Source organism: Arctopsyche grandis, chromosome 5, assembly GCF_051622035.1.
Source record: "Arctopsyche grandis isolate Sample6627 chromosome 5, ASM5162203v2, whole genome shotgun sequence".
Lineage (NCBI taxonomy): Eukaryota > Metazoa > Arthropoda > Insecta > Trichoptera > Hydropsychidae > Arctopsyche > Arctopsyche grandis.
The window spans coordinates 3,742,550-4,030,907 of NC_135359.1; the positions used below are offsets into that span (position 1 = coordinate 3,742,550).

Sequence of the window (288,358 nt, forward strand, 5' to 3'; positions counted from 1 at the left end):
CATCTAAATCTCTAATAAGTGTTTTGAAAATAAGTATTTTGTACTTAATTAAGCTAGTTTCAGGCTAAATTTTCTCTATAATTCAAAACAAAGCGGACCCTAAAAATATATATGTACATATGTACATACATGTATGAGTACGTATGACATGTCTTGTAATATTAAAAATTAAAATAATGTATGGCTTACAAAATAATTTACTCAAAATATTAAATTTATTTAAAGTACGAACTGTTGATATTTGTTTTTGTTTAACAATGTGGCTTTCGGCAAAAGTCGTACAAAATTCGGTTGCATTTCGAGGAAAATTTTCTTTTGTCTTAAAAAAGAATAAAAATATTCGCAGGAAAATTTGATAGTGAAGAATTCTTTCTCTTCGTTTTTCAAAGGCCTCTCTGTTGAGATACCGGTATAATATAATATGATATAAATTTTAAAAACATTCCAAAAATATGCAAAATAACAGTATTTCATCAAAGTTAACTCATTCGAACAACGAATAGTTTCAATCCATCTACATATAAACCACATGCATACGAAATCCGTGGTGAATTGAAATCGGTATATATGTACATACATACATACATGTACATATACATGCGAATCTATTATTAATTGAATTAATTTGATTCGGAATAGACACAGGTAAATTATTTAGGAACTATCTCTTAATTAACAAAGCCATCAATGGTATTAGTAGCAGATGTTAACATTAATCTACTTATCTGAGCAATGTAAATATAATACAACATGTGCGGACATGAAAATATTTTATATACCCATGTTAGATGTCGCTAATGCCACATTATTAATTAATATTATACATATGTTCATATGTATATATGTAGAGTGGGGCAAAAATCATTATACGAAAAGCATCTTAAAGATGATCACTTTAATTGAAAAATAAATATAATATTCACTAGATAAATAAAATCAAATCAAAGTATGAAGCAATTTTTAGAAAATTGTATAGCATTTATAAAACTCGATAAATATCACATATTTATGTAAGTACATAAGCTTCACTTAAATTTTTCTATATAAGCTTCAGTTTTTTGAACATTTTCCATTACTTTCGCAAATAAAAAGTCTTTTAAATTCGTTAAATATTTCCCTCAAATGCTAAATTAAACTCCTAGATAGTTTTGGGTCGACAAACATATACACATAGCTTCCTTTTAAAATGGGCCGGATTAAGAAAAAGAAATATGTTAATTGGATGGGCTAATTTAGAGGCCAACTAACATCATCGAAACAAAACATGATGTGTTGGGAACATTTGCCGATATATTTCAAACTGGAAAAAGTCCACTTTTCTTCCTTTCGAAGAAATATGCCGCAAAACATTAAATATAATGATTTTCGTTTAACAATATTTGAGAATACTGGAGGCCTGTATTACGTTTATTCTGCTTGTCCAAAATTCTGGACATATCGAATTGAAAGAAGTGATAACAATTTGTGAATCAAATCAAACTGAAAGAGTGTTTTTGGAACTGAAAATTGGACTTCTGCCACTTAAAAATACAACGGCTCATTTATTGAATCATATTGGAGCCAAACCTGAACTAGATTTGGCAACAAAATTTGTAAATAAATGGATTTACAAGTTTGTCTCCCGATTTTATGATTACTTAATCTATATCGACTATTTTCAATACTAGTATAAGGTACAATTATTATGAGTTACCATAATTTTTTTCAATGTATAACCATCGCATTTAGCTAGTGAATATATGTACATATTTTATTTTTATTTTATTTTATTTATTGAAAAATCAACAGACAGCAAGATGTAGACATGCATAAAAACAAAGAGTAAATATATAATATATATATATAACATCCGAGTCCAATTACAGATTTTTACAAAGATAAACAAATGAAAAGGAAAATAATAAAAGCTATAACATGACTAAATAGCACATTGCATAACTAAACTAAAGTGTAAAAATATTGGAAAAAGGTTATAAAATAGAATAGAAGACGAAATGGATCAATCGGTCAAGATTCACTTGAAATAGTCATGAATTGATGTAGGGAAATACCGAACAGATCAACCTCATTCAGTTCCCCGTTAAACATACGATAACAACGCTGCAGATAAGAATATTTTTGGGAATTAGTATTGTAAGGATTAAGTGAAAAGAGTGCAATGGGTCTAGAATACCTAACTGGGATCCTGAAATCAATCTTATTCAATAAATCAGAACAATGAAGGAAACCATTTATGAGCTTAAACAAGAATGTATGTAGCATCAGTAAGTCGTCGTTCGATATAAAGATTGTTAAAAGATAGGATTTTTTAAATATCGGGAACAGTAGTAGAACAGTAGGTATAGGTAGGAAAAGGGTAGCGTAAGGATTTAATAAATTTAAGTTGGACTTTCTCAATACAATTAATATGGGATAAATAAAAAGGTGACCAAACAATTCAGGCAAATTCAAGGTGAGACCTTACAAATAAGAGATAAAGTAATTTAAGTACATAAGGATCATTTTTTTTTTTTTTGATTTTTAAATGCTTTTTATTATTACGAAATTATGTTCACAATACATCTTATATCTATTTTAATAGCTACTGATCGACTGATCATTTTCTATTTTACAATTTAATTTAATTTGGTTAGTAATCATAATATTATATTATTCTAATGTTAATCTACAGCATAATAGGAAAAATAGCTCAAAAACCTATTTAAAATCCTTATAAATGTTCATAAGCCAACAGTTTGGCTTTTGCTGAAATGGTTCCTGAAAATTGGTATTAGATCTATTCCTGTTGTCACAAAAAATATGTCTGTGTATAATTTGTAATAATTATGCACAGTAATCTGAAATGTATAGATATATCTATAGACATATCTATAATTTCGTATTTATTATATGTATGTATAAAAAAATCTAAAAATAATCCATAAGTGTCTCTATTATTATTATTTCTGATTAATTGTTATATGCTATATATTCTGATTGTATATGTATTACTGTATTTATGATTTCTGATTGTTTATGTATTCTGTATTTCGCTAACGTACACCCATCGCATTGGAGCAAATCTGTAATGACGAGTGTATATTGATTTGTAACAATAAAAATAAAATAATTAATCTAATACATAATATTAATTAAAGACTCTCTAAAGTCGATGACTTAATGCAGATTGTGTTTAGGTAATCTGTGTGTTATACCTGAAGGGTATAGACATTTTGTTGTAATCACCGAGACTCTTCACAGGTGTGTTAGTATGGTTATTAGTGATTCTGTCATAGAATCTACTGAAGGATCATTATATGTAATATCATATTTATGTATGGTATGTGTTCATTTCAAGTCTCTAATGGTGTAATCGTTTCTGCCCCACTTTTTATATGTTTTTAATCCATTTTTAGGCGAATTTAATCGTTTGTACGTTTTCAAAAAAGTATACGTGCTGAAATTCGCCAACGTAGCGCATAACTCTCGTGACAAAGCCATCCGTGGATTTTCTTCAAGTTGCTTCATAACGCAAACGTCACGTATTCCCTCGCCGAAAGCTCTATTTTACCCTATTATTATAGCTTTTGTACCATACGGATACGTCGCACCGAAATGGGAAAGTTCGCATGGAAACGTCAATCGAATTAAAATAATATAAAAAATGTTGCATGCAAAATCCTCTTTGAAGCGGCTTCGGTAAAAAGCTCCGGCAATTCTTCTTCTTTTTCCACCCGAGCTTCCGCTTTTCCTTGATTTCGACATCCTTGGACATCCGGCAGGTCCACTAACGAGTCGATCAATAAAACCCGAAAAGCTTTGGTTCTCACGCACTATTTTCAACATCAAGCCAACCGTTTCAACAAAGAGCCTTTTTTTATATGTAGTCCTTTTGTACGACGAACGTGTGCAGTATGTTCGTCTGTCCACCGTGGGAATAACGGCGATTCCCGAACCGGTTGATTAATTATCAACACTTTCCGATTGCTCTGTGTTACCTAGTACAAAAACTAAATTTACAGAATAACAGATAATATTAAGTATTTGGGCATTTATTTGGATTGTAAATTGAGTTTTAAGGTGCACGCAGATTATATTATTAAAAAAAGTTGGTGTACTTTCTAGGTTAAGAAATTTATTAAGTATAAAAAGTAAAATATTGATATACATATAATTGTATTGTACGGCCTCATTCTGTATATTGCGCTACAGTGCTCAATCTATTTAGTGGATTGTGCATTGATAAACTGCAGAAAGTACAGAATAGAGCAATGCGTGCAATTTTGAATGTGAGGAAACGTAAGAATGTAAGAAGTATGATAGATAAATTGAAATGGTTGAATATTTTAAATAGTCTTAAATCAAGCACTTTAAAATTTATAATATAAGTAACGTCGTATTTTTTTAAGACAACAAAATTTAATATTTTCAGAAAAACTTTATTAAATTAATTAATTTTATAATTCCCATTATTGCTGATAACTGTCTCCTACTGTCTTTAATCCCATTTGAATAAAAACTTTCGGGTTTCGATGTAAATAACGTGTATAGTGCTGTTTTCACCTCCTCTGTTGTATTGAATTTTTTTCCATTTAAATAATTTTGTAGAGATAAAAATAAGTGAAAATCAGAAGGAGCTAAGTCAGGAGAGTAAGGTGGATGGTTTAAAATATCCCAATTAAGCTCCTTTAATTTGTGCTGTGTAATCATTGCAGAATGAGGCCGCGCATTGTCGTGATGAAAGACGACACCCTTGCGATTGCGATTAGTTGGGGTCGTTTATTTACGAGTTCCAAGTTTAATTTTTGCAGCTGTTCACAATATTTCTCAGCATTAATTGTTTGGTTAGCTTGCAACAACTCTTAATAAATAATTCCCTTCATATCCCACCAAAAACAAAGGATATAGAATTTAGCAAACCACCGTTGACTGTTTCGAACATCGATAGCACCTCTGCCGTACACATCACATATGTTTTTGTTTGCCACTGTTGTATAATGGCCTTTATTAAATTCAAAAAGTAAACAGTGTCGATTTGCACTCTTTTCTCTGACATTTTCAAAAATCACAAGCGCTCTGTATACCTCTACTGCTGACGATAGACTGAAAAAAAATTTGAAAGAGACCCTCCTCTACATAATACAAAGGCAAAATTAAGCTCAAATGCTGAAACTATTGGTTAAATACAATATGTCATAGTATAGGTACAAATACGATAATATATAAGATAGATAAGAATCTATTACCCATATATTTTAATAATCATACAGTTAGGAATTGAGATATACATAATTTTAAAACTAGAAATAGGAATAAATTAATTATAGGTAGAGTTAAGAAAGCTAAAACTGCAGGAGGTGTTTTCCACAGAGGTGTTCAAATATATAATGCCCTTCCTGAGAGTATTAGAGGTGCTAGTAACATTGGTGCTTTCTTGAGGGGTGTTAATGGATACCTCTGTGGAAGATGACGTAATTATATATGTACATAAGTTTGATAAAATGCTATGTTTGTTAATTTTGTTAACTATGTTATATTATAGTTGTTAGTTTAAGTTTGGTATTGTTAATTGTGAATAATTCATTAGCAATTTGCTATTTAATAATAAATAAATAAAATAAAGAAAAAAAATAATAATGAAAGAAGTCGATAAACGACAGTGTAATTCCTGAAATTAATTGATCGAAAACGAAACGTACTCGAAAACTTTTTCAAAGTTAATAGACCGTTACGTTCACGACCTAAGAGAGAACAAAAAAAGTCCGGACTTTTCACCAAACATCCACTCCTCATCTCCGAGCTCTGTACCAAGTTTGGAAAAATAAAATAAAATAGAAGTGATTTTCCGGTGCTTGGCCCGTTCGACGAAACAATTATTGTATAAATCACCAGAATGTGGCATCAACAAAACTCGGTGTACGCGAAATGTGTTTATTTCGTTTTATTTACGAGCTTAGTTTCGACGTTTATTAAGTCGATTAGTAGTGTATTATAAATTACATTGCACGCCCAATCCAAAGAAATTGCTATTTAGAAGAAAAAAAAAGAACACACATTAAACCGAATGAAGTTAAAGCAATTGAAAATTTTTCATAAAATTAAACAATGAAAGTAATTATTCAAAGCTTCACTGGATAACAACTGAGCTAAAAAGCCGCTATAAGAGTATCAGTACTGAAATTTTTCCATTTAATAAAGCTTTCGAGATGAAAGCAAGCTTACACAGAATACATGTATTTATCCATTTTCCAATAACGAACGATATACAAACATATCTAGCCAAAAATCTCGCAATCGTACACATTGTTATGTACCTTGCTTATCAATGTACATATGTATGTAGTTCCCACAATAATCAAATTCACTTTCTCACATTCATATACGTGACTAACAAGTTCATTAAAATTCCTGTAAAGGGATAGTCAGATTTTGCCCAACCTAAAAGATAAAAATCATTTATATTGATAACAATACGATTACATGAGTTAGTCATCACCATTGAGACTCCGAGAGTGGTAGTCATTAATATTGACCCCGCATAGCCAAAGTTAATTAGTGAAACAAAGTTCTAGTATCTCATTTTAAACTCATCATCGTTCCATAATTAAATCTGTAGTTTTCGGATATATCTACCAATTTTTTATGATAATAAAGAAATCTTGGTTTGTTAACCAAGTAAATTAAAAAATATATAAACTGCGTTATGGAAAATGACAACATGTACGCTTAAAATTAAAACAAAATAATGAATATTTTAGTTAGTTTAAAAAAAATATCATTTATTTCTGAATTTTAAGCGAGTCGTAAAAAAAGTAACGAATTTGTTTTGTCTAGTCTTAATAATGAGTTTTAAATTATGTATATACATTTTAAGTCTAATTACTATTTAGAGAAATAAAAGTACAAATTGTCACAACAAATTAAGCTTACTTACTAAGTCGCTAACGAATGGAAATTTTAACGAAGTTAAAGTTACGAAAAAAATATTCTCATTAAATTTCACAACGATATTAATTATTCGTAGCTGCGAATCAACGCAAAGTTGGAATTTAATTTAAACCATTCGTGCAGACGTATATATTCTAATTTTAATTTTAATATGCACAGTGCACGTTTGCGTTCGAGATTAAATCATAAATATAAACAATACTGCATAAAGTACCTAATTCTAGACGCATTTGTTATATAATACAATCGACACGTTTAACCGTAAAACACGCAAGAGCTCATAATTTTACGTTTAGTACGTTTCATACAAATACAGAGTTTAGATATTTGCAAGTGTCTCCTCTTAACATGTAAATATATTTATATATTTATCGCAGATTTTGCCTAGGTATGTTTATGCTATAAATTTCAGAAGATAAATCTTTTTAGCGGCAAAAGTATCCACAATATGTATGAGGACATATTTCAGAGCTAGTGTGCTGGGGTATCCTGCGGGGTACTTGCATTTGATGGGATAGATAAAGTGGAAAATACTCTCATATTGTGTATATAGTATATAGCAGCATATATTGGCGGAAAATTGTATTTTCCCCTTTACCAACCCATTACATATACTAAATTCACGGGCTTTCACAGACAGAAATTTAAACTATTTGAAAAATTTTAAATCGTAATTTCAACATTTAAACAATGATTCTTTGAGCAAATGCTTTTTATCCCAGAATAAAATACGTGTGTATGAATTATATGAGCCGCTATATTTGAAGGTGGAATGAGTCCACTTTTCTTCATTTTGAGAAATATTTCGCAAAACATTACATATGTATAATGTTTTGCTTTGAAAATATTTAAAAATACTGATGGCCTGTAATAAGTTTACTATGCCTTTCCAAGATTTTGGAAATATCGAATTCAAAGAAGTGATAGCAATTTGTGAATTAAGTCAAACAGAAATAGTGTTTTTTCTTGACAGACTTTCAAATATAACAGCTCATATGTACCTATAAATATTCTTCAATTCCTCTTTGAATTATATATATAGAATATAAAATACTATAAATTTCATTTAAAGTATTTATCAGCGTAGCCTTTAAATTTTAATATTAACATTAATAAATGATATTTACATAGATATTTATGTACATAATTAAGCTTAGGATTAAGTTCATTTAATGAATGACTTAATCCTAAGCTTGTTAATGCTAAATTAAGTTCATTATTTGAATACTCATTTGGTTTTTTTTTATTAAATTGACTGTCACGAACAAACAAACATATGTATATAGTAAGTCTCTTACCAAAAATTATATGTATACGAAAATATATGTATACCAGAATCCGGCACCTGCGCCCCCGGAGGCGCAGCCCTAGGGGGCGCAAATGTGGCTTCGCCCTCGGCGCCTTTGCCCCCGGGGACTTCGAATCCTTTGAATCGAAAAAAATCGAATCGAATGACGTCACGGATTTACGAACCAATAATACATTTTATTTTTATTTTTTTTGTTTTACATATATTAAAGAAAAGGAAGGCCTCACAGGTAGCCCAAATGCGCCTTCCTGGCCAATTACAAACATTGCAGCATTTTTTTATTTATTATACAAGTCGCTGAATTACGAGACACTGAAAAACTCGCAAATTAACGAGACATCTATGAATTGTACATAAATTATATTGTACATTAATCAATCTCAAATAGTGGTGACATAGTAGGTAGAAAGGATATTTAGCCAATTTCACCGGGAGCCGTTTCAACAATGAAATCAGAGAAAATCGGCAAACTCTGATAAGAAACCATCGACCTGGAGTCACAAATATCCAGGTCTGACTGACAGCAATACAGATATAATCGAGGTCAGCTCATGGGATCGAACCCGGCACCTCTCGACGCTAAGCAGAAGCTTAACGACCGAGCATATATACATATATACATACGACAAACATACATACATACATACATATTGTAGCGTAGGGGTGGGTGGAGGATCCAAGTCAAAGGCCAAAGTCGTGTCACAGCATTTATTGTTGATTAAGGAGATACACACACTGGCAGTGCTCAGTCCAGAATGTCTTGATATCGCCTAAGTATCAAAGGTCTCTCAGGACATCCTCAACTTCCGATTTGTTTATCTACATATTGTTATGTCACGTACTCGGATATGTATTCCCACGACACTCAGACCCACGGTATGGGTCACTTCTGAGAACTCCATGGGAATGCGACAGAGTACCGCTATCGCCACATTCATTGTTTAGCCGACAGCACTTAGTTTGCCGATAATCCCTGAAACCAATTATAATGGTCACACAGTCCCTGGGATGCTACTCGGGCTAAACCGATTGCAACTACTCGGCGGCTCTTTTTAGTATACGTAACAATATAATAGAGAGTCTCTTTCGAAATTATATATTAGATGTAGTTGAGTATTTTTTTTTAATTGAAGCAACATAAACAGTTCCAACAACTCGTTGTTGACGTGAAAATGCGAGCATTTACTTCGCAATCGTTCGGAACAAAAGCAATAATGATTGCAGGGCAATCATTACCATCATCATGGCGGTTTTCACCGTAACTGGAACAACATCCCGCCCACTCGTACCAAAAAAGGGGGGGTGAGAATGGTACTCGAGCGAGCTTCGGACTCGGTGGGCTTAATTTTCGCATTGGGCCGCTAAATATCGCGTAGACAAAAGGACAACCTTGTTAACATAAAGCTGTGCAAGATTGCTTTGACTGAAGAGACGATTCTAGGGATAAAGATGGGGGGGGGAGGGATGACATCGATTTTGCACACCCTCTCTCTTCTCATTTTTGCAAAATCCACCCCTTTCGAGGACGCCTTTTATGGCGCTTTACTCGGGTGCTAACGACACCATTCCACGAACAGAAATGAAATTCTGAATTCTGAAGTACAATCGGCGTTGCGACGTTATTCTTTCGCCGACAATACCAAAGCTAATTGGCCGGCGAGAAATGGGTGCGGAAGTGATCGTGTTAACTCTACCAATTTTTACTCGATCTTATGTATTATTAATCATGGCATTTGAATCCATTGATATTATCGGTATCATGAAATTCAATAATCTTTTCATCATATTTTTACATAGATATATACCAGGAAGACTCCAATGCGCCTTCTTAGACAGTTAATTACAAACAATGCAGCATTTTTATTACATAAATCACTGAATTTTGAGAAGCTAAAGAACATGATATTAACAATGAATTAATCCATAGAGACATCTATGGATTCAGACTTGTACATAAATTTTTACATATTGTACATGCATGAAATTCAGATATTTGTGACAAGGCTGGTAGGATGATTTTTGCCAATTCGATGGAGAAACCGTTTCAACAATGAAATCAGGAAACGATCGACTTTGAGTCACAAATATCCAAGTCAAACTAGCAGTATATTAAAGATTAGCCCGGGATCGAATCCAACAATCTCTTGGTGCTAAACATAAACGCAACCACTGAGCTATACTATTGGCTATATGTATACATATATAGGCGAAAAATAGGTTCAATAATCTTTCATCATATTTTCATTTTATTTTATTTTATTTTTACACAGATATATAACAGGAAGGCTTGACAGGAAGACTCCAATTAGCCTTCCTAGAAAGTTAATTACAAACAATGCAGCATTTTTACTAGTTACTAGCCTCTTTATACTTCGCTTTCGATTTTTTCATTTGACGAAATTTGGCTTCTTTTCTACACTTTTCCGATTGTTTTCAAACTTTGCCATTTTGCTCGGTTTGTTTATCAATATATGTGGAAATCAGATCCGCCATTATGATGTTGTTAAATGATCGTAATAGACATGTTTGAAAATACTCCATTATCAGTCTCGGTGACGTCTATTTGCTGCATTTATCCACGTTTTTTCCCTTTTCGCCACCCTCTCGAAATGAAATGAAATGAAATTTAACTTGTAAATAAATTTTATTCTGCATCTACATACTCAAATAGTAGTGAAGTAGTAGGTAGAAAGGTTTTTACATACCCACATATCCATATATCCACATATGTACGTATATACATACATCGTGTCCGTTTTTATATATATTTTATAATATATTACATATGTTCACAATAAATCTCAAGTATATTCTTATAGTTATTGATCCAGTGATAATTTATATATATATATATATATATATATATATATATATATATATATATATATATATATATATATATATATATATATATAAATATATATATATACATATATATATATATATATATATATATATATATATATATATATATATATATATATATATATATATATATATTATAAAGGCTCCTTAATATTAACGATCTAAATCAAATAAGTATATATGTATTTTGAATTTATTGTAGAAATATATTTTTCAATGCGTAAATATCTGAAAAAGCCTGATTCCAAATATAACTCTATTACGAAATTAACACAAAGGTAACTTGAGTGAATTTTAATTTGAAGGTGACTTTCACATAATATGAAAGAGTTCCAAATCGGCTTAAAACAGAATTATTTAAAGGTAATCAAAATTTATTTACCTTAAAACATAATACATACATATAACTTTGAACATTTCATTTTTTTCAATTCTTCAGAGAACTGAAAACTCGAATAGTACATCAAATAATAAATCAATTGTATTAATTTTATAAAATAGTCCTAGCTTAAAGACAACGACTCTTAATTAAACAAAATCTTCATAGAAAGTTGTCGTCTTATAAAATACTAGTAATTATATCGATAACAAAACTTTAGCTCCTTAGAAGCAATACAATTTATTTATAATATTTCTCAAAAGTATTCTTAACAATTTTTAAGATTAAAATATAATAAACAAAAGCCTTCACAATTTGACAAATTTTACAATATAAACATATTCAAAGCGACTTTCATTCATTTTGCAAACTCGTAGAAAGCTAGTGGTTAGCGTAAATAATGAATTATTATCTCCGAAAATAATCGCAGCTGGCGTTCCGCAGGGGAGCTTGCTTGGTCCACTCTTATTATTCATTTTTATTTTTACATAGATATATACCAGGAAGGCTTGACAGATAGATAGTAATTAATAGATAATTTAGTAATAATAAAAAGCATTTAAAAATCAAATCATTTTGCCGCGTAACAAGTTCATTTATTCAAATCCTCACAAAACAGGAATCATACTTATTGATATTTTTTAAACGCCAATAAATTTTATACACAATCCGTAAGATTCGAATACGGTAGACAATATTTCAACGGCTTTTGTTTTTTTAATGCGCAATTTTGTAAATCTTTCAGCATATTCGTATTTGGCGCGTAAAATCTCTCATCACGTGCTGCCAATAACCATGCATCAGATTTAGCAGCCGTTCCGACACGCGAATTCGAAACTGCTGTTTACCGTCGAAAATCAAAAACGGACGCCGTTAATTCAACGCAAAATCCCCTGTAAACGTTACACATAGTATGTATATGTGTATGTATAAAGGAATACGTAAGTGCGGTTATACCTCGGTGTACATTTTTCAGGCTTTCGAACGAAACGGGAGGTGCTAAAGCTTGAAAAATTCGCACCAATTATCGCGAACAATCCGAACAGTTAACGGGAGCACAAAAGGGACGCCCCTCGATCTTTGTGCGGCCGGAATTTGAATGTCAAGAATATTTGAATAATTAACAAAAACTGGCGGAGAGGTGGGCCTTTGGCAGTGAGAGAGGGATGCCTTCGGGAAGGGATGAGGTCTCGGCCTCGGAATTTCAAAAAGGGTCCCCTTTTAAAACAAATGCTTCGCGATTTCGATTGTCTTCGCAGTGTTGACGATTGATGGTGGAGTATTTGCATATTTCCTAAATAGAGGCCTTTCGTCGGCCTCGCGAGTGCGGAAAATTGAACGAAACTAGGGCTTCGAATTTAATTTGTGTCTCAGACTTACGTTGATTATAAACTTCTGCTTTTACGCAAGCAATGTAGACACAATATGTATGTATATATGTATAAGACGTGATGTGCTGATGACACGGATATTTTGCACATGAATGTGCTGTTTAATATGTATGTAAATATTTTTACTATGCCTATGTGTAATTTAAATGAAAATTTAATCCTCAAATTCATATTGTGCTACACGCAATGATTTATCATTATGAAAATTCAGATTACATTGAAAATGTGTATTAATATTCGCGTATTATTTCAATATTTTGTGAATACTATGAATGAAACCTTGTTTTAGACAACCACCATATCTGAATGAATCACAGACTCATATACATGATTTTTGATTTTTAAATGCTTTTTATTATTACGAAATTATGTTCACAATACATCTTATATCTATTTTAATAGCTACTGATCTACTGATCATTTTCTATTTTACAATTTTAATTTAATTTGGTTAGTAATCACAGTATTATATTATTCTAATGTTAATCTAAAGCATAATAGGAAAAAGAGCTCAAAAACCTATTTACAATCCTTATAAATGTTCATAATACATCTAATACATAATATTAATTAAAGATTATCTAAAGTCGATGACCTAAAGCAGATTGTGTTTAGGTAATCTGTGTTTATACCTGAAGGGTATAGACATTTTGTTGTAATCACCGAGACTCTTCACAAGTGTGTTAGTATGGTTATTAGTGATTCTTTCATAGAATCTACTGGTTAGTTTGTTAGTAATGTCTGTAACAAACGGAATATTATATATAGCATGCAGTTTTTTCAGGTTAGTATATATGGGTGTATTATAAATTATTTTAAGGGATTTATTTTGTATTACTTGGAGCTTGGAAAGGTTAGTATTCGAGGCGTTATTCCATACAGGTGAAGCATAGGTTAATAATGGTAATATGAGCGAGCGATATAATTTTATTTTATTTAGCGTTGATAAAGAACTATGGCGATTAAATATTGGATATATTGAGGATATACCCCGCATCGCCTTGCATTTCGCTGCCTCAATGTGAGGTGCCCATCTCATTCTTTTATCAAACGTTACTCCTAAATATTTTATTACTGACTGCCATTTCAGACTTTCTCCAGAGGGGATTTTCAGATCTGAACTTGGCTTATGTTTTCTAACACTAAAGAATATGGCGTCTGTTTTGGTTTGATTAATTTGAATTTTCCACTTAGTGAAGTGTTCAGTCATTGTTTTAATTGCAAATTCAAGATTTTTAAGAATAGTGTCTGGTTTTTTGCTACTTGTGAAGCAAGCTGTATCATCTGCATATAGGGCTATGTGACAGTTTTTTGGAATAGGTATGTCATTTATATATATGGAGAACAAGAGTGGGCCAAGCAAGCTCCCCTGCGGAACGCCAGCTGCGATTATTTTTGGAGACGATAATTCATTATTTACGCTAACCACTAGCTTTCTACGAGTTAAGTACGATTTGATGATGAGAATTAGGTAGTTTGGTATTTTGTTAATAAGGAGCTTATGAATGAGTCCATCGTGCCAAACCGTGTCGAAGGCCTTTTCTATGTCGAGACATACCATTCCGGTACTTCTCTTCATATTAAAGTTCTTCGTCACGTGTTCAGTTAGTCTTGTTAGTTGTTGGGTCGTGGAATGTCCAGTGCGAAATCCAAATTGTTCATTTATTAATTTCTTATTTACGACTTTAAGTAAACGTGTGTAGATTATTTTTTCCAGAATTTTTGAAAGCGTGCAAAGTAAGCTAATGGGTCGATAATTGGCCGGGTTTTTTGAGCTTTTATCGGGCTTAAGTATGGGAATTACGTTGGCTATTCTCCAGTATTCTGGGAAATACCCGGTGAGTAAACATGCGTTGAATATTTTAGATAGTGAGACTAAAGCTTTAAATGGAAGTTGTTTGATTGTGATGTTATCTATTGAATCTCTCCCAGGTGCCTTTTTATTTTTTAAATTACGTATTATATTTTGGATTTCACACGGATGCACCAATTTTATATTTTTAGTACTGTTAGTGGGAGTTTTTGTGATGATTTTAATGGACCGGTTGACTTTATTATGCGTTGGTATGTGATTGTAATGTTGTGTGAGTGTGTGATGTTTTTGGAAGGATTTTGATAATAGTTCTGCTTTGTCGCAATCACGCGTCACTGAGATTCCTGCATCATCTAATGGAGGAATCGAGTTTTTTGTCCTGCGAATCGCTTTAGCTAATTTCCATAGAGAGCCATCAACTGAGCTCAATTTTTCTAATTTTTTAGACCAAGCTTCATTTTTTATTTCTTTGATTCTAATTTTAATTTGATATGTGAGCTTATTAATTAATGTTTTCAATGCTGGATTTTTTGATGTTTGCCAAATTTTACGGAGTTTATTTTTACTTTTAATTAGATTTGCAACAAAGTCAGTTATCTCTAATTTGTGTTCAATGTATTGTGTCTTAGGTATGTGAAGGTGTTTGGATCGAGTTATTGATTCCGTTAGGTGTATTATGGAGCTGTCGATTTCGGTTTTGTTTGTGAGTGTGGTAGAAGTTAGAATGGTTTGGTCATTTATGTACGACTTGAACTCTCGCCAGTTAGCTCTCCCGTAATCCCAACTATGCTTGATGATTTCCTCGGGTTTCCCGTCGATTGAGAAGATTATCGGGAGATGATCAGACGACAGGGTTTGAAGGCCATTTGGTGTCGATAGTTTTGGGCAGTTCTTGACGAGGACAAGATCTAGTGTGGATGGTTGTGAGTTATTTGTGGGATAGTGTGTGTATGTATCCGGATGAAGTAAGATTGTATCTGTTAGTTGAATGTATTTAAAAAGAGTTGTGCCTTGTTGGTCAGTGTTTACGCAACTCCATAACGGATGTTTGGCATTAAAGTCACCAGCTACCACTACCGAACTACCAATGTTAAATATTTTGTTAAGATCGGATGCCAATAATTGTTTTTGGGGAGGATTGTAAGCGGATGCTACTATGTGACGGGTGTTGTTAATTGTTAGTTCGATGGCGGTTAGTTCTAAATTTTTTAGTGGCGGGGTTATTACGCGACAATGTTTAATTGACGATTTTATAAAAATGGCAACTCCCCCTCCATGCTGTTCTCGGTCTTCGCGATAGCAGTTAAAGTTAGGTAGGTTAATACGGATATGAGGTTTTAAGAAGGTCTCGGAGATTAAAACTATGTCAACACAGTACTCACCGATCGCCGACTCTAGTTCGTCAATCTTATTCTTAAGTCCACGAGCATTCCAAGCTAGAATGTTCAGGCGCCTCCCGTTAATCAAAGACATCGAGATATTCGACAAGCATGAGTGCCAGCTCTAGTTTGTCGGTGCAACCGCTGGCCTTGGCACGAATCTCCTTGAGGATCTTCAACATCTTCGTCATAGACGCCATGGAAGTTAGGTCTGTTGTTGGTTGAATGTTGGGATTGGTTGGTTGGTGGGGCTTTTTAGGGATATTTGGTGAAGGAGTTTTAATGGTCGGTAGCTTTGGGAAGTTATGATCGTTAACGACCGGGATATTTTGTGGCTGCGCCACTGGGAGTTTCCAAGGGTTGGCTTTGACAATTGATGCTCGATTCTTCCTCGATTCCAGCATTTTCAGATAGCTCTGTCTTTTTGGACAGTCTTTGAAGTTAGCGGGGTGAGATCCTGAACAGCCTGAGCAGACAGCAGGGGTAACTATTCCTTTATTGCATTGTGCGGTGAGGTGAGTGCCGGCACATTTGACGCACTTGGCCTGCCGATTGCAGTTTTTCGCAGCGTGTCCATATTCTTGGCATCTGAAACATTGAGTAATATTTTGTGATTTACTAGTATATTTAACGACACTGACCTTTGTGTAACAGATGTACCGGATTTCTTTAATCTTCTTTGCCGATACCGATGGCTCGAAGAACACCAAGTATAGCTCGGTGGCGTTGCTCCTAGGCTCCTTCGTCTTCATCTGTATGACTTTGGTTACAGGGAATCCCTGTCTGATGATGTCATCTTTAATATCAGCTTCCGGCAATTTCGGCAAGCCACGTACGACACTTTTTATTTCCTTTTCCTCCTTCCTGGAAAAGGTATGGAATTGTCGGTCTGGTGTCAATCCATCCCGAAGTTTTTTAAAGTCTTCAAGACTTTTACATTGTATCTTGACATTATTTTGACCAATGTAAGTCATTGTGAAGTCTTTTATAAACTTCTTGATCGACTCGATCATGCTGCCGTGAGTGCCAGTAGCTGTCATGATGATGGGCGGGATTCTTCCACCGCTTCTGGGGACATCGGAAACTTCCAAGAGCCCTTCAAATTTGTTTTTCTCCTGAATTTTAAATTCAGGAGCAACATCTTTCACGTTCTTTGCCGTATGTTTTGGAAACTGCCACTCGGTCTCCATCTGAGCGGTCTGAGAGCAGCCTGGTTGAGGAGCTTCGGTTGTTGTTATCAGTGTCTTCTTAAGTCGCTTTTTCAGGTTGGATCCTCGCATGGTGCCAACATGTGTTCTTTTGGTGTTCGTTTTGTGGGGGGTGTTTGTTGTGTATGTTAAAAGGTGTGGGTTTTTTGACGGTATGGCGTATCGCTGTATTATGAGCGCTCGCACAGAGAGTACGTCTTCGGCACGTCCGTTCTCACGGAGCGTCGAGAGACGAGTGACTCATATACATACAGCAGTTCAAATATATCGAATTTGTTTCACCTGTATGGAAACAAATTCGCCTCGAATACTAATCTTTCCAAGCTCCAAGTCATACAAAATAAATCCCTAAAAATAATTTATAATACACCCATATATACTAACTTGAAAAAACTGCATGCCATATATAATATTCCGTTTGTTACAGACATTACTAACAAACTAACCAGTAGATTCTATGACAGAATCACTAATAATCATACTAACACACTTGTGAAGAGTCTCGGTGATTACAACAACATGTCTATACCTTTCAGGTATAAATACAGATTACATAAACACAATCTGCTTTAGGTCATCGACTTTAGAGAGTCTTTAATTAATATTATGTATTAGATGTATTATGAGCATTTATAAGGATTGTAAATAGGTTTTTGAGCTCTTTTTCCTATTATGCTGTACATTAACATTAGAATAATAAAATACTTTGATTACTAACAAAATTAAATTAAATTATAAAATAGAAAATGATCAGTAGATCAGTAGCTATTAAAATAGATATAAGATGTATTGTGAACATAATTTCGTAATAATAAAAATCATTTAAAATCAAAAATCAAAATCAAATATATCGAATCAAATACAACAGTAAAAACATTATAAGGATTTCGTTAATTTGAAATAAAAACATTGAATCATTTACGAACCAAAAGCTAGTGTAATATGATTAAATACTATCTTCTTGTTTTTTTTCGTCTCCATATTAAAAATTTACATTAATAGATCAATAATTACTTAGTTTCAAAACACCACTAGTCAACTTTCAAACATCTTATTCTAACTATAGGTACAATAACGAGATTTGCATGTTTAAAATAGTAATGTTTAATAATTTATTGTAATGTTTAAAATAGCTTTATTGTTTATTTAAGTTTAATTTTGGACCATTGCGGCATTACAGGAGTCCCTAATGTAAAAAATACACGGAAAAATAGAAATATGTACATACATTGACATACAGACAAAAAATACATTTATACATAATCATAAAAAACAATAGGATTATAATAATAGCAAATAAATTAAAAATATCAAATCATAAATACAAAGTAGGGAGTGTCTTGTATCTACAGCTAGCACCAATATATTATATTATATAAGAACCAGTCGCAAATACAAAACATCCATGCGATTATGTATTTATAATATACATATATAATTACAGAAAATAAACATCTACAATTACATAAAAATATTAAGTGAAAAAAATAATAAAAAATTTCATATTAGCATCAAAGACGAAATTTTCATATTAGCATTATGATCTCCGATTTTCACCTCCAAATATTTTTTCAAAATATACAAATTATGCTCTTTATGATGCACATAATCATAAATTCTCCCGAATATCATTTTCTATCTAAAAAATTCTATAACTATCAGAGCGACCGCAAACGACACGAGAAATTGTCATCGCATATCATCGCATAACGAACGCACGCCTTTCCAAATACGACTGAAACCATTTGCAACGAACGAGGCAAATCACCGTTTACCAAACCTGATGACTTATGACGGCTGAAGGAGCCATTGACAAGGCGAAATATTTGTTTAGCCTCGCGAAATATGCGGATAATCCGAGCGCACGACCATAAATCTTGAGCGCGTCGTTCGGCTATTTTATGGGCCACTTTTTCCGCGCCGGTCGTGGGTTGCCGTAAAAGCCTTCATCCCCTGCCACCACCTTGTATGTGTATTTTCGCATGTGTGTGTTGTTGTATGTACATACAGGCAGGTTTTATGCGAGCGAGGATAATCCACGCATCGTAGGAAATCCGTGAAAATGCTCCCAGTCAAAGCAACAAACTCATACAAGGCAGGGGAGGTCGGATGATAAATCGTGCAGCGAGAAAAATGCCTCTTAAACGCTGTAAGGATAGCTCCTTCTGTACATTTTATTATAGTTTTGTAAGCGAAAAAGCCTTAATTTTTTTCCCTAGCCAAAAAATTGCCGTAATATTTAACATAAAAACTTCAACCGGACAAAATACGGCGAGGTCTGATGTCTATATTTCCTATTGCCATTTTTTCAATGCGGTAATATTATGTGAAAACGTTTTGATTTATGGGAAAGCGTGGCAAAAGTAGTGTAGCTCTTAATCTTTATGATTGCTTGTGTTGAAATATAAAATATACGTACATACATACGTGCTTAGAACTACATATGGACATGTGCATATGTATGTTTGATTTTTAAATGCTTTTTATTATTACGAAATTATGTCAACAATACATCTTATATCTATTTTAATAGCTACTGGTCTAGTTATAATTTTCTATTTTACAATTTTAATTTAATTATGTTAGTAATCATACTATTATATTATTCTAATGTTAATGTACAGCGTAATAAAAAAATTTGATTGGCTCAAGATTCGGAGATATATGTGTTTTTTAAATCACGCGATTTTTCTAAAAAAAAAGAGCTAAAAAACCTATTTACAATTCTTATAAATGCTCATAATACATCTAATACATAATATTAATTAAAGACTCTCTAAAGTCGATCACCTAAAGCAGATTGTTTTTAGGTAATCTGTGTTTATACCTGAAGGGTATAGACATTTTATGTTAATTTTATTATTAAACAAATCTAGTTATTGTATTATATGTAGACGCAAATGTGTGTACACTTACAAATCGTTTCGATGCGACAAAATTAATTGTTCTTTCTTGTTAATAATATGATTATTTTGTTGGCTAGAGAAAATTTCAACAAAAATAACTTTTGAACCTAATAATTTGAAAAGATATATGGACTTGTATATGAAGATTATACGTATATATACTTTTTTATCTTAAATTTATACCAAAAAGGTCTAAGAAGTAGCCCCAATACGTCATACTGGCCAGAAACATTGTACATTTGATACAAATACTATAAGTATTATACAAAGTACATAAATACATATCAAGACATTTATGGTCAAATTTTAAAATTTTCAGCATTTTATACAATTCAGTGAAATTCGAGATTGCTGAAAACTCGAGTGCCAATTTGTTGGATAAGGTTGCCAATTTGTTGGAGCCATTCCAATGAAAATCAGATAAATTGGCAAACTCTGATAGGAAACGATCGACCTGGAGTCACAAATCCAAGGTCTGGCCACCAAAAACCTGTGGGATTTAAACCCACGACCACTCTGTTCAAAGCATTATATTCTCACCACTAGTCTATTCTGCTGGTATTATGTAAAATTAGCACACACAAATATGTATGCAAAATTATCATACAAACATATTTATTTATGTATATGTAAAATTGTCAATTAAGAGGGCTGGATCCCAGCGCCTTGTCCTTACAAACGTATTAGACTTCTCCCTTCCTCAATTATGGCTCTAGAGAAATTATTTTTTAATATGCTATTTATATCCACCATAGGCATGTTTCAATCAAATAAAACAAAAATCAAAAAAAAATAATTAAAAATAAATGCTCATAATACATCTAATACATAAAATTAATTAAAGACTCTCTAAAGTCGATGACCTAAAGCCGATTGTGTTTAGGCCCTCTTAATGGATGTTTATTGTATATTGATGTCGATGTCAATTATCATCATGGTAATGATACTTATCATGATGATAATTGATACTTATCATGATGATAATTGATACTTTTCATGATAATAACTAGCAGTTGCATTACAAAAGATATTGCATTGCAAAGAAACTTGCATTACTGAATAAAAAAAAACAAAGTTTTATTTAGTACGCATACAACTGTTATGATTTTATTCGCATTCTACAATATTGGCATGTGTGTGCGTGTGTGATTTTTTAATAAATATGAATTCGAATAAATTTCCTGGCTCCATCGATGCTTTTCAACCATTAACTTTCAAATCACGCGCCGATAGAAGTCATCAACTGGTGGTGCACAGATGGTGCGGCCGTGCGTTATCTACGGTCGTTGCGCTTTTCCGACGATTTTCCGACGGAAATCTATTATTTTACGGCCGTAAAAGCGCTGATGAATTCTATTATTGCATCTGTAAAAAACTCGCACAGTCGACGCAATCGAAGCAAATGAAATATCCGCCGAATTAATTTGATTAGCCGTCCATCGGACGAAATGAAAATTTACTTGATAACATTTTCTCGAAGATACTTCGATAAAATAATTTCTACGATTTGATTTGTGTGACATAAAATTTACGGCATTTAAAATTGGAATCGAATTTATTCAAAATCGTCTCAAAGTGATTTCCAATTATAATCGAAACGGAATACATTCGCGGCATAAACGTACAAAACCATTAATGAAAATAAATTAATGATATTTCGCAAAATGAGTGAAATTGAAAGCAAACGCCGAAGTTAACGTTTTCAATCCCTATTCAATTATTTAGAAGACGAGAAATAATACGGGGAACGAGTTGAAAATTTCCGATTTCCCAGCAATTAGGAGTTCGATAATGCTGGTCGAGATGTGCTCTAAGGGAAAATTTGTCTTTCATCTTCGACTTTGTTACCCACTCTTACACTTCGAGTCAAGTCTTTGAACAGAGAAATTACTTTGAAACACAAGTTTGGCTTCGACAAACTGGCGGGGGTCCTCTGAACCCGAAATATTTATTTCCCAAATTCCTATTTGAATTGCATTTTGTACACTTACATATGCCGAGAAATGTTTATTTTCAAATGGAAATTTTCAATACACCCACTGTATTTCCTTTGTTTACTCCAAAAATTAAAAATATTCAACAACAGATGACGTATATGAGTAAACAAACACCCACAAATAACAAAAATAAACGTATAATACCTACCTTTTTATTTCAGGTAATCCCTTATGCGTCACAATGATACAAAGAAAGAAAAATACAAAAAAATAATACAAGGCAGATAATTCAGATAAACAGATGAAAGGAAAGAATATATATATATATATATATATATATATATATATATATATATATATATATATATATATATATAATGATGGATAGGTATGATTTAAAATTGGCATCACTTCAAGCGTTTTCCATTTTGTTTCCCCAAAAAAACCTAAATATTTTTATTGTGGCTAATCAGCTACATACTTGTATTCAAAATAATAAAGGTATTCGAAGAAGAACCAACCTATAAAGACAGACTTACTTTCAGAATAGTTAATGGTTGTATTGATACATCTGTGTTGGCAGATATTAATTTTTATATCAATACTCGGTTCAATAGACGTACAAAACATTTTATCTACCAAATTGTAACAATAATACTTCATTCAGTGGTACAAATTTCCGGATATGCCATCTTTAATTTTAATTTAATTTAATTTAATTGTACAGATGATTGCCTTGATTTGTTCTTTAATTCAATCAGTATTTTTAAGGCCAAGATGAAGTCGCAAATCTGAGGTTAATTCTTTGTCGTTCATTGTTGTGTTTTTTATTTAATTTCTTATTAAATTAATTATATTCAATTTAATAGAAATTCAATTATTGTCTTTTTTACAAACCTCCTTTACGTTTCACATTATTATATATACATTTTTTTGGTATATTATATTTTTATTCTGTATGTGTGCATTTTTTTCAAAATAAAATAATTACTACACTTTTAGAATAACACATTAACCAGGATATTCTAACAACGCTAAAAATTTAATGAAATATCTCAGTAAATACAAAAAGACATCTCTAAGAACAGACACAATTTATCAATGACTTATTTGTGAAAAATCGGTGACTGCAATTTTTTTTTAAATAATATATGAAATGTATTATAAACATTTGATAAGAATGGAGGAAAATGAGAATGGCTAACACTAACAAAAATAATGTTCAATGAACTAACGATTATTATAATATACCTAAGGCCCATTTAAAATATAACTTATTTTGAATAATCATATAAAATTTTGCAGAATTGAAACGGATGGAAATTCATTGTACAATTTCAACGTATGTACAAACAGATTCGACTTACGAACAGTGCCAGCAGCGAAGTACTTGTATAGGTAAACGAAAACCGTACACGTATGCCTCGGTATTGCGAATTGAATTTGCATCTTATACGATTGAATATTAAATCCAGCAGTGCGGCACGAGAGAGCTTTTAGTAGACAATGCAATATTAGCATGGGAGGGAGAGGAAATTTGAATCGATAGATTGCAAACACGGTTTCGGCAGTGTGATACACAGCTTTTGGATTTTAAAATTCTAGAGAGAGGGGTTAGAAGCTTTCTCATTCCCAATATTGTCAAAGGGGGTGGTCGGGTGGCGAATCGGTGCCAATTTGTGTGTCAGTGGGTGGCGCAACGCGTCTCTGTGCGCCCATATTGATCCCCGCCCTGGTGCGGCCGCCTGTTTTATTCAGACGTACACCTGCGCTTGCACCATAACTCCAGAACAATGACTTTAAAGTATGATGTGCTTTAAGCGAAGAGACGGGGATTGAACGTCGATATAATTGATGGCGACCCCTGTGAAAGTAATCAAAACGAAAATTTATTAATTTGATTCCAATTTTGTTTTAGGTTTTAACAGTTGTGATGATACTCAAAACCCACATTATTTATCAATAATACTTGTGTATTTGAGTGAAGCAAGAATGAATGTTTGTATTGGTTTAATTGATGTCTTGCAGTCAGTCCGCAGCATTCCTTCCGTCAAAGCTATGCGAAAAATATATGAAATTTCCTACAAACTATAGTAATTTCGGTATTTTTAATTATCGCAAGATAATCTTAGTTGGGCTTATGATTTATTTATTTATTCATATAAGTTTATTTAAGTTTGGACCATTGTGGCATTACAGTAGTTCCTAATGCGCCACAACTAATATAAATTTCGAAAGAAACTTTGTATGTAAGTACATATGTAAGTATGTACATATATATATATATATATATATATATATATATATATATATATATATATATATATATATATATATATATATATATATATATATATATATATATATATATATATATATATATGTAAGTATTTTGGTTGGAAACTTTGTAAACAAAATAAAGTTTCTATGACGATAATTCAATTGGTTGAATATTATATTTTTTTCGATTCAAATAAATTTAATAAAAAAACAAATGAATATTTAATGTTGGATTCGTCATGTTTAAACTGTTTATATTACAAATACTGAGCGAAGCCGGGTAAAACAACTAGTAGATTTATAAATAAATATTTATATATTAGAGATAACGAGAACCTATAGAGCAAATTTTATAAAATATAGAGTGAATTATAGGCGTTTAAACAATTAAAATGTGATATGGCCATATCAAGGCGAAAAAGTTGGAAGACACGGGACGAACGCTTGTTAAACGTCAAGAAGGTCTACGTGTCCCGTTTTTAAAACGCGTTGTATACGATATTTTATCTCCAACGTAATGGCAGACGATACATTAACGTATATTGATGACCAAAATGAGCAATATGGCAAAGTATGAAAACGATCGGATTAGAGATAAAAATGACCACTAACACGAAAGCCATGTGAAACGTAAAGGAGGTATGTAAAAAATAGATCGAAATATCGCAGTACGCATACTTTATTACTTTTGCTTACTATTTAACAAAATTCTATTTAGGTATTATACTTAAAAATTTATTATTTTTTAAGTTTAAGTTTGGACCATCGTGGCATTACAGGAGTCCCAAATTTTGCCTCAATGGTGGAAGAAATACAGAGACGAGAAAAATAAAAATATATTCACTGTATACACAGACAAAAATACATTTTTTACCTGATCATAAAAATCAATAGCATTTTAATATTTTCAGAAACAGTTAAAAAAATCACATAATAAAATACAAAGTACGGAATGTCTTTCATCTACAACTAGCACCAATATATAAGAACCAAACGCAAATACAAAACATCCCTACAAGGCCCAAATGGAAGAGATAAGATCAAAATTCCACACATACATCACATTCAATTATGAAAAAAATGATGCGTTCAGGTTACGAGACAAAAAGGTTAAAATAATCTCTGATAACTTACGCTCTCTAAAGCAACGGTTTCCAAACTTTATGCTACTACGCCTCCCTAAAAAAAATTTTTTTTTCCACGCCTCCCTTCATTTCATTTTTTTATAGATATAATAATATAGACACGTTTTAAATAATAAACTTTTATTTAAAAATAATGAACACTACAATAGACAGAATAATAAAAAGGTTTTGCTATAACATAAATTTATACGACCACGTATATTTATTTTTATATTAAATTACTAATTAAACTACATCTAACACATCAAAATTTAATGCGAAGGATGAATTTGTTTATTGGCATAAAGTTTATCAAATCTTTGGGGCAATATGGAGAGTGCCACTCGTAATTCCTTTTCGACTATTAAGCTGGCTCGATATTTGGTTTTCATTGCAGCTAGTGCCGAAAAGCCCGTTTCGCATAAATAAGACGTTACAAACGGTAGAAGCATTTGCATTGCTTTGCAATACAAAGATTCATACTCTCCACTAAGATTCATCCAAAATTTTATTATGGTTTCATTTTGAAACTTTCGTTTTAGTGAGCTATCGCTTTTTCTTTTTCGATGGTTGTCAGCTCGAATTCGTCTTCTTCATTGTACATAGTTAAATGGAACGGATGTCTTTGAAATAATTAGAAAAATGCAGCACCAAACCATCTAAGTGGTCAATAACAACATTTTTACTTGCTTCAATATTGGCTGTGGCCCAGAAATCTTCGGAAAGTGAAAACATATCCAACTCATTCTTTTGTAAATTTGATTTCCATAACTTCAACTTTTTAATGACAGCTTTTACTTTGTCTTTTTGAAAAAGTGGATGTATTTGTGATCCCCGCATTGATTTATTTAAACCGCTCAATTTTCCAAAAATTTTAACCAAATTGGCAAATTTAACAATAAAATTATCGTTCGACCACAAATGTGGCTCTTCATGTTGATTTTCTTCGAGAAAGGTTGCTAATTAAATGTGTATATAAAAATGAAAGAAAAATAAACATTCATGCATTGAATTTTTACTGTTAAGCTACGATATGAAGTTTTATTTATTTGTAAATATTATGGAATGAAAATTCTTTTTTTATTAAAAAGTTTTGGCGCCTCCCCTAGCAATAGTCCGCGCCTCCCAGTTTGGAAACCGCTGCTCTAAAGTGTAAGATATCACATTCAGGTTCAGCAGCAACGATTTAATTGAGAATTTGGATAGCTCTTGGAATAGGAGCCATTCGATAAACTGTGCGAACAGGAGGTACAATCATCAAATTATGATGTCTACCACGCACATAATTACTAGTGTCATTAAGTCTATTACGATAAAAATTACAACTGTTCTAGCAACGACAGGCATTACGTACATATGTACATATATATTACCACGTAGAAGCTGGAGAACAAACCGATTTGAATTATACCAAAAGGAAAGGAGTAGAGTAGAGATATGGGTAATACCCATGCTCTTTCCTGTATAGGAAACGAAGAAATGCTTTTTGCTCTTTCTCGATAATTAGAGAGAAATTTTCTTCATGCGGATTTCACACAATCGCATTATACTCTAGCTTGCTTCTCACTAGCGAGTTGAAAAGCAAACGAGAAGACAAAGGGTTGGAGAATAACCTAGCATATCTCAAGACAAATCCGAGTCAACGAAAGGAAAAGTCAGCGACTGCCTTGATGTGGTTGTGAAAGGCGAGTTTAGGATCAAAAGTGATACCCAAATCACGTTTCAACAATACAGATCCAATTAAAATTATCCGTTAAAATAGAGCGAATGTGCACGTCCATAACTCATAACTGCACATTTATTAACATTCAGTTCTAGACGTATAAAAGAATCGAACTCCAAGACAGTGCTAATATCAGCTTGAAGAAGAGATACTTGACTCTCATCCTCGACAGATAAGAATAATTTTAAGTCGTCAGCAAACAAGAGACATGATGCATTGGATAAAATTCTAGGGGGGTTAAATGTTTAAATGTAGGTTTTTTATGACATTGGACTTGGTATAATATGTACATACATATGTATATATGTACATATGTAGATCTATTTATAAACCCTATTTTAATGAAGCATATTTTTCATTATATACTATATTAGACCTTAAAAATATGTATGTAATATATTTGCTTATTTTATTTTTATTTTTATTTCAATTATTGTATTTTGAGACTTTGAAATGTTTCCAACTATGCGTCTAAATAAAACAATAATTTTACTTTACTAATATTATTTTTAAAAATACATTTTTATTATATCGTGCCATGTTTTATCACTGTATTGTGTGTTATTTTGTATAATAATATATAAAATAAAATTGAGATTAAAAATATTCAGATTTTCATGGCGACAAGAAATTATATGATTTGTCTCAATTTCATACGTATCTTTCATTTCTTGCTAATGTGTTTTCAATAAATAAACCTTTTCATCTATGAATCAAGATGACAGGTCAATTAATCCAAGTTTTCAAGATTCATTTTACCAATTTGTTGTTCACTAAACGGATTTTTCTGCCATACTTCGTAATATTAAAATTTAGTATAAGAACATGAATTCAACTGTCACTGCTCCACACAGTTGTTTTTTTTTTCACTCATTTCAAATATTTCTAAGTAATCATATAACTCACAATCTAAACGCATATTTCACATATATACTAACGTATTAATAATATTTATCACCTCAATATATCTTACGAGTTTTTCTAGTATGTGTTTTTTGTAAATTCAAATCGTATTTTTCAACTGATAAAAGCCATCCATTAAATTTCGCTTTATTTCTCATTTCTATTTGTCTAGAAAACATTGATATATTGAATGATATTTTACTTTCGATAAAATAATATTATTTATACGTGTACAGAATTGATTGCAAAATAGTCTCCAATAATTTATACCCATAAATAATGTAAAAAAAAACGGAAAAGTGCATTTAAATCAACCAATGACATTTAAATTCCCCTACAATAAACATTTCAATTGAATAAAATGCTCATTATCAATTTTATGTAATAAATTATCGACGCAATTCACCTCATGGTGGAGACATACATATGTACATCTTTCGCCGTGTTTTAATCGTTGAATATTGTACATACATACATCAGACCATCTAATTTAATACAGCTGTTCAAATTTGTAGACGTAATCCAACAGTTCATGTAAATACGTGCTTTGAATATGATAAATCAGCCAATTGTGCAATTAATTGGCATGAAAATCATGGTCGAGCCAAAATCATTTGAATATTTTTCCGAAAAGCCAGATATTTAACCTCTTAAGAGTAGACCCTTCGATCTGATCACACGGAATGATAACCTCTAATACCCAATAGTGTCAAGACTTGCAAAATACGCGGTTTTTTAAGACTTTCCATGGAGATGTCGAGACGGAAAAGGTTTCGATACGCTCTTGGAGAAGCCAACTAATGGTACTTACGCGAGATCAACGCGATACGGACGTCTATGTAGAATACGGAACGGATTTCCATTTAAATTAAAATATTCGTTGAACATTTTCAAACGGCGTAGTGTTGTGTTTTTTTTTAAATATATAATATTAATATTATTTTCAGATTTTTTATTAAATTTAATGGACAGCTGACGCCAACTGCTGCCACTCTGTTAACTGTTATTCACAGACCGCTGAAATTCGGACATATGCGGACTCGTACATAAAAAAGTTTACCCTTTTTATCCAACTTTGAAATTGTTAGTACGTTGCAAACTCTCTGGATGCGTTTATTAAAATTATTAAACGTAGAAAATTTAACAGTGTTATAAAAACTCTATCGTATATAATTAACCCTTTCAGACCGGTGCGACTTGAAAGTTTATTAGGTATTTTCAAAAAGTATGTAAGCTTCAAATTATATTATCGTACCTCTAATTTCCATATCTTTGGAAAGACCGCTTTTTTATTTTTCATACAAAAATTTCACAATACATCTTTTATATATTTTAATAGCTACTGATATACTAATCATTTTCAATTTTACAATTTTAATTTAATTTTGTCACAGTTTTATATTATTCTAATGTTAATGTACAGCATAATAGGAAAAATAGCTAAAAAACCTATTTAAAATTCTCATAAATGCTCATAATACGTCTAATACATAATATTAATTAAAGACTCTCTAAGATCGATGACCTAAAGCAGATTGTGTTTAGGTAATCTGTGTTTATACCTGAAGGGTATAGACATTTTGTTGTAATCACCGAGACTCTTCACAAGTGTGTTAGTATGGTTATTAGTGATTCTGTCATAGAATCTACTGGTTAGTTTGTTAGTAATGTCTGTAACAAACGGAATATTATTTATGACATGCAGTTTTTTCAAGTTAGTATATATGGGTGTATTATAAATTATTTATAGGGATATGTTTTGTATTATTTGGACCTTGGAAAGGTTGGTATTCGAAGCTTTATTCCATACAGGTGAAGTATGGGTTAATAATGGTAATATAATTTTATTTTATTTTGAGTTGATAAAGAACTATGGCGATTAAATATTGGATATATCTGGCAAGGTTGATTATTGTAGGTAACAGTGATTTTTTAAATTCTCTTACAATGTTTTACAAATAAAATCGATTTGAAGCGTGTCATCTCGTTAGAAACACATATCACAAAGCTAAATTATTTGTAATTTTTAACACTATTAAAAAAAAATGCAATGCATAAAAAGTTTACATCTACATGCATATTTCTTTTGTTTTTATTGATAACAATTTACAATCTGTTCCTCATTTATCAGATTTGATTAATTTAGTAATATCCATAATATTTTACTTGATTCTTCTTTAAATCTCAACTATCTATCTACTCTAAGCATTATTAAAGGGATGGGTCCAGATAATATTCACCCCTTATTTATTTTACTTTGATTAAATGCAAATTATAATCTGCTTCCTCATCTATCAGATTTGACTCATTTGTCATAACCGTAAGATTTTTCTTGATTCTTCTTTACCTCTTAATTATCTATCTACTCTGTCTCCGTGACGAGCCAGAATGTTAAATTACAGAAAACGCAAATATCGGAAGGCAAAGATCGAAAATCGAAAGATCTTAAGTCGAAAGATCAAAAAAAAAAGGGTGCATGGTGAACGATACATACTCACTTAATTTGCGCGAGCAGGATACAACAGGAACAAGAGGAACAGGTTTTTCCCCCGTATTAATGTGCGCGCGCAGAATACGGGAGGAAAAGCCTGTTCCTCTTGTTCCTGTTGTACCCTGCTCGCGCAAATTAAGTGAGTATGTACCGTTTACCATGCACCCTTTTTTTTGATCTTTCGACTTAATATCTTTCGATTTTCGATCTTTGCCTTCCGATATTTGTGTTTTCTGTAATTTAACATTCTGGCTCGTCACGTAGACCCGATCGCGAACTTAGATGTGTATTGAATGTGGTGAGAGCCTTTCGAAGGATTATTTCTCCAGCAATACCAGCTAAATACTAGAGTATTCTTTCGGGAAGCCAAATAAGACAAAATTGTATTGGGACGGTGCAGGGTTGAATTTGAAAATTAACCGTTCATTATGTGAAAGAGCGGTTGTGTGTTATAAATATGAATATTTTTGCATACATTACGAGCGGATGTTATAAACCTGAATGTAATATTAAAGGGTGTTGTATAAAAAGCGAAGGGGTGTATTGCACGTGTTGCCCCGACGAAGAACGACGCAAGTGTGAACATCGAGAACATTGGGAACGTGTCATGGGAACTTATTTAATATAAGTTCCCCCAGAGAGGAATCCAACATTCGCACCCTCTCTCATCCCCCGACCCTTTCCTATTATTACGTTTCGTCCAAACTATGGCGGGTAGTTTACATCCTCATCCCCATGACTATTTAATGCGCCCATATTGCTCAAATAAATTCCGAGCGTGTACGTATGGCCGGATAAAACTACCCTCCAAATTAACTGAGAAAAATATGTATGTATGTTGTATACTGTGTATTTACTTATAAGTATGTATGGCACGTTTCTATGAATCGTATTTACATATTTTATGTGGATTAGATATAAAAGTTGAATTGAAAAATTATTTACAACATATTTTAATCGCGAGTGAAAGTTAACAGAAGCTTAATTTATATATATATATTAATGTTTCTATTGAGTTGGCTACCGTATAAATGAATCAATATTATAAAAAAACTATTTGAGGATACAAATATTAAGCCATATGATTTATAAAATATTTTATACGATTTTTAAATCACAATTGGTTAGAAATGCTAGAAATGAATATAACATAACTTTAACTTGAAAGTTTCGTAAATATTTAGAACACTAAAAAATACCATCTTTCGATATAATGTCTACTTTAAAACTATTCTAAATTCAGCTTTGTTGGAAACTTTATAAAGTATAAATGTATAAACATGAGAAAAAACAATACAAAAGTGATAAAAGTGTTGTTATACAAAGGCTGAAATAACAGTTTTCGTTTTTCTCTTAAAAAATATTTTTTTTTACAAGGCTTTTAAGTCAGTGTAATGAAATGCTTATACAAACATAAATATTTATGAATGTATATATTTATATGCATATGTGCATCTACATATTGATATTATTTTTTAAATTAGAATTGAATCTCGTCTAGACACAACATAAATGATTGGAATAGCTTTTCTCCGGGAAAGCAGATTTTTACATATTCACGTTTTGTCAATTTTCATCACATAATTCTTTTTATATTATTATTTATTTTGTAATGAAAAAAAATATATTTACACAAAAACCAAGAAAAAGACATTATGAATTGAAAATCAATGGAAATCTTTTTCGTGTAATTTCATTATTGTATTATTATAGGATTTTTCTTAGAAATTCAATATATTACGTTTAGATGTAATTCAATTTCCAATATTGACAAATGAAAACTGACGCTTATCTAAAATATAACGCTTGGCATTTATTTTTCATTGAATTTTCCTCTTAAATCTTACTCTCAGAAAGAGAATTTTTTGAGTGACAATTAAAAAAAACTTAAGTACATTGTAAATACAAAATTATTGCTCAACACAATTAATACATTATCGAAATAGAATAGCGCAAAATAACACATTTATATACATGTTGGTTTTCAAAATAAGACTTTGACCCACTTTTTCCAAACTGAATTTTTCTATCTCAGCTCCCTTAAGGTTTGGGAAAGGAAAAGAACGAAAAAAACGAAAAATTCTATCGAAACGAGTGAAGATTGAGCAAACTCAGTATATTGTGAGTCAAGATAAGACTTCAACATAATATTTGATTTTCAGATATACATACTTGATCCCCGTTTACATTTGCAATTTTAAAAACGCGTTTATTTTCCCTAAGCGGAATATTTACATCGTGAAATATATATTTAAAAAAACCTTTTACTTAATATTAACAGAAATGAATTCCTTAAATTTCATATATGTAATATAACAATTTAAGCTCCAAATTCGCTTTAGTGACACGCAGTGTATGTATATAAAATGATGAATTCGTGCGTAATAACATAATATCTCGAAGATTACACCAAATGAGCATAATTTGGACTTTTCACGACAACAAAACACAGGAAAAGCATTTCGCATAGGTATGTATATATTATATTTACGTACAAAGCATTTAAATTCAGCCAAGAAGTTAAGCGTATAATACACATTTACGTCCACATTTTAATGCGAAATGCGCAGCCGTTTTCATTATATTCATCATTATATTATATGTATTTACAACCACAAACATATCATATATTCAATATATATATATATATATATATATATATATATATATATATATATATATATATATATATATATATATATATATATATATATATATATATATATATATATATTTATATATATATATATATATATATATATATATATATATATATATATATATATATATATATATATATGTGTGTATTTTTATATATGCATGTGTATGTTCATTATAATAAAATTTAATTTTTATAGAGTATCGTATTTTGATACAATACGTATCTTATAAATGTAATGTGAACTGTAGCTTAACGACATTGCTCATTTTATATATGTATGTATGTATGTATTTATGATTGCGTTAAAAATTATATATACCTATAAGTTTTGTATTTTCTTTCTTTTAAAAATAAGAAATTGTTTCTATTAATCTGAGACTTAATTAAATAAAAAAATTCCTACAAAATATTCTGACATGTTTCAAATGTATTTTGATATTTCCACTATCTCAAAAAATTTTCTTTGACCCTTCTTACCACTATTATTATTTCAATCTTTTCATATTTTTTTCTATAACACTATAGGCAAGTTATCCAAAATTGCTATTTTTTTTTGATATGCAGATATTTTCATTTCATGACTCTCATATTTTTTTTCTGAATCTAAAACTACACATCTTCAATTCAATTAGAAGTGAACCGACTTGTCTTCTAACTATGTATGTACATATGTAGTTCTTATTGATTTTACAAAATTTCGTTTTAGTTTTTATACCGATATACTAAATTGTGCAACTGTTAATTATTGTTATTTTTTATTACATACCTCCTTTACGTTTCACATGGCTTTCGTGTCAGTGGTCATTTTTATCTCTTATCCGATCGTTTTCATACTTTGCCATATTGCTCATTTTGGTCATCAATATACGTAAATGTATCTTCTGCCATTACGTTGGAGATAACATATCGTATACAATGCGTAACAAATATCCAGAATCTCGGATACGGTGACGTTTATGACGGTACGTAAGGCTACCATAATCTATCTTCAACCTTTTCGCCTTGATATGCTATTTCAGATTTTAATTGTTTAAACGCCTATAATTCACTCTATATTTTATAAAATTTGCTCTATAGGTTCTCGTTATCTCTAATATTTAAATATTTATAGTTTTAACTCTCATATGTATATATAAATTTCAAATTTGGCGTCTAGCTTTATGTAATGTAATAAACGATATATATTGATTTTTGGCCAAATATGTCAAATCTGACATTTCACTGTATATCTCCTCAGTCGGTTTTATCTGCGAGATAAGTATTCAATAAGAAGTTAAGTTGTATCTAATTGTTAATATGATTTACAATAAGCTTACATACATTTAGTTTTTTACAATAAGCTTATATAGTCATGCAGTCATGACTATTGTTATTTTATAGTCATGCAGCCACGCGCCAATAGCGACGAAAACAGTTGCTTACGAAAGTATATCTGACTCTTTCTCTCGCATTGATTCATCGATCAACAAGAATATGCAAGCAAACAGTCAAAAACATGACTTATCGCTACCGCCATTAAATCATACTTTGGAACGTAGCAATGTATAAATGTATTTTTTTACGATTTACCCCTTTTGTAAATCATACAAAATCTATTAAAATAAATTTCTTGTAGTTCATTCTAGGAATACAAGAAATATACGGTGTATAGCTTTTACGAAAAATGTAAAAATTGGGACACTTACATACCCCACTTCGGTGAGGGAGGCTTAATGCAACTTTATTCATGTTTCTGTATTTTATCAGTTTGTGAAAACAATTTACTATGATATGCTTTGTAGAAAGTACGAACATGTAAACAAAACAAAATGAACATAAAATTGACGGTAGACTGGAATGAATTATGAAACAATTTAATTTTTCAAATTCACTGTACTTAATTTCAAGTTGTGCATTATTCGAATGGTTACGGTATTCCGGATTCCATGTTGTCTCAGGACTTTCGTTTAAGTTGGAGAGCCCATAAATCGTTCAGTTTCAATTAGCGCGACTCCAGCTCCGGCATGTACATAAGTATGTAGTTAACCGACCGCCACTTGTCGCGCTGCACTTAGTACCAGCCCTGAAATAACTTGACAACCACGCTCTAACGGCGTGGCACAGCCCTGGTTGGTATCACTCCTGACAGTATTGATCATGGGTACCAAACTCACTTCAGAAGATGAACACCTAAACCAGCACTTGTGGATCGAAGGCGGGACAAGATCAAATTTGGTGCATCTCCACCGAAAACCCATCTCATAAAACAACGTCTTGAAAGCGTATTGAATTGATACTGTTATATTTACCTGCTTGAGATAAGATATCTGTTTTAAATAATAATATTATATATGTATATTGCGTGTATTAAAGAAAATTATAGTATTCGAGGTAGTACGCTGAATTTGTAAATCCTATAGGGACCGCGCGATTACCATAGAAACTTACGCCAAATACCGCTAATTTTTTGCGAAAATCGGCAAATACGAATGGTTTTACTAAAAACTTTGTAACTTTTAAACCAATAGACATAAATGTATAAAATTTTCAGGAAATGTTTTCATGACCATAATGGATCGAGGGATGTCTTTCATTCATTTGTTATTAACCCCTTGCCTGCCGTCTAACCAATAGCATTTCATAAATTTTCGTTTATCAATATTTTTAAAACCATATTTTTTTTTTCTCTTAAATCTTGTTATTATTATTACATAAACTGTCTTTATGTATAATCAGAATGACCATTTGCGTATGTTTAATTTTTATAATAAAAAAAAAGGTAAAAAAAAAATTATGATCCATGATCGATTTTTTATGAGTTTATAAAAACGTCTACACTAATTAAATGCACTATATTTAAAAATAACTATATTTATTATAAAACTACGAAAAAAACACAAATATTTTATATTTTTGAAATAATAATCACTAGAGTAAAAGTTACCGAAATGCTATTCGCGCGATGGTCCATTGGATTTTTTCAAATATTTTTGTGCCTTCAGGATCAAGTTGAAAAGTCATCCATGGATAACAAACCATACTATATGGAAATATCAAATAACTTGCATTCAATGCATAGTGAATAGTCGAAGAAACAACGAAAACACATTTATATAAATGGTGCAGGCCGACTGCAAGGGTAGGCCCATAGCATGTGTTTCGGAATTCCGAATTCTGACACGTCTGTAACACATAATTCACATAGTTTATAGTATAGGGGTGTGTATTACTGGACCTTCCAAGAACTTCATAGATATTTTGATGGGAAAATTTTTTAAATAATCGATTTTGTATCAATACACAATCGATTATTTATTTTATTATTTACATTATTTTTTTTTCTTTTATTTAAAACAAATTACACAAATGAAATAAATCATACATTATCGACAACTCTGTCATCTTTCGGCTAAATCATAAATTCCTTTGTCGTAAAATCTTCCTGGTTTAGATACAAAATAGTTGGGAGGAGCTGATTTCACTTCGTTTGCAGAGTTAAATTTTTTTCCTTCAAAATATGTTCCATCGACCGAAACGAATGGTAATCCGATACAATAATGCGACTAAACTAAGGGCTTCGATTTTTTTCACACGAGTCAATTTTGTAATGTGAGAGTGGGCGTAACTAGACGATACTTTTGTCTATTCACAGTGCTCTTTTGACACAGATGTGCCGAAACAGATGTGTCGTTGAATAATTCTTCGGTGGTCATTATCGGATGCGCTGTATGCATGATAAAATTAAAAAAATTTCATGTTTCAGTATTTAAAAACACGAAATTTCAAAATGATTGACATCTCCCGAAAATAGTGAAACTTATAAATATTTTATCATTAATTGATTTTTCGTATATATATCTAGACATCTCTTGATAATTTTTCGAAGCATAAATGGAATATCCATATTTTTTTTGTTGGCAAAGTTGTATGTATTTGAGAACGCCACTGTGGCGTCCGCGGGCGCCAACGCATCAAATATCCAGGACGCCAATGTGGCGTCCGCGGACCCTAAAGTGTTAAAACCATGGATTTTAATATTGGGCAAATAAACAAAAAAAAAAATCAACTTTATATATATGTACATATGATGCTCTAATAATTTATTTATTTATTTAACGTTTTTGACCATCGTGGCATTACAGGAAGAACCGAATGCGCCACAATGGCCTACATAATAAAATATTAAAATAAGAGAGGTAGAAAACAAAAAATTAATAGACAAAACAAAAAGCAAAAGCAAAAAATTACAAAAAAAAAGAAAAGTAAAAAATAATACAGCATTTAACACAATCATGAAAAACTTTAAAGTAATAATTAAAATCAAAATAAGTAAATACAAATAAGGGATTGTCTTGCACCTGCAGCCTGTTCCGATAAATAAGAACAAGCTACAAATACAAAATAATCCCTGCGAGGCCCAAATGGAAGAGAATAGATTATGATTCCACAAATACATCACATTCAAATTAAAAGAATTATGATGAGCGTAGGTTACCAGATAAATATGTTAAAATACGGTCTCCGCCCTCGCAGAATACGGGAGGAAAAGCCTGTTCCTCTTGTTCCTGTTGTACCCTGCTCGCGCAAATTAGGTGAATATGTACCGTTTACCATGCACCCTTTTTTATCTTTCGACTTAAGATCTTTCGACTTTCGATCTTTGTGTTTTCTGTAATTTAACATTCTGGCTCGTCACGTAGACCCGTTAAAATAATATCCGATAAACTATGCCCACTTATAGGTGGAAAATATAGCATTCAGGTACGGCAGCAACGATTTCATTGAGAAGTCGAATAGCTCTTGGAACAGGAGCTATTCGAAAAAGAACTGTGTGAGCAGGAGGTACAACCATCAACTGATAATGTCTACCACGCACATAGTTATTAGGGACATAAAGTCCCAACTGTTCTAGCAACAACGGGCATGACGTATTGCCACGCAGTAGCTGGAGAATGAAACGAATTAATGAGAAGTTTCTCCGAAGTTCAAGGGAATTATACCCAAGCATGCCCAAAAGGAAATGAGTAGGGTAGAGATATGGGTTGTACCTTATACTCTTTCTTATATAGAAAACGAAGAAATGCTTTTTGCACTTTTTCGATCATAAGAGAGTAATTGGCTTCATGTGGATTCCACACAATCGCATTATACTCTAGCTTACTTCTAACCAGCGAGTTGAAAAGCAAGCGAGAAGACAGGGGGTTGGAGAATATATGTATATATATATATATATATATATATATATATATATATATATATATATATATATATATTTATATATACATATATATTCTATGAAGTTAATTTAAAATGTATTTATATCCTTGAATACTTACATACCTTTTAGCAAAATGTGTACTATAATTAAATATTTAATCGAAACCGTAGGTTGAATTCTAATTGTATTATATTTTATGTTTATAAATAATGAAATAGATTAAGTCCGTAGTATGTTCTTAAACCGCATATTAATATTATTTGTATAAACATATAAAATGTATTCAAATGTATTATTCGTACATAAGTTTTCCAGACATGTAATGTTCATGACAGAGAGCTATTGACAGTTAAATTGAATGAATATTTCAATTTCTATCGGATATTAATAGTAACTGTATCTATACTAGCGAAATCAAACCAGCTTGGTTTTAAAGTCTGCTTTTGGCAGATGTAGAATTATTAAATTTTCGTCAAAAGCAAACTTCTAAATACCTATAAATGAAACAACAAACTTTCCACTCTTTTAGATGATTCTTACTATTTTGGCGTTCCAATAAGCAAAAGTCTCTTAGAGAAGGACTCGTAGTATTTAATATTTAAAATTATATTTAAGCAGTATTTTTTTTCATTTTCTTTTAAGAAAATAAATACATAATCGTGAGAATTTTAGATTTAACATATTTTTTTCTTAACTTTTTAATGCTATTCTACATCCCTAATGGCTAAAAAATTGAGCATGGAACTTTCAAGTAGAAATTTGTACTTATTGTGAAATTTAAAAAATTTACATACTCGAATATATGTATTATATAATAATTTATAGATATAAAAAATACAAATACAAAAAATTATAAAAATTACCGAGGATGAGTCACTCTTAAATAATGAATCCCACTTAAGCGCAAAACTCCATATAAGGTAGGCAACACTGAATGTAAATAGTTAAAATTTGTACTTTTTTTTAATATTTAAGTATATATCACACTGGTCATTTAAACACAATTCCATACACTTGCATTAGAATAAATTTGAAAGGACATTATAATGTAAATAGGGTTCTCAATTGAATATTTGCCCGATTTTCAGCTATACTTATTATTTGAATAATCCATCGAATATTAGTAAAATAATCATTTATACTGTAACGTAGATCCATGAAAGAGAGTTTCCACTATTATAAGTGCATTCGTGGGTGAATAATGGAGACCCTGGATTAGGCCAACGGGACTCAGTAAATGCCCGAACAAAGGATACGCCGGAGTTCTCACAGACCTGTGCGAATGCGTGCGTAAACAATAGACTCGCCACTTAAGACTTTTACATACGTGCCTAGACAATCGACACATTAATGTTTCGGGGACGCCGTGTTGTGCAACTTGTCCTTTATAAGGAGGTACACATGGTAGATCAGATTATTCTAGAGTGAGCGGTAGTTCCGTGTGGACCTCTCGAATCGTTTGATAAATGGTGTGAACCGACTTTGGCCTTTCATTTCGATCCTGAACCCACCCCTACGCAACAATACTATTTTTGCTGAAATTTTCACAACATTTTTGACTTTCCTAAAAGGAAAAAATGCCACTTGCGGTTTATTTAATTTGATACAAAGATTATATTTGAAATCACACATATTTAAAGGGTCGAAAAAATAAAGTGTAAACTGTCACATACTGTTGATGGGTGCTAGTGCTTCCAATCCCGGAAGATTACTTCAGCACCGGGATTGTGGTGCTAAAGTAATCTTCTTTTATTTTTCTTTTGAAATGTATAACAAAAAAATGTTCAATTGCATATTTTCATATTTCAAAACCGTTCATTTGCTTTTTGCAAACTCTCCCGATGTTTCACGCAAAATATACGTTTTGAGAGTTTGGCTACATTCTTTAAATTTTCGGTTCGCATCCATTTCTAGATTTCAAGAATATTAAATAAAAGACATCATTTAATATAATCAAATAAAGAAAAAAACAACACTCTGATTCATTGATTCGTTTTTTACAAACAGTTTGTACCGTCTAGTAATTATTCATCGAAACAAAAGTGTGTGGATAAGAACCCAAATATTGTCAGACGAAAAAACCGAAAGCAAGCTGAAAATAGGCTAGTAAAAAAGATAACACTTCTAATGGGAGGTACCATTTCCGGTCAATTGCTAAGTTTCAGTTCGATAGGACGAATGGTGTTCAAAAAATCCCCAAAATACACTGAAGTACAGACACACATACAGACACTCACACAGGACACAAAGACACACGTGAAAACGTGATCAGTGATCGATTCTGAGTTCGAATCAGTCAAAATATGCTACAAACATAATTGCAGTTGAGCACAAAATCTGGGACACAATACAGGTCTTTGATACCATTTCGTGGAAACGGCAAGCCGGCGTCAAAACGAGTCAGAGAAAACAAATGGACTATAACTGTCATTGCTTTATGTTTTTTGTAAAAATAATATTTTAAAGAAATTTTGCCAGCACCGTAATCCCGTTATTCAGACTATTTTCAGCACCGGGGTCCACGGTACGAGAAAACACCGGGATCCCGGGATTGGAAGTCTTAATGGGTGCTCACCAAATTTCATATATAACTTGATATTTAGCTTAAAGTTTTCCAACAGGTCCATCGATGAAAATCCGAAATTTGCATATATTTAACATGGGTCTACGTGACGAGACAGAATGTTAAATGACAGAAAACGCAAATATCGGATGGCAAAGATCGAAAATCGAAAGATCTTAAGTTGAAAGATCAAAAAAAAAAATGGTGCATGGTAAACGGTACATACTCACTTAATTTGCGCGAGCAGGATACAACAGGAACAAGAGGAACAGGCTTTTCCTCCCGTATTCTGCGCGCGCACATTAATGCAGGAGGAAAAGCCTGTTCCTCTTGTTCCTGTTGTATCCTGCTCGCGCAAATTAAGTGAGTATGTACCGTTTACCATGCACCATTTTTTTTGATCTTTCGATTTAAGATCTTTCGATTTCCGATCTTTGCCTTCCGATATTTGCGTTTTCTGTCATTTAACATTCTGTCTCGTCATGGAGACCGAGCTAACATATACATATATGTAGTTATAAGGCTCGAAGCTTTCGAAACTTCACGAATACGCAAAACTTACACCCATATCGTTAGCCATCGAAAGATCAACTTTACCCGAGGATAACGCTTACGATATGATAACACAAATGAAATTTGAATTTAATTAACTTTACTACAAACGAATTGCATCGCCATGTCACATGAGTGGATGAGCCCCACGGGACAAAGTTTATCCACGGTTGTTGAAACCATCTCGACTATGGTTATAGTAGCCAGGTCAACTATGGTCAGGTACTAGGTCTGCAAAACTGTGCACAGTTTGTGCCCTGACCGATAAAACTAACACTGAGACTAGTATAAAACGTCGACGAGCCACCATGTTGAACCAGTCGCCGGAACGTGCCGTGTTAATTAGTGCTCCCTAATGGAAAACTCTTGCACCGGTCAATATACCCACTAGGTTTGTCCAACGAACTTTGATATTATCCGTTCCGAATTTGAACGAAATGAATGTTGTCGAGGAGACTTTTCAATGGCCAGAATTAATTGCAGCATTCGAACGATGTGATTAATTACCTTGCACTAGTATCAGGAATTTCTATGAATGAAGCATTAAAAATGTTCGATTAGTGTTGATTAAAACTGTATATGGGACGCGATTTTTATAATTATTAAATTAAATTTTGATCATAGACTTATTACAGAAAAATGTTCAATTTAGAACTACATACGTACGTTCGTAATTAGCTTTAAAGTTTATACAGTAAAGAAAGTTGGAGTTGCTGTTTTTTATTTTTATTTTATTTATAGAAAAATCAACAGACAACGGGATGTACATAGATATTTATAAAAAAACAAATAGTAAATATATAATATATGTAACATCCGATTCCAATTACAGATTTTTACAAAAATTATAAAAAAAAATGAAAAAGAAAAGACATGACAAAATATTAAAATATTGGAAAAAGGTTATAAAATAGAATAGGAGAAGAAATAAATCAATCGGTCAAGATTCTCTTGATGTTAGACCAGAATTGATGTAGGGAAATACCAAATAGATCAATCTCATTCAGCTCTCCGTTAAACATACGATAAACGCGCTGCAGATAAAAATATTTTTGGGAATTAGTATTGAAAGGATCAAGTGAAAAGAGTGCAACGCGTCTAGAGTACCGAACTGGGATTCTGAAATTAACCTTATTCAGTAAATCAGAACAATCAAGGAAACCATTTATGAGCTTAAAGAAGAATATAGCATCAGTATGTCGTCGCCTGACAGAAAGATTGTTAAAAGAAAGGATTTTTAAAATGTCGGAAACAGTAGAATGGGTATAGGTAGGAAAAAGGTAGCGTAAGGATTTAATAAATTTAAGTTGAACTTTCTCAATACAATTAATATGGGATAAATAAAAAGGTGACCAGATAATTGAGGCAAATTCAAGGTGAGACCTTACAAAGGAAAAATAAAGAAAATAAATTTTCGTCTTATATCATTGGAATTATCAATAATTTAATTCATATATTTTTACAGTCGCAAAAACAACTAATTAAAACATATTAAAAAGTGTTATTCTATTCAACAATGTTCGTACTACATAGTACTATAGTTTTGGGAGAGATAACCTTTTGTTTATGGGAATTTTATCTATATAACACTGTTTGACACGAAAAATGGTTCAGAGACGAGATATAACTTGAGTTAAAACAAATTATACTTATTTCCTTTTCATGTAATTACTATCATGATTTTTATTCTTGTCTCTATCACGTAATTTCACATACGAGTGTAGAATTTTTCATCATAATTGACCTTTCTATCCACTCTTTCCAGAAATATTCCATTTCTAATCTCATTTTCTATGATTTACATACTTGATTGCTTTCTTCTACATACAATTCATGCATCAGATATAAATATAACATCAAATTTGGTCATGCTTCTAAACTCTATTATACCTACATATACATACATATAAGCCGTTATATTTTAAAGTGCAATTACCAATTCTAAAAACACAATTTCAGTTTGACTTAATTCACTTATTTTAATTCGATATGTCGAAAATCTCCGAAAAGCAGAATAAACGTATATTAAACTATATTTAATGCCTTGCGAAAAGTGGACTCAAATATGACGAGTCATATTTTTGAAGTTCCAATCACAGATTTTTTCATACATTATTTAACATCCTTGCATTCAAGTCATGGGTTAAAATAATTCTACTTCACAATGAGGTTATCGTGAAAAAATCCTCACCTCAGATCACATTTTCATATTATTTGCTCTACTCCAGAGTTTCCCAAACTTTTTCAGCGACGGAACACTTGACAAATCCGAAAATTTTGACGGAACACTTGGCTAATTTTTTAGGTTGGGTAATTCATAATAGTAAAAAAAAAATTAAAAAAGCTATTAAATTAATAAACATAAAAATACAAATAAATAAGACTCTTAATGACTGATGATTTTGAGTTCATGAATTGCAATTTTTTTATATTAGGCACAATATTGGTGAGTAGAATTATTATATCTGCCGTGGTGTCGAGTCTATTTCTGTATTTTGTTTTCGTTGCAACATAATTAGAGAATCCCACTTCGCATAAATACGTCGTGGAAAACGGAAGTAAACAAATGACAGCTTGTTTTGACACATTGGAGTACTCTTTAGTCAGACTTACCCAGAATTCATTTAATGGCTGATCTTTATATTTTTGTTTCAAACCAGAGTCATTAAATCAATTAAATTCTCGTAATCATTTGCGCTTAAGCCTACTGGTTTAACTGCCACGGAAAATGGATTCCGAACCCAGGAATCGTCCTTACTAGTTTTCTAATGTTGTTTTCAAGTTATGTAGGTGTTCTAAAAATACTTGTGAAACTTCTTTATCAACATAAAAATTCAATTCGTTCAAACATTCATGTAAGACACACACAAATCACATCCAAAATTGTATTTTTTATCAAAAGATGCAATTTTATCTCTCGTATTCAAAATTGTAATACTGTTTCCTTGTAATGATAAGTTGACATCATTGCACTTTGTGAAAATATCCGCCAGATATGCAAGATATGTATATCAACCAACCAAGTCGATTAAATGTTGTTGCAAATTAAGTTGTGCCCTCAAGAATACTAATAATTCACTTCGAAATTCATAAAGTCTTAAAAATGCTTTTTGTCTGGATAGCCATCTCACTTCAGTCCTAGTCCACAACCCATTTCATCGCACAAAATTTTAAATAATTTGGATTGAAGTGATCTGGATTTTACATAGTATATCATTTACACAGCTTCATCCATAACATTTTTAAAATTTGTGGAAATATTTTTAGTAACCAGTACATGCCTATGCAAAATACAATGACTGCTGGTAGCTCTTGAAGCTATTGTACTTTCAGGATACGTGATATTACACCTTTAAATTTTCCTACCATTGCTCGAGCACCATCTGTACAAATATCAATACACTTTTTCCCAGCCTATCTCTTGTTTTGTAATGTAATCATTAATACAGTTGAATATATCTTCTCATTTAGTTTTTCCATGTAGATATGCGCACTTGAGTAAATCTTCTTCAATGCTTTTATCATATGTGTATCGAACAAATACTAATAGCACAGCTAATCCTGCGACATCTGTAGATTCATCCATTTGCAGTGTATATTCACTGCAAAGTCCAAGTCGACGAATTAACTCTTTCTATATGCTAGTAGAAATATCTTTAATGCATGGTGAAACAGTATTATTTGATAATTGTATTGCATCTATTTTTTTAGTGGCCTGCTCATTAAGAACACATGACACCATGTGTTTCGCATATGGCTTAATGAGTGTCCCTCCAACTGTACGAACTTCACCATTAAGAGAGTTGTATACCCGAAACCTTAATTTTGTTGCCGTTCCTTTCTTCGATATATATATATTGAGTGAATGCGACAGTTGCGCTTCGACCAGATAATACGTATTTTAAATCGAAAAAATCGAGGTTTCGTATTCTCCAGTTTTCTCCTCCGAAACTGGGCCAATTTAAAAATCAACCGTTAAATAAGCACGCTGGACTCTTTTCGTGGGTGTAAAAAAGAGGCGATTTTATAGATGTTTGGCGGCTCCTAGCTCCTATAAAAAATAACTAATCAAAAAAATAAAACATAGCATATTAAAAAATAATTTCTCTAGTGCAATAATTGGGCAGGTAGAAGTGTAATACGTTTGTATGGACAAGGCGCTGGTGTCCAGCCCTCTTAAGTGCAATACGATAACGTACAATTCATTACGAAGTAAAATATGCTCAATTTTTTTAAAAAGTTATATGTTAAATTTATGTTCAATTTTTTTTTTAATTTACTCCAAATTTTTCGGAATTATTCCAAACTATTTAGGCTCTGCGGAACACCTATTTTGGCGTTCCGCGTAGTTACATAGTTTGGGAAACCCTGCTCTACTCTATCGTAGACATAATAAACATCAATTTTATAATGTTATTATCTTCGCCCGATATTGAAAAATAAAAATTTTAAATTTGTATTATTTTCTCGTTGTTTTTCAGATTATTTTTAAATTAGTGCAAAATTTGATAAGTGGTATTTAAATCCAGATTCCTTATTTTCTATTTTTTTTTACTTTATCTGACAAAATAAATAAAAGGCGTTTTTTTATACACTAAAATAAATATGTAAATCTTCCAATATAAATATAAAAATAAAAAATATAAATATAAAAAATATATTTTTACTTTTTAATATTTTTTCAAGAGTCGAATTTTTTTTCAATTAATCATGCACATTCGCCTAACAGATTGCTTCAAAACGGTGAGTGTGCTTAACATCTTAAGACTAAAAAAAAAATTATATACATCGAATTTTTTAATGCATATTCAATATTGGTGTGAGTTTTGGGCTCTTAACAATAATATCTTTTCCATTACATGGTAGAGAAGCAAATGTCCTTTTTAGTACATTTTTAATTAAAAAATTGAAATTATTATTAACAACGGCAATAAATCCACTTGCATTGTAACTTTGACTATCTATATTTAAATAATAATTTAGGATGTAATAAATTACAATAAAATAATAAAAGTAAATAACTTAGAACGTAACGTACGAAATATCAATCAACGAATCAAGCGAAAGTCCATACATAAAAAGCGAATCAATTTTGAAATTATTTGAACACGTTTGAAATTATTCAATTGTTTGTTCATTTTACCCCAACAACGCAAGTGGCGACGCAAAAACATTTAAAATTTTGAGATATAACAAAAACTCAAGATTTGCAATAGAAAATTGGAGAGGGAAAGCCAATTTTACAAGATCCGTTTCAATGAAATTCAGAAAAATGGAAACGATCGATCAAGATCTGGCCAACAACAAGACTCTAGTGGGAATCGAACCCGTGACACCCTGCACGAAAGAATACAACACTCACCACTAGACCACGCTGCTGGTTATTAATGTATTATATGAGATATTTTATCTATAAGTGATTATAATAAAAGAGGCCCTTTTGAAAAACGCCGATGTAATCTGCCCACTCGAAAGATATTAACTAATCGCAAGGGGGGGAGGATGGGCGACGGCGAATTAAATCGCGATTAAAGCCAAGGGATTTTCATGGTGAAACAAACCCTACAGTGGCAATATCTCTTTCTCGTCGGCACATACTAATGTTCCCTTTATATTTAAAAGGGCATTTTGTCCCCGGCCAGGGCTCAAATCTTGCGACCGAGACGCAGTTTCGTAACTCGCGCCCGTTTTATTCGCGGTAATTACCGCCTGACTTATACGCGAAGTTAACTTTGCGAAAACGGTAAATCGCGTCTCTATGACCTTTCTATGTAAATTCCATCACCGAGTCGCCTGTACCCGAATTACGGCCCTTTTAATAAATATGCAAATGCGACACACTCACTACCTTTGCGATGAGGGAAAAAATCGCGTCATTAGTACTGGCGAAAAAATCAGACAGTTGCGTAATTCGAAACGTGTCCACACACACGCCACGCAAAACCAATTTACTTTGTGGAAGGGGTGGGGGGGGGTGGAATATTCAGAGACAGGCCACACATTTTTCAGTGTAGTCACAAGTGTGCCCTATTTTTTATGCGGTGTATAAACTCGCTCGTGCGTATCTATGTAGTACAAAACCAGCCAGGAAAGCCAGTATATACTTCTAGTATATATGTAATATGTATATACTATGTATAAGTATATGTAGCCTGAATGTGATATCTTGCACCTGAGTGAGCGTAGGTTATCGGAGATTATCTTAGCCTATTTGTCTGGTAGCCTGCGCTCATCATTATTTTCATAATTTCCACAACTTACAACACATCTTACTAGTAACTCATTTATTGTTCAAACATGCTTTATCTTTCTTTGTTTGCTTATTATTAAAAAACATACGAAATTATTATTTGTACAATATATCTATTTTTTTAAAAACCTCCTTTACGTTTCACTTACAATTACAATTCAGGAAAAAATTTGCCTCTTATCCGAATATATGTAAGTAAATGGATCCTTCGCCATTACGATGGTGCAAAAATATCATGTAAGACGCGTTTGAAAACGCTCGTACGAAAAAATGCTTGAACTACATGTCTTCACTGAGCGTTATCTGCGAGATAAGTATTCAATAAGAAGTTATGTAGTATCTAATTGTTAATATAATTTATCAAATAGTTTTTCACCAACAATCAAAGCTGGCCGCACGTTGACGTTTAACCCATAACCTCAAATTTCAGTTATTTCTTCCTCCAAAACAAACTTTCTGACCAATACAGGCTTAATATATGTACACAGATCAAACAGCGATAATTTTATTTTTACAAATGTCCTTTATTAGGTATCAGCTGATTTATTCAAGGGTCTTAATGTATTAAAACAACTGAAACCTGTTCCCTATACTTGATTCCAGTTTTTTTGGCAACTTTCAAATTCACATTTTTTCAATCTTTCAATTTCACCACTTCTTTCAAATCCCTGATTTTCGTTAAAAGGACAATTTTGTATTTTATTTTTAATAAGTAGATTTTAATAAACTAAAAAAGAGAAAGTAGGGTTGAACAATAGAGGAATTTCTAGTGAAATTTGATGCAAAGAGTAGTTGTTTCAAATACTAAAAATAAGTATTTTCGGTCAAAATCATTTTTTAAAAGAAATCTAATATATATTTATTTTCAACATCAACAACAAATTCAACTTAAAGAGCGTAGAGATTTATCGTAGCAATTGTAAGGATTATATAAAAAATATTCCAATCACTCGAGTTTCGTAATCTTTGTAAACTTTCTTTAAGGAGTTACAGTTTAGAATAGCTTATTAATACTAAGATTGCTTAAATGATAAAATTGAAGTTGTAATCATATTAACAATGAAATTGCAATGTAATCCATACAGTTAAGAATAGTTTATCAATGTATGATTGTCCATAAATGAGTTTATGTATTTACAGAAATGAACTTTTCAATCATCAGATAAATTAAATCAGCTGATAACTAAAAATAAAACTATCACTGTTTGATCTGTGTACATGTGTAGCTTGTATTGGTTAGAAAGTTTGTTATGAAGGAATAAACAATGAAATTTGTATGTATGTAAGCTTATTGTAAAAAACTAAATGTATGTAAGCTTATTGTAAATCATATTAACAATTAGATACAACATTACTTCTTATTGAATACTTATCTCGCAGATAAAACTCCGTGAAGAGATATTCTTTTAGCCGTTAAATGTCAGATTTGACATCTTTGGCCATAAATCAATATATATCGTGTATTACCCTACAAGAAGCTACACGCCAAATTTGAAATTTATATATACATATGAGAGTTAAAACTATAAATATTTATATATTAGAGATAACGATAACCAATAGAGCAAATTTCATCAAATATAAAGTGAATTATAGGCGTTTAAACAATTAAAATATTATATCGCCATATCAAGGCGAACAGGTTGGAAGATACGGGACGAACGCTTATTAAACGTCAGGGAGGTTTACTTTCCGCGTGTTTAAAACGCGTTGTATACGATATTTTATCTCCAACGTAATGGCAGACGATACATTAATGTGTATTAATGACCAAAATGAGCAATATGGCAAAGTATGAAACCGATCGGATAAGAGATAAAAATGACCACTGACACGAAAGCCATGTGAAACGTAAAGGAGGTATGTAAAAAATAGTGTTTCAACCCTAATTGGGAAGTGAGCACGGTAATACGGTATGAAATATTTTGCTTAAAAATGTGCCATGGTAAGAGATATTAACATTCGAAAAGCGAATTCAATTTTACACTCTTCTTACAGCGGAAACTCTTTATTGAATTCATAAAAACACGTCGTTTTTATTATTACGAAAGACTCATTTTGTAAAATTAAATAAAAACATGCAGCAATTGATATTTTTATCTAATAGTCTACCTGTACCATGTTAAATGTAAGGTAGACTGAATTTACAATACTATACAAGTACTTACGAAGCCCGATGTGAATCGCAATACTCAATACAATTCAATTCCCTTGAATAACCATAGACCGTATTATTTACATAGGATCCGAGAAATGAGGATAATCAACCTAAAACAAATCAAACTGAATATTGACGAAAAGGTTACCCAATCCTATCTTAAAATACAGAAATTCGTACAGATTCTCCTAATTTAAATAAAATTATTCCATTCATTCCCTGAATTTCAACTATTCAATAATGGATTCGTTAAAGCGAAAAATTAAATGGTTCGATTGAACAATCGGTGGTTCAGTCAAACAGTTTAAAACTAACTAACGTTCATTAAACAACCGTATTGCATCCTCGTGTAAACGAAACTTAATTGATTGTAAAACATTGACGGTTTTTACGTTGACGTTGCAATTTAATGGTGAATACGCTGCATTTTCGTTTTAATTCGAAACTTTTTCAACTTGAAATTTGCCAGAGTAGTTGAAGAGCTAGTGAGGATACTTTCCGCAAAAACTTTGCCAATTTATAACCGAAGCTTGATGATAGCAAAGGGGGAAAGATAACGTCGAAAAAAAAAGCCAACCGCGTGGAGTAAATTATGTTCTTTGAAACGTTCGCAAAGAGCTTTTAAAAGCATCCATGTTGTTTTAAAAAGATGTTGACTTACACTCAAAAATTTTCGCAAAATAATGTCTATTTATTTTGAATTGAAAATTTTAATTGAGTGTCTGCCTGTTTCTTCAACTTCAAGGTCTCTTTTTATTGTTTTTATTGTAAAACACACAATTGCTATTAAATATTTACCAATATATGTACATAGACTGCATGCACGTACATATATTTAATATTTACGTATGTATATACTCACTAACTCAACTTTTGAGATGTAAAACTTGGACGCCGAGCTACTTTCAACTCATGCATCTTCCTTAAGGACAAGTTTCTTTTCAAAACGTTAACATGGAAAATTCAAAGCTTGACTTTTCGGAAAATGTCAGCCTTAAACCATTGACGTAGCGTTCAGACGTCTGTCGAGAGCCACGTTTGTTTATTAGATATGTTTCATTCTATCGACGAATATGCAAATATGTGTACAAGTGCCGACGAGTGCAAACTACACGTCGAATTCCATCATTTTTTTTACTTTGTTACACCTCGTTGAATTAGGAGTTCACATCACTTGACCGTATCATGTCAGGGCTAATCAACTGGCGGGACTTTGGAAATTGGTCATAACTTTCCTTTCGAAGATTTTCTTATTTCATATACATATGTATATATTGTCTTCTCGCTTGCTTTTCAACTCGCATGTGAGAAACAAGCTAGAGTATATTGCGATTATGTGGAATCCGCATGAAGAAAATTACTCTATAATTATTGAAAAAGTGCAAAAAGCATTTCTTCGTTTCAAATTGCTTTTTGAAATATGAAAGAGTATGGGTATAACCCATATCTCTACCCTACTCCTTCCCTTTTGGGTACGCTTGGGTGTACATAATTTCCTTGAGCTTCGGAGAAACTCGTTTTGTTCTCCAGATTCTACGTGGTAATACGTCATGGCCTTGGGACTTTATGACCCTAATAATTATATGCGTGATCATCATCATCATCATCATTTGATGGTCGTACCTTCAGCTTGCACACTTGTTTATCGAATGGCTGCTATTCCAAGAGCTATCCAACTTCTCAATTAAATCGTTGCTACTAAGCGTGAATGTGATATTTTCCACCTTAGTGAGCGCAGATTATTTTAACGTATCTGTCTGGTAGCCTGCGCTCATCCTTATTTTTATAATTGTATGTGATGTATGAGACGAATTTTGATCTTCTCTCTTCGATTTGGGCCTCGCAGGGATGTTTTATATTTACAGCTGGTTCTTATATATTGGTGCTGGCTGTAAATGCATAATCCATATTATCAATTACAATCCATATCATGTATTCTGTTTATTTGATATTTTTACTGTATCTACTATTATTAATGCTATTGTTTTTAATGAATATTTATTCATTTATTTTTGTCTGTATATTTTATTTCTCTTCTCTAAGTAACATATACATATGTATGTACATATATGTATATGTATTTATGTCTATGCCTTTTCCTCTTGTTCTCAATGCACAAACATTCACATACTCAACATACACGCTAAGAAGTGCTTCAAATACATTTCCGATACATTATGCTTGCGTTTTTTAATTTAACAGTAATAGCCAACATTAAAAGAATTTTATTAATGGAAAGTTAAACACTTCTAAAATATTATACCCAATTATTTGCTTCCAAATGATAAAAAAAAAAACATAAAAATGTGCATTAAATAAAAAAGCAATTTTAATATTGTATCATGGTATCTATAATAAATATTATACAATTATGTAAAAATGAAAACAAGGTTTGCTCTGTATGATTTTTCTCGTTTCGTTCGGCGTTTTATTGCTTTGAAAACTTGTGTAGTGTAACGTTTTAATGATCACTTCAGCTGAAAGAATCTTCCGTATACATTCATATTTGCGTTATAGCCAATCAATTCACTGTAACAGTGTAAAGAGCCATATAGAAAAAAAATCTAACACGGAAACTGCTCGCTTACGAAATATGTTTTAAGTTCAAAATAAAATTAAACAACACGAACAAGGACTGAAAAAAATCTGGACGCGATTCAACATTTATTTTGTAAAATATTTCGTGTAGACTTTTAACACTTATAATTGCCTGAAACGTGTGCTGAAAAATTAAATGCCCTTATGCTGTGTAATGATAAATTGCTCTACAATATTTTTTCAACGTGTCAACATTTGCATTTCGTACATTTATTTCGCCAACACAACAATTTGACATGTTTGAATATAAGAGATAGAGCGACAGTTGTGGGAGCTTCAGTGTGAATTGTTTTGTCGAACTGTTTATACGAGACATCTTCAAAATGGTGAAATTCAGCCTATTGTTCTTGTTCATTGGATTCCTCGGTGTAAGTTGATTTCATTATTACTTTGAATGCATGTTTATTTATATTTTGTAAATTAATTAAAATATTTTTTATTTAATAATCTATCATTATTTTCCAAATGTGTCTATGCGCTTAAGTAGATTCAATTACAACTCTTATGCAACATCCCTATCAATTAATAAATTTTCAATTATAAGTAAGTATAATGAAACAACTGCATACATATTTATTCACATGTTCACGTTGACAACATTATACATATGTATGATAAGTTTGTTTTAACTATCGAATATTATGGAAAAAATTTTAATATATTTACGAACATGAATGATTATAGCTTAGCTAGTTGTTTTTTTTTTCAAAATAAACTCTAATTAAATAATAAATAAATATTATAAGTGCAATTAAATAAATACCTACGAGACTGTTACTGCAAAGCTTTCACTTAATGAAATACGAAAAACTATTATTTTTTCAGCAATGTAAGGATTAATTCAATGCATTTAAATTTCGACTCACTGTGCAAACAATATTTTTTTACATATATATATACCAGGAAGGCTTGATAGGAAGACCCCAAGGCGCCTTCCTGGATAATTAATTACAAACAATGCAGCATTTTTTATTAAATAAATCACTGTATTTCGAGAATCTGAAAGAACTCGAAATTAACAATTAATAATTAATCCATTGAGACATCTATAGATTTTTAGACATACATACATTTTTACAAATTGTAAATACAATAATACAGAAAATTCGTGACACCGGGTAGGATAATTGTTTGCCGTTTCAACAATGAATTGAACCGTTTCAACAATGAAATCAGATAAAATTGGGAAACTCTGATAAGAAACGATCGACTTGGACTAACAAACATCCAAATCTAACCAGCAGTATATTAAACCGAAAGGCGCCGGTGACCTCGATTGAAAATAATTTTTCTGAGTATATCTGTATTGCTGCTGGTCAGACTTGGATATTTGTGACTTCAGGTCAATCGTTTCCTTTCAGAGTTTACCAATTTTTCTGATTTCATTGTTGAAACGGTTCCCGATTAAAATTTGGCTAAAATCCTTCCTACCTACTATGTCACCACTATTTGAGTATGATTAATGTATATACAATAAAGAAAAAATTAACTACTCTGTAAAAAGGTTTAAATCTTCTAAATCTACTCAAAAAACACGATAAATATCATTGAAAGTATTTTTGATCATTTTTTTCAGCACACTATGGGTGCACCACAATTGGATAAGGCCGTTGCTGATATGGTAGCTGGTATGATGACACAGTATGGTGTAGCACCTCCACCATGTGGACAGGATACAGCTGGAAACGTTCAACAGATGATGACTGCCATGAATCCCAGCTATGCAGCACCATCAATGCCACCAATGCAACCACAAATGCAACCACAAATGCCACCACCAATGATGATGCCACCAATGATGATGATGATGCCACCAATGATGCCACCAATGATGATGGGTCCACCACCACCACCACCACAAGCTGCAGAACCAGCACCAACACCAAAACCAGAAGAAATAACACCAGTAACAACACCAGAAACACCAACAGGCACTGAATCAGTTACAGATGCTCCACCACCACCTGCAGAATCTGCCCCAGAAGCAGTGCCAGCAGCCGTTGGAGCACCAGAACCAACCGCAGAAGCACCAATGTCAACTACCGGTCCCGTTATGTATTATGTATAATGTAACCTCGCTTAAACAATTATAAATAAAACAATATAAACACTGTTGACTTATTTTTTTTATCAACTCGTATTTTAATCTATCTATATATGTATGTATGTATATATATAAAAATCAATGTTTGTCTGTCTGTCTCGAATAGGCTCCTAAAGCACTGAGCCGATTACGATAGATGTTTGTCTGTCTGTCACGTATGCGTTCCTATACTTTACTATAATTTAATTTGATTATTAAGTATTAATTTGAAACTGAAACATTCACTTATCGAAACGCATCGAGAAACGTGAACGGGAACGGGAATTGCATGCGTTATTGTACGATGGAACGATGGAACTTCTTATCTGTCTCGTATAAGCTCCTAAACCACTCAACCGATTACGATGGAACTTTCAGGATTTATTGTATGCATGTCCGGAAAGCTTACTGTGAAAAAAATCGGCCAAAAACAGAAACGAAAGCGAGAATAACGGGTATGAGTGGCATTGCAACGCAATAATTTGAAATGTTTTCGCGTCGCGCCCTGCGTTGTTAGGCTAAAATAAACAAATAATCCAATAATTTCAAATGTGTTCGCTGCCTGCGTTTTTCCGACAAATGGGAACGAGAACGGGAACGGGAACGGGAATGAGAACGGGAATGGGAATGGAAATTGCATGCGCTATTGTGGCATTGCAACGCATGCCGGGTTCAGCTAGTATACATACATATACAAAAATGGGGTCTACCTCACGGCACCGAAAGTGTATAGATCGAAAAAGCAAATATCGGAAGGCAAAGATCGAAAATCGAAAGATCTTAAGTCGAAAGATCAAAAAAAAGGGTGCATGATAAACGGTACTACATATGTATGTATACATATATAATATATATTTATTTATTTATTTAATAGGAAAATCTACAGTTTCTTTTTTTCAAATTTACAAAATTGTTAACAAAAAAAATAATTATAATATAAAAAAAAGAAAACCATTATAGAATTTTCACAAATAGGTGAAAGAAAAAAGAAAAATTTAAACATTAAGAAGCAAGAAATAAAAATAACAATAAAGTAAGGTAATTACAAAGAGCATAAAATAAAAATGACAATACATTAAAAATAATATGAGAAAATAATAGAAAGCAAAACAAAGAAAATGAGAAAATAAAAAATTTATAATGATAATAAAGCAGTGTTACGTACGCCGCGGATTAAGCGAATAGAATCCCAGACACTGTGTGACCAAACCTATGGGACAGGATTATCTGTAACGGATATCTGTTAACGGATTAACTAAATGCATACCGTGAGACCGGTGTAAGTGGTTTTAGGGATTAGCGACAAGCTAAGTGCATGAAAGCTAAACAATGATTGCACTTCTCATACCGTGGGAATACATATCCGAATACGTGACTATACAGTAGGTAAACAGATTGGACGTCCTGAGAGACCGTGAGACCGGTGTAAGTGGTTTTAGGGATTAGCGACAAGCTAAGTGCATGAAAGCTAAACAATGATTGCACTTCTCATACCGTGGGAATACATATCCGTATACGTGACTATACAGTAGGTAAACAGATTAGACGTCCTGAGAGATCTACCCCTTATAAGGCGGTACGTAGGCGATATCATGTCATTCTGGACTGAGCGGTGACAGTGCGTGTAACTCCTGAATCATCAATAAATGCTGTGATACGACCCTTACGCAACAGTAGTAAAAAATAAAATAATACAATAAAAAATGCTATGCATGTTAGTACATTTAAAATAGAGCATCTACCTATATTAAGAAAAAGTTCATTATTCAAACAATATATAAAAAATATATCCAGATCTTCTTGTAGCTTCTGTGGGATTTTATGTGTGTGAGTGAATTATGTAATGAGTAATGTTGAGCAGTGATGTACAAACAGTGGTACACATGAGTGTACACGGTTTGGGAGTTGGTAGAAATGTGACGCCAACTGACAGTTGGTAGTAGAGCCGCTGGCCGGACGGCCACCGGTAGGTGCGTACGCGCACGTGTGTATACTTAATGTACAATAAACGTACATTGATGGACCAACATCGTCTTTGATTATCTCTCCCGCAATCCTCCCTATATCTCGAACTCTACACTTCTGACAATCATCTATAGCAGGCCTGGGCAAACGGCGGCACTGCGGCAAGATCTGATGCACGTTCGCCAACAGAACTAGCAATGCCTGTTGGATGAAATTGTCTATCAAGATCTTATCAATCTTATGTTGATACCAATCAAAAAGTAATATGTCAAAATAAAACTTACCATTTATGCTTATAAACTGACCATTTAATATATGTACTGGATTCCAGCCGAACAATGGATACTGGTCGTTTAATATGAATACTGGCCATTTAATACAAATACTGATCTTTCATATTTAAATAATGACAAAAATAGACTAAAATATCTACTTACCAGTAAAATACAAGCCTAAGAAAAATGAGTGTTCCTTCGAGATATTTTTTTATTTTATTTTATTTTATTAATTGAAAAATCAACAGACAGGATGTACATAGATATGTATAAAAAAACAAATAGTAAATAAATAATATATGTAACGTCCGAGTCCAATAATAAATTTTTACAAAAATGAAAAAGATAAATATAAGGAAAACAAATTAAAAAGTAAAGAATAAAGGCATGAAAAAATATGTAGAACATTGCATAATTAAACTATAGTATTAAAATATTTGGAAAAGGTTATAAAATAGAATATAAGAAGAAATTGAAATTTACAAATATAAAACAAATGAAAAAGGTAAATACAAAATAAACAAATGAAAAGGAAAAGAATGAAAGCTATAATATGATTAAATAGCACATTACATAACTAAACTAAAGTATGGGAGAAGAAATGAATCAATCGGTCAAGATTCTCTTGATGCTATACCTGAATTGATGTAGAGAAATACCAAATAGATCAACCTCATTCAGCTCTCCGTTAAACATACGATAAACGCGCTGCAGATAAAAATATTTTTGGGAATTAGTATTGAAAGGATCAAGTGAAAAGAGTGCAACGCGTCTAGAGTACCGAACTGGGATTCTGAAATTAACCTTATTCAGTAAATCAGAACAATCAAGGAAACCATTTATGAGCTTTAAGAAGAATATGGCATCAGTAATAATGACTTGTGTGCATAGTAACTTTCCAAAGTCTTCACCTATGTTTTTTTTTAACAAATTTTTAGTAAGCATTGACAGAAGCGATCCGATATTACTGAGCATCTCATATTATATGGATGATTGCATGATTCAGCAATCGAACTACTACTACAGAAAAAAAACATTTTTTTTATTAGAATGGTAATTTTTCAAATTATGTAAAACACAGTATAAAAGTATTTCACTTGATATACTCGTATATGTAAATCTATATTTGTATGAAGGCCAAACTTAATGGACATCAATTGAACTGAAAAATTTAATTTTGTATTATTTGATAATACAGGTATAGGGATAGCGAGCGTATTTTATTTGGCATGTAAATTGAAACAAATTCGCGTCGTATTTTATATACGAAAGTACGCATTATTATTACACAACAAAGAAAAATTTCCAGGAATACGTATCATCTATGGTTCCTAAGGACCGAAGAAAAGACGATCTTCCACTTTTGACCCGTTATCAACGCTCCAGACTCTCATCCCAATCCAGTAGACCCTCAAAAAGGTTTTCCCAATTCGGTAAAAGGGTTTTTCCCAAAGTGCTTTCGTCGTGAAACAACAGAATAATCCCCCTTTTAAGGTTACAGTCCTCATGAACACTCCCGGTATATCTTCATTTTAATTATTCGCATTTTGTAAATCTGTTTTTTTATTTGCGGTATTCGTTTTAAAATTGAAAACGGACAATAACTTTTAACGATCCGCTCATGTTTTTAAATACAAACAACGGTAAATTATAATAAGATGTCATTAATTTTACCTACATGTACATACATATGTATCAATATAAAATATACAAACGATACGATTGATCTTCTACTGCACATAAATAATTAATTAATACAGATAAGAGTCATCTGTATATATAAGCATATACTTCTTTCGAATTTATCGGTATTAAAATTAAATGACAAATCGATAACAATCTAATTTCAATTTCTGAAAGCGTTCACTTATCTATGTAGGAAAAATACTCAAATACATATGAACATTATAAAATAATAAAAAATTCCCAATCTCTTAGTATTCAATTTGATAAATAAAATATTGGGAGATTGAATTATCATACGGCCTTAATATATACCAAAAGCAATTTATGAATATTTGTTTTTGTGAATTCAAAAATAATATTTCACCAGTAATGTCGGCGAAATTTTATCTCTCAGTTTTCGATCATTTTCTTGGAATTCATAATAACATACAGAATTTTTATATTTTGACAAAAATAAAAATATATTAAACACCCTCATTATGAATGTAAAATCGATCCAACCTACGTGAATAATATTTGGCTTTCGCTTTCACACCTACCTTAAATCATTTCTGAAGTATCGAATACCAAAATATTTCTCGCGTGGGTTGAATCCTCTTAGTAATACTACGTTCAAATAATAATTATCGTATGTTACTATGTAATATCCGAAAATGTTAAAATATACCAATACATATTCGACGAAAAGAGGTGTCGCTTTTACACACAGATGACTCTTCTTGTATCGATTAATTACATGTACATTTCAATCGTAATATTATATTTTGAAACCATTATTTACATATATTTCGATGAAGCATATTTTATTGTGAATCATTTGACTTATTATAATTAGGAAAATGTTTTATTTTATACAATACAAAATGTTTAGATGAATGTTATATTTGACATATTCAAATCCATGCTACCATAAAACAATAAAGATTACATTGCAAACAATTACAATGTTTAAGGTGTAAGGGGTTTTAAGACACACCCCCTCGACATATACCCCCCGGAAACATACCCCAGTTCAAAAGCGCCCTACACATTAACCTCCTGTGCAAAATAAAACCCTTAAACAATAACCCCCGCCATGGTTGAAAATTATTTAAAAATAGTGTTGCGTAGGGGTGGGTTTCACAGCATTTATTGATGATTAAGGAGATACACGCACTGGCAGTGCTCAGTCCAGAATGACCTGATATCGCATAAGTATTACCTTATAAGGGATAGATCTCTCAGGACATCTTCGACGTCCAATTTGTTTACCTATTGTTATGGTCACGTACGGATATGTCTTCCCACGACATTCCCACGACACGGTACAGGTCAATTCTGCGAAAGGACCAATACCAGCCAACTCGGTCGCCATTGTTTAGCCTACATGCACTTTGGTTGTCGCTAATCCTTAAAACCACTTACAGCGGTCACATGGTCTCTCAGGACGCTACCCGGCCTAATCCGATCGCAATTACTCGGCGGCTCTTTTTAGTATACGTAACAATAGTAATAAATAATTAATAATTTTTAATGATTCCGGCCAAGAGCATAACAATTGAATATTAATCTTTGGAACATGTGACAGTATCTGACTGTTAGAAACAACATAACACTCGTTCTCGGATGGGACTTTCAAAACTGCTCCCATGTTATTTTTCAACTATACACGATTAATGCACTTATTCGTGAGCGAGCCATTCCTTGTATTTACGTTTTACTATAAAGAAAAAGACGGGATACTTATATTAAACTGTTCGATACATTAAATATATTGAATGGCTAATTTGAGTCCAACCAGTATCATGGTTGACTTTGAATTGGCACAGCTTAGAAAGAAGTTTCCCAGACTGCGAAATTAAATGATGTTTCTTTCATCTAAGTTAAAACATCTATCGGAAAATTATAGATAATGGGGATGCTACGACTTTACCAAGAAGATTCAGATTTTATCACTGAAATTACGAATGATACCAGCTCTCGCATTTGTTCCGATAGATTTTTGCATAGGAGGTTATTATCCAGCGGGGTTTTACGTCCGGGGGGTATGTGTCCAGGGGGTACATGTCCAGGGGGTACATGTTCAGGGGGTACATGTCCTGATACCATAATAAGGTATTAAATAAAAATTAATGAAAGAGTTTCAAAAAATTTGGGTATTCCATATGGAGTGCAGCAGGGGTCTACATTAGAGCCCCTGTTGTTCATATGTTTCCAGATAATTAGAGGTAGGATAGTCATAGTGCTATCCATTGTTCGGCAAACCTTTAACAATGCATTTACAACCTTTGAACAATACACGGCCCCCTCTGGCTCCGGTGATTACAGATAATACACTCGCTTATATTGTAGGTGATGATGTGCAAGTCACGAATGATATTCTATGTAAGGAGTTACAGTTTGTTAGTGATTGGTTATACGAGAAAAAACTGAAACTGAACTTGAGTAAGACAAATATGATATGGATGAATAATAAAAGCGTTATGAGTGATGTGATTATGGAAGTAAAAGTGGTAGAAGTAGTAGATGATAATAATTATTTAGTAAGTTAAATTATAAAGAGCACGCAGATTATATAATTGAAAAAAACCGCGAGAAAAATTTATGTACTTTGTGGATTAAGAAATACATATATTGAGATTAAATTAACCATTTTATATAAATTGCACAGTGATAAATAGATATATGCATAATCATAAAACTAGAAATAGGAATAAATTAATTATAGGTAGATTTATACAGCAATAACTGCAGGAGGTGTTTTCCACAGGGATGTTCAAATCTATAACGCTTTTCCTGAAAACATTAGAGGTGGTAAAAACATAAGTGCCTTCTTGAAAGGTGTCAATGTATGTATACTTCTGTGGGAGATGTAATTAAATTAAGATTGATAGTTAAAATATGTACATGTGTTATATTATAGTTATTGATTTAAGTTTGTTATTTTTTTATTGTATGTGACAATCAGCTATTTGCTATTAAATAAATAAATAAATATATCGTAAAAAAAAATAAAGCGGATAGTGTTGATAACATTTGTAACGATTCAATCATTAAAAAACGTTCTCAAGAAATTTATTGCGAACACAACTTTTTCACATAGACCCATTGAAATATCTTCTCATATAATATTATATTATACGTAAGTATTATATGTACAATGTATAATAAAATTAGTCTCAAAAAACTTTTTTTTTCCCGAACTTATCCATCGACAATCGGATAATTACCGTTTATTAATATAATAAGATTATAATCGACTTCACGGGGAATAACTTATAAGCTATCTCCAACCCACTACATATGATTAATAAATAATTGTTTTGTATTTTTATGTACCAACTTATTTTATTCTATTTTTTATTATTACATTCATATTTAAAGTTTTGTTTTTAGATTTTTTTGTCTTGTGTAAGTTTCCCTAGATTTGCGCTCAATTTGTATCGAAAACGCTCTCATAACCGGTATGTGTGAACATAGCTATCTAATTTTGTTTTGTGACCTTCTTATATTCCTCAAATACATTGATAAAGTCATAGGTTGGTCACATCCGAATTATTTTAACGAAAAACACCATAAATAAATTAAATCATTGAGAAATATTTTAGTTTGTCAAACGATTCTGAAAAACAAAATTGCCAAACGTAACAATAAACACAACAAAGTGTATGTATTTATAAATGTGTACACGCCCATACTTCATACGATTGACATGTTTAATTACAACAAACACGTCTTCATCGCCGCACCGAATTTATTGCATGACATTCGCCAAACATTTACACTGTCGAATATTCACAAATATTAAATCAAGAAAAAATAATGATCGTGATCGATGCATCCGCCATCTCTTTATATAAAACAGAACATAGTCGCCTACAGTTTCAGTGTTATCGTGGAAAGTGTTGCTAAAAGATTGCTACGCAAACCGAAAGCAACATGTTCAAACTCGCATTCCTCTTACTCGGATGCTTCGCCTTCGTAAGACACAATCTCATTTAAAAATCCAACACATTTTAGTAGACTTTTCATTCATTCATTTTTTTTATCTCGTTTCAGTCCAGCACCTATTCAAGCGCTGTCCCATACAATTGGGCAGCGAGTAACGCAGGATGCCAAAGCTGCAACACTCCATCCACCCAATCTACCTGGCCCAACTGGTCTGGCTGGCCCAACTCGCAAAACTGGTGGTCTTGGCCATCTTGGCAAAACCAATATCAAACTCAATGGCAATATCCATCGCAACAACAATGGAATTACCCATCACAACAGAATTGGCAATATCCATCCTATCAATATCAATATCAATGGCCTCAAGTGCCTACTGTACCACCACCAACAGTAGCTCCAACTGCTGCTCCAACTGTTGCTCCAAAACCACCAACTCCAGTTGACTATGCTGTAGAACCAGCACCTCCAACAGAAGCAGCAGCAGCAGCAGCAGGACCCGTAGATGCAGCTGCAGCTTACGTACAACCATTCACAGGACCTACCCAAAAAGCTAAAAATTTGAAAGAAGGAGGCGGTGTTAGAGGAGTTGGATCTGCTGCAAGTTCCATTCCATTCTGGTGGGCTCTGAACTGGTGCTTCATGCCAAGCAACACGTACACAATGCCATGCAGATGCTTGTTCTCTTACATCGAATACTGCTGGATGGAACCAAATCCACATCCATTGTGCAAGTGCGAAAATACTTGTAAATGGTGGTAATTTACGACAACCACGTTTGAAATGTACTGCAATGAACTATTCATAATACCCATGTATAATATTACTTGAATGAATAAATACAAATCCGACTCAAAATGCAATAATCTGTTTAATTTTATGCTACACACCCTCACAAGCTTGAATCTTGAATCTTAATAGATAAACATACATAAGATGTTTGTAAAGTAAACTGCTCGTTAACTTATACAGCTTTTCAAATGCTTGACAGAAAGACAATGAGACTTTCAAAATGTTTAACTCAATTAGAAATATTATAAAAACTACATGAAAATTCTTCTTCTTAATGCCTTTTCCGCATCTGAACGTTGGCAACCACCTCGTCGATTATTTGAAGATATCCGCATCGGTATTCAGCGGCTCGGAACAGATCTTCGGCGCTCATATCGGTCCACATGTGCATGTTTCGAAGCCAAGACAGCTTCTTCCTGCCAATCCATTTTCTACCTTCTATTTTTCCCATGGTTATCAAACGGAGAAATTCGTATTTTGGACCCCGTATCATGTGTCCGACTTTATACTCCATATTTCTCCTGATGACAGAAACATAAATTCACAGTTCCCTGCCCCTCCCTATCATGATATAGATGAAACTACATAAATATATAATATAAATTATGTATATAATTCATTACCAAAATATCCAGAATACATGTGTATATCTATTCTGTAGATCTATCTAAAATTTATTTTTAAAATTTACTAAAACCTATGTATGTATATTGAAAATTATTATTTTAAATAAAAAGCTTTTATAAAAAATTAACTATTTTTTTCAATTATTACTTGACCTATTATGTACTTCCCCCTACATATATGTAAGTGTATTACAAAATAAAAAAATTTATATTATATTATTACAATTCACTAAACTAGTTACTGTGGACTTTTTAAATATTCTATCCTTTGATATTGTCACCAAAATAAAAGTACGTGTAAATGATCAATTATTTTTTTTTTATATCAATAATATGTATGTTAATGTACATATATATTATTTTTTTATTTAGTTATACTTGAAGTTTTAAAAAATATGAATTATCAAATAATTGATTCCATTCCATGTTTGGTTTTTCCTTTTCGATTTTAAATGAAATAAAAACCATACTCCGACACATTAAAAATAGCTTTATTGATTTAAAAAAAACTTGAACTTGAGAAATAAAATGTCAATCACGTAAAAGCCAAACAAAATAATGCAAATAAAAAAAAACATAAATTTTTATTTCAACATTTTGACACCTACTTCCGATGGGATCAATAATATTTATTCAATGTAAATAATAGTTATTTATTTTTTGGTACATATGTATGTACATATTTATTCATTGTAAAATACATAACATTGTGTACTTAGTATTATTAATGTAGTATTGTATGTACGTTTGCATTGAAAAATGTTATTGTACGTTTTGATTCATTTCAATTTTTCCTATTAACAGTCGTCAATATGACAATTTACGAACCCGAAAACAATTCCAGTGTATTATTTGCATAGTCTACAACTTGTTCCAAATAAAACGTCAAAGCTGCAAATACATAAATCTTAAGTTCGTATATGCAATTGAGTTATAAATCATTCAAAATTATGACTGGAACAATGTACTGACGCTTATGCACGTACTTGTTTACTCAAGTTGTACGTTATTAAGTTGTCTCATACATACATACACGCATATGTATGTACATAAATATTCGTCGGTTGACACGTTGAGATGGATGTAAATCGTAATATTTCAGAATATTATCGAAATAAATGATCTCATCCATCACCTCGTGATTAAATTCATACAAGTTATATAGAAACTTATTTTTCGTTTCGTATTTTCAATATTCTCCGCTTGTTAAATTTAGCCGACACTAGCAAATCTGTCATTTATTTGTTAGTATAAGAGCTTTTGCCAGCTCGTTTGAGTGGGTTTCGAGTCTACGCTTCTATAAATATCTATTTCAGTTTTAATTAATGGTATAGATACATGTTTATGAATTTCAATGTTTCTCGTAAACCATGACGCATTTGTTATTATTCTAAGAGCGAAAAAAACATGCATATATTTTTTTTTTAAATGAAAAACATTTTTTTGTATTTTTAGGTCTATACACTATAGCTATATTGAACATTAAAGTAATTTCTGTGATTTTCCACTAATTAGTTTCATAGTTAAACAATTTTCACAATATTTACTATTGTCATTTTAATTAAATTAATAATTGTAATTTCAAATTAATTGAAACACCTAAAAGTAAAATTCGCTTCTTGAAGGTCATTATTTTTTAAAGAAAATTATATATTTTACTTACATACATACATATGCATATGAAGAAAATAATTTTTTAGATTTGAAATAAAATTTAATTTTTCTTGAATGATTCTACAATACTACTACAATTAGATTATGAGACTCGCTGTTAACAAAAAATCAATTAAATTAAACTCCAATGTATAATCGTTTATAAAGAAAATAAAAAGCAGATTGACATTGAGAAAGGGTGTTGAATAAAGTATGTACATCGAAAACAGCGAATTTTGGAATTTGGTATCATCTATAGTTGGAAAAGTTATTCATGGAAAATTCGTAAACCGGTAGTAGTAATTTTTTTTAAAACAATATATTATTATTTTATTTTGACCTTTTAAATCATTTTTATCTTCTTGGTATTTAATGTGTATTATATATATTGTGATTTTAGGTAATAAAAAAATTAGAACAAATTCCGACAGCCGGAATCTACTTCGTCTTGTGACTCTTGTATAAGTTTCCCTACATTTGCGCTCAATTTGAATCGAAAATGCTCTCATTGCCGGTATGTGTAAACGTATATGTATGTATAATTTACGAATATTGTTTTATATTCTTCTTATATTCCTCAAATACATAAAGTTGTCACATCCGTAATTTTTTTAATTATTTTTATATAATTTTTTACGGATCCCCTATGATACAGAACAACTTTTCCAACTAGAAGTGTTTCCAAATTCTAAAATTCGCTATTTTCGATGTACATTAGTATACAAGTTTAAAATTTAACCAAAATTTCAACATGGGTTTCATTTAACTATATAAAAAACTACAACCAAAATAACAAACAATTTAAAACTAAAAAAATCAATAAAAAGGCAATACGCCTGTAGGCGTATATGCCTGTCTTTGAACAGACCCGTCGCTTGAACAGTTGCTCGAAAGTTTACATTCTAAATCCGTCGACTTGATGCTGATTTATGACCATTATATTTCGTCAATATTTTAATATTGACATCCGCCAAAAACACACAAATTCTGATCGAGACTCGCAATAAAAAGACCGCATGCATTTGATAACGCCTCAGTGTTTAGGGAGTGCGGCTTTTTCAACAGGTCGTAGAATCAATAACCTCTGAAATGGCCAAGTTCCTCTTCGTCCTCCTGGGATGTTTCCTATTCGTGAGTATACAAACTTATGCCACAAGTGCCCATTTGACCCCATTACCGAATATACATACATACATGCGTATATATCGAATGCAATCGGATGGGACACGTGGCGAGGTTGACGAAATATGTAGACTCGTATCATACACCGACTTAAACATTTACGATTTGACATTCTACATTCATGATTTTCATTTTCCCAGTTCGAGTATTGTGCAGGCCAAGAAGTGTTAGGCCCAGCAGGTCAAGTAGGTCCAGTAGGTCCAGCAGGTCGAATCGATCTCCTCGGCAGACCACCTCTAATCGACATAGATATCTTACCTGCAGCAGCCACAGACAGCATGGAAATTTACAGGCCTGCATTGGAAACCAAGTCTAAAAGTTGGCCAGGAGCTTTCCCTTACTGGCCAATATGGTACCAATGTAAAATCAACCCCTTCTTGCCAAAATGCAAGTGCTTCTTCAGATGGTTGTACTTCTGCTATCCATACTGGAGCCATCCAATGTGCCAGTGCACCAGATTCTGTCCTTGGTAATCTCTGTACACGACCTAGACTTCAAAATGTTAATTTCAAACTGACCATTATTCCATTTCAATAAACACTTCATTGCAGAAACTCTTTTTTTTATGAATCACCCCTTAATTTTAATCCTATACACATTCTATATGCATCGTTTCAGTAAATTTGACAGTAGGAAAAAAAATACACTATTTTCATTTGGTTAGAATTTCTAAAATTACACTAGCTGGAAATTCTAACCTATAAGAATAAAGGCCCGTAATAAAGATTAGCTAAAAGCTCATAACAGAGCTTAAATATGAGCTCTGTTATGAGCTCTTAGTTAATCTTTATTATGGGCCTTAATTCTTATCGATTAGAATTTTGTATCTGATTATTATCAAGATACAAAATTTACCTACTGCTAAGTTATTTAAGTTATTTTACATCTTAAAACATTTAAAGACATATTTTCTTTAATTATTAAGTAATATTTTTATTCTGTTCAAAAATACCTATATTTTATATTGTATAATCAATTTTCAAACCATCGATTTACATATAATATAATAATGCAAAATTCTCCCTCAACAATTATTTAAAAAAAATTCGGATGTGACCAACCCATGACTTTATATATGAATTTGAAGAATATAAGAAGTTCACAAAACAAAATTTGATATTGAACTGTACAGACACATTCACACATACCGGCAACATTATGTAATACTAATAGCTATAACAGCATTTTTTATACAAATTAAGCGCAAATGTATGGAAACTTGCACAAGACAAAAGTTCTATTTCCGGTTGTCAGATTTTGTTCAATTTTTTTTTGCATTACTTAAAATCACTATCAGTATTATACACAATAAATATCAAGAAAATTAAAATAATTGAAAATGTCAAAATAAAATAATGAAAATTCAAACTCGAGATTTTGGCTGATTCGAACTCAAAATAGATTACTGATCACGTTTTCATGATCTAGAAAAAATATGTGTGTCTGTGTATTTTGGGGATTTTGTGAACACTGTTAGTCCTATCAAACTGAAACTTAGTATTCGTCACTAAAATTCTTATGGACACGATGTAAATTATTAAGTTGACCTGAAATGGTACCTCCCCTTAGAGGTGTCCCCTCTTTTTTTTAAGTTTTTGAATTCAATTATCTCCCAAACCGCTAACTGAATCGAACTGAATTTTTTTTAAATGTAATAGAAATTATAAATTTTATAACCTAATATTTCTTAAATATTTTTATCTGAACCAAAAGTAGTACTTTTACTGTTTTTTTATATTTTTCTCAGAAACCTTTTAGTTTATTGAACTGAAATTTCATATCTAAAAGTTTAAGCTAAAAACCTAAATAATTAATAAGCATCCGTCAACTGGAAGTGGCAGTTTATTCTTGTTCAATTTTTCTTCCACTATTTTTTTCGACCCCTTAAACATGAGTGATCTTCACGAAACAATTCAAGTGTAATTCTTGTGTTAATGTGATGAAATAAAAAAAAATAATTAAATTTAATAAACCGGAAGTGGGATTTTTTCCACTTTGAAAGGTCAAAAATATTGTGCCCACTACTCTATCTACACCCCTAAATGTATCAATCTGAAACTTAATATTTTTATTCTTTATGTACTAATTTAAAGTTGATAAGGTTTTGGTCAGAATTCGTAAACCGGAAGTAGTATTTTATTTAAAATAATTATTTCATTATTTTATTTTGACATTTTCAATTATTTTAATTTTCTTGATATTTATTGTGTATAATACTGATAGTGATTTTAAGTAATGCAAAAAAAAATTGAACAAAATCTGACAACCGGAAATAGAACTTTTGTCTTGTGCAAGTTTCCATACATTTGCGCTTAATTTGTATAAAAAATGCTGTTATAGCTATTAGTATTACATAATGTTGCCGGTATGTGTGAATGTGTCTGTACAGTTCAATATCAAATTTTGTTTTGTGAACTTCTTATATTCTTCAAATTCATATATAAAGTCATGGGTTGGTCACATCCGAATTTTTTTTAAATAATTGTTGAGGGAGAATTTTGCATTATTATATTATATGTAAATCGATGGTTTGAAAATTGATTATCACAAAACTTCATCTATTGTTACTACATACATAAAACTTTCGTAAAAAAACGATTTATAATATCAATTAAAATAATACCTTCTACAGCTTGTACTAATTAATATATTATCTTATCCGTTCAATCCTAATTTAAAGTAGATACTACATATATAGCAGCCCATATCAGTTATAATTAAATTTAACTTCAACATAGCTGTCCAACAAACTGCATTCAGAATAGTTTCTATCAATGCAGTTGAACTTTCATTTATACATTTGAAACGTGATACATTCGAGATTTCTTTCCGACTGCAAACTGAAATTAGATTTCACTTCTTCGAAATGGAGAACGATTTGCCAAGGGTTTCCAACTAAGTGTCCTCTCCCGTCACATTTCAAAAGTTCAGTGTACACAAGTGTAATCGCAACGCGCGAATAAGTACAAAGTACAAAGTAAATTTTAACAACGATATTCTCGTCTAAGTATTTGCAATTAATTACTGCGTACGTAGCGAATTGTACCTTCAAGCGTTGTGTGTGTACGTTCGTACTCGTGTAACCGTGTGTAAAATGTGCGAATTTCGCCGTTATAAATTAAAATGAATTGCCGTAGCGCAAAAGTTGAAGCAGTTAGCCCCTGGGTCGTTCTGAAACCCCTTGCAATTTTTGACTAGTCCTTTTGCTTTAACGGAGGATGTGCTAAAATTAATCGCGAACTTTCCTGCTAAGGATTATTACTAAAACTGGGCTAGATTCGTTGAGTTCTTATTAAAGTAGTTTCCTCCATTCGTTGGAGTGGAAGACAAAGAGGGAGAGTGAACTATTTTAACTCGAAAAATTTTCTATCAATTCGTTTACGGAAACATATGTCCATCATATTATATGATTAAAGTTTTTGTAATTCAATTTTGAGAATTTTTTAACAAAAATCGAAAAAATTTTCATTTCTCCGTCTCCAAAGACCAAAGTAGTCATACAGTACAACAATTTGTACTGGTCTTCGTCACCTAAAAATACATACCTACATATGTATGTATGTACATACTAGGGTTTCTGACCCGGGTCGACCCGGGACAGACATTCCCGGGAATTCATGGAATATTTGCTGTCCCGTGTCCCGGGAATTCTTATCTTTAATCCCGGGAATTTGATTTAAGAAAATCTTGAAAACATACAACATTTTCACGACTGCACGAAGGGAAGTAATAAATCAAATACACAAAGAATCGAAAAATATTCTCAAAAATTACAATCGAAGAAAGAAGAAGCCTAAAACTGATTTTTTTAACACAAATTTTAAAGAATTCTGATTTCATAACGAACAAAACATTCTGTAAATGTTGTAATAAAAGCGAATGTATGTATATCCTACGGTGGAACTATTATGAATGGAAGAAACTCTTTTAGATTCGGATGAAGATGAAACAATTGTGTTTGACGATGAATGAAGAATTAAATAAGGAGTTATCAAAGACGAATATACAAAATAACGTAAATAAAAATAACCTCGACTTTAAAAAAGAAATTAAAATATACATGCTGATAGGAGAAAAAAACGATAATTTAAATAAGAAGAGGTTAGTAAAAACTGTTTTCGTCCCTTTTAACTTCGACCGAAACTGAAAGAGATTTTTCCATTGCTGGAAATTTATGTACCAAATCTAGAATTAAACTTTCGGATTCTCATTAAATATTTTAGTGTTCTTAAGAAGCTACTTTAAATAAGTTCACTTTTATAGTTACATTTTTTCAAGTTAATAGATATATTATATATTGTTTTGTAAATAAATAAATATAATATTAAATTGAAAAAAAATTTTTTTTTACATGTGTCCCGGGATCCCGGGAATCCCGGGAACGATCACGGGCTCCGTCCCGTGTCCCGGGAATTGAAAAAGTCCGGGAAATCAGAAACCCTAGTACATATAATATAATACATACATACATACACATGATAAGGTGATCATGATAAAAAATGTTTTGCACGTCCAAAAATTTTATAATTATTCTCTCACATAACCATAAAATTGTTAAAGAATTTTTTTCAATGTGTAGAAAGAAAATAGAATGAGGATAAAAAAATAGTATAATATTCGAAGCTAATTTTTGGCAGACTGAATTTTTCTGATAGATAACTACAAATTTTCCAAAAAGATATTGTCGGTTGTTTTAATTTCAAAACTTATGTGCAACTGAAAATTTTGATTTCTGATTTTGTTAGGTTAATTTTAACCAGAACGTATGTACATATTTATGTACATTTCTGTGAAATTGGAGTCGGATTAGTAAAAATTCCAACTCCAACTCCTTTTTATTATTATTTTCTTTAATTAATAGTATTACGGCATGTGTCAACCAGAGTTCCCATTTTATCCGTTATCCGATATCCGATTTATTTCCGTATAAAATTCATACACGTTACAATGCATATGAATGTACTTACTTTTATACATATTTCATTAATGCAATTTTTAATTAGAAAAAAATATTCTGTGATGGACAAATCAAAAAAATTTACGAAAACTATGGGACGAACGCAAAGCACTTAAAAAACGTTACTGTCCCAGCCAAAACAGGACGTATAGTCACCCTACACGTTGAACTTAGCTTATTCCAAAATACTGAAGTAAATGTGTGTAGTTCAAATATATTTTATCTGTGTAGTTCAAATCTATTTTCTATGACAATTTTTTGTAATTTTGGCGCATCATCACTTTTTGAAAACGTTATCAATTTAAATTCAGATTTAACTCTTATCTGGGTAGTTTATAAATAAACCTTAGAAGTTTACGATATATATTTACATATATTAAAAATAATTTTAATTAAAATTAAAAAAAAGTGACTGGTTAACTAACCATACCAGATTTTTCTAAACCGTATTCTGTGTCTAAAATTAATCACAACTACATACATATATATTTAGGTATATATGGTTCATATATTAACATGATGTTTATATATGAACTTTATATATGATATTTGGGGAGTTCAAAGTTGAAATAATGGGAAGTTTTCAGAAAATTTTTAAAGTTGGAAAAATTCAACTTCCAAGTTCTCATAAGCTAAAACTTGCTTAAAGTACTACATATTATATGCGATAGAATATCGAATTCGTGGATTCTAAATTGAAAAATATAGACTCAGATAGCGGATAAACCAACAAAAGAATATTATAATGTATGCACATACATATAGTAATGATAAAATTGTATAAAAAGTTAAATTTTATTACAAAAACCAATTCTGATTATACTGAACAAAGGATACATGCAGTTTCAAATATCGGCAATTAGCCTTAGTACCTATGTATTAGCTATTATGCATTAGTAATTAGATATGTACGGCAACATTATGAGAAAGCTCAAGTGTTCACGTGAGACCGCAATTCCCGTTCGACAAAAAGGTGTGCAAAACCCGTTGATGAGTTTTTTAATGTAATTTTGCGGCGGAAAAAGGACGCGATAATCCCGGTTGGCTGCGGCTTTGCACAAAATTTTCCAAAGAGAAAATTTGTAACCGGCATTTTTATTAAGTTCCGACCAAATGCCCGCGATATTTTAATTCTGTTAATCGACCGGCGGAATCCAGACTCCCATGAATAAATTAATACACCGCAACGGTGTGCAATGCAGAATTTACAACGTGAAAAATATAGCTAGGAACATATTTACATATGGTGTGTAACGTTTTGTTGTTCTCTCAGCTCGTACAATCTGTGAGGTCGTATTTATAAGTATATGCAAGGGGAAGATACGTTAGCTTTTCCCCCAAACTACAGAGGCATATATCTCTTAAATGGGACGTATAGAACGTTCAGCAATATTCCAGTGTGTATAATACATCCTATTAGAGTTTTCAACAAACAACTCGGCCATTCTAAGGATAAGCATCCCCTGGAAAAAATAATAATAACGAACCGCCGAGTATCGTACGAACAAAGTAAAATTGTACAATGGCGCAGTATTTAATTGCCGAAAGAGAAAATTACGAAATTTTACTCTTTATTTTTATGAAACGGAATCTACAACAATACAACACGTTTCGTAGAACCATTAAGATCGCTCTGAAAAGTTTTCTTTTTTTTCGGTAATTATTTAAACGTTACTCATACAAAAAAGCCTTGTAAAAGGGCCTATAAGATGATGGATGAAAAAATGGCTTTCACAATATTTCAAATTAACACCGATTGAAATGCCACTTAAATACTATTCAATAAATATATTTTATGATTATTTTTATTTTAGAGAATGTTCATATTAAATGTATCGATAAATGGAGTTGGTTAGGAAAATAATGTATACGAAAGGTTAATTTTGAAATTTCAAATTATTTTGCGGTCTCTGGACTGGATTATTAATATACACTCACAGAAACTGAGGTTTGGTTTTGCGTTTAAAATTTAATTTAAAATAAAATGAGTAACACAGATCGAATGAGGAAAATCAAACTAATAACGAGCCCAACTTTACACCTCGATTTATAAACTATATTAATTTCTAAAATGGTATTTTAATCAGTCTAAATTTCACATAATTTGACCATTTATTACAATAAATGGTCAGTCGTTTTAATACATGGTCAGTTACTATGAAAAAATGCTTAATAAATAAATACAACGGTCAGTTATGTTTTTGAGCCGATAACATACGAGTGATTTTCTAGTTTTATTTCATGGACATTTTGATGAATTCAATTAAAGTATTTATCAACCGAACTGATAAATTAACTTACCAAATTCATATATACTTATTCAACAATTAACTAAACAAACATTTATTTGCCATTCTAATTTAGTTGTTTTTACATACCTCCTTTACGTTTCACATGGCTTTCGTGTTAGTGGTCATTTTTATCTCTTATCCGATCGTTCTCATACTTTGCCATATTGCTCATTTTGGTCTTCAATACACGTTAATGTATCGTCTGCCATTACGTTGGAGATAAAATATCGTATACAACGCGTTTCAAAAACGGGGAAAGTAAATCCTCCTGACGTTAAACAAGCGTTGTTTAATAAGGCGTAAACTGTTCGATTTTAAAGATTTTAATTGTTTAAACGCCTATAATTCACTCTATATTTTATGAAATTTGCTCTATTGGTTTTCCTTATCTCTAATATATAAATATTTATAGTTTTAACTCTCATATGTATATATAAATTTCAAATTTGGCGTGTAGCTTCTTGTAGGGTAATACACGATATATATTGATTTTTGGCCAAATATGTCAGATTTGACATTTCACGGCTAAAAGTATATCTCTTCACTGGGTTTTATCTGCGATATAAGTATTCAATAATAAGTTATGTTGTATCTAATTGTTAATATGATTTACAATAAGCTTACATACATTTAGTTTTTTACATTAAGCTTATTTATTTATGTACATATATAAAATAATGCATATATGTACATAATTATCTATTTATTTAATTATTTATTTATTAAGTTTGGTCCATTATGGCATTACAGAAATCCCTAGTGCGCCACAATGGTCGAAAATATAACAGAGAAGAGAAAAAAATAGTTTTATAGACAAAAATACATTTATGTTAGAGTTTAGAAACATATGTATGTATATGCGAATAGACAAAAACCTCTAGTGGCAATAACCCCGATCATGTAATTATATAATAATGATAATAATTAACAAATTAATGTAATTCCTTTCCAAAATTTATTTATAAGTTAACAGGAGTCACCAAAATGGTCGAAAAAATACAACGACATGAGAAAAATAAAAATATATATGTACATATACATATACATATTGTAATAGTATTCTATTGAACTACATATTATGGTTGGTTTTTGAGCTTTTTTTCCTATGATGTTGCACATTAACATTAGAATAATATAATACTATTATTACTAACAAAATTAAATTAAAATTTTGAAATAGAAAATGATCAGTAGATCAGTAGCTATTAAAATAGATATAAGATATATTGTGAACATAATTTCGTAATAATAAAAAGCATTTAAAAATTAAAAAAAAAGTATTATGGTAGAATTTTCAAAAGCGATATTTAATTGAGTTGTTTCTTAAGAATGAAAATCACTTCCAACTTTCAGTTCATACGTAAAAATCTACGACTTTAGAGAGTGTTTATTTTAAATATTATGTATTATGACAATATATAAGGATTTTAAAGATATTGTATGCTATACACTTACAGTCAAATAAAATAATTCAATATATATTAGTTGCAGTTTCTGATCTAGTAATCATACTACAATTGTATGTAATAGACCTAATATGTATTATGAATATAAAATTTATAAACAATAAAAAACACTCAAAAATGAAAAAATCTAAAGCTCGAATCGATATTGTTACGAGAACGATTTCGGAAGCCTCCACCCTAGATTGCTTTCAATTAAATTTATGTATGTAACGAAATTTTCCCACCTCGTCAATTTTCCAAGAGAAGCTGCGCAACAAAACAAGTATGTGTTTTTATGTTAAATTTTTAATATAAAGCAAATTTTCGAGCGCAAATATTTTTTTCCAACGTTACGTTAAATTATGATCGATGTTCCACACGAATAGTAAAATATTAAACTACATACATATTGATTGATTGAAATTTTTTTCCGTGGAAACTTACTCGAAATTTCAATACGTAGAAATGGATGACAGAGTATGACGATTTATCACGCTTTATATCAAACAAAATCATATTATTTTATATTACTCGGTTACATTATATTGTATTATAATGATATGTATTTTTTTTTTGTACATAGTTCTGAAGTAATTGTTTACAAGATGTTCTTCTTTGACAATTAGGCCTTCTCAGAGAAAGGCAAATCGTGTTTCACTCTCAGCCGAAGGAGAGAGCATTAACTACAAAGTAAAAGGGAAAAGTGGAGTTAAAATAGAACAATTTACCCTTGACAAACCGACCAAATGATTTTCATACATAATTATGTTGAAAATGTGTCATATAATAATACAGGCGTTTCTCGATGAAATGATTGAATTATATTCAACAAAGACATTGATGTACGTATTATATTGTAGTTCATACTTACAAACATACATTTCTAGACACTTCTTGACATTTTGATTTACTGTTAATATATAAGTGCTAAAAACTTACATTTGTCTTTTGGGATTATTAACATTAAACAAATTAAAACAGCTTTTAATCTATGTATACATATATAGAGTGAATTTTTATTTGCATAAATCTTTTAACTATATTACGGTGAATTTTTATTCAAATCGCGGCAGTACAAATTTACATATTATAGTTGGGGGCTAATATATTCCATATTGATTTATTTATGTACATGCGATACACACCATATTCATAAATTAGAGCAATATTAACGGACACACGTTTATTTTAGATATGTAGTGAGAACGACAGGTCAATAATGTGGGAAGCAGGTCAATGATGTAAATTATTTAAATATGTGAACCGATTGCCATTTTCATTAGAAGTTTCAAATTAATTGACCGGAACAAGTTACATATATGAATGAGTGATGAGATTTCTCGATATGAAAAAAAAAGTTGGAGATTCCGAAAGGTTAATCGGCGAAACTTAGCGAGGAAAGATTGATATCCAAAGATGGTGCAAGACAGGCTCTTCTTTATGGGAACAGATGGTCGTTAGAACCCCAACCCCAGAAGGATGAGAAGGTGGAGAAGTTAAGTGGTATATGTATAGTATATAGCACCAAATATATTGTCTCTTCGTCTCTAGGGTGCAGCATAAAAATACAAATAGTATTGTTCCCTAGTTTATGCAACACGATAAAAAAAATTATAAAAGCGTAGGGGCGAAATTTTAGTTGAAATATATGTATATGCAATTCTGTGTCAGGTTGCTATGAAAGTTTCACAACAAATTTATGCCATAAATTAAATGTTCTTATATTTTTTTCAATTCCAAATAAATTTGATAATATCTGAATTGGCAATACAAATGTTTGCTACCAGAATAAAAAACTAAAAAATAAACTGTTATTTTATTTTAACATATTAGCCACAGTGACATTACACTAACGCTTCACTGTGGCCATTCACGCAATCATAATACAAATAAAGGAATATAAAACATCCGTTCTCGACGATATTTTATGAGTTAGTGTTTTTAATTATGATTTTATTATGATTTCATGTTTTATTTAGTTATCTTTTCCTTGTGTAATTTGTATATTTGTATATATAATTTGTTTATTTAACTTGTATTTTTTTCTTTTGTACTTCTTAATCTTTTTAGCACACTCGTCGCTTTGGAGCAATCTGTTAGACGAGTGTGCTTGATTAATTGATTTTGTAAAATAAAGTAAAATAAAATATAAAATATTTATATAATTGATAAAATTAACCACGGGCGTTGCTCCACAGCCACTCAACCAGTTCAGCGCAGTTTATGTAAATTAAACAGGCCAATTTCACCAAAAACCCGGTTGAGCAGATACATCGCTCTAGATCAGTGGTTCTCAATTTTTTCAAGGTGTCACGGTGCACTTTTGATCATGAGAAAAATGGCGGTGCGCCAGAATTAAACAGTCATAAAAATATATGCGGACATAATTTTTATTACAAATTAAACAAATTACATAACAATTAAAGAAAACTGTAAATAAAATTACCCTTAAAAAATTTGAAAATTAAGTAATTTGATACCTGAGCTTGTCGGATTTTGCAGATTTCAGAAATATTAGGTCGAATATTTGATATATGTAGCTACCCTCAATTCTTCGTCTAAATTCGTAAGTATTTCGCGTTTATTAGTTTATACATAAATTATTGTTGAGAAACCGAGCTCACACAAATATGATGAAAAATGTGAAAAACATTTCAGTACCCTTTTGAACAGAAATTCATAATTCCTCCGTAGTCATTTCGGAAAATTAAATTTCTATATTAAATCCGTCGACAAGGAGACGAATTATTTTCCTTCTGGGTACGAAAGCCCACAACTCGATGTATCAATCCGGTCTCCGTGACGAGACAGAATGTTAAATTACAGAAAACGTAAATATCGGAAGGCAAAGATCGAAAATCGAAAGATCTTAAGTCGAAAGATCAAAAAAAAATGGTGCATGGTAAACGGTACATACTCATTTAATTTGCGCGAGCAGGATACAACAGGAACAAGAGGAACAGGCTTTTCCTCCCGTATTAATGTGCGCGCGCAATGTTTTCGTTAAGTAAAAGAAACGTTTCTACTTTATTTTTCTATATTATTCAATTTTTCCGAAATCCTTTCAACTTGTTAGTGGGTGTCAAAATTTTTTTGGTTTTTTCCTTAAATGCTTGTGTTAACGCTAATTAAGTTATTAAAAATATCTGCTAAATATTCTATTTTAGCATACCAATCATCATCCTGAAGACATTTTACAAAATCATCCATACCTTGATTTCGGGAAAAGATTAACAATTCATTCTAAAGAAATCACATTAGATAATATTTCGTCGGTTTTCATAATTTCGCGAACGACTTTTTCGGTTTTCACTGTTTCGCAGATTTTTCTGTATTTACTATTTTTTTCGCGGTGCACTGGTACACCGGTTAAGAACCACTGCTCTAGATATTGGAGACGTTGCCAACATATTTTTATGTTACTTATCGAAAAGTTTTAATACATAACAATTCTACATAATAGACACAAAACTCGTGTGTCTCTTTATTATGCAACAAATTGCTCTATCTCTATAGCAATTAGTTGCTCGTAGACCTCTTGTAACAACGCTCAACTTGTTTGGTAAACTAATAAGTTTACCAGATAATATTGTTCACAAAAGAGTATACCGTTCATTACCGTATATACAGGATTCAAAATATTAAAAAATAATGTGACGGTCACCAGCTATTACATATCATAACCTCATCGTTCCTCTTCAAAGGAGAACAAAGTAAATGTTTTCCCGGTTAATAGCACCATTAAAATATATATATATATATATTAAAAGGAAAGCACAGAGTACACTATAGTTCAAATGAAGTACACTATAGTTAAAGTATCGATAGGGCGAGCCTCATGTGAGAATACTTGTTACACACATTACTAACAAACTAACCAGTAGATTCTATGACAGAATCACTAATAACCATACTAACACACTTGTGAAGAGTCTCGGTGATTACAACAAAATGTCTATACCCTTCAGGTATAACACACAGATTACCTAAACACTATCTGCTTTAGGTCATCGACTTTAGAGAGTCTTTAATTAATATTATGTATTAGATGTATTATGAACATTTATAAGGATTGTAAATAGGTTTTTGAGCTATTTTTCCTATTATGCTGTAGATTAACATTATAATAATACAATACTATGATTACTAACCAAATTAAATTAAATTGTAAAATAGAAAATGATCAGTAGATCAGTAGCTATTAAAATAGATATAAGATGATGAATGATGATGATGATGAATAAAAAGCATTTAAAAATCAAAAAAATGTGAGAATAAAATATAATAAAATCACTTCCCAACCTCATTATACTCAACGAAATGAAATTTTCATGCAAGTAGTAGAGTACACTTTAGACTTTGCCTCACTCAAAGGAATAGAACCAAAGGAATAGGAATAGAAAAGTTGACATGAAGTCATGTGTGCTGAAAGCTTCCGGTGAAAAAGACTGCACAGATGACAATGCCACCGACAGGGGTAGTTAAAAGCCACAATTTACGACAAAGTGAGCCTCAGGTGAGCCGATCTGAAAATGCTGAGAAATTTTACTACCCTAGGTGCATTATTTTCATATGCGATTTTACCGCCACATAAATCTACGTATCGCACACGTGTACTTGTGTAGAAACACCCACGAGAATCTTAATAACTGGGTCGATGTCTTCGTCAAAAGCTTTCTCCACAACCTCTGACGTTGAAGACGTTGCAGTTGAGGTTTTTAATTAATGTATGTTTTTAAACATTAAATTCCATTGAAGATAAAAACCCAAAGTACAACGCTTGCTGAATTTATATATGTACATACATACTGTTACGTACGCCGCGGATTAAGCGAATAGAATCCCAGAGACTATGTGACCGTTCAGGGGTTATCCGTTAACGGATTAACTAAGTGCTTGCACTTAGACCAACGGATATCGGTTATCGGATTAACTAAGTGCTTGCACTTACTTCCAGGATTATATCTGGACTCTAAGTGCATTTAGAGTCCAGATAGTCCTTTCTCAGAATCAGTACGGGGAGACCCAATGTCGTGGAAATACATATCCGAATACGTGACTATACAACAGGTAAACAGATTAGACGTCCTGAGAGATCTACCCTTTATAAGGCGGTACGTAGGCGATATCATGTCATTCTGAACTGAGCACTGCCAGTGCGTGTATCTCCTTAATCATCAATAAATGCTGTGAAACGACTGTTGGCCTTTTACTTGGATCCTCCACCCACCCCTACGCAACAATACGTTATCTATAGTTTTTTGTACAAACCGGACTTAACTTGGCAATGCTGTTATTTTACATACATATATAAGATAAAAATTCAATCAATATTCATGTTACAATTTGCACTATCAACAGATCAATAACTTAACAAAATATTAGTTTTCTTTTAAGATAACAAACTTTAGAAAAGTTTTTTTTCAATTAATCATGCACACTCACCTAACAGATTGCTCCAAAGTGGCAAGAGTGCTAAACAGATTAAGACTCGAGAAATTATATATTACATATATTAAATACATAATTATTACATATAAATAAATATAAGTAAATCGAAACAATACCTGATATCTATCGTCAGACATTTCAAACATCGTATACAATACGATCAATAATATTTTTCATTTAGCAATACGATTTTTTACATTCAATAAACATCCACAGAGACATCTATGGAGAGAAAATCTGGCGACACCTGAGATATAACAATAACTCAAGGTTTTACAATACAAAATTGGGGAGTAAAAGCCAATTTTTTAGGAACCGTTCAATGAAAATCAGAAAAATTGGCAAATTCTGATAAGAAACGATTGACCTCGACAAACCAAAGTCTGACTAACAACGATACTCTAATGGGAATCGAACCCGTGACACTTTGCATAAAAAGATACACTCACCACTAGACCACGCTGCTGGTTATATTATGTTAAAGGAAAATATTTAGTTGTAGAATTAAATGTACTTTTCACTCAATTGTGGACAAAGATAATAAACGAGTACCAACATTTAAAAGGATCTTTCTTATTTCCTCGACTGATGGTAAGCTCAGTGATAATAAAAGGGATTATATGGTGGCAGTGAATCCCAATCTAAGCTCTCATACCACTTTCTATATCTTTCTCATAGTATGGTCAATATCTTAGTATTGTTTTGAAACATTAAAATTTGTATTATTTATTATAAAAACTGTAGTCGAAAATTATGACATAAAAAAAACAATAAGTATCTTACGAAATATGTATTTCATAGTACTATCTGTTGAATGTGAGTGTTTCTTTTTTGCACAATGTGAAGGTTTCATTTTGTAGGTCACTTCTGTCGTTTCGTGAAAACAGCGAAACGACGGATCATTTTCCCGTGGAAAATATTGTGAAAGTTTAGACATTAAAGAAACAGATAAAGCTGTCTTTTTACTACAATGGTGACTCTGTTTTTTTTTTTACTCTTTTCCTCTCTATGTATGTATCTTTCTCTTTTTCTGTTCACCGCAAAAGTTCATGGAAAAATCTGATAAAGCTCCCAAGAGCACCTTTTCGATTTCAAATATCAAACTTTAGACGAATTTGTTATTTTTGGAACGTATTTAAACAGTTTTTTCTTGCGGAAAATGTGCTTAAGTTTTACCTTGACGTTATTGAAATGTCTAAAGTTTAAACGACCACCTACATATATCAAGAAGAAACATACATATTTTCTTTGGATTAAAAGCTACACAACGCACTTATATACATATAACACTACTTGAAGACATTTATCATATTATACATACATATGTACATATACGAATAGTTTGAGGTAAACGGCAAAGCGTTGATTTTAATATCAGCTCTTTCGAAACCTACGTGAGACAGAGGGATTTTCTCATAAGTTAAAAATTCTTATTATTTATTTTATTCGAACTCTTCTACGGCTTGATAAAGTTTTGATAAATTTCCGCCAACCGGAACCTAGATTTTAAACGTGGATAAACTTCGACTTTCAGAAACGAAAGTTTTTTAGACAAATAATTCAGATGATCTTTGAATCTCGTAAAGTTTAAATTATACGTATAATAGAAAAACCTTAATACAAACTCATCGGCATGGATGAGTTTGCATTGCTCAGTGGTTATCGTGAAAAGTTTTCAATTGAGTGGTCACGGGTTCATTCCATGTTTCCTATTATAGTTTGCAAATTTATCTGATTTCATTGAAACTGCCTTATTTCTTGCAAAAATTTGATTTTATAGCATTTTGAATACGCTGATATATAAAATTTTGTAAAAATGTTTGCCAACTTGGTTCATAGATGTCTCTATGATGCGCTGTAAAATTTCTCTATAGTATATTTATCGATATTTGTAATTGTCCAAGAAGGCGCATTAGGGTTTACCTGTTAGGCTTTCCTGGTGTATGTACATCTAATATATAATTTCGAAAGAGACTGAATATATATAAGTTTTGGTTAGTAGAATTCGTGATGTCATCGAAAAAATCTATTTTTTTATGACAACGATATCGATAACGATTCCGATTCCATTTCCGATTTTCGATTCCCATTTCAGTTCCAATTTCCGGGTCTGGTTTCAATTCCTGTTCCGGATTCCTTTTTCAGTTCCGGTTCCGGATTCTTCTTTCATTTCTGGATCCGGATTCCTGTTTCAGTTTCGAATCCCGATTCCTTTTTTCCATTTTAGTTTCAAAATGCTTACTATTAGGTTAGTTTATATTACAAATACCGAATGAAGCCGGGTAAAACGACTAGTATGTACATATGTATATAAAAATAAAATAAAAAAAATCAGTTTAAAACAATCTTTAGGAACAATCTTTATAATCTTCTTCCTTTAATATTCAAACAAGCATCCATAAGTTTGTGTTCATTTAAAATAGCATTTATATTAATTTATTGTTGTTGATATTTATATTTATTAACACTAGTAAATAAGATAATAAAATTTAAAATTTACGGATTAAAAAAGTCATTATATGTAGGTATATAAATATAATATATAATATATAGCCAGCAGTTTGGCTTAGTGATAGCGTATATATTTAGCATCACTGAGGTCATAGGTTCGTGTCCTCGCCACTGCTGGTTAGATTTGGGGGTTTTGTGACTCCAAATCGATCGTTTCTCTATCAGAGTTTGCCAATTTTATCTGATCATTGCTGAAACGGTTCCTGAAAATTGGTATTAAATCTAATTCTTTTGTCACAAAAATCTGCCTGTGTATAATTTGTATTAATTATACACAGTAATCTGAAATCCATAGATGTCACTATGATTATTATTTCTGATTAATTGTTATATTCTATATATTCTGATTGTATATGTATGTATTACTGTATTTCTGATTTTTGATTTATTTCATTAACGTACACCCGTCGCATTGGAGCAAATCTGTAATGGCGAGTGTGTATTGATTTGTGACAATAAAAAATAAAAAAAAATTAAAAAATAAAATAAGAATAACGGATATGAATCTCTTAATAACTAATAATCGCAATCGACTATATGTACGTATGTATAGTTGCGTGTTATGCAGTATTCTTATAACGAAATAATACAATACTTAAAATATTTTCCCTTTACGAAAATCACTAAAGCTCAAAATTGTGGAGATATGAGAGCGTAGCTCTTTTTAAATAATCGAATTTTTCTCGAACCAAATGTAATTCCATGGGCTACACGAACCATTGCCACTCTTTAGTCCGCTCCGGTCCATTCTGAGCACTGAATTGAAATTCAGCAAGCAGCGTCGTATCTAAAAATACCGCAAGAAACTAAAGGAAGTTCCCAGCAGAGGCATTTCACTGCGAATATAAATCAAATAAAAATATAATCGTGCATAAAATAAAAATACGCAAAGTGATATTTTACGACGGGGTATTTACAGAGTCCGCGGGGGCTGTTTATACCCTACAGCTTCCGGGTTCAAATCTGATATCCGGTTTAATCCCGAAGAGCTTTGGCTGCGACGGTTAGTGTCCGTGTATGGCGGAACGGACGCGCTTTTACGACCGCAGCGCCACTCGAAGAAGCAGACGCCATTTTACGGCACGATAACTCTCAAAATGGCGGACGGCACCATTATTCAATGCGTCGACGACTCCCCGCTCATATTTCAGCGCGGCTGAGGCTCACCTCACGTGCAAATACCCAATAAAGGTTAAATTACGCGAGCGTGAGACCAATGGGGGGTAAATCGGCGCATCGCTCGCAAATTTATGCCGCCATTTTTATAAATCCAATGGTATCAGTCGCAAGCTATGTTTGTATGTATGTATGTAAGCTTCATACGAAATGCCTTTAAGAAATATAAACTTAATAAAATATAATTATAGGGCCTTAAGAGGGCTGTACACCCGAAACCTTAATTTTGTTACCGTTCCTTTCTTCGATATATATATTGAGTGTATGTATATATTGAGTGAATGCGACAATATATATATATATATATCAATATATATATTGAGTGAATGCGACAGTTGCGCTTCGACCAGATAAAACGTATTTTAAATTGACAAAATCGAGGTTTCGTATTCTACTATTTTCACCTCCAAAACTGGACCAACTTTTAAAAAATAATCAGCATCGGTATGAGAAAGATACTTTCTGTGCATCTATCGGCGTATTTTTTTTTAAATCGACCGTTAAATAAGCATGCTGGACCCGTTTCGTGGGTGTAAAAAAGAGGCGATTTTATAGATGTTTGGCGGCTCCTAGCTTCTATAAAAAATAATTAATCAAAAAAATAAAACGATAGATGCACCCCAATGGTAGATATCCATAGCATATTAAAAAATAATTTCTCTAGTGCCATAATTGAGGAAGGGAGAAGTATAGTACGTTTGTATGGACAAGGTGCTGCTGTCCAGCCCTCTTAAAGGTTAACTCCAATGCGCCTTCCTGGCCAATTACAAACATTGCAGCATTTTTGTTTTATTATAAAAGTCGCTGAATTACGAGACACTGAAAAACTCGCAAATTAACGAGACATCTATGAATTGTACAGAAATTTTATTGTACAATAATCAATCGCAAATGGTGGTAACATAGTAGGTAGGAAGGATATTCAGCCAATTGTTAAACGGTAACCGTTTTAACAATGAAATCAGAGAAAATTGGCAAACTCTGATAGGAAACGATCGACCTGCAGTCACAATATCCAAGTCTGACCAGAAGCACTACAAATGTACTCAGAAAAATTCTATTCCAATCGAGGGCAGCTCATGGGATCGAACCCGGCGGCCTGGGTATTAAGCAGAAGCTTAACGACCGAGCTATGCTGCTGAGCTATATTTATATTTATGTCAATTAATTGACATGTCCGGTACTGACGGATCAGACCACTCTGCTCTTCAGGTATAAAAAAATATATTTGGGAGTTTTTTTCTGAGAAAAATCGACGTGTTTATAACCGAGTGTTTTAAAGAATTTCAATATTCTATTTTTATTCGTTTAGTATTTTAATTAAAATTCATAATAATACATTAAACAACATGGATAGTCCCATTCTAGGGGGATGGCTAGGGGGGTGGCAAATCTGGGGGTGAAGACCCCAATGCGCCTTCCTGGACAATTAATTACAAACAATGCAGCATTTTATTATTACATAAATCACTGTATTTTCAGAAGCTGAAGAACACAAAATAACAATTAATGGATTTTAGATTTATACATAATTTTTACAAATTGTACACACAATAAATACAGAAGATTTGTGACAACAGGAAAGATGATTTTTTGCCAATTTTGAGAGGAACCGTTTCAACAATGATCACATAAAATTGGCAAACTCTGATAAGAAACGATCGATTTGGAGTCACAAATACCCCCAAATTTAACCAGCAGTATAGCGGATCGAACCCACTGATCACTTGGTGCTAAAAATACACGCTACTATTAAGGCATACTGCTATTTAATATGTAATATATAATTAATATTTAATATTAGATTCGCCATGTTTAAGATGTTTATCTTACAAATACTGAGCGAAGCCGGATAAAACAACTCGTGTAACCCACTGATCACTTGGTGCTAAACATACACGCTACCATTAAGCCACACTGCTGGCTAATGGTATACATACATACATATATGGTATATACATATGTATTAAATAATACGTCGCATGAAATATTCCAATAAAAAAAAAAAGTAACACGAAACGTATCACCGAAGCGTAAGCCGCGCTCAGAACAGAAAGCGTACGTCCACCCCTTTTTAAAGTTTTAACGACTTTTTGGTTAAAATTTAAATTTGTCGCACGCGCGAGGAAAAGTGCGAAAAGCGCACAATGGCGGCCGTTTTTCGGCCGGAAAATAAAACGAGCGCACACGGCCGGCTATCTGCGTTCTCTGTGAGTTATTCAAGAGGACCTGCGGAAACTTTGGCAGTGTTTTTACGACGACTCCTATCCCGGGGGCGATTAAAAGATTAAAAAGTGAGCGGTACCGAAAGTGATCTCGGAATTCAAAGAACGCGCAACTAAAGAGCTCTCGCGCTATCTGAGACTCGCCATCTAATTTTCATGCGGTGGCCACGACGTTTTTCACGTCGGCCAAACGGTGAAATACGCTGAAGCGATAAGGATTTAGAGGTCCCTTTCGATCGGGAAAACGTAGCCCTTTATGGGCCTCCCAGCGAAGCGTCTGAAATATGAGTCGTTGACTCGAGAATCGAAAACTTTCGCAAACGTATGATATCTACATATATATTTCCTCACGCGCCCCACTGCGTGGATGTAATCCTGGAAAAATCCTATACAGTTTGCAATATCGTATAAGTGAATTTTACCTCATGGAAGAATATTCAATATCGAGTTGGATGTCAAGAGTTTGACTTTCTTCGTCGTCGGCAGTATTTGACTCTTTGATATGTCTATTACGTGTTACGTAAAAGTGTTACGTAAAAGCTGTAAAATTTTATTTTATTTACTCTTTTAGGAATGTCAAATCTATATACGTATTACGGATATATATATATATATATATATATATATATATATATATATATATATATATATATATATATATATACCAGCAGCGTGGTCTACTGGTGAATGTTGAATTATTTCGTATTTGATGTTACGAGTTCGATTCCCGCTAAGTCTCGCTGTTGGCCAGACCTTGGTTTGTCAAGGTCGATCGTTTCGTATCAGACTTTCTTATAACCTCTTTGAATTGAACCCACTAATTGGATGATCTCGCATCATTACAACCATAATGCATGGTGAAATAGTTCACATATTTAAAGGGCAGCAACACTTATCTCGTAAAAGGCCAAAAGAAATAGTACATTCTTTAGATAATAGTATAATTTACCAGCAGCGTGGTCTAGTGGTGAATGTTGAATTATTTCGTACTTGATGTTACGAGTTCGATTCCTGCTAAGTCTCGCTGTTGGCCAGACTTTGGTTTGTTGAGGTCGATCGTTTCTTATCAGAATTTGCCAATTTTTCTGATTTTCATTGAAACGATTCCTGTAAAAATTTGCGCTTCCTTCCCAATTTTCTGTTGCGAACCTTTAGTTATTGTTATATCTTAGGTTTCGCCATATTGCTCACCATAGATGTCTCTGTGGTTGTTTATCGAATATAAAAATTCGTATTGTTACATGAAAGTTATTCATTGTTATTTATCGTATTAATACGATGTTTGTAATATCTGACCATAGATGTCAGATATTGTTTAGATTTACATGTATCTACATATGTAATAATTATGTGGACCAGGAAGGCGCATTTGGGGTTTACCTGTTAAGCCTTCCTGGTATATTTGTAAATAAGCGTAAATCGAGGTAAGCCAGTTATCAATAAAATTATTGTTATTAATCCACAAGAATAGTCGAAATATGATTTTTTGATAAGTGGAATTTTATTTAATTCTCATATAAAGACAATTTAATATCCGTATTATCCCTATTAATTCAATTCAGATTCGTGTAAATACTACTACGAGTTATATATATGTATATATGTACATGTACGTAGTTTTCATAAAGTATTGTCTTCATTTGAAAAGTCTATCTCGAGATTTATTTTTATTTTAAAGCTCGAATATTCCGATGGTGTAGTTATTTGTTTCAAACGATCCAAAACTTCCTTTCAAAAACAGAACACCAGCTCTATTATAATGTGTTTGTTAAATTTATTTAACCGTTTTCAAATACAATTTTGTATATAAAAAATTGAAAACGGTTAAAAATACATTACTTTGTAATACAATGAGACACGGTAAATGGCAGTAATTATAAAAATGAAATAAGGTTTTCTGAGAAAAAATCCTAATTTTATCCTATATTAAAATTATACTAGCTGACATGCGTTACAATGCCAGAATAAGGCATGCAAATCCCGTTCCCGTTTCAAGTGATTGTTGGAGCTCAAATAACGTCTCTTCAAACACAAAAGTCTCATCAAACCAACTGGGTAACGTGGTTACCAACAAATACATTTCCTTGACTACACAATGGCGCTTCAAATTTTCACGTCGTTAAAATCGTAATTCAGAATATTATTTTGCGTTTTTTTTTTTCACAGTAAGCTTCCCGGACATGCATACAACATATCCTGAATTTCCATCGTAATCGGTTGAGTGGTTTAGGAGCTTATACGAGACAGACAGATAGACAAACCGACAAACAGACATTCAATTTTATATATATAAACTAGAGATTTTACCCGGCTTGGCTCGGTATTTGTAATATAAACAGCTCAAACATGGTTAATCTGATAGTAAACATTCTGAAACTAAAATGGAAAAAATGAATCGGGATTCGAAACTGAAACAGGAATCCGGATCCGGCAATGAAAAAAGAATTCGAAACCGGCACTGAAAAAGGAATCCGGAACAGGAATTGAAACCAGACCGGGGAATCGGAATGAGAAATTAGAACTGAAATGGAAATCGGAATCTAAATTGAAAATGGAATCGAAATCCATATCGATATCATCGTCATAAAAAAATTGATTTCTTCGTCACAAAATCTAATAACCAAAACATAGATACATACAAACTCTCTTTCGAAATTATATACATATTAGATGTACATATACCAGGAAAGCCTAACAGGTAAACCCCAATGCGCCTTTTTTGCCAATTATAATATGGATAAATAATTTATAGAGCAATTTTACAGCGCATCATAGAGACATCTATGGACAAAGTTGGCAAACATTTTTACAAAATTTTACATATCAGCAAATTTAAAATGCTATAAACTCGAATTTTTGCGAGAAATAAGGCAGTTTCAATGAAATCAGATAAATCTGTAAACATTAATTTGTTTTTTAATCAAATTTATTTGAATCGAAAAAAAATTATATTTAACGATATCCATATCGTCGTCATAGGAACTTTGGTTTGTTTTCGACTCTCCCTACCAAATCTTACATACATAGTTACATACAAAGTCTGTTTCGAAATTATATATTAGATATCTATGTGTAAGTATGTATTTCTTTTTATTCTTGTGCAGTGGGGAAAATGAGCCGAGTTATGTAAGCTTCAAACGGCTTTAGTATGTTCACCAAAGTCCTTTGACGAAATGTCAAAAGTTCAACGAACTGTCTATCATATGTACATATATAACTAACCCGTCATAAATTAGAAAAGGGATCGATAACCCTTTTTCTCGTGTGTTTCTTTATTTTTCTTCCAATATTGGAAAAGTAATACATCAAGCGCTCGATGACCATTATTTTAAGCTTTAACATATGTACAGTCGAACTAATATAATGCTATATATTATTTTTTTGTTTCTCTCTTGTTCTTATGTAAGCCTTTGTGGTGCATTCGATTCACTATAAATAAATAAATAATACAAAAATAGCGAAAAAAAAATAAATCCAATAGGTTGTTTCTTTGAAATTACATTTATTTTCAGTAGCACACAACAGAAGTAGCTAAATATTTTTTGATTTTCAGATTTCCGTACCTACAAAATCATTCAACAGAAATAATTCGAAACAAAATTAACATTTCATTGACCAATACGAAATCATGTCGTGATAAGTCTTTCAAGCTGAAGGCAAGACAGCAGAAAAAGGTTGTACGAAAAAGATAAAGTTATAGGTATTTAACCCTTTGAGTGCTGACATATTTTCTGATGAAAGCCCACCACGCTGAAAATTTCCAACTAGAATTATTTTGAAATTCAATAGAAAGCAGGTATAAAAATTGTGGCTAGTCTGAGCAAACCCAAGATAACTACCGCTGAGGATTTCGAGTTTTGTAAAGGTGAGTTTAGACTCTCTAATATATCTTGCAACCATTGAAGTAGAATGGGTAGAAGCGCTCTTAGCTTACAAAAATGTTGCTACAAAAACTCCGTTCAAACGGAGATTTCGGCTGTTTTGCTCAGTTGATTGTTAATCTCTGTAGCAGTAGGATCTCTTTGAAATAGGCTCTACTAGTGAAATTGTGTGGTAGTATTAGTTCGACAAAGTCCGAACATCTGTATGTACCCGTGCGTCCCTGAACGTCAAGGGACGATAAGGGACGATCACTTCCACGAATTTACTACCTGGAGAGGCTTAGCGGGTAGTATTCTTGTTTCCTTTGTACATGCTCAAAATACAACGCCGATCGGCGTTGGTCAGCATTCAAAGGTTTCATCATCATCATCATTTACAGCCACTCGCCATCCACTGATGGATGAAGGCCTCTCCAACACGCTTCCACCCGTCTCTGTTTTGCGCAACACTCATCCATCTCACCCCGCACATTTTCCTAATTTCGTTCACCCATCTTCCTTGCGGTCTTCCTTTTACCCTTTTGCATTCTCTCGGGTACCATTCAAGCAATTCTTTTGTCCACCTTTCGTCCATCCTCCTAGCTACGTGACCCGCCCATTGCCATTTCAATCTCTTCACTCTATCCACTATGTCCACTACTCTTGTCATACTTCTCACCCACGTGTTCCGCTTTCTGTCTTTTCTCGTTATGCCAAGCATACAGCGCTCCATACTTCTTTGAGTGCATTGGATTTTATGTAGCATCTTGGTGTTCAGTGTCCAAGTTTCACATCCATACGTCATCACTGGCAAAACGCATTGATCAAAGATCTTTTTCTTCAGGCAGATTGGCATTTTTGATTTAAAAACAGCATTCATCCGTCCAAATGCACTCCATCCTAATTTCATACGTCTCTTTATCTCTTCATCTTTATTACCAGACATGTCAATTATTTGACCTAAATATAAATAATTATTTGCTACTTGCTACTTGCTACTTCTTTGCTACTTGCTACTTGCAAATAATTCAAAGGTTTAAACAACTAAAATCTGACAAAACGAGATTGTGGCGGAACGTCAAATATATAAGGCTACTGACCACTAAACGTCAAGATGACCAAAATATTTGCATTTTTAAACGTGTCTATTACGATTATTTTTCACCATCGTACTAGCGGAATTGATTTAAATGTCTATCGTTAACCAAACCGCACAAAATGACAAAGTTTCAAAACGTTCAGAAAAATGTTGGAATTTCAGCTGAATCGTTTTCGAAGTTAAATATAAAAGAGCCTTGTAAAAAAGGTATGGGGATGCAGTACAGCTTGTATGATTCCGAATCAAGATCGGTGACATCATTTATTTCATGCAGAGCCAACCTCATCTGAAATCATCTTCGCTCACACAAGGACAAAGACACAATCAACCTGCTCCATATCCAATCGCAAGCCCATAGGAACCCCAGAAGCATGATCCGATAAACTCATCGATTGCATCATCGCGTTCCTGTACAAGCATTCAGAGTTGACCTGGCATGAAATTATCTTCGCTCGCACAAGGGCAAAGACACAATTTGACTCACTCTATATTAACGACCGCAAGCCCGTAGGTACCCCAGAAGCATTATTTCATCATTCGATCGCACATCGAGCAACCTTGAATCACAGCTGTACAATTAATGTCCCACATGCCCATAGAAACTTCCATAGCTCGGTTGTTAAGCTTCTGCTTAGCGTCGAGAGGCGCCGGGTTCGATCCCATGAGCGGACCTATATCTGTATATCTGTAGTGCTGCTGGTCATACCTGGATATTTGTGACTCTAGGTCAATCGTTTCCTATCAGAGTTTGCCAATTTTCTCTGATTTCATTGTTGAAACGGTTCCCGGTAAAATTGGCTAAATAACCTTCCTACCTACTATGTCACCACTATTTCAGATTCATTAATGTACAATAAAATTTATGTACAATTCATAGATGTCTCGTTAATTTGCGAGTTTTTCAGTGTCTCGTAATTCAGCGACTTGTATAATAAAAAAAAAATACTGCAATGTTTGTAATTGGCCAGGAAGGCGCATTGAGGTTACCTGAAAGGCCTTCCTGGTATATATATAAAAAATAAATAAATAAGCATGATCTTATCACTCGGACATAAGGAGTAACCTCAAGCCCGTAGGAATTCTCTAAATCATGATGATTAAGGTATATTGAACAATATCCTAGCCTAAAGAACCCCAGTTGAGTTTTTAAGAGGATCGTTTATTATTGTAAAGTATACAATTGTATTACAAGTACATATAGTATATTCATGGGAAAGTGGGCTAGCTGCCCACTTCAGCGAAAGGGTTGGCTCAACTGACATCTAAATATGCTGTTCTGGATTATATATTGGTTGAGTGATGTCATCCTGCTATCGGGAGCTCGAGGTTATCCTTTGTCTCCGGATGACGAGATCATACTTCTGCAAATTTCCACGGGTATGGAAGTCAAGTCAGTGTGCAGCTGTGCCTCAAGGTTGCTCGATGTGCGATCGAATGATGAAATCATCCTTCTGGAAGCTTATACGGGCTCACGATCGTATTTATAAAGCGAGTAGAATTGGGTCATTTCCCTTGAGCAACGAGGTGAGGTTAGCTCTGCATATTTGTAAAGAAGCGCGATGATGACATCGTACGACCTGTGTATTATTGTGAAATAGATGAGATCACTGATTTTGATTCGGGATAGCACAAGTTGCGCTATATTCCTAAAATGACGTCACTCAACCACTATATAAACCGAGCCAGACTAGCTCCGAATGAAGCACGGAACAAAACCGCCAAATATTTATATGCGGCGTGTACAGAGAGCTTATTGCTCTCAGCACAGAGAAGTCATTGGTCGATGGGTCGCGAGACCTTATTGGCTGTTGTATACAGCTTGTTCATACGTCGAGGCCTTTTTGGCGCGAACGAGCAATCAGGTGATTAGTGATGGTAAACCAGCGGTCTACGAGCACCAATTACCTAATCTAATTATTATTATTATTGTCACATTATTTCAATCGTCTTTCCATGTCGTTAATTTAAATAAAAATCAATAACAAGTTGAAAGTCAACGGGCGCTGAATTAATATATGTATACTGAATCTGAGATATCGCTTACATATGTATGTATGTACATATATTGCTCCATGCTATTCAATCACAGCATTGCTTCGCAGCCAAACTGAAAAAATTATAATACATACAAGAGATTCCAATATATTTTGCATGTATCGAATCAATATTACCGCTATCACTCACAAAGCTTTCGGGGAATTTGTTCGATAAGTATTCATGCGAAAGTCTCAAAATTTGAACACGAATACACACACACATAAACACACGTACGACACTTGGATATCAGTTTCACTCTGTGCCCATTATTTATTCAATGCATATACATCCCCAGTTCGAATACACATCAATATTGACACAAAGCTCCTTCTGCGAAAGCTACTTTTTACTTTTTTCCCGCGTTGTCGTTGTTGTGTTCACGTTAAGTGACACTGTTTCGCAAAAGTAAAAAAAAAAATACAAAATAAAAAAACGGTTGCTTTCTTTGACACGTACGCAGCCAGCAACACGGTAAATCTTATTTATTTATTTATGTGTACATATGCTCTCTCGTAAAAGCGAAAGTTCAACACGACATGTGACGCAACAGAAATATGTATTTAATGAAAATAATAAAAAAAAAATAGAATGGAAGTGAAAAGCGATCGACGCGTCTGGCATTTTACGTTTGAGATATAAAAAAAATAAATAAAATAGTACCCAACACTTAAAGAAACAAGTGCCGTAACAAAGCTCTACAATACCCACTTACTATACCGTAGATCAAGACAGTCGGTTTTTAACCAACAAGTGTAGAAAATAAATAAGATAGTATGTAGAAAGTCACTTGACACGCGACTCCTTAAAACTTTGATCAAGTAGTCATTCTTATTCTTCAAAGTGCCATATCCACTCAGTGAATGTTGAACATCATGCTGGTTATGACTACAATTGAAATTCTCTCATTTATTAGTCTTATTTTCATTTCAAATAACAAATAAATTAATATCGTGTAAAAATAAGTCCGACCATGCAAAAAATTCGAGGTTATCTACGCCAACTGTAACTAAAAACATATATATATATATATATATATATATATATATATATATATATATATATATATATATATATATATATATATATATATATATATATATATGAAAGATAATGAGAGCCTATAATACAAATTTTATAAGATATTGTAGTGTGAAAAAGATAAATCTATAGACGTCTAAACAATTAAAATCTGACAAAGCGAGAGGCAGAAAGTCAGATAAATATGGCAACTTACCATTAGACATCAAGATGGTCAAAATTGTAGCATCTTTTAAACTTGTCTATTACGATTATTTTTCACCATTGTACTGGCGAATTTGATTTGAATATATATTGTTGACCAAACCGCGCAAAATGGCAAAGTCTCAAAACAATCGGAAAAATGTAGGATATCAAATCCAAATGTTGTCAGACGAACAAGCGAAGTGGAATATAGAAGAGGTGACTGATGTTCGTTGACCACTAGTTTACTAGCGCTGATCACCTGATCTCGCGTTTGCACTAGAGTTCTCGTTGTATGAATAAAGGTCTGTTCATACCTATCCAGCACGACCCGTATCCTGCAGGTGTCATGCAAGTGCGGATAGTATTCTTTGGTACATTATATGGACGTATTCATACTCCATTCACGCATGCGCATTTACGCATTCATGCGCGTCCATATATAATGCACCAAAGAATACTATCCGCACTTGCATGACACCTGCAGGATACGGGTCATGCTGGATAGGTATGAACAGACCTTAAATCATATACAACGACCAATAAGGTCTCGCGGCCTATCGACCAATGATCTCTCTGTGCTGAGTACACGCTGTGTATAAATATTGGGCGGATCTGTTCCATGCATCATTCGGAGCTAGATCGTCGACGGAACAACAATAAACTACCTCTACCACCACTGCTGCATCTTTCAATCCGATCTCGGAAACACCTCTACACATCCAAACTACAATATTTTATAAGTTTATGATCTAGGGATTACTCTTAGCCTAGATTCTATGCTAAGTGTACCGTAAGATAGTATAGCAAATTTGACAATTCTGAACTGAAAACTGAATTCTATTTCACTTCATTCTTAATCACCTTTCGTATGCATGATAGTGTAGGAATATAGCACATCCCGTACTATCCCTTATCGAGGTTAATGAACTCGTATACTCCCCCATCAGACAGATGCCCGCACCCCTCTAGAATGCGCTTCTATTCAAGCGGAACATACTAGGAATGCAGACACACCACGACCCCTAGACAAGGACAACTGCACACGACCACGTATCCAACTGAAACAGATAAACCGGCGTACCAGCACCTAACGCCAGTGAGCTTCAGGAGCTCAGCCTGCTCACTCCTCCGAAGTCGAACATCTACCTCTTTCGCCGTACATACAAAAACACCTGTATTCACTGAGCAATATAGATCCTCTTCCAAACACATATATTTATACAGGCCGGGACACGGTCAACATACCTATTCCCTGCCTAAAAGAGCTAAAAAAATTTCCCTCCTGGCGGCGAAGACGGTCATATGTTATTCTAAAACAATACGTTAGCGATTCTAATTGAAAAAAATCGTCAAGACGATCTCGTCAACTGGTGATGATATTGGGTGGATAAATCATAATATATGTAATATGATTAATTAATAACACTAAGAAAATTTAGTAGAACGGAAAATAATCAATCTAGACTAAGCTTGACCTACTAAATTCGAATATGACTGATTTTTGATGGCTTCTTCTCATTTGTGTAAGAAAAAAGTATACGTTTGCCTTTTAAAATTCGCTAGATACTTAATTGTAAGTATTTTAAAGCCATAAAAAGTCATAATCAATAGAAAAAACATCCGACTATGGATTCCAATACTCACTTTTAGCACAACAATACTAGTATTTGAGTTCGACTGCAAACGCCAAAAATTACGCTCATTTAAACGTTTAAAACTCATAAACGAGAAGAAGCCAACAAAAATCATTGTCATATTCGAATTTAGTGGTTCAAACTTAGTAAAGATTGATTTGTTTCCGCTCCTGTAAGAAAAAGAAGTGATTTTTTGTTGCTCAGTGTAATCATTTCAGTTTGACTTAATTTGCAGATCGTCCAAAATCTCAGAAAAGCAAAAAAAAATACAAAAACTGAAAATCGCAAAACATTAAATATCTCGAAATGAAGAAATTTGGACTAAGGCTATAACAGTATATTTCAAATATAACAGCTTATGGATAGAGTGAAGAGATTGAAGTGGTAATGGGCGGGCCGCGTGGCTAGAAGAATGGATGAAAGGTGGACAAAAGAAGTACTGGAATGGTACCCGAGAGAATGCAAAAGGGTAAAAGGAAGACCACAGGGAAGATGTGTAGACGAAATAAGAAAAATGCGTGAAGTGAGATGGATAAGAATTGCGCAAAATAGAGATGAGTGGAAGCGTGTTGGAGAGGCCTTCATCCAGCAGTGGATGGTGAGCAGCCGTAGATGATGATGATATAAAATAAATAAAAATATATAGATGGTAGGAAAAAATATAAATCAATCGAACTGATTTCTAAACGATTTATTGAGATACATCACATTTTTGTAATTATACATAACGCTCTTACAAATTTAGCAATCACTGAAAAATCATAAATCATCTTTTGAAAAATTTTCAATCAAACTAAACATATGTACTGATTAGGAAATAGATTTTATATGTATATATATATAATATTTAATCTTGAAAACAAGTTATCTATATATAAAAAGTCAAAGATACATTGCTACATAGATTTTAATGGAAATATTTATAGAATCATAATAATAATAATAATATTTATTTATGGTAAAATTAAATGCTATTTTCGGTGACTAGTCGTAAACATCTAAATGTTTAAACATAATGGCTATCGATGTGAAGCAGAGTCGTACGTGTATTCATTTTCAAACTCGCGAGTATTTGACGTGGAGAATCATCGACTTTTACAATCTATCAAACATTTAATTTTCCCAATTTCTTGGATTGTCATGTCGAATATAATCAATAAAGATATAAGTATACGCCTATCTACATAAGTCTAGCAATTACACATAAAACTTTAGAAAAATTCATTAAGATTTTTATTTAGTACAACTTTAGTCACCAATGTCTTGAGCCAATCAAACTATTCCCTTGACAATTTAATCTTTACATCAGTTGAATATCAAGTAACTAGAGCCAAATTCTTCTTATAATCGAGTAAGTAACCGAAATTCTGAAAGTCCTAAGCTCTATTGACAATACTTTAGAAACTCTAGGCAATATCATAAAAAAGCTAATGGTTTGTATAGATAATTCAGTAAAATTTACACCACTATATTACGCAATAAATCGTTACAAATGCAAAACCTGTCCATTTTATTTTAAGACAAAAAAATACGTTGCCTAATATATTTATGTAATATTACAATTTTAATACAAAATAAACACTAATAAGAGATCAACTTAAAATTTCAACATTTTATTATAAGAGGAATGAAATTTTCTCTTCATATACATATGTCTTATATATATATATTGCTAAAAAGTGTCATGAATATTTATTGTACAATGGTGAAATAAGTGCACTAAAAATTTTATGTACGATGTGAAACTTAAACACGTCATACTGTAATAAAAATATGCTCAAAGTAATATCTACATATTGAGATTGAATTTGAGATGTCAATCAGTTGCACTGGAATAAAAATACATACACATACATAGATATATAATACAATTTCAATTATAGATTCAATTATAATCAACAAAAAGATTCATATAACATTTATTAATTCATGAGATAGAAAGCGATTACCTGCCTTATTTTTCGCAATCAACTGAGAATGTCATTCAAAATATCATACATAATATAAAATATAAGTGAAATATGCCCAACACTCACATACACTATAAATTCAATTCTGAAACTGATCAATTTACAACTTTAAATTTTGCATTTATATGTAGGAACAATTAACAGATTTTATAAGATTATATCATTTTTTTTACCGAATGTACATATACAGAATTAAAAATAATTAAAACACTCTACGGAATGAAATAAAGTTTAGAACTAAACTGAAACTACGTTACAATTAAAATTAAATGTGACAAATTAAACTTGTTATTAAATTTTAACTCATTTGTCCGGATTGTGTATGACTTTATATATGTATGTTACAATATAAAATATTAACTCTTAGCGTTTTAAGATGAAATTCATCGATGGCTCGTGTTGCATATTTAAAATGTGATATTCAGCGGTGATCATACGATTCTAATCTAAAAAGTTTACCAAAATTTTGTATCATACACATTTTTTCATTTTCATCAAAAACAAAACAAATTTATACTTTATTAATATTAATAATAAAGATATAATAGATTTAAAGTAACTATATTTTTCGATCCAACCACAGATAATTCTTAAAGCCAAATTGATTTATTTTTTTCAATTTTTTTTTTTTTTGTTTTTTAATGTACAAACCACTTTGTTTAAGAACGTTTTCACACACTGAAGTTCCGAGCGAAATATGCCGCAAATTTTTACCTCGATGGTCATATCACACGAGTCGTTCACAAATTTGTTAATTCAAAGAAGCCGAACACGAGATGGACTTGTGCGACCTCCCCACCCAACGATGGTATGTTTTTGAGACGAATCTCACGAATTCCATCGAGACTTTTGTAATTCGATTTGACCTTCTAGCGTCTTCGCCAAATAGATGACTAGAAGTTGAGACAGGGCGATGCCGAGGGCCACACCAGCGATCGTGTACAAATTCCTCTCAGCCCAAGACCGAACTATTTCAATACAGCCAGAAGTCCACACCTTCTTACTAGCCTCGGCGACCTGATTACACAGAAAAATAATACTTAAATCCATACAAACGAATACAACACGGATAACAAGTACGACAACAACATACTGAAAGCTTTTGAACGCCGTATCCACACATAATATTGACTAGACCCGATGAAATATGAGTAGCGTTGATGCAACAGGAATACGGTACACCGCAACGTTCCACAGACGGTGACGAGCAATTGAAGTATTCATTTTTAGACCAATCCATATAGCCTTCGGATGACAGTCCGCAACAATAGAACTGTAATCGGTTCGGAAACATATTATTACATATTCACATACTGCATTCGAATTAGATACGGGATACTAACATCACGTTGAGCAAAATCGATAAAATTTTGCAAGTCTGGATCTTCTCTATACGAATGGACGATCCTATCTGTCAAAGATTCCTGTAGCAGTCCTTTGGCCGCTCTCGGTGATACGAATCCAAAAACGGCTACTACCATTTCGATCAAAAACAACACCAACAGACAAAAAGAATACTGAAAGTGCACATAAAATGTTCTTTTTATTATAAAAAATCTTCCAAAATACAACTTCAAACACACACTTTTGAAACAAAACTTACGAATTTTAATAGGCAAGTGTTTTCTCGGAGTGCTCCGACGCAGCCGGCGAAACTCACATTGAAAACTAAGGCTCCGACCAACACCAGAACCAAAGAAACGTTTAATATTACATCAAACACAGTATCCAACTGAAATAATTATTAATTTAGAACCTTTCCTTGTTTATTTATAACATAAATGATAAAAGTTTGAAATATTTACTGAAGTCACCTTGATAAGTTCCGTAGCTTGCCACTTTTCATAGAAAGCGAAAAGACCGATGGCCACAAGCAAGCCTCCAAATATCTACCGGAAAAAAGGTCAATTAATTGGATATATAATACAATAATTCTACCAAAAAGATACCAACTTGTTTAACGAATGCCATTTTATGAATCTTTTCAGTACAGATTTGACAAAAGTAGTGACCGTATTATTAAATATAGTGAATTTGCAGCGATTAATATTTGAATAGTGTCAGTTGGATCTTTTCGTAAAACTAACTCCAATTTAATGGGTAAAAATTTTCAAGAATGATTTCATACTAATGAATCATACAAAACCATAATTTACAAGTATGAATAAACTCATGTAATATGTTAACTAATAATTGATATAACCCAATCACTTAACCTACACAGATAAGATCAAACAACAAATATACAAACACATATTACAAATTTTCCTTCAAAACTATTACATTATGATAAAAATGACATACAATAGTAAAATGGTGTTGCCTTTGTCTGCACATACATACACCTTTCGACGTGATGTACATATTATACGTGGTTGATATCAAGCGTCGCATTTGTCGTATTCAGGTGAGGTGAGGTGAGGTGTTGGTGTAGATGTGGGTGTGGGTGTGGGTGTGGGTGTGGAAGGAGACGAGGGAGAAACTCACCCAGAAGATAAAGTTGAGGAAGAAGATGCAGTATTTGACACAGGAGCTGACGTAGGTGAAGTGCGACGACTTGCGGCGGTTCATCGCGACTGCAGCTCCCCGCTTCTCCGCCTCTCCCCCTCGCCCTCGCTCTGACGCGAAACCGCGAAACCGCGAAACTCGACTTTCGCACGGACTCGCCAACGCCACACCCCACTGCTACTGTTGACAGCTACCACCCCCCGCCACGCCCCGCAACACCTGACAGCGCACACCACATAACACCGCGCAATACGACCATCGTCCGACTATTCAAAATATATCTAAATCCTGAAATAACGTCAGATTGGAGTCGAATTCGCAACTCACAGTATCTTTATATCGAACATTTTTAAATGGATGATCTACATCATACAGGAGTAGTTTTTTTCTACCCAAAGGTTCAACCTTTAAAATATTTGTATGTTTTAGGATAAGATTTCTTGGAAACAATTACTTTAATTATGATGGAATTAATTTTATAGGGAGGTTGAAGGTTTTGGACCGTTTCCCAGCCTATGGAAATTCAGTTGAATTTTGAAGAGGATCTTTATTACTCGATTAATACAGGTGTATTTGTATGTACAGCGAAGTAGGTAAAGGATTCACTGGAACGAGCTAGGTCGAGTTCCTGAAGCTCACTGGCATCTGGGGACGATGCACTGGTTTATAAAGGTGTTGCTTGAGCAACGCGTAGCTGGGCTGGTGAGATCACGTTCTGGAAGATTCCGACGGGGTCGAGGTCTTCCTTGGTGTTCGATGTTTGATGCGTAGTTGCGTAGCTCCTTGGGATTTCCCGTGTACTCGTGATTACGTATCTGGAGCGAGTCGAATCGTCTTTATGGGTAAGCTGGACGAAGTATTTCGGCCACGGCTAACTTTCGTGTACGAGAAGAGGACACGATGATGTCATTTGTACAGATTAAGTTCGATGAGGGAAACAGGTGATATCACAAGTCGTGCTATATCTCTACAATATGTGATGCCATCCGCCTTTTTATGTTTTCTTAAGTAATTGTAACACAATTTCACTAAACACGTCGGCATTTTCGAAAAATGTGTAGGCGGGGTAGGTATGTGTTGACCGTATCCCAGCCTAACGAAACACTGTTGTGCTAGTTTTATAAAGTTTTATTGTTTGCCTATGGTTGTACAAAGGTATTATATTTGGGCAAAAGTATGGCGTTCAGCGGTCTCTGGATATGGTAGAGTGTCGCTGGCTGGGCATTCGTTTATGTTCAGAAGGTCTCTGGATGCGGCAGTGTGTTGTTGGCTCGTCGTTCGGCTATGTTCAGAAGGTCTCTGGATGCGGCAGTGTGTTGCTGGCTCGTTGTTCGGCTATGTTCAGAAGGTCTCTGGTCTGCTGCTGTGTGTCGACGCTTGCTGCTGTGGGTCGACTGGTCTGGTGCTGTGTGTCGACGCTTGATGCTGTGGGTCGACTGGTCTGGTGCTGTGTGTCGACGCTTGATGCTGTGGGTCGACTGGCGTTGTTTGGGTTGTACCTCCTTTTATAGTGTTTCTGGAATCACCTGACCGATGGTGGTGGTTGTTGATGCGTAAGCGAGGAATTTGCTTTTGTCGAGGGGTAGAATTTTCTGGAACGATTGGCGCCGTTCCGCTCGATGTAGTTTAATGGTGGCGGCGTGTTTCGACCGACTGGTAGGGGCGTTCCGCTTGAGTTTAATATAATGGCTGCAGGTGTGCGTCGTCTGGGTTTCGTTCCGCTCGAGTGTGAGGGGTGGAACATTCTCGAAGGATTTGGCACCGTTCCGCTTGAGTTGGATTTGGCACCGTTCCGCTTGAGTTCAATATAATGGCTGCAGGTGTGCGTCGTCTGGGTTTCGTTCCGCTCGAGTGTGAGGGGTGGAACATTCTCGAAGGAACTGGCGATTGATTCCAAGAAGTGCACGTGTTGTGTACGTGTGGTGAGTTCTGCGAGGAATGTGGTTTGTTGTTGTGGAATATTCTCGAATGTTTCGATGACGATGACGATGACGAGATTCCTACAAATGTCAATCGACCTTCCTACTTAGAAGCCAACTAGCTACTGAGAGAGAGTGTGCATGATCTGTAATTTTTTTTGTTTGTGTATGGTCCGACACGGTGACCGGCTTAGAGCGTATCTATGATATTCTATATCTATGCAGTGAGCGCATAATATAAATTCGAATTAGCCCCGATAATACGAACGAAAAGGCTTTGTGCGTGGAAAAGCCTCTGTGGTATTGGTGACGTGTTGGTGTGTGGAGTTGGCAGGCGTGAGCGCGAGCGACGGCCGACGACGGATGAAGCGAAGTGTGACGGCCGCCGAAGGAGTGCCGCTGCTGGCCTGAGATCGAGGCTCGACACTTCACACTCCTCAAACTCCTCGCTGCAGAAGCCACTCCACTCCGGCGGGTGACGTCACCGCTGAGAGTCACCACCCCCCACCCACCGCCCGCTCGCGACTCGGCCAAGATGGACCGCTTCATCAGCATGTGGAAGATGCGGGAATTGGCGGACAAAGTGTCAGTACCGAGCACGCCCACATCTCTATCGCTCTCTCTCTCTCTCTCTCGCACGCCCGCACTCGCGCACTCTGTCACTCTCGCACGTGACAGCTGTTGCAACGGCACCTTCAACCCCATCCCCACACTAATAAAACATATTGCACATACGTATCGCCCTCTCGCTCTATCCCCCGCTCAATCGTATCTATCTGTCTCTCTCTCTCTCGCTCGCACTTTTTTTCCTCTAACAAATCTACAAGTGAATCGAACAATTGTACAATATATACACCTTACATTTTCTTACACATTGGAAAACCATTAAACCGGCATATTTTCCTCAATTCTGTTCTGGTGTTTTTTTTTTTTTTGCAAATTATGCGCGTATTCAAGATAAGTTCAAATTTACAAAATAAACATCAAATTTTTTGTATATTGAATACGTACACACGATTGACCCAATGTCGAGTGGTTAATGGATTTTCCATATTGTATTGACCAATATGTATATTTTCATTGAAAACAGTCATACTTAATAGCCACTTTCTAATGCAATCGTTTTCGGGAAAGTACACTCATCAAAAATGAGCCGTAACCACAATTTCTATAATGCTAGTTTATAAACTTAATTCTGCTAAATAGAACCAACCCACATACTATTCTCTACAATCTATATATACAAAAATGAATGTCTGTCTGTCTCGTATAGGCTCCTAAGCAACTCAACCGATTACGATGGAACTTTCAGGATTTGTTGTATGCATGTCTGGGAAGCATACTGTAAATAAAACATCGGCAAAAACGGGAATGAGTAGCATTGCAACACAATAATTTCAAATGTTTTCGCGTCGCGACCTGCGTTGTTAGGGTAAAATAAACCAACAATTGAATAATTTCAAATGTGTTCGCTGCCTACATTTTTCCGACAAATGGGAACGGGAATGGGAATTGCATGCGTTATTGTGGCATTGCAACACATGCCGGCTTCAGCTAGTATATTATAAAAACAACCTTCAAAACAGTAATACTAATACACTGGCTAGCTACTAAATTCATTATTATACAGGTTTTTCATTCAAAATTGACCCTTTTTCATTTGAAATTAAACATTTTTCATTTCAACCCCTTTTCAATGTCAATTTGAAATAAAAAACGGGTCAATTCGAAATGAAAAAGGTTAATTTGAAATGAAAAAGAGTCAATTTTGAATGAAAAACCTATATAAATATTGTAACGTAGAGATTAGGTGAGTGGCACTCGTGGACTGATGGTTTACTAGCGCAGATCACCTGATCTCTCGTTCCCGTCGAAATGGCCTGTACGTATGACTGAGCCGTATGTAACGACCAATGGGATCGTCCGACTCTTCGACCAATAGTTTGTCGAGCCCAATATGTATAAATATGCGGCGCTCTCGAATCGGAAACCATTCCGACTTGGAGCACCGACGAGAGCAGACGAATAAACCGCTTCTACAACCCTTCTGTGTCCTTCTCTCCGATCCTGGAAACCCCCCCACTTCACGTCCACGCAACAATATTGTACTTGTTATGCATTTGTGTACATATGACTTGCATTTTCACCTGCAGTACCAATGTGGTGATGAACTACACCGAAATCGAAGGAAAGGTCCGAGAGGCGACCAACGAGGAAGCATGGGGTCCCACGGGACAGCTGATGCAAGAGCTGGCCCTCGCCACATTCACCTACGAACATTTCCCCGAAGTAATGTCCATGCTGTGGCGACGTATGCTGCAAGATAATAAATACCGTTGGCGACGTACTTACAAGGTACTATCTATTGAAAAACGAAAACACTGCTTTTAAACTGAATTCGGTATTATTGATTGGTTTAAACTTTTCAGTGTCTTCTATTATTAAGTTATCTTGTCCGAAATGGATCCGAGCGAGTCGTGACTTCGGCCCGAGAGCACATTTACGATCTCCGATCGCTCGAGCATTACACGCACGTCGATGAAGCTGGAAAGGATCAGGTATATATGTATATGTATACATTTTTAATATTATTTCGGCTTATTTAGAGCATTGCATTGTTTAGATAAGATAAGTTGTGTCATCTGCGAGATAATTAATGCTTGCGTTTTACAATGATAAGATTATTGTCGGGAGTGTGACACCAATCAAATTTACAATGTTTTTAGGGTGTTAACGTAAGGCATAAAGTACGCGAATTAATAGATTTCATTCAAGACGATGAAAAACTCAGAGAGGAGCGTAAAAAAGCGAAGAAAAACAAAGATAAATATATAGGTATGCATTTGTTGTTGATTATTTTTTCTCCGGTGTGTATCTTTCTTCTATATTGAATCATTCTTATTGTATAGGCATGTCGTCTGATACTATGGGGGGTCCGACACGAAGTGATTACAGCGATCAGTCCTGGGATGCAAGTCGGAAACCACAAACACAATGGGGTATGCCTTTCGTTGTACTTAATTGCATTGAAAACGTACGATGTTTTATTTCAAATGTTTTTTCAGGATCAGACTACACCGGCGAAGATGATCAGTATGATGCCGAAAGAGAAGATTCCGATGAAGAAAGTGCGAATAAGTCTAATAAAAATACTCGTCCAAAGTAAATTGAATGAAATTTATATGCCGATTTATTATAGTTCTTTGTGAAGGATCCAATTGATGAATAGTTTGACAAATTCAACTTGTGAATCTTTTTTGTACAATATAACATAGTTACAAACAATAATCTGCATATATGTATATATATAATATCGCTATTCGGTGTGTCTGTCTGAGATAACGCTCGCCGTACTATAATAGTCGTTTCGATTTGACATACATATGTATGTCACAGCTAACACACGCCCAACAAAATGTACGAATATAATAATAAAGAAAGAAAAGAACTTCTATATATACTGTTTGCTACCAATGTTTTCTCTAGGAAAATTAGTCTTTGAGCATTTATTTAATTAATTTTTCTATTGGTGTTTTATATTGTTTATATGTAGGTAGGTAGGTAGTTTTTACAATTTTTTTCATATTAAATTAAATATATTTAAAGGGTATTTAAAAAAATTCGACCGTGTGTAGAGATCGAACAAAGGACTGACACATTTCTTTTAATTTTTTATATTTAACCCTTTGGGTGCTGACGTTTTTTCTGTTGAGAGCCCGCCACGCTGAAAATTTCCAACTAGAATTATTTAGAAATTCAATAGAAAGGAGGTATAAAAATTTTAGCTGATTCAAACGAACCCTAGATTACTACCGCCGAGTTCAGACTCTAATATATCTTGCAACAATATAAAATAATCAAAGGAAGTGTATTAATGAATGTATTTTTCCAAAACCAGTTCGATCTTCTTCATTGTTGTTAAAATGTAATGCTCACAATCTAAATGCCAAGCCACGATCTAAAATACTCGGCAGTTAGGGATTTCCATCGAGAAATTCTGCTATGGTTATAAATTCAGAAATTCCGGTGTAAACTAGTCTGTATAATCATCGACACGGATCACACGACCCATGTTCAATGCATTTTTTTTTTTCAATGCTACCTGGAAAGGCTTAGCGGGTAGTATTCTTGTTTACTTTGTACATTTTCAGGCCCATGAACTTGTTGGCAAAACGCTGATCGGCTTCTGTCAGCATTCAAAAGGCTAATAACTTAATATGCCAACACCCATGCGATGATATTTCATCGGGTACAACACTAGTCTATGTATAACATTCATTCATTGCAGTGAATAGATATGTCGAAGTGCATTTGTTGAACTATTTATCGTGCGGTTTATATCCTGAATAAGAACTGTGTTTATTGTTTGTATGGAAAGTTAAAACGAACATTAAAAATTGTAGACTAGATGCATACTCGGATACGATAGAGGCGCCACCGGCTAAGGCAAGTGTAATTGATACAGCCCCTCAGAGAAACCCTACCATTCCATCATCTAAAGTGAATGTATCGCTCGGAAGATCGCCTGCTAAAATTCCCAACCAGTTGAGAACCGTCAAAAAAATTGATTTAGGTTTGTCAATTTTTGCTTCGTATTTTCTTTGCTCTCGTTTTGAACTCGCTGAATGTTCGTGTCGTGTCGTTTTCAGGTGCTGCAGCTCAGTATGCGAAGAACTCGAACGATTCCACTTCGGCTTCGGACGACTTGTTTCAAACTTGCTCGCCGTCTTCGCCCAACAAGGACGATGACTTCAATCCGAGGTTGTTGAGTCGTTCGGTCGCCTCTTTCGAATTTTCGTACATGTAAAATTTATAACGTGAGCTTATCGATTGCAGATCTGACGAGGCCGGTAAGGACGGTCAAGAGTTTGGAGATTTCGCCAAAGCTTTTGGAAATCCTCAACCGGCTGCTGCTCAAGTTGCTGCACTGGCCGACGAGTTTGCAGATTTCGGCAGTGCCTTTGTGTCTTCTAACACTAACAGTAATATGCTCTTTAAATGCTCATGTCTCTATTTATACTGGAAAGTAGTCGTATTTTTTTTTATTTAGATACCAATAATCAACCGACATCTGGATTGGATCTGCTCGGAGGTTCTATAGCGAGCCAACCATCGTCTGGATTATTAGATTTGTCTCTGGGTTCGCCACAGATGGTTCCAATGGCTCAACCGGTTCCTCAACTCGCATCTCAACTATCCTCGCTTTCGTTGGATCCATTAGGAGGTAATTATTGATTTTGTTTTTAACTTTTTTTAATTTCTCACATTTATTTAATGCGTTTTTTTTCGTTATCATTTATATTCTGAATGTATGTAATTAGTTGTTAAAGTTCGGGACACAGTGAGTACTGTTGGTATTTCAGACTGTTCCGGTGCACTCGTCGAATCTGTCAAGAATAGCAGCATACATGATCAAGATTCGTGCGAAAGCGATATTGACTACTCGTATATTGTTAAAAAACTCACTGTCAGACTTCTGAACGAACTGCAAAATATGGACAGAATCAAATCGAACAAAGACGTTGTGTCCATCACTGGAGAAATCGGAAGACTGCGTTTTTTGTTGCCCGGTCACATTACTCCTCAGAGACTTTGCGGTCAAGATAAATCCTTACTCGACTGGCCTGTGTTTGCAGAAACCATCTATTCCGCGCTCCTCGATGCGCTGTTGACTAAATTCGAGTCTCAATGGCCGTTGAGGAACAATATCATCGATGAGAATGTGGCTAGTTTGTTCCTAATCGAGGATTGTTTCGAGTTCTCTCTGGAAATCCTCTCGTCCCTGTGCACACATTTGAAATTGGCAAACAAACATAAATTACTATCCATTGTAGAAATCACCAAGAAATATCTGAAAAGTGATACTGTATTTATAGCTATCGTCAACATATCTTTGATTGAGAACGAAACTGATCTCGCTACGAATAAATCGACGCCTCTTTTTTCTCAATGGCAAAAATATGTTCAATTTTTGATCTCGTTGCCTCATAGAATAGCAAATTGTTTGCAAAGAGACACGCCGAAAGAGTTTATTTTGGAAAACTATTGTAGCATACTCGTTTTTCACGTAGTGAGAGCTATTGATTTCATGTCGGACAGTTGTTTTTATGCAGATACAAAGTACAGCCTTAAATTTCTTTCTTATATTCTAAGTAAAATTATAGTTAACTTTAACGACTGCTGTAATTCAAGATCAATTACAAGCGTTATAAATATATTCGTGTCTTGGACGATGGCTGGTCCGTATGATGTTTGCTCGTATTTGAAGAAACGTCTAATTCAAAATGTGTTGGAGAATTTGTCTCGGTCTGCTATTGAAGTTTTTTCCGTGATGATTCTAAGAAATGTTCCTCTAGATTATTTCAAACGTTCGCCGCAAAGCATTCTTCTTTTCAATATGCTCGGTAGGGCTGTAAGAGAAAACAAAGATTGGGAGTACGTCCTTTGCACCAAAATTCCAGTCATGAGCGATTATTCTTGTAAAGACACCCTTCTCGTTGAAAATTTGATATTGTATCTGTCGATTATGATCGACAAGTCTAAACTGTACGAAGACAACATCTTATCTGATCTCATTTTGAGGCTGTTGTCGAGCTGGTCTTCTAGGAGTGGAATGCTTTATACTAGTTTCAATCAAAGAATTTTCATCACTCAAGCATTGCTTCTGGCGATTAATTATTTAAGCATTATGACAAAGTTCAGTATCAATATTCACATTGTGTCTAAGATTAAAACTAATTTATACGACGGCGTTTCGATGCACTTGGATTCTATCGATCCGCTAGTGAGGTGTCTCGGAATGGCTACTGCCGAGTTGTCATTGAATATGCTCATCTTGAGTGAACCTGACGGAAAAGAAAGGCCTATGTTAAAGTTTGATTATGAAGATTTTAGCGACGAGTGTCAGGAATTGTATGATGATTTGTATCAAATCAGTAAGAAATGCGTTTTTGATTCCTCTTACGTGCCGACTGACGTTGAATCCAATATCACGATTCAGAACGGATTTAAAATATTGGAAGAATTAGGTGTCAGAATATTCGACGAGTCGAACGATACAGTCGTTTTAAAACCGTTGTATATTCCGACAGTTAGCGTGAATAAAAACCCCAAATGTAAAATTGAGGAGAACGAACCTGACGCCGCTAATATTAAAATGATCGAAAATCTAGAGCTAGATTCCGATGATGATTTGGAGCCGTACGATATGAGCGACGATCTGCCCGACAAGGTCAAAAAGAGACCGGGCTTCCTGCGAGACTTGCGCGATAATCTCGTCGAGTCTTCCGACCAGGAAGTGTTCAGCGAGTCGCTCCTCGTCGCCGAAGAACTCGTCTATCAACAGTTGCCAAACGACGACTTCCAACTAGGCGTCGAGCTCTTAGATCTTCTGGTCCATTTGGAGAAGAAGTACGCGATGGATAACTTTGACGAGATTCGCACGTCGGCTTGCATAGCAATAGTTTGCATCTATCCGATGACGTGTGCCGAACACCTCTGTAGGGAATTTCATATGCCCGTCGGTAAATACTCTATTTTCACGCGACTTTTGCTCCTCGATATATTGGCTGGTGCGGCCGATCGCATGTCTCGATTTGCACCGGTAGTTGAAATGGTAAAAATCAAACCAAACGTAAAAATTACGGATGATAGAAAGAAGAAATTGGCGGAATCCGCGCTGAGCACGGCCGAAAGGATCATATTGCAACGCTTGGAGTCAAAAACCAAGTATTTTCATTCCAAGTCGGTGCATCCGTTCTCTAAAGCGCGTAAAAACACATTCACCAAAGTCGCCTCTAGCTTTTTCTATCCACTTCTTTACGGGTTCGGGAAGCATCAGTTGACGTTGGCGGGCCATTGTTTGATGAGGGATTCGGATAATATCGTACTGCAAAAATTTCTGTCCGTCGTATCCGTCGTTTTGATATCGAGTAAGAACAGCATTGATAGTTTGAAGTTTGTCGTCGAGGCTCTCAATGTGATTTGGTGTTTGAGATACAATCGGGATTCGAAGATCCAGGCCGCCACTATTGTACTGCTCGTGGCTGCCGTGTCGAGCGTCTCGGCTGACATTCTTCGCACCCACTGCCACGAGCAGTTGGTCGAGATGAAGATGTGGCTGTCCGAATGTCACAATTCGACGCCAAACTGCATCAGAACTAACGACTTCAAAGAGTGCGAGATTTTGGCCAAGAGCGCTCAATGCATAATCGAAAATTTACTATTCGAAAGGATCGAAACGGTTATTTAAGCTTGTCGTTCGGGAAGTTGAATTTCATTATTGTAGGGAGCAAATCTACACCTACCATTATATCTGGAGAATCGCCGACTTAGTTTTATTTACCTACTTAGTGGACATTTGTTTTGGTTGTTTTTACTATTTACGATGGCCATATGTATATATATAATCATAAATCTTTTGATAAATTAGGCATTTTAACAATCAAAGAGTTATAAATTTCCATTTAAGTAAAGCGGCTTTTTTCCGAAAATTCTTATCAGTATTTTTTTATAATACCTGAAGGCACAGATAAGCTTCCTATGATATTCCAACGTTGATGTTCCAATTACACTGAAGAACAAAAAATCACCTTTTTATTTACTGGAATTGAGACTAATAAATCTTTACAAAGTTGAAAGACTCGTTGAATTCGAATGTGACAATGATTTTTGTTGGTCTCTTCTCGTTTATGATATATGAGCAATTTTTACAGATTTTTTACTTTTGCAGTCTTTAACTCAAAATTTAGTATCGATGTGCCAAAAGTGTGTGTTGAAATCAATTGTAAGATGTTTTTTCTATTGATTGTAATTTTTTATTGCTTTAAAATATGTATGTATAATTGATTATGTAATGAATTGTAAAAATCAAACATGTATATATTTTTTATACGTTTTTTTCTCGAGCTATCGTACATTTTTTAGGCCAGTTTTATATTTCAATACGTTCAGAATGATATATTTTTTTACATACCTCCTTTATTACAATTCAGGAAAAAATTTGCCTCTCATCCGATCGTTTTCATACTTTGCCATATTGCTCATTTTGGTCATCAATATAAGTAAATGGGTCCTCCGCCATTACGATGGTGCAAAAATATCGTGCAAGACGCGTTTGAAATTTCTGAAAAGTGGGTGATGTCTATCCAGTTTTTAGTTTTAAACATAGATGGCGGTAGTAAAATAAAATTATTGGTATTTTTGTTCAAAATAATAATTTTATATACAAATTATTTTGTCTGAATGTACTAATTCTAGCGGTAAGTGATTTTATGATTAAATTTCAAAAATAAAATGATACGAGAGCCTTGTAAAAATACTGCAGATTCCTACTCATGCGCATCATTAGATCTCACTCGCTCGCGCACATAAACTAGTAATTTAAAATGTTTGAATTGGTAAATCCAGATAAAAAAAATATGGAGATTGAAAACTAATCTTTGTAAATGTGGTGAATTATAAAACTGGCCCAATAAATGCATATTAGCTCGAGAGAAAAATGTATATTTTTGACTTAAAATTAACTAGATAATTAATTATAAGTATTTTAAAGCAATAAAAAATCACACTCAATATAAAAAACATCTGACTATTGATTCCAATACTCACTTTTGGCACTACGATACTAGATTTTGAGTTTAAAATTGCAAAAATCTGTAAAAATTGCGCATTTTTTGAAACGCTCATATCTCATAGACGAGAAGAAACCAATAAAAATCATTGTCGTCTTCGAATTCTGTGCGTCAAACTTAGTAAAGATTGATCAGTCTTCACTCTGGTAAATATTTTTGTTGCTCCGAGTTATTAATATCATTTATTATTACTCGGAATATTCTCCATTCTACATTAAGAATATTTTTTTGGATTGTATAATATTTGCATGTGAGTATCAAATAAGTGTCAGAATTGAAACACTGACCAGTGGCGAAGTGACATTGTAAATAAAATTGTGTATAATTGCTTCAATTTGGGGCTTGATTGTTATGTTTTTCTCCTTAGTTGTATCATTTATTGTTAGTTCCTAATTATTACATTTGATCTCTTCGTCATGTTTTGTCGATTTTCTAGATATAATGGTGATTAAAGTGCACATTAAGTTACAATCACATCCAATGGTCGAGTCTGTGGTTTTAGTTGAAACCGTATAGTAAATTGTACTCGAACCGCCAGTTGATTGCTGAAACTTTCGTGTACATGTATCGGTTGCAACCGATTGTATTGTTGTATCAATGTATTCATCTACGTCGTTTATAATTCTTAAATGAATATGTCATCGGCGATTAATTAATGTGTTAAAATGCGTGTTTAATCTGATAGTTCTGGAAGCGGGTCTGTCTTTACTCTGCCACTTTCAAAACCTCATCATTATTGAGGTTCCGTGTCATTCTCCAAACTACCATTGTATAAATTAAACAGATCGAATATTTTGCATTTCAATTATATCAATTGTTGTTGCGTGTTCTCTATGTATTGATGTAAACCAAATATTTGTGCGTAATATCCAGTGAAACATTTCATGTTGTCGAAAAATTGATCAAATGTGTTAAAATTGAATGTTTACAAAATAAACGAGTCTCATATACTAATTATTTTTATTTTTAATCCAATTTTCGAATCGTAATATTGTATAAATTAGATGTATTTTTATATTTATGTATATGACGTTTAATGTATCTTAAGCCTAATATATATTTATATTGAAATGGATTATTTTGAGAGCTTGGAAACGTATCAAAGTGTGTATATAGTATATTGTTATGACTTAAATGAGCAGACACGTAAGACATTGACACTGTTTGCATATATGTACAATATCTTAAGGTACTGTTTTGATTTTGTCGACGTATCATATATATATAAATTGTGCGTTTCTTTTTGATTGGCAGATGTTATCGGGGGCGGAGCGACCCTTCAACCCATCTCCATAGTCCCGTCGAAAGATAATCAGACCGCGAATAACTCGTTGGCCAACTTGAACCAAAACAAACAGCCCGTCGGTATGACTTGGGCGGACAGCAGCGGCAAGGTGAACATAAACATCGACGATTTGTTCGGCACGAAGACTCCGAAGAGTGGGCCGACGCCGTCGATGAACGATCTGAAGAGTAATCCGTCGAGTCCGATCCACACCGCTAACGGCATGTCTTTGAATATGAACAACTTCCCGCCGCAGCAGACGCCGCTCGCTACTAACCTGAACTTCAACCAGCCGATGCCGAACAACGGGTATTCGGCCGCAGCCAACATGTTTTCGACCAATCCGTCGTTGTCTTTGAACAACAACAACAACAACAACAGCAGCAATGGTAATTCATTCGGCAATATGAATGCTAATAATATGTTTAGCGGGGCGAATCAACAGTTCGGAGCTCAGCCGATGGGCTCGAACCAGCATCAGGCGTTTTTCCAGGCTCAATTCAAATGATATAAGCCAATACTGTGGATAGATTAAGCCTCTAATTCCACAACACATCATCAGTTCAATGAATAAAATCAAGGACTTACTTATATCACGTAAAAAGCTCTACTGGCAATAAAACAATCGGTGAATTTGTTCGACGTTCTATTCGAAGCTATAGTATTTTTTTATAAGCAGGGTCAGAGCAAGAAATTTCATAAGTGAATATCAAGTAATAAAAGCATGTCTTGACTAGAACGTTCTAATTAAATTAAATAATCAACGCCTGCTCGTTTTCATTTTACGATTTATTATTTTTTTAGAGAATTATCTTCCTTTTTTGATATTAAAATTACTTTATAACATTATAAGTTTTTAAAAAACACTGTTAAAATGTTATATGAATGTGAAATTTTCGCGTTCATCTGTGATATAGCAATGTATATGCGTATATATGTTTTAATAATTCCATTAAATTCCTTTCGTCATAGATTTACATCAAAATTTGTTCGAGTGAAAGTGATTTAAAATTTCGCCATATTCACTTTGGGATTGCGTGTCTCATTATTGCAAAAAAAAAAAACTGTAAATAAATCTAACAATAATGAATAATCTTATCGTAGTGAAAGATTCGAGGATTTGAGGAGGAGTTTATATATATAATAAATAATACATGAAATTTTTACCGATTCGAATCGACCGACCAAACAGCAATTCGAATAATTTGTAAAAATTCGCTGTCGGCAAAATAAATAAAAAAGCGGCTTTACAATGTGTACATAATAAGATGATATAAAATTAGCGTACGATTGATTGAATCTAAGTATTCGTATACACACATATATTTAAACAAAATAATAATTTTTATTTGTATTATTATTAGACGATTAAAATGTATATACATTTTGATGTGAACTAAAACCATAGATACAATTTATATTTGATAGATTTTAAACTAGACACGTACTTTCGAAAGAGTTTAGCTCCTCTGCCCCCCCCCCCCGTATCATATCACTGTTTACTTATAAAAAAAAGGGTAATTTCAAGTTTAAATTGATTATAAAGGTGTGATTGTATTGAATTGGCGAATTGCGTATGACTTAGGAAAAATTTAAATAATTCCATTCTGTACAAAGTTTTGACGTATATATATTATATTATATGTATCTATCGCTTACAAACATTATTTATACATATTATATTATTATTACCAATAGCAATTTATTAGAGATTTTAAATTAAGTTCCACTGTGCAATTTTAGATAGTCTAGTAAGTTTATGTGGCGTACAGAATATTAAATTCACACTGTGACAATGTTGTCTTTTACTACATATTATAATGTATACATGATAATGATAATAGATTTCGAGCTGCCAATTTAATTGTTTAAAAAATCATAAAACGCGTTTTATTGAAGAGTCTGAAGAATTTAGTATGTAAATTCGTTCTTTTCGGTCGTTCGGTATTTTTATTATTCAAATGAAATTAAAATGTTGACAATAACGTGTAGATTTTCTTATATTATACTATTATTTTGTTAAGTGCTCTGATGATACATACAATAATATTACAAAATTATATTTATATATTATACAATACATATATAATTTACGTGTTTAAGTATAAAATCTTATTTTCCAATGCTGTCGTTCATTCCTAATCTGTTTTTTAAAAATTTTGATGTTTATTTATTTTAACTTATTTATTAATTTACTTGCTACTTCTATTGTGTATTTTATTTTTACTCCTCTGTGCTGTCGATATATACATATATATATATATATATATATATATATATATATATATATATATATATATATATACAGGTTTTTCATTTCAAATTGACCTTTTTTCCGTTTCAAATTGACGTTGAAAAGAGGTTGAAATGAAAAAGGTCAGTTTGAAATAAAAAAAAAAGGTCAATTTGGAATAAAAAACCTATATATATATTTATTCTATTTTTAATTTTATTGTTTCGTTCACCGATTGCAATTGTCGCTGCATCATAATGCATTATTTGCTGCGTTTTTGCATCACAATTACAACTAGTGAGCGATTTATGTTTCAAAATATGAAACATTTCCTTTGAAGTTAATCAAGAGCTAACTATTATTGCGTAAAACTTTACAAAGTGTTCTAAATCAATACCGGGCCCAATGCTAGACGAAAATATGTGGTAAATCGGACTCAAATCATCATCTGATTGTGACGCAATGACTACAGCTCAGATATTCGATCTACATACATATCTTTCTATCGTAAATCATAGCCAATGAAATTGTTTCAAATATTAAATGATAAAACGCTAAAATATTATTAATAAGTTGCATAATTGTTACTAAACAACAACGAATTAACATATTTAACAGAAATTAAGTATTACATACGTGTCTTATTACCAATTTGTCACTTTTAGTATTCAAATAACGAGCCCTCAAAACATACATATGTATATAACTATCTCTATATATAGCATAATTAATTAATTCTGTGCCACCTGAAGGGAGGATATTGGGGTTAAAAACATTTTTTAATACTTAAATAGTGCCATAGATGGATATTTTTTGAGTTAAAAGTATGTTGTAATGCTTTTAAATACACTGTAGGCCAAAAATTTTAGTGCAATATCCATATTTTATTCAGAAACTATGACACTGTAGTCAATTTCAGTATAAATTTAGATAGACGTATAAATCTAAACACCAGTTAAGAATTGATATCGAGATCAAAACAGTCAAAGTCGAATCTTTTGATTTACAAAAGTAATAAAAATAAAAACCACTACACAATGCAAAGTCGTGCGGCTTAAAATCTGAATTGAACTGTGAGTTTGAATCCGATTTACCATATGTCAACTCTACGAGCAGGCCTACCCTTAAAAATATATATTCACAAGCAAGCACAAACCTGATTTTATAGCAATATATTGTTTAAAAATAATACTTATAATCATATTGGCAAGCTACGGTGTACTATGTAGTTAGTGTTGTGACGGAAATGTATTTTTCTTGTACTATATAGGTGTATATATATATAAACGCATAATACCCTTACCCGTGTACTCGTCAAGTGTTGTGTGTCGCTTCAGTGATCTTCCTTTGCCCTGATGATGCATCTGAGCACTTATTGTTTGCTATATAGGCTCGGTATGTCGATTCGGAGCTGTGTTGCATGCATAATAATGCCATAAACACTATATATATATATGATAATATTTAGGAAAAAAGTATCGTACATTTAAGAAAAAGTTCATATTGAACTATAAAATATATATATACAGTAGTTAAAAACAAGTTTATAATTGTTACATCATATCGGTATTGGTGAACGGAGAGAAACATCGAGCGCAGCACAAACTCTTCAATCAATACTAATCATTCCTTTTTTTTTTGTATGTAGAAATGAAACGGTCATAAATGGAGTTTGTTTCGTTGGGTGAATCCTCGTAGGTATTTCGGCACGCAGATTTATTTGTATATATACATAGAGGGAAAGTTGCACGCCATATGATAATTTCACTACTGTGTGATTAAAGATACGATTGCTGCCGGACTATGGCATTTGGCGGTTCATCTAAGCTCCGCTGGCATTTCAAATAACGTTATTTTAGCGGCTGGGTGCTCGCCGAATGGCCAAAGCTGGTGTCGTAGTCTCACCGTGTTATTTTAGAAGCACTGTTTTATCGGTTTGTTGTCACACGTGGGGTACAGCTTTCGTGCGTGCATCGGCCGAGGAAAAGTAGTTAACGTCGTGTCAAATTTTTTTTTGTAAAAACAATTTCAAGTTATTATTTGAATAAAATGATATAAAAAAAATACTTAAAAATGTTTTTGGATCGCCTCGGCATATATATTTATATAAATGTTTAAACTTATATTATTTTATATGATTGTATTAATTGTTTTAAGGTAAATAAAAATACAATGCTCATAAGGTGCTGGGTTAATGTTACACTACTTGGGTATAATAAAATATATCTAATGATTGTTATGTGTGGTTTTATTGAATCGTTTTTTTATATATAACCAGCAGCATGGACTGTGTGGTTGTGAGTTCGAGCCAAACCGGTTGCTGCTGGCCAGATCTTGGTTTGTGACCAGGTCGGTCGTTTCCTATCAGAGTTTGCCAATTTTTCTGATTTTCATTGAAACGACTCCTGCAAAATTGGCTTTCCCTCCCCATTTCTCGCGCAAAATCTTGAGTTATTATGTTATATCTCAAAGATGTCTCTGAGGATGATTGTTGTGTAAAAATCATATTGCTGTATAAATGTTTGTTGGTCGTATTGTATACGATGTTTGATCATAGATGTCATGTATAATTTGATGTGTTTCTTGATCTATATAGTACACTCGTCGCACTGGAGCGATCTGTAATGACGAGTATACATAGATTGATTGAATAAATGTTCAGCTAAGTAGCGTAGATCCGAGTGAGGCAAGACCGTCCTGATGACTCCCAATCGCCAAGCCTCGATTGGTCTTGTTCAGTTGTCAAACAAAACCGGTATCTGAATATACGGCGTGTTGCTAAGGTAAATGAATAAACATTTAAATTGTGACCTAATGTGTAAAATCTGCAGTCAGTCCATTTTGGAAATCGTCCTCTTCTTCTGCTTCCCTATACGCTTTCGAGGATGGCCAATTTTTCCAGGCTGTTCTGGTCTAGTCTCGCAATGTGCCCAAAAATCTAGAGGACACGCATAAGACAGATGAATGATAGCCTATCGCCAACCCTCAGCTCTTGCAAGATAGAAGCATTGGTTTTTCCTGCTGTCTAGGAGATTCTAAGCATCGTCTCAAAAGCGTCTAATTCTCTGCCTTTCTCGAGCTCATACCGTCCGTGTCTCCACTCCGTATAGAAATACGTTGAAGACCAAATCTCAGACCAGATGCATTTTCGTATACACAGTGATTGTCCCGGTCTTCATAAATTTAACTTTTATTTCAACCTCACACCTTCTGTCATCCAATCCACTATCATAAGCGTCGGAACGTTGATCCGACTCGTGTACAACTTCAAGATCAGATAAAGCATCTGTCCTCACGAGTAGACCATGCCGATCCACCATCATAATCTTCGTTTTCGCTCTGTTCGTCTTGAGTCCAAGTATTGACGGTGGAGTAGATCTGCCATTTCCTCTTCGGAATCAGCTATGAAAGTGGTATCATCGGCGTATCTGAGATTTGATTTCCTTTACCTCCCCCCTCATTTTCACCTCCCTCCCAGTGATCAAGCGCCCTTCTCATGATGTACTCCTCCACAAAATACATCCTTGACGCACCCCTTTGTAGATTTGTAGCTTTACCATATGATTCACAATAATACAAAGTGGGTGGGCGGTCGTGTGGCCTCCTAATTAGTGCATTTCGTTCGTTCTAGTATACTAGTTTGTTCATACACAAACCAATCTGGCCAGTTATAGTGTTCACAAACTATTGGGCATAAATTTAAATAGTATTCTCAATGGTTTGTCCCATCCCATTTGTATGCTTACATGTTTCAATATTTGAAAAAATAGCAGAAACGGGAATTAAAGCAATGTTGTAATGTGCTTCCATAGGATTTCCCTTTTAAAACTTGGCGTTTTGACCGCCAAAAGTTTCATGCGACACCTGGTGAGTCTATTTGAAGATTTTGACTATTAATACTTGAGCTGAAACCAATAATTGTTCTTGTATGAACCAACTAGTATATTCATGAACGAACCAGAGTGAACTGTGACACGTACATCCGCTTACTAGTGTGAGCGCTTCTCAAAATCTACACATTGTAAAATAAATTTAAAAAAGAGAAACAATTATTTTTTCAACAATTGTTTATTTGCATGCAAAATAAAATTTCATATACGATCGATTAATTTTTAAATATGCAATAATAACCAATTCGTTTTCATGCGTATCAAAATATGCATTAGTTACAAATACAAAACTTAAATTTAAATAATCATGGAAAATAATATATATATATATATATATATATATATATATATATATATATATATATATATATATATAAATCAAATACATCTATGGAATGAGATGCTTACATCAGTACACATTTAGAAGACCACAAAAATAAATATATAAATGTACTAAAAAATAAATTCTAATCATACCTCGTGGTTTTTTATTATAAATACAACATAACATACAATTTAAATGATTATACATCGTATAAAAATATACGCGCATACAACGAAGAATATGGTGAAAGTGTGCAATACCATCGTTAATCAATTCGAAAAGCGAAATTCAACATTGTATTCAATATCTATCTTTACGTTTCAGAGGCAACTTTGATCACAGAAGCTTGTATAGTACTTTTAAAACTATTCGTAATCCTATATAATGTGTAGTTTACATCAGTCAACATTCCAACGTTTGAGCTATCTATCTTACCTTTCTGCGGAAGTGACCTTCCGTCGCTGAACGACCATGAGGCTCATATTCTCTACAATGAAAATATTTAAAACGATCAGTCGGATGGAGAACAAAAAAAAAAAAAGCACAAAATCACAAACATTCACTACGATTACGGTTATAAGTAGTGGATATACAATACCTAATTCGTTGAACTTATAAATTAATAATAGTTTCACTAAATGTAAATTCGAATTTCAATATAAATTGTCAAATATAAAAATCAGATTCGAAATAATATTGATTAATACATGCATACATGATTAATATTAAACAATGTAATTAGAAAATACATTAAACGAAGAATGAAAAAAATACATTTATAATTAAATTCAATCAATTCGAGACAAAACAAATCAATAATAATAAAAATAATATCTTAAACGTTACACAACGCATTCACTCCTTCACAATACAAATTAGCGGACGGAAGACAAATTATTGTCTTGTGTGTATAAATGTATACAATAAATTACAAATATCAATTTGTAATGTACATACATTGTGTCTTGAATATTTCCAAATGGCAAATTACTGCTGAACATATATAATTTTCGATTTAAATTTGTGCATATTCAACATTGATATGGCTAACTATTGTATAAATATATCTTTATACGATTGTCATGTTCGGAAAGTGCATACGAAAATATGTATGCTTAAATTGAAAGTGCAATAGTTATTTTATATTTGGTAACACATAATAGTAAATACAATCCCATCTTTACAATATCATCGATGATATTGAAAAATGCCCAGAATCTATTCGTTCATTTCGATTGAATATGTAGTTGTTGAAATAAAAAAAGATCATATTATAAAATCGTCGACGAAATGTGAATCTTCAAATTTTCAAAGTCGGAATATCGCGGACGGCGTATATCGTGCTTGTCGACGTTTTCGTCACAATATTGTAGCCCCGAGACAGGAGCAATGCTTCAGCTCCGGCACTCTGCTTCCCGACGATTTCCACGATCGAAATGTGCACCTGAAATAAATCATCATTACTATGCAGCTCATAGATATACATATATATATATAACAGTGATTTTCAAATCGAACCTGATCATTCTGAGGTAAAGACAACAAAGCGGCCAATTCACATCCTCCGCAAGACAGTGATAAGAAGTCGACGTTGCGCTTCTGAGCAGCCAACAGCAACGAATACAACGGGAAGCATTTTACCCGTGCGCTGAACTCCTCTCCGGCGTTGCCGAGTGCCAAAACACCGACTTCGACCTCTTCTCGTGGCCAATTCTCTTGATAAGTTATCTAAAACAAAACATGCTGTACAATTTTGATAAAATTACCCCTACTATTATTTTTAAACTGTAGAAAATACATTGTATCTGCATTGTGCCAGCTACACACCCAGATCGAGTGACCTCTAGACACACAACCCTGCACCTGGCGGAAAACAATAATATCATCACACAGCTGCACTGAAAATGATCGCTAGACACCTGGAGGAAAACATAAATTGCACAGCTGCTCAGAAAATGGCCTCCAAACAACAAACTCTCGACACGCGTTAAGTGATCCAGAACGTACAATAATAGCATCACAACAAACGATCCTACCCCATAGCTACACACAGCCACGTATCGAACTAAAGTAAATAAACCAGCGCATCACCCCCCAGACGCTAGAATGAGCCTCTGGAGTTCAGCCAGTCCACTCCTCCTAAGTTGATCAACTTGCTCCTTCGCCGTACATAAAACAATACAGACTTATATACTGAATGAAGAAACTTATTCCAAACACAAACGTGTTTTCATAGGTCAGGACACCTTCCTGCCTAAAAAGCTTTATATACTTGTGGGGTTGGAATTGAACGAAAGGTTGATGTATAGGGTGTGGCTGAGAAAGAGTGTGTTATGGGGATGAAGACTGATTATGGGGTGGGGGAAGAGATAGAGATGTAAACGCTAGTAGCAATTAGACCTGCACTCCTAGAGGTCGGCCTTCAAGCCACCGCTTGTATCGTTATAATTAGAGGAAAGACCAGAAGCATGCTTTTTCCAAGAAAAAGGGCATTTTGGGCCTATTTTCCAGGAAATAGAGCAAACTACAAAGCAAAAAAAAAAGGTTCATCATAAAAATGAACAATGCACGGCGAACAATAAACAAAGAACGGCACGCTTCTGGTCCTACCCTAGTTCAGTGATTCTTAACCTTGTTGGAGGTACTGACCCCCACCAGTTTCATATGCGGATTCACCGAACCCTTCTTAATTGGCACTCGAATCATGAGTCGGGTGTGTGTCTTGAACTCCACCGAACCCCTGGGGTTCGATTGAACCCAGGTTAAGAACCACTGCTCTAGTTATAATAAACAACATTATTGAAAAACGCATGTGTTTATTCTACACCTCGCTCGCCACATCCCAACCATGGTCCTGAACAGTGCTATATGCCAGGATTTATACCACATACATACAATATATATGTAATGAAACAGGTCTTGACATTGGAAAAGCTAGTTTAGATAATAAATTTACCAACATTTAAGAGATATATCAACTATAAGTTAGATTATAGAAAGTGTGTACTTCTTTTGGATGTGTAGACGTGCTCAAGCAAGCATGTGTCGTTAGAGTTCCGGGTGCGGTACGTCGAGCTCGTAGTCGAAAATAGTCGTGGGCATTAGGAGTCAACAATAGTCCGGACCATTCTAAAGTGCTTTCCAGCCATTCGGTTCTCGATCCTCCTCCTGATGCAGCACCGTAAGCTCCCACCTCGACGAATACGCCTTTGTGCTAAAAGTTACATTGTTTATTCAAACTCATGTATTATTCCAAATTTATGAAGTAATGTTAATAAAAAAAACCTTATAGTTAAGCAACTGGGCGACAACGCTCTCTATGGGAGTAGGGAACGGAGGTAGACGTTCAGGAGGAAGAGACGGGTGACGAGAGTGTGGCGGGAACGGTTTAGCGGCACTGGTCAATTGCCATTCTCTTATATAAGCCACCAGTACATCGTCATCTTGGGCTACTTTAGCCAGTTCGTCTTCTCTTCGCATGTTTTGTTTGAATTGTATGACTGAAAATAAAATTTGCACAATTAAAAACAAAAATCGTTATACTTTCCATTGATTAAGTCTCATAGTCTATGTAATTTTTAATTTATGTGTGAATTTTATACATATATAAGGTACCGTTTCTTTTAAGAAATGTACTAAATTAGGGGTTCCAAAAGAAAAAGTCGGTTGAACGGCTTTCACCAATATCAGAAAATTAAGTTTTAAATTTTCATTTCGAATAAAAACATTGTAAATATACATATTTTCATTACAAATATTATAAATAATTAAATTTATATAATATATCACAGCCGTAAAATGGCAGATCCTGAATTGACTGATTTAAAATAAGCTACTATCAAGAATATATTAAAAAAATAAAGTCGTGCCTCGTAGAAAAACTGTAACCGTGGAATCGTGAATAAGAACACTGCTGAGATGAATTTGTGTTCGAAAACGTAATGAACTATGAAATATTTCCATATATTAAAGTTATTTTTACACATTTGTTTTAGCTTAGAACAGCAAAGGCTTGTCGAACCATGCAATTTTCGGAAACGAATTCATAACAACTTACGATAAAGTTTTATATACTTTTATACCTGAACACGCAAAAACTACAAATTATGTTAAACCCAATTTGCCAAAACTCTGAAAGGCCTTGTGTAGGTTATTGAAACTACTTTCAATAATATTTCATTTGTTTACGAACTGGTCTTTGTCCATTACTAAATCTCAAATCCACCGCTAAGTGCTGTACCTTTTTTTGTTGTTCAAAGAAATATACGCCTATTCCCCAAGAAAGTTTGGATATACACATTTCTTTTGATCTTTCATAGGTGTTAGTTGTGAAGAAAAAAAACCTTAAAAAGCCGGTTTTCGATTTCGGTTTAAGCCAGCTCGAAAGCTCTAGTACTGAATTCATGAAAATTGCACCTCGAATTAGATCAATGAATGTCTTTATGAAGTGGCTCCAGATAATGGAAAAGTATCCAAAATCCAAATCGTGATTACTGAACCAAATTGATTCAGCAAAGGTTGCTTTCCGAATAGAAACATTAACAAAATTCGTTTGTAACTGTATTTGAATGCAATGATGCAAGTACCCGGTACCTGGGTACCTGGCCGAATGAAGAGATGGACCCAGATGAAGATCTAAGAATCCGCATCGAGATGGCTAGAACAGCATTTGTAAAAATGAAGGCGGCGCTTACAAACAAGCATCTCAATATTCATACGCGGTTGAGATTCGCGAAGAGCTACGTCTGGACAGTATTACCACACGGATGTGAGACGTGGACTCTGAAAGCCAAGATGATCAGCCGCATCGAAGCTTTTGAGATGTGGGTCTATAGGCGTATGCTGAATATTCTGTGGACCAAAAAGATATCAAACGAAGCCGTCCTCGGCATGATGGGGAGAGGCAGGGAACTTGTTTCTGTCATCAAGCGGAGAAAGATGGAGTACCTCGGACACATGATACGGGGTCCAAAATACGAATTTCTCCGTTTGATAACCATGGGGAAAATAGAAGGAAAAAAATGGATTGGCAGGGAAAAGTTATCTTGGCTTGGAAACATGCGCATGTGGACCGATATGAGCGCCGAAGAGCTGTTCCGAGCCGCTGAAGACTGATGCGGATATATTCAAATAATCGACGAGGTGGTCGCCAACGTCCGGATGCGGACAAGGCATTAACAAGAAGAAGAAGAAGAAGATGCAAGTTGTGTGTTGACTAACCAGTGTTATCCATATAAATGAGCAGAGTGCCTATGACGGTGACGAATGTGAGGATGAAGAGAGCGGCCGGTAGGAAGTGACGAAAGGGCTCCTCCGGGGGAACCGCAGACTCCACCGAGGCGACGGTGGCCGAGGCCGAGGCCGAGGGGGGCGATCTCTCTCCTTTGCAAGGGGGCGCTCCGTCCTGCCGACGAGTGAAAAAAGGAAGTTAGTCGGAAGTTGTTCGCTCGTCTGGAACATTAGAAGAAACGATTCAACGTACTTTGAGTTGTGCAGTTTGGGTTCGAGTGAGAGGGGAGGGTGCGGGAGGGGTTGGGGGAGGGTGAGGGGGTGCTGCTGTGGGCGGTGGCAGTGGCGTGGTTTCGGCCAGCTGTCGCCACAGCAGTCGATGAAGTTTGGCGACCAGAGCGCTGGCAGCTCGCACCATCTTCGCTCCTCACTCCTCACTCCTCGCTCCACTCTTCGACTCCTGACTCCCACTCACGTCACCCTCGCGCCAGCCACTGACTGCACGACATGCACAACAACGCTAAATGTCACTGCTGCCAACTCTCAATATATCATAGCAAAACAGACATCGCGATAGTTTATTTATAAATTAAAACCGCTTACACACTTGGCAACGTAAAAGAGTTTGCAGGTATCTCAGCCTATCAAAACACAGTTGTGTTTATCGGAAGCTTAAGTCACACCCTAAAATCGGTCAACCAGTTTTCTCGTGACCGATTTTAGGTCTGTTCATACTTCAGAGGGCTGGACAGCAGCACCTTGTCTATACAAACGTACTATACTTCTCCCTTCCTCAATTATGGCACTAGAGAAATTATTTTTTAATATGCTATGGATATCCACCATTGGGGTGCATCTATCGTTTTATTTTTTTGATTAATTATTTTTTATAGGACATAGGAGCCGCCAAACATCTATAAAATCGCCTCTTTTTTACACCCACGAAACGGGTCCAGCGTGCTTATTTAACGGTCGATTTAAAAAAAAATACGCCGATAGATGCACAGAAACTATCTTTCTCATACCGATGATGATTTTTTTTTTAAATTGGTCCAGTTTTGGAGGTGAAAATAGTAGAATACGAAACCTCGATTTTGTCAATTTAAAATACGTTTTATCTGGTCGAAGCGCAACTGTCGCATTCAATCAATATATATATTGATATATATTGTCGCATTCACTCAATATATATATCGAAGAAAGGAACGGTAACAAAATTAAGGTTTCGGGTGTACAACCCTCTTAACAGCACTGCACGGCTCCGTTTCAAATATGTAATTTTATTACATTTCTATTCATGTCTACCTACACGTCGCGGTCACGTCACGTTTACAGTAATTTGGCCGAGTGCAAGGCAAAATCGGCTTACTTATACATTAGAGGCCATGATGATACGGTACAATATTGCTTACGTCGTATTGTCGAGTACTTGCAATATGAATGCATACACGTGCATTCGTAGCTACGCGTCAGAATACAAGTCAGCAAAAATTTTTGGACGTTTATCGAACGAAAAATTATGTATAATCGCGCTGTTGTTGAAAGAAGAAGCTCAAGAAGGCAATAAAAAAGCGCGGAGGCGTTTTGATGTACATCCCATGTTAAATAATAGAAAAACCGAAGGAGAGTTTTAAGGAGCTTGTGGATGATGAACAAATTTTTTTTTAATATTTCCGTAAAAAAATTAAATTTTTTTTAAATGTCGAAAGATTGAACAGCTGTCGACTGTCACTATCGATAATTGGTCCAAAACAGCAAAGTGGCAGACTCATGGCACGTAATTCGCGTTTATATTTCCACGATGGCCAAAAAAACGGATACGATACGTTCACGGATATTGCTGAACAGGAAATGTCGGGTACTGCTGTAAGCCTGCCGTGGCGTAAACGTGAAGGTTGGTATGAATATACCCATACAAAATGTACCGAAGAATACTTTTCGTACGGCCGGATACCTGCTGAAGTCGGTACGTGCTGACTATGTATGAACAGACCTTTTAGGGTGTGACCAGTTTTAGTGTGACGGGTGAACACGTGTGACTGATCTAGAGCGACCGGTTATCCTGTGACTGGTTCACATATGACTAGTAGTCCGTTTACCATTAAAAAAATGAGTGTATATGAATTTTAACTATTTCTCTTAATCATTTTTTCAATAATATAAAGTCAATCTTATTCAACAATTTGTTTCGTAGGATAAACAAGTTTAACAATTATCTTTCAAAGCAAGACAAACAACGAAACTAAATATATTTTGTTAGTTAACATTTTTTCTGGAAAAAATCGACGTGTTTATACCTGATAGTGGGTAATTGGACTATTTGTCATATTGCGATGGTCACAAAGACAATTTTTTCCATGAAAATCACGAATACACAAATTTGGCACTCAAGTATGATAGTTATCGTTAGTATGATGAACTGTTTACCAATAATCACCGAACCCTAATAGTTTTATAAAGAATTTCAATATTCTTTTTTTGTTGGATTAGTATTATAATTCGAATTCATAATAATACAAAAAACAACGTGGATAGACCCGTTCAAATTTCGGGGGGGCGGCTGCCCCCCCTCCCCTTTCCCTCAAATGACGCCCCTGCTTGTGGGTACCTTGTGACCAGCTTGTGACCAGTTTTCTCGTGACCAGTTTTAGGGTGTGACCAGTTTTCTCGTGACCAGTTTTAGTGTGACGGGTGATCACGTGTGACCGATCTAGAGCGACCGGTTGTCCTGTGACTGGTTTACATATGACTAGTAGTCCGTTTACCAGTTTAATATATGTACAGAATAAAATATAAGAAGAAGTTAGTAATAAAAAAAAGCAGTATAGTGAGACAAAAAATAATAATAAATACAAACAAAAATATAATATTCCATGTACAGTGAGCACCACATGGTATACGATTATGAAAGTCATTTGTTTTTATCGAAATTAAATCTATGACCTTATTAATTACTGATTGCTCTCTAGTATCTTTAAGTTTTTTGTATCTAAATCAATGCAATCATAGATAAGATACAAAATAAGTTATTACATAAACTGTCGTTTACTTTGAAGTGATTACACTTAAAATGTTTATCGCATCCAATAAACGTACAAGTACATAAATTAAATTGTTCAAATGAAGCAATCAAAATTTATCGACTACTTAAAGTATCTAATCATATATTTTAACTTCTGTGCAATAGACATTAAAATTATCTGGTTCTTTGTTAAATATAAGATTGCTTAAATAAATGTACTAAACTTATATATGTAAGTAAACAATTAACGTTTCAACAAATATTTCATTTTTGCGTTAATTCATAAATAGCATCGATAAGTGCTCCTCAATAAGTACCAAGAACCCACATTATGTAAAGTTCAAAGGCCAAAGACAATTTGATCGTATTGAATATAATATTATCGTGGCGTATAATTGATACCATTAATCATGTCAGCAAAATAACTTATGATGTGCCTATCTTTCATATGTATGCAAAACAATAATTTAATGATTATTTTTTTTTATTTACATAGATTTCTCATTGTATCATATTCGGAATCTCTGTATAGTGTAGTGCTAAAGTATACAATATATGTACATATGTACACATTTATCTGTTTTATATTTCCGGAATATATGTAGTAGAGATAAGATATCCGGTAAGACTATATATGGACATACATATGTATGGAAATTTAGTGGGCCTAATAATGTACATATGTACATATAGTACATATCTGGAGTAAAGTTATGAATGGTTATCGGTGGTTGTCAATTAAAATCAACGTCCAACATTCCACAAAATTAGCGTTGACAAATACTGAGCAGCATATTTTAAAGCCGATTCCTCAGATATACATACATACATGAGTATTTATATATGTGCAGTCATCGCATTGAATGTTAAATAATAATTATATAGTGAAAAGTGTGTTTTCATCGCGACATTAAAAATGTCTGTTTATGCGAATAATGTAGCGAGAGTTACGTGGCTATTGTAAAAGGTTGAAATTCCATGTATTAGTGCAGCGGTGGCGAATCTGTGGCACGGGGGAGAATTTATTTGGCACCCGAAGAATTTCCTACAATTGCATAAATATTTTCTTAAAACTGATAACAACTACAAAGTTATTTTTGAAAAAATCGCTCATGACACTTCTAATATATAATTTCGAAAGAGACTTTGTATGTATGTAAGGTTTGGGTGGTAGAATCCGTGACGTTAAATTTAATAAAAAAAAACAATTGAATATTTAAATGAATTAAAAAAAAATAAATTTAATAAAATATTTATTATTAGATTAGCCATGTTTAAGTGGTTTATATTAAAAATACCGAGCGAAGCCGGGTAAAACCACTTGTTTTAAATAATTCAACAATAGAATTTTATTTGGTGTAAAAATTATTTGTTATCAAGTTTTGTACGTAGCATGGCGTTAATATTTTTTTTGATTTATCTTTTGAAAATTTTTAGCGGCGTCGTATTAATTTGACGTTTTTGTTCGTAGATACAATTAAATAATCACAATGGCAGAAGACAGGGTTTTGCTGCAGGACTGTAGTATTGCCTAACCCTTTGAGTGCTGACGTCTTTTCTGTTAAAAGCCGCCACGCTAATAATTTCACCAACATTTCCAACTAGAATTATTTTGAAATCCAATAGAAAGCAGGTAAATTTTTCTCACAATTCTTAACCCTTAACCCTTTGAGTGAGCGAAAACCCGCCCACCCGAAATTTCCAACTAGAATTAATTTGAAATCCAATAAAAAGCAGCTATAAAAATTGTAGCTAATCCAAACAAACCCTAGATCACTACCCTAGATAACTACCGAGGATTTCGAATTTTGTAAAGGTGTGTTTAGACTCTAATATATCTAGTTCCGTCTTCTTCATTGTTGTTAAAATGTAATGCTCACAATCTAAATACTAAGCCACAATCGAAAATACTCGGCAGTTAAGGATTTTCACCCATGTTAAACTATGTTTGGTTGATGTCGCAAAATCTGTCAATTTCCTGTTCAAAATGAATATTGAAATCTATAGTCGGGTATTTTATCTTTCATTTTTAGTACTTTTCAGCTTTCAAATTTGTCTAAGTAGTCGTACAGTTCAAATCAAAAGTCAAAAGTACGTATCTATAAGAAAATAGATCTATAAGAAAAGTCATATCTCGTCTCTGAATCATTTTTCAGGATACAACAGGAACAAGAGGAACAGGCTTTTCCTCCCGTACAATACAGAATACCGTTTACCAATGTGCCGTTTACCATGTACCCTTTTTATTATCTTTTGACTTAAGATCTTTCGATTTTCGATCTTTGCCTTCCGATATTTGCGTTTTCGGGCGTTTCATATTCGGGCTCGTGACGGAGACCGAATGCTACAGCGACAGACGTTTCTAACACGTCCATCTTGTATGACTACCAAACAGACAAATGCGCGAGCGAGAATGTGGAGAGTAGGGATTCCAAATATTCGTCGACTTCAACTATTCGAATATCCAATAGTAAATCAAGAGCTATTCGAATATTCGAATATATTCGAAAATTTTAAAAAAAGGTAATTACATATGTACTAAGCATAAATTTGAATGCATCGTATTATCATAGTTGCCATTGAATTCCACCGCGTTTTTACTAATGATAATTTTTATTTTTTATTTTCTTTTTTCATTATGATTTCTTGTAAAAATGTATATTTCGCCGATGACTTCTTAAATATTCGTATTATTTTTCTGATGTTTTCTAAAATTTCGTAGAGATTATTATCGATCGAAAAGTGATTCTCTTCAAACATTTCCGTATTTAATGAATAAAAATCCGTTTCTTCACATGTAGACATTTCATCTTTTTCATTATTTTATTTTTATTTTATTTTATTTTATTAATTGAAAAATCAACAGACAGGATGTACATAGATATGTATAAAAAAAAAATAGTAAATAAATAATATATGTAACATCCGAGTCCAATAATAGATTTTTACATAAATGAAAAAGATAAATATAAGGAAAACAAATTAAAAAGTAAATAATAAAGGCATGACAAAATATGTAGAACAATGCATAATTAAACTATAGTATTAAAATATTTGGAAAAGGTTATAAAATAGAATATAAGAAGAAATTGAAATTTACAAATATAAAACAAATGAAAAAGGTAAATACAAAATAAACAAATGAAAAGGAAAAGAATGAAAGCTATAATATGATTAAATAGCACATTACATAACTAAACTAAAGTATAAAAATATTGGAAATATTGGAAAAATAGAATAGGAGAAGAAATGAATGATCAAGATTCAAGATGGTCAAGATTCTCTTGATGTTAGACCTGAATTGATGTAGGGAAATACCAAATAGATCAACCTCATTCAGCTCTCCGTTAAACATACGATAAACGCGCTGCAGATAAAAATATTTTTGGGAATTAGTATTGAAAGGATCAAGTGAAAAGAGTGCAACGCGTCTAGAGTACCGAACTGGGATTCTGATATTAACCTTATTCAGTAAATCAGAACAATCAAGGAAACCATTTATGAGCTTAAAGAAGAATATAGCATCAGTATGTCGTCGCCTGACAGAAAGATTGTCAAAAGAAAGGATTTTTAAAATGTCGGAAACAGTAGAATGGGTATAGGTAGGAAAAAGGTAGCGTAAGGATTTAATAAATTTAAGTTGAACTTTCTCAATACAATTAATATGGGATAAATTATCTTCACTTTCATCACAATTATCCCCATTATATATTTCATTTTCTTCATAATCGTCGGCTTCTTCATCATCACTCTTTTCATGTTGATTTTGTGTATTTAGTTTATAAAACAATATATATATACGAATAATATTCGAATAGTTGATGAAATATTCGAATAACGAATGGCTGAAAAATCAGACGAATAATTCAAATACTCGAATATTCGAATTGGAAAAATATGTAATTGTGGTAATAATGACTCCTTTCTGTTGCTTTTACTTTCCTTTATTGAAGAAATAGAAGAGGGACTGCCGGCTGGTGTGTGGTGATTGGCACATCACCTATCGAATATTTAACTGATACTGATATTAATGAATGAACGCAGTGCACCGTCGGTAGCCCTCTGTTTATACATTTATAATATATCTGGTGGGGAGCGACCATAACAATGTGAAGATTGTCCACGAATATTCGATTGGGATCCCTAGTGGAGAGCTACTTTCGGTCTCGTGTTGTCTCGGCGAGACCCGAGACCGAGATGTCTCGACGAGAATTCGGAGCCCGCTTTAGTTATAAAAATAAAATAAATAAAAAAAAAACTGTTGTGATTAGTGAAAATCTAAAGCAGATTTTAACCATGACTTTGTAAGACAGGGAAGGTATGTTGACCGTATCCCGGTCTAACGAAACACGTGTTGTGTAGTTTGAAAGAGGATCGTTTATTTTTGTTCAATTGGTACAATGGTTATTGTATGTACGAAGAGGTTTCTTCGGAGAAGTGATCTGTTTGAACTCCAGAGGCTCACTCTACCGGTGGAGGTTGCTGCGTTGCTTTATAAACGTTTTGGGTTGAAGTGTGTCGTGTGCACATCTTTTGTTCTTGGTATTCGCGAGCGTGGTTTTATGGGTTCATACGCCTGGACGTAGTTCGTGGTTTTTATGGGTTCAGTGAGTTCTTCCTTTGTTTCCAAGACACGTGTATAGAAACACGTGTCGACCTTTTGACGAGGCGAGCGTGTGCCATGCGTTAATGACTTTCCTGGATTTAGTGTCGCAGTGACCTGATGAGATCATTTCAGTTGTACTATATGCCTACAACTTTATAATTAAATTAATATTACACTACAATGAGTCAAAACGTATTTTGAATAGCCACAAAAGTGGTATCTACGGAAAAGTTAAAAAAAAAAAAACAATAACAACAGAGAAAGTAGACAATGTACATGGCCGAAATGTGAGATGAATACGGCTCAAAGGCTCGCTAGGTTTGACAGCGAAGCTTTGGGTGGGTGGGGGCCGACAGTTGGGAGTCTCGCCTCGCCTCTCGTTTCTGCCACTCAAAGACTATAGTAGAGTGCGTTCGCGCCGCTGACACGCATGGCGTAGCGTAGCGGCGCGTTTCTACTGTCGTTTCATTTCCAAATCTCGAACGAGCCCTAGACCCTGGCCTGCAGGCTGGCCACTTCTCGTTCTCGTTCTCGTTCCCGCTGCCGACCAGCTCAGTACTCGCCCGCGATTTGGCGCGAAAACGCACCTGCTTTCTGGCGCCAAATCGTCCTGCGCGATCCTGAATGAGGTGACCGAAATAGCCGTCAACACCACGTGCGTCTAACTAACCGCACATCTTTTCACCGTTCCGACTATAAATAATCGCACGTGCTTATCGCGTGGCTCGCACAGTACCACCGTTTTTATGTCTCGTAAAACTGTTGATCTATTTTTCCATCTAAATCAAAAGCTTGAGCGAAAATCGCTCTCGTGATTTATCATTGTGCTCGGTGATTGGGTGTCACTGCAGCGGATACTGAAGCTATTCATATTTTACTTCTATAGTACGTCGTATTGTCTTATCAATAGTGAAATATGTATGTATTTGAGTGTTTTGTATGACAAAATCTAATCTGTTCAGAACCGCATTGATTGTCCAGCGAGAAGGTCAACTTTATATGGTCTTTGTACGAATTTGTAACTTTGCAGGCATAATCATTTTTATGACAAAATATTTTATATTTAATATATAATATTGTCCGTTTAGATTTCAGGTAAATGTTTTAAATCTATTTCATTAAAAAAATATTAGAAATCGACAGCAATTCTAAATATAATATAATAACTCATCTGTTGATCATTTTTCTATACAAAGTAAAAACCTTTCGAAGATTTTTTACATTCTGATTCTTCAGCCCCGCTTAATATATGTGTACATAATTAGTAAAAATAGTCAAATTATTTTAAGGTTTATCGTTTTGTGCAAATCTAAAGACTTGCTAAACTAATTATATAGTCTTTTTGACTGAATTTTAACTAATTTTGACAACAAATCATCCGCATTGTTATCCAGGAAAGCGAACTGTGCTAGTTTTCTTGCTTGTCTTGGCTTATATTATGATAAAACAGACATGAATTGAAAAGATAAATTTTACCCATTTAGGATAGGCTACTTGTCAAATAAGCTGAGTTCAGATTACGCAAAAGAGACCCCGCTGCTTTGATTCAAACATTGAAAAACAATCTTACCAAAGTAAATTTGTACTAAATTAACAATATATTATCATATTTGCCAACTAATCGTTGAATCACTTTGATGACGATTGTCACCATATGTGTTGTTTGTAGTCGCCTGATTTGAACTTCCGAAATGTCTTGTCAGCAAACCCATTGTATGTAATTTAAAAACAGTTTATTTAATTCATTCTGCATTCCGGTCCTCGTAAATTTTGATGTGAATTTCCTGTATTTAACCATAATCGCATTTCTTCCATTCTACATGCTGAATTTTATATTTTATTTTTGCATAAATACATATACATATACCAGGAAGGCCTAACAGGTAAACCCCAATGCGCCTTTAAGAACAATTACAAACATCGATATACAATTTTAAGAAAGCATAATAGATACACCTATAGATAAATTTTGATAAACTTACATTTTCGGAGCATTTTTTTTTGTCAAATTTCGAGATGCTTAGAAACTCGAAGTTTACGAAACATTTATTGACAAATTTGCAGCATTTTTATACGAATCAGCGATATTCGATATGCTTAAAACTCAAAAATTGCGAGAAATGGGTAAAGGTTGCCGATTTATCAGTACCATTTCAGTAAAAATCAGATAAGTCGGCAAACTCTGATAGGAAACGATCAACCTGGAGTCATAAATCAAGGTCTGGTCAGCAGCAACTAGTGAGACTCGAACCCGTGACCACTATGTTCGAAAGCATATTTGCTAACCACTAGTACAAGCTGCTGGTTATAACTAAGATCCTTCTATTATTGGATTATTACTCATAATATATATAAACCAGTGGTTAGCATACATATAATGCTTCGAACAGAGTGTTCACGGGTTCAAATCCCACTGGTTTCTGCTGGCCATACCTTGGATTTGTGACTCCAGGTCGATCGTTTCCTATCAGAGTTTGTCAATTTATCGGATTTTCGTTGAAACGGTTCCTAAAAATTGGCAAGCTTACCCATTTTCTCGCAAATCTCGTGTTTTCGGCAATCTAGAATTTCGCTGAGTTGTATAAAATGCTGCAAATTTACAAATTTGACCATTAATGTCTCCGCGGGTGTTAATTGATATGTATTTACTTTGTATAATACTTGTATCAAATGTACAATGTTTCTGTTAGGCCTTCCTGGTGTAGATTAAAAATAAATAAAATAATAATAAAGTGAAATAAATATTGTATATGCATGAATCCATCTGAAAGATAGCTCACTTCATCAATATTTTTGCTGTATAATTGGTGTCATATTTTGCAAGATTTTTCGTGATGTGTAAGCATGTTTTTGAAGCACTCGGTCATTTTGAAACATTCAGTTATTATGATAATTTTAAATGAAGTACATAAGATAGTATTTGAATGCGAAAACTTTGTGGTTTGTGTAGATTTTTTTGTTGTTGATAATCCTAAACAATATAATTATGATAATAACTTGGCTAACAACAGTCTAGTTATCTTCGTAAGTATATATGTATTTATATTCGTCTTATCTTTTGCGTTGTTGCCTATATTAGTTTGGAAAGTTTTCATATTTTAAACGGGTCATTTGGCACTCTTCTAGACGGGCAGAAATTTGTGGTGGATTTGGTTTTGGCAGAAGTTTCCGTTTATTTTTAAATCATTTAAGTACACGACATTACTAGTGTTTTACTCGTTGTTTCGTATTAAAAAAAAATGATGGAAATCAGACGTTGAACGTTGATTTGATTGAAATCTTATAAAGTACATACATATGTACTTTATAAGATTGAGATATTACGAGTTGAACAAAAAAAATTATTTCTTATCAAGTTTTGTACGTAACATGACGTTAAATTTATCTTTCTTGAAAATATTTAACAGTGTCGTATTAATTTGACGTTTTTGTTCGTAGATACAATTAAATTATCACAATGGCAGAGGACAGGGTTTTGCTGCAGGACTGTAGACCGGATACGGCAACCATCGTTTCCAGAAGGAGTAAGTATTGTTTAACCCTTTGAGTGCTGACGTATTTTCTGTTAAAAGCCGCAACGCTAATAATGTCACCAACATTTCTAACTAGAATTATTTTAAAATCCAATAGAAAGCAGGTATAAAAATTGTAGCTAATTCAAACAAACCCTAGATAACTACCGCCGAGGATTTCAAGTTTTTGTAAAGGTGTGTTTAGACCAGAATAGAAGTAGTTTTAGGCGTTAAATTGTTGTCAAGTGACGATTGTCCACACATTCACACATAAACATTCCTAAATAATTTTAGTATCAGTCGTATTTGATGTTTGGTGGTCGACATATGTCCGATAAAAACTTATCTGGGCAAGGGCAATGGGCAAGTGCATCGCTAAAAATTGCATAATGCATTCAAAAACACACAATAAACAACATGGGATACATTTTTATAAGTAAATTGATCATTTAAATAATATATTATTCAATTAACATGGTAGTTTGACAGTTTTTAAAAGTGTCATGGCGATCGCCCGCATTCTACATAACATTTCAGGGGTGGCACTAGAGAAATGTAAAAATTATTTTTAAATAAATGTAAAAACATTTCCCTCGGTGGCGCCGAATACTCAATTATATGTATTAATAACCAATTATTTAAGTTTAATTAATATAAACATCGTTCTTTTTATATTATACTTACTTTTGTTGAAACTATACATTACACATTTTTTTATTTATTTATTAATAGTTTTGGACCATTGTGGCATTACAGGAAGAACTAAATACAAGTAAAATTAGTAAAAAACAGAAAAATTAAAAAGCAGAAAACATGGTAAAATAAAATAATAATAAAAAAGTAACAAAAGGAAAATAATAATACAATTAAAATAGTACATAAAAATGTACAAAGGAGAAAGAAAAAGTAAAATAAATGAAACAAAATATGAATAAAAAATAAATAAAATCACAGCAAGGCCCAAATGGAAGAGAGTAGATTAAGATTCCACTCATACATCACATTCAAATTAAGAAAGTAATTAATTTAAGAGTTCCCAAGGACAGACAAATACAAAAAAGTGGATAAAAATAATCCCCCAACTGAGAAAAGAAACGGATTGGCCACCAAAGCCCAACACCACCATATACTCAAATTGTAAATAAATCTATATCAAAATAGAACTTTAATTTCTGTAGTGAATATGTGATGACCCTGATTGTATTCTGTACGTTTTAGCGTAGTTATGGAGACGTATTTCTCTGGTTTAGACTCTAATATATCTTGCAACAATATAAAATAAGCAAAAGAAGTCTATTAATTAACGTATTCTCCCATAACTAGTTCCATCATCGTCATTGTTGTTAAAATGTAATGCTCACAATCTAAAATAGTCAGCAGTTAGGGATTTCCATCGAGGAATTCTGCTATGGTTATAAATTTAGAAATTCCGGTGTAAACAAGTCTTTATAAACATTGACACGGATTCAATGCATTACACGACCCATGTTCAATGCTACCTGGAAAGGCTTAGCCGGTAGTATTCTTGTTTACTTTGTATATGCTCAAAATACAACGGCATTTTTCAGGCCTATGGACTTGTTGTTAAAACCATCCATTATTTATTTATTTATTTTTATTTTACATACATATATACAAATATACCAGGAAGGCTTAACAGGTAAACCCCAAATGCGCCTTCCTGGTCCACATAATTATTACAAATGTAGATACATGTAAATCTAAACAATATCTGACATCTATGGTCAGATATTACAAACATCGTATTAATACGATAAATAACGATGAATAACTTTCATGTAAAAATACGAATTTTATATTCGATAAACAACCACAGAGACATCTATGGTGAGCAATATGGCGAAACCTAAGATATAACAATAACTAAAGGTTCGCAACAGAAAATTGGGAAGGAAACGCCAATTTTACAGGAATCGTTTCACTGAAAATCAGAAAAATTGGCAAATTCTGATAAGAAACGATCGACCTCAACAAACCAAAGTCTGGCCAACAGCGAGACTTAGCAGGAATCGAACTCGTAACATCAAGTACGAAATAATTCAACATTCACCACTAGACCACGCTGCTGGTAAATTATACTATTATCTAAAGAATGTACTATTCCTTTTGGCCTTTTACGAGATAAGTGTTGCTGCCCTTCAAATATGTGAACAATTTCACCATGCATTATGGTTGTAATGATGCGAGATCATCCAATTAGTGGGTTCAATTCAAAGAGGTTACGAGAACAATTGACGAACCAGCTCGATGCTCCGTTCGCCGTCTGAACGCAAAGATGAACAGTTTAATTGGATGATGTCGTTCGACAATTGAATGATTTTGTTTAACACACATGACATCGCCGATACACATAAATCACACATACTGTTTTGACACATTCGAATTTGCATTGGGAACGCTTGTGGGTTTTTTTTCTCGGTGATTTGTTTGGGTAATTTGTTTTTGTTAGTTTTGCTTCGTCGCCGATTCTTATGCTAATTATTACCGCCGTGGCTAATCTTACAATCGAGGTGCTTTTTCAGTATTCGAATATTTGCGTTGCCTGGTGAGGTTCACTGGAGAATGTTCACATTTTATCGCCGTTTGATATGGGTATGTTAATTATGGCGTGTCGTTTTTACATTTATGTGTGTTCCTATATGAGTCATTCCGTGAAGCTCAAATATGACCCTCGAATACAAATGAGACTTTGGGTCTTGTTTCGAATTATGTCAGCGGTGACTTCATATTGAAATATCGCTCCGAAGATAAGTTGTTTCAAATTCCTTGAACTTGATATCGCCCATACATTCCATGTTCAAATATATGAAAGTCTTAAACACTTCATATATCTTTTTCTAAACATACATGTTGTAAATATTTCTTAGGGTGAAAGGAATTTAGATAACTTGTACAGATAAGGTTCTGCATTTTATATTGAATAAACTTGTTTTTGGACACCGGGTCTATCTGCTAGTGATAAGCTTACATATTGGTTATATATTGGCAGCATACAATGAAAATCCATTAAGTTACTATCTTTATTCAGGTGAAATACATTAAAGTTCTATGAAATTTAACGTGTTTTTTTTTTTTTAATAAAATTAGCATTTTATTACAAAATAAAAAATGTATTCATTTATTTTTTTTTGATTTTTAATTGCTTTTTATTATTACGAAATCATGTTCACAATACATCTTATATCTATTTTAATAGCTACTGATCTACTGATCATTTTCTATTTTACAATTTAATTTAATTTGGTTAGTAATCACAGTATTATATTATTCTAATGTTGATCTTAAGCATAATAGGAAAAAGAGCTCAAAAATATTAATTTATAAATAGATGTAATATGATGAAAAATCACAATAAAAAATATTAATATTATATTTTATATACTAGACTAAAAACTCATTTTTATTGGTATAATCTTTAACCCTTTTAGTAGCCCACGATTCTTCAATAGTAGGAGTTATAAAACGGTGTCACGACAAATCGATCACGGGACAAATCACTCACGCGACATTACGCTCACGGAATTATTCAAATGACGTTTTTTTACACAAGAATTATTCCAAAACTCAATTAAACGTATCGTGACGAATTAACACACTATCCTATCACAGATAAATAAATAAAATATATAAAAGCCAGTTTAATCTCAATTTATTCGCTAAGAACGGGGTTTATTATAAGAATTTTTTAATTCTTCGTATTAATAAAGATTTTCGTTAAGTTACAATTATTTTTTTAATTGGTGTTAATTATAAATTCTTTTATATGTTAAATAATCAACGGAACTATATAATTTAATATTATGTTTTTGTAGTTAATATACATATGTTCAATTTATCATCGAAGACTTTTGTTTTATTTTTAATTATTGATTAATAATATTAGGCACTTAAATCCGATATTGAGGCAGGTGTTTTCAACTAAAAAATCGAAGTGCTAAAACTTTTCTGTAACCATGAAAAATTGTAATGCTTGAATAAATGCTCCGCAATCGAATCGAAGGAAAATGAAATTATATACATATTTACATTAAATATTTTAACAAAGAAATAATCAAATTGGTTGCAAAAACTCAAAATGATGCTAAAACATAACATTTCATTGGGCTGTAGTTAGTACAGCCCTATAAAATGTTATTTTTCCACTTATAAAGTACAGTAACTACATATAATATATTAACGACAATAGGTGTCGAGACCGCATTATAATACAATAAGTATAATCATATATATAATATCGCTATTCTGGGTGTCTGTCCGTCTGTGTAAGATAACTCTCGCTGTACTATAATTTTCGCTTCGAAAAAACTTCTATATGTAGTGTTTGCTACCAATGCTTCCTCTAGGCTTATAGATGGTGCTTAGTCTTTGAGCATTTACCGCCATCTATTGAAAATTTATTTAATTAATTTTTCTATTGATGTTATATATGGGTAGGTAGGTAGTTTTTACCATTTTTTTTTTTTAAATTAAACAATTAAATGTTAATATTAAATTAAATATTTATTTGAAAACAATTAGACCACGTGCGTATCGAACACAGGACTGACACATTTTTTTTATTTAATAACTTAATTGGCCAACACCCATGCGATGATATTTCATCGGGTACAACACTAGTAATATATATAAAATCGGAAGGGGTGTATGTATGTATGTGGTGAAGGCAGCGACAAGTATGAAGCTATCAAAAAAAACAGATTTTAGAATTATTTAATTTAAAATTTCGATATTGGTTCCGACTTTGATAACCTTTTACTTCCGATAACTTTATTATAATTCATTTATCAATTACTTTTTCGAAACCACCTATTGAAATATCAACGGGCACAACACTAGTCTATCATAAAAATAAATATGTCATTTTGGAAAGCCAATATATATCGGCTCTAGAGGTTAAATATAATTTACTAATAGAAATGATAAATCATACAATTTGAATTTTATTTTTATGTCAACGGAATAGCTTGATATTTTATTATTATTTTTTTTTTTTGCTAGGCGGCAGCGACATGAATCCAGAAAAGACACCGTTTTTGGCTGCGGAGCCGGTCAGATTAACTCCAGCATGGGAAAGTTGTAACCTTCCCAATGATACACTAAACCTCAAAGGTAAATTATTACAATACATTCATTATTAATATTGACGTCTACATCATTATGAAATGATCAATATGCATTTTGCAATGTATATACATGTTTACTAATGCTTCTTATGCGATTACATCCATAGTACTATTGCTATTGTTCGTGATTTGTAAGTTTCAATATGTGTAGTTTAAATTGAATTGAAGTTGTTGTGAATATAGAAGCTTAGATGGCTCGTTTTTTTTTTAAAGTGGGTTCCGTAAGAAAAGTGTCATCTAAAATTATGTAAATTTCATAATCTGTGTTTTATGTATACTCAAGTGTTTATAAACACACGCATAAATTACCTCTTTGTATAATGTTTATTAGCTATTCGAATTTGTCGCCGTAGAAATATTTATTAAATATCTGCAGACGTGTTCGGTTGCGGTATTCCGTTTTCTTCAGCGCAGAAGTGCATACCTGAAGTGACATACATTAGTTATAAAATATAATACTAATAAGTTGTATTTGTATATTGCATAGGTGTGACAATGGAGACAGCTGCTTTGGAAGTAGATCCGCCCACAGACAGACGAAATTTAGTTTATTTAACGTTATTATTACACGGTATTGGTACTTTGACACCATGGAACATGTTCATCACTGCCAAGGCTTATTTCGTTGATTATAAGGTATGTTTTTACATTCATTGTTTTAATATGCATGTGTGTATGTTGAATGTAAAATTTCTGAAATTATTTTAAAATGTGTAAATTTCATTTCAGTTTAGTCCGAGTTATACCGGAGCAATTTTACCCTATAGTGACCATTTTGTGACTTATCTTTCATTGTGCTCACAACTTCCCAATGTGCTCTTCAATTGGATAAATATATTCATAGAAATCAAGTAATTATTAAACATGGTATTTTAATTTTTTAAGAGACGTATGAAATTATGTAGGATGGAGTGCATTTGTTGTTTTTAAATCAAAAATGCCACTCTGTCTGAAGAAAAAGATCTTCGATCAATGGGTTTTGCCAGTCATGACGTATGGATGTGAAACTTGGACAATGAAAACCAAAATTGTACACAAAGTTCAATGCATTCAAAGAAGGATGGAACGGTGTATGCTTGGCATAACAAGGAAAGACAGGAAGCGGAACACGCGGGTGAGAAGTATGACAAGGGTAGTGTGGATAGAGTGAAGAGATTGAAATAGCAATGGGCGGGCCATGTGTCTTGAAGAATGGAGGAAAGGTGGACAAAAGAAGTGCTTGAATGGTACCCGAGAGAATGAAAAAGGGTAAAAGGAAGACTGCAGGGAAGATGGGTATACGAAATTAGGAAAATGTGTGGGTTGAGAGTTGCGTAAAGCACGAGACGAGTGGAAGCGTGTTGGATAGGCTTTCATCCAGCAGTGTATGGTGAATGGTCGTAGATGATGATGATGATGAATTGTCTAAACAATGTGTGTTACATATCGAATGTTATATTTTTAGGGGCAGTCTCACCATGAGAATCGTATGGTCCATATCAATAGAGGTGCTCCTCTTTGTCGGTACTGTTGTACTTGCAATGGTAGACACGTCAGATTGTCCAGGACTATTCTTTTGGTTGACTATGTTGTCAGTCGTTTTACTCAACGGTAAATTTTGAAAACTAAATTCTTCTACTTTTATTATTGTCTGTGTGCTTTAATTGTATCGGGTGTTTTCAGTTTTCAACGGTATCTTTCAAAATTCGGTGTACGGCGTAGCTGCCCGTCTTCCGCCTAAATACACAGGTGCCGTTGTCCTCGGAAGCAACATATCAGGTGCGCTGACGGCCATCGCTTCTGTAGTCGCCGGAATGCTCGCACCGGGACCAAAAACCTCGGCCGTTTACTATTTTCTAACGGCACTGCTGGTTTTACTCGCTTGTTTTGACACTTACTTTGCTTTACCTCTCAATGTAAGTCAAGTACTTTTTTTTATAATGACACGTTTGAGCTGAACTATTAATACTAATGTGTTTTTTTGTGTTCAAATAGAGATTTTATCGATACCATGAGCTTATGGCAGCGAAGGCAAAAGCCAGAAGTGCTCATAAAGGAAGACCGCCTTATTTAAAAATATTCTTACAAGCTTCTCCTCAACTGTTGAACGTATTCATGGTGTTCTTTGTAACGTTAAGCGTATTCCCAAATATACACGCTGGTGAGTGTGAGCCGAATAATTAATATGTTGTATTCAATTTTTGTATACATAATTGTTTTTGATTTAATTTTTTAGATATTAAAGCGACGGATCCTGATTTTTGGATTCCTAAGGATGTATTCGCCCAAGTTACGTGTTTTTTGACGTTTAATTTAGGCGCTACTCTCGGTAGTTTCACTGCAAGCCTTTTTAGCTGGGTATTTATCAGTTTTTATGTGGATATACATATGCAATGCTTGTGTGGTCTGTTTTGTCTATAAAATGTATGTTTTTTATATTCCAGCCTGGTCCAAGGTTCTTGTTCTTATTCGTGTGGGCTCGATTGATCTTCTTGCCGCTGTTTATGCTGTGCAACTATCAACCTACTAATATAGTACGAGCGTTGCCTGTATTGATTAATAATGATTGGGTGTATTGGGGCATTGCCGTTGTACATGCTTGGTCGAGTGGTCATTTTAGCTCTCTCGCCATGATGTATGTTTCGGGGTGAGTGAATTGCATTATTTTGTATGATGACTTTCCGTCAGTGTGTGTATTTTTTCATTATTTTTTCTGTCTTTAGAACTGTTGACTCTCAGCACGCGCCTCAAGCTGGTATGTTTGGTGCTGCTATGCTTATCACGGGTTTGATATCTGGAATCGCATTCTCTGCCCTCGGCCGATCGTTCGTTTCCTGGTCGATTTTCAAATGACTAATATAACATATTTTTCAATTTTTAACGTATTTCCTCCCAGAACACAGCTGAAAAAAGAATTCTTTATATGTCTGTTTACAAAGTTTTATCATATACCAATTAATTGCCTTAGCTTAGAATATTTCCTATATATGAAATGCTCACCATACATTGCATTCGTTCTAAAGTCAAACAATCAGAAAACAAATTTTATCACAAAAAAAAAAAAGTATCGTGCTATAAATACAATACACATATTTACATTTTATTTTGGTTTCTAATTTAGATAGTTAGTAAGAATCATCTGAATTGCCCTTATGAATACAAGTGTGCTCACTGTAATTTATATGAAATATTTTGTATACAATCGTTAAGTAAAACATATTCTGTACAGTGAAGTTTCGAGTCAAATGTTTGAATGTTTGAAAATATCTTTTCTTTTTAAATTATAGCCGTATCATTTCAATTTATTATTATGGGATGAATCCTTTGGATGTTTAAAATCACCGCCTGAACCTTAATCCTCTTGCAATAATTATTATTGAATATATGTGAATTTATATTTGATGTTATGAAATTATTGTATTCATTGAATTGAAACTTGACTGTATTTTTATATAAAACTATACATATATATGTATGTAATTTAGAAAATGATATCCATCTTCCATATACATAATACTTTTTTTAGTTAAAAATTTACTTTATATTTATGTATTTAATAGTGTAATCAAATTAAGGATAAGATAAATGTAATATACCAAAACTATTTACACAATTGCTATTACAATACGAGTGTTTGTGATTTTCGTTAGTTTGTGTTCGTTTTTGATATGTGATTTTACATTAATTCTTTCATTTGCATTATGAATTCTATAATAGTTTCTCATTTAACAAGTCATATCATTATAATAATAATAATTTTTAATTAATAGTGTATGCTTGTTAATTGATTGTTGGTGAATAATAATATGATCGGTGAATCGAGAAAAGCTGATGTTATGTTAATAAATTGTTGTTTTACATGCACAGTTTGTCTAATTTATTTTTAAATAATGATTAAGGCGTAATTAAAAAGTTTTCTTTTATTCATATAACATATGATTTATTATATTAACAATTCACGTTTCTTAACTTATTTTTAATTTAATTGATAATTGAACGGTTCTATTAATTTCCATTTCTTACTGTTTTCTAAATATAAAGATTGAATTTTGGTATGAAATTTTTTCTTCACTGAGAAACTAACCCCTCGGTTGTTGTTTTAATGTAATATATAAATTTATAATGGTCACATTTGCATTTAAATATTGTAAGACTTGATGGAAATAATTCAACACACTCTTATCACCTCAACTAATTAACTTCCAGCAAAAGAATTATAGTATTTAATTTTACGAATATAAATATTTATTATAATCAAAATGCATATGTATGTAATTAGTGCTACTTTTTTAATGACGTTATTTATAATAAATATTTGAATATGTAGGTAAGACATTGCATTCACATATTCAAAATGACAATAATATCATTGCATAAATTTAGTTTCTGAAGATATATTCCCTATTATATTTGTACTTATAACTACATAATTGTATTTTGATGAGCACGATTTTTCACAGAATGTATTTGAAAATATATTTTCTCCCGTTATGCATTTATCATCGATAGTTTGAACGTGTTATTGAGAATTTGATAGCTTGTGCCTTTGATTGTGTAGTTCGATGAGGTCTTTTTTGTGTATTTCATACACTGAAGTGTGTTTATTTTTTATTGTGGAATAGATCTGAGTTTTCGTTTCAGTTTTCTGAATTAAAAGTGTCAAAGGTTGCAAATTTTCTTTCCAAAATGTTAAATGTGTGTGTGTGTGTGTGTTTGGGTTTATGATGAATTTTTTATTTTTATTTTAATAATTCAGATAGAAGTTTTCATTCAAGTGTACAAAGTGCAGGTTATGTTTTTGTCAAGACAATTCTAATTTTATGAAGTTATCATTTTTGAAATTTATTATCGATTTGCGTTGATCGGCATTTTGTCGAGGAGCTTTATGCAAATAAATTAAAAGTTTTTAAAATCAAATTTCATACTTGGTAATCGTATTACTATGTAATAAGATACATTTAAATTTAAGACATTTTTATACGTGAACATTAATCTGTTGCTTGTTATAACTAGGTGGGTTGTAATATTATTTCTTAGTGTTTAATCTTTTTAAATGATTAAACACTAAGTGACTAACGATTTTTTTTTATTATGGTATAACATTATTTCGTCCAAATTAATATTTTGTTACAAAACTAGAATGTTATATTTCATTTGCATACCAAACAATATTTTAATTTATATTATATGTTCGATTGATTTTATGACGTTAATTATTATAAACATAATATTGATACTTAGTTGGTCTTTTATTTTATTTTACATTTTACTTCCCGTGTGCATTTCGACTGTTGTATCAATGATGTCGTTTGTTGGGTAAGTATTGAGGCAAAAGGCAGCGCCTGACTCACTCAAAATCACGTTCTCGGTTTGAACAAGTGGATATCGCAACCCAATAATTCAGTAAAGAGACACATAAAAAGGTATCCATTTTCTTCTAAGTTTCTATTGTTTCTAAAACTTAGGAGGCCTGTAAACGAGCAATATTGCTCGACAACTGTTCAGATCACATACGCAGTATGTAGCTGGCCATTAGTTGACGTTTTGTTATTGCCGGCTAATCAAATTACCGGCAATAAGTCAATAAACGTGATTTGATGACTCCTTTTAACCAAGAAATAAAAGTGGGCGATCCACTATAGGGTGTGTACTCGTGCGCCCTTGGCGATGAAGTGGTTAATTTGGCGTAAATTAAACCACACCGTCATTTCATTACATCCCAAATGTGAATCACTACGAGGATAACCGTCGCTACGAAAATTCGTCATACAGAAAACTGTTCAAATATTGCTCAAAACTGCCCAAATCTCGTATAAAACAGCATTTGTTGATCATTAGATATTCCGTGATCAAGATATTACTGTCGTGGGCGAGATCGCTTTTTGCGTAATAATCACCGAACCATATAAACCAGCGCATCATTCCCAGATGCCAGTGAGCTTTAGGAGCTCAGCTTGCTCACTCCTCTGAAGCCGAGTAACTATCTCCTTTGCCGTACATACAATAATACTTGTATCAACTGAACAATAAAGATCCTCTTCAGGCCTAGATCTAGGGGGTGGCAAACTGGGCATTTTTGGCAAAAATAAAATTAATGTAAAAAAATAACAATCTATAAAACAAACGTGTCGTGTCGTATATTTTCGACACTCAGATGTTGGTTGACCTTCCATAATACCACACCATTGGTCTATATACATTTGTCTTTATCTTCAGGACACATGTCGTAGTTGCATGATGACATCACTGTTGGGTTTCATGCGTTTTACGATCAAACAATGAACTCTTTCTTCTGGAATAGTCAAAGGGGACGTCGCCCTCGAGTTCTACATGTTTGTACAGGAGCGATGATGATGCCATCGTAAGACTTGTGTATTATTGTGAAATATATGAGATTGTGGCGGCTCGCTATATGACATGGTCGAGTTTGGTCACCTTCGTGCGAGTGGGGACCAACCGACGTGTGTTCAGAGTAGCTACCTCACTCTGCCTTCAGCTGTCATAAATAAAGCACGTGCATCAACATGCCAGTCGTCTCATTCGTTCATCCCCCATAAGATCACGTCATCATGGTTTTGATTCGGAATAGTACAAGTTGTGCAATTTTCCTACACGACCAATAGAAACAGTTGAGTTAGTTTGTTCAGTTAAGTATTTTCATGTCTTGTTTATCTATTTTTTACTATTTCTTTTGTACAGACGCCAGGTGGAGCTCAATCGAGAGCCTCTCTGAAGTCGGTTTGTAAGATAGCTCGTGGTAAGCGTGGGCGGGGCTGGTTTCCTCACGGTGCCTTCCTTCGTCGTCGGTGGTCTGGTCTCTGCTGATGATGGCTGCTCTGCTCTGTCCCTTTCTCTTTCGTAGTGTGCGTGGGATGCGTGATGTGGAAAAAGGCGGGAAATTGTAAACCAATGAAAACAGGGCGTAAATCTGTTTATGTATTGCGACTGTATTTTGTATAAGTTATACAGAGATCAAGCAGGCGGGAAAGGGGGGGGAGTAAACAAAGAAACCACGCGTGCTTTTTGAGGTTAGCCACGCGTAGCTCAGTTATCTGCCTTCTGGACGAAGACAGACCAGGCTTCCTCTGGTGCACACCGGACGGATACTGGAGCTGGTCTCCAAGTATCGTCAACCATCACCAGTGGTCGAGCTGGTGATTTCGGTGGCGAGGAGCTAACTGCGTGTTTATGCCGAAGCCGTCAGTCTGTGGGCACACCGCTGTCAGGGTGGCCAGCACAAAAATATATCGGCCAACTCGTGGGTCGTAAGGCCACGAAAGCCGACCATCAGATGTAGTCTGAACATCTTTCGTTCTATTTATGTATTTTTACATGTATTTTTTTCCATTCTTAATCTGTTTAGCACACTCGATGAGTGTGCTTGATTAATTGATGTATAATAAAAATAAAATAATAGAGTCTAAACACACCTTCACAAAACTCGAAATCCTCGGCGGTAGTGATCTAGGGTTTGTTTGAATTAGCTACAATTTTTATACCCGCTTTCTATTGGATTTCAAAATAATTTCAGATGGAAATGTTCTGGAAATTTACAGCGTGGAGGGCTTTCAACAGAAAAGACGTCAGCGCTCAAAGGTCTGTTCATACCTAGTCAGCACGTACCGACTTCAGCAGGTATCCGGCCGTCCAAAACTCTCCTTCGGTTTTTCTATTTTTTAACATGGGATGCACATCAAAACGCCTCCGTGCTTTTTTATTGCCTTCTTGAGCTTCTTCCAACAACAGCACGATTATACATAATTTTTCATTCGATAAACGTCGAAACATTTTTGCTGACTTGTATTCTGACGCGTAGCTACGAATGCACGTGTATGCATTCATATTGCAAGTACTCGACAATACGACGTAAGCAACATTGTGCTGTATCGTCATGGCCTCTAATGTATAAGTAAGCCGATTTTGCCTTGCACTCGGTCAAATTGCTGTAAACGTGACGTGACCGCGACGTGTAGGTAGATATGAATAGAAATGTAATAAAATGACATATTTGAAACGGAGTCGTGCAGTGCTGTTAAGTATGAACAGACCTGTCATATGAACAGACTGAACGATAGCTGCAGGGGCTGTACTGTGTGTATATGTATGGGTGACCAGTGGATGTGTCGTCGTCTCGATCAGCTTGCTCTGGAACGGTGCGGGGTGGGGGAATTATACAAAAGAGTAACGGTTATGATCTCGTTTTTATTGATGAGTAGATGGCGCGCCGGGGAGTTTCTCGGCGCCTGTGCCCCTTTATGGCGGAGGATGTGGATTGAGTAGGCTGTGGCTGGTCAGGAAGGGTAGACCAGCCACGCCAAGACCTTCTCGGTCGGCGTCTCACGAGCGTCTGAGAGCTCGCCGTGTTCGAGGCTTGGGTCGAACACGTGGTCGAGCATAGTCGGTAGACATAGTCGGTGAGGCACGACTATGGAAGAAGCCATACTCCTTCTATTATGGAGGGCTTCTATGATGCCAATGAGCGTTCGCCGTGATCAGACTTGGGCGGATCATGGGGCCAGCCTGCCTTAGTTCGAGGCCGGCTTTTACGAGTGTAGGCGGGGTAGGAAGTGTTGACCGTATCTCAGCCTAACGAAACACTGTTGTGCTTGTTTTAAGTTGTTTTATTGTTTGCCTAAATATTGTACAAGTGTATTAGAATATTTGGGGAAGTTTTCTTGAAGCGGCTATTGGCTGTTGACTTGGTGTCGTGCGGGCCGCTGGATCTGCAATGTGTCGTTGCTCTGGCTATCAATGTGGCTATGTTCAGATGTCTCTGGATATGGCAGTGCGTTGCTGGTTCGGCATTGTTCAGAAGTGTTCAGAAGGTCTCTGGATGCGGCAGTGTGTTGCTGGCTCGTTCGGCTGGTCCGCTGTTGTGTGTCAGCGCTTGTTGCTGTGGGTCGACTAGTCTGCTGCTGTGTGTCGACGCTTGCTGCTGTGGGTCGACTGGTCTTGTCTTTCTTCTTCTTTGTGGCTGCGTTTTAACGATAGTTTATAGGGTAGTGCCACTCCCTTAACCTATCTATCGAACGTGTTGTATGAGATCGGACTCTCGGTGATGTTTATGGTGCGGGCTGGCGGCTGCTCGCTTGTGGGGTGTTTGTCGATCTGGAACACTAAGCAAAATTAGTGCATCATCTGTGGGATACTGTCGGGGTTAGTGTGTTAGTGGGTGGTTAACGGGTATGGACCGTTTGGAGGTGGTTGAGTCTGGTTAATTAAATTGGGTGCTATTTTAGCCTATACCCATCTTCAGAATGTCGATGGGTCTTACTGGTCTTGTTTGGAGTGGACCTCCTTTTATATTGTTTGTGGGCACACGTGACTCGTTGCAGCTGGTGTTTATGCGTATGCGAGGAATGTGTTTTTGTCGATGGGGTAGAATTTGCTAGAACGATTGGCACCGTTCCGCTCGATGTAGTTTAATGGCTGCAGGTGTGCTTCGACCGGTTTGGTTCCACTCGACTGGTAGGGGTGTTCCGCTCGATGTTGGTTTAATGGCTGCAGGTGTGCTTCGACCGGTTTTGTTCCACTCGACTTGTAGGGATAGAACTTACTAGAACGTTTGGCGATTGATTCCAAGAAGTGCACGTGTTGTTTACGTGTGCGAGTTCTGCGAGGAATGTGGTTTGTTGTTGTGGAATATGCTCGAATGTTTCGATGACGATGACTAGATTCCTACATGAGGGACGCTGCATCTGGCGGTCCGCGCCGGGATCACCGGGCGCCGGACCCACAGGAGAATCTAGCACGACTGACAGATGGTCAGAGTAAAAAAGAGAAAACAAAAGCCGAAGCCGGAAGAGGACAACCAACGGCCATGAGGGTTTTTGGCTCGGACACAGACCTTAAGAGCTAAACATGAAAAATTAATGAGAGCGTTGTTCGAATTTCGAATAAGAGGGGTGTACAAGTGGGTTGGCAAGACGTGGAGTGCGGCGAGTGCGGTGTGGCGGGGAGAGCGGAGAGCGGAGAGCGGGGTGAAGAGCGAGCCTTGTGGACGCGAACGCAACGCATTCGTATTCGCGTTCGCACTCGCATTCGAACAGCACGCGTTTGGCGAGACGATCGGCCGAGCGGACGCTGGACCGGAAGTGACGAGCGGCTAGAAGTGAGCAGCGACCGGAACCCGTGCGGCTGTCATGCCCCTCAGCCGCGCACATGGCGGACGAGTTCTTTGGCTTCAAGGTTAGCCCCCCCCCCTCCCCCTCCCCCTCACCCGTCCCTCGCCTGCTGTCAAACGCTTTCCGCGCCCTTTTGCCACTCCGGCTGTCGTTCGCACTTCTGAACGTCTGACGTGACATTTTCCTCTATCCGACCCGACCCGACCCGACTACTGCATACAACTCTTCACCTCTTCTATACTTCTTCGCTACACTAAACACGTTTGAAAGTGTTTCCTTCCTTCCGTCGTCCTGTCGGTTGTGTGCTTGAATTTCGGTCCGACGATAATTGCGGGAAAACGGCTAGTAGGTAAGTGAACGAAAAATAAGTGTCCCAACAGTTGTAATGAAATTGTTGGCTATGAAACGTGAGACAATTTTAAAATTTGATTGTAGTAGGCGATAATAGCAACAATAAACTTGCCTGTTATTATTGAGTTTGCTGCTTTTGTTGATCGAAATTGATAGGGATTGCAGTCTGAATTGAAAATTTCAATCGTTAGATACGGATTAATCCTTTCGTGAATTTGTTTTGGAAATAATTTATTTTTTAATTAATTATATTTCAAGTATGTGTATGTTACAGTTGAAGTTTATCTTCTAGTTGTAATATATATTGCATCTAACCTAGTACCGACCACCGTTATAGTTGTAGTGTATTTTCAGTTGTAATATATTTTGACTCGTTGGAATATATTCCGTCTAAACTAGTACCAACTACCATTATAGTTGAAGTGTATTTTCAGTTGGAATATATTCCATCTAACCTTGTACCGACTACCGTTTTAGTTGTAGTGTATCTTCAGTTGTAAGTGTATTTTCAGTTGGAATATATTCCGTCTAACCTAGTACCGACCACCGTTATAGTTGAAGTGTATTTTCAGTTTGAATATATTCCATCTAACCTAGTAACGACTACCGTTATAGTTGAAGTGTATTTTCAGTTGGAATATATTCCATCTAACCTAGTACCGACTACCGTTATAGTTGAAGTGTATTTTCAGTTGGAATATATTCCGTCTAACCTAGTACCGACCACCGTTATAGTTGAAGTGTATTTTCAGTTTGAATATATTCCATCTAACCTAGTACCGACTACCGTTATAGTTGAAGTGTATTTTCAATCGTAATATATTTTGACTCGTTGGAATGTATTCCGTCTAACCTAGTACCGACCACCGTTATAGTTGAAGTGTATTTTCAGTTTGAATATATTCCATCTAACCTAGTACCGACTACCGTTATAGTTTAAGTGTATTTTCAGTTGGAATATATTCCGTCTAAACTAGTACCGACTACCGTTATAGTTGAAGTGTATTTTCAATCGTAATATATTTTGACTCGTTGGAATGTATTCCGTCTAACCTAGTACCGACTACCGTTATAGTTGAAGTGTATTTTCAGTTGGAATATATTCCGTCTAACCTAGTACCGACTACCGCTATAGTTGTAGTGTATTTTCAGTTGTAATATATTTTGACTCATTTGAATATATTCCGTCTTAACTAGTACCGACTACCGTTATAGTTGAAGTGTATTTTCAATTGTAATATATCTTGACTCGTTGGAATGTATTCCGTCTAACCTAGTACCGACTACCATTATAGTTGAAGTGTATTTTCATTTGTAATTTAATTTATTTTCATTGTATTTTGACTCGTTGGAATATGTTCCATGTAACCTGGTACCAAATATCGTTGTAGTTGAAGTGTATCTTCAGTTGTAATATATTTTGCCTTGTTGGAATATGTATATTCCATCTAACCTAGTACCAGCTACCGTTATAGTTGAAGTGTGTTTTCTGTTGTAATATATTTTGACTCGTTGGAATATATTCCGTCTAACCCACGTAAGTTGATTTATATGGCGAATTACATTCCAACTGATCAAAATATATTACAACTGAAAATTTAGTTCAACTATAAGTGAGATGGATAGATTTGAGTTTCATTCGACTAGTAAATTGAGTTGAAAAGTTACATTCTTGTTTTGAACACATTCTTATAGTCATCGTAATACGGTACTAATGATCTTTATTCGTAATATCTAGCAAATATTAACGCATTAATGAATTCTAAAGCATCAGAATTGTCAAAACTCAACTGTCATATTACAACTGGCGAACATTGTTGTAAGTGTATTTGTATATATGTAATACACTAGTTGAATTGTATTTGAATATGAATGGCCTTTAAAACGCCAGTTTGAATATATTACAATTGAAAATATACTTCGGCTGTAACATATATAATTATACGTCTCAAGTTTTGGTTAGATTCAATAGGTTATCCATTTTTTATACAAATTAGTGTCATTTAAATTCATTACTTATCAGCAGAGATCGGCTACACGTGGCTAAAACACTGATGGTTTTTATGCAAGAGCTTTCAAAAACATGTCCTTTCTAAGAAATTGACAATAGAGCGTATAGCCGATCTCTGCGTATCAGTCTTTCCTTTCACAATGAATTGAAATCTTAAAATATGAACATTGTTATGAAGGTTATGAACATTGACGATAAACGCAACTCCGTTTTGAAACCTCTTATCAAAGACAACAAATACGCGTTCAATTCATTTACAATTGCAGATTGTTTTCGTAATAACGTCATCGTTCAAACACAAGCTTACGTCTTGTTTAGGCTTATAATTGAATTGTTGTAAAATATTGTGTTGGGATTTCATCTACATATATCGTTGTATTTTTGAACTTCTACAAATAATTGTCATATCCGGCAGTAAAGATGAATAGATAAAGAGACGTATGAAATTAGGACGGAGTGCATTTGGACGAATGAATGTTGTTTTTAAATCAAACATGCCTCTCCGTCTGAAGAGAAAGATCTTCGATCAATGCGATTTGCCAGTGATGACGTATGGATGTGAAACTTGAATACTGAACGACAAGATGCTACACAAAGTCCAATGCATTCAAAGAAGGATGTTCGGCATAACGAGGAAAGACAGGAAGCGGAACACGCGGGTGAGAAGTATGACAAGGGTAGTAGATACAGTGAATGGAGTAAATAGATTGAAATGGCTATGGGCGGGCCACATGACTAGAAGAATGGACAAAAGAAGTACTTGAATGGTACTCGGAAGATAGCAAAAGGAAGACCACAGGGAAGATGGGTAGACGAACTTAGGAAAATATGTGGGGTGAGATAGATGAGAGTTGCGCAAGACAGAGACGACTGGAAGCTTGTTGAGAGGCCTTGGATGGTGAGCGGCCGTAGATGATAGCGATGATTTGTCTATATGTGACCTTCTTTTATATGTACATCGAACATTAATTCGTAATAGGATACTACCAATTTTTTGGAGAATTCTTGAAGAAATATTGTATTTATTGTATTGTAATTTACTCTCGATATTCATCTGCTTTTTATTAACGTTTCAGAATTTAGATGAAATAAATTTAGAAGATGTCGAGGGTGTATTTGAAGCGTCAGAAGATGAATATGATGCCCTTAACGATGAGACCTTTGGAGAGATGGGTAATTTATTCACAGTAATATGCGTGGAAAGTTGTCGTGTGACTACTTGGAAGTATTTGACTTTATTTGTATGTTACAGTTGATGATGGGGATTGGGAGCAACAACACGAGGAGTTCACGCTCCTCACGGAAAAGGGGAAACATATTGATATTGGTGAGTGTACGCAACTTTTTCAACTTGTTGGTATGTGTCTGTTCGAATGCATTATACACGGTCGTTTAAATTTGCAGAGGAATCTCTTTCCAACTTGATGATAGACAATGAAAAGGACCGTCCACTGCTATCGCACCACCAAAATGTGATAAAACCTCATCCCTTACCACTGCCAGGTCATGTTCCTCAATCACTTTTACCGCAAGTAAGTTTCATTGATTTTTTTCATTTGAATTTATTTTCATGTCGTTCTTCATATCAACGGTCGTTTGTTTTCAGATACCTTCATTAGCATTAGGGCTTAGAAATGTTTGCACCGTCGAAGAGCTGGAGAGAAATTTGCGCCAGCAGCAGCAGCCGCAGATGCAGCAATCTCAATCGTTGCAGTCACAACAGAATTCATCTGTTTTACCGTTCTTCCACGTATGTTTTATAAACCACTTTGTCTGCAGGTGTATCGTATTGTCGATTAATTATTGTTTAATTTAATTTCAGCCGCGTTTTTCGGCCAATATGATGGGTCCACCTCCACCGATAATGGGTGGCCAACATCCGTTTATGGGACCACCGCCCGGACAACCAATGCCTTCTTATCGAATGCCTCAAATTCCACCGAATCAAATGGGACAACATCCTTACGGGAACTTTAATGTAAATATATTATACATTACCTTTGGTGAAATGTTTGAATATTTTTTAAACTAATTCCTCGCTGATTTGTTGTAGATGTTGCCTCCGAATAATCTATCGCCGGGAAACGTTCCGAACAGGCCCCCACCTCCCGGAATAGATCAACATCAAAATTTGTTCCATCAAATGCATTTCAATCAGCATTCGAATAACTTCAACAATCAGCAGCAGCCGTCTAATAATTTAGGCCAGCAGAGATTTCCGCAGCAGCCTATTCCGTACAACAAGCAGCAGTTCTCTCCGAATCAGCAGCCGCCGCAGAATCAACAGGTGTCGCAGAGTCAACAGGTGTCGCAGAATCAACAGGTGCCGCAGAATCAAAATCAACAGCAGCAATTCTTCAACAACCAACAGTTCCCGCACGGACAACAGCAGTTTTCCAATCAGCAGTTTCCGACGAATCAAATGCCACCTAACCAACAGATGCCGATGAACCAACACGGCAATCTGAACCAACAGCCGATGCCCCAAAATCGCATATCTCAAAATCAACAAAACAATGTGCGCAACCAACAACAGAACAATATGAATCAGCAGAACACTCAAAACCAACAGATGATCAATAAGATGGGTAACCTGGCGGGTGTGCCGCCCAACAACAGATCGTACTCCAACTTCCCCAACGGCACGAGCAATAAAAACCAATCGGATACTAATAATTTGATTCAAATGATACAAAACACCCACCCGATGCTTCAGAACAATATGCATACTGGTTTTGTGAACGCCATCGTTGCTAATTCGATGCTCGCTAGAGGAATGTTCAGGAATTCGAACAACGCATCCGGCTATAACAACAATAATAATAATCAGGTATGGTGTTGACGCTCATTTGCAATACATTTAGAATTTGTCAATGTGTTATATAAGTTTTGTATTATTCAGCAAGGAAATATGCAGAGGAATCCTGACGGTAGTCAACGTCGGCATGGAGGAGCAGACGTTGATCCTTATAGTGGTCTAATGTCGACGCGTGAAAAGCAATGGCTCATGAATATTCAAATGATGCAATTAAATACTGGTACACCGTATATCGATGACTATTATTACACGGTAATTAGATGCTTTTGAAAATCATACATTTACTATATAAATATATATATATATATACACGTATGAAGAGAATGATTTGTATTTATTTTTTATTGTAGGTGTTTTTAGAGAGGAAAGCTAAAAAGAAAAAGGAAGAAGTTCGAGAAGCTCACAAAGTAAATCAAGAGAATCATCCCTTTAGTCAACAAAATCTTGCAAATAATAAATATAGTAAGTAATGTTGCTCGTATGCTTCAAAGTGAACTCGTGCTAAAGGGTACGATTTAACTGTACATTGAGAAAAAAATACTTTGTATCTTAAAAAAAATGTTTGTGCATTAGAAATTTGCATTATTTTCGGTGCATTAAACAATCTCGTATTGTGCATCGAATAAAATATTTTGGCATTATTAAGTGACCATTATATAAAAATATGATGCGATCATTGGAATAAATAGATTTTAGCATTAGAATAGATACAAAAAGTGGCAACGTTATAGTCTTCCGCTATTGACAACTGTCAACTGTCAAAAGTGTCACAACTTTTGTTTCTCACTAGTGAAATTATTATTTCAAATACATAAAACCAACCTTAACTTAACCTAACCAAAACATAAATAAATAAAACCTAACCAAACGTTGGTTCGTATTTTGGCATTCGCGACGTTGCCGATACAGTTCACATGTGTAACGAACGGTTTTACGCGCGCTTATCTGATCTCGCGGGGGAAGATCTAGAGGGCGTTTACGTCGTTCTTCTTCCAAGGGTCGGGTTATATGGAAACGTGGACTAACCTTGGGATACAGTTATATATAGTCGGGGAGGTTCCTGTCTGCAAATCGTCTCGTTGATAACAGCTTTCTCGTGGTCGGGAAGCTGGCTCTGCGGTCCTCTCACGGCTGATGTTTCTCCGGAAACGGCGTGAGGAATACAGGGGACGTTGGGCTGGTACTATTGGGAGGGAGTGATGCTGCACTCGACCTCACAGCGGTGCTTCAGCAAGATGGTGGATCTCTGGGCCCCGTCTCCCCGTGGAGACGTGCACAGGAGAGATCTTTCCCGGATGACGGCTGGCGGTAGAGAGGGTCGCTCTCCATGCGCGCGCGCCTATAAGGCTTTTTTCTGTGTGGCCACTCGAAATAAAGGGCGAGTGTTGCCCTATGGGACGATGGGGAGAACGTCGCATTATACATGTCATTTTAATGCACATTTCATTCACATTTTAAGTAGCAAATATTTGTTTCAATGATCAAAGCAAACTTTCTAATGCAATCTGTATCCGTCATTTAGAAATGCACACAATTTTTTTGTAATGTACAGAAACGATTTTTAATGTTCAAAATTTATTTATATCGTATTTTATAGGAAGTGGTAATCAAGGAGGTAATGAAGGTGGACGAGAACGATGCAATAGTACTCGAAGTAATAATGAAAATAATCCGCATAATAAAGATGGACCTCGTATTTATGTTCCGACTCAGTTTGAAAATTCTCTAGGGAAATTACAAGTATAGTTTTTTTACTACAAGTCTGTATTTTTTGTTTTGGATTTTTTTTTGTAATTAATCGATCGTGTTTTTCAGTGTGGTTCTGTGACGGCGCCTCGTAAGATTATCGACATGGAAGTTATAGGTTGTGAATCTCCGACTGGAGAGAGTCGTAGCAGTGGCACTAGTAGTGTCTCGGCCGGAGTGATTGGAGCTCCGCGAGGAACCCGCCACGTACTTTTAGCAATCGAAACACTCTACAGGATATTGCTGCGGTTGGAGGATTTGTCGGAACCGTTGGCCATCGCTAATGCTGTCGTGCTCAAGGTATTCATTGTCGATGAATGGCTTCGGTGTGTGTTGGCTGTTGAAATTGTGTTATTTATGTTCGGCCTACTTTGTTTCAGGAAAGGGAAGAGAAACAGAAGGCGTCGTTTATCGATCAACTCGCTGAGGCTCTTCATAAAAACGATTGTGAATCGTATGCATTCAATGATCTCTCCGCTGGTATTGGACGAGCTATCGAAAATGTAGTGAAGATGAATAATAAATTATCGATTAGTAGTGATTTGTTGTCGCTGGCCATCGCGCCAACTTCGACTCCCAATTTGTTAGACGAAAACAAACCGGACTTATTAGGGAAAATATTCTCCGGGTTGCTTTTCGAAGATCGGCTGTTATCGTTTATGAATATTAGGAAAGGAAAGGTTGGTTGTATTATTTATTATAGATCTACCTTTATATCTAGAGGATTGTACGTACTTACCTGTCATACTTTATAGAAATATACTTGTACTGAGATTTTTTTTCTGAAAAACTGGCTCATCAACTATGTTGAACAAAAAAAAGGAAAAGATGAATCATTTACTTGACCATTATTTTAATTTGAGTGAAACTTTGTCATTCAATCTTTGGATGGATACATTAAAGAAATTCTGTTGGTGGTTTATTTGATCGCAATAAAAGAGCTAATGATTTATATAGGAATATCTAATTTTTGCTAATTCAGTTAACGTTTAAGATCGGCGTTTTGCCAAAAAGTCCATGAGCCTGAAATAAATAAACAAGAATACTATCCGCTAAGCCTTTCCAGGTAGCATTGAATATTGAGTCTTGTAATCCGTGTCATTTATTTGTCAAAGTTTATAAAGACTGGTTTACACCGGAATTTCTGAATTTATAACCATAGCAGAATTCCTCGATGGAATTCCCTAACTGCCGAGTATTTTAGATTGTGGCTTGACATTTCGATTGTGAGCATTACATTTTAACAACAGTGAAGAAGATGGAACTAGTTTTGGAAAAATACATTCATCAATGGACTTCTTTTGTTCATTTTATATTGTTGCAAGATATATTAGAGAGTCTAAACACACCTTTACCAAACTGGAAATCCTCGAAGTTAGTTATCTAGGGTTTGTTTGGTTTAGCTACAATTTTTATACCTGCTTTCTATGGGATTTCAAAATAATTCTAGTTGGAAATTTTCAGCGTGGCGGACAGAAAAGACGTCAGCACTCAAAGGGCTAATCTGGTTTGATTGATTTGATCTTCTCAACTGTTGGTTTTGTTTAGCGACCAACTGCGCGGAGCGCAGGTTCAACTGCGACTAACCGTTATATCTCTTCGCCTTTTCATCCCCTTCTCAGAATCAGCCATAGCCCATACATCAGCCTTTCGTTCAATTCCAACCCTACATATATTATATTATTATTCCCTCCCTCTCGCTACGTGTCTGAAGAATTCTAGAACTTTTCGAGGGCATATAGTGAATAGTATTTAATACTTCACTCTTCATTAATCGAACTACTCCACTCGCAAATGTTCCTTTCTAGTATTGCTCTCACTAGTGTGTTGAATGATTTTGGTGAGGAAGTGTGTTTTCTAGAAATGTAACGGTGGATCTATACATTTACGTTCTATTCGATTTAAATTGAACTTTGTTTTAATTTTTCTCACATTAATTTAGATGTTAGTTTTGAGAACTTTGGCGCAAGCCGTCCCGACTGAGAGGTGGCGAACTCAACTAGGACGTATTTGGCCACGATTGCTTCGTGCTCTTCCGATGGCAATTCGTAGGGATGCAAACGTTTTAAATCCCCTCATCGGATATTTTCAGCAGTAAGTGCAATGTTTTAAATTTATTCAAAAGTTTTGGCACTTCTATGTAATGCCTTTCTTTGTTTCTTTGTTTTTTTTTTTAGATATTTAAGTGGAACGGAAGGTTGGGCACCTGTGTCTAATCTTTGCCTAATGCTATCGGAAGGTTCTGGTTCGGCGCCTGTTCCTCAAAGAGCCTCTTCAGTGCCTCTCAGATCCGCCACACCCAGTTTGCCTCAACGAAGTCTTATGCACTTTATTATGAGTACAACGGTGACTATTTTTTTATATTTATAACTAGTGTTTTTACCCGGCTTCGCTCAATGTTTGTAATACAAACCGCTTAAACATGGCCAATCTAATAGTTAACATTTTATTAAATTTATTTGAATTTGTTTTTCAACGAACCAACAATAGTTACATACAAAGTCTCTTTCGAAGTTATATATTATATTATATGTTATTTTTTATCGATTGGTTTTTAATTGTTTTCAGTTGGGTCTTGATATTCTTGTGACTTTGATGAAGCGAGCATCAGTTTTGCCGAAGCCGGCACCCGCAGCTTGGAATAGTATGGTGAGGTGTGCCAGTAGATTGGTCACGGTCTCTGGCAGCACCAGGCCGACTATACCGATCGCACGTAACCTCCTCGCCACTCACGCTGCAGCTGCAGATTTAGCTAACGGAATCGAAGAATCCTTGGTCGAAGTTTTATGTCAACATTAAGATCTAGATATTTTAAGTGTTGACGTTTATATTCTATATATATATATATATATATATATATATATTACACATATATAATTGAAATGATAGCATTTATATGTTCTGCGTTTTCAAACGAATATATCTGTAATATGCGCACACATTCAATTTCACATAATAAATAAAATAAATAATATATATATATATATATATATATATATATATATATATATATATATATATATATATATATATATATTTACATATATATATATATATATATATATTTACATATATATATTAAAAAAAAAAAAAGAAAAACATATAAATAATATTAGCTAAATAGCATTGTTTATCACATGTGCCTCATCTCTCCACAGCTCAAGGACTTACTGAAATTTTATACGTTGGTAATCGATATTTTGTTGAAATAGTAGTTTGTATACATATTTGACATGAAATGATCGAGTTTTTTTTTTGATTTTGATGTGTAAATAAGTTTAAAATGAAACGAAAAAAAAAAACAAATTCATTTATGAACTGGTATTTTATATACAAATTTAATTGTTTCTTGAAACAATGTTGAATATTTATTTTTTATTAAAATAAAAAGAAACTCTGCTTATATTTTTGTATGCAGAAGCTGTCGTTCGTTTTTAATTTAATGACTTTAAATATATTTATACACGTGCATTATTTTAAATAATTTTGTTTCCAAACTAGATATCGCAATTGTTGCATGTGTTTATTTATATACATATTATGATAGATTAAAATCAATTAGATTTGTATGCATACAAATGTTATCTATATATTTAAGTCGATCTTTCTTTATATGGAATGTTTAATTTCTGGTAACGTTTGTGTGCATACAATAGAAATAAAACATTAATTTTGTAAAAATAAATATATGATTTTTATAAATATTGTTTATGGTGTAACTTGATGGTTTTTTATGTTAACTTTTTATTTTCCATTTTCGCATGACTCATGGCTATTTTGGCTTATTACTAACACATTGATTTCAGCTTAGTAAAACCAAAATGGCAAATTTTATCATTATGATTATTATTATTATTATTATATTATACAGTTATATATAGTTATAAATAATTTTTTTATGATGAAGAACTATTTACTTAATGTACATATTTTATTATTATCAAATATCACTTATTATTTAGAAAAAAAGAGATAAAACTGATGTTTTATTTGCATAATATTATGATCCCAAAAACTGACGGCTTCACCTGGATCGTCGACTCCTGTTTTTCATTTTGTGTTTTTTATCTTTTCAATCGATCGAATAAATTAATTGTTGATATTATGTATTTAAACTTTAGTAATGGATCGAGATTTCTGTCGGAGTCGGATAATTCGGTGCTTGAATCTATTTAATATTGCGGGCGTAGATTATCCAAATCTTACTATCTAATGGCAAATAATTAGCGTAAAATAACAATTGTTCAAAAATGCGATTCAAAGAACGTACATATTTTAGAATCAAATTGTAATATTTAAGACGATGAAATTTCTGTAATTAGTTCCTCATTATTTATTTCTTTTTTAAAATTCCGATTTTAGTATGAAAATAAAAGAAATTGATCATTTATACCGGTTTTTATTTACACAATAACATTGTGTGCTGTGCACAAATTTATTCAGAAAAAAAAATCAAGAATAGCTGCACGGCTTTATCGCACATAGAAGATCTTTGACGTTTTCCACCAGCCGCCACGGAACGCTTGAAACCACTTCAAGCACTTCTGCATTTCCGTGACCTTTAATTAAACTATACAAATCCGGATAGAACTGAAAAATTGAATACATAGCTGCTTATAAACATTGATTGTATCAAGCAAAATAATTCACCGTTCATACTTGAAGTCCTTCTATCGGCTGCGTAGAATATTCAGCTGAAACTTCAGTAGCGGTTACGAGTATAGCCTGAAGAGGTGTCACGTGGAGTATCTCGAACGACTGAAATAAGCATATGAACTTCATTGATCAAGTAGCTTAATCGAAATAGTCATGATAAAATATATACATGCATTTTTTAACCCTTTGAATGCTGACCAACGCTGATCGGCGTTTTGCTGACAGGTCCATGGGCCTGCAAAACGCCGATAGGCGTTTTATATTGAGCATGTACAAAATAAACAAGAATACTTTAAAGGTAGCATTGAAAAAAAAATGCATTAAACATGGGTCGTGTAATCCGTGTCACTGCTTATAAAGACTGGTTTACTACGGAATTTCTGAATTTATAACCATAGCAGAATTACCCGATGGAAATCCCTAACTGCTGAGTACTTTAGATTGTGGCTTGGCATTTAAATTGTAAGCATTACATTTTAACAACAATGAAGAAGATGGAATTAGCTTTGGAAAAATACGTTCATTAATAGACTCTCTTTTGCTTATTTTATATTGCAAGATACAGTAAGAGAGTCTAAACCATTGATGTATAATACACTAGATAGGCCCAGACGTGTTATTTTGGTCGGAGATCTTGTCTTCACTAACTGAGGGGTGCGGGGGGTTTAACTACCGGGGAAGTTGGGTTCTTTTCCCTACGACGCAGCGGTAACTACCTACCTACTAAGAGAAACTGTGCATGCGCCATGTATTTTGCATGCGCCAAAAGGTAGACAAGTATAACACGTGAGGGCGGATCTAGTGTATTATACATCAATGGTCTAAACACACCTTTACAAAACTCGAAATCCTCGGCGGTAGTTGTCTAGGATTTGCTTAGACTAGCCACAATTTTTATACCTGCTTTCTATTGGATTTCTAAACAATTTTAGTTGGAAATGTTAGCGAAATTTTCAGCGTGGCGGGTTTTCAATAGAAAAGACGTTAGCTCTCAAAGTGAATTGTGAGAAAATGTTATCTACTAATCGCATAATTAACTAATGTGATTTTCGGAGAGTGTGTTTTTCCAACTTTCATCTATCATCTGACTAGTAAATATAATTAAAAAAAATCCCATTAATGGAATCCCACAAGTATTTTAGCTGGGGCCATTCTACATATGTGTGTTACTTTAGGGTGGCTATTGCTTGTGTGATGTTTTGATGTTACTATTGTGTGTGTGGGCTGATTTGATGTGACTATTTTGATAGGCTACATACCTCACTGTGCTGCTGAAGATATTCTCTCATTTGCTGCACAATGGTTCGTCGATCGGCCGTAACGTTCCACCTAAAGTGCACGCCAACAACATTAACATATTCAAATACTTAAACAAAATTTTTGCATACCTGGACCAGGTGAAGTTGTAAGCGGTGCACAGATGCGCCATGCAATGATACAGATGACTCTCCATAGTCCAATGCTTCAAGCAGCTACCTTCGATCAAGTTTGGCGCGTCTTCCGACGGGAAGAAATCTACACCTCCCGCTTGCAACCTCTGAAAAAAAAAACAAATTACAGTGGAATCGAATATTTCAAATGGCAAACGAGATGAATTTTACCCCGGTCAGCTCGTTCAGAGTGAACGTCTCGTCGACCATATCCTGCAGCGCCTTGGTTGCTCCGTTCTGAAGCGACTTCAGCTTGATTCCGACTTCCAACACTTCAAATTCGCAAACTATGATTGCGCCCATTATCGTAACGATAACTCCGGTGCTGAAAATTTTACATGCACACTAGTTACATTGAAATTTATTTATTTTTAGTCTATACCAGTAAGGCCTAACAGGTAACCCCAATGTGCCTTTCTGGCTAGAAACACGTATCACGACATAAGGTCCAATGATATAAGATCCAACGACAAAGGTACCACGAAAGAAGATCCACCCGATAGAATGTCCACCTGATCGTCTGGATCACTTATCAGGTGGACATTCTATCGGGTGGATCTTCTTTCGTGGTACCTTTGTCGTTGGATCTTATGTCGTGGAACCCTCTGATAGGAAACGATCGAACTTGAGTCACAAATCCAAGGTTTGTCCAGCATTAACCAGTGGGATTTGAACCCGTGACCAATCTGTTCGAAGCATTACATGCTAACCACCAGTCTACTCTGCTGGTTTGAAACATGGTTCAAATACTAACTGATCATCATTGGGCTTCAGCTCCCATCCCTGATACGGAAGATTGCTGTACTTGGATGTGGCAAACGCAATCGGACCTTCAACCAATATATCACAACAATAAAATCATCGATATGGTTTTTTAATTGCAATGTTACTATTAGACTAACGCAATTGGCCAGTTCTGAAGTTGACCGTGAATTTGTCTTCGTTGTATTTGAGGTCGTGGATGTCGTCAGTGGTCCAGTAGTTTTTATCAGTGTTCCAACAGCATACAATCGGTGGTTCTATCCATAATACGGTATCGGGCAATCTATCATATGAAACGATATTGATAAGTCTATGAATTGTTTTAATGTTACATGTACATTGTTCAGAAGCTGACTGTATGGTTATCAAAAATAGACGTTCGAGGGCAGCTTCTTGTCGTCTTATGTCGGCTTCTATTTCTTCTGGGGTCCTCACAGTGCCGGGGGCTGGAGTAGGTGGTGGATTGTAGATCTCTCTGAATTTTACCTCAGTTAATTTCTCATCTTCCTCTACTGCAAATCAAGTTCTTTTAATATTTTTATTTATTAGAATTTTGTCATAGTGACATTACAGAATAGTTCCAAGTCGTTCAAAAAAAAAAAGATACAGTGAGAAGAAAATAAAACATCACAAAACGAAATTAACTTATTATTTCTTTTTTTTTTTACATATATACCGGTCTTAAAGGTAACCCCAATCAGAGAAATGTAATATTAATATAAGTGGCTTTAGGTGTTCTTTTGTTGTCAAGTGACATTCTGTCCACGGACAGATCTAAATAATTTTAGCATCAGTCGTATTTGACGCTTGGTGCTCGACGTATGTCCGATAAAAACTTCTCCGTTTGTTTATATTACTCGCAAGATGGGCAAGCATCGGTAAAAATTGCACAATGCATTCAAAAACACACAATAAACAACATGGGATACATTTTTATAAGTAAATTGATCCGATTGTATTCCGTGCGATGTAGCGTATTTATAGAGACATACCGCGTAAAATTGACAACAATTATTTATTCGTAAGGGCCCCTCTATTCTTATTACATGTCTCTGACCCCAATGCGCCTTCCTGGTCAATTATAAACAACGCAGCATTTTTATTATACAAGTCGCTGAATTATGAGACACACAAATTAACGAGACATCTATGAATTGTACATAAATTTTATTGTACATGAATCAATCTCAAATAGTGGTGACATAGTAGGTAGGAAGGATATTTAGCCAATTCAACCGGGATATCCAGATCACAAATATCCAGGTCTGACCAGCAGCACTGCAGATATACAGATCGAGGTCAGCTCATGGAATCGAACCCAGCGCCTCTCGACGCTAAGCAGAAGCTAACGACCGAGCTATGCTGCTGGCTATATAAAACAAATACAATAAGAGAACACGTAACAATCTCAAATAAAACAATCCCTCAACCAGATCAGTTTATCTTAGATTAATCGAATCCAAGCTAATAGAAATCTGGTTGAGGAGCTTGATGCCCTGGCAACAGGCGACGAAACCATCAAATTGGTACGTGCCGCAATATGAGAGAACAAATTGCGGTGTCTAATGTATCCGAGTTGACTGTGAACATTGAAGCTCAATTCTGCAAGAATTTGAGGACTGCCCACCAAACCAACCAGTAATTTATATATTTATACCTATATACATACTGCTATTACATATTATGTTACATACACATTATGCATGTAATACAATCTGATGGATTTTATCAAACATTAGATTGTTAGCTTATGTAATAAACATTAATATAAATGTATCTTCGACACATTATCTCATTGAGGAATTTTTCTAGGCGTTTAAAATAATTATAAAAATAATATATGTACATATGTACGGTTCGGTGATTACTGGTCACAAAGTCACTAAAATCTCTATAACAGAACATCTGGCAGCTGAAAAGTCCATCATACTAACGATAACTATCATACTAACGAGAACTTGAGTGCCAAATATTGCGTATTCGCGATTTTGATGGCAAAAATTGTCTTTGTGACCACCGCAATGTGACTAATAATCCAATTACCGTATATACATGGTTTTTCCCCATGTAACGCGGTGGTACGGCGTTCCGGCACCTTTTTGTTTCAGCACTTTTTATGTTACAAACGAATATTCTATATAATATAATTTAAATATAATCTTTTCCAATAAAAAACTTGACAATAAGTGAGTTATTTTGATAGTTTTATCACTTTTCTGAATATAAATTATAAATTGCACTTCAAAATACAAATGAGTTGATTTAATTATAATAAGAAAAGATCAACGCCTTATAAAAGTTGCAACAACAGTATACAAACGAAAATTTACAAAAATGTTTAAAAGCAATTACGTATGCATTCTCGAATCAATCATCCGGTATTTGATTCATCTGTTGTATATTTTCATTGTGTGATGAATTCACGTAAAGTATGCCGTTATCTGATTATTTATCAAAATTGAAGATAAACAAGCACGCATTGAAAGAACCGATGAAATTTAGATTAGTTTCATATACGACGTCCGTATACACGATTGTGTTTGTTATTCAATATATAATTATTGTCTAAATTCAATCTGATAACTTATATTATTTACAATAAAAATAATCTGCGATAGCAATTGTAAATTTTTGCATAATGAAAAAGTGTTAAGGTTGGATCTTTCATATAAAAGTTAAAATGAAGTGGAAGCGCCAATTGAAAAAGCTACTACTTCAGATCATTGATTAAGATGAATAGAGATTACTATTGGGGTATATTGTTGATTGTGGCAGCGTTGTTGACGCCGCTACTATGTAAGGAATCATGCCTTGTCGGAGATTTTGAAGACGTTCAGTCTTGGGCTATGAATGATGGATCTCTCAATCCATCGATTGCAAGTATGTAATTGATAACGCAACAATTGATATCATCTATGTATGATAATGTGAATACAACTGCAGTGCATTTTTAGATTTCACCTTCACTATTGATTTATCTGGAAGACCCGAGCAGCTGGCAGAGCTTCGGCTTTTGTTGAACAGTTTGGACAACAATAATAGAGTGCAGGATGAGTTAGTTAGGGATGACAAACCGACCGAACTTTCGGCTGATGTGCTTCACGCGAACCAAAGTGATTTTGAGAGTGATATTGATATAGCATTAAACAAAATTATTTTTTTAAGTCTGGCTAGAAATTATTTGGAGAGGTGAGTTGCATCATAAATGGTGTTTAATCAAAAGTATTTAATTTATGATAACAATATTTCTGTTTTATATATGTGGAAGGATGAATATTTGTTTAATATTCATTCTTTATCATAATTATAAATGTTTTTTGCTTGGTTTGCAAATTTTATCTTTTTTAATTTATACCAGGAAGGCTTGGTAAACGGACTACTAGTCATATGTGAACCAGTCACAGGATAACCGGTCGCTCTAGATCGGTCACACGCGATCACTCGTCATACTAAAACTGGTCACATCGTAAAGCTGGTCACGAGAAAACTGGTCACACCCTAAAATCGGTCACGAGAAAACTGGTTGACTGATTTTAAGGTGTGACCAGTTTTAGTGTGACGGGTGATCACGTGTGACCGATCTAGAGCGACCGGTTGTCCTGTGACCGGTTCACATTTGACTAGTAATCACCGAACCGAAAGATTGACAGGTAATCCCAATGTGCGTTCCTGGCCAGAAACATTATACATTTGATACAAATATTATACAAAACAAATACATATCAATTAACACCCACAGAGACATCTATGGTCAAATTCGTAAATTTGCAGTATTTTGAATAATTCAGCGAAATTCAGTCAATAAATATCAATTAATATCCACATAGACATCTATGGTGAAATTTGTCAATTTGCAGCATTTTATACAATTCAACGAAATTCAAGATTCCTGAAAACTCGAGATTTGTGAGAAAATTGGTAAGGTTGCCAATGTGTTGGGACCGTTTCAATGAAAATTAGATAAATTGGTAAACTCTGATAGGAAATGATCGACCTGTGGGTTGATCGAGCAGAAACCAGTGGGATTTGAACCTGTGATCACTCTGTTCAAAGCATTATATGCTAACCACTAGTCTATTCTGCTGTTTAAATTGTAGAACCACAAGATTTGGTACAATATCTCACATATGCAAGTATAGATTTCTGGCTATTGCATACTAGTAGAGGTCGTGGGTTTAAGTCCCGGTCAAATACCCTGCTGGCGAGATCTTGTGTTTAGTAAAACCGCAGATCCACCGTCTCGATTTTTTAGCTTAATTTTTGTGATTGATTTAATAAATTGGTATCGTCCCCCAAAATTTTTCGCAAATTCGAATTATTATCATCTCAAATTTGACGAATCTAATAAAAATAAGCTACCTACATAACATATTTTTCGCAAATTTGCTAGGTATCAAGAATTTTGTTAATTGTCCATAGATGTCTCTATTGTATAAAAAATAGACAAATTTTTCTAAAAAAAGTTTCTTATATTATACTCATTATTTATATTAAACAAATCTATTCATAGTTAATATTATATATAGCAGGCTATATATAAGATGTGATAAAGACAAATACAAAACAATTTCGATTCTCATACTCTTATGTAAATACTATTTTTTTTAATTTCAGAATACCATTATTTTATACAAACTCTCAAGGAATCACCGGCTCAAATTGGGACACTTTAAAATATTTATCACTGTATGGAAATAACTTCAAAGACGATCCTTCGAAAGCTATATCATCATCAGATCAATACTCAATAGTCCTCAATGCTAGTCATTCAGAAGAGATCAACCCGAAACACTACTTTTCATACTCTTATGGTAACAACCTTACCCATATCTTTTGACATTCTTAATTATTCTGTGAATTATTTTGCATCATTCATCTCCAGATAAAGCCAACTGGGTGGAGGACTTGTCAAATTTGAACTTTCCCAATCTGCTCGAGCTGGACCTGAGAAATTGCTCTATACAGGTGCTCTCCGATGGCGCTTTTAAAATGATGCCCAACCTGAGACGTCTATACCTGTCCGACAACTCAATATCTACAATAAACGCACTGGCCTTCGATAGCTTGGCCAACTTGGTACACTTGGACATCAGCAGAAACAGCGTTTCCATCCCCAGCAATAAAGATACCAGTCGCATTGACGGCATAACGATCATGGACGAGGCATTCAAACCACTGACCAACTTGAAATCATTAGACTTTTCCTATTCGAAAATTGTCGCAACCTGCGCCACGGTTTTCAAGCAGCTGAACGCGATGACCGAACGTCTATCCCTGTGCTACACCTCGTTTCCGAAAATCACCCGAGAGATGTTCGCCGACACGTCCATAAAGCACTTGGACATATCAGGCAACAGTGCTCTGGAAGCGTTGGATCTGAATGCGTTCTCAGGAATAGAGGACACGTTGGAGATAATGTACGCGAATCATCTTCCGATCAAAGAAATGAAACCGTTCCGAAATTTGGCCAAGTTGAAGGTTTTGTCATTGGCCGACAACAACATTGGTTCGGTCCAACACAATGATTTAGCGCTGTTGAAAGATTTGCAAATACTCGACCTGTCTTCGAATAGGATTATGAATTGGGACAAAAGCGTTGTGGGTGATTTGAACAATTTGAAATTGTTGAGATTGGAGAAGAACAATTTGAACTTGCTCTCGCCGGCTATGTTCAAAGATTTCAAAGCGTTGAGTTATCTGAGCTTAGGAAACAACACTTACGTTTGCAATTGTGTGGCTCGTGATTTCATCGATCGTGCTAGCTATATTGATACGAATATTTTACAAAATTCGTATCCGGATTGGATTACAAATGAGACGGAGACCAGATCCTTGGATTACTTACCGGACGTGGACGATGAAGAGTTTTACTTGAACTTGAGCATAAACATTGACTTTCACAACGCTTACATATACTACAGCAAATTGATATATACAAGAAATACAACCATCAGTACAAATACAACCAATACACCCGACGATGATAACGGCGAATGTAACATTTCCAATATACGGAAATTTGAGGACCCCGACGGACTTTTAGACCCCAATGACATATGTTTCATACAGAATTTTACATTCAGACTATTAGACGATATAGATGGAGATTATATGTGTACAGATTCTCGCTCGGCTGAAAGTCATAGTTTTTTCGAGGCTGATAATTGCTCCAAAAAGAAAGACTCAAGCCACCAATCGGGAATGAAAACATCAACATTGTTAGTAATCGTACTGTTAGTTCTAGCCGTGGTCATTTTGATAGTATTTTTCATTGTGTGGAAGTGGTGGAGTTTGAGATACTTCTTTGTGATGCTGAAGAACATTGCAATCTTGAGCATTCTGGGTAAAGACAATTCATCAGAAGGTACCGCATCATAGTATTGCACGTGTAAAAATATCAAAATTTGTACGATTTCGAATTGAAAATATTCAAGTTGCGTTTCAGATGCTGATAAACTATTCATTTACGATGTGTTTGTGAGTTATTGCGACGAAGACAGATCGTGGATTCTAGACGAACTGCTACCGGAGATCGACAATCATCCGAACATCAGTGCTTGTCTTCACGAAAGAGATTTTCAAGTAAACTCAATCGATTTCAACTGCATCAACATAAAAAAATGTAATACAATCATATAAAAACTGATTAAATTTTAGGTTGGATTATCAATTTTGGAAAATATAATATCTTGTATGGACCGATCTCGGGTGTTGCTGATGATAGTCTCCCAGCAATTTCTACTAAGCCAGTGGTGTCAATTCGAAATGCACTTAGCTCAGCATCGGTAATTTATAACAAAAATAAATAATAGATTATTACTCTTCCATTCAAAACCGTACTTATCATGTTTTTTTACATTAGTCTTTTAGAAACTAGACGGGAGCAATTATTTTTGGTGTTGTTGGAAGAAATCCCGAGAAGAAAACGACCCAATACCCTGCATTATTTGATGATGACAAAAACTTACATAGTTTGGCCAAAGGATCCAAAGGACAAGCCGCTATTTTGGAAACGCTTGAAGCGCGCCATCTTACACAAACCCATGGATAAATCATCCGTAGTCTAACAAATCATTGTGTATTTTTATAATTTTGGTAATAAATCAAGAATACTTTACATAACGTCAGCACAAGTTCATTTCTCATTATCTTTGGTTTCGGAGGCTGTTGCAATAGTTGAATGCGGAGAATGCCCCCGCATGGTCGATGACTTCTAAGATTCACTTCGTTTTCACCCACCGTGTACTTCAATGATTCCAAAAAATTTGTTATGGTTTCACCTGTAATTTAAATAATATAATTTTAAAAACGTTACCAAATGGACAAGTTTCAATATCATATTTATGTTAAGTGACTCTAAATTTATATGGGTTTTAGCATCTTTACTATATTTTATTGTTACAATCAATATACACTCGTCATTACAGATCGCTCCAATGCGACGAGTGTATGATAACGGTCAGAAATACAATAATACATATACAATCAGAATACATAGCTTATAACAATTAATCAGTACAGAAATAATAATCATAGAGACATCTATGGATTATTTTAGATTTTTGTGTACAATTATTATTACATTTTTTATACATATAATAAACACGAAATTATAGAGATATCTATAGATTTCAGATAACTGTGCATAATTTTTACAAATTATACACACAGATTTTGTGACAACAGGAAAATGATCTACTACCAATTTTCAGGAACCGTTTCAACAATGATCGGATAAAATTGGCAAACTCTGATAGAGAAACGATCGATTTGGAGTCACAAAACCCCCAAACCTAACCAGCAGTTTGACGAGGACTTGATCCTTCGACCTCAGTGGTGCTAAATATATACGCTACCATTAAGCCAAACTGCTGGCTTCATATATGTAATGCAACTTGATAAGGACTGATATAATGTTTTGAGATACATGTACATATTTATATTATGTTGTTTTACTTAAAAGAAGATTTATGACTTGAGGGGTATAAAAGCAAAGGTGCCTATGTCCACTTCAATAAGTTTATTTAGAGTAAAACGAGAAAAACATTTTTGAGCTTGTGAACGCGATTATGCTTACTAAAATAGAAGCCAGCATTTTATGCTTTTACTTATGAATAGAATAAAACTAGCCCAAGATCCATTATTAAACAATAACGCAAAATATTGCGAAAAAAATGCATTCACAGTTCATATGTTTCGATCATGAACACATGGTTGCCAGATTTCCAAAATTTCAGACCAGGACATTCATTATTTAGAACGATCATAAGAAGAGGCTAGTAAAAAAGTTAAGTACGTATAGAAAAAAATTTAAACAAAGTACATTCATTCTTGATGATTATATCTCTTGGAAGCATCATCGGTTCTGGCTCCAAACCGGCCAATCTGTCAATTTCCATCTTTTCATTTTTCATCGTACCAAATCTTAAAAAAAAATAATTTAATTATACAAAATTTTATTAAATTGGTTACAAAACTCAATCGTTGAAACAACTGACTTGTCCTCGTTCAATATATTTTGAAGAACTTCAGTTTTGTTTTTGATATCATCGTAGAAGTTTTTCAGCTTTGCCGCTTGTTCGTTACGCAACCTGCAAACCTCATCATATTCGTGACGCGTAAATTCATACAGATCTAAAAACCAAAAGACGCTAAAAATACAAACAATTAGTACTAAAATACTAGCATCATAATATATAATATTTACTGGATCCATAAGAAGTGAAAAGTGGTTTTGGATCAGCAAAAGACACACATGCATCAGATAGCCTGTCTTCTTTGTACCAAATTCCTCTAACGATTGCCCCTCTCCAAGAATTTTTACCAGGTAGAGTTATACTCACGCCCAGGTCCGGGAAGTCTATATCTAAAGTAGGACTGTGACGGTGTATTTAGATTATTTATCTACTCAATCAAATACTATCGAATTCATTTGGAAATTATTATACGGTGGTGGATCTTGAAGCCGTGGCAAGTGCTTTGGTGGAGATGCACGCAACCAGATCTCCAAGCAATAGGATGCTGCCCGCTGAGAAAGCTTAGCGGAGCCGAGACACGCCGGAGCGTCAAGAGCCCACATTCGTGTCGCTGCTTCGACCCAGGCTGATGCTTCTGCACTTACTTCAGCACGAACCTGATGGATATATAGCCATGCTCTATAGATCACGTTTTTATAAATATCATATGAATTTTCATGAAGTATATTTCACATGCATACTTCTTTGAAAACTTGAACTTGCTGCACGCTAAGATCATCAGGGTATTTTATGATATCATCAAGCACCTTAAGAATCTGCAATTTATTTTAGTTTATATCAATTAATCATGCACACTCGCCTAACAGATTGCTCCAAAGCAACGAGTGTGCTAAACAGATTAAGAACATAAAAAAAAAATACATGACATAAAAATTTTCATTATAAATAAAAATATAACAGCCAAGTCAACAGTTAACAATTAAAATGATCAACTATTAACTGCTCTAGTTGGTTGCGACCCCCGTAACCGAGGAATCGGTGCAGCGAATGAAAAGAGATATGACAAATGTCAATGGCACCATCCAGTGAATTTAAGAAACGGAGGCCTCGAGGAATGGAGGAATTAAAATATGCCACAGTTCTTGCCAGAGAAATATGAAATAGGGGACGATGGTGGGTCCAGATCAAACTATCCGGAGCATGAAGGCCAATCTTCACCAGAATAGACTGACATGAGATAAAATCTCTAAATATAGTAAACAAGAACGTGATGAGGGCAACATTCCTCCTGTGTTCCAGAAAAGTATACCTGAAATATGTATATAGACCAATGACCCAGAACTAATCACCCCTGGAATTAACCTCGTTACTCGAGGGCAACGGCCCAACTCAGCCAGAATAGACGGACAGGAGATAAAACCTCTAAATATAGAAACCAAGAACTTGATGAGGGTAACATTCCTCTTGTGTTCAAGAAAAGTATACCTGACCAAATCCATGACAAATCTTGAAGGAAATAAATATGGGTAAATCCCATATTGCTCCTTATAAAGAAGCCGGAGAAAGCGTCTTTGGATAAGTTCAAGTTTAATAGACTGAGTTTTGGCTGAAGGACTCCTGATCATAGAGGCGTCCTCCTTGATTCTTCCCTCCAGAGCATTGTACAGCAGCCTTAGAACAGTGGGATTATAGAAATGTCAGGGATCACGAAAAACAAACCCTAGCATCCTTGAAGCTGAGCAACACACATAATCAATGTGATTGGAGAGCCTTAGGTTACTCAACTCCAAGATCAACATCGATATGTATATGTATTTAAATATCGGTTTAATTTTACTAGTAATTTGCTATTTGACAATATACAGGATAAAGTTCTTCATCTCTTTGTTTGGCTTGATCAAAATTACACCCGTCGATTCTTTGTTTCTGCCAACGATGCAAAGCACAACTCAATTCCGGTGGTTGTCTTGGATCTGGTCCTCCATCTACAGATAGGTATTGTATCCACTTGAAAATCAAGCGATACATCAAAATTAAATATCAATCTGTATAACTAAACATCTACATATGTAGAGTATATATATAGTAATTACATCTTGTTCGATTCTATTAGATCTGTCCAACTCTTGTTTCTTCTTGATTGAATCTGAATTAAGTAGAAATTTTTAAATATCAATATACATGAACTATTTGAAAAAATTATCAGAGTATGTACCGATGAATTGATCCATGATTTTTTTCAAAATGTCGTCTCTGATGGATTGTTCCCCGTCATCTTTTTTGGCGAGTTCTATCGTAGCTAATCTTGCTGCTATTTTTCGTTCTTTCACCCCAGCTAAGAACGCCAGTCTGAAATGCAATTTAGTTTTCATATCATGACCTTTTGATTGTCGAGGATTGTATTAAAATCATACCGTTCTTCTTCTTGTTGCCGTCGAAGCTCCGCAGCCAACTGTTCTTGCCGGGCTTTCTTTTCAGACTTTTTCATATTCTTTTTTGGGGGAGGTTTTTTCACCTCTCTCTGTTTCTATTCCAAATAATAAATATTTTTATCTGTAACATATTTCATTTTCTTAGTTGAATTTTAAAAATACCTTTTTTGGAGTATTCATCATAATACATTTGTAATTAAAATTTAAGTGATCATTTGATAAAAATAAATAATTTATTTTATAAATAAGCTGTGATATAAACAAATGAATTTATTTGAAATTGAAAAATTATATGTCAATTGTTGCTGTAATTCCTTACGGTTTATGATAATTTTATTTTTAATTATTGATTTCTTACAATATATTAAATAGCTTACCTCATATTATTCATTGCTGGATTACATATGTATGCTGAAAAATATTGATCAAACTTTTTCTGTGCAGAATTACTAGTGCCATCTTTTGATTTCTTTTAAACACGTCGATAAAAGAGGAATCTGCTTTGCCTTCTATGGGAATTTAAGTAAAGAGATGGCGCTGTATTTAGTTATAAAATGCTTTTTTACCAATGCTATGCATTTTAAATAAAATAAACATTATTTTGGTCACGATTTGATTGTTGGATTTTCACCTATTTTCCAGTTTAGTTTGAATTTTGGTTGGAAAATGTTGGATCCAAAACGTATTCTCTAATGCAGTATCAATAGATAAAGTATTGTTCTATTTGAAATGACAATATTATAAAATGGCTTAGCATTTAAAATATAATTGAAGTTGAAACTAGAAGGTAACTTACGTGGAAGATATATACATATATACATATGGGATCTTCGACTATCTATTATACAAGATTTAGTCAAATAAATCTGCTAGAGGCGAAACGAACACAATCTTTATAAATAATGCATGTCGAGCGAATTCATCTAAAAATACTACATTACTGGTAGCTCAGGGTGAAGTGTTTATATTTTTGTTCGTAGGCAGATTTGTTGTATGTGGGCTGTAATCTGGTGAAATTGGGCTTGTGACGTGAAAACTGACACTAAGTTGTGTATCCGCAGCCGACTGGTGTCCCCTTACAGCGCTGATGGGCCCCTAACAAGACCCTGGGGACGATGTGTGCTCCAATTTGCCATGCGATTATCGCCAAACCATCCGATACTGACAAAATATTTAAACCCTCTACGTATCGCGAGGGCTAAATCGAAAAATGGCCGATTTTCAGAGATCACTTCGTTAGGTCTTAGAATAAAATTGAACCAAGTTCATGATATCATTGTAATAACACACTCATCAGGTGGTTTGGAGTTTAACAATAACATATATACATGATTACATATGTATCTATAACATGTAGGATTTAGTTTTTGACCAAATGAGACTTCGTTTCGACGCATCGAGAAATAAACATGGCTTAATGGCTACCCTTACCACGTGTCCCTTCATGAATTTTATCCTACATGTATGTATGTATATCGGCTGATTTAATTACTTACATGATGCTATGTGCATAGGTACTTTGGTAATTGATGACGGCCCTTCACTTAATTTTGTGTCGCACTGTACATAAATATGTATGTATACTAGTGTTGTACCCGATGAAATATCATCGAATGGGTGTTGGCATATTAAGTTATTAAATAAAAAAAAATTAAAAGAAATGTGTCGGTCCTGTTTTTGATCCGCACGCGGTCGAATTTTTTTCAAATACCTTTTAAATATATTTATTTTAATATTTCTATTTAATTAATATGATTTTTTTTTTGTAAAAACTACCTACCTACTTACATACAAACAATATAAAACACCGATAGAAAAATTAATTAAATTTTAAATAGATTGTCGATCTTTTCCTATTAGAGTTTGCCAATTTTTCTGATTTCATTGTTGAAACGGTTTCTACATTAAATTGGTTAAAAACCCATCCTGCTCACTATGTCACCACTATTCGAGTATGATTTTATACAATAAAATTTATGTACAAATTTAAAAGTCCAGTGTCTCGTAATTCAGCGGCTTATGTAGTAAAAATGCTGCATTGTTTGTAATTGGCCAGGAAGGCACATTGGAGCTTACCTGTTAGGCCTTCCTGGTATATATGTATCAGCCAGCAGGTTGGCTCAGTGGTAGCGTATATTGTTTAGCACCAAGTAGGTTCGATCCCGCTATACTGCTGGTTAGAATTGGATATTTGTGACTCCAAGCCGATCGTTTCTTATCAGAGTTTTCCAATTTTATCTGATCATTGTTGAAACAGTTCCTCAAAATTGTGCAAAAAAATCATTAATTAAATTATGTACAATTTGTAAAAATTATGTACAAATCTAAATCCATAGATGTATCAATGGATTAATAAATTAATTGTTATTTTCGTGTTCTGCAGCTTCTCGAAATACAGTGATTTATGTAGTGAAAATGTTGCATTGTTTGTAATTAATTGTCTAGGAAGGCTCATTGGGTCTTCCTATCAAGCCTTCCTGGTATATATTATAAAATTTATTAACAAATATTGATTTTCATCTATGGATAAAAAATAAAGAGGGATAAATAATGATTTCTAAAAAAATATTTATACCTCTTTATTTAAGTCTCTAGACTTTGTCGTTGACTGTACAGTTTTTGAAGCGTTTTTTAAAGTGATTTTTGTATCAAAGACACTAAGTGTGCACTTTTCTTATAATTGACATTTAAAATGTCGGTATTTTTTGCATCCGCAGTAGTAAAGGTGCAATTTATAGCACTGATTTTAAATCAATTGTCGGCGTATTGTGATAAAAAATTAGCAAATCGATTAAAAGCGTGGTAAAAAAATGATTTTATTTCGTTTGTAAGCTATTCAAAACAATTTCAGTTACTTCCTAGAGGAGATAGAAAAAAAAGTATTCACTGCCGAATATTAGTAGAAAAAATTGGGCGAATTTGTTTGCTTATGATAAAGTTGTTAGTTGCTTTATTTATTTATTTATTTAATGAATAATCAACAGGACTCATATGTAGAAATTCATAAAAATAAAGAATAAATATAACAAAATAGCATCTGAGCCCAATTATAGATTGTTACAAAATACATAATATATCTAGTACATACATATAGACAAACAAATTAAAAAGAAAAGAATAAAAACTAAAATATGACTAAATAGGACAATGCATAATTAAACATAAAGTGGTATAATATAATTAAAATTGCGTCCTTAAAGAATTGAAAAGTAAATAATACCAAAAAAAGTTCTAATTTTTTTATATACATAAGTACTCGCATTAATAATTTAATGGATTAGGAATATTCAAAAATATAATTTTGTCTAGCAATCAAATTGCATAGAGTTAAATTTATAGTGCTACAGAGCTCCAAATAATACAAAATAAATCCCTAAAAATAATTTATAATACAACCATACATATATATGTATATACTAACTTGAAAAAACTGCATGCCATAATTAATATTCCGTTAGTTACAGATATTACTAACAAACTAACCAGTAGATTCTATGACAGAATCACTAATAACCATACTAACACACTAACTTGTGAATAGTCTCGGTGATTACAACAAAATGTCTATAACCTTCAGGTATAAACACAGATTACCTAAACACAATCTGCTTTAGATCGTCAACTCTAGACAGTCTTTAATCAATATTATGTATTAGATGTATTGAATTATAAATAGATTTTTGAGGTCTTTTCCCTATTATGCTGTACATTAACATTATAATAATATAATACAGTATACTCTCGATTATCCGGGCGCGGATTATCCCATTAATTATTTTTTTTAAATTAATTTAATTTTTTTCTTATATGATTATAAGACGTGCCGATTGATTGCGACCGTAAACACGCGCGTTATATGAAACAAATTTTCGATGCCTTTTCAAATGTCTTTTACTATTGCGTTAATTATTTCATTCGCTTTTGATCAGCGAAGAAGTACATAACAGATTATACATATGTACGAAGAAGTACATAAGCAACATAACAGAAGTACAGAGCAGATTTTTTCGTAACATACGCATGTTTAACTATTTTCAATTGCTGATGAATTCTGCATCGAATTTCGAGAAAATTTGCAACCCGATCAAAAAAATGAAACAGGCCTGTACTGGAAATCCTTGCCGACTAAAGCACTGGCTTTAATGAGAGAAAATTCCGCTCCTTGATAAATAAATAACATAAAAGGTCCAAAGAAAGGATAACTGTCATGTGTTGCGGAAAGGCATCAGGAACTCATAAAATGAAACTTTTGGTGATTGGGAAAGCAAAGAAACCTCGATCTTTTAAGGGAACTGAAATGAAAAAGTGATCTCCTCTGCAATAGAGATTTCAATCTTGACCTAAGGATGAGAATTCTACACTGCTACGTTCTATCAGTACTTCTTTATGGGGTCGAATCCTGGACCATGACTCAAGCTACAGAGAAAAAGCTGGCAGCATTTGAAATGTGGTGTTTCAGGAGAATGCTGAGGATCCCCTGGGTGGACAGAGTCCGAAATGAAGAAGTATTGAAACGAATGAAAAGAAAACGAGAGTTATTAAGCGTCGTGAAGCGCAGAAAACTCGAATACCTGGGTCATATGAAATATGGGAAATATGAAATCATACAGCTCATATTGCAGGGGAAAGTACAAGGGAAAAGAAGCGTTGGTAGAAGACGCATCTCATGGATGGGCAATCTCCGTGGATGGTATCAATGTGATTCCACAACACTTTTCAGGGCAACCATGGATAGAGAGAAGATATATGTCATGATATCCAACCTCCTACGAGGAGAGGAATAAAAAAGAAGAAGAAGAAATGAAAAATCTTCCGTCGATTATTATAGTCAGAAAGGGGCATGGATGGACAGGGAGATTTTTGAAGATTGGTTCAAAATGAATTGATGAACTTATGAATTGATATCTTTGATTCAGTCCATGGACCAAGGTGTTATTTATCATCAATGAAATGTCTTTATCGTCAAAGTCTTCTGAAAACTCTTGTTGAGGAAGATGGCAATCTGATCAATCTATGGAGAAAAATGACGATATTGGATGCTATACATGGAATAACACAATCTTGGTAAAAATTAAAACCGATAACACTTGTTCGATCATGGAGAAAGATTCTTCCTGACATGGAAATAGATCTAGTAGATTCTTAAGAGAATGAAACACATGATATATCTGAAATATGTGGATTATTGGAAAATTTAAAATGTTTTGAAAACGTGGATAAGGAAAACATCGAGGAGTGGCTCAATCATGATTTAATTGATCCAGGCTTTAAACGCATGGGTGATGCAGATATCGTTTATTTTGTTTCTCAAGAGGAAGAAAATGACTCTACAAGTGAAGAAAATACCAGTGGTTAGATTAGTCATAAAACGGTATAATACTAGTACTACATAAATACTAACGGCCACTTATCTGCTTAACTATGAGAATAATGAGTATTAAAATTTTGAAACAAAAATTTGTGTTGTAAATATGATTTTATATTCGAAACCAAGTCAAAATTTTACGTTTTGGATTATCCGTGCCCTTCCTCCCAAGTATTAGCCCGCATAATCGAGAGTATGCTGTACTATGATTACTAACAAAATAAAATTAAAATTTTAAAATAGAAAATGATCAGTAGATCAGTGGCTATTAAAATAGATATAAGATGTATTGAGAACGGGTCTACGTGACGAGACAGAATGTTAAATTACAGAAAACACAAATATCGGAGGGCAAAGATCGAAAATCGAAAGATATTAAGTCGAAAGATCAAAAAAAATAGTGCATGGTAAACGATACATACTCACGTACATACTCACTTAATTTGCGCGAGCAGGATACAACAGGAACAAGAGGAACAGGCTTTTCCTCCCGTATTCTGCGCGTGCACTAAAATACGGGAGGAAAAACCTGTTCCTTTTGTTCCTGTTGTATCCTGCTCGCGCAAATTAAGTGAGTATGTACCGTTTACCATGCACCATTTTTTTGTGATCTTTCGACTTAAGATCTTTCAATTTTCGATCTTTGCCTTCTGATATTTGCGTTTTCTGTAATTTAACATTCTGTCTCGTCACGGAGACCGATTGAGAACATATGTAATTTAGTAATAATAAAAAGTACTACAGTTGTTTATGATAATAATGCTCTTTATACATGTTCTTTATCCACTCCAAATGTTATGTATCCGCAATCTGATTTAATTTGAGAGAGTCTACCCTTCTCACACATCTAGTCTAGAAAGCGATAAATATAGTCATATAAAATTTAGCTTGCGAAATAACAGCCGACGGGGGGCGGATATATTATTTAAGGGGTCGGAGGGGTTGAGATCCGCACCGACAATGGCCTGGCTACAAAAGGATATGGTAAAAAAGACGTAGTTTGATTATCCGTGATGAAAAGGCATCATCAAACGGTGGCTAAATTGAGCGAGCTAGAACGTGGATCAAATTAGCGAAGGGGTGGGAGCGGGGGAGCCGAAATGCACTTCCGTAATTTGATTATGGGCTTTAGGAAAAATCTCGTGTTCATACCCATCCATGGCATTCATGGTAAACATCAATTTCGGTGCGGCCGTCGCTATGCTTTCCCCATAATGTGGAAATTCCTCGCAAAATTAAATGAAATTTTCATTTATCACTGTACGTACGTATGGCACTGCCACGGTTAATATTATTTCAGTGATCCCTTTGATGTCCATTTTGTAGTTGAAAGTATATGTACTTATTATAAAGGTACGCAATAATTGATGGTGTATTCAATTTTTTATTATAATGTTATTAAAACACTATTTTTATGCCCGTTGTAATTTCAACGGGAGCTTTCGGATTGATACATGATTTAAAATAAAGCTACAATATGAATAGTAATAATTAATCGAAATCGGAACTGAAACAGAAATTGGGAATCGGTTATGCCAGTTAAATTATGCAATAAAAAATAATAATGAAATCAACAACGAATTCGAAATCGTATTATATGAAGAGTACGTTTTGCTTACATCGCGTGACGTAAGCAAAAATGTATGTTTAATTTACAAAACCCAATACCCACAATTATGTATAAACAAGCCCCGGTCATTGACCTCGCAACTTTGAATATTATAAATTACATTATATATTGTTTTCCATATTTAGAGGCTGTATCTCCTATCCGTCTATCATGGCTGAGTTGGGCCTTCATGCTCCAGAGAGTGTGATATGGACCCGCCATCGTCCCCTTTTTCACACTCATTTGGCTAGAACTGTGGCTTTTAGTTATTCTCCCATTCCTCGCGGCCTCCGTTTTTTAAATTCACTGGATGGTGCCATTGACATTTGTCACGTCTCTCTTCATTCTCTGCACCACTTCCTAAGTTATGGAGGTCGCGACCATTTAGAAAGGTTGAGTTAGTGTTTTTAATAATGATTTTATTATGATTTCATGTTTTATTTAGTTATCTTTTCCTTATTTAATTTGTATATTTGTATATATAATTTGTTTATTTGACTTGTATTTTTTTCCTTTTGTACTTCTTAATCTTTTTAGCACACTCGTCGCTTTGGAGCAATCTGTTAGACGAGTGTGCTTGATTAATTGATTTTGTAAAATAAAATAAAATATGTAGATCGCAATTAAATTGTGTTATTTAAAGCACTCTCTCTATTTCGACTATAGTCGAACAGTTTGCGTACACTGCAGTGTCTAGTGGTGCAGGAGAAGGTTCAATCCCGCAATCTGGAATTAATTTTATTTTTCAAATATCGTTAAAATATAAATTAATTTCAATTAACAATATATATTTAATTGTTTAATATGAAAACAAAAAAAAATGTTATAAAATTATTATAAAATGGTTTTAACTCGTTATAAAACTATTATAATTACGTATTTTTATATGGCGAGAACGAAAAATTTCAATTAATCTTAAAAAAAGGACTATTTGAATATTGGACGATGGCGTAATTCGTTAGCTCACCGAACTCAGATATACCTATAAGGGGATATTTGTGTTCGCGGTTTCACCGGTTCGATACTGCGGCGGAACCGGTCTCGAGGAATGAATTTATACAAAGTTTAGGCTTTTTATCGATTAATTCATTATGTTTGGCTAGCTTTAGGACACATACACACACAGATTAGCGTATTTATATATATATATATATATATATATATATATATATATATATATATATATTATATACGCATATTAGGGGGACCGAAAAGTAATCAAAATTTTTCGACGAGCTCTTTTGCCGTCAGTTTGTGTCGAGACACTGTCCAGTAAACGCTGTTTTGTTATTTTGTTGAAGTTGTTGTTGTAAATTTATTATTTCTGTTTAAAAAAAAAATGTACCTGAGGAAGGATGTCGAGACCAATAAGGGCTGGGCCGCACCGTGCGACTTGCAAGCGACTTGGTTGAGGGCATCCAGACCAATGCATGTAGGTAGATGGGACATGCCACACCCGTCAACTTGTTTGTCGCACACATTTCCATAGATTTTTTCGTGTCGCGCAACTATTCGGCCGACAAAGTTGCACGGTGCGGCCCGGCCCTTATAGAAGGAGGGCCCTTGCGTCATTTTAGCCTGTTTATGTTAGACCAAGTAATGAAGGCAAAGAAGCAGTGAAAAAAATCACCGATACTTACGGGGATATATTGAAACTAAACAAGTGTCATCGGTGGTATAAACAATTTAAAAATGGGAATAGGGACATCAAGGAGATCGCACGAAAAGAAGAGCTCAAAAATTAGATGATGATATACTGACGTCAATGGTGGAATCAGATCCTCGTCAAACCATCAAGGAATTATCGTTGAAGATTAGCTGCCAATGGTCTATAGACTATAGTTCAGGATTATCTTCGTTGAATAGGATAATTGAACAGACAGGGAATCTGGGAATATTTTTTGGATCACTTTTCGGTCCTCCTAATATGTGGTTAAATATTCCTATTTCATCCTATGAAAATTTGATGTTTGTTTGCAAAAGGCGTAATAATGTTTTAGTAGAGTTGCTCAGAAAAGAGAAAGTGTTGTCGCGGCAAAAAGTACTAAGTATAATAAAAATTAAAAGCCATTTTGTATCAAAGAAACTAAATTGGCACTTTTCTAATAATCGACATTTAAAATGTTGGTCTTTTTTTGTATCCGGAGCAGTAAAGGTGCAATTAATAGCACTGGTTTTAAATCAATTGTCGGCTTATTGTGATAAAAAATGAACAAAATGTTTTGAAGCCTCGTAAAAATGTTCTTTAATTTTTTTTCTTGTAAAGATAGTGATGCGAAGGGGTGGGTTCAGGATCCAAATGAAGGGGTAAAGTCACTTCACAGCATTTATTCAACAGTTCGTTTATTTTATCGAGGTAAGCCAGTTATCAATAGAATTTTTGTTATTAATCCACAAGAATAGTCGAAATATTTTTTTTCTAAGTGGAATTTTATTTAATTCTCATATAAAGACAATTTAATATATTATCCCTATTAATTCAATTCAGATTCGTGTAAATACGAGTAAATACTAGTACGAGTCGTTAGCTCGCAATTTTACCGATTTAAAATTCAGCACACTTCCAATTAAACCTTTTAAACGAAAACAAAAAATAGTGTGGCCAAAACACTATCCCAATAAACACGTTTCTATAGAAAATGCTGAATATAAAATAGTATTAACAGTGGAAAAAAATCCCAAGTGAAAATACGTACTTTTGACTTTTGATTTAAACTGGACGACTACTTAGAGAGATTTAAAAGCTGAAAAGTACTTCAAATGAAAGATAAAATACCCGACTATAGATTCCAATATTAATTTTGAACAGGAAATTAACAAATTTTGAGACATCGACCGAATAACACCAAGCTATAGAAAAATCGCGCGATTTAAAAAACACATATATCTCCGAATTTCGAGCCAATCAACATTTTTTATTACCAGATTCGTGTTTACTGGACATAGATCTATAAGAAAAGTCATATCTCGTCTCTGAACCATTTTTCGTGTCGAACAGTGTAATCAACAGAATTTTTTTTTATTTCAGTCCCCTTAAATGATCCAGGTTTTTTTGTCTTTCCGATTTCTAAAAGCTTCATCTTCCTATTGTATTTCCACAACACATTATTGTAATACTATCTATGTTCGGGAAGAAACGTTTTCGTTGGAATTAAAAAAAAAAATTGGATTTATTTCAATCGCGAATAATCCACAAACCGCACCCGGGTAATCGAGAATACACTGTATTACGATTAGTTGTCAGGGTTCGGAATATACTGCTCAAACTGAAACTTATGATAGTTTGTGAATTCAACGAAACAATAGCTCCAATAGTTTTACAATTTTGAGGGATGCTCAAAACTGAAAATTTGGACTGCAGAACGTTCTATTTAAGGTAAACGAAAAGCGAGAGTAAAAAGATTGATTGAATTAGTGGAGCAGTTGAAGACATCGAAATGTCAAAGGGCAAGACAGTTTGTACGTACATATGTATGTATGTACTTATACAGTAATGTAGAAGAATGAATCGAACATAGACTAGATAAGTGCTTGAATGGTGCTCAAGAAAATATGATACATAGTCACATATGAATGGTATGGAAGGCTATAAGTAATGAAGTAAGGAAAATGTGTGGGGTTGGATAGGCAAGTGTTTCTCAAAATAGAGAAGAATCGCAAATCATAATGATGAATCAACTTTAAATATCATAATTTGATTTAAATTTGCTAATTTTAATGTAAATGGCTGTCCAATTGATTCAATTGCCAGCTTGTTGTTTTTCTATTTAGGTAGGAGCAATTGCCATTTGAAGTTGCGAAAATCATTTTTAACGCATCATGATCGTTTCAAGTGTTTCCACTATTCACAGTTATATTATTTGTATTTCAGTGATAGATATATATTGGAAAATTATGGCCAATGATTACCTCATATGTAGGCAGAGCTATAGTTTTCAAATACTCGACTTCATCATCTATCTAAGTATCGAGTAGTAAAAATTGAAAATAACCGACTATCCGTTTATATCTATTCGAGAAATTTTGTTTGCAACTGAAATGAGTAGAAGTAGAGTGCAAGTTTAAAAAAAAATTATGGTAAAATTAAATTTATTTCTATTTCAGAACATTACAAATATACAAAAAGTTAAATCATCCTACAGTTAAATTTATTTAAATAAAAAAATATATACATATGTATATACAAAACAAAATAATAAAAACGCTACTTAATTAAATTTAAATAAGAAATCTATGTCAACAAAACATCGACAGAACCAGCATCGAGTTTGGTGAAATAATTTCAATGTTAATGGAATGAAAATATTTCATCAACATTTTTATATTCTATGTATGTTCGAGTGTTATCCAAGTATTTGTTATAAGTTGTTGACATTATTATTTTATTTATGGAATACGTTTATATTTGATATGAATGGAAATTTACATTTTTTAGACGATAAAAGTAATTGTCAACATCATCTTATGGACAGCATAACTCACAGTAATATTATTAAAGACCTTGCATTGAATTACATTGTAATCTATACATATAAAACACCGAGCAAAATGGCAAAGTTTGAAAACGATCGAAAGAGTGTGGATATAAAACGCAAATTTCATCAGACGAAAAATCGAAAGCAACCTGATATGAGGCTTGTAAAAATCAATGTTTGTCCGTCTGTCACATATAGGAACTATACCATTCAACCAATTGCGATGAAATTTACATGAGCTATTGTGTGTATGCCCGCAATGGTTTTTGTAAAAAAAAAACTCCCTAAAACGGGAAAGGGAAGAGAGGAATGAGTGACATTGCAACGCAATTATTTCAAATGTTTTCGCATCGCCACCTGCGTTTTCATAGTAAAATAAACAAACAATTGAATAATTTAAAATTTGTTCGCCACCTGCGTTTTTCCCACACATTATCATTACTGCAATTTAATTTGAATATTAAGTATTAATTTGAAACTGAAACATTCACTTATCGAAACACATCGAGAAACGTGTTCGCTGCCTGCGTTTTTCCGACAAATGGGAACGGTAACGGGAACGAGAATGGAAACGGGAACAGGAATGGGAACGGAAACGGGTATTGCATGCGTTATTGTGGCATTGCAACGCATTCCGGGTTCAGCTAGTAATATTATATAAGAAATAATTAAAAAAAATGAAGAAATTATTTTTAAGTCTCACGCTACATCGGATCAATTTTAGTCGCATTAATCCAAATCACACATAAGCATATTAGTGTTTCAGAAACTATATTTATTTATTTATTTACATACATATATACCAGAAAGGCCTTACAGGTAAATCCCAATGCGCCTTCCTGGCCAATTACAAATACAAATACAAATGCAGCATTTTTATTACAAGTCGTTGAATTGCGAGACACTAAAAAACTCGCAAATCAACGAGACATCTATGAATTGTACATACATTTTATTGTACATCAATCAAACTTCAAATAGTGGTGACATAGTAGGTAGGAAGGATTTTTAGCCAATTTTTTTTCCGAGAACCGTTTCAACAATGAAATCAGAGAAAATTGGCAAACTCTGATAAGAAACGATCAACTTGGAGTCACAAATCCAGGTCTGACCAACAGCATACTCTGATAAATTAATTTTCATTCAGGGATTGAACCCGGCACCTTCTTGACGCTAAGCAGAAGCTTAACGACCGAGCTATGCTGCTGGCATTTATATATATGTATATATATATATATATATATATATATATATATATATATATATATATATATATATATATATATATATATATATATATATATATATAAACAAATGAATATTTGTTTGAAACTACATAGTAGAGTGTAATAATTCAAAAAATCTTGGTATATGAACATTAAAAACGATCGCACATATTATCATTGCAGTGAAATATAATTAGCAACAAAGGCAACAAAATTGATTCTAACAAACTTATCCGACGCTGTGCATGTAAATATTGTGTGCAATTTGCTCGGTAATTAGATACAGGGGGTGTATTTGGGGTAGGTATCGGATATAGGGGTAGGTATATAATTGTGAGGCTAACAGGCGCCGACGGGCACGCGGCGCGTTTGATTGACTCGCTTATGTCTGATTTACCAGCAAAAATCGAATTACAAGCCCTTCGCCAAATGGGGAAAATCTGCGCGCGCAACCGACAAATTTGTTGTTGTCGACATTAATCCGATAAGTCGAGAGGGACATGGGACGTGAAGACGATTCTGAAAGAATATTGCATATGTGGTAGAAAGCGTGATCAATAGAGACACGCATTTTGGGCATTTTGCTATTAATGCTAAAATTCGGAATAGATGCTAATAGATGCCAAATTCGAAAAATATGCGAATAGATGCTAAAATAACAAACAAAAGTGAAATTTGCATAAAATTTATAAAATTAATAGACAATTTAGAACAGTCTTCCCTTTGCCCATTTATTATGTGAAAAAATTGAGGGGATAAAACAGAGCTTGCAGTTTATCATAGATGGTGTTTTTCCTATCGAAAACAAGCAACTGATTTTGTTTACTACTGTAAACAAAAGAAGACAGTTGGAGCTGTGTATCCAAAAGCTGCTCAAAAAAGGAGACTCGCACTCAAGACTAAATGAGACAAATCTATTCCTCTGAACATTGAGTTAACTATTCAATCCATCTGTGGCAGGTATAAAATCTAATATTAATGTTAAAGAAACAGTTTTGTTTTTTGGAAACCTGCCATTGTTTAATGTATTAACAGAGGCTCAATGTTTGGAAGGATATCAGCACTTTTTTAGACAATTAATAGAGAATATAAAAAGTGAATCCACGCCGGATATATTGCTATTATTGATGGCAACAAAAATTATATATATATATATATATATATATATATATATATATATATATATATATATATATATATATATATATATATATGAAGAGTTTGGTTGTGCAGCTCTAAAATCTATTTGGTGTCCCGTCAATAGGGTGGATGCTGAAAGGTATTTTAGTAAATACAATATATGTAATTGGTACCGATCGTCGCACAAATATCTAAAAAGAATCTGTAGAAATATGCTCCATGTTGAGTTTTAATAAATTTTAATTGTTATTATATTTTTATGTTCATATTTTTTGTCTTTGTATTTTTATATTCGTGTTTTTTTCACTGTAATTTTAATTCCAAAACATTTTTGAATTTTTCTATTATTGTTTAATTGTTCTGTTCTCTTTAAATTGTATATCTATATATGTAGATAAATTTTATTAAAATTCATCGAAATTTTTTATTATTTAAAATTAAACTCTTCATAAAAATAGATGCTAAAATTGAACATTATTAATGCTCTAAAACGCTAAAATTAAAATGCTAAAATTAGCAAAAATAGATGCCCAAAATACGTGTCTCTAGGTTTGAGCTCATAGCTCTGTATATTGTGGCAACACATACAATACATTTTTATTGCATACTAGCTGAAGCCGGAATGCATTGCAATGCCAGAATAAGGTATGCAATTCCCGTTTCAAGTGATAGTTGGAGCTTTACTAATGTCTCGTGTTCGTTGTAACGTGGTTACCAACGAACGCTTTCCTTGACTACACAATGGCGTTTCAAACTTACGCGTCGGTAAAATCGTAATTACGAATATTATTATTAAGAGGGTTTTTCCCTTTTAGTTTTTCACAGTAAGCTTCCAGGAGATGCATACAACAAATCCTGAAAGTTCCATTGTAATCGGTTGAGTGGTTTAGGAGCCTATACGAGACAGACAGATTTATATACATATACAGATATTTATATACATATATAGATATAACAATTTTGCCATAGTGACATTACAGAGTAGTACCAAGTCGTCACTATGGCTATGACAAAAAAAAGAAGAGGTTATACAATAAGATGAAAATAAAATAAAATAAAAACAAAACTAGCATAAATATAAAACAAGTACAATAATAGAACACGTTACGATCTCAAATCAAATAATCTCTCAACCAGATTAGCATATTTTACATTAAACAAATCCAAGCTAATAGAAATTTGGTTAACCCTTTGAGTGCTGACGTCTTTACTGTTGAAAGCCTGCCACGCTGAAAATTTCACCAACATTTCCAACTGGAATTATTTTGAAATCCAATAGAAAGCAGGTATAAAAATTGTAGCTAATCCAAACAAACCTTAGATAACTACCACCGAGGATTTCGAGTTTTGTAAAGGTGTGTTTAGACTCTCTATTATATCTTGCAATAATATAAAATACGAAAAGCCTATTAATGAATGTATTTTTCCAAAACAAGTCCCATCCTATTAATTGTTGTTAAAATGTAATGCTCACAATCTAAATGCCAAACCAAAATCTAAAATACTCAGCAGTTAGGGATTTCCACCGAGAAATTCTGCTATGGTTATAAATTCAAAAATGCCGGTGTAAACCAGTCTTTATAAATATTGACACGGATTACACAACCCTTGTTCAATTGCTACCTGGAAAGACTTAGCGGTTAGTATTCTTGTTTACCTTGTACATGCTCAAAATACAGCGTTTATCGGCGTTTTTGAGGCTTATGGACTTGTTGGCAAAACGCCAATCGGCGTTGGTCAGCATTCAAAGGGTTAAGGAGCTTGATGCCCCTGGCAACAGGCGACGAAATTGGTGCGTGCCCAAAGCGAGGAGAATAAATTGCGGTATCTTATATATGTGAGTTGTTTGGGAACATTGAAGCTCAATTCTGCAAGAATTTGAGGGTTGATCTCCAAATCAACCAGTAATTTATAGAAATGGTTCCCCAAATTATAATTAGTGCTCCCAGCAGGTAAGCACTAGTATATTATAACCAAGTATAGTATAACCTAAGCACTAATATATTATAACATAGTGCTCCCAGTAAGCACTAGGATAGAGTCAAGGATAGCGAACGTAAATTATCATGTACATATTGTAGGTATATCTGAGAAACCTCCCCTGAACTCTCTCGACTCTCAAACAATGGACACTATCATATATTGGCTCCATATAATAGAAAAAAAAACTCAAGAATGCTTCGTAGTATATATATATATATATATATATACAGTGGCGGACTGGCCATAAAAGCGAACATGCCCGATGGCATGTGGGCCCCACTATCTGTTAGAAAATATGGGCCCTCAGTAAAATTAAATAACTTTTTAACTATTTCACGTGTGTAAAAATTTATAGGATATTGCACTTTGGGACCTAAAGTTTGGGTATTTCAACAAAATAAATTTCTTACAATATACACAAACAACTAATACCTGCTTTAACAGCCCAAGGATCGGTTAACTTTTTTTATTAGGCTCGAAATGTAAGTTTCAACATTTGCGTGGGCCCTTTTGCCGGGCCCATTTCTAACCTCAATATTATGTATATACCAATACCTATGTAACAACTACCTACTGAAATAAAAATGGGAAAAAAACAAATTGCCGTGAATAATATAAACTGAATTGCTTAAAACAATTTCGATTCATCATCAACCAGCGATTTAAATTTACTTCAAACTTTCAAAATAACATTTGATTATAATTCGACGATATAGTAAGATTTAAATACACAATTTTAAACAGTTTCCGAATATAAAATCTATTCCTAATCTAGACACATCCATGTATATAGAAATATAGGATAGGGGCCCCCTCCCCAAAATCCAAATTTTCGATTAACATTAATTGAAAATATTATGCATTTTTTTCAGGGACGTAATTTGGGGGGGGGGCATAGGGAGGCACTCGCCCCCCTAAATTAAGGAATAGTGTGATTTTAGAAAATATTATGAATTTAATGATTAATGAGATACTATGGGTCTGTGAATGCTACGTTTATTTCTTATGTATGTTACTTTTGGGTAAATAATAAAATAAAAATAAAATATTATTTTAAAGCAAGTATATTTTGGTTTTTAAGTGGTATGCCTTGGGTAAAATTCTTAGAGATTGTTCATCCTATGGAGCGAATCGTTAGAAAGGTCCCCTTTACTTTATTTTGTCTCAAAAACAGATGTGTAACGTTTATTTTTCCGAAAGATCGTATATTTTTTGTTTTCAAGAAAGGTTTTAAATTAATATTTTACTGAATCGGTTCAATCACAAATGATTTTATTTCTCGTATTTTTATTTTATTTATTTGCAGACGTCCATTCTATCACAAAACAACGAATGAGATGGATTTAAACTTCATGTGTAACGAATTCGGTCCAAAAAAAGTTTTAGTTATTTAATAAAATTGCTTTCTGACCAAAACCTTTAGTACATAAAGAATACAAATATAAATTTTCAGCTTGATACGATCAGGGGTGTGATAAAATTTTTTTTTTAATTTTTTAAGAGGAAAAAATCCCACTTCTGGTTAATTAAATTTGATGATTTTTTTATTATATTTTCATCACATTGATACAAGGAATTACACATAAAATCGTGAAGAGTAGACATATTTAAAGGGTCGATTAAAATTGTGGAAGAAAAATCCGGTAAACTGCCAACAGGAGTAAACTGTCACTTTCGGTTAACGGGTGTTCACGAAATGTGAAGATTTTTGGAAAAAAATTTTCGCTTTTTGCGCTTTTTTCACTTTTTGCATAATATTTTTTTATAATTAATTTTTCAAAAATAATCTTATTTTTTTCATCTTTTATATGTAATTCAATAAGGTCTATGCAAAGAATATTTTCCATTTTTATTCCGATATAAAAAAGATTTTTTGAAAAAAAATTCAATTTGACCAATCTTTGCCTGCCCCCCCCCCCCCCCCAAGAAAAAGCTGAAATGACGTCTGTGATTGTTTTCTCCAGAAAGTAAAAGCCGCTTTTATGCCGCATTATTTTATGATGCATTCTATTTACCTAGGACAAGGGTTAAAACGAAATATACAATGTAATTTATGGATCTATTTTGCTTTTGCCGTTTTTCTTGTACCTAAATTTGTTAATTTCCATTTTTGAAAATTTTATTTATTTTTTACCCTTGGTTTTTAGCGTGATGGAAAGAAGAAAATTTTGTTATATGGGTGGGGGGGGGGGGACAATTTTTTTTAACCCTGGGTGGGCCCCCTTTGACTCCTGGCATGCACTAATTTCAGTCCCAGTCCGCCACTGTATATATATATACTTCGTATCTTATAGGATACGGAGTATTATTGTACTCTGGAAAGCTTTACTTGCACGCAGTATTAAACCCAACATATTTGTAGCTCTTTGGCAAATATGGTAGGAATGACAACATACAAATATGTATGTAAATATATTTATCTAAAGTTATTCTGAACAGTGAGGTGACCTGGGAAATTTCAAAATTAGTCATATACCTATGTACATATATAGAATTTCGGTACATTTATGTACATATATTAGGGGTTTCTATTTTACTGGTAAGTACTTTAGTCAGTATGCTAATATGAAAGTTCAGTATTTATATTAAACGGCCAGTATCTACAGTTCAGTATACAAGTAGTCAATATTTTATTTTATTTCAATCAAGCATGCACGTACACTCGCCTTTACATATCGCTTTAAAGCGATGAGTGTACTAATACAGATATAATACAATAAAAACATTAATACAAGCATTTTTATACAATGCGAATTCATACAAACATTATCCACAATGACAGCTATGGAGAAGTTTTTGTAGCATTTTATTATAGAAATCGGCGAACCTAAAGACGCTGAATAACTTAAGATTTGCAAGAGAGGTTGGAAAGGAAATGCCAATTGACAGGAAATTAGTTTCAATGAAAATCAGAAAAATTGGCAAGCCCTGAAAGGAAACGATCGATTTGGTGTCACAAACCAAGATCTGGCTAACAGCTATTAGTTGGAATCGAACCGTGATCACTCCGTTCAAAAGCATAATATGCTTACCACTAGTCCACGTTGCTGGTTAAATATAAATAATAAAAGGTCAGTATTTATTTTAAATGGTCCGTATTATTGTTAAATGGCAAGTTTTATTTTGACGAATGTCCAGTATTACTTTTTAATTGGTATCACAACATGGTTGATACGATCTTGATAGATAATTCCATCCAACATGTATTGCTATTTGTCCTGGCGAATGTATATCATTATTTTATACTGTCCATTTGTTATTTATACTGACATTTAATAATATAATACTGTTACATTTTGTTAATTAACTACTGGTCGAAAACTAATTTATATACTTACCGAAATTGATTAATGGCACCGGAGTGAAAAATGAGAATTTCGGATTTTCATTAATGGACCTAGTGGGGAAACTTTCTCTGTATCAAGGAAACTTTAAATAAAGATGTCATTGATTTTAAAATCTCCTGTGCGTCCAACCAATAGGTGTTTGTTTGGGGGAAGCGTTATTTTCAGAAAATCGTAATTTTTTGCATGTTCCCGTGATTTTTAAAATAATCACGGGAACAAAAATCAGTGAGAGTTTCCTTGAGTGAGTGAGAACATAAAAAATACGAATTTTATAAAATATAAGGAGGCCAAAGTGACCAATTTTGACGCAAAATGTCATACGTCAAAATACCTCAATACAAATTTTAGATCCATGCTTTGATTTGTTAAGTTATAAATAAATAGTAAAGTGATTAAATACATAGTAAAGTAATAATCTACATTTGTAACTATAAAATGTGTTATTTATTGAAAATAGAGTCTTTGTCGGAACTATACTTTCTTTTATTTTTTGTATTATAATTATAATCGCGAGTTTACTTACAGAAGAGATTTAGTTAAAATATTAAAATAAATTAGTTGGACAATTTACTGCGATGATTTGCAGCGATAATATAGTGATAGTAGGTAGCAGGTTTAAAGGATTAAATATTACTATATATTCAACCAGATGTTGTTGAATTTTTAGTCAATTGTAAATCTGCTGTTAACTGTTGTCTATTTTTTTTTATTTTATTTACAATATGATCTCATTTTTTCAAAAGTTTTCCAACCAAAAATTGTGCGATTTATTTTTCTTTTTGTTGTAATATCGCTAGCTGTGATTTAAATCTCTACAATACATAAATCAAGGTAATTATAGCTACATTTGTAAGCCCTTAGAAGTTGTGTTACAATTTTATAACATTAATAAAATACATAAGTTGAAATGATACAAAAAAATATAGTATGAAAACATATATATCTATGTATGTATGATCTCAAATTAAACAATCCATCAACCAGATCAGCATATTTTAGATTAAACATATCAAGTTAAATCTGGTTGAACAGCTTTATACCCCTTACGACAGGTGATGAAGCCATCAAATTAGTAAGTGCCACACGAGAAGAGAACAAAATGCGGAATCTAATATATCTAAGTTGGCTAGGAATATTGAAACTCGATTCTGTAATAATTTGAGGATTACTCACCAAATTAAATGTTAATTGATTGATAAAAATATGCGTCGAGGCAGAGGTTTTTCTCAAAAGAATTTTGAATCAATATCATATTATAAATATAAACCAAAAAAATATAAAATTAAAATACGCCGCATCAAATAAATTTCATCAATTGAATAATACAATACATATGTAGGTATCTAATTAAAAAGGATTTGTTTTAAAATTAGCAACGGATTATGTTTATCGTGATTTTCAAATTCCAATATCGAGTGGTCGAAAAGAATTCCGGTTTGATTTGTTCGAAATAAAATAAAAATAGCATCTCTCTGTGTATTATTTGTGCATGGGAGCGTTTAGTTGTTATAAAAATAAAAGGGTGTGTCGTCATAGGCGCCTGCACCCTTTGTCATCCCTCAAAGGTAGTTTATTAAATTAGAGGACCACCCGTCTACCTTTACAACAAGTTTATTGCATTCGCACAATGTAGTACTCTGCAAATTATTTACTCTATTTATTAATTTAGCGCGCGTCCATTTATTCCTGCACCAAATACTAAACTTAAACTAAATCCACTGCCACTAAGCAGAATAATTCAAAAATTACGTGAGGACCTTTTGTGTTTAGCTCTATTTAGTTATATATTTATGTATTTTATTTAGTCGTTGACTAAATGTACTATTAAGGTATTTTATTACAGTATTTTCACTTAGTATATACAGTTAGGGCTTCCAAGCCGGTTTAAATCAAAACCGAAAAGCCGGCTTTTTGACCATTTATCAAAAAACCGAAAACCGGCTTTTTGGCTTGATCAACCGGCTTTTTAAGGTTTTCTTTAATTAATGTTTTTTTTCTCAAAATTAACAATTATGAATTTCAAATTGTGTATAAACTCTCTTAGGTAATAGGCGTATATTTCTTTGAACAAAAAAAAGGTACATACTTTCTTTCTTGAGCGGTTTCTTTGAGATTTAGTAATGGACGAAGACCAATAAAATATTATTGAAAGTATGTAGTTTCAATGACCTACCCAACTTCAGGTATAAAAAACGTTACTATCGCAAATCCTTGTACATATGTACTTGTCAACAACAAAACAGTAGTCGTAAACTCAAATGATTTATGGCAAAATGCATAGGAATTTCCGAAATATAATTGATTTTTCTTCGAAAGAATTGGAAGGCCACATACCTACTTTTACTGTGGATTTTAAATGAATTTGTTTCCGACATTTGCAACGGTTTGTTTTTGGATTTTTAAGCTAAAACAGATGCGTAAAAACAGCTTCGAAATGTCTTTATCTTTGATATCTCTTTATCTATGTATATCTTTGAATATTTATTCACGATTCCACAATTATAGTTTTTTTGCGAGGTTACACATTATTTTTTTAATAATATATTCTTGATAGTAGCTTATTTAAATCATTTAATTATTTGTGCGTATTTAGGATCTGCCATTTTACGGCTGTGATATATTATACAAATTGTATTTATTGTAATATTTGTAATAATAATATAAAATAATGATCCTATGAAAGTTCATAATGTTTATAACTCAATTTAATTCATAAAAAACTATTTTTTTGAATAATATAATATATATTTACATTTTTTTTTCGATATAGAAAATTAAGATTTTTTTTAAAATTTAAAATTTTTATATCGAAAAAAAAATGTTTTTTCACCGAAAACCGGTGAAAACCGGCCAACCGGCTTTTTATTTGTAAAAAAAACGAAAACCGGCTTTTTATTTCGGGCGGTTTTTTGGAACCCCTAATACAATACAGTATAATGTTATTGTATTTAATTTATATTTTGGGGATTAGGGGATTAAATTGCAAAATAAAATATAGATAATGTATTTTTTTAAATTTCTTTTTATTTATTCAATTCATATAACTTACAATGACTATTACATAAAATAACTTGTGGATAATAATATATACAATAATAATGTTCATTCATTTTTTTATGACTAGAATTTCATTATAACTACATATAGATATGCTACGATAGATTGAGTGCTGAAACGAAACGTACAAAACGACCAGTTTTAAATAAATCAGATATGCATTGATTTTATACAAATTTTATCCGTTATACGAATTAACACTGTTTTCTCCGACTATATCAATGTCACTGTCACTGTGATTAGACATATCCGTGTCTGTATGATCGTCATTATTTCTGAACGGCAAAATTGGATAGCCGTCCCTTTGAGGAAGTTTCAATCTCGGTATCGAAGATATCTAATGGAACAAATTGAGAAAAATATGAATTATCTCATCCACGTACATATCTTATATACGATAATTAATAAAATTAACAAGTAAGTACCTGGGATCTTTCTGGAGACGATTGTTTGTTTGAAAAATCAACTACTGACGTATCTAAAAGTAATAATAACACATCGGTTATAATGATATGAAACTATATAGAGAGAACTGAAAGCGCAGCATTATTAAATTCTGCACAAAGTTTTCCAATATGGCTGCCGTCTCCTTCGTAGAATTCCGTGTTTTCTTTCAACAGTTTCTCGCTCGTGATTGGTCCATCTATTCCCCTGCCAGTTTCCCCCAAGGAAATTCTTAACATCCGGTCGAGGGAAGGGTGATGGGGTGGAGAAAAGGGGGTTGAGTCAACTCAACATCTTAGAAGACATCTTGGAACAATTACAGCCGATTTGTCACAAATGGAACTCTACTTTGTCATATTGATTAAATATATGTATATATACATTTATTTCATCAATAAAAATATTTACGTATACGCATTTAAATTTTAGTACATTATAGTGTAATTTGAATTTTACGTTTATTTTTTTAATTATATACTAATTACGAATGCATTATAACTTGTTAGTTGTGTAATATGATGCTGCAATATTATTTTAATATAATACGGCATGGATTTAAAATGGAATCGATGAAAACCAGGGGAATATAATAATGATTTAATTACATTTTAAGCAATTACCATCTAACGAGAAATTTTTGAAAGCGATTATACTTTCAGAAACGGAAGAACTCACAGCCTATTGAATGTTGCGGAAATGATTGTGGTGAAATGGTCTATATTGTAAATACCTGGTCTGGGTCTGTCCTTGTCTTGGTGTTGGGCTTTTCTAAGTTGTTTTTTGTGTTTCATGCGTCTGTTTTGGAACCAGGTTTTGACTTGGGTTTCCGAAAGGCTTAAAGCGCTAGCTAATTCCACACGTTCTGGAGTTGAAAGGTAGCGTTGCGATTCGAATCGTTTTTCTAAACCTATTTTTGTAATATATTGGAAAAATACGTCAGACAAAAATAATTGATATTAAACAAAATTTAATATCAATTATTATTTGGTTAAAACAAAATTTATTCATTCATTGGCAGGGTTTAACTACACTAATTTTCAGTCAAATGAATCTGTTTTGAATATAATAAAAAATAAGGCAGGTGATTGAATTTCAGGGCTCAAACCAATACGTAGTACATAAATATCACATGTTCAAATGTAAATATTAATAATTTAAATAATAACCTAGACTTATCCAAATTCCGTAGCATTTAAGAGAAAAATTCGAACTGGAAATCGAGGGCTTAATATCATTGTAATTGTGTTAGATAAAAAATATGTCTTTTTAAATAAATAAGATTGATTGATATTAATAACTATTGATATATACAGTTTAAAATTAAAATAAATGAATAAAGTCATAAGATTTATTTGTGTTCATAAGTTTATAATTCAAATGTAAATGAACAAGTGAATTTTTATTAGATTGATCATAAACTTGAACTTGATAGGTTTACTGTGATATGAAAATACTATCGTCTTTTTAAACTTTATGTTGTATAATCTCAATAAATAATAAATAATCACCTGTAAGTTGTGGATCTGAAAATACTGTCCTAGCTTTTCGTCTTCTGCAGTGTTTTAAAGCGGATAATGATAAATCTGATGGGCCAAAAAGGGCGTGATACGGTAATCCTAAAACGGGTGAAATTACTTTAATATTATAACTAGAATACTAATGGACTTGTAAAATATAATAATTAAACTGTTATAATCTATGTTCGTAAATAAAATGAGGATAATATTTTTGACACGGCTGTAAAATAAATTACACGACAAATGTCAAATTAACATCTCTAAAATAGCTCGCACGACAAAATCAACGTTCGTCCGGCAAATCAAACGTCAAATGGGTTGTCAGTAACAAAAATAAAATTTGAAATAACCAGTTACATTTTCACTGGGTAATCGTAATATCTTAGTAGCCAACATTTATTTATTTAAGGGTTAGGTTAGGTTAGGTTAAGTTAGGGTTGGGCCTATTCATTTAAGATTAGTATTTAGGTCGGTATTTATTTTTCTTATTGGAAACCCATTTGACGTTTGATTTGCCGGGCGAAAATTGAATCTGTCGTGTGAGCTATTTTAGAGAGGGGCATTCTTTTTATTTGCCGGGCCGATAAATGGTACCCAATAAAAAGTATTTGCCGACGCTCTGGTAAACCACTTATTGGGTGAGATAAAAAGGGTTTTGTGCGTTTAATAATTTTAATAATAATAATTTATGTTGTTAGGTATACATATATAGGCACATACACACGCACACACATATATGTACATACATATGTATATATAATTTTAATAACAGTAGAATTTTTCATCATTACACACTTGCTTAAATTGCATAAAATAATGAAAAATGAAAAATATCTACATATATGAATTAAAGCGGTGTTCCCATTGATAGAAATATATATTTTTTTTTTTTTTTCGATAAATTAAAGGATGTTTGATAAGTGTAAAAATAAATAAAATTAAAATGTCAAAAGAACGGAATATATTGCAGACGTATTTTGGATAATCCGAATTAGGGTTGATAAATAATTTTTAAAATTTGTACACTTATTCTATATTTATAAAATGTAAGATTTTTATTACATATTTGATTTGCACTTTTTTAAATACAAAAAAAAAATGAAAACTCATCTGTTATTTTCGTCAAAGTGCGAACAAATCTACGTTATTATATTTTACAACGTTCATATAATATACACAAATATATATGAATATTGAAAGTGTACTTGATTAAAATCGTGTATCTTTTTTCGATAGAATGACCAATTGAATATGTATATTTTTTTAATTTAACTGTCGTTTTGAAAAATGCCATTATTTACACACAAAAAGTTTAAAATATAAATCTATTTCCAATTCAAAATTTAAATCCACATACCTTGCGATAAAAAATACGGCGTGTCGACACTTTTATAAGGACCTGGACCGGTGTTGAGATAAGCTCCCAAAGCTCCCATCGCCACCTGGATGTATCCTTCATGACCAGCCATTCCAGCAGGAGCCGCAGGTCTGAACCCATGACCTTCGTTCAATCCATAGCATCCCTGAAAACCGACCCTCTTCGGCGACGAACTCCTTGCCGCCTCGTAATGACCTAACGACTCCTGATCAGGTTCCCGTCTCTCTTGCCGCCTGTCGAACGGCTTATTCCTATTCCCCCTGAAGAGGATGTCCTCGATCAGGAAGGACGTCTTGCACGACGGCTCTTCCATGGACCGGTTCAGGTCCTCGCTGTCGTTCTGTCGCATAAGTTTAGCGTCGAAGCCTTTTCTTAGCTCCATTTTGGCGGTCGTCAGCACAAAATCATTTCACACTATCATCACATGCAGACTGCGAACGGTTTAGGTGTGGCACGTCACTGATTTGTCATTTTTGTTTTTGGTATCGTTTTATTCGGTGATGGGTAGGTATGCGATAGGTGTGATCAGCGTTGAACTGGGCCGCCGACTAACAAATCCCCACCGCGTATATTTCACTGAGTTGAAAGGGGTTGGCGTCGAGTAAAGTGGGGGTTACGGGGATGGGTGTTGGGAGGGTGAGGAGCATTACAACCCTCCCCCCACGATTTTCTCCTGATACGGGGCGGTCGTTTTGGAGTGCCAATCGTGACATTATTTAAATAAAAGCCCCCTGTACAAGTGTATTCTAGACACACATATGTATATTTGAAGAGCCATATTTAATACATTTTAATATATATCACAATGCTAGAATTGATGTATTGTAGATATGTACATATATGTCTATGTGTAATAAGTCTTAATTAAGTAACATTTATGACTTTTTATTGGAGAATTATCCCCTTTTATTATTAAAAAACTGAGATATCAATGCGAAATCTGATTTATGATAATTTTATAAATATAAATAGTGTGACTATTGTAAAAAAAAACGTGTTGAGAATGAACTTTTTACATACATATACATATATACCTACATATGTACATATATTTGACCATTGTGGCGCATTAGGAATTCCTGTAATGCTACAATGGTCCAAAGTTTAAAGAAATAAACAAATTATGATGATAACGAGACATAAAATTTGCTACCACCAGAAGCATTCGTTTCTAAGGGGATGATTATTTTGCTTTAAATTAATACACGGTTTACATTATAGTTACTAATTTTTGTATTTAAATGAAATGGAATGTATTTAAAATGAAATCTTATTATTTGATCTTTAAATGTGTATGTGAATATTTTCAATCGAACGAGTGAATAAAAATTTACTAAACTATATGTATATTCATAGTATTATATTCAAAGTACAATATAAGAATGAAATGTAAAAAAATGAAGGAGGAAAATGGATGTATGAATTGAAATCAATGACTGTAGTAAATTAAAATCAACGATTACTCCTGGAGCGAAAGTTTACATTTATTTATTTATTTTTTTACATATATACTAGGAAGGCCTTACAGGTAGCCCCAATGCGCCTTCCTGGCCAATTACAAACATTGCAGCATTTTTTATTATTATTATACAAGTCGCTGAATTACGAGACACCGAAAAACTTAACGAGACATCTATGAATTGTACATACATTTTATTGTACATTAATCAATCTCAAATAGTGGTGACATAGTAGGTAGGAAGGATATTTAACCAATTTTGCCGGGAACCGTTTCAACAATGAAATCAGAGAAAATTGGCAAACTCTGATAGGGAACGCTCGACCTAGAGTAGGGATCCCAATCGAATATTCGAATATTCGACTATTCGAATTATTCGTCTGATTTTTCAGCCATTCGTTATTAGAATATTTCATCAACTATTCGAATATTATTCGTATATATATTGTTTTATAAACTAAATACACAAAATCAACATGAAAAGAGTGATGACGAAGAAGCCAAACGATTATGAAGAAAATGAAATATATAATGGGGATAATTTTGATGAAAGTGAAGATAATGAAGAAGATGAAATGTCTACATGTGAAGAAACGGATTTTTATTCATTAAATACGGAAATGTTTGAAGAAAATCACTTTTCGATCGATAATAATCTCTACGAAATTTTAGAAAACATCAGAAAAATAATACGAATATTTAAGTCACCGGCGAAATATACATTTTTACAAGAAATCATAATGAAAAAAGAAAATAAAAAATTGAAATTATCTGCATTATTATGCTGCAGAACATAATATGCGGTATAATACGAGTAAATCCATGGTATTGATTTTCCGATACGGTCGAGGTCCTCATTTCGTCCCCTACATTATTTTAGATGAGCGTAATCTTGAAACTGTTCAGTGAAGTCAAGTATCTGGGACACTTGCTGACGGAGGATCTATCTGATGATCGTGACATCGAAAGACAAAGAAGACCCATTTGTGTAAGGGCAAATATGCTGCAAATATCATTAGTAAAAACGCGGTGGAATTCAATGGCAACTATGATAATACGATTCATTCAAATTTATGCTTAGTACTAATCTAATACTAATAAGCTTCCAATCCCGGGATCCTGGTGTTTTCTGGTATCCCGGTGCTGAATACCGGGATTACGGTGCTGGCAGAAATTTCTTTAAAAATATTATTTTTACAAAAATAATATGGAAAAAAACATAAAACAAACATTATATATGTATAATGAACAATAGTGGGATGAGCAATGACAGTCATAGTCCATTTGTTTGCCACCCGTTTCGACGCCGGCTTGCCGTTTCCATGAAATGGTATGAACGGCCTGTATTGTGTCCCAGATATTGTGCTCAACCGCAATTATATTTGAAGCATATTTTAACTGATTCGAACTCGACCACTGATCACGTTTTCGTGATCTAGAAAAAATGTGTGAATATCTGTATGTTTATTGTGTGTCTGTGTATTTTGGGGATTTTTTGAACACTGTTCATCCTATCGAACTGAAATTTATTGGTACCTCCTCTTATAGGTGTCCTCTTTCTTTTTAAGTTTTTGAATTAAATTATCTCCCAAATCACTCATCAAATCGGACTGAAATTTCTTACTTGTAATAGAAATAATTAATATTATACCCAATATTTTTTCCTAAGCCAAAAGTAGTACTTTTAATTTAGAGAATCAATATTTTTTATGTTTTTCTAAGAAGCCCTTTGATTTATTGAACTGAAATTTTACGAAGTTAGGTATAAAAGTTGGTAAGCATCGGTCAACCAGAAGTACTTTATTTAATTACATTTTCGGATGTGTTTTATAATTTAATCTTAGAAATTTATGGATTCGAACCGAAAATTTAAAAAATGTAGCCAAACTCTCAAAATTAGTACGCCAATATGGGAGTATTTTTTGCGTGAAACATCGGAGTTTGCAAAATGCAATTGAACGTTTTGCAATTTGCATTTTTTACTTATACATTTGAAATCCCGGTGCTAGCACCGGCATCCCGGTATTGGAAATTCCTAGCACCGCAATCCCGGTGCTGAATTAACCTTCCGGGATTGGAAGCCCTACTTAGTACATATGTAATTATTAAAATTTTCGAATATATTCGAATATTCGAATAGCTCTTGATTTATTATTCGATATTCGAATAGTTGAAGTCGACGAATATTTGGAATCCCTAACCTGGAGTCACAAATATCCAGGCCTGACCCGGAAAATCCCAATTAATCCCTTATTAATTATTAAACTCCGTCTACCCTATCGTTCATAAACTAAATTTACTAAAACAAATAATCCAGAAGAACATAGACCATGACCAATTATTAAAATTAAACTACCAGAAAATCCATTTATTGACATTGACCCGCCAATTACAAAAGACTCTCGACGCTAAGCAGAAGTTTAACGACCGAGCTATGCTGCTGGTTTAGCGATTTAGTTCATGTGCAGTTTGAGCACCAACCCTTCTAGTGCGACGTCAGATATTGAGACGTGTATCTAAATTAGTGTAATTAAAAGATACGGCAGGGTGTATGTGTGTGTGTATAGTATAGGTAAGTCGTCGCGCGACAGAAATATGAAAACAAGTTGAACGGCGTTGATGTTAATTAATTGATGTACTTTATATAATAATTAGTTTTGTGTGATGTGATTTGCGCTGAATAAGCCGAGGAATTATGTATTCAGCTTCAGCCACGGCTTCTCGCTCATTGGATAATGCGACAGGCGGGGTCGCACGCCATTGGTCAAAACACTCACATAGACACGCCCTCACACCGCTACACAGGATTAGTTCACTGGCAGAAATAACACACTGATCACATTGTATTTATTATCTTTTCAATTTAATTCGCATTGACTTTTTGTCTACTCGATCGAATCAGCTGTGTTGCTGATTTTATGTTTTTATAAGAAAGCTATTGAAATGAGTGATTCCGAATATTCGTCAAATGAGTTCAAATCATTTCGCAACCTACGTTGTTAGGGTAAAATAAACAAACAATTGAATAATTACCAATCACTATCAATTAAATCATTCAATCCTTAACACGTCTTCTATTAAAGATCTTGGTGTAATACTCAATAATAAACTAGATTTCTCTGAACATATTTCTTTTATTACCAACAAAGCATTTAAATCTATTGGATTGCTACTCCGCTCAACAAAACCCTTTAATGATCCTTATGTACTTAAATTACTTTATTTTTCCTTTGTAAGGTCTCACCTTGAATTTGCCTCAATTATCTGGTCACCTTTTTATTTATCCCATATTAATTGTATTGAGAAAGTTCAACTTAAATTTATTAAATCCTTACGCTACCTTTTTCCTACCTGTTAGATCCATTCTACTGTTTCCGACATTTTAAAAATCCTATCTTTTAACAATCTTTCTGTCAGGCGACGACATACTGATGCTTTGTTCTTCTTTAAGCTCATAAATGGTTTCCTTGAGAGCTGAATGAGGTTGATCTATTTGGTATTTCCCTACATCAATTCAGGTCTAACATCAAGAGAATCTGGACCGATTGATTCATTTCTTCTCCTATTCTATTTTATAACCTTTTTCCAATATTTCCAATATTTTTATACTTATAGTTTAGTTATGTAATGAGTTATTTAATCATGTTATAGCTTTCATTATTTTCCTTTTCATTTGTTTATTTTGTATTTACCTTTTTCATTTGTTTTATATTTGTAAATTTCAATTTCTTCTTATTTTCTATTTTATAACCTTTTTCCAATATTTTAATACTATAGTTTAATTATGCAATGTTCTACATATTTTGTCATGTTATAGCCTTTATTCTTTTCTTTTTCATTTGTTTTCCTTATATTTATCTTTTCATTTTTTTTATAGTCTTTTTAAAAATCTGTTATTGGACTCGGATGTTACATATATTATATATTTACTATTTGTTTTTTATACATATCTATGTACATCCTGTTGTCTGTTGATTTTTCAATAAATAAAATAAAAATAAATAATTGAAAAAGTGTTCTCCGTCAGCTCTGAATCGCCTCCTGGAAGTTTGCTCGAGTTATGCTGCAGAACATAATATGCGGTGTAATACGAGTAAATCCATGGTATTGATTTTCTGATACGGTCGAGGTCCTCATTTCGTCCCCAACATTATTTTAGATGAGCGTAACCTTGAAACTGTTTGGGAAGTCAAGTACCTGGGACACTTGCTGACGGAGGATCTACATATCTGATGACCGTGACATCGAAAGACAAAGAAGAGCCATTTGTGTAAGGGCAAATATGCTGGCTAGACGATTTTTCCACTCCAGTGTAGAGGTTCAGAGACAATTATTTATGTCCTTTTGTACTACTAGCCTCTATACTGGTGAATTATGGACCAGATACAAGCGGGAGACGATGAGGAAGATAAAAGTACAATACAACAACTGTTACCGGGCTCTTTTCGGGCTACCTAGGAGTTGCAGCGCGTCGCAAATGTTTGTAGAAGGGCATGTGCCTCACTTTGAAGCCATTTTCAGGATGAGAGCAGCCTCTCTACGTCTTCGTATATTTTTATCGCCTATTTTTATCGCGAACCAGGCAGTACATGTCGGAGCTTTTCATCAGGTAAAAGTCGAGTTAATTCAGGGCACGGCAATACTATTGGCATGGCAAAGAGTTGCCAATCACAGGAAGGAACGGGTCGATCGAGCCTCGCTTCCGAGCCTAGAGGATTCGCCCTGTCGAGAATTCACACTTTTACCATTATTTTTCGATTCAAATAAATTTAATAAAAAGACAAATGAATGTTTACTATTTGATTAGCCATGTTTAAGCTGTTTAAGTCGTTAGTTCTCAGAACTGACAGCGTGAGACCGTGGGACTGTATATATGGTACGTGATTATAACGATAGGTAAACAAACGTGTCGAGAAAGATACACTGAGCGACCAGCCCTTTATAAGCAGGTACTTAGGCCATACCAAGGCAATCTGGACGGATCACTGACTGTTCGTGCATCTCCTTAATCACCCAATAAATGCTGTGAAGCGACTTTGACCTTTTATTTAGATTCTCCACCCTGCCGGCCGGGAGAGCCGGCCCTGCTTGTACACCATAAGTATTAATTCCAGTTATTTCTTTTCAAAAGATGCGAAATCAATTTCTTGACTGTTATTCATCCTTTATTGGTCGAAAAAATATTTTACGCCTAAAATATAAACTACACCCGAGAATCACCAATTTGGTCTAATTCCACATATTTTATTGATTTCTACTACTTATCTCCCCTGTGGTCTTCCTCGGACCCTTTTACATTCTCTGGGGTGCCAGTTGAGCACTTCTCTCATCCATCTATCGTTCGTTTTTCTAGTTACATGGCTCGCCAATTGGTATTTTATTATATTTACTCTCACCATTTCATATACCAACCACCTTTGTCATACTTCTCAAGGGCCTGGAGATTTTATCTAGCTAAATTTTCCAGGGTTCTCTCTCAGTGGCCTAAGATATTATGATTTAATATTTGTGTAAACATATCGATATATTATGATTTTATATTTATGTAAATTTCTATTGAATCCTGTTTGTCTAGAGATTCATTATTTTTAATTTTTCATTATAATGGAAGTGGTTAAAGTTCGGCTGGTATGTATTTTGAAAATTCTTCTCGATAGATCGAATAACTTCTTTGTAAGGAGGGTTTCAAACAATTTAATGAAATTCATTAAATGCTCAATTCATTTTTGACGTAAATTTAACATTTTAAACATTATCGTAAACACCCGTCTAATATAGATGTTTATGTGAATGTGTTTGTAGCTCAAATTAAAAATTAGCATATAAAATATTAGAATCAATTTGATGATTTAAGATTCGTTTTTTCAACTGCACAATAGATGCTGGAAAATTTTCACATATTATTAATTTATAATAAATAGTTGATTATCTTAGCGTCAGAACTACATGGAAAATGTGCAATTTTCCGAATGAAAATATACGTTTCCCCCAGTGCTGGTACAATTTGGTATGAAATCTGTTTAATGGGGATGAACGGGCTCTGTTGGTACACGAGACGAGATGCAGCCAACCTGTTCATCACTCATCACTCAACATCAATCGATTTAAAATTTTCTTAAAAAATCATTACACATATATTACATATGTACATATGCTAGTAAAAAAATCACTATATTTTCAATTTAGATTAAATTTCTTAGATTTTTAAATCAAAAGCGAGTTAATTTGTATATAAAACCGCAACAGTGTCTGTAATTCGTTGCTGATTGGCTGGATTGGTCAAAGACGTTTTTAATTGGTCGGTCGTTAAATAATATTATTTTTTTTCGATTCAATTAAAGTAATTAACCAGCAGGGTGAACTATTGGTTAGCATATGCATACATATGTATGCTTTCGAACATACTGATACGGGTTCGAGTCCCACTAGTTGGTGCTGGCCAGACTTTAGTTTGTGACTATCGTTTCCTGAGTTTGCCAATTTATCTAATTATCATTGCAATGGTTCCAACATATTGGCAACCTTTACCCATTACCCATGCCAGCAGTTTGGCTTAATGGTAGCGTGTATGCTTAGCACTAAGTGATCAGTGGGTTCGATCCGCCATACTGCTGGTTAGATTTGGGGGTATTTGTGACTCCAAATCGATCGTTTCTTATCGGAGTTTGCCAATTTTATCTGATCATTGTTGAACCGGTTCCTCAAAATTGGCAAAAAATCATCTTTCCTGCTGTCACAAATCTTCTGTATTTATTGTGTGTATAATTTGTAAAAATTATGTACTAAATCTAAATGCATAGAAGTCTCGATGGATTAATTCTGTAATTAATTAATTAATTAATTGTTATTTCATGTTCTTCAGTTTCTGGAAATACAGTGATTTATGTAATAATAAAATGCTGCATTGTTTGTAATTGATTGTCCAGGAAGGCACATTGGGGTATTCCTGTCAAGCCTTCCTGATATACATATCTATGTAAAATATCTATTAATAAAATGAAATACTATTACAAATTATACACACAATAAATACAGAAGATTTGTGACAGCAGGAAAGATGATTTTTTGCCAATTTTGAGGAACCGGTTCAACAATGATCAGATAAAATTGGCAAACTCTAATAAGAAACGATCGATTTGGAGTCACAAATACCCCCAAATCTAACACAAAATTAACAATTAATTAATCCATTGAGACATCTATGGATTTTTAGACTCGTAAATATTTTTTTACAAATTTTTCTACATTAATACAGAAGATTTGTGACAGCAGGTAGGATAATTTTTTTTCCAAATTTTAAGGAACCGTTTCAATAATGATCAGATAAAATTGGCAAACTCTGATAAGAAACCATCGACTTGGACTCATACACACCCAAGTCTAACCAGCAGTATAGCGGAATCAAACCCAATAATCACTTGATGCTAAACATAAACGCAATCACTGAGCTATATATATATATATATATATATATATACTGTTGACTGAATTCATGCTTCGAATAAAAAATGTAGATTTTAATTACGAACGAACATAGTTGTAAATTTAAAAAAAAATCTTTACTGATTAGGGGATACTGTGTCAAATATGATTATGAAATTCAAGAACGCTTTTCTTCAATAGTTTAAACATAAAATAATAAGTGTGTAAAGTGTCATTTTTGGACACTAAACTGGATGTCTCGTATGTGTGAATGTGCCCGTGATTTGCAGCAAGTTATGGCATCGATTGGTAGGGGAGCTCGGTAGGGTTTAGTTAGATTTTTCTGCAAATTGGTTCATATTGAACGGAGAATTGGTTGAAAGAGGAGTGATCTCCACCACCTTCATCCCCCCCACTGGCAAGGGGTGAATTAAAATCCACCGCACATATTCACCCCGGAGAGTACACTCGAATACTAACAACCAATTCACACATACCCATGTACATATATTTAAAATATATAATATGCAACGTTCATCGCCGTAATTGACAAGTAGCCATTGCTTGAGTGGCATCAGGGTTGGCAATTTCCCACGTTCGCGGGTTTGAGATCGGCCTGTTCGTGCCCTATCAGCACTGGGGCCCCCATTTAGCTTGGGAAGGGGCCCTTTGGAGACGTGTGGACAAACTTTACGCTAATTGGGCGGCGAGTGTTTGGGAAACACGGTCAAGACACGTATAAACACCGGTCTAGAGTACATTCGAAAGCCCGAACGTGCTCAGGGGGGTTTACAAGGGGAGAAAAGGCGCCCCCATCTCAAGGCGAGAAGTGCTCGCAAAGACGATCTTTACAAAGTTGTACGGGTTCTTTGACATTAAAAAAATAAACGACATTTCAATCAGACTGCTGATTTATATATATCTAATTGTATATAATTTCGAAAGAGACTTTGTAAGTATGTCAGAAAATATTGAACGTTGGTTCGTAAATCCGTGACGTCATCGCACGAATGAATATTCAAAATAAATTTAAATAAAGTAAAACTATTCAAATAAAGAATCGACAACCATTCGATTTTAATAGTTTTTATATTTTCGGCGCCTGAATGCGGTAGAGCTTTGCGTCATGATTTACTTTTCCGACCAATTCCTGCGAAAACGTCTGCTTTCAATAACTCGTCTCTAAGGGCCGGGTCGCACCGCTCGACTCGCGAGCAACTTTGTTGGCGAGTTTTGTTGCTGGAAAATCTGTGGGTGCGGTCTTCCTTTCAACTCGGGGACGGCCTGAGACGGCCGCACGTGCTACTAGTTTTTTCACTATAGAGACTATAATACAATACCGTAATACTTACAATACGCATTTAACGCATCTATTGTAATTTATTAGGATTTTCAACATCTCTATTATTTCAATTGTTAATTTAACACGACACAGCCACACACCCTGTCCATTTGAAATAATATACATACTCATGCTTTAGGGCGCGATCACACAGCGAGGGAGCGGTATGCTGTACGCGGGACATTTTTTTTAGATAGTTTTAAACACACACAAAATGTAGGGTCATACTGGGTATGATACGCCGGATCTTACGGGATCGTGCGGGATCGGAGCGGTCTCGTTGAAATTCTATAGAATTGTTTATACTAACTTGACGGTGATATATACTAATTCGTCGACCCTCGGACGACGCTTGACAGTGATCGATAACGGTGTATCCCATATTTTTTTTGACATCTCCTCCCAAGCTTCATTGCGAATGTTTTGGTCCTTATATTTTACGGATCTGACGTCATAGACACATTCGTACTGTCGCACAACTTCTATTAATTTTTCTGACATTATGAACTGCGATGTACCGATATTATGAACTGCGGTGACCGAGCTCAAAAGACGAACTGTTTGTGATGTTAAACACAAAACTGCAATTGCAGTCACCACTTTCTTGAGTATAAAAAGTATAAATAAAAAATACTTTGTTCTTGAATAAAGTAAAAATGGGCTCTCTTTAAACGAACATGTTATTGTATCGACATGTACATACATTCATAGGGAAATGCATTCAGTATCAATTAGTTACAGTCCATATTGAGTGCACTATAGCCCTTTACGTAAAAAACATCTTTGTTCGTTTATCTGTTGATGGTATTAGGGATTTAAGTACGTATTTAGTTTTTGTACCAAAAAACTTGAGTCCATTGTCTAGTCATTTCTGTTTATTTAGTAACAATTGGTTCCGGTAAACAATTAGTGTACTACATAAAACCCTTTATGCTGAATACATCTTTGTCGGTGATCGCAGAGTTTGTTTATGAAAGTATCGAATGAGTATTTAATTCTTAAACCTACCCGGAAATATTAGTCAATTGTTGTTATAAACCGGACACTTGTTTGTCTATTTTTGTTAATTGTTTACTAATTAAGTTTAAAACTGAATTATTAAACAATAAAAGCTTGAAATTCTTAATGTAATTTGTATTTTCTATAATCTTATTATTCCGACAAGTTCTGCTATATTTTTTTGCAAATATGGGTTACACCGTTATCGATCACTGTCAAGCGTCGTCCGAGGGTCGACGAATTAGTATATATCACCGTCAAGTTAGTATAAACAATTCTATAGAATTTCAACGAGACCGCTCCGATCCCGCACGATCCCGTAAGATCCGGCGTATCATACCCGGTATGACCCTACATTTTGTGTGTGTTTAAAACTATCTAAAAAAAATATCCCGCGTACAGCATACCGCTCCCTCGCTGTGTGATCGCGCCCTTATTGTCGTCGTAAGCAAGTCGAAAAAGTCTTACTTACCGTTCAGTATTAACTATTGTAATTTATTAGTGTGTTTAACATCTCTATTATTTCAAATATTAATTTCACACGACTATATTATTACGACATATATATTAGAGATTTCAATATGATACAATGTGTAAAGACGATACAGTACAGGACCCGTTAAGAAATCATTGTTCAGAAGATTTATTACAGCAGCTCTATGCAAATGTTGCACATGTCGAAAGAAACCGCTGCCTATTGTTAAATACACAAGGACACTGTTATTTACATTATCCACATAATTTGTAGACCATTTTTTTTTAATTTTCTTTAACTAATTGTATTTCGTCTCTTCTGCCTCGATCTCCGGCAAATTCCATTATTATGTTGTTGTTATTTCAAATTAATGTTTATTGTACTCGATAGATTTAACAAACTTATTACGTGCAATAAATGATATCTGAATCAAATTTTAGTTCAATTACCTCATATTGAGCAATTCATTGAGAAATTATCTCATAGATTGACCATTCATACAATAGAGGCATGTCATCATCATCATCATTTACAGCCATTCGCCATCCACTGCTGGATGAAGGCCTCTCCAACACGCTTCCACTCGTCTCTGTTTTGCGCAACACTCATCCTTCTCATTCCGCACATTTTCCTAATTTCGTTCACCCATCTTCCTTGCGCTCTTTCTTTTACTCTTTTGCCTTCTCTCGGGTACCATTCAAGCACTTTTTTTGTCCACCTTTCGTCCATCCTCCTAGCTACGTGACCTGCCCATTGCCATTTCAATCTCTTCACTCTATCCACTATATCCACTACTCTTGTCATACTTTTCACCCACGTATTCCTTTTTCTGTCTTTCCTCGAAATGCCAAGCATACAACGTTCCATACTTCTTTGAGTGCATTGGATTTTATTTAGCATCTTGGCGTTCAGTGTCCAAGTTTCACATCCATATTATTTATTTATTTTTTGTGTTTTTTATACCTATCTCTGTACATCCTGTCTGTTGATTTTTCAATTAATAAAATAAAAAATAAAATAAATAAAAATCACTGGCAAAACGCATTGATCAAAGATCCTTTTTTTCAGGCAGAGTGGCATTTTTGATTTAAAAACAGCATTCATCCGTCCAAATGCACTCCATCCTAATTTCATACATCTTTACTACCAGACATGTCAATTATTTGACCTAAATATAAATAATTATTTACTACTTTTACTGGTTTATCATCTAAGGGGATGCAACTATCAGGCATGCAATAACTATTGAACATTAGTTTGGTCTTATCTACGTTAATTTTTAATCCTACTTTTCTACTTTCCCTGTCCAGCTGTGTTAGTCTGATAAGTAGGTCAGCTGAATCACGAGCTACTAAAACTATATCGTCTGCGAACCGAAGGTGACTCAAGAAGCGACCATTGATGCTTACTCCGGCTGTATCCTAATCCAAGTTCCTGAAAACTCCCTCATTCTAGATTTCTCATACGTAGATTTCTCGTGCGGTTGTTGGTGTTTTTTTTGTATGGAGTTTTTTTGATGGGTCCGGCATGTCGATCGTTGGTGTTTTTTTTTGTATGGAGTTTTTTTGATGAGTCCGGCATGTCGATCGTTCAGGCCATTAAATCCATGCGACCAGACCCAACTCTGTCAACTGATATCAACCGTCGTCGGGCTTTTTTACCCGAGAGACCGACATGTTGCAGGGTCCGGTCCGATGAAATGTGACCCCATACAATGTGTATGGGATCGGTCATTTTGCATTTTCAGAACGACACGTCGCGCCAAACGAGTTGTTCGCGAGTCGAGCGGTGCGGGCCGGTGAAGGACTCCGGTGAAGGCTATCCGGTTCCTTAATGTGATAAACTGATAAATGAGCATTTGCACCTGTTCAATTGTCATGTTGATGAGCTGGCCACCTATTCAGCAGATTCAACACGAGACTATTTGAATGAGATGAATGATTGTAATTTTTATTTTCTTTCTTTGTTTTTTTATTTTTTTGTACGACTGGTGTGACGCTTTGGGGCAACCTGTCAGGTCACACTGTTCATTTTATTGTTATTATTATATAAAATAATAAATAAATGTATTGAAATGTTTACTATTAGATTGGCCATGTTTAAGCGGTTTATATTACAAATACCGAGCAAAGCCGGGTATAAACACTAGTATATGATTATAATATGATAATGTAGTTATTCAATGCGGTACTTGAGGGAGTTTTCGGGAACTTGGAATGGGACACAGTAGGAGTAAAAGTCAACGGTCGCTTCTTAAATCATCTTCGGTTCGCAGACGATATAATTTTAATAGCTCGCGACCCAGCTGACCTAATTAACAGACTAACACAGCTGGACAGAGAAAGTAGGAAAGTAGGATTAAAAATTAACTTAGATAAGACCAAACTAATGTTCAATAGTTGTTGCACGCCTGATAGCATCTCATTAGATCAGCGGCTTCCAAACTTTATGCTACTACGCCTCCCTTTTTTTCCGCGCCTCCCTACCTTTTATTTTTAATAGATATAATAATATATACACGTTTTAAATAATAAACCTTTATTTAAAAAAAAAATACTGAACACTACAATAGACAGAATAATAAAAAGGTTTTGCTATAACATAAATGTATACGAACACGTATATTTATTTTTATATTAAATTAATAATTAAACTACATCTAACGCATCAAAATTTAATGCGAAGGATGTTGTTGTTTATCAAATCTTGGGGGCAATATGGAGAGTGCCACTCGTAACTCCTGTTCGACTATTAACCTGGCTCTATATTTGGTTTTCATTGCAGCTAGTGCCGAAAACCCCGTTTCGCATAAATAAGACGTTACAAACGGTAGAAGCTTTAAACTTACATTGCTTTTCAATACAAAGATTCATACTCTCCACTAAGATTCATCCAAAATTTAATTATGGTTTCATTTTGAAACTTTTGTTTTAGTGAGCTATCGCATGATAATTCTATCAATTTTTCTTTTTCGATGGTTGTCAGCTCGAATTCGTCTTCTTCATTGTAGTTAAATGGATTCTGTATCCACAAAAACTTTGAGAAATCAAGGTTTTTGAAATAACTGGAAAAATGCAGCACTAAACCATCCAAGTGGTTGATAAAAAGATTTTTACTTGCTTCAATATTGGCTGTGGCCCAGAAATCTTTGGAAAGTGAAAACATGTCCAACTCATTCTTTGTAAATTTATTTATTTGTAGATATTATGGTATGAAAATTATTTTTTTATTAAAAAGTTTTAGCGCCTCCCCCAGATAAAGAGACGAATGAATGTTGTTTTTAAATCAAAAATGCACCTCTGTCTGAAGAAAAAGATCTTCGATCAATGCGTTTTGCCAGTGATGACGTATGGATGTGAAACTTGAATACTGAACACCAAGATGCTACACAAAGCTCAATGCACTCAAAGAAGTATGGAACGCCGTGTGCTCGGCATAACGAGGAATGACAGGAAGCGGAACACGTGGACGAGAAGTATGACAAGGGAAGTGGACATAGTAGTAGTAAAGAGATTGAAATGGCAATCGGCAGGCCACGTGGTTAGACGAATGGGCGAAAGGTGAACAAAATAAGTGCTCGAATGGTACCCGAGAGAATGCAAAAGGGTAAAAGGAAGACCGTAGGAAAGATGGGTAGATGAAATTAGGAAAATGTGTGTGGTGAGATGAATGAGAGTTGCGCAAAATAGAGATGAGTGGATGGTGAATGGCTGTAGATGATGATGATGATGATAATAATGTGAATGTGAAATGTTTATCGGAATGGTATGAATAGGTTGTAGGTATATGAATGGGCGTAATGTAAGGTCTCGGGGGTGTCGCCTTGTTTTGTTTTCGGAACACTCTTAATAGGTTAATGTACCGTAAAATACATTGGCTCAATAAAGGGGTTGGTAAAAATGACATTTAATCGGGCATTAGGGGGTTAATGAGCGTGAAGCTTTGACAATCGTAAACTGCACCCAGTACGCGCGACATTTATTAGGTACGCTAATAAGATATTTATGACGTATATATTATACAATATAAGGTGTGTAAAAATAACTTAAAGAGTGTCTTAAACGGGTTGTTATCAATTCTTTAAAATTTAAATAGCAATGCAGTATAATATGTACATATTATTAGTTTTTAGTTCAAATGCAAAGTACTAAGTACACAAAAAATATGTAGTTTTGAAGTGTCTCTGTTATAAAAAAATTCGAATAGAAAGGATGGATTTCAATATTAAGGCTCCCTGATTAGAATTATTCGCAAACTATCGAAAGTCCATTCGTGTGTTCAAATAAATTAAATTTGATAGAATAGAACACAAATAGGATTTTTGTGCTATCAAGTGGTTAGCGTATTATGCTAGCAATTGAGTGGTCACGGGTTCAATCCCTGATCCAGTGTTGCTGGCCAGATATTGAATATATGCAGGGCCGCCGAGAGGGGAGGGGGGGGGGAGAAAGATGGGGTTAAAGTTCCAGGGCCCGGACTACTCGAGGGGCCCCATGTTGGGACATTCGACTGATCGAATGAGCTTTTGTCGTTGAACCCTTAATTTGGTCAACTATATATTTTGCCTCGGTGGTTGAGTTTATGCCGGGTTCGATCCCATGCTTTAATACTGCTAGTTAGACTTGGATATTTGTGAGTCTAAGTCGTATCAGAGTTTGTCAATTTATCTGTTGAAACGATTCATACCAAATTGGTCACTTTTCTTCATTTGTCACCATCATTTTTAAATTTATAGCAATTTTATAAATTATATATTAGTACATGCATATGTAAAAAGTTAGCCATAGGTGGAAATCCCGTAATGACACCATGATTAAAATTAATTAAAAAAAATCTCGCTTATATTCTATGAATTGGGCAAATTTAGATCGAATATCAGCGATGTTGGATAAATACGTCACGATTACCATACATACTATTGCTATTGATTTCCTTATTTTTTCCAGCAGTTTGGCTTAATGGTAGCGTATATATTTAGCACCACTGCGATCGCTGGTTCGATTCACCAAAAAACTGCTGGTTAGATTTGAGGGTTTGTGACTCCAAATCGATCGTTTCTCTATCAGAGTTTGCCAATTTTATCTGATCATTGTTGAAACGATTCCTGAAAATTGGTAATATATCATTTCCTGTTGTCACAAAAATCTTTGTGTATAATTTGTATAGTGTATAATTATGCAAAGAAATCTGAAATTTATAGATGTCTCTATAATTTCGCGTTTATTATGAGTATAAAAATTGTAATAATAATTGTGCACAAAATCTAAAAATAATCCATAGATGTCTCTATGATTATTATTTCTGTACTTGGATTAATTATTGTATTCGATGTTTATTGAACGTACTGTATACGTTGTCTGACTGTTCTTGTACACTCGTCGCATTGGAGCGATCTGTAAAGCCGAGTGTACATTGATTGTAATAAAAAATAAATAAATAAAAATAAAATAGTAAATTTACCATAATTAATATCATAATATCATAATTAATTTACCTTATTTTTTTAAACACCAATTTCTCAATAAAAAGAAAATTAATTTGATTGATTTAATTTATTTAAATATGTAATGTAGTACTATAAATATAATGATCGCAATATTGCTATTAATAATTCCGACGATGCTGAGTAGGGTGCAGTTTAAGAATGACATTTTTTTTGTCCCCAAATGTTGACAAAAAGGTCGCAACGTCCTCGGGGACAAATACACCCCTAATATATGACGTGATGATATATATAAAAAAACATCATTATACCATTTGCACAATAGTATCAGCTTTTGCTATTGATGGCAATCAAAAGTCAATTGAATAATACGACAATATTTGAGCGCATTTCTCTTATCTATCATTTATATATGCTTTTCGACGTATGTACCCATGTTTAGGTACGAAAATCAGGTGACTTTTAATGCGTGACATTTAATAACGATCATATATGAAATTTACGAGGAATATTAATGGTGTGCTAGAAGTGATGGGTAAATTTTCAGCGATAATCTTGCGGAATTCGTAACAATGGCGAATTTCCCGGATATAAGAAAGTAGGAGGCCCTCTTTGATTTTCCTAGCGAGTTTTTACGAGTAGGTACTAAAGCCGCGACATTTAATCCTGATACTCTTCAAGGGGTCCTCAGGGTTTCCCTGTGCTTCCTTAACCGACTTGACACTGCCCACTTACGTCTTTACAAGGGTTGACAGACATAATGAGACGTCATGCCAGGGCTTGTTAGATTTATCTCAAGTATTATGTATTATTATTAGAAAAATTTCTTATAATGTAATAGTATTGTACTTTGGGGGATGAAACTTATTTTTGATGACGACGTGATCTCCATGTAATAGTTGGCATTTAAGTTAGTAAGATTGAGTAGCAGAGAGCGGGGGTTGATTTATAAAAATGAAGTATTTAGGAGGAAAAATGCTTCAGAATAGTTGAAAATATCTGGCCGGTAAAACAATGGAGTTTCGAAACAATGAGGGTTCCTTTATGGAGATGAACTGAAGACAGTGGGGTGACAGGCACTCGACACTACTCTTTGTCGAATGGAGTGGAAGACTTCCGCAGCTTCCGGGGAATGTGAAAAAATATTAAATGGTGACAGAAATGATGGATGGCGAAAGGGTACGCGGAGAATAATTGCCTAAATGCTTTTGTGCTGTTTTTAGATCACAATGGGAAGTAATTGTCTAAAATAACTACCCAGCTCTGGCACCAATTATTCAGTCCTACTTTGGTGTAACCCGAGAATGAAGTAATTCAATACGATAATAATATTTATTTTCAATGAAAAGGAATATTATTCAATGTAAAGGAATATAAAATATTGTATTATATACATATGGTTCTAGGACACATACTCCCTGGACACAAACCCTCGTTCAAAAACCTCCTGAACAATAATCCCCGCCATGGATGAAAATTATTTAAAAATAGTAATAAAATATTGATAATTTTAAATGATTCCGGTCGAGAGGATAACAATCGAATATTAATTAATTTATTTATTTATTGAAAAATCAACAGGCCTCAGATGTAGAAATTCATAAAAATGAAGAATAAATATAACAAAATAACATTTGAGCCCAATTATAGATTTTTACAAAACACATAAAAATTGTAAATAGGTTTTTGAGCTCTTTTTCCTATTATGCTGTACATTAACATTAGAATAATATAATACTAGGATTACTAACAAAGTTAAATTAAAATTGTAAAATAGAAAATGATCAGTAGATCAGTAGCTATTATAATAGATATAAGATGTATTTTTGAATATAATTTCGTAATAATAAAAAGCATTTAAAAATCAAAAACAAAATACATAATATATTTAGTACATATAGACAAACAAATGAAAATGAAAAGAATAAAAACTAAAATATGACTAAATAGGATAATGCATCATTAAACATAAAGTGATATAATATAATTGGATAAAGAATATATAATAGAAATAGAAAAAGAAATACATCAATCAATCAAGACTCTCCTGATGGCAGTTCTGAATTGATGTAAGGAAATGCCGAATAGATCAACCTCGTTCAGCTCCCCGTTAAGCATACGATAAACACACTGTAGATAGGAATATTTTGGGGAATTGGTTTTGAAAGGATTAAGTGAAAAGAGGGCAATGTGTCTAGAATACCCAACTGGGATCCTGAAACCAACCTTATTCAGTAAATTGCAACAATCAAGGAAACCATTTAGTCTTTCCCCGACAGAGTGATTGTTAAAGGATAGGATTTTTAAAATATCGGAAACAGTAGTATGGGCGTAGGTAGGAAAACGGTAGCGTAAGGATTTAATACATTTTAGTTGGACTTTTTTCAATACAATTAATATGGGATAAATAAAAAGGTGACCAGATAATTGAGGCAAATTCAAAGTGAGACCTTACAAGTGAAAAATAAAGTAATTTAAGTACATAAGGATCATTAAAGGGTTTTGTTGAGCGGAGTAGGAATCCAAGAGATGTATATGCTTTATTAGTAATGAAGGAAATATGTTCAAAGAAATCAAGTTTATTATTAATCTTTGGAACATGTGACAGTCTCCGACTGTTAGAAACAACATCGTACTGGTTCTCGGATGGGACTTTCAAAACTGCTCCTGCGTTATTTTTCAACTATACACGATTAATGCATTTATTCATGACCGAGCCATTCCTTGTCTTTGTGTTTTAATATACTTACATTAAACTGTTCATGACATTAAATATATTGGATGCCAATTTGAGTGCAAACAGCATCATGGTTGACTTTGAAATGGAATGGAATGGCAAATTAGAGGATGTTTCTTTCATCTAAGTCGAAATATGTATCTATCGGAAATTTATAGATAGTGGGATGCAAAGGCTTTACCAAGAAGATTCCGATTTTGCACTGACATTTCGAATGACACCAGCTCTCGCATTTGTTCCGGTGAAGTTGTCGATATTTTAGAAGTATTATCTGAATTGTATTTTTCTTACTGAAATAAATTAGTATTAATACTGACTAATATTAATACATACTGTTAATTTTTATAAAATATTTTTATCCATGGCGGGGGTTATTTTTATGTCCAGGGGGGTTTTCACCAGGGGTATACGTTCGAGGGGTATGTGTCCAGGGGGTACATGTCCTGATACCATTATATACTATATACATATTATGTGATATGAAAATATAATATTTGGATCATATTTTGTAATAGTTTAATATTTGGGGTACCTATAATTTTTTTTATATATCAGAAGCAACATCTATTTTCATAGGATTATAAAGTCCAAAGAATATTTTTGTATTCCATAGGTTTATGGCTCTACAAATTTGGGATTTCGTTTCACTAAATATTATAAACACATATATGTATGTATGTTCTATATAATAGCATTATTTGCTTAATTATTCAAATGAAATGGACACAATAAATTTTTGATGTTTAAAAATATTATATAAATGCAGTGCTTATTTTCTAAAAAAAAGGTGATAGAACCTGAGAAATGTAACAAAAATTTCTCTGGTTAGAACTCAATTATTTATTTTTTATTAAAGAAAATGATCACTAATTTTTTTATTACATTAAATTATATTTAAATGTCATTTAAAGCAGCTTTTCCTATTTTAATCAGTATGGACCAACTCTTTAAGACCAATGTTTTTATTTATTTGCGAATTTTTCGCAACCAAAAGACAATTTTTCTTCTTGTGAAGTCCTTTCTTATGGCTTAACTGTAGTTACTTTATAGCAGTAGCTTCATATGAATATGTCTACATATTCCTCTTGAAATAAAATGCTTGGATGTGAATAAAACAACAGTTAGTATGTATATATGTATCATATAGGTTTTATTTAAAATTCTTGATTGCTTAAAATTTTAAAGAGCAGCAACATTTAATATATAATATATTATGTATTTATTTATTCGATAATCTCACATATATATATATATTTCCTTTTAAATTTTATTTCGTTATTAATAATAATTAACTGTGATAAGACATTTAATTCATAGTTTATATTTGAGATATTTAAAGTTAATACTCTATGATTGTAAATTTTCTTTAAATTAAACGCATTTCAATGGCCTGAATAAAGCTGGATTTTTACAATGCTTCCAAAATTATTGCAATGAATTTGGTTTCACATCAATCGGAAATAATAGAGGCATTAATAAGAGTTTTAAACCGTTACGGATAATATTTTGACTGTTTTATATAATATATCTACTATAAATATTTTAAATGGATAATCGTAATAAAAGTAATTTATATATGTATTTATTGATAAAATATTTCTTTTATATATATATTTCATTTTAAATAGCTGTATATTTTGTTTTATTTCTTCTGTAGACTTATAACCAAACAACAATTATATTTGCAATTTACTTAAAAATACACACTACAAATCATAGTTTGTATATTTATCACAAACCATACAGTTTCCATGAATGATTAATGTCTAGTGAATACAATGCTTAATACTGTATTTATGTATGTGTAAATGAACACAATGTTCTCATACCATAAACGAAATTTATCCTTCTTGTATCGCATTTATTGCTAATCTTGACCCTCTCATTTTTGCCTAATTATATTATGTATTAAGTGTATATGTATGTACATATATTGGCACAAACAATCATCTGGATAGTGAAAAGCTATTTGTTTTTCATATAACAAAAAAATATTTAATTGATTGTTTAAATTACTAGTGTCAAAAAGTAACTACAGTTTGGAAATACATACATAGTATACAGATATATCTGGTATGAAGATATTTTCGTAAAATATTATAAGGACGGGCGTAAGTATAATTTTTGTTTTGAAATATTATTTACAGATTTATTTTTAGGCGTATAATATATTGTTTGCGTAAAAAAATGAACCCGTTGAAGTATAAATATATAGTAAATTACAGTATTTTGCGATACTTCAATGATGAGTCAAATAAGAATATATTTTATAATACATATATACAATAAATATTACACATAAAATCAAATCGCCAAGAATAGAAGCGGATTGTATATAATATTTTAAATATATGTATGTATATTTGTATCTCATATGAAGTGGAATGCCTACGATGTAATATTTTCAAAATATATATGTATATATATCATGAAATGTGACGGGCTGAAAACCAGACTGGGACAAGTGACATTTTAAAAATAATCTGGTTTAAGTGCTTAAATAATAGCATATATGAAATGCTATTATTTTAGCACTTTAGCACCAGCTTTTTTTTTTAAATGTCACTTGTACCAGTCTGGTTTTCAGCCCGTCATATTTGACACAGTTGTATGTATAATATGAAGTTAAAAATCAATTTGGATTAATATTTTATGCTAGTAAAACATTGATAGACTTTAGATAGATATTGGTGCAGTAAGTCTCTAAGTGTGCTACATTAAATTAATAAATATATATATTTTTTTTTATCACATTCTTTTCAAATAACAGGCAAACAATATTAGGTATATTGTTAGTATAATAAATAGGTACTTTGAATTAATATAGGTATTTTTTTATATACTTTTATGCAATATACAGGAAATAATACTTTCATATTAACCCTTTGAATGCTGATCGGCGTTTTGCCAACAAGTCCATAGGCCTGAAACACGCCGATAGGCATTGTATTTTGAGCATGTACAAAGTAAACAAGAATACTACTCGCTAAGCCCTTCCAGGTAGCATTGAAAAAAAATGTAATCTGTGTCGTTCATTTGTCAAAGTTTATAAAGACTGGTTTACACCGGAATTTCAGAATTTATAACCATAGCAGGAAATCCTTAACTGCTGAGTATTTTAGTTTGTGGCTTTAAATTAAGATTGTGAGCATTATATTTTAACAACAATGAAGAAGATGGAACTAGTTTTGGAAAAATACATTCATTAATAGACTTCTTCTGTTTATTTTATATTGTTGCAAGATATATTAGAGAGTCTAAACACACCGTTGCAAAACTCGAAATCCTCGGCGGTAGTTATTTAGGGTTTGTTTGGATTAGCTTCAATTTTTATAACTGCTTTCTATTGGATTTCTAAACAATTATATTTGGAAATGTTGGTGAAATTTTCAGCGTGGCGGGCTTTCAACAGAAAAGACGTCAGCACTCAAAGGGTTAAAATCCCTCTATGTAGTCAACAATTTGTCCGTGTGAACTGACGAATGATTGACAGTTACACACTTTTAATATCATAGAAGGTACATTTTGGTAAAGTTAATTTGAATTATTTACAAAAGTGAATAAGAAACGTTGAGGTGTATATTGGTGTTAATAGCAAAATAATATTAATATTAAAACTATTGCACGCGAATGTACAGCACATTAATTCAATATAATGTTGTGCTTCTTCTTTCAGTCTCGTCGAAATGCCACCATTTTTTGTTCCTCAATAATTAAGAGAATCCACGTGTTTGAACTCAAAAAAGAAAAATATTTTACGATATGTAACCGAAAGTAAACCAGAGATATAGACATCATCAAGCAATCGTTACAATTAGTATAATTTTCATTTACAATTTGGATTTCATTTTAAAATTGCTTGTGAATATATCTAAACTCAATCACTTTTGCTTTTTATAATACATTATATATATATATATATATATATATATATATATATATATATATATATATATATATATATATATATATATATTTATATGAACTATTATTGGCTACTTATATTTTAAACACTTGAAGTAATTTGATGACTGCTTGTGTCCGAGTTTAATGTTAGATTGGATGCTCTCAATGATTGGGGTAGAGAAGGGGGAGCGAAGAGATCCTAAAAATAACAAAACGATCATGTCAAATACGTCATTAAAGATAAATATGTATGATTACAATGTCTGAGTTTAATTACCTGTAATTCAGAAGCATGTGGGGGTACGGGAGGAGGTGCGGTAGATAATAGGGCTTTGGATGGGGAGTGACAAGCTGGACATCCTCTTGATAATGAAGATGTCGTTCTTCTTTTCATCATATCAGTTACACATCTGAAAAATTTGCAATTCATTATTAAACATAATCAAATATATTTGGGCGGTGGTCTAAAAGATTTTTTTCCAAAACAACTTTTTGTCTAATTGTTTAAGGAATTTTACTATTAAACAGATCATTGAAATATTCTTAAGTAAATATTGGTGGTATGGTGTTGGAATTAAACCCACAATTACAGCAAAGTCAAAAACTTTCATCAAAACTTATTTATTTTATATTACAACTAGTGTTGTGCCCGATGAAATATCATTGCATGGGTGTTGGCATATTAAGTTAATAAATAAAAATTAAAAGAAATGTGATGGTCCTGTGTTCGATCCGCACGCAGTCTTATTTTTGTCAAATACCTTTTAAATGGTAAACGGACTACTAGTCATATGTGAACTAGTCACAGGACAACCGGTCGGTCTAGATCGGTCACACGTGATCATTTGAACGGGTCTATCCACGTTGTTTTATGTATTATTTATAATTCGAATTATAATACTAAACCAACAAAAAAAGAATATTGAAATTCTTTATAAAACTATAAGGGTTCGGTGATTATTGGTCACAAAGCCACTAAAGTCCATCATACTAACGATAACTATCATACTAACGAGAACTTGAGTGACAAATATTGTGTATTCGCAATTATCATGGAAAAAATTGTCTTTGTGACCACCGCAATATGACGAATAGTCCAATTATCTACTATCAGGTATAAACACGTCGATTTTTTCCAGAAAAAAATGTTAACTAACAAAATATATTTAGTTTCGTTGTTTGTCTTGCTTTGAAAGATAATTGTAAAACTCGTTTATCCTACGAAACAAATTGTTGAATAAGATTGCCTTTATATTACTGAAAAAATGATTAAGAGAAATAGTTAAAATTCATATACACTCATTTTTTCAATGGTAAACGGACTACTAGTCATATGTGAACTAGTCACAGGACAACCGGTCGCTCTAGATCGGTCACACATGATCACCCGTCACACTAAAACTGGTCACGAGAAAACTGGTTGACCGATTTTAGGGTGTGACCAGTTTTCTCGTGACCAGTTTTAGGGTGTGACCAGTTTTCTCGTGACCGATTTTAGGGTGTGACCAATTTTCTCGTGACTAGTTTTAGTGTGACGGGTGATCACGTGTGACCGATCTAGAGCAACCGGTTGTCCTGTGACCGGTTCACAGTAATCATAGAACCCTTTTAAATATATTTAATTTAATATTTATATTTAATTGTTTAATATGAGAAAAAAGTGGTAAAAACTACCTTCCTACCTACATATAAACAATATAAAACACCAATAGAAAAATTAATTAATAAAATAATTTTTTAATAGATGGCGCTAAATGCTAGAGACTAATTCGCTTAGAAGAAACATTGGTAGCAAACAGTATATATATATATATATAGAAGTTTTTTGTTGATCTGTTATTATGTTCGTATTATATTCGTACTTTTTGTTACATATATTTACATTTAATTGTTTAATATGAAAAAAATGGTAAAAACTACCTACCTACCTACATATAAACAATTAATTAATTTATTAAATAAATTTTCACTAGATGGCACTAAATGCTCAGAGACTTATTGCTCTAGAAGAAACATTAGTAGCAAACAGTATATATATATATAGAAATTTTTTGTTGATCTGTTATTATGTTCGTATTATATTCGTACGTTTTGTTGGCAGTGCTTTAGCTGTGACGTACATATGTACATATGTCAAATCGAAACGACTATTTTAGTACGCCAAGCGATATCGCACACAGACACACATAATGTCAGAATAGCGCTATTATATGTATATGTATATATGATGATAACAATTATGTGAAACATATGTACATACATATATAATATAAAAAAGTAAAACATGTTAACACAAATATGAATCTTTTGGATAATGTATGATATTAATATGATAATTTCTTAAAACATATTGGTATTGAACGTTTAAGAATAATAATATGATTACCTAGCATGAAGAATATGAGAGCATGGCAAAGCTTCTAATGCAGCAGGTGTTGTTCCTAAGGCTAAACCGCACTGAGGACATGCCGGATGAGGTGCAGCATTATCAGCAGCTCTTTCTTGTTGTTTTCTAGCTTCCTCATCGCCCAAACTACCATATATTCCTGCTAATCTTCTTCTTACCGTCCTCACTAGTAACTGAAAACCACAAAAAAAAAATACTGTAAAATTTCATACCAGACTTTTTAGCACGTTCAATAAAAATTAAAAGATCTTCAATTATAAAACCCAATATTCATATTTGACTATTGGGTTCATCATACATACTTTAGCACCGACAGATGTAGCGACTTCTAACAATCTTGTATTAAACTCTAACGGGCGGCAATTGCAAATTTTTTGTTGTAACCTAAAAATTAATTACATACAGTATAAACATTTATTACATATGAACATTATTGTGAATAAGACAGAATCATTACCTCAATGCTTCTAAACATCTAGCTGCACCATCCATGGCTTCCATTTGAGCTAATCTATCGCCCATAGCTTGTCCGGCACCCATGGCTATTTCATATTGCCTGCAATATTATGTAGCAAACATAATATAATTACTTCATTAATCACAATATACACATGTTAAACATTGAGATAAATAACCTTAAAGCACGTCCAATATCACACTTTCTTCGATATATATCTCCAGTGATACGAACGGCCCTAGCATAGCATCCTTGATCACCGGCTACGGCAGATAATCTCATGGCTTCCTATGAAGTGCATCATATACATACATAAAATGAGTTGAATTCAAGCAATTCTACTATAATATGATAACTCTAAAATGCTAATTTGACTTACTGTACAATAATCATGAGCATCTCCGAGCTCTCCTTGTCTTCTTAATGCAGCAGCCATTTGAAGTAGAGCTGCTCTGTGATGCCGAGTGTTCAAATCACCTGGTTGTAAAGACCTGCTCAAATCGTATGCTCGAGCAGCATGAGAGGCTCCTCTTTCTGAGTCCAATAGTCGACCGAAAAGTTCAGATAATCCTACGTAAACCTATACACACGTAAACGTTAATAATTGCATAATAAACTGTTGGATGATTTCTAGTACTGGAGCATCTTACTTGAAGTAATAATGCATTGTCTTGAGTGTTCTGAGCTGCCTTGTGTGCTTTTTGGAAACTATCGACGGCTTTTGTAAAAGCGCCGAGCTCTAACGACACCGCCCCAACGGTTAAATGAACGTACCCTAATGTAGGACAACCTTCACAATCATTGTACAATGATTGACGAGCGTATGACAGTGCTCTGGAATTAATCATATTGTTAATATGTGAACTGTGAATAAAGATATATAGATGTTTTAAAGTATGAAACCTTTCTAATCCGCCTAATGTTTGATGAGCACGTGCTAAGTTTAAATATGCTTCAGCTCTCATAGAAGGAGAATCTAATTCTTCAGATATTCCCAATTGTCTGTGAGCAAATTCTAGTGATTCCCTGTTGATGAAAAGGAAAAAAATATAGAATTAGGAATGGACAATGGATTGGTTGCTATATTATTAATATTCCCAACATTTGAGACACTGGTTGAAATATGATCAAAAATAAGATCAGTCAAATGACATAAATAGATAGTATATGCATGTATATTTTGACCTTTGTTCTAGACTATATTTGTTATAGACTAATCCAGGCTCAGATATGTATGTGTGCTATAACTTATGATACATATCTAAGCTTAGATTTGTAATCATATCAAAGCCAAAATGTCTCAAAAACAAAATTGTAATAATATGTTCTTCTGTTCTTCTTATTCAAAATTGTATTGGGTCTCAATTCTTTCAAATAAATTTGCAACTAGAACTTAATTCTATTGAATTGTTAGCCTTACATATACATATATTGAGAATATAAATATATACATATGCAAACTAGAACTTGTGAAGAAAATCTTAACCAGTTTAGTTGTGTTAAATTAAATAGATGTTCTTGTTTATATTGATTATATGTAATTATTTGGTTCCTGCTTGTAACTATCATCACTGTTCTCTGTACTATCATTCTGTTCGGATCCAAAATTGTTGTCTGATGCAAAGGAATATCAACACTACTCCTGCTTTAATTCAATACCTTTGTTATTGAATAAAATTACTAGAAATTTTCACCACTAAAGTTGTACTAAAAGTTGTCAACTTGATTAAATTGAACATCTCTAACAAAAATGAATCAACCTTTATAATAAATATGATATGATTTTGAATTAAGACCTGTTTATTTTCATAGATGTTCGATTTTTTTTCTATTATTTTTTTCGACCCTTTAAATATGTGTGATCTTCACGAGAAAATTAAAGTATAATCCTTGTATCAATGTGATGAAAATAAAAAAAAATCATCAAATTTAATAAACCAGAAGTTGGATTTTTTCCTCTTAGAAAAGTCAAAAATGTTGTGAGCACACGATTTTTTCCACACCATTGAACGTATCAAGCTGAAAATTTATATCTGTATTCTTTATGTACTAACTTAGAGTTGATAAGGTTTTGGTCAGAATTCGTAATTCTTTTATCCGGAGCATTTAATTCTTTAAAATTCATAAAGTATCAAGAAGATAGAATTGTTTCATGAATTTTTACTTGAGATGTTTTCCGCTTGAATACATATGTACATTCATTTATTCTTGAAATTTTCATTATGCGTTTGGGATAAGATTCTTTAGCGGGAATATAATATATAACTGAAAGAAAATCACCTGTATTTTCCAAAATCCATGTAGGCTTGATATAAATAGCCGAGCAGTTGGAATTTATCTCCCCGTTGTCTGATAGTTTTAAGTGCTGATAGCCAAGTTTTCACAGCAGCTTGCTGTTTATGACACGCGTATAATTTAACTCCTTGTTCTATCTGTAAAATTTAAAATAATTAGTAAGAACGTTACCAACTCAGTAAAAATTTTCCATGCACTGAGGTCAAAATTAAATTTTCAGTATTATACTTTTCTCTTAGCAAGATATTGATGTATTCTAATTCGGCAGCCAGCAAAGCAATCGAGCAAGCGAGCTGCTGTTCGCGGTCGTCTTGGAGGCCCCAATCTGGATCCAAATCTTGGAATGCCAACACCGGGTCCATTGGGTAATCCCGGAAGGCGGTCCCCAGCTTGAGAAAATTCTTCCGCAAAAGGATAAAAGTCTGAAATGAGTTTTTAAAAACGACATTGTAATATGTATTTGTATTTGCTTATGAAAATAATATGATAATAATGTTGAGTCATTATTTATAAATTTTGTAAGTCATGATCAGTGCGTTTTTTGTAGAAGAAAAATGTACCTGAACTCACATCTTTTTAAACTATATTAATTCCAACACTTTCGATCACTATCAGGGTAGATTTTTGGTTATGTTAGTTGATTTATCAATTAAATTTTGCTATTGGATTCGATGATTTCTTTAACTACATATTTAATCATGAAAATAGGTGCTGGAACGCCATAAGAAACGCACTGGTCACGATGAAATACATCATGTGATTTGATAGCATTTTTATTTTATCTAAGAACCTGAAGTTTCATCCAGTGGATATCTGGTATTATCAGGAGAACCAAGCAACCTGGTCGCTGACAGTTGATGTGCAGGCACGCCGCTAATGTAAAAACAATAACAAACGATTTATATACCAAAATCAGTATTATGATGATAAGTTATAATGAGATCATTGACAGCGTGACGATTGTGCATTTTTTGATGGAGAGAAGGAAACAAAATATTGGCTGTACTTCGTATGTTAGCAAATGGATTAGCCGATGAGACGAAAGATAAACAAACAAAGACGAGAGAACTCATTTGAGTTATGGATTAGTATTGTGCTTTATTATCAACTTTTGTGTGCACAGCGAATTGTTGATGTTGTTTTAGTGGTGGTTGATTCGATAAAACATTTCAATTATTAATACAATACGAGTGAAGATGATATATTTCCCGGAGCGGTTCAAAATTGACTTTACACTTTCATTACATTATTTGGCCTTTTCAAACTCGTGTATTTGTTATTAATATAATAAAGCAGAACAATATTTTTATAATAAAAGCCTGAAAATGATTTCACAACGATTAACATTGAGGTGCTTTAGGACTTTTCAAGTTATGATTAATACTTTGATTATTGATTTTGTTTTGCTAGATTTGGATGATTGATGATGTAAGGTCAAATAATATTGTGCATATATTTTATTTCAGTACGATATAAACCGATGTTATTGTAAAAGGATATGACTTGTAATATAGAGTGGAAATATTTGGTGTGTGCTCAGAGAGGTTGAGTGGCTATGATAAGAAGAAAACAAAGCGGTTCAGTGAAAATGAACTGTTTTTATTTTCATCAAAAATAAATATATGGCAGATGCGTGTCGGTGAAATTGATCAATGAAGCTATATAGTCAGTGCTCATAAGATTGATGTGAAGTAAAAAGTGGTAGAAATAGGTATATGAGAGAGTGTTCTATTGAAATTATTGTGACACTTACCGCCTTGTTATCTTCTGCAGGGGAGAAGTAGGAGAAGAAGAAGTAGATAAGACGGAGAAGGGGAGAAAAAAATCACATTAATCGAGGTGAATGTCAATTTACTTCATTAAAATAATTTCATTTTGTCTTATTGGTGAATTGAGAGTGAGGGACATTGCAAAAAATAACATCGCCCCCGGGCTTCATTGATTTAATTGAAAAAGTTCGAATGGATTCCAATGCCAGACATCTCTGTTCGATAAACTTTCTTATAAATAAAACTCTCTAAGGAATACGTTTATATATGTATGTATACATACATATGTAAACCAATATAATATATTAACAAGCCAATTTGGGTTCATATTACAACGTTTCGATGTGACTGTATTTACATATGTATATCAAATATGAAATATAGCATCGAGCAATTTGATTGAAACAATATCGTATCACAAGTATTATAATATAATACTAAGTTGCTTAATGTGATCGAATCGAAACGGTGTTGAGATGAAATAAAAATGTTAATTAATATACGTTATGAAATCATGGTAGGTTTTGCATGCAAATTTAACCGTCGTAATATAATAAGGGCTACCCTCATTTAGCATACATAACATTAGGCACACATTACGGCAATATACGAGGTATTCAAATTTCGTTATAGAAATTAACCGCATAATATACATATATAATAATATAAAACTGGACCCCAGTCAGAATTAGGTAAAGGGAAATGTATTGTTGTATCGTTGCGACAGTTGGAAGTCGTTCTGCAAAAAGGATTCGCTTTATATGAATAATATTTTGATGATATAAAACTATGAAGCTAATATGTATTTTGATTATAAACACATTCAATGTGTTCATTTACAGTAAATACAATTGTTATAAAATTTTAATATTACATATTGTACAAAAAATATAAATATTATGGGTTGCATTATTTTGCAGAACTGTGGAAACGTTTTAATTTGTAGGCCAGTATACATATGTTCATTCTTCATTCAGTTTTAAAGTAAAAAAATATATATAATAGTCTAATATCACAAAACCTTTAGTGTCATTGCTGTTGCTCTTGTTCACTTATAACTGATTTACTGTTTTATTTCATTGTATGATATTAGTTCCAAGTTTCCGATATGTATACATATGTTACAGTTGAAGTGTATCTTCCAGTTGTAATATACCTATACATATTTTGACTAGTTGGAAATTATTCTGTCTAACCTGGTACCAACTACCGTTATAGTTGGAGTGTATTTTCAGTTGTAATATATTTTGACTAGTTGGAATATATTCCACCTATCGTGGTACCAACTTTCGTTGTAGTTGAAGTGAATTTTCAGTTGTAATATATTTTCACTAGTTGGAGTATATATATTCCATCTAACCTGGCACCAAATACCGTTATAGTTGAAGTGTATTTTCAGTTGTAATATATTTTGACTAGTTGGAATATGCATATGCCATCAAACCTAGTACCAACTACCGTTATAGTTGCAGTGAATTTTCAGTTGTAATATATTTTGACTAGTTGGAATATATTCCATCTATCCTGGTACCAACTATCGTTGAAGTTGAAGTGTATTTTCAGTTGTAATATATTTTGACTAGTTGGAATATGCATATTCCATCAAACATAGTACCAACTACCGTTATGGTTGAAGTATATTTTCAGTCGTGATATATTTTGACTAGTTGGAGTATGTATATTCCATCTAACCTGGCACCAAATACCGTTATAGTTGAAGTGTATTTTCAGTTGTAATATATTTTGACTAGTTGGAATATATTCCATCTATCCTGGTACCAACCATCGTTGTAGTTGAAGTGTATTTTCAGTGGTAATATATTTTGACTAGTTAAATAATGTATATTCCATCTAACCTGGTACCAACTACCGTTATAGTTGAAGTGTATTTTCAGTTGTAATATATTTTGACTAGTTACAGTATATTCCGTCTAACCCACGTAGGTTGATTCGTATTACGAACTACATTCAAACTGGTCAAAATATATAACAACTGAAAATAAACTTCAACTATATGTAAGTTGGTACCAGGTTAGATGTAGAGCAGGCTTTAGGCCCGATTCGAATTTTTGTGCGGCCCGCCAACTTGTTGGTTATTAGAGGATCGCTTACATATTTTTTTATGTTGAGATTATTTTTCATGACAGAAAATAATTTATATCTATATAAAGTATTTTACTTGCGGCCCGAAGTTAATTTTGTATTCCTAATGCGGCCATTCACTCGACTAGTAAATTGAGTTGGAAAGTCACATTTTTTTTTTAAACACATTATTGTTTTTGGACTAAAAAGGCGCGTTTGAATTACTTTTGGATTTTTGCCAACGTTTTGCCAACGAGTCCTTAGGCCTGAAAAACGCCGATAGGCGTTGTATTTTGAGCATGTACAAAGCAAACAAAATACTACTCGCTAAGCCTTTCCAGGTAGCATTGAAAAAAATTCATTGAAATCCGTCGTGTAATCCGTGTCATTCATTTGTCAACGTTTATAAACATTGGTTTACACCGAAATTTCTGAATTTATAAACATAGCAGAATTTCCCGATGGAAATTCCTAACTGCAGAGTATTTTAGATTGTGGCTTGACATTTAGATTGTGAGCATTAAATTTTACAACAATTAAGAAAGTGGAACTAGTTGGAGTTGGAAATACACATTCATTAAGACTTATTTTGTTTGTTTTATATTGTTGCAAGATATATTAGAGAGTCTAAACACACCTTTACGAATCTCGACATCCTCAGCGGTAGTTATTTAGAGTTTGTTTGGATTAGCTACAATTTTTATACCTGCTTTCTATTGGATTTCTAAATAATTCTAGTTGGAAATGTTGGCGAAATTTTCAGCGTGGCGGGCTCTCAATAGAAAAGACGTCAGCACTCAAAGGGTTAAACGCGGAATGCGAATATTATATATTATGTATATTAATATTCGTGTTATATTATGTAGTCCTCTAGATTGGCCATTGCTTAATTGATAATTTAAATAAGTGAACATTCAAACGAACTTGACGTCTCTACTTGCATCGTTATAGTTTTTTTAATGAACTCGAATATTTTCGAATGTTTCCCTTCAACCGTTGTACATACATATGTACATATATATATATCGGAGATGGAATTTCCAAATGCTACAGAAAGAATCTGAAAGATCTAAAAATACAGAAAAGAAATAACAAAGCAGTGCGAAGCACTTCTGTGAAGCGCCCGAAGGCTTCGCAACTGGCACGTTGGAAATTGTGGCACTTTGATTTAGTTAAAGAAAACTTTCTCTGTATGCCATTGAAGAATATGCAAATAAATATAAACGGGAAAGCTTCCATTCAAATTCGCTAATTGAATTCGATCCACACAATGGGGCCAACATTGTGTATAGCGCCGAATAAGCGGTACACGTTTCTCGTAAATAATTTGGGTATTTATCGGCAACCCGACCGATCACCATCGAAATACAATTGTACGTTTAAAGCATATTTTATCCGGGGCGTACGGAAAATTTATTTCCCCCTCAGGCTCTCTTCCCGTTTTGTTTCGCCGTATTCTTTTTTCGGCCTGTATTATTTATTCTTCGCCGAGACCAATAAAAGTAACGATAAATCACACATATTAACGCCGGCCCGTAGTGCCGCGACAGGGGGGAGGGGCGGGTGGAAAATGGAAAGTGAAAAAGAAATATATATATATATATTATCAGAGGAAAGTGGCGCGCGTGAAAATCAACGGGAGTTTTCCCGAGCCCGCCCTTTTCGTCGAGTCTCCCCTCTCTCTCTCTCTCTCTGTTTCTCTCTCTTAAACGAGAATTAATGATGTTGGGCATCAATCGTTTACAGGGAGTCTGGGGTCCTCTCATTCTCTCCAGATAAGTCCACGTGAAAAATGATACGGAAACCGATCGCGCAGAAGCGATCTCCAGCGACAATGCGTCGCTCGTAAACACGTGGCTTTTTTCCTCCCGCCGGGAAAATCGACGGGGATCGAATTTTCCGAAGAGCGTATTTATCAGAATCATTAGCGTCAATGTATTCGATCATTTGGCCCCTTTACACGTCCGCGCCGAACAAAAAATGTAATGAGGAATCGCCTAGGACCCAATTAGAGCCGTGTAGATGTGCGGTAAGAAAGTACGGTAAATGTACGTTAAAGTGGCTCTCACTTAGTTGAAAAATTGCGTTCGGTCAGGGTTGAGATGTAATTTATATATTTTTTTTGCTCGCTCTACGCCCTTCAAAGAAAAATTAGATTGTAAAACTTTCACGAAAAGATTTGTACATATTGGAAAATAATATAGATATTCGGTAAAATAAAATATATATGTACGTTCATATATATTTTCTTACATCAGAGTAAATAAATTTGTAAATTCATTTTTTTTAAATAAACTTCATTTGTTATATGTTTAAAATCGCTACATTTATACAACCGAAAACTGTCAATAATCGAAACTCTTATCACGGGTTTCAAATGCTTCTTCCAGTCCACAAACAACTTGTAGTCTCCTCTCTAATAATAAGACTTGTATTTATGTACTGGAAAACCAGGAGAATCAGTATTGAGTAACATTATAAGTCATGTTTAAAATTAGGAATAAAATGAAGGAAATCGACGAATCAAAACGAACATGACAAAATAAGATAATTTCTAGGCATGAAAGTGTCATCTTCACAAAAAGACACTATAATTCAAATCATCGATTTACATTTAATGTATACATATGTTACAGTGAAAATATAACAGCAGTGAAATGATAATTTCACTAACGATTCAGTGAAATCATATCCAATTATGTACATTTTCACTGGGTATAGTTCAGTGAACTCATATCCAATTACATTTTCACTGGGTATAGTTCATTGAAATCATATCCAATTAAATTTTCACTGGGTATAGTTCAGTGAACTTATATCCAATTACATTTTCACTGGGTATGGTTAAGTGAAATCATATCTAATCATATATTCACTGGGTATAGTTCAGTGAACTCATATCCAATTACATTTTCACTTGGTATGGTTAAGTGAAATCATATCCAATTACATTTTCACTGGTCCCTATTAGTGAAATTATAATTTTTCAGAGTTGGATGATAGTGCGTCGCCAACACGAATCGCGCCACCTCGCTCTTCTCTATCCTCACTCCGATGCCAAACTCGCGCTCACACCCCCTCCCCGTAACCCTGCCCTTGTCCATTACCACTCTCCTCATGGTCCTCTATCTATTTTGATTGGGACTAGATGCGGAAGCAAACACATCATCATAGCTTTAGCAACCAACATTTATTTATTTAAGATTAGGTAAGGTTTGGTTAAGTTCTAATTTATTTAAGGCTGGGTTAGGTTAAGTTAAGTTAGGGATGGTTTTATTTATTTAAGGTTAGGTTAAGTAAGAGTTGGTAGTACGTTGTACATAATTCGAATTAGTTCGTTGTAATTCGAAGGCATGGTGCGTTAGCGTTCGTTTACAAATTCACTGAAATTGAGCAGTGAATTTGTTACATCAGTACTCACTGCTTATATTAGTGAAATTATAATCTCAAAAATTATGATTTAAATATAATAAAATTATAATTTGACTGAAAATAACAGCTTCACTGTAACATACATATATACTTATCGTATTTGCAGTATTTTTTGAAGAAGCCTCGTAGATTCGATTCAAACTTCACACGGCGTAAGTTTTCCTTTCTAAATTTCAGCCTCTTCAAATAAAAACGGTGAAAAACGAATTTTCTCTATAATGAGACAACTTAAGGGAGTTGGAATCCAAGGAAGGTGCTTTTGGTGCCTCATAAAACGCATTGTTTATAAATAAACAAATCCCAGTTTCTTAGCGTTTGACGCCAGACAAAGTCTAACTTTTTTATATGCCGCGGAAAATTGTCTCGCGTGAAAAATGGAATTGAATTCATTTATTTATATTTAACGAAGATGTTTAAAATTTCAATTTGTTAATAAACTATGTACTTATTTTTATTATAAAATAAATCAAACGTGTTCAAATTGTTGATAATACATTACATTACAGACATGTAGACTTACTTCACGTATAAATTCGCTACGGAATACGTACTGGTAATAAGTTTTTGTACGCAGGGCTACGTGCTTCATACAAAGCAAGGGAATAGAAATTGATTATATACATATGGTGGGGTTTGTGCGTGTGAATTATATACCCAATTCGTTCGATATATGTACCTCAGATATTCCCTCGAAGCTATGGACTCCCATGACATGTTTTTTAATAACCTGCAACACCGAAGATCATATCACCTCAGCAGCATCGTATTTATCTCGACGACATTCTCCTACGGGCGATGATTTCGTTGAAAATCTGACACGTCTCACATTTGTCCATTTTGTTGTCGGCCACGAAGCATAATCTCTCCGGTGTGGACATTTGACTGAAAGAATACAAACAGAACGAAGTGAATGAAATGCTATGCTGTGGGGGAGGAGATCGTTGAGTGGATAAAGCGACGAGTTGACGAGCGCGCGATAAAGACAAACGTTAAGTGAAAATTTCAAAGTCTGATTGATGTTTAAACAGTTAAAAAAACGAAAATTTCTATTGGGAAAGCTCTCGCGTTTGATCTCCGTGCGAACTTTTCACTTTGAGCGGTGAAATTATTTAGGTAGCGAGCGAAAGTAGAAAATTCTCTTTGCGCGAAAAGAGCGAGTGGCTTTCGAGTTTGCAGTAGGTATGACGAATAACAAATTTAATTCGTTTACAATTTATATAATGCAAAGTGAATTCGGATGGGATCGATAGGATGTATTTATTCCATTTGATAAATAATATTTTTTTGCAATATTTATAGAATACTAGCTGAACCCGACATGCGTTTCAATGCCAGAATAAGGCATGCAATTCCTGTTTTCGTTCCCGTTCCCGTTTCAAGTGATAGTTCAAGTTAACTAACGTCTCTTCAACGCCGTGTCGTCATACACCAATTGGTAGCGTGGTTACCAACGAACACATTTCCTCGTCTACGCAATGGCGCTTCAAACTTTTGCGTCGGTAAAATTTTAATTACAAATATTATTACTAAGAGGTTTTTTTTCACAGTAAGCTTCCCGGACATGCATACAACAAATCCTGAAAGTTCTAAGGTAATCGGTTGAGTGGCTTAGGAGCCTATGCGAGACAGACAGACAAACAGACATCAATTTTATATGTATAAATGTACATATATAGTTTTTGTTAATATTAAAAAAAATTTGAATCATTTTTCAAAAGGGTAACATCATGGGAAAATCAAGTGGAAAAATTAGCAATTAAAATAAGGGTACAGGTATATATCGGCCCGGCAAAATAGCGCTATTTCCAGACAAATTGGGTATTTATCACGACATTATATGCGAATACCCATCTCTAAAACATTTCGCCCTACAAATAAGAGTGCCCTTCTCTTAAAAAGCTCGCACGATAGATTCGCTGTTTGCCGTGCAAATCAAACGTCAAATGGGTTGCCGATAGCAAAAATAAAATTTGACAAAAATAAAGACCGACCCTAATAACCTAATGTTAAATGAATAGGGCCAACTCTAACTTAACCTAACCTAACCCTTAAATAAACAAGTGTTGGCTGCTAAGATATTACGATGTGTTTGGATGGATATTACGATGTGTGGACCACGAGGAGAGTGGGAATGGACAGGAGCGGGGCGAAGCGGTATCACCCAATTGTCAAAAATTATAATATCACTGATAGGGGCCACTAAAAATGTAATTGGATATGATTTCACTGAAACGTCAAATTTTATTTTTGTTACTGACAGCCCATTTGTCATTTGATTTGCCGGGCGAACGCTGATTCTTTCGTGTGAGCTATTTTAGAGATGTTAATTTGACATTAAATGTCGTTTTGACTTTTGCCAAAAATATTATCCCTTAAAATAATGATTTCTATTGATCTTTGTCTGGAGAGATTCCATAGTGATTTTATAAAATTGAAAGAATTTATTATCATATTTTACATACATAATTCCATTCAAACAGAAAGTTAAACTTGTTTGTGTGGTCAATAAAATCAGCTAAAAAGTTTGGGGCGAGGACTGATAATAAAATAAATTTATTCCGAAAAGTGGTCCTTATCGTCTATAAACATATACAAAATGTGTAACAAATTTAAATAAATAATGAGATAAATGCGCCGATTGCTGTGTGGAATTTCGGTGAAAGAAATTATTTTTTATAATTTATTTTAAAAAGTAATTCCAACATTTTATAAAACGTTCACCCATCGATCAGGCCAGTGGAATGGGTATTGAAAAATTGCCTGATTGATGGAAAAGGTAACGAAAATGATTTTTCAGAATCGAATTCAGAAAATTTTCAGAATAAATTATAAGACTTTTTTTCCATCTAAAGGACTTATTTACTATATATGTATATATATAGAGCTTTGTAGAAATAGCGGTCTTGCTTCAAGATCTGCGGTTAAGTGATATAAATTGCGTATTGTAAGTAAAAGTGATGAGCTTTATGGCTAAATCGAATTTTTGTGTCGTTGTAGAGTAATTGTTTAAGTCAGAGAAAAAACAATTTAGTTGCCCGAGGTAAATAATTCGATTGCAGTTGAAAGTTCGAATTAATTTATAGCCTCGAAGTTCATTCTTGAAATTGTATTTAAGCTCAGGTACAAAAGTAAGAAGCTATTGAAAAACTTTCTATATGTAGATACGTTGCTAAAGTTCAAAATTACTTAATAAGAGGTCAACTGGTGTTTGGCATGGACTTCGATAATTGGTTTTCTTGTCAGACAACATACATAAGTTGCTGTAACATATTTAAATATATGTATTTTCATGTAATTCTTTTAAATCAAAATAAAATAAATCAATCAAGTTGATTAAAGGTAGGACAACTATAGGCTAAAAGCTTATCTGATTTTACTTTGGCTATTTACTGGTTTCCTTTTTAAGTTTGAACTGATCTAAAATAAAATTCATTAGGAAAAACGATTAAACGCTGTCTTGAAATATTTTCATTTCAATTGAATAACATCTTTAATGTTTCGCAATTGATAATTCACATCAATATTTTCAATATTTTTGCAAGAAGGAATGCAGAGTGCAATTTCAGTGTCATCAATGGAATATTTGATTTATGATTGATTTATTTGAAGACTTGGCGCCCGTGACGTTCATAAATAATGGTTAAAAAATTGATTAATCTAATATATAATTTCGAAAGAGACTTTGTAAGTATGTAATAAAATATGTACATAATGTTGGTTCGTAAATCCGTGACGTCATCGAAAAAATGAATATTCAAATAAATTTAATACAATGTTTATTATTAGATTGGCCATGTTTAAGCGGTTTATATTACAAATACTGAGCGAAGCCGGGTAAAAACACTAGTATATAATAAGGTGATTAATATACATACATATGTACATATAATTGATAAATAAATGGATGATAACGTTTTTAAAAATAAATGGATGATAACGTTTTTAAAAATAAATGGATGATAACGTTTTTAAAAATAAATAAATAAATATATGAATTTTATATATTATTGTATATACATATTATACATATAATGAACACAAAAAATATGTCATTTATCTCGGGCAAATTCGAGTTTAAAGGCATCTCGAATTTGCTGATATTTTGAAATGCTACCTATGCTCTATGATACTGTATAATTGTTTGTAATCGGCCTGGAAAGCGCATTGGAGTTTACCTGTTAAGCTTTCCTGGTATATATGTATGTATGTACGTATATGAATAAATAAATATACAAAAAAAGAGTAATGTCGTGTAAGTAGTATAAGACAAACAACTTATTCGTTCGATATTGTCAATATCATCATCATCACCATCAACAGCCACGCATCATCCTCTGCTGGATGAAGGCCTCTCCAACACTCTTCCACTAGTCTCTATTTTGCACTACTCTCATCCATTTCACCCCACACATTTTCTTAATTTCGTCTACCTATCTTCCCCAAGGTTTTCCTTTTCCCCTTTTGTATTCTCTCGGGTACCATTCTAGCACTTCTTTTGTCCACCTGTCGTCCATTCTTCTAGCCACGTGGCCATTTCAATTTCTTTACTCTATCCACTATATCCACTACTCTTATCGGTGACCGGAAAAATGCACTCGTGATAGTTGGACTCTCGAGACATCCAAACTTTCAAAGATGCTCAAGGAGAACTAACGCAATAGAATTTCACAAAAAAGCGTCAAGGGTTATTTGTATGTTATCCGAGGGTGCTAACTTTTTTTTGTGAAATTCTATTGTGTAAGTTTTTTTTGAGCGCCTTTGAAAATTAGGACTTCTCGAAACTGCGCTACTATTCAGTGCAATTTAGTGCATCTTTCCGGGAACCACTCATACCATAATTCTCACCCACGTGTTCCGCTTCCTGTCTTTCCTCATTATGCCGATTACACAGCGTTCTATACTTCTTTGAGTGTATTGGACTTTGTGTAGCATCTTGGCGTTCAGTCTCCAACTTTCACATCCATACGTCATCAATGGCAAAACGCATTGATCGAATATCTTTTTCTTCAGGCAGAGTGGCATTTTTGATTTTCAAACAACATTCATTCGTCCAAATGCACTCCATCCTATTTTAATACGTCTCTATATTTCTTCTTCTTTACTACCGGACATGTACATTCTTTGACCTATGAATAAACAAATAAATAAATATAAAAAAATCAAATATGTAGTATAAGATGATAATTCGTTAGATGCCTGTGAATAATAATCGAACACTAATGTAATATTATATTTGAACTCGTATATATTCCAAAACATTACCGAAATTTCAATAGAACCAACCAGAATACGAACAAACTTTAAGAAGACACGCATGTGTACATGGCAAAGCTCTGAAGATTGATTGATGGCATTTCACATGTCCTGAAATTCACAAGTTTCAGAAGAGAGTTTCAGCAGTATTTGTGCCGCAGTCGTCCGTAACAATTTGCCTAATTATGAGATTTTCAAGTTTATCGCGGTTTCAGCGAAAATATACGAACGGTCGAGATCGGATCTGAAAGTATAAAGATTTCACGGGGATTTCAATTCACGAACACGGCTCGATCGTGATAATTTTTTAGAAGTTGTTTTTTTAAGTATTCCACGTACGATGCTAGCCCGAAACGAGCCTTTACTACCCCCATCCTTCGCGTTCGCCCTAAAGAGGAGGGATGTATCCATTCAGAGATAACTTAAGCAAGATTTATGACTAGATATAGCCAGGATACGGGGGATATGATTGAGGTGGGTTCCGGGGAGCGAACAGGCCAGGATTTTAACTCCTAAGCCTCTGGATGATAGCCAGTTACAAACGGGTCGAGGGCTCGCCGAATCTACAGCATATTTAAATTTGAATAGGCCACCCAGAAAGACCGAAATAAAATATCCAGATACGTTTCGGCGCCATCAATCTCTCTTAAGTGTCCTTTCTGATTATTGTTCGGGTGTTTTTTTGTGGTAATTAAATTTATAAAGGGAGAGATTTATGAGCTACGGCACTGTTTTGCGCGTAATTATTTCACAAAAGTTAATTTTTAGTGCGATAAATAATTGAGCTAGTGTCGCGTTGTCATTATAAACTCGTTACAAGGGGGTTCTGCCGCATTTCCGGCGCAATTTATCCTTTAATTTATACCGGGACAATTTTCGCAGTGACTATCGCTTTCGATCGTCGTGGGGATAATACGTGAGGAAAAATTAAATAAAAGAAAAATGGAAATCCACCCGCTTTTCCAGGACAATAGTCAGATGTGGAAATGACCGTACGTATCACATTTATATACGTATGAATGTAACGAAGGATCTAATGATCCGTATAAAGCCTCCTTAAGGTAAACGCTAGCCGTTTATATTCGAACGTAAAAGATTATTTTATTAGAATTATTATTTTGGTCTGAAAATATGTTTAAGTGTCCATTAGTGAAACTTCATTTGATTCAGATTGGTTTGAGTACGAAATTTGCAACTTTGAAAGCGTTCGTTTCGAGGGACGAATTTTCTTATTTTATATTTAATATAAGTGTAATTTTGTCCTCATAATGAAGATGCTTGAAAGGCTCCCGTTTTTTTTTTTTTATTCAAACGACGATGAATAATATTGCAAAAAAGAAAACGGACAAGGAAACTCGGATGCCATGGAAAGGTTAATTATACACTCGAACATAATAGGATTATTAAGCAACCCAAAAAAAGGATGACGTAAACACGACTTTGCAAATTAAACAATTTACATAAAGGTATTTACATTTAAAGTTTTTTTTAACTATAAAACAGCGTATCTAAATTGACAATATATATTTATTTATGTGCATTGCAGTTCAAACAGAACGAAATGAGGAATTTTTAAGAAAATTATAAAGAATTTCCTTTTCTTATATGTAGTTACAGTAGGTATAAATTGGTATAATTTTGATGGTCCAAAGTTTTAGCATGTGAATTCGGATAACGGAAATATGTATTTACATATATATGCTGGTACATGTATGATCCTGGATGGAGGGGGTTCCAAATGAAACATAAAGAGTAGATTAGAAAGTGTTTATTTGTACGTCTTAACGTCGGGCAAGCCATATAGCAAGTGACCCATACACGCTTAATACCATACACGTTCGCCAAACACACACTCGCACGTTCAAAAATCTTCACTACATACACATGGTATTTAACGGGTTCAATCCCGTACTAATCTTAAATGCTGCTGGTCAGACTAGGATTTTTTTGATTCCTAGTCGATCGTTTCCTATCAGAGTTTGCCAATTTATCTGATTTCATTGTTAAAACGGTTCCTAAATCAAATTGGCAAATACCATCCTACCCGCTATGTCACAAATATCTGAATTTTATTTCTGTACAATATGTAAAAATTTATTTACAAGTCTAAATACATAATTCTATGTATTAATTAATTAATTTTTAATTTCGTGTTATTCAGCCTATCGAAATACGATGATTTATCCTAAACCACTCAACCAATTACAATGTAACTTTCAGGATTTGTCGTATGCATGTCCGGGAAGCTTATTGTGAAAAAACCTAATCATAAAAAACTTATTACTAATATTCGTAATTATGATTTTACCGAAAAACGCGAAAGTTTGAAGCACCATTGTGTAGTCAAGGAAATGTGTTCGTTGGTAACCACGTTACCGGTTGGTTTATGACGACAAGGCGTTGATGAGACGTTCGTTTGGCTAGAACCATCACTTAAAACGGGAACGGGAATTGCATGCCTTATTCTGGCATTGCAACGCACCCTGGTTCAGCTAGTATGCTATAAAAATTGCAAAAAAATAATATTTATCAAATGGAATACATCCAATCGATCCCATCCGAATTCACTTTGCATTATTCTAAGCCGGCTTTAAAGGTCAAGGAATTTTACCCTTAAAGCCCTCAACATGAGGCCACCCCCCCCCCCTCAACGAATACAGTCTGAGAGACCCTTTGGTCGGAGAACGAGACGGTTGTTGAATGAACATGAATATCGTACAAGAACAACCGCACATCACTGTTCTTATAAAAAAACCACACTGTACATAACCAAGTACAAAATAAACAACAACGCATGAACACATAAAGCGCGCATGCGTTTGGAAATAATACCTAAAATGTGCCGTGCGAATGCACGCACATTTTAGGTATATATATATATATATATATATATATATATATATATATATATATATATATATATATATATATATATATATATATATATAAAAAAGTAAAAATGTCAACCTAACGATATTTAACATTCATGAATTTGAGAAAAAAAGAGATTTTAAATATTTATACTAACGAACACGAACACTAACAAAGTGCTCGTTTGAATGCGAACGAAACGAATTGGAATTTTAATAACGAATGAGTAGTTATTTGCACAACAGTCATTATTTCGTATCAATTTACGAGTTTAATTTCGAGTCGCTAATAAATAATGCACGCTGCGAGTATCCACGTTCCGATATCGAATTCACATAAAGCAAGTGGGTGTGTACCTGAATTTAATTTGGAATTAAATTGTTGCGTTGGATTATACATATAAGCAACAAATTTGAAACGAGATATTTGGCGAGAGGTAATTAATGGAGAGCACGATTCCATCGGAATCGGACAAACGATGTGTACGATGTTTTCGCCTTTGAAAAATGGCCAGAGATAAAAGCTAAACAGTACTGGACGGCAATTAGTTGATATCCTGTTTCAGGAAGTATCTTAAGCGAGACTGACACGGTCGATAGGAGAGCTCCTCGCCTGAAAAAGGTCGAAAGGGTTAACGAATGAAGAGAAGAAAAAAAAACGTTTTTGTTCCGCACAATTGTTTCACGCGAAAGCGTTTCGCTATTTACTCAGTGCTAACAAAAGAAAATATAAATAGGATAAAAAAAATGTTGCTAGAAATTTTCCGGGAAGAGAATTGATTTTTTTTTCGTTTCAATTTCAGTTTTTTTTTATGTGAAAGGATTCAATATCCCTACGGGTGTGCGAATTTGAAGAATAATATACATATACATATGTACATGTGTATATATAGTGCATATTCAAAACTTACGCCTAACGATGCTTCAATATGCCAACAAGCGAGTTGAAAACGATGATTTATTTTATTTTTCATAGATACATATGTTTATACCAGGAAGGTCTAACAATGCGCCTTTCTAGACAATTAATTACACTGAGCAACAAAAAATCACATTTTAGAGTTACCAGAGTGGAGACTAACCAATTTAATACTAAGTTTGACCCACTAAATTCGAATATGATAATGATTTTTGTTGGTTAGTGATTGTTTACGAGATAAGAGCGTTTAAAAAAATGCGCGATTTTTACAGTTTTTTGGCTTTTGCGGTCTTCAATTCAAAATCTAGTATCGTTGTGCTCAAAGTGAGTATTGAAATCAATAGTCAGATGTTTTTTCTATTGATTGTGATTTTTTACTGTTTTAAAATACTTATAATTAATTGTCTAGCGAATTTTAAAAACAAAAATATATATTTTTTTACGGATTTTTTCTCCGTGCTATGTTGCGTTTATTTGGCCAGTTTTTTATTTCATCACATTCATAAGGATTGGTTTTCTATCTAAACATTTTTTTTTAATCTAAGCGTACTAACTCGAGCGGTAATTGCGTTAGAGAACTATCGTTCAGTTCCCGTGTACGTAAACCAGATAGCGTTGGTGCAAGCGAGATAGCAAGTCCGATGGCGAACGGTTTTTTTTGTTGCTCAGTGTTATAAATATTGCAGTATTTTTATTACATAAATCGCTGTAGTTTGAGAGGCTGAAGAACACGAAATCAACTTAATTAAATAATTAATGAATTAATCCATAGTGACATCTATGGATTTAGACTTGTACATGAATTTTTATATATTGTACATAAATCAAATTCAGATATTTGTGACAACGGGTAGGATGATTTTTGCCAATTTGATGGAGGAACCGTTTGAATAATGAAAATCAAATAAATTGGCAAACTATGATAAGAAACGATAGACTTGGAGTCACAAATATCCAAGTTTGGCCAGCAGTATTGAAGATTAGCACGGGATCGAACCCGGTAACCTTTCGGTGCTAAACATAAATTCAACTACCGAGCTATACTGCTGGCTAATGATGAAACCAAAATTGCAGAAAATGAATAACTGAATATATATATATAATAAAACAGATACTTGTGCATTTTTCAGTACAGATTTTTCGTATATAATTTTATCCAATCATTGAAAATGCACACCTTTACATCGTTTAATATTGAGTCATTTGAAGAAGATTCTACATATACAATCACGAAACTATTAGCAACATTTTTTACTCTTTGACATTCATTTATTAATTTTGTATTATACATATGTTATGAAAAAATGTCTGTAATAGACCTGTTAATGTGCTTCAACGATGTAACTTGAGTTTGGCGAGAAATCAATGTGTCCATTTCAGATCGAACTTGTTACTTGTTTCAAAACAATTTCCTACAAATGTAGCAACTTGCTTTATCGACAAATTCGACCCACGTTTAATACTGCTTTTGTGTTGAATGCCTCTAAGAGTATTATTTCCTCGTGTTGATAGTTTTGCTTTAAGGGTTGAAAGAAGTAGCCATGTTAAAGTATCGGAAGTACAATATTAGTTTATAATGCATATTAAAATTGCCTTAACTCGATTTCATGATATGGGCTGTTATATTTGAAGTTGGCTGCATTTCGAAAAATATTTCGCAAAACATTAAACATGACGTTTTGCGTTTAACGATATTAAAAAATGATGGTGGATTGTAATACGTTTATTATGCTTTTTCTAGATTCTGGATATATTGAATTAAAATAAGTGATAACAATTTGTGAATTAAGTCAAAAAGAAATAGTGTTTTTGGAACTGAAAATTGAACTTCCGCCACTTCTAAATATAGCGGCTCATATAGAGAAGCCTTTTATGGGATATGTTTGATGTTATAAGTATTATTATAGTGTATTAAGTGCTTTTTTCCATTGACCAATTCCAAAATTTAAAACACTCTCCAATGATGTTCAATCAATAGAAACATTCAAAAGAATCGTTGGTATTTTTGATACATTTTGACAAATAATTATAATATTTTATACGGAATAATACTCCATTAATAATGCTTTGAACAAAGTGGTCATGGGTTCAAATCCGACTGGTTTCTGGTGGCCAGACCTAGGATTATGACTCCAGGTCGATGGTTTCCTATCAGAGTTTGCCAATTTATCTGATTTTCATTGAAACAGTCCCAACAAATTGGGAACTTTACTTATTTTCTCGCAAAATCTCAAGTTTCCACCAATCTCGAATTTCGCTGAATTGTATAAAATGCTGCAAATTGTTAATTGATATATGTATTTACTGAATTGTTTAGAAAAATGCTGTGAATTTACAAATTTGACCATAGATGTCTCTGTGGATATTAATTTATATGTATTTATGTACTTTGTATAATACTAATAATATTTGTATAAAATGTACAATGTTTCTTGTCAGGAAAGCACATAGGGGTTACCTGTTAGGCCTTCCTGGTACAAATTAAAAATAAATAAATAAAATTATATAACAAAAGCTAAATACCGGTATTCCTTGACTTATGACGGAGACACGTTCTGATACCACAGTCGTAAGTCGAATTTCATATAAGACGTCAAAATATTAAGACAATTAATCAAAATTAAATAAATTTAATAGAAAAATTATTTTATTCATTTCACAATGTGTATATGTATTTACTAATTTTTCGAAAATATGCGCCATTTAATTTTTCCCAAAGGGTTACAGCAGCCCATAAATAACCTATAGGTGACAGCAGCCCATGATTTGTCTGGTAGTCTGCGCTCATCATTGCTTTCATGATTGATTGTGATTTATGGGTGGAATATTGATTTACTCTCTTCCATTTGGGCCTCACAGAGATGTTTTCTATTTGCAGTTGGTTCTTATTTATTGGAACTGGCTGTGGGTGCAAGGCATTCCTTATGTTATATTTTATATTTGATCTGCTATTATTAATTGCTATTGTTTTTTATGATTATGTATAAATGTATTTTAGTCTGTATACGTATGTTTATATTTATTTTTCTTTCTCTTTTTCTTTTATAAGACATTCCCTTCTTTGTTGTTTTTTATAATTTGTAATTATTATTATTATCCGCTATTATATAGCTTATTATTTTTATGATTGCGTTTAATGTGCTGTTTGTGTATATATGTACATATATATGTTTTGTTTTTGTTATGTCTAACTTCTTTAGTTACACTGTTCGACAAATGGAAAGTGGAATTTTATAAAATTCTCATATAAAGACAATTTAATATATTATCCCTATTAATTCAATTCAAATACGAGTAAATACTAGTACGAGCTTTAACTCGCAATTTTACCGATTTAAAATTAAACACACTTCCAATTAACCCTTTTAAGCTAAAAAAATAAATAGTGTGGCTAGAACACTATCCCAATAAACATGTTTCAATAGAAAATACTCAATATAAAATAGTATTAACAGTGGGAATAAATCCCAAGTGAAAATACGTACTTTTGACTTTTGATTTGAACTGGACGACCACTTAAAGACAGTGGCGTAGCTATCTAACAGCAGGGTCATGCAAAGCATGAGGGCCCAGCTTGACAAGGTCCCCGAATTTCTAAACACAATATGAAAAAATAAATATTATCAATCTAAAAATATTGAAAGACAAAAATAAAACAGAATATACACGATTTAAATTTTTTGGAACAGTTGCTTAGAAAGTGAATTTTTATGAAAAGTTTATGTTGTGCTTATGTTATATTTTACTTTACCAATAACAGTGGCAAGTGTTGAAAGGTTTTTCAGTAAGTTAAAATGATTAATAAAGACTAAAAAGAAACTCTATCGAACAATCAAGACTAAAAAATCTCGCATTACTGGTCATTGAACATAAACAAGTATCAAAAATACATAGAACTTAAAAAAACTTATTAGTAATTTCGCAAATATGAAAGCAAGAAAGAAGAAATTTTAAAATCGGTAAGCTTATAATTTATTTTCTTATTTACTCTGTGCAAATATGTAGTTAAAATTATTTTATTTCATATTTTACAAACATTTTAGGGGGCCCTTACGTAATTTATGCATGAGAGCCCAAAATGTCACTGCTTAAAGAGATTTGAAAGCTGAAAAGTTCCACAAATGAAAGATAAAATACCCGACTATAGATTCCAATATTCATTTTGAACAGGAAATTGACAGATTTTGAGACATCGACCGAACAACACGAATATATAGAAAAATCGCGCGATTTAAAAAACACATATCTCCAAATTTCAAGCCAATCAACATTTTTTTATTACCAGATTCGTGTTTATTGGGTATAGATCTATAAGAAAAGTCATATCTCGTTTCTGAACCACTTTTCGTGTCAAACAGTGTTATTATTTTGATTCTTTTCTGTTAAAATTTTTACCATTGTGGCGCATTAAGATTCGAATTCCTGTAATGCTACAATAGTCCAAACTTTAAATAAATAAATAAATGATTTAATAGAAATTAAATTTTTTATTCTGAAAATCGTTGATTTTTTTCTGTCAGTGAAAGTCGAGGACTACCTGTATAGTAAATAATCTATAGTAAATTTATGTAAAAGAAATTATTTTTGAATTTTCTAAGCATTAAATAACGAACCGCCACTGGTTTCGTATCGAGGTCTCAATATACAGATACATGTAAAATATGAAGCGTGAAATATGTCAAGTCAGTATATACAATTCCGATACGTGTATTTCCATTGTTCATTAGGATTTTAAGTGTGTCACACAGGATTCTGCGCGAGAATCAACTGACAGTTGTCGATTTTCGCTATTGTTATATTATTATAATACACATACATATGTATATATGTATGTATGTACATTCTACATGATATATTGATGCGTTTATTTCTGTTCCAACTCGTACTGTATTTCGGTAGGATTAAAACAATACATTATTTATAGCCCTCGTTAATTCATCGAGGGCAATAATCCCTCTTATAGTGACGTCAATGTCGTATATACGTGACCTTTAAAGTTGGAAAGTACGAAACTTTAAGTTTGGCAAAAACACGACATGTTCATTTTGTGGATTGAAAGGGTTTAGGTGCATTCATACACGTCCGTATCCGCGGGGACAATGATATTTTGACACATATATAGATTTTATAGACCCTTATGGTCTGTTTATATTTTAAATTAAAAAATATATATAAAATAATGATTACAGTGTTTGAAAAATGACGACTTTTTTTTGTTTCAGAGATGAGATATGACTTCTCTTATAGATCTATTCCCAGTGAACACGAATCTGGTAATAACAAATGTTTATTGACTCGAGATTTGGAGATATATGTGTTTTTTAAATCGCGCGATTTTTCTATATCTTGGTGTTGTTCGGTCGATGTCTCAAAATCCGTCAATTTCCTGCTCAAAACGAATATTGGAATCTATAGTCGAATCTTTTATCTTTCCTTTGTAGTACTTTTCAGCTTTCAAATCTCTCTAAATAGTCGTCCAGTTCAAATAAAAAGTCACAAGTACGTATTTTCACTTGGGATTTTTTCCCACTGTTAATACTATTTTATATTGAGTATTTTCTATTGAAACATGTTTATTGGGATAGTGTTCTGGCCACACTATGTTTTGTTTACGTTTAAAAGGGTTAATTGGAAATGTGCTAAATTTTAAATCGGTAAAATTTCCAACTAAAAACTCGTACTATTATTTACTCGTATTTACACGAATCTGAATTGAATTAATAGGGATAATATATTAAATTGTCTTTATATGAGAATTTAATTAAAGTATTTCGAATATTCTTGTGGATTAATAACAAAAATTCTATTGATAACTGGCTTACCTCGATAAAATAATAATCGAAAAATGTATTCGATATATATGTACATATATAATATGTACATATGTATATATTTCGCAGACAATCAATGGATTTATTAGAAATATGTACATCTACATACATATACTATATTATAAAAGGTCTATTTCAGTTTAATTCAATTTTTTAAAATCTTTAATACCAGTAAATATCAAAGTTTGACATAAAAAGTAAAAGATTGTGAAGGATGAAACCAAATAATCCAATTTTGGTAGGAACCCACTCAAAAGTATGGCACGGGGCGTGCTCGTGTTTTCAGCTGTGATAGGCGTACCTTCATGTTTCATGTCTTTGTTAATTCGTACGATTTTATTATTTCGACAAGTTTATCCTAGATTTCTTCAAATATGGGAAACACCGTAATCGATCATTGTCAAATCTATGTCAATACGAGGATAAAATATCACTGAAATCACTTCAAGGGATGAGTTTTTCTAAGGATTGTGACGGTATAGATTAGGCGTGCTACCTTTTTTTCTTTGCAAAACTATCTATCCACTTTGTATGTCTATGACCTGCCTTTATGTACATTAATGAAAAACAATAGTGTTTGAATGATGCAAAAGTATACTTTTCTGCATTTAAACTGGAAAATGATTGTTTAAATCAGGTATGCACGGTAAATGAGCCAATTTTTTCATATTATTTGTTGCGAAAGCGTCGGAGGCGTCCCCGGAAACGTATAAATCCACGTCTGAAGAATAAAGATTGTCATAAATAGTATAAATTATAAATATTTAAAAGAAACAATTGTAAATATGTCGGTATTAAATACCTATATATTCAAAAACAATGTTATTCTGCACATAAAACCCAACAACGAATCTTAATATCAAGTACGAAAAGGTTAATTTATACATGTCCAGCCCACGTTCAAAGTTGATTACTATCTTGCGACAATATAAAATAAGCAAAAGAAGTCTATTAATGAATGTATTTGAACTATTTCCATATTCTTCATTTTTGTTAAAATGTAATGCTCACAATCTAAATGCCAAACCAAAATCTAAAATAATCAGTAGTTAGGGATTTCCATCGAGGAATTCTACTATGGTTATAAATGCAGAAATTCCGGTGTAAACCAGTCTTTATAAACGTTGACAAACGCATGATACGGATTACACGACCCATGTTCAATGTATTTTTTTTCAATGCTACCTGGAAAGGCTTAGCGGGTATTATTCTTGTTCACTTTGTATATGTTCAAAATACAACGCCTATCGGCGTTTTTCAGGCCCATGGACTTGTTGGCAAAACGCCGATCGGCGTCGGTCAGCATTCAAAGGGTTAATTCGATATGTCCAGAATCTCGGAAAAGCAGAATAAACGTATTACAGGCCAACAGTATTTTTAAATGTTGTTTAACGCAAAACATTATATTTATTGTTTTATGAAATGTTTCTCGAAATGAAGTAAAGTTGACTTATGCCACTTATGTAATTGTAATTGACGATCTGTGAATCTCACTTTTTTATTGGTAAGAGATTTTTATTATGTACCAACCCAAATGACTTAAATTTATGTCGTGTGAAATTTCTAAAAGTAAACTTCGCACTTTTTCGTACTCTTATGATGTAAAAATAGTTTATTTGACAATTAAGAGGGCTGTACACCCGAAACCTTAGTTTTGTTACCGTTCCTTTTTTCGATATATATATTGAGTGTATGTATATATTGAGTGAATGCGACAATATATATATTGAGTGAATGCGGACAGTTGCGCTTCGACCAGATAAAACGTATCTTAAATTGACAAAATCGAGGTTTCGTATTCTCTTATTTTCTCCTCCAAAACTGGACCAATTTTTAAAAAAAATTTCATCATCGGTATGAGAAAGATACTTTCTGTGCATCTATCGGCGTATTTTTTTTTAAATCGACCGTTAAATAAGCACGCTGGACTCGTTTCGTGGGTGTAAAAAAGAGGCGATTTTATAGATGTTTGGCGGCTCCTAGCTCCTATAAAAAATAATTAATCAAAAAAATAAAACGATAAATGCACCCCAATGGTGGATATCCATAGCATATTAAAAAATAATTTCTCTAGTGCCATAATTGAGGAAGAGAGAAGTATAGTACGTTTGTATGGACAAGGCGCTGCTGTCCAGCCCTCCTAAACACCGTTGGATTTAATTATAGTCAGAATTCAAAGGGTTAAGCTCTAAATATATTTAAAATCAATGCTCTTCTGCACGCAAAACCCAAAAATGAATCTTAAATCAAGTATGAAATGGTCAATTTATACACGTCCGGCCCAGGTCCAAAGTTGATTACTATAACTACATAGTATCAATTTTTACACGTCACTTGTGCCGGAAGCATCGGAAACGTTCTCGGAAGCGTATAAATTTACCTCTAAAGAGCGGCAGGCGTGGATAGGGTTAATAGAATCAAACGTATCGCATCATTAAGGCGATAAAGGGGCGCGCACTAGGGCGCAAAGCGTGCGTACCATCCAAACAACCCTACCACGGGTAGAAGGGAATTAATAACACAATATATTCGGCGGCGAACGAGCCGCCACTGGGCTCGGGTACTTCCGGTTTAATTGAGTTATCCGAGCGGCGAAATTAAGCCTCGGGAATAATTGGCGAGTCGCGACGCGGCGCGGCCATCTAATTGCGAAAAGATCGCTCTTTGTGGCCTCTCCACTTATTATTATCATCATTATTATATTCTTCGAAATTACACGGACGACTTTTGTCGTGACGAATTTTTTTGTAGCATAATTCCCGTCCCCCCCCTCCCCCTTTCCCTTACCATCTTCCTATTTTCCAACAGGGGAATCTGGTTATTCGAAGCTGCGGTGTTCTGTAGCGGGCTTATCTCCACGAAAATGCTAATACGAAGAGAGAGAGAGAGACGAAGATTCGATTTTGTCAAAGCAAAGCGTAAGTTGATGCCGGTCTGTGTACGGGGAAGTGTATAACAGGCACGTCTTCTGATAAAATAAATTTGATTATGCGCTTCTTTTAAAATTGAAAATCTGGTCGAGCCCTCACTCGACGTTCTGTCAGTTAATTTTGAAAAAAATCGGTCAGCGACGAATTTGAGGCAAGTCGTATTATTTATTTATGTATTTAAGTTTGTTTGGATCATTGTGGCATTACAGGAGTTTCTAATGCACCACAATGGTCGAAAAGATACAGAGAGAGATGAGAAAATTTGAGATGAGAAAAACGAACAGATTTCCTTGACTACAAAATGGCGCTTTAAACTTTCGCGTCGGTAAAATCGTAATAACGAATATTATTATTAAGAGGTTTTTCCCCGTTTTTTCTTCACAGTAAGCTTCCCGGACATGTATATAACAATTCCTGAAAGTTCCATCGTAATCGGTTCAGTGGTTTAGGAGCCTATACGAGACATACAGACAGATAGACAAAGAGACAAACAGACATTCAATTTGTCTCTAGTTTATCTATTATTTTATTTTTATGATTTTTTTCTTGTGTGATTCATTTTAAATCATTAAAATACAAAACATGTACATATGTATGTATTTTCATTAAATTGTCTTTTTTGTAACTTTTTTTTTGTTCCGAACCAAAAAAATTTATTTGGATGAAAGTGTAATACACATTTTAACTTTCTTTTAAAAATTTTTAGACATTTTAACTTTTTAGTTTTCTTTTAAAATATGTAAATATACATAATTTTTAAAAATAAATATTTTAAAATTATAAACACGCCTTTATAAGGTTGAGATATTATTTTTTTCTTATTTTACATTCTTTAAATGAAAAAAATACATTATGAGACTTGGAAAAGACTTCGATAATGGTTTGATGTAGTTTATTGAAATGTAAAATTTGCACGTGGTGGTTCAGCGGAGCGTACGGAACACAAGTTGTCCGTACGCCGTCTGCTCGAACTCTGTCGACCGTCGCGTATTTCCGCTTGGGCCGACACTAATGCCAACTCGTCAATAATGCCAATCGACAATCAGTTAATAAGACTGTTTGCCACACGTCATTACAAAAGTCGGAACATAGTCCCACATAGGAAAACTGTTGAACAATACAGTTATTCTACAGAGTTACAGCATTACTGACGAGTCGTTTACAATAAATCATAGCTCTTAAAATAATTAAATAGAGGGTGAATAATGAAACCTTTGCCTCATCCAGTGTGAGGATAAAATCAATTTATTGGTTCAGTAATATTTCAACTTATAGGTATACCTCTGGTGAATGTTGTTTCTATTTACATTAAAGTTTTTGAAATCTCCTTTGAAGCTGTGAATAAGCATTACAAGATAAGTTTACTTTAAAGAAGAGAGAGTGGACTGTATATGGTTTAAAACTTAAGCATTCCTCATCTTGATGTTAACTTAGACAATACAATGTTGACACTGTTACAGTTGTCAAGACAGATCAGCTATTACCGATCAACTAAACTTGATTAGTGAGTGTAATGCTCCTAAGTTAGCTTGATTTCATCAACAAGTAGCACAAACATTGCTAAATTAAAAGTAAATTGGAAAGTCATTCATTCATTCCTACAAGCAGGAAATGAAGGCGAACTATGATTATAGATGTCTCTACGTTAAACATCGAAATGTTCAGTATTATAATATTTACTTATTCTATGATTCACATAAATACTATAAACAGTAAGAGTTAACTTATGTTTTCATAACAAGAAACATAAGACCTGCGGATGACTCCCGGCAGGTTATAATTAAGTAGACATGAAATAATTTAAGATGCTCCATTAAGTGTGGCTTGGAGACTAACATTAACAAATCATGAATCTAATTTTAACTGTCAAATTTGAACAGTTTATTTTAAACTCGGATATAATCCTTCCGAGTGATGACATGAGACAAGTCTTATATTATAAAGACAAAATGATTAGATTAAATTCGGAGATATATACTGCCGAATGTTAAAATGAAAATAGCTTAAATTATACACACAACACAATTAAAGTGAATTACGGAGTACTACTATTAACATTGAATGATTTAAACTCATGATTACATCTAATAAGTAATATGAGTTGGGGGTAGTGTCTTCGGGTTAAACTAAGCTACCGAAGTTGACGGAATTGAAGCTGCTGTTTCTCCTCCCTCTTGCTGATCTTCCTTCCTGTCAAGTGGTCCTTGTGGTAGAATCGGCAATGGCGCCACTAGATGACTGGACCGACGAAACTCTCCGCTGGCAGTAAAGACGTCGACGACTCGAACTCTGCCATCTGGTCCGGGATACAATTTAGTGACTCGACCCAAGACCCATCGGGTTGGCAGCATGTGTTCCTCCTTTAACAGGACCATTTGACCCACACTCAGATTGTTGCTCGAGTCCTTCTTCCATTTGTGTCGTAACTGCAAAGAATGTAAATATTCCGCCGACCAACGTTTCCAAAATGCTGCTGTGGTCAATTGTATCTGAAGCAGATTGGCATGGACATTAGTGTTATATTTAACCTCCATTGGAAGAGCGAGTAAGGATCTGCCAATTAAGAAATGTCCAGGTGTGAGGGGTAAAAGGTCTAGTGGATCCGAAGACAAGGGACTAAGAGGACGGGAATTCATGCAAGCTTCTATTTGAGTCAATACCGTACAAAATGATTCGAAATTTAAGGTGGTGGCCTTTAACACCTTGTTTAAATGAATCTTCATGGATTTAACCGCTGCTTCCCACAGCCCTCCCATGTGAGGCGCCCTTGGCGGGTTAAACTTCCAACGAATTCCTTCGGAGGCTACATACCGTAGTAGCTTCTCCTCATGAGGACGTTCGTAAATTAATTTTACTAAATTAACGAGTTCACGACTTGCACCGACAAAATTAGTAGCATTGTCGGAATATATCGTATTGGGCCTGCCACGTCTGGCTACGAATCTTCTTAAACAATTTAAGAAATTTGAACTCGTTAAGTCTCCGACAAGTTCCAAGTGAACTGCCTTACTGGAAAAACACACAAAGACACAAACGTAACCCTTAATTATCTTAGAATTCTTATTGCAACCACTCTTCACAGGAAAAGGTCCTGCGAAATCTATCCCCACATGACTGAAAGGAAAATTCGCAGTGGTACGTTCAAGCGGGAGTAATCCCATTAATCTATTGTGTGACAGTGGTTTATTTCTGAAACAAATGACACATGAACGCACCACTCCTTTGACAGTATTATGTCCGGCCAATGGCCAATAGGTCTGCCGCAATAACGACAGTAAGGCTTGAGTACCCAAGTGAATATATTTCAAGTGCGCATCTCGGACAATCATGTGTGTAAGTTTATGCTTATTTGACAAGATAATGGGTGACGTTGATAGAGTTGTTCCCAGAGGAAGTCTACTTCCAACACAAATTAAATTCTCGTGGAATAGAGGGGACAATTTAGCTAATTTACTGCTACTGGGAATTGGATGTCCCTTGCTCAGCAAACGATATTCCAATGGAAATGATTCCATTTGCGATAACCTTATCAAATTATTTAAAGCATCTTTTAATTCTAAAGCGGACGGTTCGTTATTTTCTTTAACGTTTAATTGTTTATTCCTTAGTGGCCGACGAACATATGATAAAACTCGAAGGAGTCTTGGAAGATGAGAATGTTTATCTATCCAATTATTTTCCCTCACAAGGGTAGCGTTAGTGACTACCCTTCTCTCTGGAAGATCTATTGTGATCTCAGGAGGTCTTCGAGGCCATCGTGATTCGTCTAATTTCAACCAACTAGGGCCGTCCCACCATAACGAATTATGATTTAATTCTGATGGTTGAGTCCCTCGAGAAATTAAATCTGCTGGATTGTCTGTAGAGGAGACATGGTACCACTCAATGGGTTGAGATATTGATTGGATTTCGGCCACTCGATTGGCAACGAAGGTGGTCCATTTACATGACTCTCCTCTAATCCAATGCAATGCGACGGTTGAATCCGTCCAATAATATTTTTCATTAATATGAATTGTTAATTGGTCTATTGTTGACTTCATTAACTTTGATAATAACATAGCGGAGCACAGCTCTAAACGCGGAATAGTTACAAAACTGAGCGGAGCGACTCTCGAACGAGAACACACAAGATGACATTTGGAATTTCCCAATTGATCAGTACATTTTACATAAATACAAGCACCATAAGCTTTCTCGGATGCGTCACAAAATCCGTGTGCCTGTATATTAATGACATTATTTAGTATTATCAATCTAGGAATTTTATAAAGTTTCATGACTGTATTGGATAATTGACAATCTTTCCATTTTTTGAAGATTGTCTGAGGAATGAATTCATCCCAACCAATGGTTTGTTGCCAGACAGATTGCATTAATATCTTATAATTAATTAACAATGGAGATAATAGTCCTAATGGGTCGAAGATCTGACTAATTACTGATAAAAAGTTTCTTTTTGTTATATTTTCAGTCTCGACTTCGGTTTGAACCTTAAATACAAAAACGTCTTCCCGCGGTTTCCAAAATAAACCTAAAGTTTTGTGTGATTCGTTAGAGAAGTTAAAATCTGAACAATCGTCAGCTTTAACATCCGTGATTATATCGGAGTTGTTCGATGTCCATTTGCTTAAGGGCATACCGGCTGATAATAATATGGTTTCCAGTTGAACCTTTAATAATTTACCAGCTTCAATAGTATTAGTTCCCGTGAGCAAATCATCAACATAAAAATCACGTTCGATCACTTTACTAGCGATGGGATATTTGTTTCTATTCTCCTCTGCTAACTGATTTAGACATCTAGTAGCTAAAAATGGGGCTGAAGCAGTTCCGAATGTTACTGTATTAAGCTTGTAATGCTTGAATTTACTCTGGGGATCTGTTCGCCAAATGATTCGTTGTACATTTTTATTTTTCTCTGCTATTTGAATCTGTCGGTACATCTGCTTAATATCCGCAGTAATCACGTATTTATGGAGTCGAAAGTTGAGTAGTAAACTTAACAAATCTGATTGGACACTAGGTCCCACCATCAAAATATTATTTAGTGAGATATTAGACGTTGTCTTTGCGGACGCATCAAAAACTACACGATATTTAGTGGTAAGGCTAGACTCCTTAACCACGACGTGATGAGGTAAATAACAATGAACCTCATGTGCCTCCGGAGGTTCACACTCTGACATATGTCCTAAATTTATGTACTCTTCTAAAACTTTATTGTATTCCATTTTTAAATTATTATTGGCTAAAAAACGTCTTTCCAAAGTTTTGTGTCTTTTCTCCGCAATGTGCAATGAACTTCCTAATACTACCGGGGAATTTTTATATGGTAAAGCTACACAAAATCTACCGTTTTTATCTCGTGATGTGTGTGCTTGGAAATGTTCCTCACATCTTTTCTCCTCAAGAGATTGATGCTTTACCATAGGAACCTGGTCTATCATCCAAAAGTTTTGAATGTGACTGTCTAATTGACTTAAGCCTATGTGGCTCTTCCCTGGAGCATTATTTACTTCGGGATATGGACCAACTATTGTCCATCCGAATTCGGTATCCTTTAAGATAGGCATACCTTTTCCTAACTGGATGGTTCCTGCTTTCATAGCATGAACGCAAATCTCGGCGCCGAGCAATAAATCGATTGGCGTCGGTTTATTCCAAAGGGGATCTGATAACTTGATTCCCGCTGGTATTGAAATTAACTGTTGATCCAGTTTCACAGTTGGAATTTCGCCAGTAATTTCTGGTAATACCAAACACAACACTTTGGTTGAGTAATTAGTGGTTGAAGACCTTATGGTCACCTTGGTGATGTGACGAATGCTACTTTCTTGATTAGCGATACCTACAATTTTTTGAGAGATTTTCTCTAATTTGAAGTTATTCTTCTTAGCGAAAGATGTGGTAACATAGTTGACTTGTGAGCCGGAATCTAATAATGTGCGACCCTTAACGACCGTTCCATTGGACGTTATAATGTCTACTTGTACCGTCGGTAAAATTATCTCCCTTTGAGAGAAATAAGTAGAATGAGCATTAATTGACTTCCTTCCCGTATTATTGGAACTAAATGTATCGTCCTGATGCAACAAAGTATGATGGTTTTGTTTGCACCTTAAGCAATTATAGTTAGACTTGCAATTTGTTATCTTATGCGATGAATTTAAACATTTAAAACACATGTTATTAGATTTAACGAATTCATTTCTTTCCATACTGGATTTTGCTTTGAATTTATCACATTTGCCTATGAAATGATTATTTCGACAGAATGCGCATGCGTTTACCTTACTTGATGGGTTTTTGTTCGCGACATGAGTTCTCATGATTCTTTGACGACTATGAGGGAATTCCTTCACCGTAGTTACAGATGCAGTAGATTGTAATACATTACATCTATTCTGCAAGAATGTCTCTAAACTTTCATATGGTGGCATTTCTCTGCTAACCAGCGATATTTCCCAGTCTCTTACTAGATTAAAAGGTAATTTCCTTAGAACTAAACATGTTACCCATGGATCTAAAATTTCTCTCGCGTAACCCAACGATTCAATGTTTTTAATACACACTGTTACCTGATTCAATAGATTTCTCAATTCGATATGTGATTCTCTTGTGATTAATTTTAAGTCACAAAGTGAATTAATCCTAGTTTTGAGATTAAGTCTTGGTAAATTATATTGCTTGTCTAAAATACTCCAAGCTATTTCGTAATTGTCTGAGCTAATATCTAAACCTGATACAGCTGCCAAAGCGGGACCGATTAAGGATTGATGCAAATATTGCAATTTCGTGACATTCGAATATTCCGTTTTGTTTCCTATTATATTCTTAAAAGCTTGTTGAAACGATTGCCATTCAGATGGATCTCCCTGAAATGTGGGAATGGTTAACGTCGGTAACTTATCTCTAGCAAATTTAATTGTTGCTTGCTCTACCTTCAGTTTACCGTCTTGAATGGATTGTCTCTCTAATGCTGCTTTAAGATTTTGAATTGTCATTGTGATTATGTAGAACTCTTCGTCTATTTGATCCGCCTGCTCTATATCTGTGATGTTGTCTAAATACTCATAATGGAGTTTTTGGAGATAGTCGTATGCTTTTTCAATAAATTGATACTGTCCTTCATTTATTTCGGAGATTCTGTCTATTTTCTCCTGTAGTCTTTTAAACGCGCCCGAATACCTTAATTCTATTGACGTCATTGTAACTTCTACTTTATTTTCTTTCGCTAATGTTTTTATCGATTGAGTCTGACTTCGAGTCTGATGTATTCTAGAGCTTGACCTGTCTCTAATAGGTTCTACGTCCCTAGTTGGATTTCGACCTTTATGCGACTTGGAAGTCGAAGCTTCTATTTCCTCGTTTTCAGCACTTGACATTTGTTTCAGAAAGTTGCACTATTTCGTCTCATAAATACAGTTATTCTCTACTATAGCTGTCAATTGAACTATTCGTAGAGATAAGGTAATAATATTCAATGATTAACCGTGAATCTTAATATTCTACTTTAACTATTATCACCAGAATCTATCCAACATATTTTGGAAGAAATAACAACCCTAAATTGGTGGGTGCTTGATTTAAACTACTTTGGGGCTACAAGTCTTGTGATTTATTTTAAATCACCACTGTTTCATCACACATTATGAAACAAAGAGATCTACCGATGTATGAATATGCCGGTATGTACTTGATTTAATCCACTTTGGGGCTACAAGTGTAATTCCACATTTATCGTGGAAGGGGGGGGGGGGAGGGTGTTTCTACACACATTAAGAAACAAAGATCTACCGATATGAATATACCGGTATGTACTTGGTTTAAGCCACTTTGGGGCTACAAGTATAATTCCACATTTATCGTGGAAGGGGGGGGGGGGAGGGTGTTTCTACACACATTAAGAAACAAAGATCTACCGCTATGAATATACCGGTATGTACTTGGTTTAAGCCACTTTGGGGCTACAAGTATAATTCCACATTTATCGTGGAAGGGGGGGGGGGGAGGGTGTTTCTACACACATTAAGAAACAAAGATCTACCGATATGAATATACCGGTATGTACTTGATTTAATCCACTTTGGGGCTACAAGTATAATTCTCCACGTGCTTTGCTAATTTTACACTACATCTGATTTTACACTTTTAATACGAAATTCGATGCGACCGATGAAACATTCCTTCGTAGCGCGATATTATTTTATACAATCGCGTTAATTAATTGTTATACTTTAAAACATATTTTAAAACTGACCTACCCACATGATTGCCTTTTGAACAGATTGCCTGAGATTGAATACATTCACTTACTTGAATATCCTTTACGATGTTTATGTGATCGTTCCGATAATTTTGGATTACCTCTGTGTCCCATGCGTCTTTGTAGGTTATGTTTTTATTTATATATTTTCTGCGTCAATCACGCGGTCATGTACCTCTGTACATCAATCAATATATTGCTGAAATAGAAGCAAACATGTTATTAGTATTGGAAAGGTATGGATAGTAACAAAGGAACGATACCGATTTCTTAATTGACATCCATTTTTTCTCGACCACGTTTTTTCCTATTGGTTTGTCCGTTTGGTGTTGTGGCCTAGGTTACTGGTGTCCGGTTCGAAGTGACCATCATGGAAAAGACTTCGATAATGGTTTGATGTAGTTTATTGAAATGTAAAATTTGCACGTGGTGGGCCAGCGGAGCGTACGGAACACAAGCTGTCCGTACGCCGTCTGCTCGAACTCTGTCGACCGTCGCGTATTTCCGCTTGGGCCGACACTAATGCCAACTCGTCAATAATGCCAATCGACAATCAGTTAATAAGACTGTTTGCCACACGTCATTACAAAAGTCGGAACAAGACTTTTACTACAAGGCTTCTACTTATTAAAAATTTTCAGCATAGTTGGGATCACTTAAATTTATATATTATATTACATATAAAAACATACTACATACATACATACATATATATTTATATGCGTCATAATTCAAAGGCCATTTTTCTAAGCCTTGAAATGCACATCTACTACTATTGGACTCGAATACTCTTTCAGGACCGATATATGTACATATATATTGTTATTTATTTTGAAAGGAATATATTGGATAATGAGAATTTATGTTTTGTACTCATGTAAGGTATTATCGAACAAAAAATATCAAAATAATTTAATTTAATATATACATGTGTATGGTTTATTATTGCTTCAATATGCGAAACGTTTTAACTGCCTTGGTAAAAACGATTAAGAAGGATACTTGTTTTATAATGCTATATAAATGGGCATAAATAAATAGCTTACTCGGTTTAACACTACGTTACAGACACCGTTTTATTATTCAAAGGGTGTAAAAACGGAAAGTACATATATCAAATGAAGGATTGTTGATGACCTTTTTTAAGGAAAATTATCTTCAAAAATTTCCACAGAAAGGAAAGCTTTAAAAATTCAAAGTTTTCCTGTCATAAGTACTCCAAAATTCTCAACTAGATTATAATACTTTTGTAAGGACGTTCTAAAACTAATATTTTTGTGAAATGCTGAAATCATCCAATGAATTATTCAGAAAGCAAACGAAAAACCATAAAAGGAATTCCTATTAGTACATGTTTGTATAATATCAAACTCTTTATTAATTCCTTTTGTTTTTTTGTATACACATCCTCTTTTACACGCAATGTATTATACTTAGAAAAATATGCTCCTTTAAAATTGTGTTTTTTGACCTTGTTCCTAAACAAACATTGACCGTTTTCAACCTCCACATCTACATTGAATGCTATCTTGTAAATTTCCCCCACTCGTTAATCTTTTATATATAGCAAAAAAACACTCACATACATATGTACATTGAAATAAAACAATTTAAATATTTTTTTAGCCGTGAAAATAATTACTTAACTTGAAGTTGAAGGACGGAGCGTCGAGATCGGACGAGTGTCCCGAACCGGGGTCGAGTAAAACCTCAGTATTTTTTAATCAAAATACAGCTTTTTTTCAATACAAATCGGTTCAATATATGTCTTATTAATTATTTTATACATCAACATAAAAAAGTTTTAGTCGTATAGCATGTTTTTGACAATTTTTGTATTAAAAAATAACGACAAGCATCAACACGCAAACACACATAGGTAAGGCCAACAGGCGACTGCATGACTCAATAGCCACGCGCCAAAAGCGACGAAAACAATAGCTTACGAAAATATAACTTTCTCTTTCTCTTGCATTGATTCATCGATCAACAAGAATATGCAAGCGAACAGTCAAAAACATGACTTATCGCTACCGCCTTTAAATCATACTTTGTAGAAATGTATAAATGTATTTTTTACGACGTACCCCTTTTCTAAATCATATAAAATATATTAAAATAAAGTTCTTGTAGTTCATTCTAGGAATACAAGAAATATAGGGTGTATAGCTTTGAAAACCACATATCTATTACGAAAAACGTAAAAATGGGGGCACTTGCATACCCCACTTCGGTGAGGGAGGGTTAATATATATATATGTACATACATACATATATGACTATACGTATGTGTAAAAAATTTGGTTTGCGTCACATTGAGAGCGAAAACTTCTGGATATAATCTGAAACGAGCCGGGAAAATATTTCCCGTGTTTTATTCTAGCGAGATAAATTTTTTCGGTCTCGCAAATATGAAAAGTTACCAAAACGAACGAGACAAATGTGTGCGCGGTATAATAATCTTCTTATAATATATATCTTTTTCCTTTCATGGCGGTCTCATCTTGTGAAAGCTTCTATTTTCCTTCTCTCTCCACCGTCCGTTTTCATAAAGGTGGGTGTATATTATCCGTGTGGTTAATTGATGAAATAAAGCCTAGCATTAATCACTCATCGGCATATTTATTATTGTCGAATTCGACGCGTTGAATAATGCGAAAAGCTCCCGTATGGGTGATGTGATACACTGCCGGCTTCGATATTTATTCTCATTTATTATTTTTGATAATTCGTTCCATCATTGTTCTTGGAATAAAGGTAGAAATAATAAATGAAACAACACGTGGGTCTACGAAAATAAATTGACCGTCGGTAAAAGTAATTTTTGTTATATTAATACACACATGTATGTACGTATATTAATTCATATTAAATACATGAGCATATATAATGAAAACAAAGTTCAAAGCGTTGTGGTCTTCGATGATGTTCGTAAGGATCACAGTATGAGATTTCACTTGAGATGTCTTATCTCAAGGAAAATACTTGATATGAGGATGAAACGCGATATCCTTCAAAATGTGAGTACGTTTTGAATACGTTGTTGTTGTCGAGCTGATTAATATTTGCTAAACATACATGTTCTGATTTTTAACCCTCTTTATCTAAGTGGAGTAGCTATAGAGAACGATAATTTTTAATGTTAAAAAAATAGAGCTTTGTGAAATCATTTATTATTATATTATAATATATAATATAATAATAATATCTAATATATAATTTGGAAAGAGACTTTGCATATATGTATGTATGTATGTATGTAACCTTCGTTCGTAGACGACAAATTGAATTTTTTTTTCGATTCATCGGCGCCGATTCGATTTTTTTCGATTCAAAGGATTCGAAGTCCCCGGGGGCAAAGGCACCGAGGGCAAAGCCCTAGGGCTCCACCCACTAGGGGGCGCGGACGCCGGGAGCAAAGCCCTAGGGGGCGCAGACGCCGGGAGTAAAGCTCTAGGGGGTGCAGACTCCGGGAGCGAAGCTCTAGGGGGCCCAGGCGCCGGATTCTGGTATACATATAATATCGTATACATATAATTTTTTATAATAAAATTACTATATATATTTGTTTGTTCATGACAGTCAATTTAATTAAAAAAAACAAATGAGTATTCAAATAAATGTATATAAAATAAAACTATTCAAATAGATTTAATAAAATATTTACTATTAGATTAGTCATGTTTAAGCGATTTGTATGACAAATACCAGGCGAAGCCGGGTAATACAGCTAATATATTGTAATATATGATATGTAAATGAATCAAAGCCCAGATGTTTTAGTAGAAATTTCATTTAATATTTATTGCAATGAGTATTGTATTTTTACTTTATTTATGTTTGTAAATACGAGTATTAATAGATGAAGAATTGTAACACAAAATTATATTTAATATTTTGCGAGATGTGTATTTCTAGAATGGAGAAAATTGGACTTACGCCACTTACAAATATAATATAACGGCTCATATATGTATATTATATCTTGTTTCAGTTCCGGTTCCGGATTTCTTTTTCAGTTCCAGTTCTGAATACATTTTTCAGTTCAGAATCCGGTATCCAATTTCAGTTCCAGTTTCCGATAACCATTTCAATTCCGATTCCCAATTTCGATACCGTTGTCTATTTTACTGTTCAGTTCCCATTACCGATTCCGATTTAAATTCTAATTCTGATTCCCAATTCCGATTTCAACTTTTTTTATTGTATTATTTAATACGGCATAACACATGCGACGATATTTCATCAGACTTATCGCTAGTTACATTATAATGGCCAAATATAATGCCATTAGAAATATCGCTTTTCTATCGTATACTATAGTTATAATAAAACTCGATGCGTGACTGTTTTTTAATTACTTTTTCTCACGAAGTCAACTAAAAGTATAATACTTAATATATAATTAGCCAGCAGTTTGGCTTAGTGGTAGCGTATATATTTAGCACCACTGAGGTCAAAGGTTTGAGTCCTCGCCATCTGCTGGTTAGATTTGGGGGTTTTGTGACTCCAAATCGATCGTTTCTCTATCCGAGTTTGCCAATTTTATCTGATCATTGCTGAAACGGTTCCTGAAAATTGGTATTAGATCTAATCCTGTTGTCACAAAATCTGCCTGTGTATAATTTGTAATAATTATACACAGTAATCTGAAATCTACAGATATATCTATAGACATCTCTATAATTTCTTATTTATTATATGTATACAAATTGTATACAAAAAAAAAATCTAAAAATAATCCATAGATGTCTCTATGATTATTATTTCTGATTGATTGTAAATAGGTTTTTGAGCTCTTTTTCCTATTATGCTTTAGATTAACATTAGAATAATATAATACTGTGATTAATAACCAAATTAAATTAAATTGTAAAATAGAAAATGATCAGTAGATCAGTAGCTATTAAAATAGATATAAGATGTATTGTGAACATAATTTCGTAATAATAAAAAGCATTTAAAAATCAAAAAAATCAATTATTTCTGATTAATTGTTATATGCTATATATTCTAATTGTATATGTATGTATTTCTGATTTCTGATTGTTTATGTATTATGTATTTCGTTAACGTACACCCGTCACATTGGAGCAAATCTGTAATGGCGTATATTGATTTGAAACAATAAAAATGTATATTGATTTGTAACAATAAAAATAAAAATAAAAAATAACGAAAAAATAAAGAAAATTGTTATTTCTGATCGTGAAAGTTTATTAAAATTTTTATTCTACCTAACTGGGATCCTGAGACTAACCTTACTCGGTAAATCGGAACAATCAAGGAAACCATTTAGGAGCTTAAAAAAGAATGTAGCATCAGTCGTCATCTGACAGAAAGATTGTTAAAGATTGTATGGGCGTAGGTAGGAAAAAGGTAGCTTAAGGATTTAATACATTTTAGAATGTTGGGGAAAGTTGAGGCACATATCATTTTTAAAGGATTATTTCTATTTAGGACCGAACGTCAATAACTCTAAGTGACAATTTCATAAGACACGGAAAAATACTGAAAATTCGAGCGAACAGATGCGACGTTCGAATTTACGTCGTAGACGACGCGAGCTTTTATCACTACAGTACGCGAACGCGTTCACGAAAAGAATTGGGGTTTTTTACGCATGTAAGCATAAATTTTTATGTGTTTTCATGAGCTATTTAGCAAACATATTTTTGAGTACTACAGCGTTTTTCCGCGAGGAAAAGCGTGCTCCATATCCTCTGATGGACTGCAATAAATACGCTTTGAGCGTACGCGAATAATAACGGGGGCGCACTTTAGCGTTTATCAGCGACCGTGCTCGCACTTTATTTTATTCGCCATCACTTTGTTATTTGCACGAAAGGCGAGGGCGAGAGTGCAAAAAGACTTTGAAATATTTAAAGGACACGAGATTAATTCAAACGAGTGTGCGTGGTAATTACTAAACTTTGCGAAATCGCACTTTGAATAAAGCGAAAATTCAACGTCTGCGTTTCGCGATCACAATGGCAAAACTGAGACTTTATTGCCCTGTAGGAAATTTGCACGTCGGAAGTGGTCCAGTTGAATGTCGGCACACAGAAAGAGTTCCATATAAAATTATAATATTTTTTTTTTGGTTTTGTTTCGCGAGCGCCGGAACGGAATTGAGATTGCCCCAATTGCGGCGTTAAAACTGGAAAAGTTACATTTTTCCCGTGGAAAAGTTCAGATAAGATTTATAAACACATTCTGCCAGTGAATGAATACACGTAAAATGAGATATGACTTTTTAAGTTATTCGTCGTAATTAAAATTTTAAAAGTTTTCCACCAAAGTTTCAGCTCGGATCGACTTAAACAAGCCTGGAGCATTCCCATAAACGTAATCAGAACATGGTAATCTCTGGTGCTTTGATCTTGTATTTGAGTTTGACTTTCACTCGACTGAGCTATTTCTATAATACATAAGTATGTACTTATAGACATATACATATATGTATAAACATAATATGTATGTAGTTTTAGTGACGACAATCTCGTTCGCTCCGGTCGGGGAAAACTTTGGTTGAAAAGCTTCACCACTAAAAGTTTATTTTTTGTACGACGTTTTTATTTTGGAACAGGACGAACATATCGCTGAATTCAAAATGAGGATACGAGCTATGAAAATAAAACATTTCTCACCAATAAAATAACAACATAAACCATGTCAATTGAATTTGAATATAACTAATGGAGTTAAGAACAAAGCAAAAACCATATTGAAATAGCAACCACTTTGACGATTAAATTTCACATACATGAGCTTTCATATCTAATATGTATATAATTTCGAAGAACACTTTGTATGTTTGTTTGGTTCGTAAATCTCTGACGTCATCGAACAAATAATAATAACCAGTAGCGTGGTCTAGTGGTGAATGTTGAATTATCTCGTACTTGATGTTACGAGTTCGATTCCCGCTAAGTCTCGCTATTGGCCAGACCTTGGTTTATCAAGGTCGATCGTTTCTTATCAGAATTTGCCAATTTTTCTGATTTTAATTGAAACGATTCCTCTAAAATTGGCGTTTCCTTCCCAATTTTCTGTTGCGAACCTTTAGTTATTGTTATATCTTAGGTTTCGCCATATTGCTCACCATAGATGTCTCTGTGGTTGTTTATCGAATATAAAATTCGTATTGTTACATGAAAGTTATTCATCGTTATTTATCGTATTAATACGATATTTGTAATATCTGACGATAGATGTCAGATATTGTTTAGATTTACATGTATCTATGTAATAATTATGTGGACCAGGAAGGCGCATTTGGGGTTTACCTGTTAAGCCTTCCTGGTATATTTGTATATATGTATGTAAAATAAAAATAAAATAAAATAAAATAAATGAATATTCAAATATATTTAAATAAAATAAAACTATTCAAATACATTAATAAAATGTTTGCTATTAGATTAGCCATGTTAGCCATGTTTCCGTTCCCGTTTTAATTAATGGTTGGAGCTCAACTAACGTCTCTTCATCGCCGTGTCGTTATAAACCAACTGGTAACGTGGTTACCAACGAACACATTTCCTTGACTACACAATGGCGCTTCAAACTTTCGCGTCGGTAAAATCGTAATTACAAATATTATTATTAGAAGGTCTTTTCCCGTTTTTTTCTCAGTAGGCTTCCCGGACATCCATACAACAAATCCTGAAAGTTTCATCGTAATCGGTGGTTTAGGAGCCTATACGGTTTATATTACAAATACCGAGCGAAGCCAGGTAAAACCACTAGTATGTAATATTTAGGAATCATTTAATATTCACTTAACTATTGTAATATAAAAATTGAATGGTTTTAAAACATTCGGAACCATTAAGACATAAATTTCAAGGGCTAGTTTGCAGACAAATCTTACGTGAATCTTGAGATGTACATATTTATTAAAAAATACATATCCAGAGCGTTCTTTATTTAAGTAAGCATTTTATATATTTTGAATTGATGATTGGTTAATATTTTAAAAGGAAATAGTATGCTATGAGAGTGAATTTTTTTCTACTATTTTTTATTTTTGACTAGCTGAACCAATAACGCATGTATTTCCTGTTCCCGTTCCCGTTTCCGTTGCGTTCCTGTTCCCGTTTTAATTAATGGTTGGAGCTCAACTAACGTCTCTTCATCGCCGTGTCGTTATAAACCAATTGGTAACGTGGTTACCAACGAACACATTTCCTTGACTACACAATGGCGCTTCAAACTTTCGCGTCGGTAAAATCATAATTACAAATATTATTATTTGGAGGTCTTTTCCCGTTTTTTTTCACTGTAGGCTTCCCGGACATCCATACAACAAATCCTGAAAGTTTCATCGTAATCGGTGGTTTAGGAGCCTATACGAGACAGACAGACAAACAGACACAATCAGACGGACAAACAGACAGACAAACAGATAGACAAACAGACAGACAGACAAATAGACAGACAAACAGACAGACAAACAGATAGACAGACAGACAGACAAACAGACAGACAAAGAGACAGACAAACAGACAGACAAACAGACAGACAAACAGACAGACAAACAGATAGACAAACAGACAGACAAACAGACAGACAAACAGATAGACATTCAATTTTATATATGTATATAGATAAGCAAAATTTGCATATTTATAGTAAGAACTTAAATATGTTTGAAATTAGCATATTTAAATGTAGTTAAATATATTTACAATATTTTCAAAGCTAATTAAAAATTAGCTTTCTTTATCATAGTCTCTCGATTTGAGAACTCTACCCATCATAAATCATCAAGTCCGGGACGGATGATTTTTTTCAAGGTTTATTGAACCACGAAATTAATCGCCGCACTCTTAAGTTTTCAAATTAGATAAAACTTTTCATTGCAAAAAAAAACCCCCCGATTATATCTAAAAAAGCAAACACGAAAAAGCAATTCAATATTTCTTTTCGGCGAAAATTTCATAATGCGATTACGAAACGTGATCTGCCGGAATCCGCGAGCGCGCGTCACGTCACTTTCAACAAAAACGAGTTTATTTTATTATTAACCGCGCGAAACTTTCGCGCCACCCCCTACAACCACCCCAAATTGCCGGCGTTCGCGTTTATTCCCAACGTTTCAATAAAATTTAGTATTCCGGGTCTAAAATACACCCTCGAGGGTTAAGGCTCAAAGGGCGATTTCGACCGTCAATATTTACCGTATCGGCGGCGACTCGCTTTCCCGATTTATTTCATCACCTACAGAGTTTGTTTTATTTTTTTACACCCCCTCACGGCTCCCCTTCACTTGTCAACTAACCCTTTGCGGGTCCGATTCTAGACAAAGCTCTTCAAGTGCTTGCTTTGCCCCCGCGGCGTGCTCTAGTGGGTAAATATATCTACGAAAGCTCTCAGGTTTTGATATCACCGGACGACAATAACGCGAGCTTTCACTTGGACTCTTAACACAGAAAATCTGGAAAATGGTTCGAGAGAGCTTTTTTATTTTGAAAGCGCTATCTCGGAAAATCGCCGTGTGATTTTTCATTGCGACGAACGCTCGTCCGAGAGTGTGAAATAAATTTTGACGAGTGTTGTCGGACTATGGAAGAATGTTAAGTTATATACCTATATGTATATACATCGGTATACTTAAAACGGGTACACATTTTTCGTTGGCGGTGAAAGAATTAAAATTTGCATAATCCATCTGAGCGGCGAAAGCGACGGGTTGAATGTGTAATTTCGGCGATAATAATCAGAGATTCTCAACAATATCCCAGTCAGGGCCGCGTGAGATTTATTTATTTATTTAACATATTTATTTAACATATTAGCCACAGTGACATTACAGAGATCTCCAACGCGTCGCTGTGGCCGGTCATTCAGTAATAATAACATGATAACAGTAATAATAACTTATAATAATAACAATATTAACACAACATCATTAAAATCATAAAATCATAAAAAAAAGAAAAAACATAGATAAAGTAATAACAATCATTAATATTTATAATAGGCAAAATCAACCACTGGCATTCCTCAACAACCACTCAACCAGATTAGTATATTTTATATTGAAGAGGTCAATTTCACCAGAAATCCTGTTAAGCAGATATATCGCTCTAGATATAGGAGCCGTTGACAACATATTTGTTCCTCCTGTGGCTCGCCACAGGAGGAACAAACAAATCACGATTTCTCAAGTCCCTGAATTTACAAGGTATGAGTTGATAATTTTCAAATAGTCACTGGTTTTATTCTAAAAATAAAATTTTTGTGTCATACATATAAAAAAGCGGTTTTTAATAATTGTCTATATAGGTATACATATATAAAATTGAATGTCTTTTTGTTTGTCTGTCTGTCTGTCTCGTATAGGCTCCTAAACTACATACTCTTCCGATTACGATGGAACTTTCAGGATTTGTTGTATACATGTCCGGGAAGCTCACTGTGAAAAAACCTCTTAATAATAATATTCGATTTTACCAACGCGAAAGTTTGAAGCGCCATTGTGAAGTCAAGAAAATGTGTTCGTTGGTAACCACGTTAACAGTTGTTTTATGACGACACGGCGTTGAAGAGACGTTAGTTGAACTCTAACCATCACTTGAAACGGGAACGGGAATTGTATGCCTTATTCTGGCATTGCAACGCATGCCAGGTTCAGCTAGTTTTTAATAAAATAATTATTTAAATAATAATAATTTTATTAAAAATATATTATTAAGTGGTTTTTCTGCACGAAATAATAAAAAAAATATAACAGAATATGAAGATAAAAATCAACTATGCGTATTATATATTTTTTATATTAACATATTTATGTACAGGGAAGGCCTAACAGTTTAGCCCCAATGCGCCTCCCTTTCCAATTATAAACATTGATAAACAATTTATAGATCATCATAGAGACATATATTGATAAATTTGACAAATTCGATATATTTGCATTTTTGCAGTATATTTACAAATCAGTGGATTCGAGATGCTGAAAAATTTGAAATTTTCAAGACGGTCAAGGTCAAGGTGGCCAATTTTTAAACCAAATCAGATTAATTGATAAAATCTGAAAGGAAACGTTCGAACTGGAGTTATGCAAGGTTTGGTTAGCAGTACCGGGCAAGTATTGAACCCGCGACCACTTTGTTCGAAAGCAATAGATGCTTCATCATTAATATGACATTACTTTTTTTATCAATAATATTAAGCTTCTCAATTTACGATCATGTTTTTCTAAATAATATCATAATCTAATATATAATTTCGAAAGAGAATTTGTATGTAAGTATGTATGTACATATATATGTTTGGTTGGGAATTTCGTAAACAAGTCAAAATTTCTATGATTTTTTTTTCGATTCAAATAAATTTAATAAAAAAACAAATGAATATTTACTATTAGATTCGCCATTTTTACGCTGTTTATATTACAAATACTGAGCGAAGCCGGGTAAAACAACTAGTATAATATAATAATCCAAATCGCTTCATGTAAAAAAAATATCATTCACTGTTTAGATACTAATGAATTAATCAATCAACTTTTTAATTATTCGATATTATGAACAGGTACTGGAAAATAATCAAAAATTTTAATAGTATAAACATTGAGTTCTAAGGTTTAAAAAGGTTTGTGATCTTTGTCACATTTACATATAGGTATGTAGTATCAAATACCATATATGTAAATCAAATAATTTTGTTTTTTTGGAATTATATTACATATATTATTTTAGGGTTACTAATTACAGTTTTGTTAATTTTGTTGACTATATTATATTATACATAGTTGTTAGTTTTGGTTTAAAATTGTTAATTGTGAAATAATTCATTAGCAATTTGCTCTTTAATAATAATAAATAAAATATGTGACTCCAGTATGATCGTTTCCTATCAGAGTTTGACAATTTATCTGACGTCATTGAAACGGTTCCACCTTGTTCTATTTCTCGCCAAATTCAAAATTTCAGCATCTTGAATTTCGTTGATTTATAAAATGCTGCAAAAATATGTCTCAAATTTATATATAGATGTCTCTATGACGCATTCGGCATTCGGGGCGCAGGCGCGGGATTCTGGTATACATATAATTTCGAAAGAGACTGAGTGTATATGTTTTTTTTTGTTCGTGACAGTCAATATAATAAAAAAAACAAATGTATATAAAATAAAGCTATTAAAATAAATTTAATAAAATGTTTACTATAAGATTAGACATGTTTAAGCTGTTTATATTACAAATACCGAGCGAAGCCGGGTAAAACCACTAGTAATAAATAATATTTTCATCCTAGTTTTTAGCCCCTCCTCAACCTAATTTTCACCTTTCTGATGATTGAATTTATAATCAATAGATAAATTGATGAATGACGTTCATCATCGAAATATATTAACCAGAGCCCACTTAACAAGTCACTTTTGCTTCGATAGTTGGACACATAGAACTAATCAGTCAAATAATAATAGAAATATTTAACTTCCTGTCAATGTGTATAGAAAATGGGAAAAACCTGCGAAAAGTTGATAAAACTGACCCTAAAGAGAAAGCAGCCACCCATAAAAGTGACCCAGCAGTCTAAAAATCAGTCCTGGAGCCTCGTTTGCAGGGTTATGCCTTCAGTTTACTTCATACCACATTTAGGATGTGACACAATGATCCCTTAAAACCGACGAACACGATACGAACACAGTCCCTAATTCCAATAATCCCCCGGTATAATATAAGAGGGTCGATTTATTATATATAGACACAAACCTACCACACACTTCTATGCCGATTCGTCGAAATGAAACGAATATTCTCGAGTTTAGAATTTCAAACGCGTCACACAGTTTGACCGGCAACTTTAATATACTTTTTCAGCTTTATAGGGTGTATAGCGAAAGCACGTAATGCGGTTTGCGCGAAAATGAAAGCTCATTTCAATTTTTTTTTGTTGTATATTAACAATTTTATAAAGGGGTACGTGATCCGAATTGGCAAACGGCGTTCGTTTGCGACCAGGATTAGGTCAGTAATGTGTCAAGGATTATTGATTGTTGTGCTTGACATACATAAATATCATGTGAGTGGATGTGTGCAAAATTGACCCGTTTGCACTAGGTCAGTTTGACGGGTTTGAAATCTGCAAATGTGAAAGGGAAAGCAAACTCAATGAATTATGTAAATATGTAGACGAACTCAGTTATTGCAAGGCTGATATGGACCGGTGACATTTGCTAAAATAGAAACAATACACTGTACTATTAATTATATTATGTACTATTTTAGCGCACTGTAGTGCACTAAAATAGAAACAATACAATCAATATACATAAGCGAATTTTATACAATGCGAATTCATAGAAACATCCACAGTGAGATATGTGGGAAAGTTTTTGCAGCATTTTTATAATCAAATTGTGAACCATATTGTGAACAAGTGTTACTCATGTTTGTGTGTAATAAAACGTGTATTCAATTTTCTGTATTCAATATATGTATTACATGTATCGAAAGGGTACAAAGGAGAATTACAAAGATTCCTTCTGAACTTAATTGACTTTCTTATAACAAAAGATCGAAAATAATGAATCTCACTACACTAGAGACGAGACGAATAAAAGGCGAATTAATCGAAGTCTTTAAAATACTAAATAATCATTATAAACGCCATACATACATACATATGTTCAATCTTATTACATTCAACGAAAACACTTACCTCTGAGGTCACTCACTTAGATTCCCAAAAGAAAAATTTAATAAATTGATTTGTTAAATGATTTTGATGAGTGATTTCAATTTGGAACAGTCTTCCCAATTTCACTTTGACATATATATATACATACATATGTATATATACATAAATATATATTTTTATGAACCCATCTAAAAATAATATTTATGAAAGTTAGCCAATGTTTTTGCTTTCAAATTGATTTTTTTTGTATCAGAAAGTTTGATATATTATCCAGATAGCAAGTTTGTAATTCGAAAATATGATAGCGATTATAATTCTAAAAATGAAAATTTTAATAATCTTTTTTTGTTTTGTTTTTGTAAGGTCTTATTTTATTGACGTAAATATAATATTATGTATTTATGTACATACATACCCGGTAAATGGGAAATTAGAATTTTTCCAGCTGAATTAATCTTTAAGGGATTTTTGTTTACTACAAATTACACATATATGTACATACATACATATGAATGTGCATACATAGGTACATAAAAACGTAATATTTTCATATGTATGTATGTAGAGTCTGATTAAATGGCAAAATATTTCGTGATGTAGAAAAATATGTATGTACAATGTACATATGTAGGATTTTAAGAAATATAATGAATTACAATTACTATTTAGAAAGTAAGAAGCTTTTCGTTTGAATTCACGCATACATTCAGCGTATAAATTTAGGTAATGAACTTTGGCTTAATACTGTAAACTTGTTCAATTTGATTACAATCAACGTACAAAAAGAATTAACCTTATTTTAATTCTACATTTAAACGACTTTTTCATTTATTCGTTTCACGATTAAATTACATAAAATATGTTAAATTAAAATATTATACTTACTTTATTTTTATTCCACATTATATTTATTTTATTTCATAAAACATGAACACTCATCTTTACAGATCGCTCCAAAGCGACGATTGCACTTATAGATACAATACAATTAATATACATATGCATTTTATACAACGCGAATTCATACAAAAATCCACAGTAACATATGTACATATGTATATGAAGAAATTTTTGCAGCATATAATCGAGTTGGCGAACTTCAAGACGCTCAATAACGTAATATTAGCAAGAGAGATAGGAAAGAAGATGCCAATTCTACAGTAACCGTTTCACTGAAAATCAGAAAAAATGGTAAACTCTGATAATAATCGATCAACCTGGAGCCACAAACTAAGGTCTAGCCAGCAGCGGGACTCTAGTAGGACTCGAACCCGTGACCACTCTGCTCGAAAGCACAATTCTAACCACTAGTCCACGCCACTGTTTAAATGTATAGAGTATAAAATCCTAAAAATATGCATGAATACGTCTTGTAAGTAAGGATAAATCCACAAAATGATGAATAAATAAAATTTTATGGTGATACAGACTAGAGGAAGTCAATAATTCCTGGTTTACTAAAAAGTAGGATAGGAATTAAATAATTCACACAAAATCAAACAAGTTCTGCAAGAAAGATATACTTCCAAATTTTGCATAATATCTTAAAGAATGAATTAAATCGATACAATCAGTGAATTTTACTTTGCAATGGTTGATCTAGATTTAATACTATATATGTATGTATACCAATTAATTCGTAATCAGACTTGAAGAGTATGTATAGTTTATAGAATACCCATCTTAATGTACATATAAACTAAAAATCATGAGCGAAACTTCCGGACCTAGACTGAGAATAAATCAGTACAAAATATTTCATCCCGAAATATATTGCCTGAAACTCAACGACCATTTGATATTTATATCCGTCTAAAAGAGTGACTTATTGCCAATTTGGCTCTATTATATATAATAGCAATCCAATAATAAAACCTTTCAGTCATATATCTAATGATAATACAACGAAAATAAATACGTATTTTACATTTCAAACTCCTTACTTATATATGTAAGTTTTAACATAAAGTTATATGAATACGTTTGCGACTTTAATCAGAATTTGAACGACCGGACCCTTCAGTTGAAAGCTAACACTCTAGATTGAATCGTAAATCATTCTGAATATATTACAAGAGCTCCGAGTTTTGAACTTTAGATTATTACATCTATAATAATACGAAATTTGAAATCAGTGTTGTCACTCTCTCTCTCTCTATCCACAAACTAATAATTACTATGTGGGCCTCGAACCCTTATTTTCATATCGAGTTTTGAAAGTGGAGTTCTTCAGGGTGTCTTTACATGATATTTGCATTAGTCGTATATATACATAGGTACGTATATATGTGATGGTTCGTTATATTATTTTCTTAATATTAACAATTAGCAAGTTTTCTTGCGTCGTAAATAACATATTCAGGGGTTCGAAAGCGAGCGATGCTTAATTTGAACGCACACGCCTTTTTGAAATTTAGCGTCATGTTTTTAATAGTTTGACGTTCGCTTCAAAGAAGCACACACCCTGAGAGGATAATTAACAGGGTCCTCTCTAATGCCGCAAAACATTAAACGCATAAAGGACGCCGTTAATAGAGAACGTCGAGGAAATTTAACGGCGAGCGTTACGTAAACCAGCGTCACTCAATCGGCGTGGTGTATTGAATAAATACGGAATTGATTTCGCTAGAATACAATAAACGGAAATGGGTGTGTATCTATTAGGTATAGTGGTGGGTGGGTGCAGTTGGAGAGGGTGGGTGGACGAGAGCGAGAGAAAATCCGATCGGTATACCGTCGAATCCTGCCAACTTTAACCTTTGCCCAGAATTTCAAAACTGGAAATAGCTCGCGAATCGATGCCCTATTTATTTTTACATATCCACTTGTTTATTTTGCGAATATTTGCGCCGTTAATTATACCGTTTATTTGCACAGAATCCGGACGCAAAGGTACACTGACGTAACGTTTGTATGCACGAGTATACATACATATGTGGGTTAAAAGACACGCTCCATTCTGAATTATTAACTATACTTACATAAGTTGGATTGGAATTTCAAATTGTAGTGCTCCACTGCTCCGATATTTTGTTTTTATGTATTAGAATTTAAAAGTTAAATGAATCCTTTTTTTTTACATATGTACCTCCTTTACGTTTCACATGGCTTTCGTGTTAGTGGTCATTTTTATCTCTTATCCGATCGTTTTCATACTTTGCCATATTGCTCATTTTGGTCATCAATACACGTTAAGGTATCGTCTACCATTACGTTGGAGATAAAATATCGTATACAACGCGTATTAAAAACGGGGCCCGTAAACCTTCCTGACGTTTAATAAGCGTTCGTCCCGTGTCTTCCAACCTGTTCGCCTTGATATGGCCATATAAGATTTTAATTGTTTAAACGCCTGTAATTCACTCTATATTTTATAAAATTTGCTCTATAGGTTCTCGTTATCTCTAATATTTAAATATTTATAGTTTTAACTGTCATATGTATATATAAATATCAAATTTGGCGTCTAGCTTCATGTAATGTAATACACGATATATATTGATTTTTGGCCAAATATGTCAGATCTGACATTTCACTGCTAAAAGTATATCTCTTCAGTGAGTTTTATCTGCGAGATAAGTATTCAATAAGAAGTTATGTTGTATCTAATTGTTAATATGATTTACAATAAGCTTACATACATTTAGTTTTTTACAATAAGCTTAAATACATACATCACATACACTTATTTTTAGTTTATCAGCTGATTTATTAAATTTGTTTTTCAATTTATGATTTGATGGTTTATTATCCTTTGACTCATTTAACATGTGGCACATCATGTTGTTTGGTTATATTATTTTATAAATATATTGTTTTACATACTTTTTTCACTTGTTGTTTTGTACAAATGAATGTGTGCGCGCGCTTTCTTTTTTATTTTTTCATCGTGATCAAATTATATACTTGATTATTTTCTCTATTCTTGTTACGATGGTAGTTTGGGACAACCATGTGCACACCGTTTATTATAGTTATATCTACATCTGTGTGTATTTTCATGATGTATATTTTTTCAGCCGTGAAAATAATTACTGACACACTTAACCTTTGAAGGACGGAGCGTCAAGATCGAACAAGTGTCCCGAACCGGGGTTGAGTAAGACCCCAGTATTTTTTAATCAAAATACAGCTTTTCCCAATACAAATGGGTGCAATATATATCTAATTAATCATTTTATACACCAACATAAAAAAGTTTTAGTCCTATAGCATGGTTTTGACTATTTTTTTATTTTATGCGTTTGCATGTTGATGCTACTCATTATTTTATTAAAAAATAATGAGTAGCATCAACATGCAAACGCACATAGGTAAGGCCAGCAGGCGACTGTATGGCTCAATAGCCACGCGCCAAAAGCAACGAAAACAATAGCTTACGAAAATATAGTTTCTTTCTCTCGCATTGATTCATCGATCAACAAGAATAAGCAAGCGAACACTAAAAATATGACTTATCGCTACCGCCTTTAAATCATACTTTGGAACGTAGAAAGAATAAAGGTATTTTTTTACGATGTACTCCTTTTCTAAATCATAGAAAATCTATTAAAATAAATTTCTTGTAGTTCATTTTAAGAAGACAAGAAATATAGGGTGTATAGCTTTGAAAACTACATAGTTATTACGAAAAACGTAAAAATTGGGGCACTTGCATATCCCACTTCGGTGAAGGAGGGTTAAGTATTAAATATTTTAATAATAAATAAATTGTCTATAAATAAAATTTTATAATTTTTTATCATATGCATATGAACAAAATTAATAAATTAAATAAATAAAGATGATAAATAATATGATTCCTATTAAAACTATTCGGAGCACGAAGTGGAGTTGGAGCAAAAACTGAGGTGTCGGAGCGGAAAAACTTAAGAAAGCGGTTGCTCCAGATCTCTGATGTAAATACTAAAAGAACTAGAGCCAATTAAATCATTTTAATATGAATATATAACTTTAAAAATCATAAAATAATTAATTTTGGAGATAAAAATGACCTTGCCTAAGGTTTGAATTAGGTTCGGATTACATATATAAGAAAAATGCTCAATACCTATAGCAGTGGTCGCCACGTGGGCTTTTTTCCAGCATAGTTTATATTTTGGGAGTCAACTGAATACCAATAAAGAAATTTATATTGTTCTCGCATCTTTTGAAAATAAATAACTGCAATGAATACTTGTTGGTATATACATAAGTACCTGTTATGCCCGTTCATTGAGATTGTTTTACTAAATAAATTTTTCTCTAAGCAAGACATTATTAAGTTGCTAGCATTGACGTTCATTTTGTTTAAAAATAATACTTTCGAAGGAGTCGAATAGTATAAAACAGGAAAATGTTTATTACGAACGAACGAACCGATGTTGTTAAATGTACATAAGTTCAAGCCTAAATAAAAAAGGAGGTATAAAATTCCCCAGAAAAGATGAAAAGGAAACGATAGATCTTATCTACAATACTAAGCATTAAAATATTTACGTTTTTATTGATTTGTTTTATTAAAATACATAGTACTTGTTTATTTATTTGAATATTGAAATTTTAAAAATAAACTACGCCCAAAAAAACCACTGATCAACATTTTCTGGCAATATCAGAAATGACTTTTTATTCAGTACAGAGACACAGAATATTCATCAGAATAGTCACATTTTCTAAATGTCAATATGTACTTAATACTAAACATAATATTTATTTTCAATAAACAGATCTAGTACATATCTTTTAACAAATGATGTCGATTTTGAAAATTGAGAAACTTTAGAAATAATATTAATAACGCCAACTGGTGCTTGTGCTAGAATTAGGTCAATTGGATCATTTAACTTTTTTAAATTTTTAAATATTTATAGATACTTTTTAAGTATTCGTCTAGACAACTAGCTTTTTATGTATACTTGCATTTGAATTTAGTGATTGCATTGGAAAACGCTCGAAAAATTGATTATGACCTTTAAATTAATTAGATAATTCGAGAGATTATAGTGCTTTCTTTAGTGGTATGAAAATTTAATACGTGATTATGTCAACATTTTCAGTGAAATTTTAATTGAATTTATTAAATATGTATATATGTAGTAAATACATATTATAAATGCTATAAAAGAATTCATATTTTAAAAGTTGGTATTATGTGGAAGGTTAGTAGGTCATATCTGGGAGAAGTCTGACAAAGAGTGCAATTAAAACTTGAACTAACACAACTGAGCGAGAAACTTGAAGATGATTTTGTATGCAGAAATTTAATATCGCAATAATTTAGTCGAACTGGCAGCCCTATTTCAATTTGAAGATTAAGTCACCTTAATAGTGGTTAAAGGGTTAGATTAGTATGTACCAATGAAAACATCCCTTTTACTTTAAATGTATGTCAACACATATGGGGTGAATCAAATATTGACATTGTAAATTTGGGTAGAAAATGTAGATTTTAACATACTAGTTTGCACTATTTGCACGATAAAAGTATTTAAAAATTGAGACACTGTATATGTAGTGTATATATTATACCTATACATAGTACATATATACCTAGCGGACATATGTACGTCCACTTTGGTATATTATTCTATGGATCCTAACTTAACTTAACTTTCAAAATAACCATAGGTAGATTTTGAAAGGCGACCGGGGTTTATACAGAAATGACTGGACAAATGTGTTTGTTCGCAATGCAATTCTGAATTTGCTAAAATTTTTGAAACTTTCTTATATGTCACGGCACGCCACTGATCATATAACTTTTTTTGAGCCCTTCAAATCAAATTTGGTCGTTCTATAAATGTGAAATTGCCCAGCGGACAAATACACTTGCTCAACCAAGATATTTTCAAATGTACAAATCTTGGGTCCAAGTTGGCGTATGTAGAGATAATACATCAAATGTATTTGATAAGTAATGTTGAAAACTCTATAAATGCATACATATGTATATACAACAAATAATTTCCTTATCATTATGTTTATACGGTTTCCCGGAAATCTGCACTGAATATTAGCGCAATTTCGAGAAGTCCTAATTTTCAAAGACGCTCAGAAAGAACTTACACAATAGAATTCCACAAAAAAAAGATAAACACTCTCGGATAACATACATACACACATCCCTTGACGATTTTTTGTAGATTTCTATTGCGTTAGTTCTCGTTGAGCATCTTTGAAAGTTTGGATGTCTCGAGAGTGCAACTATCACGAGTGCATTTTTCCGGTCACCTGTTTATACATGTAGGCATGTAGAAAATAGCATATTGTGATCTAACTTTTCGTTTTATAATAAAATAAAAATAAAACACACCAACATACATGTAATGTATCACATTAACACACACATTTGGAAAGTTTCATCCGATTTTCGCCGCAGATAAATCCAAGAACAGATGATAGTTTCGGTGAAAGTTTTTTTTAGTGGGTACCTACAGAAAGTTTTCCACCGCTAAGTAGCGAGGAATCGAAAGCGCTTTTCAAGGGTAGATCAAAGCGATATAAGCCGTCTGGGGTGTTCGACTCGATTCAACCCCTTAACGCGGAAATTATGCGGACAACCCTTGACCCGAATCCGAACCTTGGAATGGGGATGAAGAATGAACGTAGAAGGGTGGTGGGGGAGAGGGGGGGGGGGAGAGTCGGGGCGACTCGGGCGTTTATCGCAATCGGGGGAAAAGTTGTTTTTCCATGAATTCGAATTCATTTGAAAAGATTTTCCGACGACATATTGCCCGTGTGTATTATATTGGTACACGCGTACCGATTCGTCAACGTCAAAAACTCCGAAGTTATTTTACACGCTCCGTTGTGAGATTTCAATTAGCCGGGTGTTGTAGCGGCTTGGCAGCTAATTATCGTATAGGCACTTCTTCGAATCTTTCCCAGTAAATTATACATGTGTTTCCGAAGATTTTGCTTATAAAGTTGAGGTCGAAAGGAAGACTGTTTCATGTATATAGATAAATTACTAATGTAAAGTTTCTGGTTTTGGTTTACGAAATGTTAATGGAATTACATGCATACCTTAAAGTGAAATGAAAATCTATAAGGTAAAGAAAAAAAATATGCTCTAGCATACGACAACTATTGAATCATAAAGTGACTTCAACTTGTTTTTTTTTTATTTTTAAATGCTTTTTATTATAACTAAATGGTGTTCACAATAAATCTTATAACTGTTTTAATAGCTACTGATCTACTGATCATTTTATATTTTACAATTTAAATTTAATTTTGTTAGTAATCATAGTATTATATTATTCTAATATCAATGTACAGAATAATAGGAAAAAGAGCTCAAAAACCTATTTACAATTCTTATAAATGCTCATAATACATCTAATACATAAAATGAATTAAATACTCTGTAAAGTCGACGATCTAAAGCAGATTGTGTTTAAGTAATCTGTGTTTATACCTGAAGGGTATAGACATTTTGTTATCATCACCGAGACTCTTCACAAGTGTGTTAATATGGTTATTAGTGATTCTGTCATAATGTCTTTAATTTTGTTAGTAATCATAGTACTATATTATTCTAATGTTAATGTACAGCATAATAGGAAAAAGAGCTCAAAAACTTAATTAATATTATGTATTAGATGTATAAATGCTCATAATACATCTAATACATAATATTAATTAAATACTCTCTAAAGTCGACGATCTAAAGCAGATTGTTTTTAGGTAATCTGTGTTTATACCTGAAGGGTATAGACATTTTGTTATAATCACCGAGAATCTTCACAAGTGTGTTAATATGGTTATTAGTGATTCTGTCATAATGTCTTTAATTTTGTTAGTAATCATAGTACTATATTATTCTAATGTTAATGTACAGCATAATAGGGAAAAGAGCTCAAAAACTTAATTAATATTATATATTAGATGTATAAATGCTCATAATACATCTAATACATAATATTAATTAAATACTCTCTAAAGTCGACGATCTAAAGCCGATTGTGTTTAAGTAATCTGTGTTTATACCTGAAGGGTATAGACATTTTGTTATAATCACCGAGACTCTTCACAAGTGTGTTAATATGGTTATTAATGATTCTGTCATCTACGGGTTAGTTTGTTAGTAATGTCTGGAACTACCGGAATATTATTTAAGGCATGCAGTTTTTTCAAGTAAGTATATATGGGTGTTATTTTTAATGATTTATTTTGTATTATTTGGAGCTTGGAAAGTTAGTATTCGATTAGTATTCGAGGCGTTATTCCAAACTTCAACTTGTGAATTAGTTTAATGGCTTGGTAATATGTATAAATTCGGAATATACCGATGAAAAAATTTAAAATACATTATCTCAGAGAGCCAGGGATACTATTTGGATTTGATACCCCGTAATCCAGACGTCTTTTTACGATTCGCGAAGAATATTTTATATACATTCCTTATTTTAACTTCTCCAGTTAGCTCGGAAGGTCCGTTTTTGGGGTTTTGAAATACGTGGTCGTTAAAATGAGATCTTACACAGTGCTCTTTTCCATATTCTACCCATTTTTGATCGATTTTTAATATAAAAAATCTCACTGTAACCTTTTAATATCATCTGGACCGCACATAGCAATAATTTAAGTATGGTTTTTTTTTTATCCTAACCTTTGAAAATGTATTTAAATGATCTTAGCGCTGTTCTCCTCAATTGCTATCTGTGATTTTGGCATTATTAAATTAAAGAAGATATTCTCCATTAAAAAATACCTAAAAAGAAGAAAAATAGAAACGGAAACGATGAAAATAACGCGAAGAAACCATTTATTAAGACAATGATTTGCGTAAAGCAGACAATTTTGTATTTAAGAGAACCAAATACCAAGGAAGAGATGCTATGGTTAAACAAAACAGGAATTACTAGTAATATGCAATGCTGGTAGTGAACTTCAAATACCCGAGTATTTTCGGTAAAAGCTACGTTTTACAAAGTGGCCTAACATATCTGTCCACGGCAGTATGTATGTATAGTTTTTTTTTGTATAAAAAATTTATATCAGAAAAGCTGTTGAAATATGTATATAAAATTTTAAATGATTTATATTGAATTGAATGGATGTTAAATATTTCTGCATATAAGATGTTATACATATGTATAAA

The 288,358-nt window shown here is 33.5% G+C and overlaps 14 protein-coding genes across 21 annotated transcripts; 8 read left to right on the plus strand and 6 right to left on the minus strand.

Moving 5' to 3' along the window:
• Positions 1–14,839: 14,839 nt before the first annotated feature.
• LOC143911640 (uncharacterized) lies at positions 14,840–17,508 on the minus strand. Its single transcript, XM_077430617.1, has 2 exons — positions 17,353–17,508; positions 14,840–17,273 (listed from the first exon to the last, which is right to left on the minus strand). The coding sequence occupies exon 2, from the start codon at positions 17,251–17,253 to the stop codon at positions 16,144–16,146; it is 1,110 nt and encodes a 369-aa protein (XP_077286743.1). The 5' UTR covers positions 17,254–17,273; positions 17,353–17,508; the 3' UTR covers positions 14,840–16,143.
• Positions 17,509–52,132: 34,624 nt separating this feature from the next.
• LOC143911644 (uncharacterized) lies at positions 52,133–198,137 on the plus strand. Its single transcript, XM_077430623.1, has 4 exons — positions 52,133–52,983; positions 54,192–55,010; positions 55,063–55,528; positions 197,790–198,137. The coding sequence occupies exons 1-2, from the start codon at positions 52,939–52,941 to the stop codon at positions 54,681–54,683; spliced, it is 537 nt and encodes a 178-aa protein (XP_077286749.1). The 5' UTR covers positions 52,133–52,938; the 3' UTR covers positions 54,684–55,010; positions 55,063–55,528; positions 197,790–198,137.
• Positions 62,305–63,418, plus strand: LOC143911642 (uncharacterized). The gene is made up of 2 exons (XM_077430621.1): positions 62,305–62,584; positions 62,663–63,418. The coding sequence occupies exons 1-2, from the start codon at positions 62,543–62,545 to the stop codon at positions 63,311–63,313; spliced, it is 693 nt and encodes a 230-aa protein (XP_077286747.1). The 5' UTR covers positions 62,305–62,542; the 3' UTR covers positions 63,314–63,418.
• Positions 65,049–67,907, plus strand: LOC143911696 (uncharacterized). Of its 4 annotated transcripts, XM_077430696.1 has the most exons (6): positions 65,049–65,297; positions 65,425–65,594; positions 65,670–65,915; positions 66,023–66,136; positions 66,450–66,753; positions 66,945–67,907. In XM_077430696.1, the coding sequence occupies exons 5-6, from the start codon at positions 66,712–66,714 to the stop codon at positions 67,275–67,277; spliced, it is 375 nt and encodes a 124-aa protein (XP_077286822.1). In that variant the 5' UTR covers positions 65,049–65,297; positions 65,425–65,594; positions 65,670–65,915; positions 66,023–66,136; positions 66,450–66,711; the 3' UTR covers positions 67,278–67,907. The 4 variants fall into 4 exon arrangements, with proteins under 4 accessions (XP_077286822.1, XP_077286823.1, XP_077286824.1 ...); XM_077430697.1 differs by lacking the exon at positions 66,023–66,136 and having other exon boundaries at positions 65,670–65,833; XM_077430698.1 differs by lacking the exon at positions 66,023–66,136 and having other exon boundaries at positions 65,049–65,833.
• LOC143911641 (tetraspanin-33-like) lies at positions 99,231–101,433 on the minus strand. 2 transcript variants are annotated; one of them, XM_077430620.1, is made up of 6 exons: positions 101,172–101,419; positions 100,499–100,573; positions 100,288–100,416; positions 100,028–100,201; positions 99,778–99,957; positions 99,231–99,701 (listed from the first exon to the last, which is right to left on the minus strand). In XM_077430620.1, exons 1-6 carry the CDS (start codon positions 101,253–101,255, stop codon positions 99,513–99,515), a joined length of 831 nt encoding a protein of 276 aa, XP_077286746.1. In that variant the 5' UTR covers positions 101,256–101,419; the 3' UTR covers positions 99,231–99,512. The 2 variants fall into 2 exon arrangements, with proteins under 2 accessions (XP_077286746.1, XP_077286744.1); XM_077430618.1 differs by having other exon boundaries at positions 99,254–99,701; positions 100,490–100,573; positions 101,172–101,433.
• On the plus strand, positions 103,215–115,529 carry LOC143911638 (clathrin interactor 1-like). The gene is made up of 11 exons (XM_077430613.1): positions 103,215–103,696; positions 105,265–105,466; positions 105,541–105,669; positions 105,838–105,946; positions 106,021–106,110; positions 106,177–106,273; positions 107,515–107,684; positions 107,761–107,872; positions 107,948–108,093; positions 108,162–108,335; positions 113,998–115,529. The coding sequence occupies exons 1-11, from the start codon at positions 103,647–103,649 to the stop codon at positions 114,534–114,536; spliced, it is 1,818 nt and encodes a 605-aa protein (XP_077286739.1). The 5' UTR covers positions 103,215–103,646; the 3' UTR covers positions 114,537–115,529.
• Positions 108,582–113,689, plus strand: LOC143911637 (telomere length regulation protein TEL2 homolog). The gene has a single exon (XM_077430612.1). The coding sequence runs from the start codon at positions 108,606–108,608 to the stop codon at positions 111,360–111,362; it is 2,757 nt and encodes a 918-aa protein (XP_077286738.1). The 5' UTR covers positions 108,582–108,605; the 3' UTR covers positions 111,363–113,689.
• S (EGF receptor activation regulator Star) lies at positions 120,321–126,221 on the minus strand. Its single transcript, XM_077430710.1, has 6 exons — positions 125,959–126,221; positions 125,697–125,880; positions 123,762–123,976; positions 123,484–123,690; positions 121,995–122,204; positions 120,321–121,920 (listed from the first exon to the last, which is right to left on the minus strand). Exons 1-6 carry the CDS (start codon positions 126,121–126,123, stop codon positions 121,777–121,779), a joined length of 1,125 nt encoding a protein of 374 aa, XP_077286836.1. The 5' UTR covers positions 126,124–126,221; the 3' UTR covers positions 120,321–121,776.
• Positions 133,623–147,209, plus strand: Ent2 (Equilibrative nucleoside transporter 2). 3 transcript variants are annotated; one of them, XM_077430615.1, is made up of 12 exons: positions 133,650–133,740; positions 133,778–133,962; positions 136,772–136,857; positions 141,865–141,975; positions 142,477–142,625; positions 142,719–142,840; positions 143,434–143,579; positions 143,652–143,884; positions 143,964–144,129; positions 144,205–144,326; positions 144,413–144,615; positions 144,692–147,209. In XM_077430615.1, exons 3-12 carry the CDS (start codon positions 136,791–136,793, stop codon positions 144,819–144,821), a joined length of 1,449 nt encoding a protein of 482 aa, XP_077286741.1. In that variant the 5' UTR covers positions 133,650–133,740; positions 133,778–133,962; positions 136,772–136,790; the 3' UTR covers positions 144,822–147,209. The 3 variants fall into 3 exon arrangements, with proteins under 3 accessions (XP_077286740.1, XP_077286741.1, XP_077286742.1); XM_077430616.1 differs by having other exon boundaries at positions 133,662–133,740; positions 133,778–133,988; XM_077430614.1 differs by having other exon boundaries at positions 133,623–133,962.
• Patr-1 (Protein associated with topo II related - 1) lies at positions 151,863–161,972 on the plus strand. Of its 2 annotated transcripts, XM_077430611.1 has the most exons (16): positions 151,863–152,156; positions 155,531–155,627; positions 155,707–155,781; positions 155,859–155,986; positions 156,061–156,204; positions 156,277–156,432; positions 156,508–156,741; positions 156,778–157,284; positions 157,357–157,524; positions 157,623–157,734; positions 158,870–159,012; positions 159,088–159,318; positions 159,399–159,698; positions 160,961–161,112; positions 161,196–161,364; positions 161,587–161,972. In XM_077430611.1, exons 1-16 carry the CDS (start codon positions 152,130–152,132, stop codon positions 161,815–161,817), a joined length of 2,874 nt encoding a protein of 957 aa, XP_077286737.1. In that variant the 5' UTR covers positions 151,863–152,129; the 3' UTR covers positions 161,818–161,972. The 2 variants fall into 2 exon arrangements, with proteins under 2 accessions (XP_077286737.1, XP_077286735.1); XM_077430609.1 differs by having other exon boundaries at positions 156,508–157,284.
• Positions 163,471–167,933, minus strand: LOC143912071 (dynein axonemal intermediate chain 7-like). Its single transcript, XM_077431240.1, has 10 exons — positions 167,910–167,933; positions 166,543–166,546; positions 166,222–166,378; positions 166,007–166,149; positions 165,826–165,934; positions 165,276–165,429; positions 165,063–165,211; positions 164,934–165,003; positions 163,678–163,776; positions 163,471–163,608 (listed from the first exon to the last, which is right to left on the minus strand). The coding sequence occupies exons 1-10, from the start codon at positions 167,931–167,933 to the stop codon at positions 163,471–163,473; spliced, it is 1,047 nt and encodes a 348-aa protein (XP_077287366.1).
• Positions 168,372–172,997, plus strand: Toll-9 (toll-like receptor 9). The gene is made up of 7 exons (XM_077430320.1): positions 168,372–168,746; positions 168,821–169,055; positions 170,481–170,677; positions 170,749–172,230; positions 172,312–172,448; positions 172,524–172,651; positions 172,729–172,997. Exons 1-7 carry the CDS (start codon positions 168,599–168,601, stop codon positions 172,931–172,933), a joined length of 2,532 nt encoding a protein of 843 aa, XP_077286446.1. The 5' UTR covers positions 168,372–168,598; the 3' UTR covers positions 172,934–172,997.
• Positions 198,138–199,155: 1,018 nt separating the features above from the next.
• On the minus strand, positions 199,156–202,698 carry LOC143912072 (brain-specific homeobox protein-like). The gene is made up of 5 exons (XM_077431241.1): positions 202,296–202,698; positions 200,930–201,037; positions 200,152–200,328; positions 199,403–199,455; positions 199,156–199,314 (listed from the first exon to the last, which is right to left on the minus strand). Exons 1-5 carry the CDS (start codon positions 202,696–202,698, stop codon positions 199,156–199,158), a joined length of 900 nt encoding a protein of 299 aa, XP_077287367.1.
• A 23,501-nt stretch (positions 202,699–226,199) lies between these two features.
• LOC143912074 (43 kDa receptor-associated protein of the synapse) lies at positions 226,200–239,255 on the minus strand. The gene is made up of 13 exons (XM_077431242.1): positions 239,215–239,255; positions 232,049–232,131; positions 231,487–231,680; positions 231,244–231,395; positions 229,867–229,989; positions 229,614–229,797; positions 229,343–229,543; positions 229,142–229,251; positions 228,964–229,062; positions 228,809–228,890; positions 228,486–228,679; positions 226,377–226,509; positions 226,200–226,298 (listed from the first exon to the last, which is right to left on the minus strand). Exons 1-13 carry the CDS (start codon positions 239,253–239,255, stop codon positions 226,200–226,202), a joined length of 1,695 nt encoding a protein of 564 aa, XP_077287368.1.
• Positions 239,256–288,358: the final 49,103 nt, after the last annotated feature.

Bases quoted from the DNA above. Each gene is read 5' to 3' on its own strand.
- LOC143912072 (XM_077431241.1), bottom strand. From the start codon at position 202,698: ATGGAGCTAAGAAAAGGCTTCGACGCTAAACTTATGCGACAGAACGAC. The intron at 201,038-202,295 runs GTATGTGGATTT...CACCCGTTTTAG, and splicing joins GCCGTATTTTTTATCGCAAG to GATTACCGTATCACGCCCTT. The intron at 200,329-200,929 runs GTGATTATTTAT...TTACAAAAATAG, and splicing joins TTCAGATCCACAACTTACAG to GTTTAGAAAAACGATTCGAA.
- LOC143911644 (XM_077430623.1), top strand. From the start codon at position 52,939: ATGGTGAAATTCAGCCTATTGTTCTTGTTCATTGGATTCCTCGGT. The intron at 52,984-54,191 runs GTAAGTTGATTT...CATTTTTTTCAG, and splicing joins TGTTCATTGGATTCCTCGGT to CACACTATGGGTGCACCACA.
- Patr-1 (XM_077430609.1), top strand. From the start codon at position 152,130: ATGGCGGACGAGTTCTTTGGCTTCAAG. The intron at 155,987-156,060 runs GTAAGTTTCATT...GTTTGTTTTCAG, and splicing joins CTCAATCACTTTTACCGCAA to ATACCTTCATTAGCATTAGG. The intron at 157,525-157,622 runs GTAATTAGATGC...TTTTTATTGTAG, and splicing joins TCGATGACTATTATTACACG to GTGTTTTTAGAGAGGAAAGC.
- Ent2 (XM_077430614.1), top strand. From the start codon at position 136,791: ATGGCAGAGGACAGGGTTTTGCTGCAGGACTGTAGACCGGATACGGCA. The intron at 142,841-143,433 runs GTAATTATTAAA...TTATATTTTTAG, and splicing joins AATATATTCATAGAAATCAA to GGGCAGTCTCACCATGAGAA. The intron at 144,130-144,204 runs GTGAGTGTGAGC...TTAATTTTTTAG, and splicing joins ATTCCCAAATATACACGCTG to ATATTAAAGCGACGGATCCT.
- LOC143911638 (XM_077430613.1), top strand. From the start codon at position 103,647: ATGGACCGCTTCATCAGCATGTGGAAGATGCGGGAATTGGCGGACAAA. The intron at 106,274-107,514 runs GTAAATTGAATG...TAAAAATTGTAG, and splicing joins AATAAAAATACTCGTCCAAA to ACTAGATGCATACTCGGATA. The intron at 108,094-108,161 runs GTAATATGCTCT...TTTTTTATTTAG, and splicing joins TGTGTCTTCTAACACTAACA to ATACCAATAATCAACCGACA.
- Toll-9 (XM_077430320.1), top strand. From the start codon at position 168,599: ATGAATAGAGATTACTATTGGGGTATATTGTTGATTGTGGCAGCGTTG. The intron at 170,678-170,748 runs GTAACAACCTTA...ATTCATCTCCAG, and splicing joins CTACTTTTCATACTCTTATG to ATAAAGCCAACTGGGTGGAG. The intron at 172,652-172,728 runs GTAATTTATAAC...TTTTTACATTAG, and splicing joins ATGCACTTAGCTCAGCATCG to TCTTTTAGAAACTAGACGGG.
- LOC143911640 (XM_077430617.1), bottom strand. From the start codon at position 17,253: ATGGAGACCGAGTGGCAGTTTCCAAAACATACGGCAAAGAACGTGAAA.
- LOC143911637 (XM_077430612.1), top strand. From the start codon at position 108,606: ATGGACAGAATCAAATCGAACAAAGACGTTGTGTCCATCACTGGAGAA.
- LOC143911642 (XM_077430621.1), top strand. From the start codon at position 62,543: ATGTTCAAACTCGCATTCCTCTTACTCGGATGCTTCGCCTTC. The intron at 62,585-62,662 runs GTAAGACACAAT...ATCTCGTTTCAG, and splicing joins TACTCGGATGCTTCGCCTTC to TCCAGCACCTATTCAAGCGC.
- LOC143912074 (XM_077431242.1), bottom strand. From the start codon at position 239,255: ATGTCATGGGAGTCCATAGCTTCGAGGGAATATCTGAGGTA. The intron at 231,396-231,486 runs GTATAATACTGA...TAAATTTTACAG, and splicing joins AATATCTTGCTAAGAGAAAA to ATAGAACAAGGAGTTAAATT. The intron at 229,798-229,866 runs GTTTCATACTTT...GATTAATTCCAG, and splicing joins ACATTAGGCGGATTAGAAAG to AGCACTGTCATACGCTCGTC.
- LOC143912071 (XM_077431240.1), bottom strand. From the start codon at position 167,933: ATGGGGAAAAACCATGTATATACG. The intron at 165,935-166,006 runs GTTAGTCTAATA...TATTGGTTGAAG, and splicing joins CTTCAGAACTGGCCAATTGC to GTCCGATTGCGTTTGCCACA. The intron at 163,777-164,933 runs GTATGTAGCCTA...TGCTTATTTCAG, and splicing joins ATCTTCAGCAGCACAGTGAG to TCGTTCGAGATACTCCACGT.
- LOC143911641 (XM_077430618.1), bottom strand. From the start codon at position 101,255: ATGAACCGCCGCAAGTCGTCGCACTTCACCTACGTCAGCTCCTGTGTC. The intron at 100,417-100,489 runs GTAAATATTTCA...TAATTATTTCAG, and splicing joins AACTTATCAAGGTGACTTCA to TTGGATACTGTGTTTGATGT. The intron at 99,702-99,777 runs GTATGTTGTTGT...CTGTGTAATCAG, and splicing joins ACGGCGTTCAAAAGCTTTCA to GTCGCCGAGGCTAGTAAGAA.
- LOC143911696 (XM_077430695.1), top strand. From the start codon at position 66,712: ATGGCCAAGTTCCTCTTCGTCCTCCTGGGATGTTTCCTATTC. The intron at 66,754-66,944 runs GTGAGTATACAA...TCATTTTCCCAG, and splicing joins TCCTGGGATGTTTCCTATTC to TTCGAGTATTGTGCAGGCCA.
- S (XM_077430710.1), bottom strand. From the start codon at position 126,123: ATGGTGCGAGCTGCCAGCGCTCTGGTCGCCAAACTTCATCGACTGCTG. The intron at 123,977-125,696 runs GTTAGTCAACAC...TTTTATTTTCAG, and splicing joins CATTTATATGGATAACACTG to TCATACAATTCAAACAAAAC. The intron at 122,205-123,483 runs GTACACACTTTC...GTTTTGTTTTAG, and splicing joins CGTCTACACATCCAAAAGAA to ATAACTTATCAAGAGAATTG.